The sequence below is a fragment of the Narcine bancroftii genome, chromosome 4 (assembly GCF_036971445.1).
Source record: "Narcine bancroftii isolate sNarBan1 chromosome 4, sNarBan1.hap1, whole genome shotgun sequence".
NCBI classification, from domain to species: domain Eukaryota; kingdom Metazoa; phylum Chordata; class Chondrichthyes; order Torpediniformes; family Narcinidae; genus Narcine; species Narcine bancroftii.
Window position 1 is genome coordinate 319,584,118 of NC_091472.1, and position 283,748 is coordinate 319,867,865.

A 283,748-nucleotide genomic window follows, 5' to 3' on the forward strand; every position below is an offset into this window, starting at 1 on the left:
GATTCCCTGCCTCAGATTCCCCGCCTCAGATTCCCCACCTCAGATTCCCCGCCTCAGATTCCCTGCCTCAGATTCCCCACCTCAGATTCCCCGCCTCAGATTCCCTGCCTCTGATTCCCTGCCTCAGATTCCCTGCCTCTGATTCCCTGCCTCTATATCCCTGCCTCTGATTCCCTGCCTCTGATTCCGCGCCTCTGATTCCCCCCTCTCTTTCCGTGTCTCTGATTCCCCGCCTCAGATTCCCTGCCTCAGATACCCTGCCTCTCTTTGCCTTCTTCTATTTCCGTGCCTCTTTCTCTGCATCTAGTTTACCACATCTCATTTGCCCCCTCTGATAACCCACCTCTGATTCCATGCCTCTGATTCCCCGCCTCAGATTCCCCGCCTCTGATTCCCCGCCTCCGATTCCCTGCCTCAGATTCCCTGCCTCAGATTCCTTGCCTCAGATTCCCTGCCTCTGATTCCCCGCCTCTGATTCCCGCCTCTGATTCCCTGCCTCTGTTTCCCCGCCTCTGAATCCCCGCGTCCGATTCCCCGCCTCAGATTCCCCGGCTCTGATTCCCTGCCTGAGATTCCATGCCTCAGATTCCCCACCTCAGATTCCCTGCCTCAGATTCCCCACCTCAGATTCCCCGCCTCAGATTCCCCGCCTCAGATTCCCCGCCTCAGATTCCCCGCCTCAGATTCCCTGCTTCAGATTCCCCGCCTGAGATCCCCTGCCTCAGATTCCCTTCCTCAGATTCCCCGCCTCAGATTCCCAGCCTCTCTTTCCGTATCTCTGATTCCCCGCCTCTAATTCCCTGCCTATGATACCCTGCCTCTCTTTGCCTGCCTCTATTTCGGTGCCTCTTTCTCTGCATCTAGTTTCCCACATCTCATTTGCACCCTCTGATAACCCGCCTCTGATTCCATGCCTCTGATTCCCCGCCTCTGATTCCCCGCCTCTGATTCCCTGCCTCTGATTCCCCGCCTCTGATTCCCTGCCTCCAATTCCCTGCCTCAGATTCCCTGCCTCAGATTCCCTGCCTCTGATTCCCCACCTCTGATTCCCCGCCTCTTATTCCCCGCCTCTGATTCCCCGCCTCTGATTCCCCGCCTCTGATTCCCCGCATCTGATTCCCTGCCTCAGATTCCCCGGCTCTGATTCCCTGCATTAGATTCCCTGCCTCAGATTCCCTGCCTCTGATTCCCCGCATCTGATTCCCTGCCTCTGATTCCCCGCCTCTGATTCCTGCCTCAGAATCCCTGTCTCAGATTCCCTGCCTCAGATTCCCTGCCTCTTATTCCCTGCCTTTGATTCCCCGCCTCTTATTCCCCGCCTCTGATTCCCAGCATCTGATTCCCTGCCTATGATTCCCTGCCTCTGTTTCCCCGCCTCTGATAACCCGCCTCTGATTCCCCGCGTCAGATTCCCCGCCTCAGATTCCCCGCCTCAGATTCCCCGCCTCAGAATCCCCGCCTCAGATTCCCCGCCTCAGATTCCCCGCCTCAGATTCCCCGCCTCAGATTCCCCGCCTCATATTCCCCGCCTCAGATTCCCCGCCTCAGATTCCCCGCCTCAGATTCCCCGCCTCAGATTCCCCGCCTTAGATTTCCCGCCTCAGATTCCCCGCCTCAGATTCCCCGCCTCAGATTCCCCACCTCAGATTACCCGCCTCAGATTCCCCGCCTCAGATTGCCTGCCTCTGATTCCCTGCCTCTGAATCCCTGCCTCTGATTCCCTGCATCTGATTCCCTGCCTCTGGTTCCCTGCCTCTGATTCCCTGCATCTGATTCCCTGCCTCTGGTTCCCTGCCTCTGATTCCCTGCCTCTGATTCCGCGCCTCTGATTCCACGCTTCTCTTTCCGTATCTCTGATTCCCCGCCTCTGATTCCCTGCCTCTGATACCCTGCCTCTCTTTGCCTGCCTCTATTTCGGTGCCTCTTTCTCTGCATCTAGTTTCCCACATCTCATTTGCCCCCTCCGATAACCCGCCTCTGATTCCATGCCTCTGATTCCCCACCTCTGATTCCCAGCCTCTGATTCCCCGCCTCTGATTCCCCGCCTCTGATTCCCCGCCTCTGATTCCCTGCCTTAGATTCCCTGCCTCAGATTCCCTGCCTCAGATTCCCTGCATCTGATTCCCCGCCTCTGATTCCCCGCCTCATATTCCCCGCCTCTGATTCCCCGCCTCTGATTCCCCGCCTCAGATTCCCCGGCTCTGATACCCTGCCTGAGATTCCCTGCCTCAGATTCCCTGCCTATGATTCCCTGCCTCTGAGTCCCCGCGTCAGATTCCCCGGCTCTGATTCCCTGCCTGAGATTCCCTGCCTCAGATTCCCCGCCTCAGATTCCCTGCCTCAGATTCCCCGCCTCAGATTCCCCGCCTCAGATTCCCCTCCTCAGATTCCCCACCTCAGATTCCCCGCCTCAGATTCCCTGCCTCAGATTCCCCACCTCAGATTCCCCGCCTCAGATTCCCTGCCTCTGATTCCCTGCCTCAGATTCCCTGCCTCTGATTCCCTGCCTCTATATCCCTGCCTCTGATTCCCTGCCTCTGATTCCGCGCCTCTGATTCCCCCCTCTCTTTCCGTGTCTCTGATTCCCCGCCTCAGATTCCCTGCCTCAGATACCCTGCCTCTCTTTGCCTTCCTCTATTTCCGTGCCTCTTTCTCTGCATCTAGTTTCCCACATCTCATTTGCCCCCTCTGATAACCCGCCTCTGATTCCATGCCTCTGATTCCCCGCCTCAGATTCCCCGCCTCTGATTCCCCGCCTCCGATTCCCTGCCTCAGATTCCCTGCCTCAGATTCCTTGCCTCAGATTCCCTGCCTCTGATTCCCCGCCTCTGATTCCCGCCTCTGATTCCCTGCCTCTGTTTCCCCGCCTCTGAATCCCCGCGTCCGATTCCCCGCCTCAGATTCCCCGGCTCTGATTCCCTGCCTGAGATTCCATGCCTCAGATTCCCCACCTCAGATTCCCTGCCTCAGATTCCCCGCCTCAGATTCCCCGCCTCAGATTCCCCGCCTCAGATTCCCCGCCTCAGATTCCCCGCCTCAGATTCCCTGCTTCAGATTCCCCGCCTGAGATCCGCTGCCTCAGATTCCCTTCCTCAGATTCCCCGCCTCAGATTCCCAGCCTCTCTTTCCGTATCTCTGATTCCCCGCCTCTAATTCCCTGCCTATGATACCCTGCCTCTCTTTGCCTGCCTCTATTTCGGTGCCTCTTTCTCTGCATCTAGTTTCCCACATCTCATTTGCACCCTCTGATAACCCGCCTCTGATTCCATGCCTCTGATTCCCCGCCTCTGATTCCCCGCCTCTGATTCCCTGCCTCTGATTCCCCGCCTCTGATTCCCTGCCTCCAATTCCCTGCCTCAGATTCCCTGCCTCAGATTCCCTGCCTCTGATTCCCCACCTCTGATTCCCCGCCTCTTATTCCCCGCCTCTGATTCCCCACCTCTGATTCCCCGCCTCTGATTCCCCGCATCTGATTCCCTGCCTCAGATTCCCCGGCTCTGATTCCCTGCATTAGATTCCCTGCCTCAGATTCCCTGCCTCTGATTCCCCGCATCTGATTCCCTGCCTCTGATTCCCCGCCTCTGATTCCTGCCTCAGAATCCCTGCCTCAGATTCCCTGCCTCAGATTCCCTGCCTCTTATTCCCTGCCTTTGATTCCCCGCCTCTTATTCCCCGCCTCTGATTCCCAGCATCTGATTCCCTGCCTATGATTCCCTGCCTCTGTTTCCCCGCCTCTGATAACCCGCCTCTGATTCCCCGCGTCAGATTCCCCGCCTCAGATTCCCTGCCTCAGATTCCCCGCCTCAGAATCCCCGCCTCAGATTCCCCGCCTCAGATTCCCCGCCTCAGATTCCCCGCCTCAGATTCCCCGCCTCATATTCCCCGCCTCAGATTCCCCGCCTCAGATTCCCCGCCTCAGATTCCCCGCCTCAGATTCCCCGCCTTAGATTTCCCGCCTCAGATTCCCCGCCTCAGATTCCCCGCCTCAGATTCCCCACCTCAGATTACCCGCCTCAGATTCCCCGCCTCAGATTGCCTGCCTCTGATTCCCTGCCTCTGAATCCCTGCCTCTGATTCCCTGCATCTGATTCCCTGCCTCTGGTTCCCTGCCTCTGATTCCCTGCCTCTGATTCCGCGCCTCTGATTCCACGCCTCTCTTTCCGTATCTCTGATTCCCCGCCACTGATTCCCTGCCTCTGATACCCTGCCTCTCTTTGCCTGCCTCTATTTCGGTGCCTCTTTCTCTGCATCTAGTTTCCCACATCTCATTTTCCCCCTCCGATAACCCGCCTCTGATTCCATGCCTCTGATTCCCCACCTCTGATTCCCCGCCTCTGATTCCCCGCCTCTGATTCCCCGCCTCTGATTCCCCGCCTCTGATTCCCTGCCTCAGATTACCTGCCTCAGATTCCCTGCCTCAGATTCCCTGCATCTGATTCCCCGCCTCTGATTCCCCGCCTCTTATTCCCCGCCTCTGATTCCCCACCTCTGATTCCCCGCCTCAGATTCCCCGGCTCTGATTCCCTGCCTGAGATTCCCTGCCTCAGATTCCCTGCCTATGATTCCCTGCCTCTGAGTCCCCGCGTCAGATTCCCCGGCTCTGATTCCCTGCCTGAGATTCCCTGCCTCAGATTCCCCGCCTCAGATTCCCTGCCTCAGATTCCCCGCCTCAGATTCCCCGCCTCAGATTCCCCGCCTCAGATTCCCCACCTCAGATTCCCCGCCTCAGATTCCCCGCCTCAGATTCCCCACCTCAGATTCCCCGCCTCAGATTCCCTGCCTCTGATTCCCTGCCTCTGATTCCGCGCCTCTGATTCCCCGCCTCTCTTTCCGTGTCTCTGATTCCCCGCCTCAGATTCCCTGCCTCAGATACCCTGCCTCTCTTTGCCTTCCTCTATTTCCGTGCCTCTTTCTCTGCATCTAGTTTCCCACATCTCATTTGCCCCCTCTGATAACCCGCCTCTGATTCCATGCCTCTGATTCCCCGCCTCAGATTCCCCGCCTCTGATTCCCCGCCTCTGATTCCCTGCCTCAGATTCCCTGCCTCAGATTCCTTGCCTCAGATTCCCTGCCTCTGATTCCCCGCCTCTGATTCCCCGCCTCTTTTTCCCTGCCTCTGATTCCCCGCCTCTGATTCCCGCCTCTGATTCCCTGCCTCTGTTTCCCCGCCTCTGAATCCCCGCGTCTGATTCCCCGCCTCAGATTCCCCGGCTCTGATTCCCTGCCTGAGATTCCATGCCTCAGATTCCCCACCTCAGATTCCCTGCCTCAGATTCCCCACCTCAGACTCCCAGCCTCAGATTCCCCGCATCAGATTCCCCGCCTCAGATTCCCCGCCTCTGATTCCCAGCATCTGATTCCCCGCCTATGATTCCCTGACTCTCTTTCACCGCCTCTGATAACCCGCCTCTGATTCCCCGCCTCAGATTCCCCGCCTCAGATTCCCTGCCTCAGATTCCCCGCCTGAGATTCCCTGCCTCAGATTCACTGCCTCAGATTCCCCGCCTCAGATTCCCCGCCTCTCTTTCCGTATCTCTGATTCCCCGCCTCTAATTCCCTGCCTATGATACCCTGCCTCTCTTTGCCTGCCTCTATTTCGGTGCCTCTTTCTCTGCATCTAGTTTCCCACATCTCATTTGCCCCCTCTGATAACCCGCCTCTGATTCCATGCCTCTGATTCCCCGCCTCTGATTCCCCGCCTCTGATTCCCTGCCTCTGATTCCCCGCCTCTGATTCCCTGCCTCCCATTCCCTGCCTCAGATTCCCTGCCTCAGATTCCCTGCCTCTGATTCCCCACCTCTGATTCCCCGCCTCTTATTCCCCGCCTCTGATTCCCCGCCTCTGATTCCCCGCCTCTGATTCCCCGCATCTGATTCCCTGCCTCAGATTCCCCGGCTCTGATTCCCTGCATTAGATTCCCTGCCTCAGATTCCCTGCCTCTGATTCCCCGCATCTGATTCCCTGCCTCTGATTCCCCGCCTCTGATTCCTGCCTCAGAATCCCTGCCTCAGATTCCCCGCCTCTGATTCCCTGCCTCCCATTCCCTGCCTCAGATTCCCTGCCTCAGATTCCCTGCCTCTGATTCCCCACCTCTGATTCCCCGCCTCTTATTCCCCACCTCTGATTCCCCGCCTCTGATTCCCCGCCTCTGATTCCCCGCATCTGATTCCCTGCCTCAGATTCCCCGGCTCTGATTCCCTGCATTAGATTCCCTGCCTCAGATTCCCTGCCTCTGATTCCCCGCATCTGATTCCCTGCCTCTGATTCCCTGCCTCTGATTCCTGCCTCAGAATCCCTGCCTCAGATTCCCTGCCTCAGATTCCCTGCCTCTTATTCCCTGCCTTTGATTCCCCGCCTCTTATTCCCCGCCTCTGATTCCCAGCATCTGATTCCCTGCATCTGATTCCCTGTCTCTGTTTCCCCGCCTCTGATAACCCACCTCTGATTCCCCGCCTCAGATTCCCCGCCTCAGATTCCCTGCCTCAGATTCCCCGCCTCAGAATCCCCGCCTCAGATTCCCCGCCTCAGATTCCCCGCCTCAGATTCCCCGCCTCAGATTCCCCGCCTCAGATTCCCCGCCTCAGATTCCCCGCCTCAGATTCCCCGCCTCAGATTCCCCGCCTCAGATTTCCCGCCTCAGATTCCCCGCCACAGATTCCCCGCCTCAGATTCCCCGCCTCAGATTACCCGCCTCAGATTCCCCGCCTCAGATTCCCCGCCTCAGATTCCCCGCCTCAGATTCCCCGCCTCTGATTGCCTGCCTCTGATTCCCTGCCTCTGAATCCCTGCCTCTGATTCCCTGCATCTGATTCCCTGCCTCTGGTTCCCTGCCTCTGATTCCCTGCCTCTGATTCCGCGCCTCTGATTCCACGCTTCTCTTTCCGTATCTCTGATTCCCCGCCTCTGATTCCCTGCCTCTGATACCCTGCCTCTCTTTGCCTGCCTCTATTTCGGTGCCTCTTTCTCTGCATCTAGTTTCCCACATCTCATTTGCCCCCTCCGATAACCCGCCTCTGATTCCATGCCTCTGATTCCCCACCTCTGATTCCCAGCCTCTGATTCCCCGCCTCTGATTCCCCGCCTCTGATTCCCCGCCTCTGATTCCCTGCCTTAGATTCCCTGCCTCAGATTCCCTGCCTCAGATTCCCTGCATCTGATTCCCCGCCTCTGATTCCCCGCCTCATATTCCCCGCCTCTGATTCCCCGCCTCTGATTCCCCGCCTCAGATTCCCCGGCTCTGATACCCTGCCTGAGATTCCCTGCCTCAGATTCCCTGCCTATGATTCCCTGCCTCTGAGTCCCCGCGTCAGATTCCCCGGCTCTGATTCCCTGCCTGAGATTCCCTGCCTCAGATTCCCCGCCTCAGATTCCCTGCCTCAGATTCCCCGCCTCAGATTCCCCACCTCAGATTCCCCGCCTCAGATTCCCTGCCTCAGATTCCCCACCTCAGATTCCCCGCCTCAGATTCCCTGCCTCTGATTCCCTGCCTCAGATTCCCTGCCTCTGATTCCCTGCCTCTATATCCCTGCCTCTGATTCCCTGCCTCTGATTCCGCGCCTCTGATTCCCCCCTCTCTTTCCGTGTCTCTGATTCCCCGCCTCAGATTCCCTGCCTCAGATACCCTGCCTCTCTTTGCCTTCCTCTATTTCCGTGCCTCTTTCTCTGCATCTAGTTTACCACATCTCATTTGCCCCCTCTGATAACCCACCTCTGATTCCATGCCTCTGATTCCCCGCCTCAGATTCCCCGCCTCTGATTCCCCGCCTCCGATTCCCTGCCTCAGATTCCCTGCCTCAGATTCCTTGCCTCAGATTCCCTGCCTCTGATTCCCCGCCTCTGATTCCCGCCTCTGATTCCCTGCCTCTGTTTCCCCGCCTCTGAATCCCCGCGTCCGATTCCCCGCCTCAGATTCCCCGGCTCTGATTCCCTGCCTGAGATTCCATGCCTCAGATTCCCCACCTCAGATTCCCTGCCTCAGATTCCCCGCCTCAGATTCCCCGCCTCAGATTCCCCGCCTCAGATTCCCCGCCTCAGATTCCCCGCCTCAGATTCCCTGCTTCAGATTCCCCGCCTGAGATCCCCTGCCTCAGATTCCCTTCCTCAGATTCCCCGCCTCAGATTCCCAGCCTCTCTTTCCGTATCTCTGATTCCCCGCCTCTAATTCCCTGCCTATGATACCCTGCCTCTCTTTGCCTGCCTCTATTTCGGTGCCTCTTTCTCTGCATCTAGTTTCCCACATCTCATTTGCACCCTCTGATAACCCGCCTCTGATTCCATGCCTCTGATTCCCCGCCTCTGATTCCCCGCCTCTGATTCCCTGCCTCTGATTCCCCGCCTCTGATTCCCTGCCTCCAATTCCCTGCCTCAGATTCCCTGCCTCAGATTCCCTGCCTCTGATTCCCCACCTCTGATTCCCCGCCTCTTATTCCCCGCCTCTGATTCCCCGCCTCTGATTCCCCGCCTCTGATTCCCCGCATCTGATTCCCTGCCTCAGATTCCCCGGCTCTGATTCCCTGCATTAGATTCCCTGCCTCAGATTCCCTGCCTCTGATTCCCCGCATCTGATTCCCTGCCTCTGATTCCCCGCCTCTGATTCCTGCCTCAGAATCCCTGTCTCAGATTCCCTGCCTCAGATTCCCTGCCTCTTATTCCCTGCCTTTGATTCCCCGCCTCTTATTCCCCGCCTCTGATTCCCAGCATCTGATTCCCTGCCTATGATTCCCTGCCTCTGTTTCCCCGCCTCTGATAACCCGCCTCTGATTCCCCGCGTCAGATTCCCCGCCTCAGATTCCCCGCCTCAGATTCCCCGCCTCAGAATCCCCGCCTCAGATTCCCCGCCTCAGATTCCCCGCCTCAGATTCCCCGCCTCAGATTCCCCGCCTCATATTCCCCGCCTCAGATTCCCCGCCTCAGATTCCCCGCCTCAGATTCCCCGCCTCAGATTCCCCGCCTTAGATTTCCCGCCTCAGATTCCCCGCCTCAGATTCCCCGCCTCAGATTCCCCACCTCAGATTACCCGCCTCAGATTCCCCGCCTCAGATTGCCTGCCTCTGATTCCCTGCCTCTGAATCCCTGCCTCTGATTCCCTGCATCTGATTCCCTGCCTCTGGTTCCCTGCCTCTGATTCCCTGCATCTGATTCCCTGCCTCTGGTTCCCTGCCTCTGATTCCCTGCCTCTGATTCCGCGCCTCTGATTCCACGCTTCTCTTTCCGTATCTCTGATTCCCCGCCTCTGATTCCCTGCCTCTGATACCCTGCCTCTCTTTGCCTGCCTCTATTTCGGTGCCTCTTTCTCTGCATCTAGTTTCCCACATCTCATTTGCCCCCTCCGATAACCCGCCTCTGATTCCATGCCTCTGATTCCCCACCTCTGATTCCCAGCCTCTGATTCCCCGCCTCTGATTCCCCGCCTCTGATTCCCCGCCTCTGATTCCCTGCCTTAGATTCCCTGCCTCAGATTCCCTGCCTCAGATTCCCTGCATCTGATTCCCCGCCTCTGATTCCCCGCCTCATATTCCCCGCCTCTGATTCCCCGCCTCTGATTCCCCGCCTCAGATTCCCCGGCTCTGATACCCTGCCTGAGATTCCCTGCCTCAGATTCCCTGCCTATGATTCCCTGCCTCTGAGTCCCCGCGTCAGATTCCCCGGCTCTGATTCCCTGCCTGAGATTCCCTGCCTCAGATTCCCCGCCTCAGATTCCCTGCCTCAGATTCCCCGCCTCAGATTCCCCGCCTCAGATTCCCCTCCTCAGATTCCCCACCTCAGATTCCCCGCCTCAGATTCCCTGCCTCAGATTCCCCACCTCAGATTCCCCGCCTCAGATTCCCTGCCTCTGATTCCCTGCCTCAGATTCCCTGCCTCTGATTCCCTGCCTCTATATCCCTGCCTCTGATTCCCTGCCTCTGATTCCGCGCCTCTGATTCCCCCCTCTCTTTCCGTGTCTCTGATTCCCCGCCTCAGATTCCCTGCCTCAGATACCCTGCCTCTCTTTGCCTTCCTCTATTTCCGTGCCTCTTTCTCTGCATCTAGTTTCCCACATCTCATTTGCCCCCTCTGATAACCCGCCTCTGATTCCATGCCTCTGATTCCCCGCCTCAGATTCCCCGCCTCTGATTCCCCGCCTCCGATTCCCTGCCTCAGATTCCCTGCCTCAGATTCCTTGCCTCAGATTCCCTGCCTCTGATTCCCCGCCTCTGATTCCCGCCTCTGATTCCCTGCCTCTGTTTCCCCGCCTCTGAATCCCCGCGTCCGATTCCCCGCCTCAGATTCCCCGGCTCTCATTCCCTGCCTGAGATTCCATGCCTCAGATTCCCCACCTCAGATTCCCTGCCTCAGATTCCCCGCCTCAGATTCCCCGCCTCAGATTCCCCGCCTCAGATTCCCCGCCTCAGATTCCCCGCCTTAGATTCCCTGCTTCAGATTCCCCGCCTGAGATCCGCTGCCTCAGATTCCCTTCCTCAGATTCCCCGCCTCAGATTCCCAGCCTCTCTTTCCGTATCTCTGATTCCCCGCCTCTAATTCCCTGCCTATGATACCCTGCCTCTCTTTGCCTGCCTCTATTTCGGTGCCTCTTTCTCTGCATCTAGTTTCCCACATCTCATTTGCACCCTCTGATAACCCGCCTCTGATTCCATGCCTCTGATTCCCCGCCTCTGATTCCCCGCCTCTGATTCCCTGCCTCTGATTCCCCGCCTCTGATTCCCTGCCTCCAATTCCCTGCCTCAGATTCCCTGCCTCAGATTCCCTGCCTCTGATTCCCCACCTCTGATTCCCCGCCTCTTATTCCCCGCCTCTGATTCCCCACCTCTGATTCCCCGCCTCTGATTCCCCGCATCTGATTCCCTGCCTCAGATTCCCCGGCTCTGATTCCCTGCATTAGATTCCCTGCCTCAGATTCCCTGCCTCTGATTCCCCGCATCTGATTCCCTGCCTCTGATTCCCCGCCTCTGATTCCTGCCTCAGAATCCCTGCCTCAGATTCCCTGCCTCAGATTCCCTGCCTCTTATTCCCTGCCTTTGATTCCCCGCCTCTTATTCCCCGCCTCTGATTCCCAGCATCTGATTCCCTGCCTATGATTCCCTGCCTCTGTTTCCCCGCCTCTGATAACCCGCCTCTGATTCCCCGCGTCAGATTCCCCGCCTCAGATTCCCTGCCTCAGATTCCCCGCCTCAGAATCCCCGCCTCAGATTCCCCGCCTCAGATTCCCCGCCTCAGATTCCCCGCCTCAGATTCCCCGCCTCATATTCCCCGCCTCAGATTCCCCGCCTCAGATTCCCCGCCTCAGATTCCCCGCCTCAGATTCCCCGCCTTAGATTTCCCGCCTCAGATTCCCCGCCTCAGATTCCCCGCCTCAGATTCCCCACCTCAGATTACCCGCCTCAGATTCCCCGCCTCAGATTGCCTGCCTCTGATTCCCTGCCTCTGAATCCCTGCCTCTGATTCCCTGCATCTGATTCCCTGCCTCTGGTTCCCTGCCTCTGATTCCCTGCCTCTGATTCCGCGCCTCTGATTCCACGCCTCTCTTTCCGTATCTCTGATTCCCCGCCACTGATTCCCTGCCTCTGATACCCTGCCTCTCTTTGCCTGCCTCTATTTCGGTGCCTCTTTCTCTGCATCTAGTTTCCCACATCTCATTTTCCCCCTCCGATAACCCGCCTCTGATTCCATGCCTCTGATTCCCCACCTCTGATTCCCCGCCTCTGATTCCCCGCCTCTGATTCCCCGCCTCTGATTCCCCGCCTCTGATTCCCTGCCTCAGATTCCCTGCCTCAGATTCCCTGCCTCAGATTCCCTGCATCTGATTCCCCGCCTCTGATTCCCCGCCTCTTATTCCCCGCCTCTGATTCCCCACCTCTGATTCCCCGCCTCAGATTCCCCGGCTCTGATTCCCTGCCTGAGATTCCCTGCCTCAGATTCCCTGCCTATGATTCCCTGCCTCTGAGTCCCCGCGTCAGATTCCCCGGCTCTGATTCCCTGCCTGAGATTCCCTGCCTCAGATTCCCCGCCTCAGATTCCCTGCCTCAGATTCCCCGCCTCAGATTCCCCGCCTCAGATTCCCCGCCTCAGATTCCCCACCTCAGATTCCCCGCCTCAGATTCCCCGCCTCAGATTCCCCACCTCAGATTCCCCGCCTCAGATTCCCTGCCTCTGATTCCCTGCCTCTGATTCCGCGCCTCTGATTCCCCGCCTCTCTTTCCGTGTCTCTGATTCCCCGCCTCAGATTCCCTGCCTCAGATACCCTGCCTCTCTTTGCCTTCCTCTATTTCCGTGCCTCTTTCTCTGCATCTAGTTTCCCACATCTCATTTGCCCCCTCTGATAACCCGCCTCTGATTCCATGCCTCTGATTCCCCGCCTCAGATTCCCCGCCTCTGATTCCCCGCCTCTGATTCCCTGCCTCAGATTCCCTGCCTCAGATTCCTTGCCTCAGATTCCCTGCCTCTGATTCCCCGCCTCTGATTCCCCGCCTCTTTTTCCCTGCCTCTGATTCCCCGCCTCTGATTCCCGCCTCTGATTCCCTGCCTCTGTTTCCCCGCCTCTGAATCCCCGCGTCTGATTCCCCGCCTCAGATTCCCCGGCTCTGATTCCCTGCCTGAGATTCCATGCCTCAGATTCCCCACCTCAGATTCCCTGCCTCAGATTCCCCACCTCAGACTCCCAGCCTCAGATTCCCCGCATCAGATTCCCCGCCTCAGATTCCCCGCCTCAGATTCCCCGCCTCAGATTCCCCGCCTCAGATTCCCTGCCTCAGATTCCCTGCCTCTGATTCCCCGCCTCTGATTCCCCGCCTCTTATTCCCCGCCTCTGATTCCCCGCCACTGATTCCCCGCGTCTGATTCCCTGCCTCAGATTCCCCGGCTCTGATTCCCTGCATTAGATTCCCTGCCTCAGATTCCCTGCCTCTGATTCCCCGCCTCTGATTCCCTGCCTCTGATTCCCCGCCTCTGATTCCTGCCTCAGATTCCCTGCCTCAGATTCCCTGCCTCTAAATCCCTGCCTCTGATTCCCTGCCTCTGATTCCGCGCCTCTGATTCCCCGCCTCTCTTTCCGTGTCTCTGATTCCCCGCCTCAGATTCCCTGCCTCAGATACCCTGCCTCTCTTTGCCTTCCTCTATTTCCGTGCCTCTTTCTCTGCATCTAGTTTCCCACATCTCATTTGCCCCCTCTGATAACCCGCCTCTGATTCCATGCCTCTGATTCCCCGCCTCTGATTCCCCGCCTCTGATTCCCCGCCTCTGATACCCTTCCTCAGATTTCCTGCCTCAGATTCCTTGCCTCAAATTCCCAGCCTCTGATTCCCCGCCTCTGATTCCCCACCTCTTATTCCCCGCCTCTGATTCCCCGCCTCTGATTCCCCGCCTCTGATTCCCTGCCTCTGATTCCCTGCCTCTGTTTCCCCGCCTCTGGATCCCCGCGTCTGATTCCCCGCCTCAGATTCCACGGCTCTGATTCCCTGCCTGAGATTCCATGCCTCAGATTCCCCACCTCAGATTCCCTGCCTCAGATTCTCCGCCTCAGATTCCCCGCCTCAGATTCCCCGCCTCAGATTCCCCGCCTCAGATTCCCCGCCTCAGATTCCCCGCCTCAGATTCCCAACCTCAGATTCCCTTCCTCAGATTCCCTGTCTCAGATTCCCTGCCTCAGATTCCCTTCATCTGATTCCCTTCATCTGATTCCCTGCCTCTGATTCCCTGCCTCTGATTCCCCGCCTCTGATTCCCCACCTCTGATTCCCCGCCTCAGATTCCCTGCCTCAGATTCCCTGCCTCAGATTCCCTGCCTCAGATTCCCTGCCTCAGATTCCCTGCCTCTGATTGCCTGCCTCAGATTCCCTGCCTCTGATTGCCTGCCTCTGATTCCCTGCCTCTGATTCCCTGCCTCTGATTCCCTGCCTCTGATTCCCTGCCTCTGATTCCCTGCCTCTGATTCCCTGCCTCTGATTCCGCGCCTCTGATTCCACGCCTCTCTTTCCTTGTCTCTGATTCCCCGCCTCTGAGTCCCTGCCTCTGATACCCTGCCTCTCTTTGCCTGCCTCTATTTCCGTGCCTCTTTCACTGCATCTAGTTTCCCACGTCTCATTTGCCCCCTCTGATAATCTGTCTCTGATTCCATGCCTCTGATTCACTGCCTCAGATTCCCTGCATCAGATTCCCCGACTCAGATTTACCGCCTCAGATTCCCCGCCTCAGATTCCCTGCCTCAGATACCCTGCCTCAGATTCCCTGCCTCAGATTCCCTGCCTCAGATTCCCTTCATCTGATGCCCTTCATCAAATCCCTGCCTCTGATTCCCTGCCTCTGATTCCCCACCTCTGATTCCCCGCCTCAGATTCCCTGGCTCTGATTCTCTGGCTCAGATTCTCTGCCTTAGATTCCCTGCCTCTGATTCCCCGCATCTGATTCCAGGCCTCTTATTCCCCACCTCTGATTCCCCGCCTCTGATTGCCTGCCACTGATTGCCCGCCTCTGATTCCCCGCCTCTGATTCCCCGTCTCTGATTCCCCACCTCTGTCTGTATGCCTCTCTTTTGCCTCCGCTTTTTCCCCTTCACTCTTTCCGCGCCTCTCTTTCCCTCCCTCAATTTCAACAACTCTGATTGATCTGTTCTGTGTACCTCATTTTCAACACACAAGTTCCAACCACTATGTTTCACCCATCTCTTTCCCCGCCTCTATTTATCCGCCTATGTTTACCCGCCTCTGTTTACCCACCTGTTTCACCGCCTCTGATTCCCCACCTCTGATTCCCCACCTCTGTCTCTACGCCTCTCTTTCGCCTCCACTCTTTCCCCTCCACTCTTTCAGTGCCTGTCTTTCCCTCCCTCAATTTCAACAACACTGTTTGATCTGTTTTCTGTACCTCATTTTAAACAAACAAGTTCCAACCACTATGTTTTGCCCGCCTCTTTCCCCACCTCTATTTATCCACCTATGTTTACCTGCCACTGTTTACCCGCCTGTTTCCCCGCCTCTGATTCCCCACCTTTCATTCCCCACCTCTCTTTCCCTGCCTCTATTTCCGTGCCTCTTTCTCTGCCTCTCTTTCCCCACATCTCTTTACCTCCCGCTGATTCCCCGCCTCTGATTCCCCGCCTCTGATTCCCCGCCTCTGATTCCCTGCCTCAGATTCCCTGCCTCAGATTCCCTGCCTCAGATTCCCTGCCTCTTATTCCCCACTTCTGATTCCCCGCCTCTGATTCCCCGCCTCTGATTCCCTGCCTCTGTTTCCCCGCCTCTGATTCCCCGCCTCTGATTCCCCGCCTCAGATTCGCCGGCTCTGATTCCCTGCCTCAGATTCCCTGCCTCAGATTCCCCGCCTCAGGTTCCCTGCCTCAGATTCCCCGCCTCAGATTCGCTGCCTCTGATTCCCCGACTCTGATTCCCCGCCTCTTATTCCCCGCCTCTGATTCCCCGCCTCTGATTCCCTGCCTCTGATTCCCTGCCTCTGATTCCCCGCCTCTGATTCCCTGCCTGAGATTCCCTGCCTCAGATTCCCTGCCTCAGATTCCCTGCCTCTGATTCCCCGACTCTGATTCCCCGCCTCTTATTCCCCACCTCTGAATCCCCGCCTCTGATTCTCCGCCTCTGATTCCCTGCCTCTGTTTCCCAACCTCTGATTCCCCGCCCCTGATTCCCCGCCTCAGATTCCCCGTCTCTGATTCCCTACCTCAGATTCCCTGCCTCTGATTCCATGCCTCAGATTCCCTGCCTCAGATTCCTCGCCTCAGATTTCCCGCCTCAGATTCCCCGCCTCAGATTCCCCGCCTCAGATTCCCCGCCTCAGATTCCCTGCCTCAGATTCCCCGCCTCAGATTCCCCGCCTCAGATTCCCCGCCTCAGATTCCCTGCCTCAGATTCCCTGTCTCAGATTCCCTGCCTCAGATTCCCTTCATCTGATTCCCTTCATCTGATTCCCTGCCTCGGATTCCCTGCCTCTGATTCCCCACCTCTGATTCCCCGCCTCTGATTCCCCGCCTCAGATTCCCTGCCTCAGATTCCCTGCCTCAGATTCCCTGCCTCTGATTCCCTGCCTCAGATTCCCTGCCTCAGATTCCCTGCCTCAGATTCCCTGCCTCTGATTGCCTGCCTCTGATTCCCTGCCTCTGATTCCCTGCTCTGATTCCCTGCCTCTGATTCCCTGCCTCTGATTCCCTGCCTCTGATTCCGCGCCTCTGATTCCACGCCTCTCTTTCCTTGTCTCTGATTCCCCGCCTCTGAGTCCCTGCCTCTGATACCCTGCCTCTCTTTGCCTGCCTCTATTTCCGTGCCTCTTTCACTGCATCTAGTTTCCCACTTCTAATTTGCCCCCTCTGATAACCCGCCTCTGATTCCATGCCTCTGATTCCCTGCCTCTGATTCCCTGCCTCTGATTCCCTGCCTCTGATTCCGCGCCTCTGATTCCACGCCTCTCTTTCCTTGTCTCTGATTCCCCGCCTCTGAGTCCCTGCCTCTGATACCCTGCCTCTCTTTGCCTGCCTCTATTTCCGTGCCTCTTTCACTGCATCTAGTTTACCACATCTCATTTGCCCCCTCTGATAACCTGCCTCTGATTCCATGCCTCTGATTCACTGCCTCAGATTCCCTGCATCAGATTTCCCGACTCAGATTTACCGCCTCAGATTCCCCGCCTCAGATTCCCTGCCTCAGATACCCTGCCTCAGATTCCCTGCCTCAGATTCCCTGCCTCAGATTCCCTTCATCTGATGCCCTTCATCAAATCCCTGCCTCTGATTCCCTGCCTCTTATTCCCCACCTCTGATTCCCCGCCTCAGATTCCCTGGCTCTGATTCTCTGGCTCAGATTCCCTGCCTTAGATTCCCTGCCTCTGATTCCCCGCATCTGATTCCAGGCCTCTTATTCCCCACCTCTGATTCCCCGCCTCTGATTGCCTGCCACTGATTGCCCGCCTCTGATTCCCCGCCTCTGATTCCCCGTCGCTGATTCCCCACCTCTGTCTGTATGCCTCTCTTTTGCCTCCGCTTTTTCCCCTTCACTCTTTCCGCGCCTCTCTTTCCCTCCCTCAATTTCAACAACTCTGATTGATCTGTTCTGTGTACCTCATTTTCAACACACAAGTTCCAACCACTATGTTTCACCCATCTCTTTCCCCGCCTCTATTTATCCGCCTATGTTTACCCGCCTCTGTTTACCCACCTGTTTCACCGCCTCTGATTCCCCGCCTCTGATTCCCCACCTCTGTCTCCACGCCTCTCTTTCGCCTCCACTCTTTCCCCTCCACTCTTTCAGTGCCTGTCTTTCCCTCCCTCAATTTCAACAACACTGTTTGATCTGTTTTGTGTACCTCATTTTAAACACACAAGTTCCAACCACTATGTTTTGCCCGCCTCTTTCCCCGCCTCTATTTATCCACCTATGTTTACCTGCAACTGTTTACCCGCCTGTTTCCCCGCCTCTGATTCCCCACCTTTCATTCCCCGCCTCTCTTTCCCTGCCTCTATTTCCGTGCCTCTTTCTCTGCCTCTCTTTCCCCACATCTCTTTACCTCCCGCTGATTCCCCGCCTCTGATTCCCCGCCTCTGATTCCCCGCCGCTGATTCCCTGCCTCAGATTCCCTGCCTCAGATTCCCTGCCTCAGATTCCCTGCCTCTTATTCCCCACTTCTGATTCCCCGCCTCTGATTCCCCGCCTCTGATTCCCTGCCTCTGTTTCCCCGCCTCTGATTCCCCGCCTCTGATTCCCCACCTCAGATTCCCCGGCTCTGATTCCCTGCCTCAGATTCCCTGCCTCAGATTCCCCGCCTCAGATTCCCTGCCTCAGATTCCCCGCCTCAGATTCGCTGCCTCTGATTCCCCGACTCTGATTCCCCGCCTCTTATTCCCCGCCTCTGATTCCCCGCCTCTGATTCCCTGCCTCTGATTCCCTACCTCTGATTCCCCGCCTCTGATTCCCTGCCTGAGATTCCCTGCCTCAGATTCCCTGCCTCAGATTCCCTGCCTCTGATTCCCCGACTCTGATTCCCCGCCTCTTATTCCCCACCTCTGAATCCCCGCCTCTGATTCTCCGCCTCTGATTCCCTGCCTCTGTTTCCCAACCTCTGATTCCCCGCCCCTGATTCCCCGCCTCAGATTCCCCGTCTCTGATTCCCTACCTCAGATTCCCTGCCTCTGATTCCATGCCTCAGATTCCCTGCCTCAGATTCCTCGCCTCAGATTTCCCACCTCAGATTCCCCGCCTCAGATTCCCCGCCTCAGATTCCCCGCCTCAGATACCCTGCCTCAGATTCCCCGCCTCAGATTCCCCGCCTCAGATTCCCCGCCTCAGATTCCCTGCCTCAGATTCCCTGTCTCAGATTCCCTGCCTCAGATTCCCTTCATCTGATTCCCTTCATCTGATTCCCTGCCTCTGATTCCCTGCCTCTGATTCCCCACCTCTGATTCCCCGCCTCTGATTCCCCGCCTCAGATTCCCTGCCTCAGATTCCCTGCCTCAGATTCCCTGCCTCTGATTCCCTGCCTCAGATTCCCTGCCTCAGATTCCCTGCCTCAGATTCCCTGCCTCTGATTGCCTGCCTCTGATTCCCTGCCTCTGATTCCCTGCTCTGATTCCCTGCCTCTGATTCCCTGCCTCTGATTCCCTGCCTCTGATTCCGCGCCTCTGATTCCACGCCTCTCTTTCCTTGTCTCTGATTCCCCGCCTCTGAGTCCCTGCCTCTGATACCCTGCCTCTCTTTGCCTGCCTCTATTTCCGTGCCTCTTTCACTGCATCTAGTTTCCCACTTCTCATTTGCCCCCTCTGATAACCCGCCTCTGATTCCATGCCTCTGATTCACTGCCTCAGATTCCCTGCATCAGATTCCCCGACTCAGATTTACCGCCTCAGATTCCCCGCCTCAGATTCCCTGCCTCAGATTCCCTGCCTCAGATTCCCTGCCTCAGATTCCCTGCCTCAGATTCCCTTCATCTGATGCCCTTCATCAATTCCCTGCCTCTGATTCCCTGCCTCTGATTCCCCACCTCTGATTCCCCGGCTCAGATTCCCTGGCTCTGATTCTCTGGCTCAGATTCCCTGCCTTAGATTCCCTGCCTCTGATTCCCCGCATCTGATTCCAGGCCTCTTATTCCCCACGTCTGATTCACCGCCTCTGATTTCCTGCCACTGATTGCCCCCCTCTGATTCCCCGCCTCTGATTCCCCGTCTCTGATTCCCCACCTCTCTCTACGCCTCTCTTTCGCCTCCACTCTTTCCCCTCCACTCTTTCCGCGCCTCTCTTTCCCTCCCTCAATTTCAACAACTCTGATTGATCTGTTCTGTGTACCTCATTTTCAACACACAATTTCCAACCACTATGTTTCACCCATCTCTTTCCCCGCCTCTATTTATCCGCCTATGTTTACCCGCCTCTGTTTACCCACCTGTTTCACCGCCTCTGATTCCCCGCCTCTGATTCCCCACCTCTGTCTCTACGCCTCTCTTTCGCCTCCACTCTTTCCCCTCCACTCTTTCAGTGCCTGTCTTTCCCTCCCTCAATTTCAACAACACTGTTTGATCTGTTTTGTGTACCTCATTTTAAACACACAAGTTCCAACCACTATGTTTTGCCCGCCTCTTTCCCCGCCTCTATTTATCCACCTATGTTTACCTGCAACTGTTTACCCGCCTGTTTCCCCGCCTCTGATTCCCCACCTTTCATTCCCCGCCTCTCTTTCCCTGCCTCTATTTCCGTGCCTCTTTCTCTGCCTCTCTTTCCCCACATCTCTTTACCTCCCGCTGATTCCCCGCCTCTGATTCCCCGCCTCTGATTCCCCGCCTCTGATTCCCTGCCTCAGATTCCCTGCCTCAGATTCCCTGCCTCAGATTCCCTGCCTCTGATTCCCCGCCTCTGATTCCCCGCCTCTTATTCCCCGCCTCTGATTCCACTCCTCTGATTCCCCGCCTCTGATTCCCGGCCTCTGTTTCCCCACCTCTGATTCCCCGCCTCTGATTCCCCGCCTCAGATTCCCCGCCTCAGATTCGCTGCCTCTGATTCCCCGACTCTGATTCCCCGCCTCTTATTCCCCACCTCTGATTCCCCGCCTCTGATTCCCCGCCTCTGATTCCCTGCCTCTGTTTCCCCACCTCTGATTCCCCGCCTCTGATTCCCCGCCTCAGATTCCCCGGCTCTGATTCCCTACCTCAGATTCCCTGCCTCAGATACCCCGCCTCAGATTCCCTGCCTCAGATTCCCCGCCTCAGATTTCCCGCCTCAGATTCCCCGCCTCAGATTCCCCGCCGCAGATTCCCCGCCTCAGATGCCCCGCCTCAGATTCCCCGCCTCAGATTCCCCGCCTCAGATTCCCCGCCTCAGATTCCCCGCCTCAGATTCCCCGCCTCAGATTCCCCGCCTCAGATTCCCCGCCTCAGATTCCCCGCCTCTGATTCCCCGCCTCTGATTCCCTGCCTCTGATTCCCTGCCTCTGATTCCCTGCCTCTGATTCCCTGCCTCTGATTCCGCGCCTCTGATTCCACGCCTCTCTTTCCGTATCTCTGATTCCCCGCCTCTAATTCCCTGCCTCTGATACCCTGCCTCTATTTGCCTGCCTCTATTTCCGTGCCTCTTTCTCTGCATCTAGTTTCCCACATGTCATTTGCCCCCTCTGATAACCCGCCTCTGATTCCATGCCTCTGATTCCCCGCCTCTGATTCCCCGCCTCTGATTCCCTGCCTCTGATTCCCCGCCTCTGATTCCCTGCCTCAGATTCCCTGCCTCAGATTCCCTGCCTCAGATTCCCTGCCTCTGATTCCCCGCCTCTTATTCCCCGTCTCTGATTCCCCGCCTCTGATTCCCCGCGTCTGATTCCCTCCCTCAGATTCCCCGGCTCTGATTCCCTGCATTAGATTCCCTGCCTCAGATTCCCTGCCTCTGATTCCCCGCCTCTGATTCCCTGCCTCTGATTCCCCGCCTCTGATTCCTGCCTCAGATTCCCTGCCTCAGATTCCCTGCCTCAGATTCCCTGCCTCTGATTCACTGCCTTTGATTCCCCGCCTCTTATTCCCCACCTCTGATTCCCAGCCTCTGCTTCCCCGCCTCTGATTACCTGCCTCTGTTTCCCCGCCTCTGATTCCCCGCCTCTGATTCCCCGCCTCAGATTCCCCGCCTCAGATTCCCTGCCTCAGATTCCCCGCCTGAGATTCCCCGCCTCAGATTCCCCGCCTGAGATTCCCCGCCTCAGATTCCCCGCCTCAGATTCCCCGCCTCAGATTCCCCACCTCAGATTCCCTGCCTCTGATTGCCTGCCTCTGATTCCCTGCCTCTGATTCCCTGCCTCTGATTCCCCGCCTCTGATTCCCCGCCTCAGATTCCCTGCCTCAGATTCCCTGCCTCAGATTCCCTGCCTCTGATTCCCTGCCTCAGATTCCCTGCCTCAGATTCCCTGCCTCAGATTCCCTGCCTCTGATTGCCTGCCTCTGTTTCCCTGCCTCTGATTCCCTGCCTCTGATTCCCTGCCTCTGATTCCCTGCCTCTGATTCCCTGCCTCTGATTCCCTGCCTCTGATTCCGCGCCTCTGATTCCACGCCTCTCTTTCCTTGTCTCTGATTCCCCGCCTCTGAGTCCCTGCCTCTGATACCCTGCCTCTCTTTGCCTGCCTCTATATCCGTGCCTCTTTCACTGCATCTAGTTTCCCACATCTCATTTGCCCCCTCTGATAACCCGCCTCTGATTCCATGCCTCTGATTCACTGCCTCAGATTCCCGGCATCAGATTCCCCGACTCAGATTTACCGCCTCAGATTCCCCGCCTCAGATTCCCTGCCTCAGATTCCCTGCCTCAGATTCCCTGCCTCAGATTCCCTGCCTCAGATTCCCTTCATCTGATGCCCTTCATCAATTCCCTGCCTCTGATTCCCTGCCTCTCATTCCCCACCTCTGATTCCCCGCCTCAGATTCCCTGGCTCTGATTCTCTGGCTCAGATTCCCTGCCTTAGATTCCCTGCCTCTGATTCCCCGCATCTGATTCCAGGCCTCTTATTCCCCACCTCTGATTCCCCGCCTCTGATTGCCTGCCACTGACTGACCGCCTCTGATTCCCCGCCTCTGATTTCCCGCCTCTGATTCCCCACCTCTGTCTGTATGCCTCTCTTTCGCCTCCGCTTTTTCCCCTCCACTCTTTCCGCGCCTCTCTTTCCCTCCCTCAATTTCAACAACTCTGTTTGATCTGTTCTGTGTACCTCATTTTCAACACACAAGTTCCAACCACTATGTTTCACCCATCTCTTTCCCCGCCTCTATTTAACCGCCTATGTTTACCCGCCTCTGTTTACCCACCTGTTTCACCGCCTCTGTTTCCCCGCCTCTGATTCCCCACCTCTGTCTCTACGCCTCTCTTTCGCCTCCACTCTTTCCCCTCCACTCTTTCAGTGCCTGTCTTTCCCTCCCTCAATTTCAACAACACTGTTTGACCTGTTTTGTGTACCTCATTTTAAACACACAAGTTCCAACCACTATGTTTTGCCCGCCTCTTTCCCCGCCTCTATTTATCCACCTATGTTTACCTGCAACTGTTTACCCGCCTGTTTCCCCTCCTCTGTTTCCCCACCTTTCATTCCCCGCCTCTCTTTCCCTGCCTCTATTCCCGTGCCTCTTTCTCTGCCTCTCTTTCCCCACATCTCTTTACCTCCCGCTGATTCCCCGCCTCTGATTCCCCGCCTCTGATTCCCCGCCTCTGATTCCCTGCCTCAGATTCCCTGCCTCATATTCCCTGCCTCAGATTCCCTGCCTCTGATTCCCCGCCTCTGATTCCCCGCCTCTTATTCCCCGCCTCTGATTCCACTCCTCTGATTCCCCGCCTCTGATTCCCTGCCTCTGTTTCCCCGCCTCTGATTCCCCGCCTCTGATTCCCCACTTCAGATTCCCCGGCTCTGATTCCCTGCCTCAGATTCCCTGCCTCAGATTCCCCGCCTCAGATTCCCTGCCTCAGATTCCCCGCCTCAGATTCGCTGCCTCTGATTCCCCGACTCTGATTCCCCACCTCTTATTCCCCACCTCTGATTCCCCGCCTCTGATTCCCCGCCTCTGATTCCCTGCCTCTGTTTCCCCACCTCTGATTCCCCGCCTCTGATTCCCCGCCTCAGATTCCCCGGCTCTGATACCCTACCTCAGATTCCCTGCCTCAGATACCCCGCCTCAGATTCCCTGCCTCAGATTCCCCGCCTCAGATTTCCCGCCTCAGATTCCCCGCCTCAGATTCCCCGCCACAGATTCCCCGCCTCAGATGCCCCGCCTCAGATTCCCCGCCTCAGATTCCCCGCCTCAGATTCCCCGCCTCAGATTCCCTGCCTCAGATTCCCTGCCTCAGATTCTCTGCCTCTGATTCCCCGCCTCTTATTCCCCGTCTCTGATTCCCCGCCTCTGATTCCCCGCGTCTGATTCCCTCCCTCAGATTCCCCGGCTCTGATTCCCTGCATTAGATTCCCTGCCTCAGATTCCCTGCCTCTGATTCCCCGCCTCTGATTCCCTGCCTCTGATTCCCCGCCTCTGATTCCTGCCTCAGATTCCCTGCCTCAGATTCCCTGCCTCAGATTCCCTGCCTCTGATTCACTGCCTTTGATTCCCCGCCTCTTATTCCCCACCTCTGATTCCCAGCCTCTGATTCCCCGCCTCTGATTACCTGCCTCTGTTTCCCCGCCTCTGATTCCCCGCCTCTGATTCCCCGCCTCAGATTCCCCGCCTCAGATTCCCTGCCTCAGATTCCCCACCTCTGATTCCCTGCCTCTGATTCCCTGCCTCTGATTCCCTGCCTCTGATTCCCTGCCTCTGATTCCCTGCCTCTGATTCCCTGCCTCTGATTCCGCGCCTCTGATTCCACGCCTCTCTTTCCGTATCTATGATTCCCCGCCTCTAATTCCCTGCCTCTGATACCCTGCCTCTATTTGCCTGCCTCTATTTCCGTGCCTCTTTCTCTGCATCTAGTTTCCCACATGTCATTTGCCCCCTCTGATAACCCGCCTCTGATTCCATGCCTCTGATTCCCCGCCTCTGATTCCCCGCCTCTGATTCCCTGCCTCTGATTCCCCGCCTCTGATTCCCTGCCTCAGATTCCCTGCCTCAGATTCCCTGCCTCAGATTCTCTGCCTCTGATTCCCCGCCTCTTATTCCCCGTCTCTGATTCCCCGCCTCTGATTCCCCGCGTCTGATTCCCTCCCTCAGATTCCCCGGCTCTGATTCCCTGCATTAGATTCCCTGCCTCAGATTCCCTGCCTCTGATTCCCCGCCTCTGATTCCCTGCCTCTGATTCCCCGCCTCTGATTCCTGCCTCAGATTCCCTGCCTCAGATTCCCTGCCTCAGATTCCCTGCCTCTGATTCACTGCCTTTGATTCCCCGCCTCTTATTCCCCACCTCTGATTCCCAGCCTCTGATTCCCCGCCTCTGATTACCTGCCTCTGTTTCCCCGCCTCTGATTCCCCGCCTCTGATTCCCCGCCTCAGATTCCCCGCCTCAGATTCCCTGCCTCAGATTCCCCGCCAGAGATTCCCCGCCTCAGATTCCCCGCCTTAGATTCCCCGCCTCAGATTCCCCGCCTCAGATTCCCCGCCTCAGATTCCCCGCCTCAGATTCCCTGCCTCTGATTGCCTGCCTCTGATTCCCTGCCTCTGATTCCCTGCCTCTGATTCCCCGCCTCTGATTCCCCGCCTCAGATTCCCTGCCTCAGATTCCCTGCCTCAGATTCCCTGCCTCTGATTCCCTGCCTCAGATTCCCTGCCTCAGATTCCCTGCCTCAGATTCCCTGCCTCTGATTGCCATCCTCTGTTTCCCTGCCTCTGATTCCCTGCCTCTGATTCCCTGCCTCTGATTCCCTGCCTCTGATTCCCTGCCTCTGATTCCCTGCCTCTGATTCCGCGCCTCTGATTCCACGCCTCTCTTTCCTTGTCTCTGATTCCCCGCCTCTGAGTCCCTGCCTCTGATACCCTGCCTCTCTTTGCCTGTCTCTATATCCGTGCCTGTTTCACTGCATCTAGTTTCCCAAATCTCATTTGCCCCCTCTGATAACCCGCCTCTGATTCCATGCCTCTGATTCACTGCCTCAGATTCCTGGCATCAGATTCCCCGACTCAGATTTACCGCCTCAGATTCCCCGCCTCAGATTCCCTGCCTCAGATTCCCTGCCTCAGATTCCCTGCCTCAGATTCCCTGCCTCAGATTCCCTTCATCTGATGCCCTTCATCAATTCCCTGCCTCTGATTCCCTGCCTCTGATTCCCCACCTCTGATTCCCCGCCTCAGATTCCCTGACTCTGATTCTCTGGCTCAGATTCCCTGCCTTGGATTCCCTGCCTCTGATTCCCCGCATCTGATTCCAGGCCTCTTATTCCCCACCTCTGATTCCCCGCCTCTGATTGCCTGCCACTGACTGCCCGCCTCTGATTCCCCGCCTCTGATTCCCCGCCTCTGATTCCCCACCTCTGTCTGTATGCCTCTCTTTCGCCTCCGCTTTTTCCCCTCCACTCTTTCCGCGCCTCTCTTTCCCTCCCTCAATTTCAACAACTCTGTTTGATCTGTTCTGTGTACCTCATTTTCAACACACAAGTTCCAACCAGTATGTTTCACCCATCTCTTTCCCCGCCTCTATTTATCCGCCTATGTATACCCGCCTCTGTTTACCCACCTGTTTCACCGCCTCTGTTTCCCCGCCTCTGATTCCCCACCTCTGTCTCTACGCCTCTCTTTCGCCTCCACTCTTTCCCCTCCACTCTTTCCGTGCCTGTCTTTCCCTCCCTCAATTTCAACAACACTCTTTGATCTGTTTTTTGTACCTCATTTTAAACACACAAGTTCCAACCACTATGTTTTGCCCGCCTCTTTCCCCACTTCTATTTATCCACCTATGTTTACCTGCCACTGTTTACCCGCCTGTTTCCCCACCTCTGATTCCCCACCTTTCATTCCCCGCCTCTCTTTCCCTGCCTCTATTTCAGCGCCTCTTTCTCTGCCTCTCTATCCCCACATCTCTTTTCCTCCCGCTGATTCCCCGCCTCTGATTCCCTGCCTCAGATTCCCTGCCTCTGATTCCCCGCCTCTGATTCCCCGCCTCTTATTCCCCTCCTCTGATTCCCCGCCTCTGATTCCCCGCCTCTGATTCCCCGCCTCTGATTCCCCACATCTGATTCCCCGCCTCTGATTCCCTGCCTCAGATTCCCTGCCTCAGATTCCTTGCCTCAGATTCCCTGCCTCTGATTCCCCGCTTCTGATTCCCCGCCTCTTATTCCCCGCCTCTGATTCCCCGCCTCTGATTCCCCACCTCTGATTCCCTGCCTCTGTTTCCCCGCCTCTGGTTCCCCGCGTCTGATTCCCCGCCTCAGATTCCCCGGCTCTGATTCCCTGCCTGAGATTCCATGCCTCAGAATCCCCGCCTCTGATTCCCTGCCTCAGATTCCCCGCCGCAGATTCCCCGCCTCAGATTCCCCGCCTCAGATTCCCTGCCTCAGATTCCCCGCCTCAGATTCCCCGCCTCAGATTCCCTGCCTCAGATTCCTCGCCTCAGATTCCCTGCCTCAGATTCCCTGCCTCAGATTCCCTGCCTCAGATTCCCTTCATCTGATTCCCTTCATCTGATTCCCTGCCTCTGTTACCCTGCCTCTGATTCCCTGCCTCTGATTCCCCGCCTCTGATTCCCTGCCTCTGATTCCCTGCCTCTGATTGCCTGCCTCTGATTGCCTGCCTCTGATTCCCTGCCTCTGATTCCCTGCCTCTGATTCCGCACCTCTGATTCCACGCCTCTCTTTCCTTGTCTCTGATTCCCCGCCTCTGATTCCCTGCCTCTGATACCCTGCCTCTCTTTGCCTGCTTCTATTTCCGTGCCTCTTTCTCTGCATCTAGGTTCCTAAATCTCATTTGCACCCTCTGATAACCCGCCTCTGATTCCATGCCTCTGATTCACTGCCTCAGATTCCCTGCCTCAGATACCCCGCCTTAGATTCCCCGCCTCAGATTCCCCGCCTCAGATTCCCCGCCTCAGATTCCCCGCCTCAGATTCCCTGCCCCTGATTGCCTGCCTCTGATTCCCTGCCTTTGATTCCCTGCCTCTGATTCCCCGCCTCTGATTCCCCGCCTCAGATTCCCTGCCTCAGATTCCCTGCCTCAGATTCCCTGCCTCTGATTCCCTGCCTCAGATTCCCTGCCTCAGATTCCCAGCCTCAGATTCCCTGCCTCTGATTGCCTGCCTCTGTTTCCCTGCCTCTGATTCCCTGCCTCTGATTCCCTGCCTCTGATTCCCTGCCTCTGATTCCCTGCCTCTGATTCCCTGCCTCTGATTCCGCGCCTCTGATTCCACGCCTCTCTTTCCTTGTCTCTGATTCCCCGCCTCTGAGTCCCTGCCTCTGATACCCTGCCTCTCTTTGCCTGTCTCTATATCCGTGCCTCTTTCACTGCATCTAGTTTCCCACATCTCATTTGCCCACTCTGATAACCCGCCTCTGATTCCATGCCTCTGATTCACTGCCTCAGATTCCCGGCATCAGATTCCCCGACTCAGATTTACTGCCTCAGATTCCCCGCCTCAGATTCCCTGCCTCAGATTCCCTGCCTCAGATTCCCTGCCTCAGATTCCCTGCCTCAGATTCCCTTCATCTGATGCCCTTCATCAATTCCCTGCCTCTGATTCCCTGCCTCTGATTCCCCACCTCTGATTCCCCGCCTCAGATTCCCTGACTCTGATTCTCTGGCTCAGATTCCCTGCCTTGGATTCCCTGCCTCTGATTCCCCGCATCTGATTCCAGGCCTCTTATTCCCCACCTCTGATTCCCCGCCTCTGATTGCCTGCCACTGACTGCCCGCCTCTGATTCCCCGCCTCTGATTCCCCGCCTCTGATTCCCCACCTCTGTCTGTATGCCTCTCTTTCGCCTCCGCTTTTTCCCCTCCACTCTTTCCGCGCCTCTCTTTCCCTCCCTCAATTTCAACAACTCTGTTTGATCTGTTCTGTGTACCTCATTTTCAACACACAAGTTCCAACCACTATGTTTCACCCATCTCTTTCCCCGCCTCTATTTATCCGCCTATGTTTACCCGCCTCTGTTTACCCACCTGTTTCACCGCCTCTGTTTCCCCGCCTCTGATTCCCCACCTCTGTCTCTACGCCTCTCTTTCGCCTCCACTCTTTCCCCTCCACTCTTTCCGTGCCTGTCTTTCCCTCCCTCAATTTCAACAACACTCTTTGATCTGTTTTTTGTACCTCATTTTAAACACACAAGTTCCAACCACTATGTTTTGCCCGCCTCTTTCCCCACTTCTATTTATCCACCTATGTTTACCTGCCACTGTTTACCCGCCTGTTTCCCCACCTCTGATTCCCCACCTTTCATTCCCCGCCTCTCTTTCCCTGCCTCTATTTCAGCGCCTCTTTCTCTGCCTCTCTATCCCCACATCTCTTTTCCTCCCGCTGATTCCCCGCCTCTGATTCCCTGCCTCAGATTCCCTGCCTCTGATTCCCCGCCTCTGATTCCCCGCCTCTTATTCCCCTCCTCTGATTCCCCGCCTCTGATTCCCCGCCTCTGATTCCCCGCCTCTGATTCCCCACCTCTGATTCCCCGCCTCTGATTCCCTGCCTCAGATTCCCTGCCTCAGATTCCTTGCCTCAGATTCCCTGCCTCTGATTCCCCGCTTCTGATTCCCCGCCTCTTATTCCCCGCCTCTGATTCCCCGCCTCTGATTCCCCACCTCTGATTCCCTGCCTCTGTTTCCCCGCCTCTGGTTCCCCGCGTCTGATTCCCCGCCTCAGATTCCCCGGCTCTGATTCCCTGCCTGAGATTCCATGCCTCAGAATCCCCGCCTCTGATTCCCTGCCTCAGATTCCCCGCCGCAGATTCCCCGCCTCAGATTCCCCGCCTCAGATTCCCTGCCTCAGATTCCCCGCCTCAGATTCCCCGCCTCAGATTCCCTGCCTCAGATTCCTCGCCTCAGATTCCCTGCCTCAGATTCCCTGCCTCAGATTCCCTGCCTCAGATTCCCTTCATCTGATTCCCTTCATCTGATTCCCTGCCTCTGTTACCCTGCCTCTGATTCCCTGCCTCTGATTCCCCGCCTCTGATTCCCTGCCTCTGATTCCCTGCCTCTGATTGCCTGCCTCTGATTGCCTGCCTCTGATTCCCTGCCTCTGATTCCCTGCCTCTGATTCCGCACCTCTGATTCCACGCCTTTCTTTCCTTGTCTCTGATTCCCCGCCTCTGATTCCCTGCCTCTGATACCCTGCCTCTCTTTGCCTGCTTCTATTTCCGTGCCTCTTTCTCTGCATCTAGGTTCCTAAATCTCATTTGCACCCTCTGATAACCCGCCTCTGATTCCATGCCTCTGATTCACTGCCTCAGATTCCCTGCCTCAGATACCCCGACTCAGATTTACCGCCTCAGATTCCCCGCCTCAGATTCCCTGTCTCAGATTTCCTGCCTCAGATTCCCTGCCTCAGATTCCCTGCCTCAGATTCCCTGCCTCCGATTCCCCGCCTCTGATTCCCCGCCTCTGATTCCCCGCCTCTGATTCCCAGCCTCTGAATCCCCGCCTCTGAATCCCCGCCTCTGATTCCCCGCCTCTGTTTCCCCGCCTCTGATTCCCCGCACCTGATTCCCCGCCTCTGATTCCACGCCTCTGATTCCCCGCCTCTGATTCCAGGCCTCTTATTCCCCGCCTCTGATTCCCCACCTCTGATTGCCTGCCACTGATTGCCCGCCTCTGATTCCCCGCCTCTGATTCCCCGCCTCTGATTCCCCACCTCTGTCTGTATGCCTCTCTTTCGCCTCCGTTTTTTCCCCTACACTCTTTCCGCGCCTCTCTTTCCCTCCCTCAATTTGAACAACTCTGTTTGATCTGTTCTGTGTACCTCATTTTCAACACACAAGTTCCAACCACTATGTTTCACCCATCACTTTCCCCGCCTCTATTTTTCCGCCTATGTTTACCCGCCTCTGCTTACCCACCTGTTTCACCGCCTCTGATTCCCCGCCTCTGATTCCCCACCTCTGTCTCGACGCCTCTCTTTCGCCTCCACTCTTTCCCCTCCACTCTTTCAGTGCCTGTCTTTCCCTCCCTCAATTTCAACAACACTGTTTGATCTGTTTTGTGTACCTCATTTTAAACACACAACTTCCAACCACTATGTTTTGCCCGCCTCTTTCCCCGCCTCTATTTATCCATCTATGTTTACCTGCCTCTGTTTACCCGCCTGTTTCCCCGCCTCTGATTCCCCACCTTTCATTCCCCGCCTCTCTTTCCCTGCCTCTATTTCCGCGCCTCTTTCTCTGCCTCTCTTTCCCCACATCTCTTTTCCTCCCGCTGATTCCCCGCCTCTGATTCCCCGCCTCTGATTCCCTGCCTCTGATTCCCCGCCTCTGATTCCCTGCCTCAGATTCCCTGCCTCAGATTCCCTGCCTCAGATTCCCGGCCTCTGATTCCCCACCTCTGATTCCCCGCCTCTTATTTCCCGCCTCTGATTCCCCGCCTCTGATTCCCCGCCTCTGATTCCCTGCCTCAGATTCCCCGGCTCTGATTCCCTGCATCAGATTCCCTGCATCAGATTCCCTGCCTCTGATTCCCCACCTCTGATTCCCCGCCTCTGATTCCCCACCTCAGATTCCCCGGCTCTGATTCCCTACCTCAGATTCCCTGCCTCAGATTCCCTGCCTCAGATTCCCTGCCTCAGATTCCTCGCCTCAGATTTCCCGCCTCAGATTCCCCGCCTCAGATTCCCCGCCTCAGATTCCCCGCCTCAGATTCCCCGCCTCAGATTCCCCGCCTCAGATTCCCCGCCTCAGATTCCCCACCTCAGATTCCCTGCCTCAGATTCCCTGTCTCAGATTCCCTGCCTCAGATTCCCTTCATCTGATTCCCTTCATCTGATTCCCTGCCTCTGATTCCCTGCCTCTGATTCCCCACCTCTGATTCCCCGCCTCTGATTCCCCGCCTCAGATTCCCTGCCTCAGATTCCCTGCCTCAGATTCCCTGCCTCTGATTCCCTGCCTCAGATTCCCTGCCTCAGATTCCCTGCCTCAGATTCCCTGCCTCTGATTGCCTGCCTCTGATTCCCTGCCTCTGATTCCCTGCCTCTGAATCCCTGCCTCTGATTCCCTGCCTCTGATTCCCTGCCTCTGATTCCCTGCCTTGATTCCGCGCCTCTGATTCCACGCCTCTCTTTCCTTGTCTCTGATTCCCCGCCTCTGAGTCCCTGCCTCTGATACCCAGCCTCTCTTTGCCTGCCTCTATTTCCGTGCCTCTTTCACTGCATCTAGTTTCCCACTTCTCATTTGCCCCCTCTGATAACCCGCCTCTGATTCCATGCCTCTGATTCACTGCCTCAGATTCCCTGCATCAGATTCCCCGACTCAGATTTACCGCCTCAGATTCCCCGCCTCAGATTCCCTGCCTCAGATTCCCTGCCTCAGATTCCCTGCCTCAGATTCCCTGCCTCAGATTCCCTTCATCTGATGCCCTTCATCAATTCCCTGCCTCTGATTCCCTGCCTCTGATTCCCCACCTCTGATTCCCCGCCTCAGATTCCCTGGCTCTGATTCTCTGGCTCAGATTCCCTGCCTTAGATTCCCCGTCTCTGATTCCCCACCTCTCTCTACGCCTCTCTTTCGCCTCCACTCTTTCCCCTCCACTCTTTCCGCGCCTCTCTTTCCCTCCCTCAATTTCAACAACTCTGATTGATCTGTTTTGTGTACCTCATTTTCAACACACAAGTTCCAACCACTATGTTTTGCCCGCCTCTTTCCCCGCCTCTATTTATCCACCTATGTTTACCTGCCACTGTTTACCCGGCTGTTTCCCCGCCTCTGATTCCCCACCTTTCATTCCCCGCCTCTCTTTCCCTGCCTCTATTTCCGTGCCTCTTTCTCTGCCTCTCTTTCCCCACATCTCTTTACCTCCCGCTGATTCCCCGCCTCTGATTCCCCGCCTCTGATTCCCCGCCTCTGATTCCCTGCCTCAGATTCCCTGCCTCAGATTCCCTGCCTCAGATTCCCTGCCTCTGATTCCCCGCCTCTGATTCCCCGCCTCTTATTCCCTGCCTCTGATTCCACTCCTCTGATTCCCCGCCTCTGATTCCCTGCCTCTGTTTCCCCGCCTCTGATTCCCCGCCTCTGATTCCCCGCTTCAGATACCCCGGCTCTGATTCCCTGCCTCAGATTCCCTGCCTCAGATTCCCCGCCTCAGATTTCCTGCCTCAGATTCCCCGCCTCAGATTCGCTGCCTCTGATTCCCCGACTCTGATTCCCCGCCTCTTATTCCCCACCTCTGATTCCCCGCCTCTGATTCCCCGCCTCTGATTCCCTGCCTCTGTTTCCCCACCTCTGATTCCCCGCCTCTGATTCCCCGCCTCAGATTCCCCGGCTCTGATTCCCTACCTCAGATTCCCTGCCTCAGATACCCCGCCTCAGATTCCCTGCCTCAGATTCCCCGCCTCAGATTTCCCGCCTCAGATTCCCCGCCTCAGATTCCCCGCCGCAGATTCCCCGCCTCAGATGCCCCGCCTCAGATTCCCCGCCTCAGATTCCCCGCCTCAGATTCCCCGCCTCAGATTCCCTGCCTCAGATTCCCCGCCTCAGATTCCCCGCCTCAGATTCCCCGCCTCTGATTCCCTGCCTCTGATTCCCTGCCTCTGAATCCGCGCCTCTGATTCAACGCCTCTCTTTCCGTATCTCTGATTCCCCGCCTCTAATTCCCTGCCTCTGATTCCCTGCCTCTATTTGCCTGCCTCTATTTCCGTGCCTCTTTCTCTGCATCTAGTTTCCCACATGTCATTTGCCCCCTCTAATAACCCGCCTCCGATTCCATGCCTCTGATTCCCCGCCTCTGATTCCACGCCTCTGATTCCCTGCCTCTGATTCCCCGCCTCTGATTCCCTGCCTCAGATTCCCTGCCTCAGATTCCCTGCCTCAGATTCCCTCCCTCTGATTCCCCACCTCTTATTCCCCGTCTCTGATTCCCCGCCTCTGATTCCCCGCGTCTGATTCCCTGCCTCAGATTCCCCGGCTCTGATTCCCTGCATTAGATTCCCTGCCTCAGATTCCCTGCCTCTGATTCCCCGCCTCTGATTCCCTGCCTCTGATTCCCCGCCTCTGATTCCTGCCTCAGATTCCCTGCCTCAGATTCCCTGCATCAGATTCCCTGCCTCTGATTCACTGCCTTTGATTCCCCGCCTCTTATTCCCCACATCTGATTCCCAGCCTCTGATTCCCCGCCTCTGATTACCTGCCTCTGTTTCCCCGCCTCTGATTCCCCGCCTCTGATTCCCCGCCTCAGATTCCCCGCCTCAGATTCCCTGCCTCAGATTCCCCGCCTGAGATTCCCCGCCTGAGATTCCCCGCCTGAGATTCCCCGCCTCAGATTCCCCGCCTCAGATTCCCCGCCTCAGATTCCCTGCCTCTGATTGCCAGCCTCTGATTCCCTGCCTCTGATTCCCTGCCTCTGATTCCGCGCCTCTGATTCCACGCCTCTCTTTCCTTGTCTCTGATTCCCCGCCTCTGAGTCCCTGCCTCTGATACCCTGCCTCTCTTTGCCTGCCTCTATATCCGTGCCTCTTTCACTGCATCTAGTTTCCCACATCTCATTTGCCCCCTCTGATAACCCGCCTCTGATTTCATGCCTCTGATTCCCCACCTCTGATTCCCCGCCTCAGATTCCCTGGCTCTGATTCTCTGGCTCAGATTCCCTGCCTCAGATTCCCTTCATCTGATGCCCTTCATCAATTCCCTGCCTCTGATTCCCTGCCTCTGATTCCCCACCTCTGATTCCCCGCCTCAGATTCCCTGGCTCTGATTCTCTGGCTCAGATTCCCTGCCTTAGATTCCCTGCCTCTGATTCCCCGCATCTGATTCCAGGCCTCTTATTCCCCACCTCTGATTCCCCGCCTCTGATTCCCCACCTCTGTCTGTATGCCTCTCTTTCGCCTCCGCTTTTTCCCCTCCACCCTTTCCGCGCCTCTCTTTCCCTCCCTCAATTTCAACAACTCTGTTTGATCTGTTCTGTGTACCTCATTTTCAACACACAAGTTCCAACCACTATGTTTCACCCATCTCTTTCCCCGCCTCTATTTATCCGCCTATGTTTACCCGCCTCTGTTTACCCACCTGTTTCACCGCCTCTGTTTCCCCGCCTCTGATTCCCCACCTCTGTCTCTATGCCTCTCTTTCGCCTCCACTCTTTCCCCTCCACTCTTTCCGTGCCTGTCTTTCCCTCCCTCAATTTCAACAACACTCTTTGATCTGTTTTGTGTACCTCATTTTAAACACACAAGTTCCAACCACTATGTTTTGCCCGCCTCTTTCCCCACTTCTATTTATCCACCTATGTTTACCTGCCTCTGTTTACCCGCCTGTTTCCCTGCCTCTGATTCCCCACCTTTCATTCCCCGCCTCTCTTTCCCTGCCTCTATTTCAGCGCCTCTTTCTCTGCCTCTCTATCCCCACATCTCTTTTCCTCCCGCTGATTCCCCGCCTCTGATTCCCTGCCTCAGATTCCCTGCCTCTGATTCCCCGCCTCTTCTTCCCCTCCTCTGATTCCCCGCCTCTGATTCCCCGCCTCTGATTCCCCGCCTCTGATTCCCCGCCTCTGATACCCCGCCTCTGATTCCCCGCCTCTGATTCCCTGCCTCAGATTCCCTGCCTCAGATTCCTTGCCTCAGATTCCCTGCCTCTGATTCCCCGCTTCTGATTCCCCGCCTCTTATTCCCCGCCTCTGATTCCCCGCCTCTGATTCCCCACCTCTGATTCCCTGCCTCTGTTTCCCCGCCTCTGGTTCCCCGCGTCTGATTCCCCGCCTCAGATTCCCCGGCTCTGATTCCCTGCCTGAGATTCCATGCCTCAGAATCCCCGCCTCAGATTCCCTGCCTCAGATTCACTCCGCAGATTCCCCACCTCAGATTCCCCGCCTCAGATTCCCTGCCTCAGATTCCCCGCCTCAGATTCCCCGCCTCAGATTCCCTGCCTCACATTCCTCGCCTCAGATTCCCTGCCTCAGATTCCCTGCGTCAGATTCCCTGCCTCAGATTCCCTTCATCTGATTCCCTTCATCTGATTCCCTGCCTCTGTTACCCTGCCTCTGATTCCCTGCCTCTGATTCCCCGCCTCTGATTCCCTGCCTCTGATTCCCTGCCTCTGATTGCCTGCCTCTGATTCCCTGCCTCTGATTCCCTGCCTCTGATTCCCTGCCTCTGATTCCGCACCTCTGATTCCACGCCTCTCTTTCCTTGTCTCTGATTCCCCGCCTCTGATTCCCCGCACCTGATTCCCCGCCTCTGATTCCACGCCTCTGATTCCCCGCCTCTGATTCCAGGCCTCTTATTCCCCACCTCTGATTCCCCGCCTCAGATTCCCTGGCTCTGATTCCCCACCTCTGATTCCCCGCCTCAGATTCCCTGGCTCTGATTCTCTGGCTCAGATTCCCTGCCTTAGATTCCCTGCCTCTGATTCCCCGCATCTGATTCCAGGCCTCTTATTCCCCACCTCTGATTCCCCGCCTCTGATTGCCTGCCACTGACTGCCCGCCTCTGATTCCCCGCCTCTGATTCCCCACCTCTGTCTGTATGCCTCTCTTTCGCCTCCGCTTTTTCCCCTCCACTCTTTCCGCGCCTCTCTTTCCCTCCATCAATTTCAACAACTCTGTTTGATCTGTTCTGTGTACCTCATTTTCAACACACAAGTTCCAACCACTATGTTTCACCCATCTCTTTCCCCGCCTCTATTTATCCACCTATGTTTACCCGCCTCTGTTTACCCACCTGTTTCACCGCCTCTGTTTCCCCGCCTCTGATTCCCCACCTCTGTCTCTATGCCTCTCTTTCGCCTCCACTCTTTCCCCTCCACTCTTTCCGTGCCTGTCTTTCCCTCCCTCAATTTCAACAACACTCTTTGATCTGTTTTGTGTACCTCATTTTAAACACACAAGTTCCAACCACTATGTTTTGCCCGCCTCTTTCCCCACTTCTATTTATCCACCTATGTTTACCTGCCACTGTTTACCCGCCTGTTTCCCCGCCTCTGATTCCCCACCTTTCATTCCCCGCCTCTCTTTCCCTGCCTCTATTTCAGCGCCTCTTTCTCTGCCTCTCTATCCCCACATCTCTTTTCCTCCCGCTGATTCCCCGCCTCTGATTCCCTGCCTCAGATTCCCCGCCTCTGATTCCCCGCCTCTGATTCCCCGCCTCTGATTCCCCGCCTCTGATTCCCCGCCTCTGATTCCCTGCCTCAGATTCCCTGCCTCAGATTCCTTGCCTCAGATTCCCTGCCTCTGATTCCCCGCTTCTGATTCCCCGCCTCTTATTCCCCGCCTCTGATTCCCCGCCTCTGATTCCCCACCTCTGATTCCCTGCCTCTGTTTCCCCGCCTCTGGTTCCCCGCGTCTGATTCCCCGCCTCAGATTCCCCGGCTCTGATTCCCTGCCTGAGATTCCATGCCTCAGAATCCCCACCTCAGATTCCCTGCCTCAGATTCACGCCGCAGATTCCCCACCTCAGATTCCCCGCCTCAGATTCCCTGCCTCAGATTCCCCGCCTCAGATTCCCCGCCTCAGATTCCCTGCCTCAGATTCCTCGCCTCAGATTCCCTGCCTCAGATTCCCTGCGTCAGATTCCCTGCCTCAGATTCCCTTCATCTGATTCCCTTCATCTGATTCCCTGCCTCTGTTACCCTGCCTCTGATTCCCTGCCTCTGATTCCCCGCCTCTGATTCCCTGCCTCTGATTCCCTGCCTCTGATTGCCTGCCTCTGATTCCCTGCCTCTGATTCCCTGCCTCTGATTCCCTGCCTCTGATTCCGCACCTCTGATTCCACGCCTCTCTTTCCTTGTCTCTGATTCCCCGCCTCTGATTCCCTGCCTCTGATACCCTGCCTCTCTTTGCCTGCCTCTATTTCCGTGCCTCTTTCTCTGCATCTAGGTTCCCAAATCTCATTTGCCCCCTCTGATAACACGCCTCTGATTCCATGCCTCTGATTCACTGCCTCAGATTCCCTGCCTCAGATACCCCGACTCAGATTTACCGCCTCAGATTCCCCGCCTCAGATTCCCTGTCTCAGATTTCCTGCCTCAGATTCCCTGCCTCAGATTCCCTGCCTCAGATTCCCTGCCTCCGATTTCCCGCCTCTGATTCCCCGCCTCTGATTCCCCGCCTCTGATTCCCAGCCTCTGAATCCCCGCCTCTGAATCCCCGCCTCTGATTCCCCGCCTCTGTTTCCCCGCCTCTGATTCCCCGCACCTGATTCCCCGCCTCTGATTCCACGCCTCTGATTCCCCGCCTCTGATTCCAGGCCTCTTATTCCCCGCCTCTGATACCCCACCTCTGATTGCCTGCCACTGATTGCCCGCCTCTGATTCCCCGCCTCTGATTCCCCGCCTCTGATTCCCCACCTCTGTCTGTATGCCTCTCCTTCGCCTCCACTCTTTCCCCTCCACTCTTTCGGTGCCTGTCTTTCCCTCCCTCAATTTCAACAACACTGTTTGATCTGTTTTGTGTACCTCATTTTAAACACACAACTTCCAACCACTATGTTTTGCCTGCCTCTTTCCCCGCCTCTATTTATCCACCTATGTTTACCTGCCTCTGTTTACCCGCCTGTTTCCCCGCCTCTGATTCCCCACCTTTCATTCCCCGCCTCTCTTTCCCTGCCTCTATTTCCGCGCCTCTTTCTCTGCCTCTCTTTCCCCACATCTCTTTTCCTCCCGCTGATTCCCCGCCTCTGATTCCCCGCCTCTGATTCCCTGCCTCTGATTCCCCGCCTCTGATTCCCTGCCTCAGATTCCCTGCCTCAGATTCCCTGCCTCAGATTCCCGGCCTCTGATTCCCCGCCTCTGATTCCCCGCCTCTTATTTCCCGCCTCTGATTCCCCGCCTCTGATTTCCCGCCTCTGATTCCCTGCCTCAGATTCCCCGGCTCTGATTCCCTGCATCAGATTCCCTGCATCAGATTCCCTGCCTCTGATTCCCCACCTCTGATTCCCTGCCTCTGATTCCCCGCCTCTGATTCCCTGCCTCAGATTCCCTGCCTCAGATTCCCTGCCTCAGATTCCCTGCCTCTGATTCCCCGCCTTTGATTCCCCGCCTCTTATTCCCCACCTCTGATTCCCCGCCTCTGATTCCCCGCCTCTGATTCCCTGCCTCTGTTTCCCCGCCTCTGAATCCCCGCCTCTGATTCCCCGCCTCAGATTCCCCGGCTCTGATTCCCTGCCTGAGATTCCCTGCCTCAGATACCCCGCCTCAGATTCTCCGCCTCAGATTCCCCGTCTCAGATTCCCCGCCTCAGATTCCCCGCCTCAGATTCCCCGCCTCAGATTCCCCGCCTCAGATTCCCCGCCTCAGATTCCCCGCCTCAGATTCCCTGCCTCTGATTGCCTGCCTCTGATTCCCTGCCTCAGATTCCCTGCCTCAGATTCCCCGCCAGAGATTCCCCGCCTCAGATTCCCCGCCTTAGATTCCCCGCCTCAGATTCCCCGCCTCAGATTCCCCGCCTCAGATTCCCCGCCTCAGATTCCCTGCCTCTGATTGCCTGCCTCTGATTCCCTGCCTCTGATTCCCTGCCTCTGATTCCCCGCCTCTGATTCCCCGCCTCAGATTCCCTGCCTCAGATTCCCTGCCTCAGATTCCCTGCCTCTGATTCCCTGCCTCAGATTCCCTGCCTCAGATTCCCTGCCTCAGATTCCCTGCCTCTGATTGCCTGCCTCTGTTTCCCTGCCTCTGATTCCCTGCCTCTGATTCCCTGCCTCTGATTCCCTGCCTCTGATTCCCTGCCTCTGATTCCCTGCCTCTGATTCCCTGCCTCTGATTCCGCGCCTCTGATTCCACGCCTCTCTTTCCTTGTCTCTGATTCCCCGCCTCTGAGTCCCTGCCTCTGATACCCTGCCTCTCTTTGCCTGTCTCTATATCCGTGCCTCTTTCACTGCATCTAGTTTCCCACATCTCATTTGCCCCCTCTGATAACCCGCCTCTGATTCCATGCCTCTGATTCACTGCCTCAGATTCCCGGCATCAGATTCCCCGACTCAGATTTACCGCCTCAGATTCCCCGCCTCAGATTCCCTGCCTCAGATTCCCTGCCTCAGATTCCCTGCCTCAGATTCCCTGCCTCAGATTCCCTTCATCTGATGCCCTTCATCAATTCCCTGCCTCTGATTCCCTGCCTCTGATTCCCCACCTCTGATTCCCCGCCTCAGATTCCCTGACTCTGATTCTCTGGCTCAGATTCCCTGCCTTGGATTCCCTGCCTCTGATTCCCCGCATCTGATTCCAGGCCTCTTATTCCCCACCTCTGATTCCCCGCCTCTGATTGCCTGCCACTGACTGCCCGCCTCTGATTCCCCGCCTCTGATTCCCCGCCTCTGATTCCCCACCTCTGTCTGTATGCCTCTCTTTCGCCTCCGCTTTTTCCCCTCCACTCTTTCCGCGCCTCTCTTTCCCTCCCTCAATTTCAACAACTCTGTTTGATCTGTTCTGTGTACCTCATTTTCAACACACAAGTTCCAACCACTATGTTTCACCCATCTCTTTCCCCGCCTCTATTTATCCGCCTATGTTTACCCGCCTCTGTTTACCCACCTGTTTCACCGCCTCTGTTTCCCCGCCTCTGATTCCCCACCTCTGTCTCTACGCCTCTCTTTCGCCTCCACTCTTTCCCCTCCACTCTTTCCGTGCCTGTCTTTCCCTCCCTCAATTTCAACAACACTCTTTGATCTGTTTTTTGTACCTCATTTTAAACACACAAGTTCCAACCACTATGTTTTGCCCGCCTCTTTCCCCACTTCTATTTATCCACCTATGTTTACCTGCCACTGTTTACCCGCCTGTTTCCCCACCTCTGATTCCCCACCTTTCATTCCCCGCCTCTCTTTCCCTGCCTCTATTTCAGCGCCTCTTTCTCTGCCTCTCTATCCCCACATCTCTTTTCCTCCCGCTGATTCCCCGCTTCTGATTCCCTGCCTCAGATTCCCTGCCTCTGATTCCCCGCCTCTGATTCCCCGCCTCTTATTCCCCTCCTCTGATTCCCCGCTTCTGATTCCCCGCCTCTTATTCCCCGCCTCTGATTCCCCGCCTCTGATTCCCCACCTCTGATTCCCTGCCTCTGTTTCCCCGCCTCTGGTTCCCCGCGTCTGATTCCCCGCCTCAGATTCCCCGGCTCTGATTCCCTGCCTGAGATTCCATGCCTCAGAATCCCCGCCTCTGATTCCCTGCCTCAGATTCCCCGCCGCAGATTCCCGCCACAGATTCCCCGCCTCAGATTCCCTGCCTCAGATTCCCCGCCTCAGATTCCCCGCCTCAGCTTCCCTGCCTCAGATTCCTCGCCTCAGATTCCCTGCCTCAGATTCCCTGCCTCAGATTCCCTGCCTCAGATTCCCTTCATCTGATTCCCTTCATCTGATTCCCTGCCTCTGTAACCCTGCCTCTGATTCCCTGCCTCTGATTCCCCGCCTCTGATTCCCTGCCTCTGATTCCTTGCCTCTGATTGCCTGCCTCTGATTGCCTGCCTCTGATTCCCTGCCTCTGATTCCCTGCCTCTTATTCCGCACCTCTGATTCCACGCCTCTCTTTCCTTGTCTCTGATTCCCCGCCTCTGATTCCCTGCCTCTGATACCCTGCCTCTCTTTGCCTGCTTCTATTTCCGTGCCTCTTTCTCTGCATCTAGGTTCCTAAATCTCATTTGCACCCTCTGATAACCCGCCTCTGATTCCATGCCTCTGATTCACTGCCTCAGATTCCCTGCCTCAGACACCCCGACTCAGATTTACCGCCTCAGATTCCCCGCCTCAGATTCCCTGTCTCAGATTTCCTGCCTCATATTCCCTGCCTCAGATTCCCTGCCTCAGATTCCCTGCCTCCGATTCCCCGCCTCTGATTCCCCGCCTCTGATTCCCCGCCTCTGATTCCCAGCCTCTGAATCCCCGCCTCTGAATCCCCGCCTCTGATTCCCCGCCTCTGTTTCCCCGCCTCTGATTCCCCGCCTCTGATTCCACGCCTCTGATTCCCCGCCTCTGATTCCAGGCCTCTTATTCCCCACCTCTGATTCCCCACCTCTGATTGCCTGCCACTGATTGCCTGCCTCTGATTCCCCGCCTCTGATTCCCCGCCTCTGATTCCCCACCTCTGTCTGTATGCCTCTCTTTCGCCTCCGCTTTTTCCCCTACACTCTTTCCGCGCCTCTCTTTCCCTCCCTCAATTTGAACAACTCTGTTTTATCTGTTCTGTGTACCTCATTTTCAACACACAAGTTCCAACCACTATGTTTCACCCATCACTTTCCCCGCCTCTATTTTTCCGCCTATGTTTACCCGCCTCTGTTTACCCACCTGTTTCACCGCCTCTGATTCCCCGCCTCTGATTCCCCACCTCTGTCTCGACGCCTCTCTTTCGCCTCCACTCTTTCCCCTCCACTCTTTCAGTGCCTGTCTTTCCCTCCCTCAATTTCAACAACACTGTTTGATCTGTTTTGTGTACCTCATTTTAAACACACAACTTCCAACCACTATGTTTTGCCCGCCTCTTTCCCCGCCTCTATTTATCCATCTATGTTTACCTGCCTCTGTTTACCCGCCTGTTTCCCCGCCTCTGATTCCCCACCTTTCATTCCCCGCCTCTCTTTCCCTGCCTCTATTTCCGCGCCTCTTTCTCTGCCTCTCTTTCCCCACATCTCTTTTCCTCCCGCTGATTCCCCGCCTCTGATTCCCCGCCTCTGATTCCCTGCCTCTGATTCCCCGCCTCTGATTCCCTGCCTCAGATTCCCTGCCTCAGATTCCCTGCCTCAGATTCCCGGCCTCTGATTCCCCACCTCTGATTCCCCGCCTCTTATTTCCCGCCTCTGATTCCCCGCCTCTGATTCCCTGCCTCAGATTCCCCGGCTCTGATTCCCTGCATCAGATTCCCTGCATCAGATTCCCTGCCTCTGATTCCCCACCTCTGATTCCCCGCCTCTGATTCCCCGCCTCAGATTCCCCGGCTCTGATTCCCTACCTCAGATTCCCTGCCTCAGATTCCCTGCCTCAGATTCCTCGCCTCAGATTTCCCGCCTCAGATTCCCCGCCTCAGATTCCCCGCCTCAGATTCCCCGCCTCAGATTCCCCGCCTCAGATTCCCCGCCTCAGATTCCCCGCCTCAGATTCCCCACCTCAGATTCCCTGCCTCAGATTCCCTGTCTCAGATTCCCTGCCTCAGATTCCCTTCATCTGATTCCCTTCATCTGATTCCCTGCCTCTGATTCCCTGCCTCTGATTCCCCACCTCTGATTCCCCGCCTCTGATTCCCCGCCTCAGATTCCCTGCCTCAGATTCCCTGCCTCAGATTCCCTGCCTCTGATTCCCTGCCTCAGATTCCCTGCCTCAGATTCCCTGCCTCAGATTCCCTGCCTCTGATTGCCTGCCTCTGATTCCCTGCCTCTGATTCCCTGCCTCTGATTCCCTGCCTCTGATTCCCTGCCTCTGATTCCCTGCCTCTGATTCCCTGCCTTGATTCCGCGCCTCTGATTCCACGCCTCTCTTTCCTTGTCTCTGATTCCCCGCCTCTGAGTCCCTGCCTCTGATACCCAGCCTCTCTTTGCCTGCCTCTATTTCCGTGCCTCTTTCACTGCATCTAGTTTCCCACTTCTCATTTGCCCCCTCTGATAACCCGCCTCTGATTCCATGCCTCTGATTCACTGCCTCAGATTCCCTGCATCAGATTCCCCGACTCAGATTTACCGCCTCAGATTCCCCGCCTCAGATTCCCTGCCTCAGATTCCCTGCCTCAGATTCCCTGCCTCAGATTCCCTTCATCTGATGCCCTTCATCAATTCCCTGCCTCTGATTCCCTGCCTCTGATTCCCCACCTCTGATTCCCCGCCTCAGATTCCCTGGCTCTGATTCTCTGGCTCAGATTCCCTGCCTTAGATTCCCCGTCTCTGATTCCCCACCTCTCTCTACGCCTCTCTTTCGCCTCCACTCTTTCCCCTCCACTCTTTCCGCGCCTCTCTTTCCCTCCCTCAATTTCAACAACTCTGATTGATCTGTTTTGTGTACCTCATTTTCAACACACAAGTTCCAACCACTATGTTTCACCCATCTCTTTCCCCGCCTCTATTTATCCGCCTATGTTTACCCGCCTCTGTTTACCCACCTGTTTCACCGCCTCTGATTCCCCACCTCTGATTCCCCACCTCTGTCTCTACGCCTCTCTTTCGCCTCCACTCTTTCCCCTCCACTCTTTCAGTGCCTGTCTTTCCCTCCCTCAATTTCAACAACACTGTTTGATCTGTTTTGTGTACCTCATTTTAAACACACAAGTTCCAACCACTATGTTTTGCCCGCCTCTTTCCCCGCCTCTATTTATCCACCTATGTTTACCTGCCACTGTTTACCCGCCTGTTTCCCCGCCTCTGATTCCCCACCTTTCATTCCCCGCCTCTCTTTCCCTGCCTCTATTTCCGTGCCTCTTTCTCTGCCTCTCTTTCCCCACATCTCTTTACCTCCCGCTGATTCCCCGCCTCTGATTCCCCGCCTCTGATTCCCCGCCTCTGATTCCCTGCCTCAGATTCCCTGCCTCAGATTCCCTGCCTCAGATTCCCTGCCTCTGATTCCCCGCCTCTGATTCCCCGCCTCTTATTCCCTGCCTCTGATTCCACTCCTCTGATTCCCCGCCTCTGATTCCCTGCCTCTGTTTCGCCGCCTCTGATTCCCCGCCTCTGATTCCCCGCTTCAGATACCCCGGCTCTGATTCCCTGCCTCAGATTCCCTGCCTCAGATTCCCCGCCTCAGATTCCCTGCCTCAGATTCCCCGCCTCAGATTCGCTGCCTCTGATTCCCCGACTCTGATTCCCCGCCTCTTATTCCCCACCACTGATTCCCCGCCTCTGATTCCCCGCCTCTGATTCCCTGCCTCTGTTTCCCCACCTCTGATTCCCCGCCTCTGATTCCCCGCCTCAGATACCCCGGCTCTGATTCCCTACCTCAGATTCCCTGCCTCAGATACCCCGCCTCAGATTCCCTGCCTCAGATTCCCCGCCTCAGATTTCCCGCCTCAGATTCCCCGCCTCAGATTCCCCGCCGCAGATTCCCCGCCTCAGATGCCCCGCCTCAGATTCCCCGCCTCAGATTCCCCGCCTCAGATTCCCCGCCTCAGATTCCCTGCCTCAGATTCCCCGCCTCAGATTCCCCGCCTCAGATTCCCCGCCTCTGATTCCCTGCCACTGATTCCCTGCCTCTGAATCCGCGCCTCTGATTCAACGCCTCTCTTTCCGTATCTCTGATTCCCCGCCTCTAATTCCCTGCCTCTGATTCCCTGCCTCTATTTGCCTGCCTCTATTTCCGTGCCTCTTTCTCTGCATCTAGTTTCCCACATGTCATTTGCCCCCTCTAATGACCCGCCTCCGATTCCATGCCTCTGATTCCCCGCCTCTGATTCCCCGCCTCTGATTCCCTGCCTCTGATTCCCCGCCTCTGATTCCCTGCCTCAGATTCCCTGCCTCAGATTCCCTGCCTCAGATTCCCTGCCTCTGATTCCCCACCTCTTATTCCCCGTCTCTGATTCCCCGCCTCTGATTCCCCGCGTCTGATTCCCTGCCTCAGATTCCCCGGCTCTGATTCCCTGCATTAGATTCCCTGCCTCAGATTCCCTGCCTCTGATTCCCCGCCTCTGATTCCCTGCCTCTGATTCCCCGCCTCTGATTCCTGCCTCAGATTCCCTGCCTCAGATTCCCTGCCTCAGATTCCCTGCCTCTGATTCACTGCCTTTGATTCCCCGCCTCTTATTCCCCACATCTGATTCACAGCCTCTGATTCCCCGCCTCTGATTACCTGCCTCTGTTTCCCCGCCTCTGATTCCCCGCCTCTGATTCCCCGCCTCAGATTCCCCGCCTCAGATTCCCTGCCTCAGATTCCCCGCCTGAGATTCCCCGCCTGAGATTCCCCGCCTGAGATTCCCCGCCTCAGATTCCACGCCTCAGATTCCCCGCCTCAGATTCCCCGCCTCAGATTCCCTGCCTCTGATTGCCAGCCTCTGATTCCCTGCCTCAGATTCCCCGGCTCTGATTCCCTGCATCAGATTCCCTGCATCAGATTCCCTGCCTCTGATTCCCCACCTCTGATTCCCCGCCTCTGATTCCCCGCCTCAGATTCCCCGGCTCTGATTCCCTACCTCAGATTCCCTGCCTCAGATTCCCTGCCTCAGATTCCCTGCCTCAGATTCCTCGCCTCAGATTTCCCGCCTCAGATTCCCCACCTCAGATTCCCCGCCTCAGATTCCCCGCCTCAGATTCCCCGCCTCAGATTCCCCGCCTCAGATTCCCCGCCTCAGATTCCCCACCTCAGATTCCCTGCCTCAGATTCCCTGTCTCAGATTCCCTGCCTCAGATTCCCTTCATCTGATTCCCTTCATCTGATTCCCTGCCTCTGATTCCCTGCCTCTGATTCCCCACCTCTGATTCCCCGCCTCTGATTCCCCGCCTCAGATTCCCTGCCTCAGATTCCCTGCCTCAGATTCCCTGCCTCTGATTCCCTGCCTCAGATTCCCTGCCTCAGATTCCCTGCCTCAGATTCCCTGCCTCTGATTGCCTGCCTCTGATTCCCTGCCTCTGAATCCCTGCCTCTGATTCCCTGCCTCTGATTCCCTGCCTCTGATTCCCTGCCTTGATTCCGCGCCTCTGATTCCACGCCTCTCTTTCCTTGTCTCTGATTCCCCGCCTCTGAGTCCCTGCCTCTGATACCCAGCCTCTCTTTGCCTGCCTCTATTTCCGTGCCTCTTTCACTGCATCTAGTTTCCCACTTCTCATTTGCCCCCTCTGATAACCCGCCTCTGATTCCATGCCTCTGATTCACTGCCTCAGATTCCCTGCATCAGATTCCCCGACTCAGATTTACCGCCTCAGATTCCCCGCCTCAGATTCCCTGCCTCAGATTCCCTGCCTCAGATTCCCTGCCTCAGATTCCCTGCCTCAGATTCCCTTCATCTGATGCCCTTCATCAATTCCCTGCCTCTGATTCCCTGCCTCTGATTCCCCACCTCTGATTCCCCGCCTCAGATTCCCTGGCTCTGATTCTCTGGCTCAGATTCCCTGCCTTAGATTCCCCGTCTCTGATTCCCCACCTCTCTCTACGCCTCTCTTTCGCCTCCACTCTTTCCCCTCCACTCTTTCCGCGCCTCTCTTTCCCTCCCTCAATTTCAACAACTCTGATTGATCTGTTTTGTGTACCTCATTTTCAACACACAAGTTCCAACCACTATGTTTTGCCCGCCTCTTTCCCCGCCTCTATTTATCCACCTATGTTTACCTGCCACTGTTTACCCGGCTGTTTCCCCGCCTCTGATTCCCCACCTTTCATTCCCCGCCTCTCTTTCCCTGCCTCTATTTCCGTGCCTCTTTCTCTGCCTCTCTTTCCCCACATCTCTTTACCTCCCGCTGATTCCCCGCCTCTGATTCCCCGCCTCTGATTCCCCGCCTCTGATTCCCTGCCTCAGATTCCCTGCCTCAGATTCCCTGCCTCAGATTCCCTGCCTCTGATTCCCCGCCTCTGATTCCCCGCCTCTTATTCCCTGCCTCTGATTCCACTCCTCTGATTCCCCGCCTCTGATTCCCTGCCTCTGTTTCCCCGCCTCTGATTCCCCGCCTCTGATTCCCCGCTTCAGATACCCCGGCTCTGATTCCCTGCCTCAGATTCCCTGCCTCAGATTCCCCGCCTCAGATTTCCTGCCTCAGATTCCCCGCCTCAGATTCGCTGCCTCTGATTCCCCGACTCTGATTCCCCGCCTCTTATTCCCCACCTCTGATTCCCCGCCTCTGATTCCCCGCCTCTGATTCCCTGCCTCTGTTTCCCCACCTCTGATTCCCCGCCTCTGATTCCCCGCCTCAGATTCCCCGGCTCTGATTCCCTACCTCAGATTCCCTGCCTCAGATACCCCGCCTCAGATTCCCTGCCTCAGATTCCCCGCCTCAGATTTCCCGCCTCAGATTCCCCGCCTCAGATTCCCCGCCGCAGATTCCCCGCCTCAGATGCCCCGCCTCAGATTCCCCGCCTCAGATTCCCCGCCTCAGATTCCCCGCCTCAGATTCCCTGCCTCAGATTCCCCGCCTCAGATTCCCCGCCTCAGATTCCCCGCCTCTGATTCCCTGCCTCTGATTCCCTGCCTCTGAATCCGCGCCTCTGATTCAACGCCTCTCTTTCCGTATCTCTGATTCCCCGCCTCTAATTCCCTGCCTCTGATTCCCTGCCTCTATTTGCCTGCCTCTATTTCCGTGCCTCTTTCTCTGCATCTAGTTTCCCACATGTCATTTGCCCCCTCTAATAACCCGCCTCCGATTCCATGCCTCTGATTCCCCGCCTCTGATTCCACGCCTCTGATTCCCTGCCTCTGATTCCCCGCCTCTGATTCCCTGCCTCAGATTCCCTGCCTCAGATTCCCTGCCTCAGATTCCCTGCCTCTGATTCCCCACCTCTTATTCCCCGTCTCTGATTCCCCGCCTCTGATTCCCCGCGTCTGATTCCCTGCCTCAGATTCCCCGGCTCTGATTCCCTGCATTAGATTCCCTGCCTCAGATTCCCTGCCTCTGATTCCCCGCCTCTGATTCCCTGCCTCTGATTCCCCGCCTCTGATTCCTGCCTCAGATTCCCTGCCTCAGATTCCCTGCATCAGATTCCCTGCCTCTGATTCACTGCCTTTGATTCCCCGCCTCTTATTCCCCACATCTGATTCCCAGCCTCTGATTCCCCGCCTCTGATTACCTGCCTCTGTTTCCCCGCCTCTGATTCCCCGCCTCTGATTCCCCGCCTCAGATTCCCCGCCTCAGATTCCCTGCCTCAGATTCCCCGCCTGAGATTCCCCGCCTGAGATTCCCCGCCTGAGATTCCCCGCCTCAGATTCCCCGCCTCAGATTCCCCGCCTCAGATTCCCTGCCTCTGATTGCCAGCCTCTGATTCCCTGCCTCTGATTCCCTGCCTCTGATTCCGCGCCTCTGATTCCACGCCTCTCTTTCCTTGTCTCTGATTCCCCGCCTCTGAGTCCCTGCCTCTGATACCCTGCCTCTCTTTGCCTGCCTCTATATCCGTGCCTCTTTCACTGCATCTAGTTTCCCACATCTCATTTGCCCCCTCTGATAACCCGCCTCTGATTTCATGCCTCTGATTCCCCACCTCTGATTCCCCGCCTCAGATTCCCTGGCTCTGATTCTCTGGCTCAGATTCCCTGCCTCAGATTCCCTTCATCTGATGCCCTTCATCAATTCCCTGCCTCTGATTCCCTGCCTCTGATTCCCCACCTCTGATTCCCCGCCTCAGATTCCCTGGCTCTGATTCTCTGGCTCAGATTCCCTGCCTTAGATTCCCTGCCTCTGATTCCCCGCATCTGATTCCAGGCCTCTTATTCCCCACCTCTGATTCCCCGCCTCTGATTCCCCACCTCTGTCTGTATGCCTCTCTTTCGCCTCCGCTTTTTCCCCTCCACCCTTTCCGCGCCTCTCTTTCCCTCCCTCAATTTCAACAACTCTGTTTGATCTGTTCTGTGTACCTCATTTTCAACACACAAGTTCCAACCACTATGTTTCACCCATCTCTTTCCCCGCCTCTATTTATCCGCCTATGTTTACCCGCCTCTGTTTACCCACCTGTTTCACCGCCTCTGTTTCCCCGCCTCTGATTCCCCACCTCTGTCTCTATGCCTCTCTTTCGCCTCCACTCTTTCCCCTCCACTCTTTCCGTGCCTGTCTTTCCCTCCCTCAATTTCAACAACACTCTTTGATCTGTTTTGTGTACCTCATTTTAAACACACAAGTTCCAACCACTATGTTTTGCCCGCCTCTTTCCCCACTTCTATTTATCCACCTATGTTTACCTGCCTCTGTTTACCCGCCTGTTTCCCTGCCTCTGATTCCCCACCTTTCATTCCCCGCCTCTCTTTCCCTGCCTCTATTTCAGCGCCTCTTTCTCTGCCTCTCTATCCCCACATCTCTTTTCCTCCCGCTGATTCCCCGCCTCTGATTCCCTGCCTCAGATTCCCTGCCTCTGATTCCCCGCCTCTTCTTCCCCTCCTCTGATTCCCCGCCTCTGATTCCCCGCCTCTGATTCCCCGCCTCTGATTCCCCGCCTCTGATACCCCGCCTCTGATTCCCCGCCTCTGATTCCCTGCCTCAGATTCCCTGCCTCAGATTCCTTGCCTCAGATTCCCTGCCTCTGATTCCCCGCTTCTGATTCCCTGCCTCTTATTCCCCGCCTCTGATTCCCCGCCTCTGATTCCCCACCTCTGATTCCCTGCCTCTGTTTCCCCGCCTCTGGTTCCCCGCGTCTGATTCCCCGCCTCAGATTCCCCGGCTCTGATTCCCTGCCTGAGATTCCATGCCTCAGAATCCCCGCCTCAGATTCCCTGCCTCAGATTCACTCCGCAGATTCCCCACCTCAGATTCCCCGCCTCAGATTCCCTGCCTCAGATTCCCCGCCTCAGATTCCCCGCCTCAGATTCCCTGCCTCAGATTCCTCGCCTCAGATTCCCTGCCTCAGATTCCCTGCGTCAGATTCCCTGCCTCAGATTCCCTTCATCTGATTCCCTTCATCTGATTCCCTGCCTCTGTTACCCTGCCTCTGATTCCCTGCCTCTGATTCCCCGCCTCTGATTCCCTGCCTCTGATTCCCTGCCTCTGATTGCCTGCCTCTGATTCCCTGCCTCTGATTCCCTGCCTCTGATTCCCTGCCTCTGATTCCGCACCTCTGATTCCACGCCTCTCTTTCCTTGTCTCTGATTCCCCGCCTCTGATTCCCCGCACCTGATTCCCCGCCTCTGATTCCACGCCTCTGATTCCCCGCCTCTGATTCCAGGCCTCTTATTCCCCACCTCTGATTCCCCGCCTCAGATTCCCTGGCTCTGATTCCCCACCTCTGATTCCCCGCCTCAGATTCCCTGGCTCTGATTCTCTGGCTCAGATTCCCTGCCTTAGATTCCCTGCCTCTGATTCCCCGCATCTGATTCCAGGCCTCTTATTCCCCACCTCTGATTCCCCGCCTCTGATTGCCTGCCACTGACTGCCCGCCTCTGATTCCCCGCCTCTGATTCCCCACCTCTGTCTGTATGCCTCTCTTTCGCCTCCGCTTTTTCCCCTCCACTCTTTCCGCGCCTCTCTTTCCCTCCATCAATTTCAACAACTCTGTTTGATCTGTTCTGTGTACCTCATTTTCAACACACAAGTTCCAACCACTATGTTTCACCCATCTCTTTCCCCGCCTCTATTTATCCACCTATGTTTACCCGCCTCTGTTTACCCACCTGTTTCACCGCCTCTGTTTCCCCGCCTCTGATTCCCCACCTCTGTCTCTATGCCTCTCTTTCGCCTCCACTCTTTCCCCTCCACTCTTTCCGTGCCTGTCTTTCCCTCCCTCAATTTCAACAACACTCTTTGATCTGTTTTGTGTACCTCATTTTAAACACACAAGTTCCAACCACTATGTTTTGCCCGCCTCTTTCCCCACTTCTATTTATCCACCTATGTTTACCTGCCACTGTTTACCCGCCTGTTTCCCCGCCTCTGATTCCCCACCTTTCATTCCCCGCCTCTCTTTCCCTGCCTCTATTTCAGCGCCTCTTTCTCTGCCTCTCTATCCCCACATCTCTTTTCCTCCCGCTGATTCCCCGCCTCTGATTCCCTGCCTCAGATTCCCCGCCTCTGATTCCCCGCCTCTGATTCCCCGCCTCTGATTCCCCGCCTCTGATTCCCCGCCTCTGATTCCCTGCCTCAGATTCCCTGCCTCAGATTCCTTGCCTCAGATTCCCTGCCTCTGATTCCCCGCTTCTGATTCCCCGCCTCTTATTCCCCGCCTCTGATTCCCCGCCTCTGATTCCCCACCTCTGATTCCCTGCCTCTGTTTCCCCGCCTCTGGTTCCCCGCGTCTGATTCCCCGCCTCAGATTCCCCGGCTCTGATTCCCTGCCTGAGATTCCATGCCTCAGAATCCCCACCTCAGATTCCCTGCCTCAGATTCACGCCGCAGATTCCCCACCTCAGATTCCCCGCCTCAGATTCCCTGCCTCAGATTCCCCGCCTCAGATTCCCCGCCTCAGATTCCCTGCCTCAGATTCCTCGCCTCAGATTCCCTGCCTCAGATTCCCTGCGTCAGATTCCCTGCCTCAGATTCCCTTCATCTGATTCCCTTCATCTGATTCCCTGCCTCTGTTACCCTGCCTCTGATTCCCTGCCTCTGATTCCCCGCCTCTGATTCCCTGCCTCTGATTCCCTGCCTCTGATTGCCTGCCTCTGATTCCCTGCCTCTGATTCCCTGCCTCTGATTCCCTGCCTCTGATTCCGCACCTCTGATTCCACGCCTCTCTTTCCTTGTCTCTGATTCCCCGCCTCTGATTCCCTGCCTCTGATACCCTGCCTCTCTTTGCCTGCCTCTATTTCCGTGCCTCTTTCTCTGCATCTAGGTTCCCAAATCTCATTTGCCCCCTCTGATAACACGCCTCTGATTCCATGCCTCTGATTCACTGCCTCAGATTCCCTGCCTCAGATACCCCGACTCAGATTTACCGCCTCAGATTCCCCGCCTCAGATTCCCTGTCTCAGATTTCCTGCCTCAGATTCCCTGCCTCAGATTCCCTGCCTCAGATTCCCTGCCTCCGATTTCCCGCCTCTGATTCCCCGCCTCTGATTCCCCGCCTCTGATTCCCAGCCTCTGAATCCCCGCCTCTGAATCCCCGCCTCTGATTCCCCGCCTCTGTTTCCCCGCCTCTGATTCCCCGCACCTGATTCCCCGCCTCTGATTCCACGCCTCTGATTCCCCGCCTCTGATTCCAGGCCTCTTATTCCCCGCCTCTGATACCCCACCTCTGATTGCCTGCCACTGATTGCCCGCCTCTGATTCCCCGCCTCTGATTCCCCGCCTCTGATTCCCCACCTCTGTCTGTATGCCTCTCCTTCGCCTCCACTCTTTCCCCTCCACTCTTTCGGTGCCTGTCTTTCCCTCCCTCAATTTCAACAACACTGTTTGATCTGTTTTGTGTACCTCATTTTAAACACACAACTTCCAACCACTATGTTTTGCCTGCCTCTTTCCCCGCCTCTATTTATCCACCTATGTTTACCTGCCTCTGTTTACCCGCCTGTTTCCCCGCCTCTGATTCCCCACCTTTCATTCCCCGCCTCTCTTTCCCTGCCTCTATTTCCGCGCCTCTTTCTCTGCCTCTCTTTCCCCACATCTCTTTTCCTCCCGCTGATTCCCCGCCTCTGATTCCCCGCCTCTGATTCCCTGCCTCTGATTCCCCGCCTCTGATTCCCTGCCTCAGATTCCCTGCCTCAGATTCCCTGCCTCAGATTCCCGGCCTCTGATTCCCCGCCTCTGATTCCCCGCCTCTTATTTCCCGCCTCTGATTCCCCGCCTCTGATTTCCCGCCTCTGATTCCCTGCCTCAGATTCCCCGGCTCTGATTCCCTGCATCAGATTCCCTGCATCAGATTCCCTGCCTCTGATTCCCCACCTCTGATTCCCTGCCTCTGATTCCCCGCCTCTGATTCCCTGCCTCAGATTCCCTGCCTCAGATTCCCTGCCTCAGATTCCCTGCCTCTGATTCCCCGCCTTTGATTCCCCGCCTCTTATTCCCCACCTCTGATTCCCCGCCTCTGATTCCCCGCCTCTGATTCCCTGCCTCTGTTTCCCCGCCTCTGAATCCCCGCCTCTGATTCCCCGCCTCAGATTCCCCGGCTCTGATTCCCTGCCTGAGATTCCCTGCCTCAGATACCCCGCCTCAGATTCTCCGCCTCAGATTCCCCGTCTCAGATTCCCCGCCTCAGATTCCCCGCCTCAGATTCCCCGCCTCAGATTCCCCGCCTCAGATTCCCCGCCTCAGATTCCCCGCCTCAGATTCCCTGCCTCTGATTGCCTGCCTCTGATTCCCTGCCTCAGATTCCCTGCCTCAGATTCCCCGCCAGAGATTCCCCGCCTCAGATTCCCCGCCTTAGATTCCCCGCCTCAGATTCCCCGCCTCAGATTCCCCGCCTCAGATTCCCCGCCTCAGATTCCCTGCCTCTGATTGCCTGCCTCTGATTCCCTGCCTCTGATTCCCTGCCTCTGATTCCCCGCCTCTGATTCCCCGCCTCAGATTCCCTGCCTCAGATTCCCTGCCTCAGATTCCCTGCCTCTGATTCCCTGCCTCAGATTCCCTGCCTCAGATTCCCTGCCTCAGATTCCCTGCCTCTGATTGCCTGCCTCTGTTTCCCTGCCTCTGATTCCCTGCCTCTGATTCCCTGCCTCTGATTCCCTGCCTCTGATTCCCTGCCTCTGATTCCCTGCCTCTGATTCCCTGCCTCTGATTCCGCGCCTCTGATTCCACGCCTCTCTTTCCTTGTCTCTGATTCCCCGCCTCTGAGTCCCTGCCTCTGATACCCTGCCTCTCTTTGCCTGTCTCTATATCCGTGCCTCTTTCACTGCATCTAGTTTCCCACATCTCATTTGCCCCCTCTGATAACCCGCCTCTGATTCCATGCCTCTGATTCACTGCCTCAGATTCCCGGCATCAGATTCCCCGACTCAGATTTACCGCCTCAGATTCCCCGCCTCAGATTCCCTGCCTCAGATTCCCTGCCTCAGATTCCCTGCCTCAGATTCCCTGCCTCAGATTCCCTTCATCTGATGCCCTTCATCAATTCCCTGCCTCTGATTCCCTGCCTCTGATTCCCCACCTCTGATTCCCCGCCTCAGATTCCCTGACTCTGATTCTCTGGCTCAGATTCCCTGCCTTGGATTCCCTGCCTCTGATTCCCCGCATCTGATTCCAGGCCTCTTATTCCCCACCTCTGATTCCCCGCCTCTGATTGCCTGCCACTGACTGCCCGCCTCTGATTCCCCGCCTCTGATTCCCCGCCTCTGATTCCCCACCTCTGTCTGTATGCCTCTCTTTCGCCTCCGCTTTTTCCCCTCCACTCTTTCCGCGCCACTCTTTCCCTCCCTCAATTTCAACAACTCTGTTTGATCTGTTCTGTGTACCTCATTTTCAACACACAAGTTCCAACCACTATGTTTCACCCATCTCTTTCCCCGCCTCTATTTATCCGCCTATGTTTACCCGCCTCTGTTTACCCACCTGTTTCACCGCCTCTGTTTCCCCGCCTCTGATTCCCCACCTCTGTCTCTACGCCTCTCTTTCGCCTCCACTCTTTCCCCTCCACTCTTTCCGTGCCTGTCTTTCCCTCCCTCAATTTCAACAACACTCTTTGATCTGTTTTTTGTACCTCATTTTAAACACACAAGTTCCAACCACTATGTTTTGCCCGCCTCTTTCCCCACTTCTATTTATCCACCTATGTTTACCTGCCACTGTTTACCCGCCTGTTTCCCCACCTCTGATTCCCCACCTTTCATTCCCCGCCTCTCTTTCCCTGCCTCTATTTCAGCGCCTCTTTCTCTGCCTCTCTATCCCCACATCTCTTTTCCTCCCGCTGATTCCCCGCTTCTGATTCCCTGCCTCAGATTCCCTGCCTCTGATTCCCCGCCTCTGATTCCCCGCCTCTTATTCCCCTCCTCTGATTCCCCGCTTCTGATTCCCCGCCTCTTATTCCCCGCCTCTGATTCCCCGCCTCTGATTCCCCACCTCTGATTCCCTGCCTCTGTTTCCCCGCCTCTGGTTCCCCGCGTCTGATTCCCCGCCTCAGATTCCCCGGCTCTGATTCCCTGCCTGAGATTCCATGCCTCAGAATCCCCGCCTCTGATTCCCTGCCTCAGATTCCCCGCCGCAGATTCCCGCCACAGATTCCCCGCCTCAGATTCCCTGCCTCAGATTCCCCGCCTCAGATTCCCCGCCTCAGCTTCCCTGCCTCAGATTCCTCGCCTCAGATTCCCTGCCTCAGATTCCCTGCCTCAGATTCCCTGCCTCAGATTCCCTTCATCTGATTCCCTTCATCTGATTCCCTGCCTCTGTAACCCTGCCTCTGATTCCCTGCCTCTGATTCCCCGCCTCTGATTCCCTGCCTCTGATTCCTTGCCTCTGATTGCCTGCCTCTGATTGCCTGCCTCTGATTCCCTGCCTCTGATTCCCTGCCTCTTATTCCGCACCTCTGATTCCACGCCTCTCTTTCCTTGTCTCTGATTCCCCGCCTCTGATTCCCTGCCTCTGATACCCTGCCTCTCTTTGCCTGCTTCTATTTCCGTGCCTCTTTCTCTGCATCTAGGTTCCTAAATCTCATTTGCACCCTCTGATAACCCGCCTCTGATTCCATGCCTCTGATTCACTGCCTCAGATTCCCTGCCTCAGACACCCCGACTCAGATTTACCGCCTCAGATTCCCCGCCTCAGATTCCCTGTCTCAGATTTCCTGCCTCATATTCCCTGCCTCAGATTCCCTGCCTCAGATTCCCTGCCTCCGATTCCCCGCCTCTGATTCCCCGCCTCTGATTCCCCGCCTCTGATTCCCAGCCTCTGAATCCCCGCCTCTGAATCCCCGCCTCTGATTCCCCGCCTCTGTTTCCCCGCCTCTGATTCCCCGCCTCTGATTCCACGCCTCTGATTCCCCGCCTCTGATTCCAGGCCTCTTATTCCCCACCTCTGATTCCCCACCTCTGATTGCCTGCCACTGATTGCCTGCCTCTGATTCCCCGCCTCTGATTCCCCGCCTCTGATTCCCCACCTCTGTCTGTATGCCTCTCTTTCGCCTCCGCTTTTTCCCCTACACTCTTTCCGCGCCTCTCTTTCCCTCCCTCAATTTGAACAACTCTGTTTTATCTGTTCTGTGTACCTCATTTTCAACACACAAGTTCCAACCACTATGTTTCACCCATCACTTTCCCCGCCTCTATTTTTCCGCCTATGTTTACCCGCCTCTGTTTACCCACCTGTTTCACCGCCTCTGATTCCCCGCCTCTGATTCCCCACCTCTGTCTCGACGCCTCTCTTTCGCCTCCACTCTTTCCCCTCCACTCTTTCAGTGCCTGTCTTTCCCTCCCTCAATTTCAACAACACTGTTTGATCTGTTTTGTGTACCTCATTTTAAACACACAACTTCCAACCACTATGTTTTGCCCGCCTCTTTCCCCGCCTCTATTTATCCATCTATGTTTACCTGCCTCTGTTTACCCGCCTGTTTCCCCGCCTCTGATTCCCCACCTTTCATTCCCCGCCTCTCTTTCCCTGCCTCTATTTCCGCGCCTCTTTCTCTGCCTCTCTTTCCCCACATCTCTTTTCCTCCCGCTGATTCCCCGCCTCTGATTCCCCGCCTCTGATTCCCTGCCTCTGATTCCCCGCCTCTGATTCCCTGCCTCAGATTCCCTGCCTCAGATTCCCTGCCTCAGATTCCCGGCCTCTGATTCCCCACCTCTGATTCCCCGCCTCTTATTTCCCGCCTCTGATTCCCCGCCTCTGATTCCCTGCCTCAGATTCCCCGGCTCTGATTCCCTGCATCAGATTCCCTGCATCAGATTCCCTGCCTCTGATTCCCCACCTCTGATTCCCCGCCTCTGATTCCCCGCCTCAGATTCCCCGGCTCTGATTCCCTACCTCAGATTCCCTGCCTCAGATTCCCTGCCTCAGATTCCTCGCCTCAGATTTCCCGCCTCAGATTCCCCGCCTCAGATTCCCCGCCTCAGATTCCCCGCCTCAGATTCCCCGCCTCAGATTCCCCGCCTCAGATTCCCCGCCTCAGATTCCCCACCTCAGATTCCCTGCCTCAGATTCCCTGTCTCAGATTCCCTGCCTCAGATTCCCTTCATCTGATTCCCTTCATCTGATTCCCTGCCTCTGATTCCCTGCCTCTGATTCCCCACCTCTGATTCCCCGCCTCTGATTCCCCGCCTCAGATTCCCTGCCTCAGATTCCCTGCCTCAGATTCCCTGCCTCTGATTCCCTGCCTCAGATTCCCTGCCTCAGATTCCCTGCCTCAGATTCCCTGCCTCTGATTGCCTGCCTCTGATTCCCTGCCTCTGATTCCCTGCCTCTGATTCCCTGCCTCTGATTCCCTGCCTCTGATTCCCTGCCTCTGATTCCCTGCCTTGATTCCGCGCCTCTGATTCCACGCCTCTCTTTCCTTGTCTCTGATTCCCCGCCTCTGAGTCCCTGCCTCTGATACCCAGCCTCTCTTTGCCTGCCTCTATTTCCGTGCCTCTTTCACTGCATCTAGTTTCCCACTTCTCATTTGCCCCCTCTGATAACCCGCCTCTGATTCCATGCCTCTGATTCACTGCCTCAGATTCCCTGCATCAGATTCCCCGACTCAGATTTACCGCCTCAGATTCCCCGCCTCAGATTCCCTGCCTCAGATTCCCTGCCTCAGATTCCCTGCCTCAGATTCCCTTCATCTGATGCCCTTCATCAATTCCCTGCCTCTGATTCCCTGCCTCTGATTCCCCACCTCTGATTCCCCGCCTCAGATTCCCTGGCTCTGATTCTCTGGCTCAGATTCCCTGCCTTAGATTCCCCGTCTCTGATTCCCCACCTCTCTCTACGCCTCTCTTTCGCCTCCACTCTTTCCCCTCCACTCTTTCCGCGCCTCTCTTTCCCTCCCTCAATTTCAACAACTCTGATTGATCTGTTTTGTGTACCTCATTTTCAACACACAAGTTCCAACCACTATGTTTCACCCATCTCTTTCCCCGCCTCTATTTATCCGCCTATGTTTACCCGCCTCTGTTTACCCACCTGTTTCACCGCCTCTGATTCCCCACCTCTGATTCCCCACCTCTGTCTCTACGCCTCTCTTTCGCCTCCACTCTTTCCCCTCCACTCTTTCAGTGCCTGTCTTTCCCTCCCTCAATTTCAACAACACTGTTTGATCTGTTTTGTGTACCTCATTTTAAACACACAAGTTCCAACCACTATGTTTTGCCCGCCTCTTTCCCCGCCTCTATTTATCCACCTATGTTTACCTGCCACTGTTTACCCGCCTGTTTCCCCGCCTCTGATTCCCCACCTTTCATTCCCCGCCTCTCTTTCCCTGCCTCTATTTCCGTGCCTCTTTCTCTGCCTCTCTTTCCCCACATCTCTTTACCTCCCGCTGATTCCCCGCCTCTGATTCCCCGCCTCTGATTCCCCGCCTCTGATTCCCTGCCTCAGATTCCCTGCCTCAGATTCCCTGCCTCAGATTCCCTGCCTCTGATTCCCCGCCTCTGATTCCCCGCCTCTTATTCCCTGCCTCTGATTCCACTCCTCTGATTCCCCGCCTCTGATTCCCTGCCTCTGTTTCGCCGCCTCTGATTCCCCGCCTCTGATTCCCCGCTTCAGATACCCCGGCTCTGATTCCCTGCCTCAGATTCCCTGCCTCAGATTCCCCGCCTCAGATTCCCTGCCTCAGATTCCCCGCCTCAGATTCGCTGCCTCTGATTCCCCGACTCTGATTCCCCGCCTCTTATTCCCCACCACTGATTCCCCGCCTCTGATTCCCCGCCTCTGATTCCCTGCCTCTGTTTCCCCACCTCTGATTCCCCGCCTCTGATTCCCCGCCTCAGATTCCCCGGCTCTGATTCCCTACCTCAGATTCCCTGCCTCAGATACCCCGCCTCAGATTCCCTGCCTCAGATTCCCCGCCTCAGATTTCCCGCCTCAGATTCCCCGCCTCAGATTCCCCGCCGCAGATTCCCCGCCTCAGATGCCCCGCCTCAGATTCCCCGCCTCAGATTCCCCGCCTCAGATTCCCCGCCTCAGATTCCCTGCCTCAGATTCCCCGCCTCAGATTCCCCGCCTCAGATTCCCCGCCTCTGATTCCCTGCCACTGATTCCCTGCCTCTGAATCCGCGCCTCTGATTCAACGCCTCTCTTTCCGTATCTCTGATTCCCCGCCTCTAATTCCCTGCCTCTGATTCCCTGCCTCTATTTGCCTGCCTCTATTTCCGTGCCTCTTTCTCTGCATCTAGTTTCCCACATGTCATTTGCCCCCTCTAATGACCCGCCTCCGATTCCATGCCTCTGATTCCCCGCCTCTGATTCCCCGCCTCTGATTCCCTGCCTCTGATTCCCCGCCTCTGATTCCCTGCCTCAGATTCCCTGCCTCAGATTCCCTGCCTCAGATTCCCTGCCTCTGATTCCCCACCTCTTATTCCCCGTCTCTGATTCCCCGCCTCTGATTCCCCGCGTCTGATTCCCTGCCTCAGATTCCCCGGCTCTGATTCCCTGCATTAGATTCCCTGCCTCAGATTCCCTGCCTCTGATTCCCCGCCTCTGATTCCCTGCCTCTGATTCCCCGCCTCTGATTCCTGCCTCAGATTCCCTGCCTCAGATTCCCTGCCTCAGATTCCCTGCCTCTGATTCACTGCCTTTGATTCCCCGCCTCTTATTCCCCACATCTGATTCACAGCCTCTGATTCCCCGCCTCTGATTACCTGCCTCTGTTTCCCCGCCTCTGATTCCCCGCCTCTGATTCCCCGCCTCAGATTCCCCGCCTCAGATTCCCTGCCTCAGATTCCCCGCCTGAGATTCCCCGCCTGAGATTCCCCGCCTGAGATTCCCCGCCTCAGATTCCACGCCTCAGATTCCCCGCCTCAGATTCCCCGCCTCAGATTCCCTGCCTCTGATTGCCAGCCTCTGATTCCCTGCCTCAGATTCCCCGGCTCTGATTCCCTGCATCAGATTCCCTGCATCAGATTCCCTGCCTCTGATTCCCCACCTCTGATTCCCCGCCTCTGATTCCCCGCCTCAGATTCCCCGGCTCTGATTCCCTACCTCAGATTCCCTGCCTCAGATTCCCTGCCTCAGATTCCCTGCCTCAGATTCCTCGCCTCAGATTTCCCGCCTCAGATTCCCCACCTCAGATTCCCCGCCTCAGATTCCCCGCCTCAGATTCCCCGCCTCAGATTCCCCGCCTCAGATTCCCCGCCTCAGATTCCCCACCTCAGATTCCCTGCCTCAGATTCCCTGTCTCAGATTCCCTGCCTCAGATTCCCTTCATCTGATTCCCTTCATCTGATTCCCTGCCTCTGATTCCCTGCCTCTGATTCCCCACCTCTGATTCCCCGCCTCTGATTCCCCGCCTCAGATTCCCTGCCTCAGATTCCCTGCCTCAGATTCCCTGCCTCTGATTCCCTGCCTCAGATTCCCTGCCTCAGATTCCCTGCCTCAGATTCCCTGCCTCTGATTGCCTGCCTCTGATTCCCTGCCTCTGATTCCCTGCCTCTGATTCCCTGCCTCTGATTCCCTGCCTCTGATTCCCTGCCTTGATTCCGCGCCTCTGATTCCACGCCTCTCTTTCCTTGTCTCTGATTCCCCGCCTCTGAGTCCCTGCCTCTGATACCCAGCCTCTCTTTGCCTGCCTCTATTTCCGTGCCTCTTTCACTGCATCTAGTTTCCCACTTCTCATTTGCCCCCTCTGATAACCCGCCTCTGATTCCATGCCTCTGATTCACTGCCTCAGATTCCCTGCATCAGATTCCCCGACTCAGATTTACCGCCTCAGATTCCCCGCCTCAGATTCCCTGCCTCAGATTCCCTGCCTCAGATTCCCTTCCTCAGATTCCCTGCCTCAGATTCCCTTCATCTGATGCCCTTCATCAATTCCCTGCCTCTGATTCCCTGCCTCTGTTTCCCCACCTCTGATTCCCCGCCTCAGATTCCCTGGCTCTGATTCTCTGGCTCAGATTCCCTGCCTTAGATTCCCCGTCTCTGATTCCCCACCTCTCTCTACGCCTCTCTTTCGCCTCCACTCTTTCCCCTCCACTCTTTCCGCGCCTCTCTTTCCCTCCCTCAATTTCAACAACTCTGATTGATCTGTTTTGTGTACCTCATTTTCAACACACAAGTTCCAACCACTATGTTTCACCCATCTCTTTCCCCGCCTCTATTTATCCGCCTATGTTTACCCACCTCTGTTTACCCACCTGTTTCACCGCCTCTGATTCCCCGCCTCTGATTCCCCACCTCTGTCTCTACGCCTCTCTTTCGCCTCCACTCTTTCCCCTCCACTCTTTCAGTGCCTGTCTTTCCCTCCCTCAATTTCAACAACACTGTTTGATCTGTTTTGTGTACCTCATTTTAAACACACAAGTTCCAACCACTATGTTTTGCCCGCCTCTTTCCCCGCCTCTATTTATCCACCTATGTTTACCTGCCACTGTTTACCCGCCTGTTTCCCCGCCTCTGATTCCCCACCTTTCATTCCCCGCCTCTCTTTCCCTGCCTCTATTTCCGTGCCTCTTTCTCTGCCTCTCTTTCCCCACATCTCTTTACCTCCCGCTGATTCCCCGCCTCTGATTCCCCGCCTCTTATTCCCCGCCTCTGATTCCCTGCCTCAGATTCCCTGCCTCAGATTCCCTGCCTCAGATTCCCTGCCTCTGATTCCCCGCCTCTGATTCCCCGCCTCAGATTCCCTGCCTCTGATTCCACTCCTCTGATTCCCCGCCTCTGATTCCCTGCCTTTGATTCCCCGCCTCTTATTCCCCACATCTGATTCACAGCCTCTGATTCCCCGCCTCTGATTACCTGCCTCTGTTTCCCCGCCTCTGATTCCCCGCCTCTGATTCCCCGCCTCAGATTCCCCGCCTCAGATTCCCTGCCTCAGATTCCCCGCCTGAGATTCCCCGCCTGAGATTCCCCGCCTGAGATTCCCCGCCTCAGATTCCACGCCTCAGATTCCCCGCCTCAGATTCCCCGCCTCAGATTCCCTGCCTCTGATTGCCAGCCTCTGATTCCCTGCCTCAGATTCCCCGGCTCTGATTCCCTGCATCAGATTCCCTGCATCAGATTCCCTGCCTCTGATTCCCCACCTCTGATTCCCCGCCTCTGATTCCCCGCCTCAGATTCCCCGGCTCTGATTCCCTACCTCAGATTCCCTGCCTCAGATTCCCTGCCTCAGATTCCCTGCCTCAGATTCCTCGCCTCAGATTTCCCGCCTCAGATTCCCCACCTCAGATTCCCCGCCTCAGATTCCCCGCCTCAGATTCCCCGCCTCAGATTCCCCGCCTCAGATTCCCCGCCTCAGATTCCCCACCTCAGATTCCCTGCCTCAGATTCCCTGTCTCAGATTCCCTGCCTCAGATTCCCTTCATCTGATTCCCTTCATCTGATTCCCTGCCTCTGATTCCCTGCCTCTGATTCCCCACCTCTGATTCCCCGCCTCTGATTCCCCGCCTCAGATTCCCTGCCTCAGATTCCCTGCCTCAGATTCCCTGCCTCTGATTCCCTGCCTCAGATTCCCTGCCTCAGATTCCCTGCCTCAGATTCCCTGCCTCTGATTGCCTGCCTCTGATTCCCTGCCTCTGATTCCCTGCCTCTGATTCCCTGCCTCTGATTCCCTGCCTCTGATTCCCTGCCTCTGATTCCCTGCCTTGATTCCGCGCCTCTGATTCCACGCCTCTCTTTCCTTGTCTCTGATTCCCCGCCTCTGAGTCCCTGCCTCTGATACCCAGCCTCTCTTTGCCTGCCTCTATTTCCGTGCCTCTTTCACTGCATCTAGTTTCCCACTTCTCATTTGCCCCCTCTGATAACCCGCCTCTGATTCCATGCCTCTGATTCACTGCCTCAGATTCCCTGCATCAGATTCCCCGACTCAGATTTACCGCCTCAGATTCCCCGCCTCAGATTCCCTGCCTCAGATTCCCTGCCTCAGATTCCCTTCCTCAGATTCCCTGCCTCAGATTCCCTTCATCTGATGCCCTTCATCAATTCCCTGCCTCTGATTCCCTGCCTCTGTTTCCCCACCTCTGATTCCCCGCCTCAGATTCCCTGGCTCTGATTCTCTGGCTCAGATTCCCTGCCTTAGATTCCCCGTCTCTGATTCCCCACCTCTCTCTACGCCTCTCTTTCGCCTCCACTCTTTCCCCTCCACTCTTTCCGCGCCTCTCTTTCCCTCCCTCAATTTCAACAACTCTGATTGATCTGTTTTGTGTACCTCATTTTCAACACACAAGTTCCAACCACTATGTTTCACCCATCTCTTTCCCCGCCTCTATTTATCCGCCTATGTTTACCCACCTCTGTTTACCCACCTGTTTCACCGCCTCTGATTCCCCGCCTCTGATTCCCCACCTCTGTCTCTACGCCTCTCTTTCGCCTCCACTCTTTCCCCTCCACTCTTTCAGTGCCTGTCTTTCCCTCCCTCAATTTCAACAACACTGTTTGATCTGTTTTGTGTACCTCATTTTAAACACACAAGTTCCAACCACTATGTTTTGCCCGCCTCTTTCCCCGCCTCTATTTATCCACCTATGTTTACCTGCCACTGTTTACCCGCCTGTTTCCCCGCCTCTGATTCCCCACCTTTCATTCCCCGCCTCTCTTTCCCTGCCTCTATTTCCGTGCCTCTTTCTCTGCCTCTCTTTCCCCACATCTCTTTACCTCCCGCTGATTCCCCGCCTCTGATTCCCCGCCTCTTATTCCCCGCCTCTGATTCCCTGCCTCAGATTCCCTGCCTCAGATTCCCTGCCTCAGATTCCCTGCCTCTGATTCCCCGCCTCTGATTCCCCGCCTCTTATTCCCTGCCTCTGATTCCACTCCTCTGATTCCCCGCCTCTGATTCCCTGCCTCTGTTTCCCCGCCTCTGATTCCCCGCCTCTGATTCCCCGCTTCAGATACCCCGGCTCTGATTCCCTGCCTCAGATTCCCTGCCTCAGATTCCCCGCCTCAGATTCCCTGCCTCAGATTCCCCGCCTCAGATTCGCTGCCTCTGATTCCCCGACTCTGATTCCCCGCCTCTTATTCCCCACCTCTGATTCCCCGCCTCTGATTCCCCGCCTCTGATTCCCTGCCTCTGTTTCCCCACCTCTGATTCCCCGCCTCTGATTCCCCGCCTCAGATTCCCCGGCTCTGATTCCCTACCTCAGATTCCCTGCCTCAGATACCCCGCCTCAGATTCCCTGCCTCAGATTCCCCGCCTCAGATTTCCCGCCTCAGATTCCCCGCCTCTGATTCCCCGCCTCTGATTCCCTGCCTCTGATTCCCTGCCTCTGATTCCCTGCCTCTGATTCCCTGCCTCTGATTCCCTGCCTTGATTCCGCGCCTCTGATTCCACGCCTCTCTTTCCTTGTCTCTGATTCCCCGCCTCTGAGTCCCTGCCTCTGATACCCAGCCTCTCTTTGCCTGCCTCTATTTCCGTGCCTCTTTCACTGCATCTAGTTTCCCACTTCTCATTTGCCCCCTCTGATAACCCGCCTCTGATTCCATGCCTCTGATTCACTGCCTCAGATTCCCTGCATCAGATTCCCCGACTCAGATTTACCGCCTCAGATTCCCCGCCTCAGATTCCCTGCCTCAGATTCCCTGCCTCAGATTCCCTTCCTCAGATTCCCTGCCTCAGATTCCCTTCATCTGATGCCCTTCATCAATTCCCTGCCTCTGATTCCCTGCCTCTGTTTCCCCACCTCTGATTCCCCGCCTCAGATTCCCTGGCTCTGATTCTCTGGCTCAGATTCCCTGCCTTAGATTCCCCGTCTCTGATTCCCCACCTCTCTCTACGCCTCTCTTTCGCCTCCACTCTTTCCCCTCCACTCTTTCCGCGCCTCTCTTTCCCTCCCTCAATTTCAACAACTCTGATTGATCTGTTTTGTGTACCTCATTTTCAACACACAAGTTCCAACCACTATGTTTCACCCATCTCTTTCCCCGCCTCTATTTATCCGCCTATGTTTACCCACCTCTGTTTACCCACCTGTTTCACCGCCTCTGATTCCCCGCCTCTGATTCCCCACCTCTGTCTCTACGCCTCTCTTTCGCCTCCACCCTTTCCCCTCCACTCTTTCAGTGCCTGTCTTTCCCTCCCTCAATTTCAACAACACTGTTTGATCTGTTTTGTGTACCTCATTTTAAACACACAAGTTCCAACCACTATGTTTTGCCCGCCTCTTTCCCCGCCTCTATTTATCCACCTATGTTTACCTGCCACTGTTTACCCGCCTGTTTCCCCGCCTCTGATTCCCCACCTTTCATTCCCCGCCTCTCTTTCCCTGCCTCTATTTCCGTGCCTCTTTCTCTGCCTCTCTTTCCCCACATCTCTTTACCTCCCGCTGATTCCCCGCCTCTGATTCCCCGCCTCTTATTCCCCGCCTCTGATTCCCTGCCTCAGATTCCCTGCCTCAGATTCCCTGCCTCAGATTCCCTGCCTCTGATTCCCCGCCTCTGATTCCCCGCCTCAGATTCCCTGCCTCTGATTCCACTCCTCTGATTCCCCGCCTCTGATTCCCTGCCTTTGATTCCCCGCCTCTTATTCCCCACATCTGATTCACAGCCTCTGATTCCCCGCCTCTGATTACCTGCCTCTGTTTCCCCGCCTCTGATTCCCCGCCTCTGATTCCCCGCCTCAGATTCCCCGCCTCAGATTCCCTGCCTCAGATTCCCCGCCTGAGATTCCCCGCCTGAGATTCCCCGCCTGAGATTCCCCGCCTCAGATTCCACGCCTCAGATTCCCCGCCTCAGATTCCCCGCCTCAGATTCCCTGCCTCTGATTGCCAGCCTCTGATTCCCTGCCTCAGATTCCCCGGCTCTGATTCCCTGCATCAGATTCCCTGCATCAGATTCCCTGCCTCTGATTCCCCACCTCTGATTCCCCGCCTCTGATTCCCCGCCTCAGATTCCCCGGCTCTGATTCCCTACCTCAGATTCCCTGCCTCAGATTCCCTGCCTCAGATTCCCTGCCTCAGATTCCTCGCCTCAGATTTCCCGCCTCAGATTCCCCACCTCAGATTCCCCGCCTCAGATTCCCCGCCTCAGATTCCCCGCCTCAGATTCCCCGCCTCAGATTCCCCGCCTCAGATTCCCCACCTCAGATTCCCTGCCTCAGATTCCCTGTCTCAGATTCCCTGCCTCAGATTCCCTTCATCTGATTCCCTTCATCTGATTCCCTGCCTCTGATTCCCTGCCTCTGATTCCCCACCTCTGATTCCCCGCCTCTGATTCCCCGCCTCAGATTCCCTGCCTCAGATTCCCTGCCTCAGATTCCCTGCCTCTGATTCCCTGCCTCAGATTCCCTGCCTCAGATTCCCTGCCTCAGATTCCCTGCCTCTGATTGCCTGCCTCTGATTCCCTGCCTCTGATTCCCTGCCTCTGATTCCCTGCCTCTGATTCCCTGCCTCTGATTCCCTGCCTCTGATTCCCTGCCTTGATTCCGCGCCTCTGATTCCACGCCTCTCTTTCCTTGTCTCTGATTCCCCGCCTCTGAGTCCCTGCCTCTGATACCCAGCCTCTCTTTGCCTGCCTCTATTTCCGTGCCTCTTTCACTGCATCTAGTTTCCCACTTCTCATTTGCCCCCTCTGATAACCCGCCTCTGATTCCATGCCTCTGATTCACTGCCTCAGATTCCCTGCATCAGATTCCCCGACTCAGATTTACCGCCTCAGATTCCCCGCCTCAGATTCCCTGCCTCAGATTCCCTGCCTCAGATTCCCTTCCTCAGATTCCCTGCCTCAGATTCCCTTCATCTGATGCCCTTCATCAATTCCCTGCCTCTGATTCCCTGCCTCTGTTTCCCCACCTCTGATTCCCCGCCTCAGATTCCCTGGCTCTGATTCTCTGGCTCAGATTCCCTGCCTTAGATTCCCCGTCTCTGATTCCCCACCTCTCTCTACGCCTCTCTTTCGCCTCCACTCTTTCCCCTCCACTCTTTCCGCGCCTCTCTTTCCCTCCCTCAATTTCAACAACTCTGATTGATCTGTTTTGTGTACCTCATTTTCAACACACAAGTTCCAACCACTATGTTTCACCCATCTCTTTCCCCGCCTCTATTTATCCGCCTATGTTTACCCACCTCTGTTTACCCACCTGTTTCACCGCCTCTGATTCCCCGCCTCTGATTCCCCACCTCTGTCTCTACGCCTCTCTTTCGCCTCCACTCTTTCCCCTCCACTCTTTCAGTGCCTGTCTTTCCCTCCCTCAATTTCAACAACACTGTTTGATCTGTTTTGTGTACCTCATTTTAAACACACAAGTTCCAACCACTATGTTTTGCCCGCCTCTTTCCCCGCCTCTATTTATCCACCTATGTTTACCTGCCACTGTTTACCCGCCTGTTTCCCCGCCTCTGATTCCCCACCTTTCATTCCCCGCCTCTCTTTCCCTGCCTCTATTTCCGTGCCTCTTTCTCTGCCTCTCTTTCCCCACATCTCTTTACCTCCCGCTGATTCCCCGCCTCTGATTCCCCGCCTCTTATTCCCCGCCTCTGATTCCCTGCCTCAGATTCCCTGCCTCAGATTCCCTGCCTCAGATTCCCTGCCTCTGATTCCCCGCCTCTGATTCCCCGCCTCTTATTCCCTGCCTCTGATTCCACTCCTCTGATTCCCCGCCTCTGATTCCCTGCCTCTGTTTCCCCGCCTCTGATTCCCCGCCTCTGATTCCCCGCTTCAGATACCCCGGCTCTGATTCCCTGCCTCAGATTCCCTGCCTCAGATTCCCCGCCTCAGATTCCCTGCCTCAGATTCCCCGCCTCAGATTCGCTGCCTCTGATTCCCCGACTCTGATTCCCCGCCTCTTATTCCCCACCTCTGATTCCCCGCCTCTGATTCCCCGCCTCTGATTCCCTGCCTCTGTTTCCCCACCTCTGATTCCCCGCCTCTGATTCCCCGCCTCAGATTCCCCGGCTCTGATTCCCTACCTCAGATTCCCTGCCTCAGATACCCCGCCTCAGATTCCCTGCCTCAGATTCCCCGCCTCAGATTTCCCGCCTCAGATTCCCCGCCTCTGATTCCCCGCCTCTGATTCCCCACCTCTGATTCCCAGCCTCTGAATCCCCGCCTCTGAATCCCCGCCTCTGATTCCCCGCCTCTGTTTCCCCGCCTCTGATTCCCCGCACCTGATTCCCCGCCTCAGATTCCCTGCCTCAGATTCCCCGCCTCTGATTCCCCGCCTCTGTTTCCCCGCCTCTGATTCCCCGCACCTGATTCCCCGCCTCTGATTCCCCGCCTCAGATTCCCCACCTCAGATTCCCTGCCTCAGATTCCCTGTCTCAGATTCCCTGCCTCAGATTCCCTTCATCTGATTCCCTTCATCTGATTCCCTGCCTCTGATTCCCTGCCTCTGATTCCCCACCTCTGATTCCCCGCCTCTGATTCCCCGCCTCAGATTCCCCGCCTCAGATTCCCTGCCTCAGATTCCCTGCCTCTGATTCCCTGCCTCAGATTCCCTGCCTCAGATTCCCTGCCTCAGATTCCCTGCCTCTGATTGCCTGCCTCTGATTCCCTGCCTCTGATTCCCTGCCTCTGATTCCCTGCCTCTGATTCCCTGCCTCTGATTCCCTGCCTCTGATTCCCTGCCTTGATTCCGCGCCTCTGATTCCACGCCTCTCTTTCCTTGTCTCTGATTCCCCGCCTCTGAGTCCCTGCCTCTGATACCCAGCCTCTCTTTGCCTGCCTCTATTTCCGTGCCTCTTTCACTGCATCTAGTTTCCCACTTCTCATTTGCCCCCTCTGATAACCCGCCTCTGATTCCATGCCTCTGATTCACTGCCTCAGATTCCCTGCATCAGATTCCCCGACTCAGATTTACCGCCTCAGATTCCCCGCCTCAGATTCCCTGCCTCAGATTCCCTGCCTCAGATTCCCTTCCACAGATTCCCTGCCTCAGATTCCCTTCATCTGATGCCCTTCATCAATTCCCTGCCTCTGATTCCCTGCCTCTGTTTCCCCACCTCTGATTCCCCGCCTCAGATTCCCTGGCTCTGATTCTCTGGCTCAGATTCCCTGCCTTAGATTCCCCGTCTCTGATTCCCCACCTCTCTCTACGCCTCTCTTTCGCCTCCACTCTTTCCCCTCCACTCTTTCCGCGCCTCTCTTTCCCTCCCTCAATTTCAACAACTCTGATTGATCTGTTTTGTGTACCTCATTTTCAACACACAAGTTCCAACCACTATGTTTCACCCATCTCTTTCCCCGCCTCTATTTATCCGCCTATGTTTACCCACCTCTGTTTACCCACCTGTTTCACCGCCTCTGATTCCCCGCCTCTGATTCCCCACCTCTGTCTCTACGCCTCTCTTTCGCCTCCACTCTTTCCCCTCCACTCTTTCAGTGCCTGTCTTTCCCTCCCTCAATTTCAACAACACTGTTTGATCTGTTTTGTGTACCTCATTTTAAACACACAAGTTCCAACCACTATGTTTTGCCCGCCTCTTTCCCCGCCTCTATTTATCCACCTATGTTTACCTGCCACTGTTTACCCGCCTGTTTCCCCGCCTCTGATTCCCCACCTTTCATTCCCCGTCTCTCTTTCCCTGCCTCTATTTCCGTGCCTCTTTCTCTGCCTCTCTTTCCCCACATCTCTTTACCTCCCGCTGATTCCCCGCCTCTGATTCCCCGCCTCTTATTCCCCGCCTCTGATTCCCTGCCTCAGATTCCCTGCCTCAGATTCCCTGCCTCAGATTCCCTGCCTCTGATTCCCCGCCTCTGATTCCCCGCCTCTTATTCCCTGCCTCTGATTCCACTCCTCTGATTCCCCGCCTCTGATTCCCTGCCTCTGTTTCCCCGCCTCTGATTCCCCGCCTCTGATTCCCCGCCTCTTATTCCCTGCCTCTGATTCCACTCCTCAGATTCCCCGCCTCAGATTCCCTGCCTCAGATTCCCCGCCTCAGATTCGCTGCCTCTGATTCCCCGACTCTGATTCCCCGCCTCTTATTCCCCACCTCTGATTCCCCGCCTCTGATTCCCCGCCTCTGATTCCCTGCCTCTGTTTCCCCACCTCTGATTGCCCGCCTCTGATTCCCCGCCTCAGATTCCCCGGCTCTGATTCCCTACCTCAGATTCCCTGCCTCAGATACCCCGCCTCAGATTCCCTGCCTCAGATTCCCCGCCTCAGATTTCCCGCCTCAGATTCCCCGCCTCTGATTCCCCGCCTCTGATTCCCCGCCTCTGATTCCCAGCCTCTGAATCCCCGCCTCTGAATCCCCGCCTCTGATTCCCCGCCTCTGTTTCCCCGCCTCTGATTCCCCGCACCTGATTCCCCGCCTCTGATTGCCCGCCTCTGATTCCCCGCCTCTGATTCCCCGCCTCTGATTCCCCACCTCTGTCTGTATGCCTCTCTTTCGCCTCCGCTTTTTCCCCTACACTCTTTCCTCGCCTCTCTTTCCCTCCCTCAATTTCAACAACTCTGTTTGATCTGTTCTGTGTACCTCATTTTCAACACACAAGTTCCAACCACTATGTTTCACCCATCACTTTCCCCGCCTCTATTTTTCCGCCTATGTTTACCCGCCTCTGTTTACCCACCTGTTTCACCGCCTCTGATTCCCCGCCTCTGATTCCCCACCTCTGTCTCGACGCCTCTCTTTCGCCTCCACTCTTTCCCCTCCACTCTTTCAGTGCCTGTCTTTCCCTCCCTCAATTTCAACAACACTGTTTGATCTGTTTTGTGTACCTCATTTTAAACACACAACTTCCAACCACTATGTTTTGCCCGCCTCTTTCCCCGCCTCTATTTATCCATCTATGTTTACCTGCCTCTGTTTACCCGCCTGTTTCCCCGCCTCTGATTCCCCACCTTTCATTCCCCGCCTCTCTTTCCCTGCCTCTATTTCCGCGCCTCTTTCTCTGCCTCTCTTTCCCCACATCTCTTTTCCTCCCGCTGATTCCCCGCCTCTGATTCCCCGCCTCTGATTCCCTGCCTCTGATTCCCCGCCTCTGATTCCCTGCCTCAGATTCCCTGCCTCAGATTCCCTGCCTCAGATTCCCGGCCTCTGATTCCCCACCTCTGATTCCCCGCCTCTTATTTCCCGCCTCTGATTCCCCGCCTCTGATTCCCTGCCTCAGATTCCCCGGCTCTGATTCCCTGCATCAGATTCCCTGCATCAGATTCCCTGCCTCTGATTCCCCACCTCTGATTCCCCGCCTCTGATTCCCCGCCTCAGATTCCCCGGCTCTGATTCCCTACCTCAGATTCCCTGCCTCAGATTCCCTGCCTCAGATTCCCTGCCTCAGATTCCTCGCCTCAGATTTCCCGCCTCAGATTCCCCGCCTCAGATTCCCCGCCTCAGATTCCCCGCCTCAGATTCCCCGCCTCAGATTCCCCACCTCAGATTCCCCGCCTCAGATTCCCCACCTCAGATTCCCTGCCTCAGATTCCCTGTCTCAGATTCCCTGCCTCAGATTCCCTTCATCTGATTCCCTTCATCTGATTCCCTGCCTCTGATTCCCTGCCTCTGATTCCCCACCTCTGATTCCCCGCCTCTGATTCCCCGCCTCAGATTCCCTGCCTCTGATTCCCTGCCTCAGATTCCCTGCCTCTGATTCCCTGCCTCAGATTCCCTGCCTCAGATTCCCTGCCTCAGATTCCCTGCCTCTGATTGCCTGCCTCTGATTCCCTGCCTCTGATTCCCTGCCTCTGATTCCCTGCCTCTGATTCCCTGCCTCTGATTCCCTGCCTCTGATTCCCTGCCTTGATTCCGCGCCTCTGATTCCACGCCTCTCTTTCCTTGTCTCTGATTCCCCGCCTCTGAGTCCCTGCCTCTGATACCCAGCCTCTCTTTGCCTGCCTCTATTTCCGTGCCTCTTTCACTGCATCTAGTTTCCCACTTCTCATTTGCCCCCTCTGATAACCCGCCTCTGATTCCATGCCTCTGATTCACTGCCTCAGATTCCCTGCATCAGATTCCCCGACTCAGATTTACCGCCTCAGATTCCCCGCCTCAGATTCCCTGCCTCAGATTCCCTGCCTCAGATTCACTGCCTCAGATTCCCTTCATCTGATGCCCTTCATCAATTCCCTGCCTCTGATTCCCTGCCTCTGATTCCCCACCTCTGATTCCCCGCCTCAGATTCCCTGGCTCTGATTCTCTGGCTCAGATTCCCTGCCTTAGATTCCCCGTCTCTGATTCCCCACCTCTCTCTACGCCTCTCTTTCGCCTCCACTCTTTCCCCTCCACTCTTTCCGCGCCTCTCTTTCCCTCCCTCAATTTCAACAACTCTGATTGATCTGTTTTGTGTACCTCATTTTCAACACACAAGTTCCAACCACTATGTTTCACCCATCTCTTTCCCCGCCTCTATTTATCCGCCTATGTTTACCCGCCTCTGTTTACCCACCTGTTTCACCGCCTCTGATTCCCCACCTCTGATTCCCCACCTCTGTCTCTACGCCTCTCTTTCGCCTCCACTCTTTCCCCTCCACTCTTTCAGTGCCTGTCTTTCCCTCCCTCAATTTCAACAACACTGTTTGATCTGTTTTGTGTACCTCATTTTAAACACACAAGTTCCAACCACTATGTTTTGCCCGCCTCTTTCCCCGCCTCTATTTATCCACCTATGTTTACCTGCCACTGTTTACCCGCCTGTTTCCCCGCCTCTGATTCCCCACCTTTCATTCCCCGCCTCTCTTTCCCTGCCTCTATTTCCGTGCCTCTTTCTCTGCCTCTCTTTCCCCACATCTCTTTACCTCCCGCTGATTCCCCGCCTCTGATTCCCCGCCTCTGATTCCCCGCCTCTGATTCCCTGCCTCAGATTCCCTGCCTCAGATTCCCTGCCTCAGATTCCCTGCCTCTGATTCCCCGCCTCTGATTCCCCGCCTCTTATTCCCTGCCTCTGATTCCACTCCTCTGATTCCCCGCCTCTGATTCCCTGCCTCTGTTTCGCCGCCTCTGATTCCCCGCCTCTGATTCCCCGCTTCAGATACCCCGGCTCTGATTCCCTGCCTCAGATTCCCTGCCTCAGATTCCCCGCCTCAGATTCCCTGCCTCAGATTCCCCGCCTCAGATTCGCTGCCTCTGATTCCCCGACTCTGATTCCCCGCCTCTTATTCCCCACCACTGATTCCCCGCCTCTGATTCCCCGCCTCTGATTCCCTGCCTCTGTTTCCCCACCTCTGATTCCCCGCCTCTGATTCCCCGCCTCAGATTCCCCGGCTCTGATTCCCTACCTCAGATTCCCTGCCTCAGATACCCCGCCTCAGATTCCCTGCCTCAGATTCCCCGCCTCAGATTTCCCGCCTCAGATTCCCCGCCTCAGATTCCCCGCCGCAGATTCCCCGCCTCAGATGCACCGCCTCAGATTCCCCGCCTCAGATTCCCCGCCTCAGATTCCCCGCCTCAGATTCCCTGCCTCAGATTCCCTGCCTCAGATTCCCCGCCTCAGATTCCCCGCCTCTGATTCCCTGCCACTGATTCCCTGCCTCTGAATCCGCGCCTCTGATTCAACGCCTCTCTTTCCGTATCTCTGATTCCCCGCCTCTAATTCCCTGCCTCTGATTCCCTGCCTCTATTTGCCTGCCTCTATTTCCGTGCCTCTTTCTCTGCATCTAGTTTCCCACATGTCATTTGCCCCCTCTAATAACCCGCCTCCGATTCCATGCCTCTGATTCCCCGCCTCTGATTCCCCGCCTCTGATTCCCTGCCTCTGATTCCCCGCCTCTGATTCCCTGCCTCAGATACCCTGCCTCAGATTCCCTGCCTCAGATTCCCTGCCTCTGATTCCCCACCTCTTATTCCCCGTCTCTGATTCCCCGCCTCTGATTCCCCGCGTCTGATTCCCTGCCTCAGATTCCCCGGCTCTGATTCCCTGCATTAGATTCCCTGCCTCAGATTCCCTGCCTCTGATTCCCCGCCTCTGATTCCCTGCCTCAGATTCCCCGCCTCTGATTCCTGCCTCAGATTCCCTGCCTCAGATTCCCTGCCTCAGATTCCCTGCCTCTGATTCACTGCCTTTGATTCCCCGCCTCTTATTCCCCACATCTGATTCACAGCCTCTGATTCCCCGCCTCTGATTACCTGCCTCTGTTTCCCCGCCTCTGATTCCCCGCCTCTGATTCCCCGCCTCAGATTCCCCGCCTCAGATTCCCTGCCTCAGATTCCCCGCCTGAGATTCCCCGCCTGAGATTCCCCGCCTGAGATTCCCCGCCTCAGATTCCACGCCTCAGATTCCCCGCCTCAGATTCCCCGCCTCAGATTCCCTGCCTCTGATTGCCAGCCTCTGATTCCCTGCCTCAGATTCCCCGGCTCTGATTCCCTGCATCAGATTCCCTGCATCAGATTCCCTGCCTCTGATTCCCCACCTCTGATTCCCCGCCTCTGATTCCCCGCCTCAGATTCCCCGGCTCTGATTCCCTACCTCAGATTCCCTGCCTCAGATTCCCTGCCTCAGATTCCCTGCCTCAGATTCCTCGCCTCAGATTTCCCGCCTCAGATTCCCCACCTCAGATTCCCCGCCTCAGATTCCCCGCCTCAGATTCCCCGCCTCAGATTCCCCGCCTCAGATTCCCCGCCTCAGATTCCCCACCTCAGATTCCCTGCCTCAGATTCCCTGTCTCAGATTCCCTGCCTCAGATTCCCTTCATCTGATTCCCTTCATCTGATTCCCTGCCTCTGATTCCCTGCCTCTGATTCCCCACCTCTGATTCCCCGCCTCTGATTCCCCGCCTCAGATTCCCTGCCTCAGATTCCCTGCCTCAGATTCCCTGCCTCTGATTCCCTGCCTCAGATTCCCTGCCTCAGATTCCCTGCCTCAGATTCCCTGCCTCTGATTGCCTGCCTCTGATTCCCTGCCTCTGATTCCCTGCCTCTGATTCCCTGCCTCTGATTCCCTGCCTCTGATTCCCTGCCTCTGATTCCCTGCCTTGATTCCGCGCCTCTGATTCCACGCCTCTCTTTCCTTGTCTCTGATTCCCCGCCTCTGAGTCCCTGCCTCTGATACCCAGCCTCTCTTTGCCTGCCTCTATTTCCGTGCCTCTTTCACTGCATCTAGTTTCCCACTTCTCATTTGCCCCCTCTGATAACCCGCCTCTGATTCCATGCCTCTGATTCACTGCCTCAGATTCCCTGCATCAGATTCCCCGACTCAGATTTACCGCCTCAGATTCCCCGCCTCAGATTCCCTGCCTCAGATTCCCTGCCTCAGATTCCCTTCCTCAGATTCCCTGCCTCAGATTCCCTTCATCTGATGCCCTTCATCAATTCCCTGCCTCTGATTCCCTGCCTCTGTTTCCCCACCTCTGATTCCCCGCCTCAGATTCCCTGGCTCTGATTCTCTGGCAAAGATTCCCTGCCTTAGATTCCCCGTCTCTGATTCCCCACCTCTCTCTACGCCTCTCTTTCGCCTCCACTCTTTCCCCTCCACTCTTTCCGCGCCTCTCTTTCCCTCCCTCAATTTCAACAACTCTGATTGATCTGTTTTGTGTACCTCATTTTCAACACACAAGTTCCAACCACTATGTTTCACCCATCTCTTTCCCCGCCTCTATTTATCCGCCTATGTTTACCCACCTCTGTTTACCCACCTGTTTCACCGCCTCTGATTCCCCGCCTCTGATTCCCCACCTCTGTCTCTACGCCTCTCTTTCGCCTCCACTCTTTCCCCTCCACTCTTTCAGTGCCTGTCTTTCCCTCCCTCAATTTCAACAACACTGTTTGATCTGTTTTGTGTACCTCATTTTAAACACACAAGTTCCAACCACTATGTTTTGCCCGCCTCTTTCCCCGCCTCTATTTATCCACCTATGTTTACCTGCCACTGTTTACCCGCCTGTTTCCCCGCCTCTGATTCCCCACCTTTCATTCCCCGCCTCTCTTTCCCTGCCTCTATTTCCGTGCCTCTTTCTCTGCCTCTCTTTCCCCACATCTCTTTACCTCCCGCTGATTCCCCGCCTCTGATTCCCCGCCTCTTATTCCCCGCCTCTGATTCCCTGCCTCAGATTCCCTGCCTCAGATTCCCTGCCTCAGATTCCCTGCCTCTGATTCCCCGCCTCTGATTCCCAGCCTCTTATTCCCTGCCTCTGATTCCACTCCTCTGATTCCCCGCCTCTGATTCCCTGCCTCTGTTTCCCCGCCTCTGATTCCCCGCCTCTGATTCCCCGCTTCAGATACCCCGGCTCTGATTCCCTGCCTCAGATTCCCTGCCTCAGATTCCCCGCCTCAGATTCCCTGCCTCAGATTCCCCGCCTCAGATTCGCTGCCTCTGATTCCCCGACTCTGATTCCCCGCCTCTTATTCCCCACCTCTGATTCCCCGCCTCTGATTCCCCGCCTCTGATTCCCTGCCTCTGTTTCCCCACCTCTGATTCCCCGCCTCTGATTCCCCGCCTCAGATTCCCCGGCTCTGATTCCCTACCTCAGATTCCCTGCCTCAGATACCCCGCCTCAGATTCCCTGCCTCAGATTCCCCGCCTCAGATTTCCCGCCTCAGATTCCCCGCCTCAGATTCCCCGCCGCAGATTCCCCGCCTCAGATGCCCCGCCTCAGATTCCCCGCCTCAGATTCCCCGCCTCAGATTCCCCGCCTCAGATTCCCTGCCTCAGATTCCCCGCCTCAGATTCCCCGCCTCAGATTCCCCGCCTCTGATTCCCTGCCTCTGATTCCCTGCCTCTGAATGCGCGCCTCTGATTCAACGCCTCTCTTTCCGTATCTCTGATTCCCCGCCTCTAATTCCCTGCCTCTGATTCCCTGCCTCTATTTGCCTGCCTCTATTTCCGTGCCTCTTTCTCTGCATCTAGTTTCCCACATGTCATTTGCCCCCTCTAATAACCCGCCTCCGATTCCATGCCTCTGATTCCCCGCCTCTGATTCCCCGCCTCTGATTCCCTGCCTCTGATTCCCCGCCTCTGATTCCCTGCCTCAGATTCCCTGCCTCAGATTCCCTGCCTCAGATTCCATGCCTCTGATTCCCCACCTCTTATTCCCCGTCTCTGATTCCCCGCCTCTGATTCCCCGCGTCTGATTCCCTGCCTCAGATTCCCCGGCTCTGATTCCCTGCATTAGATTCCCTGCCTCAGATTCCCTGCCTCTGATTCCCCGCCTCTGATTCCCTGCCTCTGATTCCCCGCCTCTGATTCCTGCCTCAGATTCCCTGCCTCAGATTCCCTGCATCAGATTCCCTGCCTCTGATTCACTGCCTTTGATTCCCCGCCTCTTATTCCCCACATCTGATTCCCAGCCTCTGATTCCCCGCCTCTGATTACCTGCCTCTGTTTCCCCGCCTCTGATTCCCCGCCTCTGATTCCCCGCCTCAGATTCCCCGCCTCAGATTCCCTGCCTCAGATTCCCCGCCTGAGATTCCCCGCCTGAGATTCCCCGCCTGAGATTCCCCGCCTCAGATTCCCCGCCTCAGATTCCCCGCCTCAGATTCCCCGCCTCAGATTCCCTGCCTCTGATTGCCAGCCTCTGATTCCCTGCCTCTGATTCCCTGCCTCTGATTCCCCGCCTCTGATTCCCCGCCTCAGATTCCCTGCCTCAGATTCCCTGCCTCAGATTCCCTGCCTCTGATTCCCTGCCTCAGATTCCCTGCCTCAGATTCCCTGCCTCAGATTCCCTGCCTCTGATTGCCTGCCTCTGTTTCCCTGCCTCTGATTCCCTGCCTCTGATTCCCTGCCTCTGATTCCCTGCCTCTGATTCCCTGCCTCTGATTCCCTGCCTCTGATTCCGCGCCTCTGATTCCACGCCTCTCTTTCCTTGTCTCTGATTCCCCGCCTCTGAGTCCCTGCCTCTGATACCCTGCCTCTCTTTGCCTGCCTCTATATCCGTGCCTCTTTCACTGCATCTAGTTTCCCACATCTCATTTGCCCCCTCTGATAACCCGCCTCTGATTCCATGCCTCTGATTCACTGCCTCAGATTCCCGGCATCAGATTCCCCGACTCAGATTTACCGCCTCAGATTCCCCGCCTCAGATTCCCTGCCTCAGATTCCCTGCCTCAGATTCCCTGCCTCAGATTCCCTGCCTCAGATTCCCTTCATCTGATGCCCTTCATCAATTCCCTGCCTCTGATTCCCTGCCTCTGATTCCCCACCTCTGATTCCCCGCCTCAGATTCCCTGGCTCTGATTCTCTGGCTCAGATTCCCTGCCTTAGATTCCCTGCCTCTGATTCCCCGCATCTGATTCCAGGCCTCTTATTCCACGCCTCTCTTTCCTTGTCTCTGATTCCCGCCTCTGATTGCCTGCCACTGACTGCCCGCCTCTGATTCCCCGCCTCTGATTCCCCACCTCTGTCTGTATGCCTCTCTTTCACCTCCGCTTTTTCCCCTCCACTCTTTCCGCGCCTCTCTTTCCCTCCCTCAATTTCAACAACTCTGTTTGATCTGTTCTGTGTACCTCATTTTCAACACACAAGTTCCAACCACTATGTTTCACCCATCTCTTTCCCCGCCTCTATTTATCCGCCTATGTTTACCCGCCTCTGTTTACCCACCTGTTTCACCGCCTGTGTTTCCCCGCCTCTGATTCCCCACCTCTGTCTCTATGCCTCTCTTTCGCCTCCACTCTTTCCCCTCCACTCTTTCCGTGCCTGTCTTTCCCTCCCTCAATTTCAACAACACTCTTTGATCTGTTTTGTGTACCTCATTTTAAACACACAAGTTCCAACCACTATGTTTTGCCCGCCTCTTTCCCCACTTCTATTTATCCACCTATGTTTACCTGCCACTGTTTACCCGCCTGTTTCCCCGCCTCTGATTCCCCACCTTTCATTCCCCGCCTCTCTTTCCCTGCCTCTATTTCAGCGCCTCTTTCTCTGCCTCTCTATCCCCACATCTCTTTTCCTCCCGCTGATTCCCCGCCTCTGATTCCCTGCCTCAGATTCCCTGCCTCTGATTCCCCGCCTCTGATTCCCCGCCTCTTCTTCCCCTCCTCTGATTCCCCGCCTCTGATTCCCCGCCTCTGATTCCCCGCCTCTGATTCCCCACCTCTGATTCCCCGCCTCTGATTCCCCGCCTCTGATTCCCTGCCTCAGATTCCCTGCCTCAGATTCCTTGCCTCAGATTGATTCCCCGCTTCTGATTCCCCGCCTCTTATTCCCCGCCTCTGATTCCCCGCCTCTGATTCCCCACCTCTGATTCCCTGCCTCTGTTTCCCCGCCTCTGGTTCCCCGCGTCTGATTCCCCGCCTCAGATTCCCCGGCTCTGATTCCCTGCCTGAGATTCCATGCCTCAGAATCCCCGCCTCAGATTCCCTGCCTCAGATTCACGCCGCAGATTCCCCACCTCAGATTCCCCGCCTCAGATTCCCTGCCTCAGATTCCCTGCCTCAGATTCCCCGCCTCAGATTCCCTGCCTCAGATTCCTCGCCTCAGATTCCCTGCCTCAGATTCCCTGCGTCAGATTCCCTGCCTCAGATTCCCTTCATCTGATTCCCTTCATCTGATTCCCTGCCTCTGTTACCCTGCCTCTGATTCCCTGCCTCTGATTCCCCGCCTCTGATTCCCTGCCTCTGATTCCCTGCCTCTGATTGCCTGCCTCTGATTCCCTGCCTCTGATTCCCTGCCTCTGATTCCCTGCCTCTGATTCCGCACCTCTGATTCCACGCCTCTCTTTCCTTGTCTCTGATTCCCCGCCTCTGATTCCCTGCCTCTGATACCCTGCCTCAGATTTCCTGCCTCAGATTCCCTGCCTCAGATTCCCTGCCTCAGATTCCCTGCCTCCGATTTCCCGCCTCTGATTCCCCGCCTCTGATTCCCCGCCTCTGATTCCCAGCCTCTGAATCCCCGCCTCTGAATCCCCGCCTCTGATTCCCCGCCTCTGTTTCCCCGCCTCTGATTCCCCGCACCTGATTCCCCGCCTCTGATTCCACGCCTCTGATTCCCCGCCTCTGATTCCAGGCCTCTTATTCCCCGCCTCTGATACCCCACCTCTGATTGCCTGCCTCTGATTGCCCGCCTCTGATTCCCCGCCTCTGATTCCCCGCCTCTGATTCCCCACCTCTGTCTGTATGCCTCTCTTTCGCCTCCGCTTTTTCCCCTACACTCTTTCCGCGCCTCTCTTTCCCTCCCTCAATTTGAACAACTCTGTTTGATCTGTTCTGTGTACCTCATTTTCAACACACAAGTTCCAACCACTATGTTTCACCCATCACTTTCCCCGCCTCTATTTTTCCGCCTATGTTTACCCGCCTCTGTTTACCCACCTGTTTCACCGCCTCTGATTCCCCGCCTCTGATTCCCCACCTCTGTCTCGACGCCTCTCCTTCGCCTCCACTCTTTCCCCTCCACTCTTTCGGTGCCTGTCTTTCCCTCCCTCAATTTCAACAACACTGTTTGATCTGTTTTGTGTACCTCATTTTAAACACACAACTTCCAACCACTATGTTTTGCCCGCCTCTTTCCCCGCCTCTATTTATCCACCTATGTTTACCTGCCTCTGTTTACCCGCCTGTTTCCCCGCCTCTGATTCCCCACCTTCCATTCCCCGCCTCTCTTTCCCTGCCTCTATTTCCGCGCCTCTTTCTCTGCCTCTCTTTCCCCACATCTCTTTTCCTCCCGCTGATTCCCCGCCTCTGATTCCCCGCCTCTGATTCCCTGCCTCTGATTCCCCGCCTCTGATTCCCTGCCTCAGATTCCCTGCCTCAGATTCCCTGCCTCAGATTCCCGGCCTCTGATTCCCCGCCTCTGATTCCCCGCCTCTTATTTCCCGCCTCTGATTCCCCGCCTCTGATTTCCCGCCTCTGATTCCCTGCCTCAGATTCCCCGGCTCTGATTCCCTGCATCAGATTCCCTGCATCAGATTCCCTGCCTCTGATTCCCCACCTCTGATTCCCTGCCTCTGATTCCCCGCCTCTGATTCCCTGCCTCAGATTCCCTGCCTCAGATTCCCTGCCTCAGATTCCCTGCCTCTGATTCCCCGCCTTTAATTCCCCGCCTCTTATTCCCCACCTCTGATTCCCCGCCTCTGATTCCCCGCCTCTGATTCCCTGCCTCTGTTTCCCCGCCTCTGAATCCCCGCCTCTGATTCCCCGCCTCAGATTCCCCGGCTCTGATTCCCTGCCTGAGATTCCCTGCCTCAGATACCCCGCCTCAGATTCTCCGCCTCAGATTCCCCGTCTCAGATTCCCCTCCTCAGATTCCCCGCCTCAGATTCCCCGCCTCAGATTCCCCGCCTCAGATTCCCCGCCTCAGATTCCCCGCCTCAGATTCCCCGCCTCAGATTCCCCGCCTCAGATTCCCTGCCTCAGATTCCCTGCCTCTGATTGCCTGCCTCTGATTCCCTTCCTCTGATTCCCTGCCTCTGATTGCCTGCCTCTGATTCCCTGCCTCTGATTCCCTGCCTCTGTTTCCCTGCCTCTGATTCCCTGCCTCTAAATCCCTGCCTCTGATTCCCTGCCTCTGATTCCGCGCCTCTGATTCCCCGCCTCTCTTTCCGTGTCTCTGATTCCCTGCCTCAGATTCCCTGCCTCAGATACCCTGCCTCTCTTTGCCTGCCTCTATTTCCGTGCCTCATTCTCTGCATCTAGATTCCCACATCTGATTTGCCCCCTCTGATTACCCGCCTCTGATTCCATGCCTCTGATTTCCCGCCTCTGATTCCCCGCCTCTGATTCCCCGCCTCTGATTCCCTGCCTCAGATTCCCTGCCTCAGATTCCTTTCCTCAGATTCCCTGCCTCTGTTTCCCCGCCTCTGATTCCCCACGTCTGATTCCCCACCTCAGATTCCCCGCCTCTGATTCCCTGCCTGAGATTCCATGCCTCAGATTCCCCGCCTCAGATTCCCTGCCTCAGATTCCCCGCCTCAGATTCCCCGCCTCAGATTCCCCGCCTCAGATTCCCCGCCTCAGATTCCCCTCCTAAGTTTCTCCACCTCAGATTCCCCGCCTCAGATTCCCTGCCTCAGATTCCCTGCCTCAGATTCCCTGCCTCAGCTTCCCTTCATCTGATTCCCTTCATCTGATTCCCTCCCTCTGATTCCCTGCCTCTGATTCCCTGCCTCTGATTCCCCGCCTCTGATTCCCCGCCTCAGATTCCCTGCCTCAGATTCCCTGCCTCAGATTCACTGCTTCAGATTTCCTGCCTCAGATTCCCTGCCTCTGATTGCCTTCCTCTGATTCCCTGCCTCTGTTTCCCTGCCTCTGATTCCCTGCCTCTGATTCCCTGCCTCTGATTCCCTGCCTCTGATTCCCTGCCTCTGATTCCGCACCTCTAATTCCACGCCTCTCTTTCCTTGTCTCTGATTCCACGCCTCTGATTCCCTGCCTCTGATACCCTGCCTCTCTTTGCCTGCCTCTATTTCCGTGACTCATTCTCTGCATCTAGTTTCCCACATCTCATTTGCCCCCTCTGAAAACCCGCCTCTGATTCCATGCCTCTGATTCACTGCCTCAGATTCCGTGCCTCAAATTCCCCGACTCAGATTTACCGCCTCAGATTCCCCACCTCAGATTCCGTGCCTCAGATTCACTGCCTCAGATTCCCTGCCTCAGATTCCCTGCCTCAGATTCCCTGCCTTAGATTCCCTGCCTCTGATTCCCCGCATCTGATTCCAGGCCTCTTATTCCCCACCTCTGATTCCCCGCCTCTGATTGCCTGCCACTGACTGCCCGCCTCTGATTCCCCGCCTCTGATTCCCCGCCTCTGATTCCCCACCTCTGTCTGTATGCCTCTCTTTCGCCTCCGCTTTTTCCCCTCCACTCTTTCCACGCCTCTCTTTCCCTCCCTCAATTTCAACAACTCTGTTTGATCTGTTCTGTGTACCTCATTTTCAACACACAAGTTCCAACCACTATGTTTCACCCATCTCTTTCCCCGCCTCTATTTATCCGCCTATGTTTACCCGCCTCTGTTCACCCACCTGTTTCACCGCCTCTGTTTCCCCGCCTCTGATTCCCCACCTCTGTCTCTACGCCTCTCTTTCGCCTCCACTCTTTCCCCTCCACTCTTTCCGTGTCTGTCTTTCCCTCCCTCAATTTCAACAACACTCTTTGATCTGTTTTGTGTACCTCATTTTAAACACACAAGTTCCAACCACTATGTTTTGCCCGCCACTTTCCCCACTTCTATTTATCCACCTATGTTTACCTGCCACTGTTTACCCGCCTGTTTCCCCGCCTCTGATTCCCCACCTTTCATTCCCCGCCTCTCTTTCCCTGCCTCTGTTTCAGCGCCTCTTTCTCTGCCTCTCTTTCCCCACATCTCTTTTCCTTCCACTGATTCCCCGCCTCTGATTCCCTGCCTCAGATTCCCTGCCTCTGATTCCCCGCCTCTGATTCCCCGCCTCTTATTCCCCTCCTCTGATTCCCCGCCTCTGATTCCCCGCCTCTGATTCCCCGCCTCTGATTCCCCGCCTCTGATTCCCCGCCTCTGATTCCCCGCCTCTGATTCCCTGCCTCAGATTCCCTGCCTCAGATTCCTTGCCTCAGATTCCCTGCCTCTGATTCCCCGCTTCTGATTCCCCGCCTCTTATTCCCTGCCTCTGATTCCCCGCCTCTGATTCCCCACCTCTGATTCCCTGCCTCTGTTTCCCCGCCTCTGGTTCCCCGCGTCTGATTCCCCGCCTCAGATTCCCCGGCTCTGATTCCCTGCCTTAGATTCCATGCCTCAGAATCCCCGCCTCAGATTCCCTGCCTCAGATTCCCCGCCGCAGATTCCCCACCTCAGGTTCCCCGCCTCAGATTCCCTGCCTCAGATTCCCCGCCTCAGATTCCCCGCCTCAGATTCCCTGCCTCAGATTCCTCGCCTCAGATTCCCTGCCTCAGATTCCCTGCCTCAGATTCCCTGCCTCAGATTCCCTTCATCTGATTCCCTTCATCTGATTCCCTGCCTCTGTTACCCTGCCTCTGATTCCCTGCCTCTGATTCCCCGCCTCTGATTCCCTGCCTCTGATTCCCTGCCTCTGATTGCCTGCCTCTGATTCCCTGCCTCTGATTCCCTGCCTCTGATTCCCTGCCTCTGATTCCGCACCTCTGATTCCACGCCTCTCTTTCCTTGTCTCTGATTCCCCGCCTCTGATTCCCTGCCTCTGATACCCTGCCTCTCTTTGCCTGCCTCTATTTCCGTGCCTCTTTCTCTGCATCTAGGTTCCCAAATCTCATTTGCCCCCTCTGATAACACGCCTCTGATTCCATGCCTCTGATTCACTGCCTCAGATTCCCTGCCTCAGATTCCCCGCCTCAGATTCCCTGTCTCAGATTTCCTGCCTCAGATTCCCTGCCTCAGATTCCCTGCCTCAGATTCCCTGCCTCCGATTTCCCGCCTCTGATTCCCCGCCTCTGATTCCCCGCCTCTGATTCCCAGCCTCTGAATCCCCGCCTCTGAATCCCCGCCTCTGATTCCCCGCCTCTGTTTCCCCGCCTCTGATTCCCCGCACCTGATTCCCCGCCTCTGATTCCACGCCTCTGATTCCCCGCCTCTGATTCCAGGCCTCTTATTCCCCGCCTCTGATACCCCACCTCTGATTGCCTGCCACTGATTGCCCGCCTCTGATTCCCCGCCTCTGATTCCCCGCCTCTGATTCCCAACCTCTGTCTGTATGCCTCTCTTTCGCCTCCGCTTTTTCCCCTACACTCTTTCCGCGCCTCTCTTTCCCTCCCTCAATTTGAACAACTCTGTTTGATCTGTTCTGTGTACCTCATTTTCAACACACAAGTTCCAACCACTATGTTTCACCCATCACTTTCCCCGCCTCTATTTTTCCGCCTATGTTTACCCGCCTCTGTTTACCCACCTGTTTCACCGCCTCTGATACCCCGCCTCTGATTCCCCACCTCTGTCTCGACGCCTCTCCTTTGCCTCCACTCTTTCCCCTCCACTCTTTCGGTGCCTGTCTTTCCCTCCCTCAATTTCAACAACACTGTTTGATCTGTTTTGTGTACCTCATTTTAAACACACAACTTCCAACCACTATGTTTTGCCCGCCTCTTTCCCCGCCTCTATTTATCCACCTATGTTTACCTGCCTCTGTTTACCCGCCTGTTTCCCCGCCTCTGATTCCCCACCTTTCATTCCCCGCCTCTCTTTCCCTGCCTCTATTTCCGCGCCTCTTTTCTGCCTCTCTTTCCCCACATCTCTTTTCCTCCCGCTGATTCCCCGCCTCTGATTCCCCGCCTCTGATTCCCTGCCTCTGATTCCCCGCCTCTGATTCCCTGCCTCAGATTCCCTGCCTCAGATTCCCTGCCTCAGATTCCCGGCCTCTGATTCCCCGCCTCTGATTCCCCGCCTCTTATTTCCCGCCTCTGATTCCCCGCCTCTGATTTCCCGCCTCTGATTCCCTGCCTCTGATTCCCCGGCTCTGATTCCCTGCATCAGATTCCCTGCATCAGATTCCCTGCCTCTGATTCCCCACCTCTGATTCCCTGCCTCTGATTCCCCGCCTCTGATTCCCTGCCTCAGATTCCCTGCCTCAGATTCCCTGCCTCAGATTCCCTGCCTCTGATTCCCCACCTCTGATTCCCTGCCTCTGATTCCCCGCCTCTGATTCCCTGCCTCAGATTCCCTGCATCAGATTCCCTGCCTCTGATTCCCCACCTCTGATTCCCTGCCTCTGATTCCCCGCCTCTGATTCCCCGCCTCTGATTCCCTGCCTCAGATTCCCTGCCTCAGATTCCCTGCCTCAGATTCCCTGCATCAGATTCCCTGCATCAGATTCCCTGCCTCTGATTCCCCACCTCTGATTCCCTGCCTCTGATTCCCCGCCTCTGATTCCCCGCCTCTGATTCCCTGCCTCAGATTCCCTGCCTCAGATTCCCTGCCTCAGATTCCCTGCCTCTGATTCCCCACCTCTGATTCCCTGCCTCTGATTCCCCGCCTCTGATTCCCTGCCTCAGATTCCCTGCATCAGATTCCCTGCATCAGATTCCCTGCCTCTGATTCCCCACCTCTGATTCCCTGCCTCTGATTCCCCGCCTCTGATTCCCTGCCTCAGATTCCCTGCCTCAGATTCCCTGCCTCAGATTCCCCACCTCTGATTCCCCGCCTCTGATTCCCCGCCTCTGATTCCCTGCCTCTGTTTCCCCGCCTCTGAATCCCCGCCTCTGATTCCCCGCCTCAGATTCCCCGGCTCTGATTCCCTGCCTGAGATTCCCTGCCTCAGATACCCCGCCTCAGATTCTCCGCCTCAGATTCCCCGTCTCAGATTCCCCGCCTCAGATTCCCCGCCTCAGATTCCCCGCCTCAGATTCCCCGCCTCAGATTCCCCGCCTCAGATTCCCCTTCTCAGATTCCCCGCCTCACATTCCCCGCCTCAGATTCCCTGCCTCAGATTCCCTGCCTCTGATTGCCTGCCTCTGATTCCCTTCCTCTGATTCCCTGCCTCTGATTGCCTGCCTCTGATTCCCTGCCTCTGATTCCCTGCCTCTGTTTCCCTGCCTCTGATTCCCTGCCTCTAAATCCCTGCCTCTGATTCCCTGCCTCTGATTCCGCGCCTCTGATTCCCCGCCTCTCTTTCCGTGTCTCTGATTCCCCGCCTCAGATTCCCTGCCTCAGATACCCTGCCTCTCTTTGCCTGCCTCTATTTCCGTGCCTCATTCTCTGCATCTAGATTCCCACATCTGATTTGCCCCCTCTGATTACCCGCCTCTGATTCCCCACCTCAGATTCCCCGCCTCTGATTCCCTGCCTGAGATTCCATGCCTCAGATTCCCCGCCTCAGATTCCCTGCCTCAGATTCCCCGCCTCAGATTCCCCGCCTCAGATTCCCCGCCTCAGATTCCCCGCCTCAGATTCCCCTCCTAAGTTTCTCCACCTCAGATTCCCCGCCTCAGATTCCCTGCCTCAGATTCCCTGCCTCAGATTCCCTGCCTCAGCTTCCCTTCATCTGATTCCCTTCATCTGATTCCCTCCCTCTGATTCCCTGCCTCTGATTCCCTTCCTCTGATTCCCCGCCTCTGATTCCCTGCCTCAGATTCCCTGCCTCAGATTCCCTGCCTCAGATTCCCTGCCTCAGATTTCCTGCCTCAGATTCCCTGCCTCTGATTGCCTTCCTCTGATTCCCTGCCTCTGTTTCCCTGCCTCTGATTCCCTGCCTCTGATTCCCTGCCTCTGATTCCCTGCCTCTGATTCCCTGCCTCTGATTCCGCACCTCTAATTCCACGCCTCTCTTTCCTTGTCTCTGATTCCACGCCTCTGATTCCCTGCCTCTGATACCCTGCCTCTCTTTGCCTGCCTCTATTTCCGTGACTCATTCTCTGCATCTAGTTTCCCACATCTCATTTGCCCCCTCTGAAAACCCGCCTCTGATTCCATGCCTCTGATTCACTGCCTCAGATTCCGTGCCTCAAATTCCCCGACTCAGATTTACCGCCTCAGATTCCCCACCTCAGATTCCGTGCCTCAGATTCACTGCCTCAGATTCCCTGCCTCAGATTCCCTGCCTCAGATTCCCTGCCTTAGATTCCCTGCCTCTGATTCCCCGCATCTGATTCCAGGCCTCTTATTCCCCACCTCTGATTCCCCGCCTCTGATTGCCTGCCACTGACTGCCCGCCTCTGATTCCCCGCCTCTGATTCCCCGCCTCTGATTCCCCACCTCTGTCTGTATGCCTCTCTTTCGCCTCCGCTTTTTCCCCTCCACTCTTTCCACGCCTCTCTTTCCCTCCCTCAATTTCAACAACTCTGTTTGATCTGTTCTGTGTACCTCATTTTCAACACACAAGTTCCAACCACTATGTTTCACCCATCTCTTTCCCCGCCTCTATTTATCCGCCTATGTTTACCCGCCTCTGTTTACCCACCTGTTTCACCGCCTCTGTTTCCCCGCCTCTGATTCCCCACCTCTGTCTCTACGCCTCTCTTTCGCCTCCACTCTTTCCCCTCCACTCTTTCCGTGCCTGTCTTTCCCTCCCTCAATTTCAACAACACTCTTTGATCTGTTTTGTGTACCTCATTTTAAACACACAAGTTCCAACCACTATGTTTTGCCCGCCTCTTTCCCCACTTCTATTTATCCACCTATGTTTACCTGCCACTGTTTACCCGCCTGTTTCCCCGCCTCTGATTCCCCACCTTTCATTCCCCGCCTCTCTTTCCCTGCCTCTGTTTCAGCGCCTCTTTCTCTGCCTCTCTTTCCCCACATCTCTTTTCCTCCCGCTGATTCCCCGCCTCTGATTCCCTGCCTCAGATTCCCTGCCTCTGATTCCCCGCCTCTGATTCCCCGCCTCTTATTCCCCTCCTCTGATTCCCCGCCTCTGATTCCCCGCCTCTTATTCCCCGCCTCTGATTCCCCGCCTCTGATTCCCCGCCTCTGATTCCCAGCCTCTGAATCCCCGTCTCTGAATCCCCGCCTCTGATTCCCCGCCTCTGTTTCCCCGCCTCTGATTCCCCGCACCTGATTCCCCGCCTCTGATTGCCCGCCTCTGATTCCCCGCCTCTGATTCCCCGCCTCTGATTCCCCACCTCTGTCTGTATGCCTCTCTTTCGCCTCCGCTTTTTCCCCTACACTCTTTCCTCGCCTCTCTTTCCCTCCCTCAATTTCAACAACTCTGTTTGATCTGTTCTGTGTACCTCATTTTCAACACACAAGTTCCAACCACTATGTTTCACCCATCACTTTCCCCGCCTCTATTTTTCCGCCTATGTTTACCCGCCTCTGTTTACCCACCTGTTTCACCGCCTCTGATTCCCCGCCTCTGATTCCCCACCTCTGTCTCGACGCCTCTCTTTCGCCTCCACTCTTTCCCCTCCACTCTTTCCGTGCCTGTCTTTCCCTCCCTCAATTTCAACAACACTGTTTGATCTGTTTTGTGTACCTCATTTTAAACACACAACTTCCAACCACTATGTTTTGCCCGCCTCTTTCCCCGCCTCTTATTCCCCTCCTCTGATTCCCCGCCTCTGATTCCCCGCCTCTGATTCCCCGCCTCTGATTCCCCGCCTCTGATTCCCCGCCTCTGATTCCCCGCCTCTGATTCCCTGCCTCAGATTCCCTGCCTCAGATTCCTTGCCTCAGATTCCCTGCCTCTGATTCCCCGCTTCTGATTCCCCGCCTCTTATTCCCCGCCTCTGATTCCCCGCCTCTGATTCCCCACCTCTGATTCCCTGCCTCTGTTTCCCCGCCTCTGGTTCCCCGCGTCTGATTCCCCGCCTCAGATTCCCCGGCTCTGATTCCCTGCCTTAGATTCCATGCCTCAGAATCCCCGCCTCAGATTCCCTGCCTCAGATTCCCCGCCGCAGATTCCCCGCCTCAGATTCCCCGCCTCAGATTCCCTGCCTCAGATTCCCCTCCTCAGATTCCCCGCCTCAGATTCCCTGCCTCAGATTCCTCGCCTCAGATTCCCTGCCTCAGATTCCCTGCCTCAGATTCCCTGCCTCAGATTCCCTTCATCTGATTCCCTTCATCTGATTCCCTGCCTCTGTTACCCTGCCTCTGATTCCCTGCCTCTGATTCCCCGCCTCTGATTCCCTGCCTCTGATTCCCTGCCTCTGATTGCCTGCCTCTGATTCCCTGCCTCTGATTCCCTGCCTCTGATTCCCTGCCTCTGATTCCCTGCCTCTGATACCCTGCCTCTCTTTGCCTGCCTCTATTTCCGTGCCTCTTTCTCTGCATCTAGGTTCCCAAATCTCATTTGCCCCCTCTGATAACCCGCCTCTGATTCCATGCCTCTGATTCACTGCCTCAGATTCCCTGCCTCAGATACCCCGACTCAGATTTACCGCCTCAGATTCCCCGCCTCAGATTCCCTGTCTCAGATTTCCTGCCTCAGATTCCCTGCCTCAGATTCCCTGCCTCAGATTCCCTGCCTCCGATTCCCCGCCTCTGATTCCCCGCCTCTGATTCCCCGCCTCTGATTCCCAGCCTCTGAATCCCCGCCTCTGAATCCCCGCCTCTGATTCCCCGCCTCTGTTTCCCCGCCTCTGATTCCCTGCACCTGATTCCCCGCCTCTGATTGCCCGCCTCTGATTCCCCGCCTCTGATTCCCCGCCTCTGATTCCCCACCTCTGTTTGTATGCCTCTCTTTCGCCTCCGCTTTTTCCCCTACACTCTTTCCTCGCCTCTCTTTCCCTCCCTCAATTTCAACAACTCTGTTTGATCTGTTCTGTGTACCTCATTTTCAACACACAAGTTCCAACCACTATGTTTCACCCATCACTTTCCCCGCCTCTATTTTTCCGCCTATGTTTACCCGCCTCTGTTTACCCACCTGTTTCACCGCCTCTGATTCCCCGCCTCTGATTCCCCACCTCTGTCTCGACGCCTCTCTTTCGCCTCCACTCTTTCCCCTCCACTCTTTCCGTGCCTGTCTTTCCCTCCCTCAATTTCAACAACACTGTTTGATCTGTTTTGTGTACCTCATTTTAAACACACAACTTCCAACCACTATGTTTTGCCCGCCTCTTTCCCCGCCTCTATTTATCCACCTATGTTTACCTGCCTCTTTTTACCCGCCTGTTTCCCCGCCTCTGATTCCCCACCTTTCATTCCCCGCCTCTCTTTCTCTGCCTCTATTTCCGCGCCTCTTTCTCTGCCTCTCTTTCCCCACATCTCTTTTCCTCCCGCTGATTCCCCGCCTCTGATTCCCCGCCTCTGATTCCCTGCCTCTGATTCCCCGCCTCTGATTGCCTGCCTCTGATTCCCTTCCTCTGATTCCCTGCCTCTGATTGCCTGCCTCTGATTCCCTGCCTCTGATTCCCTGCCTCTGTTTCCCTGCCTCTGATTCCCTGCCTCTAAATCCCTGCCTCTTATTCCCTGCCTCTGATTCCGCGCCTCTGATTCCCCGCCTCTCTTTCCGTGTCTCTGATTCCCCGCCTCAGATTCCCTGCCTCAGATACCCTGCCTCTCTTTGCCTGCCTCTATTTCCGTGCCTCTTTCTCTGCATCTAGATTCCCACATCTGATTTGCCCCCTCTGATTACCCGCCTCTGATTCCATGCCTCTTATTCCCCGCCTCTGATTCCCCGCCTCTGATTCCCCGCCTCTGATTCCCTGCCTCAGATTCCATGCCTCAGATTCCCCGCCTCAGATTCCCTGCCTCAGATTCCCCGCCTCAGATTCCCCGCCTCAGATTCCCCGCCTCAGATTCCCCGCCTCAGATTCCCCTCCTCAGTTTCTCCGCCTCAGATTCCCCGCCTCAGATTCCCTGCCTCAGATTCCCTGCCTCAGATTCCCTGCCTCAGCTTCCCTTCATCTGATTCCCTTCATCTGATTCCCTCCCTCTGATTCCCTGCCTCTGATTCCCTGCCTCTGATTCCCCGCCTCTGATTCCCCGCCTCAGATTCCCTGCCTCAGATTCCCTGCCTCAGATTCCCTGCCTCAGATTTCCTGCCTCAGATTCCCTGCCTCTGATTGCCTGCCTCTGATTCCCTGCCTCTGTTTCCCTGCCTCTGATTCCCTGCCTCTGATTCCCTGCCTCTGATTCCCTGCCGCTGATTCCCTGCCTCCGATTCCGCACCTCTAATACCATGCCTCTCTTTCCTTGTCTCTGATTCCACGCCTCTGATTCCCTGCCTCTGATACCCTGCCTCCCTTTGCCTGCCTCTATTTCCGTGACTCATTCTCTGCATCTAGTTTCCCACATCTCATTTGCCCCCTCTGAAAACCCGCCTCTGATTCCATGCCTCTGATTCACTGCCTCAGATTCCGTGCCTCAGATTCCCCGACTCAGATTTACCGCCTCAGATTCCCCACCTCAGATTCCGTGCCTCAGATTCACTGCCTCAGATTCCCTGCCTCAGATTCCCTGCCTCAGATTCCCTGTCTCCGATTCCCCGCCTCTGATTCCCCGCCTCTGATTCCCCGCCTCTGATTCCCAGCCTCTGAATCCCCGCCTCTGAATCCCCGCCTCTGATTCCCCGCCTCTGTTTCCCCGCCTCTGATTCCCCGCCACTGATTCCCCGCCTCTGATTCCACGCCTCTGATTCCCCGCCTCTGATTCCAGGCCTCTTATTCCCCGCCTCTGATTCCCCACCTCTGATTGCCTGCCACTGATTGCCCGCCTCTGATTCCCCGCCTCTGTTTCCCCGCCTCTGATTCCCCACCTCTGTCTGTATGCCTCTCTTTCGCCTCCGCTTTTTCCCCTACACTCTTTCCGCGCCTCTCTTTCCCTCCCTCAATTTCAACAACTCTGTTTGATCTGTTCTGTGTACCTCATTTTCAACACACAAGTTCCAACCACTATGTTTCACCAATCACTTTCCCCGCCTCTATTTTTCCGCCTATGTTTACCCGCCTCTGTTTACCCACCTGTTTCACCGCCTCTGATTCCCCGCCTCTGATTCCCCACCTCTGTCTCGACGCCTCTCTTTCGCCTCCACTCTTTCCACTCCACTCTTTCCGTGCCTGTCTTTCCCTCCCTCAATTTCAACAACACTGTTTGATCTGTTTTGTGTACCTGATTTTAAACACACAAGTTCCAACCACTATGTTTTGCCCGCCTCTTTCCCCGCCGCTATTTATCCACCTATGTTTACATGCCTCTGTTTACCCGCCTGTTTCCCCACCTCTGATTCCCCACCTTTCATTCCCCGCCTCCCTTTCCCTGCCTCTATTTCCGCACCTCTTTCTCTGCCTCTCTTTCCCCACAACGCTTTTCCTCCCGCTGATTCCCCGCCTCTGATTCCACGCCTCTGATTCCCTGCCTCTGATTCCCCGCCTCTGATTCCCTGCCTCAGATTCCCTGCCTCAGATTCCCTGCCTCAGATTCCCTGCCTCTGATTCCCCGCCTCTGATTCCCCGCCTCTTATTCCCCGCCTCTGATTCCCCTCCTCTGATTCCCCGTGTCTGATTCCCTGCCTCAGATTCCCCGGCTCTGATTCCCTGCATCAGATTCCCTGCCTCAGATTCCCTGCCTCTGATTCCCCGCCTCTGATTCCCTGCCTCTGATTCCCCGCCTCTGATTCCTGCCTCAGATTCCCTGCCTCAGATTCCCTGCCTCAGATTTCCTGCTTCTGATTCCCCGCCTTTGATTCCCTGCCTCTTATTCCCCGCCTCTGATTCCCCGCAGCTGATTCCCCGCCTCTGATTCCCTGCCTCTGATTCCCTGCCTCTGATTCCCTGCCTCTGATTCCCTGCCTCTTATTCCCTGCCTCTCATTCCCCGCCTCTGATTCCCTGCCTGAGATTCCATGCCTCAGATTCCCCGCCTCAGATTCCCTGCCTCAGATTCCCCGCCTCAGATTCCCCGCCTCAGATTCCCCGCCTCAGATTCCCCGCCTCAGATTCCCCTCCTCAGTTTCTCCGCCTCAGATTCCCCGCCTCAGATTCCCTGCCTCAGATTCCCTGCCTCAGATTCCCTGCCTCAGCTTCCCTTCATCTGATTCCCTTCATCTGATTCCCTCCCTCTGATTCCCTGCCTCTGATTCCCTGCCTCTGATTCCCCGCCTCTGATTCCTTGCCTCTGATTGCCTGCCTCTGATTCCCTGCCTCTGTTTCCCTGCCTCTGATTCCCTGCCTCTGATTCCCTGCCTCTGATTCCCTGCCTCTGATTCCCTGCCTCTGATTCCGCACCTCTAATTCCACGCCTCTCTTTCATTGTCTTTGATTCCACGCCTCTGATTCCCTGCCTCAGATTCCCTGCCTCAGATTCCCTGCCTCAGCTTCCCTTCATCTGATTCCCTTCATCTGATTCCCTCCCTCTGATTCCCTGCCTCTGATTCCCTGCCTCTGATTCCCCGCCTCTGATTCCTTGCCTCTGATTGCCTGCCTCTGATTCCCTGCCTCTGTTTCCCTGCCTCTGATTCCCTGCCTCTGATTCCCTGCCTCTGATTCCCTGCCTCTGTTTCCCTGCCTCTGATTCCCTGCCTCTGATTCCATGCCTCTGATTCCCCGCCTCTGATTCCCCGCCTCTGATTCCCCGCCTCTGATTCCCTGCCTCAGATTCCCTGCCTCAGATTCCTTTCCTCAGATTCCCTGCCTCTGTTTCCCCGCCTCTGATTCCCCACGTCTGATTCCCCACCTCAGATTCCCCGCCTCTGATTCCCTGCCTGAGATTCCATGCCTCAGATTCCCCGCCTCAGATTCCCTGCCTCAGATTCCCCGCCTCAGATTCCCCGCCTCAGATTCCCCGCCTCAGATTCCCCGCCTCAGATTCCCCTCCTCAGTTTCTCTGCCTCAGATTCCCCGCCTCAGATTCCCTGCCTCAGATTCCCTGCCTCAGATTCCCTGCCTCAGCTTCCCTTCATCTGATTCCTTTCATCTGATTCCCTCCCTCTGATTCCCTGCCTCTGATTCCCTGCCTCTGATTCCCCGCCTCTGATTCCCCGCCTCAGATTCCCTGCCTCAGATTCCCTGCCTCAGATTCCCTGCCTCAGATTTCCTGCCTCAGATTCCCTGCCTCTGATTGCCTGCCTCTGATTCCCTGCCTCTGTTTCCCTGCCTCTGATTCCCTGCCTCTGATTCCCTGCCTCTGATTCCCTGCCTCTGATTCCCTGCCTCTGATTCCGCACCTCTAATACCATGCCTCTCTTTCCTTGTCTCTGATTCCACGCCTCTGATTCCCTGCCTCTGATACCCTGCCTCCCTTTGCCTGCCTCTATTTCCGTGACTCATTCTCTGCATCTAGTTTCCCACATCTCATTTGCCCCCTCTGAAAACCCGCCTCTGATTCCATGCCTCTGATTCACTGCCTCAGATTCCGTGCCTCAGATTCCCCGACTCAGATTTACCGCCTCAGATTCCCCACCTCAGATTCCGTGCCTCAGATTCACTGCCTCAGATTCCCTGCCTCAGATTCCCTGCCTCAGATTCCCTGTCTCCGATTCCCCGCCTCTGATTCCCCGCCTCTGATTCCCCGCCTCTGATTCCCAGCCTCTGAATCCCCGCCTCTGAATCCCCGCCTCTGATTCCCCGCCTCTGTTTCCCCGCCTCTGATTCCCCGCCACTGATTCCCCGCCTCTGATTCCACGCCTCTGATTCCCCGCCTCTGATTCCAGGCCTCTTATTCCCCGCCTCTGATTCCCCACCTCTGATTGCCTGCCACTGATTGCCTGCCTCTGATTCCCCGCCTCTGTTTCCCCGCCTCTGATTCCCCACCTCTGTCTGTATGCCTCTCTTTCGCCTCCGCTTTTTCCCCTACACTCTTTCCACGCCTCTCTTTCCCTCCCTCAATTTCAACAACTCTGTTTGATCTGTTCTGTGTACCTCATTTTCAACACACAAGTTCCAACCACTATGTTTCACCAATCACTTTCCCCGCCTCTATTTTTCCGCCTATGTTTACCCGCCTCTGTTTACCCACCTGTTTCACCGCCTCTGATTCCCCGCCTCTGATTCCCCACCTCTGTCTCGACGCCTCTCTTTCGCCTCCACTCTTTCCACTCCACTCTTTCCGTGCCTGTCTTTCCCTCCCTCAATTTCAACAACACTGTTTGATCTGTTTTGTGTACCTGATTTTAAACACACAAGTTCCAACCACTATGTTTTGCCCGCCTCTTTCCCCGCCGCTATTTATCCACCTATGTTTACATGCCTCTGTTTACCCGCCTGTTTCCCCACCTCTGATTCCCCACCTTTCATTCCCCGCCTCCCTTTCCCTGCCTCTATTTCCGCGCCTCTTTCTCTGCCTCTCTTTCCCCACAACGCTTTTCCTCCCGCTGATTCCCCGCCTCTGATTCCCCGCCTCTGATTCCCTGCCTCTGATTCCCCGCCTCTGATTCCCTGCCTCAGATTCCCTGCCTAAGATTCCCTGCCTCAGATTCCCTGCCTCTGATTCCCCGCCTCTGATTCCCCGCCTCTTATTCCCTGCCTCTCATTCCCCGCCTCTGATTCCCCGTGTCTGATTCCCTGCCTCAGATTCCCCGGCTCTGATTCCCTGCATCAGATTCCCTGCCTCAGATTCCCTGCCTCTGATTCCCCGCCTCTGATTCCCTGCCTCTGATTCCCCGCCTCTGATTCCTGCCTCAGATTCCCTGCCTCAGATTCCCTGCCTCTGATTCCCCGCCTCTGATTCCCCGCCTTTGATTCCCTGCCTCTTATTCCCCGCCTCTGATTCCCCACAGCTGATTCCCCGCCTCTGATTCCCTGCCTCTGATTCCCTGCCTCTGATTCCCTGCCTCTGATTCCCTGCCTCTTATTCCCTGCCTCTGTTTCCCCGCCTCTGATTCCCTGCCTGAGATTCCATGCCTCAGATTCCCCGCCTCAGATTCCCTGCCTCAGATTCCCCGCCTCAGATTCCCCGCCTCAGATTCCCCGCCTCAGATTCCCCGCCTCAGATTCCCCTCCTCAGTTTCTCCGCCTCAGATTCCCCGCCTCAGATTCCCTGCCTCAGATTCCCTGCCTCAGATTCCCTGCCTCAGCTTCCCTTCATCTGATTCCCTTCATCTGATTCCCTCCCTCTGATTCCCTGCCTCTGATTCCCTGCCTCTGATTCCCCGCCTCTGATTCCTTGCCTCTGATTGCCTGCCTCTGATTCCCTGCCTCTGTTTCCCTGCCTCTGATTCCCTGCCTCTGATTCCCTGCCTCTGATTCCCTGCCTCTGATTCCCTGCCTCTGATTCCGCACCTCTAATTCCACGCCTCTCTTTCATTGTCTCTGATTCCACGCCTCTGATTCCCTGCCTCTGATACCCTGCCTCTCTTTGCCTGCCTCTAATTCCGTGACTCATTCTCTGCATCTAGTTTCCCACATCTCATTTGCCTCTCTGATAACCCGCCTCTGATTCCATGCCTCTGATTCCCCGCCTCTGATTCCCCGCCTCTGATTCCCTGCCTCAGATTCCCTGCCTCAGATTCCTTTCCTCAGATTCCCTGCCTCTGTTTCCCCGCCTCTGATTCCCCACGTCTGATTCCCCACCTCAGATTCCCCGCCTCTGATTCCCTGCCTGAGATTCCATGCCTCAGATTCCCCGCCTCAGATTCCCTGCCTCAGATTCCCTGCCTCAGATTCCCCGCCTCAGATTCCCCGCCTCAGATTCCCCTCCTCAGTTTCTCCGCCTCAGATTCCCCGCCTCAGATTCCCTGCCTCAGATTCCCTGCCTCAGATTCCCTGCCTCAGCTTCCCTTCATCTGATTCCCTTCATCTGATTCCCTCCCTCTGATTCCCTGCCTCTGATTCCCTGCCTCTGATTCCCCGCCTCTGATTCCCCGCCTCAGATTCCCTGCCTCAGATTCCCTGCCTCAGATTCCCTGCCTCAGATTTCCTGCCTCAGATTCCCTGCCTCTGATTGCCTGCCTCTGATTCCCTGCCTCTGTTTCCCTGCCTCTGATTCCCTGCCTCTGATTCCCTGCCTCTGATTCCCTGCCTCTGATTCCATGCCTCTGATTCCGCACCTCTAATACCATGCCTCTCTTTCCTTGTCTCTGATTCCACGCCTCTGATTCCCTGCCTCTGATACCCTGCCTCTCTTTGCCTGCCTCTATTTCCGTGACTCATTCTCTGCATCTAGTTTCCCACATCTCATTTGCCCCCTCTGAAAACCCGCCTCTGATTCCATGCCTCTGATTCACTGCCTCAGATTCCGTGCCTCAGATTCCCCGACTCAGATTTACCGCCTCAGATTCCCCACCTCAGATTCCGTGCCTCAGATTCACTGCCTCAGATTCCCTGCCTCAGATTCCCTGCCTCAGATTCCCTGTCTCCGATTCCCCGCCTCTGATTCCCCGCCTCTGATTCCCCGCCTCTGATTCCCAGCCTCTGAATCCCCGCCTCTGAATCCCCGCCTCTGATTCCCCGCCTCTGTTTCCCCGCCTCTGATTCCCCGCCACTGATTCCCCGCCTCTGATTCCACGCCTCTGATTCCCCGCCTCTGATTCCAGGCCTCTTATTCCCCGCCTCTGATTCCCCACCTCTGATTGCCTGCCACTGATTGCCCGCCTCGGATTCCCCACCTCTGTCTGTATGCCTCTCTTTCGCCTCCGCTTTTTCCCCTACACTCTTTCCGCGCCTCTCTTTCCCTCCCTCAATTTCAACAACTCTGTTTGATCTGTTCTGTGTACCTCATTTTCAACACACAAGTTCCAACCACTATGTTTCACCAATCACTTTCCCCGCCTCTATTTTTCCGCCTATGTTTACCCGCCTCTGTTTACCCACCTGTTTCACCGCCTCTGATTCCCCGCCTCTGATTCCCCACCTCTGTCTCGACGCCTCTCTTTCGCCTCCACTCTTTCCACTCCACTCTTTCCGTGCCTGTCTATCCCTCCCTCAATTTCAACAACACTGTTTGATCTGTTTTGTGTACCTGATTTTAAACACACAAGTTCCAACCACTATGTTTTGCCCGCCTCTTTCCCCGCCGCTATTTATCCACCTATGTTTACATGCCTCTGTTTACCCGCCTGTTTCCCCACCTCTCATTCCCCACCTTTCATTCCCCGCCTCCCTTTCCCTGCCTCTATTTCCGCGCCTCTTTCTCTGCCTCTCTTTCCCCACAACGCATTTCCTCCCGCTGATTCCCCGCCTCTGATTCCCCGCCTCTGATTCCCTGCCTCTGATTCCCCGCCTCTGATTCCCTGCCTCAGATTCCCTGCCTCAGATTCCCTGCCTCTGATTCCCCGCCTCTGATTCCCCACCTCTTATTCCCCGCCTCTGATTCCCCTCCTCTTATTCCCCGTGTATGATTCCCTGCCTCAGATTCACCGGCTCTGATTCCCTGCATCAGATTCCCTGCCTCAGATTCCCTGCCTCTGATTCCCCGCCTCTGATTCCCTGCCTCTGATTCCCCGCCTCTGATTCCTGCCTCAGATTCCCTGCCTCAGATTCCCTGCCTCAGATTTCCTGCTTCTGATTCCCCGCCTTTGATTCCCTGCCTCTTATTCCCCGCCTCTGATTCCCCGCATCTGATTCCCCGCCTCTGATTCCCTGCCTCTGATTCCCTGCCTCTGATTCCCTGCCTCTGATTCCCTGCCTCTTATTCCCTGCCTCTGATTCCCCGCCTCTGATTCCCTGCCTGAGATTCCATGCCTCAGATTCCCCGCCTCAGATTCCCTGCCTCAGATTCCCAGCCTCAGATTCCCCGCCTCAGATTCCCCGCCTCAGATTCCCCGCCTCAGATTCCCCTCCTCAGTTTCTCTGCCTCAGATTCCCCGCCTCAGATTCCCTGCCTCAGATTCCCTGCCTCAGATTCCCTGCCTCAGCTTCCCTTCATCTGATTCCCTTCATCTGATTCCCTCCCTCTGATTCCCTGCCTCTGATTCCCTGCCTCTGACTCCCAGCCTCTGATTCCTTGCCTCTGATTGCCTGCCTCTGATTCCCTGCCTCTGTTTCCCTGCCTCTGATTCCCTGCCTCTGATTCCCTGCCTCTGATTCCCTGCCTCTGATTCCCTGCCTCTGATTCCGCACCTCTAATTGCACGCCTCTCTTTCATTGTCTCTGATTCCACGCCTCTGATTCCCTGCCTCTGATACCCTGCCTCTCTTTGCCTGCCTCTATTTCCGTGACTCATTCTCTGCATCTAGTTTCCCACATCTCATTTGCCCCCTCTGATAACCCGCCTCTGATTCCATGCCTCTGATTCACTGCCTCAGATTCCGTGCCTCAGATTCCCCGACTCAGATTTACCGCCTCAGATTCCCCGCCTCAGATTCCGTGCCTCAGATTCACTGCCTCAGATTCCCTGCCTCAGATTCCCTGCCTCAGATTCCCTGTCTCCGATTCCCCGCCTCTGATTCCCCGCCTCTGATTCCCCGCCTCTGATTCCCAGCCTCTGAATCCCCGCCTCTGAATCCCCGCCTCTGATTCCCCGCCTCTGTTTCCCCGCCTCTGATTCCCCGCCACTGATTCCCCGCCTCTGATTCCACGCCTCTGATTCCCCGCCTCTGATTCCAGGCCTCTAATTCCCCGCCTCTGATTCCCCACCTCTGATTGCCTGCCACTGATTGCCCGCCTCTGATTCCCCGCCTCTGTTTCGCCGCCTCTGATTCCCCACCTCTGTCTGTATGCCTCTCTTTCGCCTCCGCTTTTTCCCCTACACTCTTTCCGCGCCTCTCTTTCCCTCCCTCAATTTCAACAACTCTGTTTGATCTGTTCTGTGTACCTCATTTTCAACACACAAGTTCCAACCACTATGTTTCACCAATCACTTTCCCCGCCTCTATTTTTCCGCCTATGTTTACCCTCCTCTGTTTACCCACCTGTTTCACCGCCTCTGATTCCCCGCCTCTGATTCCCCACCTCTGTCTCGACGCCTCTCTTTCGCCTCCACTCTTTCCACTCCACTCTTTCCGTGCCTGTCTTTCCCTCCCTCAATTTCAACAACACTGTTTGATCTGTTTTGTGTACCTGATTTTAAACACACAAGTTCCAACCACTATGTTTTGCCCACCTCTTTCCCCGCCGCTATTTATCCACCTATGTTTACATGCCTCTGTTTACCCGCCTGTTTCCCCACCTCTGATTCCCCACCTTTCATTCCCCGCCTCTCTTTCCCTGCCTCTATTTCCGCGCCTCTTTCTCTGCCTCTCTTTCCCCACAACGCTTTTCCTCCCGCTGATTCCCCGCCTCTGATTCCCCGCCTCTGATTCCCTGCCTCTGTTTCCCTGCCTCTGATTCCCTGCCTCTGATTCCCTGCCTCTGATTCCCTGCCTCTGATTCCATGCCTCTGATTCCGCACCTCTAATACCATGCCTCTCTTTCCTTGTCTCTGATTCCACGCCTCTGATTCCCTGCCTCTGATACCCTGCCTCTCTTTGCCTGCCTCTATTTCCGTGACTCATTCTCTGCATCTAGTTTCCCACATCTCATTTGCCCCCTCTGAAAACCCGCCTCTGATTCCATGCCTCTGATTCACTGCCTCAGATTCCGTGCCTCAGATTCCCCGACTCAGATTTACCGCCTCAGATTCCCCACCTCAGATTCCGTGCCTCAGATTCCCTGTCTCCGATTCCCCGCCTCTGATTCCCCGCCTCTGATTCCCCGCCTCTGATTCCCAGCCTCTGAATCCCCGCCTCTGAATCCCCGCCTCTGATTCCCCGCCTCTGTTTCCCCGCCTCTGATTCCCCGCCACTGATTCCCCGCCTCTGATTCCACGCCTCTGATTCCCCGCCTCTGATTCCAGGCCTCTTATTCCCCGCCTCTGATTCCCCACCTCTGATTGCCTGCCACTGATTGCCCGCCTCTGATTCCCCGCCTCTGTTTCCCCGCCTCTGATTCCCCACCTCTGTCTGTATGCCTCTCTTTCGCCTCCGCTTTTTCCCCTACACTCTTTCCGCGCCTCTCTTTCCCTCCCTCAATTTCAACAACTCTGTTTGATCTGTTCTGTGTACCTCATTTTCAACACACAAGTTCCAACCACTATGTTTCACCAATCACTTTCTCCGCCTCTATTTTTCCGCCTATGTTTACCCGCCTCTGTTTACCCACCTGTTTCACCGCCTCTGATTCCCCGCCTCTGATTCCCCACCTCTGTCTCGACGCCTCTCTTTCGCCTCCACTCTTTCCACTCCACTCATTCCGTGCCTGTCTATCCCTCCCTCAATTTCAACAACACTGTTTGATCTGTTTTGTGTACCTGATTTTAAACACACAAGTTCCAACCACTATGTTTTGCCCGCCTCTTTCCCCGCCGCTATTTATCCACCTATGTTTACATGCCTCTGTTTACCCGCCTGTTTCCCCACCTCTGATTCCCCACCTTTCATTCCCCGCCTCCCTTTCCCTGCCTCTATTTCCGCGCCTCTTTCTCTGCCTCTCTTTCCCCACAACGCTTTTCCTCCCGCTGATTCCCCGCCTCTGATTCCCCGCCTCTGATTCCCTGCCTCTGATTCCCCGCCTCTGATTCCCTGCCTCAGATACCCTGCCTCAGATTCCCTGCCTCTGATTCCCCGCCTCTGATTCCCCGCCTCTTATTCCCCGCCTCTGATTCCCCTCCTCTGATTCCCCGTGTCTGATTCCCTGCCTCAGATTCCCCGGCTCTGATTCCCTGCATCAGATTCCCTGCCTCAGATTCCCTGCCTCTGATTCCCCGCCTCTGATTCCCTGCCTCTGATTCCCCGCCTCTGATTCCTGCCTCAGATTCCCTGCCTCAGATTCCCTGCCTCAGATTTCCTGCTTCTGATTCCCCGCCTTTGATTCCCTGCCTCTTATTCCCCGCCTCTGATTCCCCGCATCTGATTCCCCGCCTCTGATTCCCTGCCTCTGATTCCCTGCCTCTGATTCCCTGCCTCTGATTCCCTGCCTCTTATTCCCTGCCTCTGATTCCCCGCCTCTGATTCCCTGCCTGAGATTCCATGCCTCAGATTCCCCGCCTCAGATTCCCTGCCTCAGATTCCCCGCCTCAGATTCCCCGCCTCAGATTCCCCGCCTCAGATTCCCCGCCTTAGATTCCCCTCCTCAGTTTCTCCGCCTCAGATTCCCCGCCTCAGATTCCCTGCCTCAGATTCCCTGCCTCAGATTCCCTGCCTCAGCTTCCCTTCATCTGATTCCCTTCATCTGATTCCCTCCCTCTGATTCCCTGCCTCTGATTCCCTGCCTCTGATTCCCAGCCTCTGATTCCTTGCCTCTGATTGCCTGCCTCTGATTCCCTGCCTCTGTTTCCCTGCCTCTGATTCCCTGCCTCTGATTCCCTGCCTCTGATTCCCTGCCTCTGATTCCGCACCTCTAATTCCACGCCTCTCTTTCATTGTCTCTGATTCCACGCCTCTGATTCCCTGCCTCTGATACCCTGCCTCTCTTTGCCTGCCTCTATTTCCGTGACTCATTCTCTGCATCTAGTTTCCCACATCTCATTTGCCCCCTCTGATAACCCGCCTCTGATTCCATGCCTCTGATTCACTGCCTCAGATTCCGTGCCTCAGATTCCCCGACTCAGATTTACCGCCTCAGATTCCCCGCCTCAGATTCCGTGCCTCAGATTCACTGCCTCAGATTCCCTGCCTCAGATTCCCTGCCTCAGATTCCCTGTCTCCGATTCCCCGCCTCTGATTCCCCGCCTCTGATTCCCCGCCTCTGATTCCCAGCCTCTGAATCCCCGCCTCTGAATCCCCGCCTCTGATTCCCCGCCTCTGTTTCCCCGCCTCTGATTCCCCGCCACTGATTCCCCGCCTCTGATTCCACGCCTCTGATTCCCCGCCTCTGATTCCAGGCCTCTAATTCCCCGCCTCTGATTCCCCACCTCTGATTGCCTGCCACTGATTGCCCGCCTCTAATTCCCCGCCTCTGTTTCGCCGCCTCTGATTCCCCACCTCTGTCTGTATGCCTCTCTTTCGCCTCCGCTTTTTCCCCTACACTCTTTCCGCGCCTCTCTTTCCCTCCCTCAATTTCAACAACTCTGTTTGATCTGTTCTGTGTACCTCATTTTAAACACACAAGTTCCAACCACTATGTTTTGCCCACCTCTTTCCCCGCCGCTATTTATCCACCTATGTTTACATGCCTCTGTTTACCCGCCTGTTTCCCCACCTCTGATTCCCCACCTTTCATTCCCCGCCTCTCTTTCCCTGCCTCTATTTCCGCGCCTCTTTCTCTGCCTCTCTTTCCCCACAACGCTTTTCCTCCCGCTGATTCCCCGCCTCTGATTCCCCGCCTCTGATTCCCAGCCTCTGATTCCCCGCCTCTGATTCCCTGCCTCAGATTCCCTGCCTCAGATTCCCTGCCTCAGATTCCCTGCCTCTGATTCCCCGCCTCTGATTCCCCGCCTCTTATTCCCCACCTCTGATTCCCCGCCTCTGATTCCCCGTGTCTGATTCCCTGCCTCAGATTCCCCGGCTCTGATTCCCTGCATCAGATTCCCTGCCTCAGATTCCCTGCCTCTGATTCCCCGCCTCTGATTCCCTGCCTCTGATTCCCCACCTCTGATTCCTGCCTCAGATTCCCTGCCTCAGATTCCCTGCCTCAGATTTCCTGCTTCTGATTCCCCGCCTTTGATTCCCTGCCTCTTATTCCCCGCCTCTGATTCCCCGCATCTGATTCCCCGCCTCTGATTCCCTGCCTCTGATTCCCTGCCTCTGATTCCCTGCCTCTGATTCCCTGCCTCTTATTCCCTGCCTCTGATTCCCTGCCACTGATACCCCGCCTCCGATTCCACACCAATGTTTCACCGCCTCAGTTTCTCTGCCTCTTATTTCCCGGCTCAGATTCGCCGGCTCTGATTCCGCGCCTCGGATTCCACGCTTCTCTTTCCGTGTCTCTGATAGCCCGCCTCTGATTCCCCGCCTCTGATTCCCAACCTTCCATTCCCCACCTCTCTTTCCCTGCCTCTATTTCCGCACCTCTTTCTCTGCCTCTCTTTCTCCACATCTCTTTTCCTCCCACTGATTCCCCGCCTCTGATTCCCCGCCTCTGATTCCCTGCCTCTGATTCCCCGCCTCAGATTCCCTGCCTCAGATTCCCGGCCTCTGATTCCCCGCCTCTGATTCCCCGCCACTTATTCCCCGCCTCTGATTCCCCGCCTCTGATTCCCCGCCTCTGATTCCCTGCCTCAGATTCCCCGGCTCTGATTCCCTGCATCAGGTTCCCTGCCTCAGATTCCCTGCCTCTGATTCCCCGCCTCTGATTCCCTGCCTCTGACTCCCCGCCTCTGATTCCCTGCCTCAGATTCCCTGCCTCAGATTCCCTGCCTCAGATTCCCTGCCTCTGATTCCCCGCCTTTGATTCCCCGCCTCTTATTCCCCGCCTCTGATTCCCCACCTCTGATTCCCCGCCTCTGATTCCCTGCCTCTGTTTCCCCGCCTCTGAATCCCCGCCTCTGATTCCCCGCCTCAGATTCCCCGGCTCTGATTCCCTGCCTGAGATTCCCTGCCTCAGATACCCCGCCTCAGATTCCGCGCCTCAGATTCCCTGCCTCAGATTCCCCGCCTCAGATACCCCGCCTCAGAATCCCCGCCTCAGATTCCCCGCCTCAGATTCCCCGTCTCAGATTCCCCGCCTCAGATTCCCCGCCTCAGATTCCCCGCCTCAGATTCCCCGCCTCAGATTCCCCGCCTCAGATTCCCCGCCTCAGATTCCCCGCCTCAGATTCGCCACCTCAGATTCCCTGCCTCAGATTCCCTGCCTCTGATTGCCTGCCTCTGATTCCCTGCCTCTGATTCCCTGCCTCTGATTCCCTGCCTCTGATTCCCTGCCTCTGATTCCCTGCCTCTGATTCCCTGCCTCTGATTCCCTGCCTCTAAATGCCTGCCTCTGATTCCCTGCCTCTGATTTCCTGCCTCTGATTCCGCGCCTCTGATTCCCCGCCTCTCTTTCCGTGTCTCTGATTGCCCGCCTCAGATTCCCTGCCTCAGCTACCCTGCCTCTCTTTGCCTGCCTCTATTTCCGTGCCTCTTTCTCTGCATCTAGTTTCCCACATCTCATTTGCCCCCTCTGATTACCCGCCTCAGATTCCATGCCTCTGATTCCCCGCCTCTGATTCCCCTCCTCTGATTCCCCGCCTCTGATTCCCTGCCTCAGATTCCCTGCCTCAGATTCCTTTCCTCAGATTCCCTGCCTCTGTTTCCCTGCCTCTGATTCCCCACATCTGATTCCCCACCTCAGATTCCCCGGCTCTGATTCCCTGCCTGAGATTCCCCGCCTCAGATTCCCCGCCTCAGATGCCCCGCCTCAGATTCCCCGCCTCAGATTCCCTGCCTCAGATTCCCCGCCTCAGATTCCCCGCCTCAGATGCCCCGCCTCAGATTCCCCGCCTCAGATTGCCCGCCTCAGATTCCCCGACTCAGTTTCTCCGCCTCAGATTCCCCGCCTCAGATTCCCTGCCTCAGATTCCCTGCCTCAGATTCCCTGCCTCAGCTTCCCTTCATCTGATTCCCTTCATCTGATTCCCTGCCTCTGATTCCCTGCCTCTGATTCCCTGCCTCTGATTCCCTGCCTCTGATTCCCCGCCTCAGATTCCCTGCCTCAGATTCCCTGCCTCAGATTCCCTGCCTCAGATTTCCTGCCTCTGATTCCCTGCCTCTGATTCCCTGCCTCTGATTCCCTGCCTCTGATTCCGCACCTCTGATTCCACGCCTCTCTTTCCTTGTCTCTGATTCCACGCCTCTGATTCCCTGCCTCTGATACCCTGCCTCTCTTTGCCTGCCTCTATTTCCGTGCCTCTTTCTCTGCATCTAGTTTCCCACATCTCATTTGCCCCCTCTGATAACCCGCCTCTGATTCCATGCCTCTGATTCACTGCCTCAGATTCTGTGCCTCAGATTCCCCGACTCAGATTTACCGACTCAGATTCCACGCCTCAGATTCCCTGCCTCAGATTCCCTGCCTCAGATTCCCTGCCTCAGATTCCCTGCCTCAGATTCCCTGTCTCCGATTCCCCGCCTCTGATTCCCCGCCTCTGATTCCCTGCCACTGATACCCCGCCTCCGATTCCACACCAATGCTTCACAGCCTCTGCTTCTCTGCCTCTTATTTCCCGGCTCAGATTCGCCGGCTCTGATTCCGCGCCTCTGATACCACGCTTCTCTTTCCGTGTCTCTGATAGCCCGCCTCTGATTCCCCGCCTCTGATTCACCACCTTTCATTCCCCGCCTCTCTTTCCCTGCCTCTATTTCCGCGCCTCTTTCTATGCCTCTCTTTCCCCACAACGCTTTTCCTCCCGCTGATTCCCCGCCTCTGATTCCCCGCCTCTGATTCCCTGCCTCTGATTCCCCGCCTCTGATTCCCTGCCTCAGATTCCCTGCCTCAGATTCCCTGCCTCAGATTCCCGGCCTCTGATTCCCCGCCTCTGATTCCCCGCCTCTTATTTCCCGCCACTGATTCCCCGCCTCTGATTCCCCGCCTCTGATTCCCTGCCTCAGATTCCCCGGCTCTGATTCCCTGCATCAGATTCCCTGCCTCAGATTCCCGGCCTCTGATTCCCTGCCTCTGATTCCGCACCTCTAATTCCACGCCTCTCTTTCATTGTCTCTGATTCCACGCCTCTGATTCCCTGCCTCTGATACCCTGCCTCTCTTTGCCTGCCTCTATTTCCGTGACTCATTCTCTGCATCTAGTTTCCCACATCTCATTTGCCCCCTCTGATAACCCGCCTCTGATTCCATGCCTCTGATTCACTGCCTCAGATTCCGTGCCTCAGATTCCCCGACTCAGATTTACCGCCTCAGATTCCCCGCCTCAGATTCCGTGCCTCAGATTCACTGCCTCAGATTCCCTGCCTCAGATTCCCTGCCTCAGATTCCCTGTCTCCGATTCCCCGCCTCTGATTCCCCGCCTCTGATTCCCCGCCTCTGATTCCCAGCCTCTGAATCCCCGCCTCTGAATCCCCGCCTCTGATTCCCCGCCTCTGTTTCCCCGCCTCTGATTCCCCGCCACTGATTCCCCGCCTCTGATTCCACGCCTCTGATTCCCCGCCTCTGATTCCAGGCCTCTAATTCCCCGCCTCTGATTCCCCACCTCTGATTGCCTGCCACTGATTGCCCGCCTCTGATTCCCCGCCTCTGTTTCGCCGCCTCTGATTCCCCACCTCTGTCTGTATGCCTCTCTTTCGCCTCCGCTTTTTCCCCTACACTCTTTCCGCGCCTCTCTTTCCCTCCCTCAATTTCAACAACTCTGTTTGATCTGTTCTGTGTACCTCATTTTAAACACACAAGTTCCAACCACTATGTTTCACCCATCACTTTCCCCGCCTCTATTTTTCCGCCTATGTTTACCCTCCTCTGTTTACCCACCTGTTTCACCGCCTCTGATTCCCTGCCTCTGATTCCCCACCTCTGTCTCGACGCCTCTCTTTCGCCTCCACTCTTTCCACTCCACTCTTTCCGTGCCTGTCTTTCCCTCCCTCAATTTCAACAACACTGTTTGATCTGTTTTGTGTACCTGATTTTAAACACACAAGTTCCAACCACTATGTTTTGCCCACCTCTTTCCCCGCCGCTATTTATCCACCTATGTTTACATGCCTCTGTTTACCCGCCTGTTTCCCCACCTCTGATTCCCCACCTTTCATTCCCCGCCTCTCTTTCCCTGCCTCTATTTCCGCACCTCTTTCTCTGCCTCTCTTTCCCCACAACGCTTTTCCTCCCGCTGATTCCCCGCCTCTGATTCCCCGCCTCTGATTCCCAGCCTCTGATTCCCCGCCTCTGATTCCCTGCCTCAGATTCCCTGCCTCAGATTCCCTGCCTCAGATTCCCTGCCTCTGATTCCCCGCCTCTGATTCCCCGCCTCTTATTCCCCACCTCTGATTCCCCGCCTCTGATTCCCCGTGTCTGATTCCCTGCCTCAGATTCCCCGGCTCTGATTCCCTGCATCAGATTCCCTGCCTCAGATTCCCTGCCTCTGATTCCCCGCCTCTGATTCCCTGCCTCTGATTCCCCACCTCTGATTCCTGCCTCAGATTCCCTGCCTCAGATTCCCTGCCTCAGATTTCCTGCTTCTGATTCCCCGCCTTTGATTCCCTGCCTCTTATTCCCCGCCTCTGATTCCCCGCATCTGATTCCCCGCCTCTGATTCCCTGCCTCTGATTCCCTGCCTCTGATTCCCTGCCTCTGATTCCCTGCCTCTTATTCCCTGCCTCTGATTCCCTGCCACTGATACCCCGCCTCCGATTCCACACCAATGTTTCACCGCCTCAGTTTCTCTGCCTCTTATTTCCCGGCTCAGATTCGCCGGCTCTGATTCCGCGCCTCGGATTCCACTCTTCTCTTTCCGTGTCTCTGATAGCCCGCCTCTGATTCCCCGCCTCTGATTCCCAACCTTCCATTCCCCACCTCTCTTTCCCTGCCTCTATTTCCGCACCTCTTTCTCTGCCTCTCTTTCTCCACATCTCTTTTCCTCCCACTGATTCCCCGCCTCTGATTCCCCGCCTCTGATTCCCTGCCTCTGATTCCCCGCCTCAGATTCCCTGCCTCAGATTCCCGGCCTCTGATTCCCCGCCTCTGATTCCCCGCCACTTATTCCCCGCCTCTGATTCCCCGCCTCTGATTCCCCGCCTCTGATTCCCTGCCTCAGATTCCCCGGCTCTGATTCCCTGCATCAGGTTCCCTGCCTCAGATTCCCTGCCTCTGATTCCCCGCCTCTGATTCCCTGCCTCTGACTCCCCGCCTCTGATTCCCTGCCTCAGATTCCCTGCCTCAGATTCCCTGCCTCAGATTCCCCGCCTCTGATTCCCTGCCTCAGATTCCCTGCCTCAGATTCCCTGCCTCAGATTCCCTGCCTCTGATTCCCCACCTCTGATTCCCCGCCTCTGATTCCCTGCCTCTGTTTCCCCGCCTCTGAATCCCCGCCTCTGATTCCCCGCCTCAGATTCCCCGGCTCTGATTCCCTGCCTGAGATTCCCTGCCTCAGATACCCCGCCTCAGATTCCGCGCCTCAGATTCCCTGCCTCAGATTCCCCGCCTCAGATACCCCGCCTCAGAATCCCCGCCTCAGATTCCCCGCCTCAGATTCCCCGTCTCAGATTCCCCGCCTCAGATTCCCCGCCTCAGATTCCCCGCCTCAGATTCCCCGCCTCAGATTCCCCGCCTCAGATTCCCCGCCTCAGATTCCCCGCCTCAGATTCGCCGCCTCAGATTCCCTGCCTCAGATTCCCTGCCTCTGATTGCCTGCCTCTGATTCCCTGCCTCTGATTCCCTGCCTCTGATTCCCTGCCTCTGATTCCCTGCCTCTGATTCCCTGCCTCTGATTCCCTGCCTCTGATTCCCTGCCTCTAAATGCCTGCCTCTGATTCCCTGCCTCTGATTTCCTGCCTCTGATTCCGCGCCTCTGATTCCCCGCCTCTCTTTCCGTGTCTCTGATTCCCCGCCTCAGATTCCCTGCCTCAGATACCCTGCCTCTCTTTGCCTGCCTCTATTTCCGTGCCTCTTTCTCTGCATCTAGTTTCCCACATCTCATTTGCCCCCTCTGATTACACGCCTCAGATTCCATGCCTCTGATTCCCCGCCTCTGATTCCCCTCCTCTGATTCCCCGCCTCTGATTCCCTGCCTCAGATTCCCTGCCTCAGATTCCTTTCCTCAGATTCCCTGCCTCTGTTTCCCTGCCTCTGATTCCCCACATCTGATTCCCCACCTCAGATTCCCCGGCTCTGATTCCCTGCCTGAGATTCCCCGCCTCAGATTCCCCGCCTCAGATGCCCCGCCTCAGATTCCCCGCCTCAGATTCCCTGCCTCAGATTCCCCGCCTCAGATTCCCCGCCTCAGATGCCCCGCCTCAGATTCCCCGCCTCAGATTGCCCGCCTCAGATTCCCCGACTCAGTTTCTCCGCCTCAGATTCCCCGCCTCAGATTCCCTGCCTCAGATTCCCTGCCTCAGATTCCCTGCCTCAGCTTCCCTTCATCTGATTCCCTTCATCTGATTCCCTGCCTCTGATTCGCTGCCTCTGATTCCCTGCCTCTGATTCCCCGCCTCTGATTCCCCGCCTCAGATTCCCTGCCTCAGATTCCCTGCCTCAGATTCCCTGCCTCAGATTTCCTGCCTCAGATTCCCTGCCTCTGATTGCCTGCCTCTTGTTCCCTGCCTCTGATTCCCTGCCTCTGATTCCCTGCCTCTGATTCCCTGCCTCTGATTCCCTGCCTCTGATTTCCTGCCTCTGATTCCGCACTTCTGATTCCACGCCTCTCTTTCCTTGTCTCTGATTCCACGCCTCTGATTCCCTGCCTCTGATACCCTGCCTCTCTTTGCCTGCCTCTATTTCCGTGCCTCTTTCTCTGCATCTAGTTTCCCACATCTCATTTGCCCCCTCTGATAACCCGCCTCTGATTCCATGCCTCTGATTCACTGCCTCAGATTCTGTGCCTCAGATTCCCCGACTCAGATTTACCGCCTCAGATTCCCCGCCTCAGATTCCCTGCCTCAGATTCCCTGCCTCAGATTCCCTGCCTCAGATTCCCTGCCTCAGATTCCCTGTCTCCGATTCCCCGCCTCTGATTCCCCGCCTCTGATTCCCTGCCACTGATACCCCGCCTCCGATTCCACACCAATGCTTCACAGCCTCTGCTTCTCTGCCTCTTATTTCCCGGCTCAGATTCGCCGGCTCTGATTCCGCGCCTCTGATACCACGCTTCTCTTTCCGTGTCTCTGATAGCCCGCCTCTGATTCCCCGCCTCTGATTCCCCACCTTTCATTCCCCGCCTCTCTTTCCCTGCCTCTATTTCCGCGCCTCTTTCTATGCCTCTCTTTCCCCACAACGCTTTTCCTCCCGCTGATTCCCCGCCTCTGATTCCCCGCCTCTGATTCCCTGCCTCTGATTCCCCGCCTCTGATTCCCTGCCTCAGATTCCCTGCCTCAGATTCCCTGCCTCAGATTCCCGGCCTCTGATTCCCCGCCTCTGATTCCCCGCCTCTTATTTCCCGCCTCTGATTCCCCGCCTCTGATTCCCCGCCTCTGATTCCCTGCCTCAGATTCCTCGGCTCTGATTCCCTGCATCAGATTCCCTGCCTCAGATTCCCTGCCTCTGATTCCCCGCCTCTGATTCCCTGCCACTGATTCCCCGCCTCTGATTCCCTGCCTCAGATTCCCTGCCTCAGATTCCCTGCCTCAGATTCCCTGCCTCTGATTCCCCGCCTTTGATTCCTCGCCTCTTATTCCCCGCCTCTGATTCCCCGCCTCTGATTCCCCGCCTCTGATTCCCTGCCTCTGTTTCCCCGCCTCTGAATCCCCGCCTCTGATTCCCCGCCTCAGATTCCCCGGCTCTGATTCCCTGCCTGAGATTCCCTGCCTCAGATACCCCGCCTCAGATTCCCCGCCTCAGATTCCCCGTCTCAGATTCCCTACCTCAGATTCCCCGCCTCAGATTCCCCGCCTCAGATTCCCCGCCTCAGATTCCCCGCCTCAGATTCCCCGCCTCAGATTCCCCGCCTCAGATTCCCCACCTCAGATTCCCTGCCTCAGATTCCCTGACTCTGATTGCCTGCCTCTGATTCCCTGCCTCTGATTCCCTGCCTCTGATTCCCCGCCTCAGAGTCCCTGCCTCAGATTCCTTTCCTCAGATTCCCTGCCTCTGTTTCCCCGCCTCTGATTCCCCGCCTCTGATTCCCTGCCTCAGATTCCCTGCCTCAGATTCCTTTCCTCAGATTCCCTGCCTCTGTTTCCCCGCCTCTGATTCCCCGCCTCTGATTCCCTGCCTCAGATTCCCTGCCTCAGATTCCTTTCCTCAGATTCCCTGCCTCTGTTTCCCCGCCTCTGATTCCCCACGTCTGATTCCCCACCTCAGATTCCACGCCTCAGATTCCCCGCCTCAGATCCCCCACCTCAGATTCCCCTCCTCAGTTCCTCCGCCTCAGATTCCCCGCCTCAGATTCCCTGCCTCAGATTCCCTGCCTCAGCTTCCCTTCATCAGATTCCCTGCCTCTGATTGCCTGCCTCTGATTCCCTGCCTCTGATTCCCTTCCTCTGATTCCCTGCCTCTGATTTCCTGCCTCTGATTCCACGCCTCTGATTCCCTGCCTCTGATACCCTGCCTCTCTTTGCCTGCCTCTATTTCCGTGCCTCATTCTCTGCATCTAGTTTCCCACATCTCATTTGCCCCATCTGATAACCCGCCTCTGATTCCATGCCTCTGATTCACTGCCTCAGATTCCGTGCCTCAGATTCCCCGACTCAGATTTACCGCCTCAGATTCCCCGCCTCAGATTCCCTGCCTCAGATTCCCTTCCTCAGATTCCCTGCCTCAGATTCCCTGCCTCAGATTCCCTGTCTCCGATTCCCCGCCTCTGATTCCCCGCCTCTGATTCCCCGCCTCTGATTCCCAGCCTCTGAATCCCCGCCTCTGAATCCCCGCCTCAGATTCCCCGCCTCTGTTTCCCCGCCTCTGATTCCCCGCCACTGATTCCCCGCCTCTGATTCCACACCTCTGATTCCCCGCCTCTGATTCCCCACGTCTGATTCCCCACCTCAGATTCCACGCCTCTGATTCCCTGCCTGAGATTCCATGCCTCAGATTCCCCTCCTCAGTTCCTCCGCCTCAGATTCCCCGCCTCAGATTCCCTGCCTCAGATTCCCTGCCTCAGCTTCCCTTCATCAGATTCCCTGCCTCTGATTGCCTGCCTCTGATTCCCTGCCTCTGATTCCCTGCCTCTGATTCCCTGCCTCTGATTTCCTGCCTCTGATTCCCTGCCTCTGATTCCCTGCCTCTGATTCCGCACCTCTGATTCCCCGCCTCTGATTCCCTGCCTCAGATTCCCTGCCTCAGATTCCTTTCCTCAGATTCCCTGCCTCTGTTTCCCCGCCTCTGATTCCCCACGTCTGATTCCCCACCTCAGATTCCACGCCTCAGATTCCCCGCCTCAGATTCCCCACCTCAGATTCCCCTCCTCAGTTCCTCCGCCTCAGATTCCCCGCCTCAGATTCCCTGCCTCAGATTCCCTGCCTCCGATTCCGCACCTCTGATTCCACGCCTCTCTTTCCTTGTCTCTGATTCCACGCCTCTGATTCCCTGCCTCTGATACCCTGCCTCTCTTTGCCTGCCTCTATTTCCGTGCCTCATTCTCTGCATCTAGTTTCCCACATCTCATTTGCCCCCTCTGATAACCCGCCTCTGATTCCATGCCTCTGATTCACTGCCTCAGATTCCGTGCCTCAGATTCCCCGACTCAGATTTACCGCCTCAGATTCCTTTCCTCAGATTCCCTGCCTCTGTTTCCCCGCCTCTGATTCCCCACGTCTGATTCCCCACCTCAGATTCCACGCCTCAGATTCCCCGCCTCAGATTCCCCGCCTCAGATTCCCCTCCTCAGTTCCTCCGCCTCAGATTCCCCGCCTCAGATTCCCTGCCTCAGATTCCCTGCCTCAGCTTCCCTTCATCAGATTCCCTGCCTCTGATTGCCTGCCTCTGATTCCCTGCCTCTGATTCCCTGCCTCTGATTCCCTGCCTCTGATTTCCTGCCTCTGATTCCCTGCCTCTGATTCCCTGCCTCTGATTCCGCACCTCTGATTCCACGCCTCTCTTTCCTTGTCTCTGATTCCACGCCTCTGATTCCCTGCCTCTGATACCCTGCCTCTCTTTGCCTGCCTCTATATCCGTGCCTCTTTCTCTGCATCTCGTTTACCACATCTCATTTCCCCCCACTGATAACCCGCCTCTGATTCCCCGCCTCTGATTCCTCGCCTCTGATTCCCTGCCTCTAATTCCCCGCCTCTGATTCCCCACCTCTGATTCCCCACCTCTGATTCCCCACCTCTGATTCCCCGCCTCTGATTCCCCACCTCAGATTTCCCGGCTCTGATTCCCTGCCTCAGATTCCCTGCGACAGATTCCCTGCCTCAGATTCCCTGCCTCTGATTCCCCGCCTCTTATTCCCCACCTCTTATTCCCCGCCTCAGATTCCCCACCTCTGATTCCCCACCTCTGATTCCCCGCCTCTGATTCCCCACCTCTGATTCCCCACCTCAGATTTCCCGGCTCTGATTCCCCGCCTCAGATTCCCCGGCTCTGATTCCCTGCCTCAGATTCCCTGCCTCAAATTCCCTGCCTCTGATTCCCCGCATCAGACTCCCCGCCTGTGATTCCCCGCCTCTGATTCCACGCCTCTGATTCCCCGCCTCTGATTCCCCGCCTCAGATTCCCCAGCTCTGATTCCCTGCCTCAGATTCCCCGCCTCTGATACCCCGCCTCTGATTCCCGGCATCTGAATCCCAGCCTCTGAATCCCCGCCTCTGATTCCCCGCCTCTGTTTCCCCGCCTCGGATTCCCCGCCTCTGATTACCCGCCTCCCTTTCCACGCAACTTTCCCGGCCTCCGTTTCCCCACATCTCTTACCCCGCCTCAGATTCCACGCCTCTGATTCCCCGCCTCTGATTCCCCACCTTTCATTCCCCGCCTCTCTTTCCCTGTCTCTATTTCCGCGCCTCTTTCTCTGCCTCTCTTTCCCCACATCTCTTTTCTTCCCTCTGATTCCCCGCCTCTGATTCCCCTCCTCTGATTCCCTGCCTCTGATTCCCTGCCTCTGATTCCCTGCCTCTGATTCCCCGCCTCTGATTCCCCTCCTCTGATTCCCTGCCTCTGATTCCTTGCCTCTTATTCCCTGCCGCTGATTCCCCGCCTCTGATTCCCTGCCTCTGATTCCCTGCCTCTGATTCCCTGCCTCTGATTCCGGTCCTCTGATTCCAAGCCTCTCTCTCCGTGTCTCTGATTCCCCGCCTCTGATACCCTGCCTCTCATTCCCGACCTCTATTTCCGTGCATCATTCTCTGCATCTTGTTTCCCACATCTCATTTCCCCCCTCTGATAACCCGCCTCTGATTCCATGCCTCTGATTCCCTGCCTCTGATTCCCTGCCTCTGATTCCCTGCCTCTGATTCCCTGCCTCTGATACCCTGCCTCTCATTCCCTACCTCTATTTCCGTGCATCATTCTCTGCATCTTGTTTCCCACATCTCATTTCCCCCCTCTGATAACCCGCCTCTGATTCCCTGCATCTGATTCCCTGCCTCTGATTCCCTGCCTCTGATTCCCTGCCTCTGATTCCCTGCCTCTAAATCCCTGCCTCTGATTCCCTGCCTCTGATTCCGCGCCTCTGATTCCCCGCCTCTCTTTCCGTGTCTCTGATTCCCCGCCTCAGATTCCCTGCCTCAGATACCCTTCCTCTCTTTGCCTGCCTCTATTTCCGTGCCTCTTTCTCTGCATCTAGATTCCCACATCTGATTTTCCCCCTCTGATTACCCGCCTCTGATTCCATGCCTCTGATTCCCCGCCTCTGATTCCCCGCCTCTGATTCCCCGCCTCTGATTCCCTGCCTCAGATTCCCTGCCTCAGATTCCTTTCCTCAGATTCCCTGCCTCTGTTTCCCCGCCTCTGATTCCCCGCCTCTGATTCCCTGCCTCAGATTCCCTGCCTCAGATTCCTTTCCTCAGATTCCCTGCCTCTGTTTCCCCGCCTCTGATTCCCCACGTCTGATTCCCCACCTCAGATTCCACGCCTCTGATTCCCTGCCTGAGATTCCATGCCTCAGATTCCCCGCCTCAGATTCCCTGCCTCAGATTCCCCGCCTCAGATTCCACGCCTCAGATTCCCCGCCTCAGATTCCCCGCCTCAGATTCCCCTCCTCAGTTCCTCCGCCTCAGATTCCCTGCCTCAGTTTCCCTGCCTCAGATTCCCTGCCTCAGCTTCCCTTCATCAGATTCCCTGCCTCTGATTGCCTGCCTCTGATTCCCTGCCTCTGATTCCCTGCCTCTGATTCCCTGCCTCTGATTTCCTGCCTCTGATTCCCTGCCTCTGATTCCCTGCCTCTGATTCCCCGCCTCAGATTCCCTGCCTCAGATTCCTTTCCTCAGATTCCCTGCCTCTGTTTCCCCGCCTCTGATTCCCCGCCTCTGATTCCCTGCCTCAGATTCCCTGCCTCAGATTCCTTTCCTCAGATTCCCTGCCTCTGTTTCCCCGCCTCTGATTCCCCGCCTCTGATTCCCTGCCTCAGATTCCCTGCCTCAGATTCCTTTCCTCAGATTCCCTGCCTCTGTTTCCCCGCCTCTGATTCCCCACGTCTCATTCCCCACCTCAGATTCCACGCCTCAGATTCCCCGCCTCAGATCCCCCACCTCAGATTCCCCTCCTCAGTTCCTCCGCCTCAGATTCCCCGCCTCAGATTCCCTGCCTCAGATTCCCTGCCTCAGCTTCCCTTCATCAGATTCCCTGCCTCTGATTGCCTGCCTCTGATTCCCTGCCTCTGATTCCCTTCCTCTGATTCCCTGCCTCTGATTTCCTGCCTCTGATTCCACGCCTCTGATTCCCTGCCTCTGATACCCTGCCTCTCTTTGCCTGCCTCTATTTCCGTGCCTCATTCTCTGCATCTAGTTTCCCACATCTCATTTGCCCCATCTGATAACCCGCCTCTGATTCCATGCCTCTGATTCACTGCCTCAGATTCCGTGCCTCAGATTCCCCGACTCAGATTTACCGCCTCAGATTCCCCGCCTCAGATTCCCTGCCTCAGATTCCCTTCCTCAGATTCCCTGCCTCAGATTCCCTGCCTCAGATTCCCTGTCTCCGATTCCCCGCCTCTGATTCCCCGCCTCTGATTCCCCGCCTCTGATTCCCAGCCTCTGAATCCCCGCCTCTGAATCCCCGCCTCAGATTCCCCGCCTCTGTTTCCCCGCCTCTGATTCCCCGCCACTGATTCCCCGCCTCTGATTCCACACCTCTGATTCCCCGCCTCTGATTCCCCACGTCTGATTCCCCACCTCAGATTCCACGCCTCTGATTCCCTGCCTGAGATTCCATGCCTCAGATTCCCCTCCTCAGTTCCTCCGCCTCAGATTCCCCGCCTCAGATTCCCTGCCTCAGATTCCCTGCCTCAGCTTCCCTTCATCAGATTCCCTGCCTCTGATTGCCTGCCTCTGATTCCCTGCCTCTGATTCCCTGCCTCTGATTCCCTGCCTCTGATTTCCTGCCTCTGATTCCCTGCCTCTGATTCCCTGCCTCTGATTCCGCACCTCTGATTCCCCGCCTCTGATTCCCTGCCTCAGATTCCCTGCCTCAGATTCCTTTCCTCAGATTCCCTGCCTCTGTTTCCCCGCCTCTGATTCCCCACGTCTGATTCCCCACCTCAGATTCCACGCCTCAGATTCCCCGCCTCAGATTCCCCACCTCAGATTCCCCTCCTCAGTTCCTCCGCCTCAGATTCCCCGCCTCAGATTCCCTGCCTCAGATTCCCTGCCTCCGATTCCGCACCTCTGATTCCACGCCTCTCTTTCCTTGTCTCTGATTCCACGCCTCTGATTCCCTGCCTCTGATACCCTGCCTCTCTTTGCCTGCCTCTATTTCCGTGCCTCATTCTCTGCATCTAGTTTCCCACATCTCATTTGCCCCCTCTGATAACCCGCCTCTGATTCCATGCCTCTGATTCACTGCCTCAGATTCCGTGCCTCAGATTCCCCGACTCAGATTTACCGCCTCAGATTCCTTTCCTCAGATTCCCTGCCTCTGTTTCCCCGCCTCTGATTCCCCACGTCTGATTCCCCACCTCAGATTCCACGCCTCAGATTCCCCGCCTCAGATTCCCCGCCTCAGATTCCCCTCCTCAGTTCCTCCGCCTCAGATTCCCCGCCTCAGATTCCCTGCCTCAGATTCCCTGCCTCAGCTTCCCTTCATCAGATTCCCTGCCTCTGATTGCCTGCCTCTGATTCCCTGCCTCTGATTCCCTGCCTCTGATTCCCTGCCTCTGATTTCCTGCCTCTGATTCCCTGCCTCTGATTCCCTGCCTCTGATTCCGCACCTCTGATTCCACGCCTCTCTTTCCTTGTCTCTGATTCCACGCCTCTGATTCCCTGCCTCTGATACCCTGCCTCTCTTTGCCTGCCTCTATTTCCGTGCTTCATTCTCTGCATCTAGTTTCCCACATCTCATTTGCCCCCTCTGATAACCCGCCTCTGATTCCATGCCTCTGATTCACTGCCTCAGATTCCGTGCCTCAGATTCCCCGACTCAGATTCCCTGCCTCAGATTCCTTTCCTCAGATTCCCTGCCTCTGTTTCCCCGCCTCTGATTCCCCACGTCTGATTCCCCACCTCAGATTCCACGCCTCTGATTCCCTGCCTGAGATTCCATGCCTCAGATTCCCCGCCTCAGATTCCCTGCCTCAGATTCCCCGCCTCAGATTCCACGCCTCAGATTCCCCGCCTCAGATTCCCCGCCTCAGATTCCCCTCCTCAGTTCCTCCGCCTCAGATTCCCCGCCTCAGATTCCCTGCCTCAGATTCCCTGCCTCAGCTTCCCTTCATCAGATTCCCTGCCTCTGATTGCCTGCCTCTGATTCCCTGCCTCTGATTCCCTGCCTCTGATTCCCTGCCTCTGATTTCCTGCCTCTGATTCCCTGCCTCTGATTCCCTGCCTCTGATTCCCCGCCTCTGATTCCCTGCCGCTGTTTCCCCGCCTCTGAATCCCCGCCTCTGATTCCCCGCCTCAGATTCCCCGGCTCTGATTCCCTGCCTGAGATTCCCTGCCTCAGATAGCCCGCCTCAGATTCCCCGCCTCAGATTCCCCGTCTCAGATTCCCCACCTCAGATTCCCCGCCTCAGATTCCCCGCCTCAGATTCCCCGCCTCAGATTCCCCGCCTCAGATTCCCCGCCTCAGATTCCCCGCCTCAGATTCCCCACCTCAGATTCCCTGCCTCAGATTTCCTGCCTCTGATTGCCTGCCTCTGATTCCCTGCCTCTGATTCCCTGCCTCTGATTCCCTGCCTATGATTCCCTGCCTCTGATTCCCCGCCTCAGATTCCCTGCCTCAGATACCCTGCCTCTCTTTGCCTGCCTCTATTTCCGTGCCTCTTTCTCTGCATCTAGATTCCCACATCTGATTTGCCCCCTCTGATTACCCGCCTCTGATTCCATGCCTCTGATTCCCCGCCTCTGATTCCCCGCCTCTGATTCCCCGCCTCTGATTCCCTGCCTCAGATTCCCTGCCTCAGATTCCTTTCCTCAGATTCCCTGCCTCTGTTTCCCCGCCTCTGATTCCCCGCCTCTGATTCCCTGCCTCAGATTCCCTGCCTCAGATTCCTTTCCTCAGATTCCCTGCCTCTGTTTCCCCGCCTCTGATTCCCCACGTCTGATTCCCCACCTCAGATTCCACGCCTCAGATTCCCCGCCTCAGATTCCCTGCCTCAGATTCCCCTCCTCAGTTCCTCCGCCTCAGATTCCCCGCCTCAGATTCCCTGCCTCAGATTCCCTGCCTCAGCTTCCCTTCATCAGATTCCCTGCCTCTGATTGCCTGCCTCTGATTCCCTGCCTCTGATTCCCTGCCTCTGATTCCCTGCCTCTGATTTCCTGCCTCTGATTCCCTGCCTCTGATTCCCTGCCTCTGATTCCGCACCTCTGATTCCACGCCTCTCTTTCCTTGTCTCTGATTCCACGCCTCTGATTCCCTGCCTCTGATACCCTGCCTCTCTTTGCCTGCCTCTATTTCCGTGCCTCATTCTCTGCATCTAGTTTCCCACATCTCATTTGCCCCCTCTGATAACCCGCCTCTAATTCCATGCCTCTGATTCACTGCCTCAGATTCCGTGCCTCAGATTCCCCGACCCAGATTTACCGCCTCAGATTCCCCGCCTCAGATTCCCTGCCTCAGATTCCCTTCCACAGATTCCATGCCTCAGATTCCCTGCCTCAGATTCCCTGTCTCCGATTCCCCGCCTCTGATTCCCCACCTCTGATTCCCCGCCTCTGATTCCCAGCCTCTGAATCCCCGCCTCTGAATCCCCGCCTCAGATTCCCCGCCTCTGTTTCCCCGCCTCTGATTCCCCGCCACTGATTCCCCGCCTCTGATTCCACACCTCTGATTCCCCGCCTCTGATTCCCCACGTCTGATTCCCCACCTCAGATTCCACGCCTCTGATTCCCTGCCTGAGATTCCATGCCTCAGATTCCCCTCCTCAGTTCGTCCGCCTCAGATTCCCCGCCTCAGATTCCCTGCCTCAGATTCCCTGCCTCAGCTTCCCTTCATCAGATTCCCTGCCTCTGATTGCCTGCCTCTGATTCCCTGCCTCTGATTCCCTGCCTCTGATTCCCTGCCTCTGATTTGCTGCCTCTGATTCCCTGCCTCTGATTCCCTGCCTCTGATTCCGCACCTCTGATTCCCCGCCTCTGATTCCCTGCCTCAGATTCCCTGCCTCAGATTCCTTTCCTCAGATTCCCTGCCTCTGTTTCCCCGCCTCTGATTCCCCACGTCTGATTCCCCACCTCAGATTCCACGCCTCAGATTCCCCGCCTCAGATTCCCCGCCTCAGATTCCACTCCTCAGTTCCTCCGCCTCAGATTCCCCGCCTCAGATTCCCTGCCTCAGATTCCCTGCCTCAGCTTCCCTTCATCAGATTCCCTGCCTCTGATTGCCTGCCTCTGATTCCCTGCCTCTGATTCCCTGCCTCTGATTCCCTGCATCTGATTTCCTGCCTCTGATTCCCTGCCTCTGATTCCCTGCCTCTGATCCCGCACCTCTGATTCCACGCCTCTCTTTCCTTGTCTCTGATTCCCCGCCTCAGATTTCCTGCCTCTGATTCCCTGCCTCTGATTCCCTGCCTCTGATTCCCCGCCTCTGATTCCCCGCCTCTCTTTCCGTGTCTCTGATTCCCCGCCTCAGATTCCCTGCCTCAGATACCCTGCCTCTCTTTGCCTGCCTCTGATTCCCTGCCTCTAAATCCCTGCCTCTGATTCCCTGCCTCTGATTCCGCGCCTCTGATTCCCCGCCTCTCTTTCCGTGTCTCTGATTCCCCGCCTCAGATTCCCTGCCTCAGATACCCTGCCTCTCTTTGCCTGCCTCTATTTCCGTGCCTCTTTCTCTGCATCTAGATTCCCACATCTGATTTGCCCCCTCTGATTACCCGCCTCTGATTCCATGCCTCTGATTCCCCGCCTCTGATTCCCCGCCTCTGATTCCCCGCCTCTGATTCCCTGCCTCAGATTCCCTGCCTGAGATTCCATGCCTCTGATTCCATGCCTCTGATTCCCCGCCTCTGATTCCCCGCCTCTGATTCCCCGCCTCAGATTCCCTGCCTCAGCTTCCCTTCATCAGATTCCCTGCCTCTAATTGCCTGCCTCTGATTCCCTGCCTCTGATTCCCTGCCTCTGATTCCCTTCCTCTGATTTCCTGCCTCTGATTCCCTGCCTCTGATTCCCTGCCTCTGATTCCGCACCTCTGATTCCCCGCCTCTGATTCCCTGCCTCAGATTCCCTGCCTCAGATTCCTTTCCTCAGATTCCCTGCCTCTGTTTCCCCGCCTCTGATTCCCCACGTCTGATTCCCCACCTCAGATTCCACGCCTCAGATTCCCCGCCTCAGATTCCCCGCCTCAGATTCCCCTCCTCAGTTCCTCCGCCTCAGATTCCCCGCCTCAGATTCCCTGCCTCAGATTCCCTGCCTCAGCTTCCCTTCATCAGATTCCCTGCCTCTGATTGCCTGCCTCTGATTGCCTGCCTCTGATTCCCTGCCTCTGATTCCCTGCCTCTGATTTCCTGCCTCTGATTCCCTGCCTCTGATTGCCTGCCTCTGATTCCCTGCCTCTGATTCCCTGCCTCTGATTCCCTGCCTCTGATTTCCTGCCTCTGATTCCCTGCCTCTGATTCCCTGCCTCTGATTCCCCGCCTCTGATTCCCCGCCTCTCTTTCCGTGTCTCTGATTACCCGCCTCAGATTCCCTGCCTCAGATACCCTGCCTCTCTTTGCCTGCCTCTATTTCCGTGCCTCTTTCTCTGCATCTAGATTCCCACATCTGATTTGCCCCCTCTGATTACCCGCCTCTGATTCCATGCCTCTGATTCCCCGCCTCTGATTCCCCGCCTCTGATTCCCCGCCTCAGATTCCCTGCCTCAGCTTCCCTTCATCAGATTCCCTGCCTCTGATTGCCTGCCTCTGATTCCCTGCCTCTGATTCCCTGCCTCTGATTCCCTGCCTCAGATTCCCTGCCTCAGATTCCTTTCCTCAGATTCCCTGCCTCTGTTTCCCCGCCTCTGATTCCCCACGTTTGATTCCCCACCTCAGATTCCACGCCTCTGATTCCCTGCCTGAGATTCCATGCCTCAGATTCCCCGCCTCAGATTCCCTGCCTCAGATTCCCCGCCTCAGATTCCACGCCTCAGATTCCCCGCCTCAGATTCCCCGCCTCTGATTCCCTGCCTCAGATTCCCTGCCTCAGCTTCCCTTCATCAGATTCCCTGCCTCTGATTGCCTGCCTCTGATTCCCTGCCTCTGATTCCCTGCCTCTGATTCCCTGCCTCTGATTTCCTGCCTCTGATTCCCTGCCTCTGATTCCCTGCCTCTGATTCCCCGCCTCTGATTCCCCGCCTCTCTTTCCGTGTCTCTGATTCCCCGCCTCAGATTCCCTGCCTCAGATACCCTGCCTCTCTTTGCCTGCCTCTATTTCCGTGCCTCTTTCTCTGCATCTAGATTCCCACATCTGATTTGCCCCCTCTGATTACCCGCCTCTGATTCCATGCCTCTGATTCCCCGCCTCTGATTCCCCGCCTCTGATTCCCCGCCTCTGATTCCCTGCCTCTGATTCCCTGCCTCAGATTCCTTTCCTCAGATTCCCTGCCTCTGTTTCCCCGCCTCTGATTCCCCACGTCTGATTCCCCACCTCAGATTCCCCGCCTCAGATTCCACGCCTCAGATTCCATGCCTCAGATTCCCCGCCTCAGATTCCCTGCCTCAGATTCCCCGCCTCAGATTCCACGCCTCAGATTCCCCGCCTCAGATTCCCTGCCTCAGATTCCCTGTCTCTGATTCCCCGCCTCTGATTCCCCGCCTCTGATTCCCCGCCTCTGATTCCCTGCCTCTGATTCCCTGCCTCTGATTCCCTGCCTCTTATTCCCTGCCTCTGATTCCCCGCCTCTGATTCCCTGCCTGAGATTCCATGCCTCAGATTCCCCGCCTCAGATTCCCTGCCTCAGATTCCCCGCCTCAGATTCCCCGCCTCAGATTCCCCGCCTCAGATTCCCCGCCTCAGATTCCCCTCCTCAGTTTCTCCGCCTCAGATTCCCCGCCTCAGATTCCCTGCCTCAGATTCCCCGCCTCAGATTCCGTGCCTCAGATTCACTGCCTCAGATTCCCTGCCTCAGATTCCCTGCCTCAGATTCCCTGTCTCCGATTCCCCGCCTCTGATTCCCCGCCTCTGATTCCCCGCCTCTGATTCCCAGCCTCTGAATCCCCGCCTCTGAATCCCCGCCTCTGATTCCCCGCCTCTGTTTCCCCGCCTCTGATTCCCCGCCACTGATTCCCCGCCTCTGATTCCACGCCTCTGATTCCCCGCCTCTGATTCCAGGCCTCTAATTCCCCGCCTCTGATTCCCCACCTCTGATTGCCTGCCACTGATTGCCCGCCTCTGATTCCCCGCCTCTGTTTCGCCGCCTCTGATTCCCCACCTCTGTCTGTATGCCTCTCTTTCGCCTCCGCTTTTTCCCCTACACTCTTTCCGCGCCTCTCTTTCCCTCCCTCAATTTCAACAACTCTGTTTGATCTGTTCTGTGTACCTCATTTTAAACACACAAGTTCCAACCACTATGTTTCACCCATCACTTTCCCCGCCTCTATTTTTCCGCCTATGTTTACCCTCCTCTGTTTACCCACCTGTTTCACCGCCTCTGATTCCCCGCCTCTGATTCCCCACCTCTGTCTCGACGCCTCTCTTTCGCCTCCACTCTTTCCACTCCACTCTTTCCGTGCCTGTCTTTCCCTCCCTCAATTTCAACAACACTGTTTGATCTGTTTTGTGTTCCTGATTTTAAACACACAAGTTCCAACCACTATGTTTTGCCCACCTCTTTCCCGCCGCTATTTATCCACCTATGTTTACATGCCTCTGTTTACCCGCCTGTTTCCCCACCTCTGATTCCCCACCTTTCATTCCCCGCCTCTCTTTCCCTGCCTCTATTTCCGCGCCTCTTTCTCTGCCTCTCTTTCCCCACAACGCTTTTCCTCCCGCTGATTCCCCGCCTCTGATTCCCCGCCTCTGATTCCCTGCCTCTGTTTCCCTGCCTCTGATTCCCTGCCTCTGATTCCCTGCCTCTGATTCCCTGCCTCTGATTCCATGCCTATGATTCCGCACCTCTAATACCATGCCTCTCTTTCCTTGTCTCTGATTCCACGCCTCTGATTCCCTGCCTCTGATACCCTGCCTCTCTTTGCCTGCCTCTATTTCCGTGACTCATTCTCTGCATCAAGTTTCCCACATCTCATTTGCCCCCTCTGAAAACCCGCCTCTGATTCCATGCCTCTGATTCACTGCCTCAGATTCCGTGCCTCAGATTCCCCGACTCAGATTTACCGCCTCAGATTCCCCACCTCAGATTCCGTGCCTCAGATTCCCTGTCTCCGATTCCCCGCCTCTGATTCCCCGCCTCTGATTCCCCGCCTCTGATTCCCAGCCTCTGAATCCCCGCCTCTGAATCCCCGCCTCTGATTCCCCGCCTCTGTTTCCCCGCCTCTGATTCCCCGCCACTGATTCCCCGCCTCTGATTCCACGCCTCTGATTCCCCGCCTCTGATTCCAGGCCTCTTATTCCCCGCCTCTGATTCCCCACCTCTGATTGCCTGCCACTGATTGCCCGCCTCTGATTCCCCGCCTCTGTTTCCCCGCCTCTGATTCCCCACCTCTGTCTGTATGCCTCTCTTTCGCCTCCGCTTTTTCCCCTACACTCTTTCCGCGCCTCTCTTTCCCTCCCTCAATTTCAACAACTCTGTTTGATCTGTTCTGTGTACCTCATTTTCAACACACAAGTTCCAACCACTATGTTTCACCAATCACTTTCCCCGCCTCTATTTTTCCGCCTATGTTTACCCGCCTCTGTTTACCCACCTGTTTCACCGCCTCTGATTCCCCGCCTCTGATTCCCCACCTCTGTCTCGACGCCTCTCTTTCGCCTCCACTCTTTCCACTCCACTCTTTCCGTGCCTGTCTATCCCTCCCTCAATTTCAACAACACTGTTTGATCTGTTTTGTGTACCTGATTTTAAACACACAAGTTCCAACCACTATGTTTTGACCGCCTCTTTCCCCGCCGCTATTTATCCACCTATGTTTACATGCCTCTGTTTACCCGCCTGTTTCCCCACCTCTGATTCCCCACCTTTCATTCCCCGCCTCCCTTTCCCTGCCTCTATTTCCGCGCCTCTTTCTCTGCCTCTCTTTCCCCACAACGCTTTTCCTCCCGCTGATTCCCCGCCTCTGATTCCCCGCCTCTGATTCCCTGCCTCTGATTCCCCGCCTCTGATTCCCTGCCTCAGATTCCCTGCCTCAGATTCCCTGCCTCTGATTCCCCGCCTCTGATTCCCCGCCTCTTATTCCCCGCCTCTGATTCCCCTCCTCTGATTCCCCGTGTCTGATTCCCTGCCTCAGATTCCCCGGCTCTGATTCCCTGCATCAGATTCCCTGCCTCAGATTCCCTGCCTCTGATTCCCCGCCTCTGATTCCCTGCCTCTGATTCCCCGCCTCTGATTCCTGCCTCAGATTCCCTGCCTCAGATTCCCGGCCTCAGATTTCCTGCTTCTGATTCCCCGCCTTTGATTCCCTGCCTCTTATTCCCCGCCTCTGACTCCCCGCATCTGATTCCCCGCCTCTGATTCCCTGCCTCTGATTCCCTGCCTCTGATTCCCTGCCTCTGATTCCCTGCCTCTTATTCCCTGCCTCTGATTCCCCGCCTCTGATTCCCTGCCTGAGATTCCATGCCTCATATTCCCCGCCTCAGATTCCCCACGTCTGATTCCCCATCTCAGATTCCACGTCTCTGATTTCCTGCCTGAGATTCCATGCCTCAGATTCCCCGCCTCAGATTCCCTGCCTCAGATTCCCCGCCTCAGATTCCACGCCTCAGATTCCCCGCCTCAGATTCCCCGCCTCAGATTCCCTGCCTCAGATTCCCTGTCTCCGATTCCCCGCCTCTGATTCCCCGCCTCTGATTCCCCGCCTCTGATTCCCTGCCTCAGATTCCCCGCCTCAGATTCCCCGCCTCTGATTCCCCGCCTCTGATTCCCCGCCTCTTATTCCCCGCCTCTGATTCCCCTCCTCTGATTCCCCGTGTCTGATTCCCTGCCTCAGATTCCCCGGCTCTGATTCCCTGCATCAGATTCCCTGCCTCAGATTCCCTGCCTCTGATTCCCCGCCTCTGATTCCCTGCCTCTGATTCCCCGCCTCTGATTCCTGCCTCAGATTCCCTGCCTCAGATTCCCGGCCTCAGATTTCCTGCTTCTGATTCCCCGCCTTTGATTCCCTGCCTCTTATTCCCCGCCTCTGATTCCCCGCATCTGATTCCCCGCCTCTGATTCCCTGCCTCTGATTCCCTGCCTCTGATTCCCTGCCTCTGATTCCCTGCCTCTTATTCCCTGCCTCTGATTCCCCGCCTCTGATTCCCTGCCTGAGATTCCCTGCCTCTGTTTCCCCGCCTCTGATTCCCCACGTCTGATTCCCCACCTCAGATTCCACGCCTCACATTCCCTGCCTCAGATTCCCTGTCTCCGATTCCCCGCCTCTGATTCCCCGCCTCTGATTCCCCGCCTCTGATTCCCTGCCTCTGATTCCCTGCCTCTGATTCCCTGCCTCTTATTCCCTGCCTCTGATTCCCCGCCTCTGATTCCCTGCCTGAGATTCCATGCCTCAGATTCCCCGCCTCAGATTCCCTGCCTCAGATTCCCCGCCTCAGATTCCCCGCCTCAGATTCCCCGCCTCAGATTCCCCGCCTCAGATTCCCCTCCTCAGTTTCTCCGCCTCAGATTCCCCGCCTCAGATTCCCTGCCTCAGATTCCCTGCCTCAGATTCCCTGCCTCAGCTTCCCTTCATCTGATTCCCTTCATCTGATTCCCTCCCTCTGATTCCCTGCCTCTGATTCCCTGCCTCTGATTCCCAGCCTCTGATTCCTTGCCTCTGATTGCCTGCCTCTGATTCCCTGCCTCTGTTTCCCTGCCTCTGATTCCCTGCCTCTGATTCCCTGCCTCTGATTCCCTGCCTCTGATTCCCTGCCTCTGATTCCGCACCTCTAATTCCACGCCTCTCTTTCATTGTCTCTGATTCCACGCCTCTGATTCCCTGCCTCTGATACCCTGCCTCTCTTTGCCTGCCTCTATTTCCGTGACTCATTCTCTGCATCTAGTTTCCCACATCTCATTTGCCCCCTCTGAAAACCCGCCTCTGATTCCATGCCTCTGATTCACTGCCTCAGATTCCGTGCCTCAGATTCCCCTGCCTCTGTTTCCCTGCCTCTGATTCCCAGCCTCTGAATCCCCGCCTCTGAATCCCCGCCTCTGATTCCCCGCCTCTGTTTCCCCGCCTCTGATTCCCCGCCACTGATTCCCCGCCTCTGATTCCACGCCTCTGATTCCCCGCCTCTGATTCCAGGCCTCTTATTCCCCGCCTCTGATTCCCCACCTCTGATTGCCTGCCACTGATTGCCCGCCTCTGATTCCCCGCCTCTGTTTCCCCGCCTCTGATTCCCCACCTCTGTCTGTATGCCTCTCTTTCGCCTCCGCTTTTTCCCCTACACTCTTTCCGCGCCTCTCTTTCCCTCCCTCAATTTCAACAACTCTGTTTGATCTGTTCTGTGTACCTCATTTTCAACACACAAGTTCCAACCACTATGTTTCACCAATCACTTTCCCCGCCTCTATTTTTCCGCCTATGTTTACCCGCCTCTGTTTACCCACCTGTTTCACCGCCTCTGATTCCCCGCCTCTGATTCCCCACCTCTGTCTCGACGCCTCTCTTTCGCCTCCACTCTTTCCACTCCACTCTTTCCGTGCCTGTCTATCCCTCCCTCAATTTCAACAACACTGTTTGATCTGTTTTGTGTACCTGATTTTAAACACACAAGTTCCAACCACTATGTTTTGACCGCCTCTTTCCCCGCCGCTATTTATCCACCTATGTTTACATGCCTCTGTTTACCCACCTGTTTCCCCACCTCTGATTCCCCACCTTTCATTCCCCGCCTCCCTTTCCCTGCCTCTATTTCCGCGCCTCTTTCTCTGCCTCTCTTTCCCCACAACGCTTTTCCTCCCGCTGATTCCCCGCCTCTGATTCCCCGCCTCTGATTCCCTGCCTCTGATTCCCCGCCTCTGATTCCCTGCCTCAGATTCCCTGCCTCAGATTCCCTGCCTCTGATTCCCCGCCTCTGATTCCCCGCCTCTTATTCCCCGCCTCTGATTCCCCTCCTCTGATTCCCCGTGTCTGATTCCCTGCCTCAGATTCCCCGGCTCTGATTCCCTGCATCAGATTCCCTGCCTCAGATTCCCTGCCTCTGATTCCCCGCCTCTGATTCCCTGCCTCTGATTCCCCGCCTCTGATTCCTGCCTCAGATTCCCTGCCTCAGATTCCCGGACTCAGATTTCCTGCTTCTGATTCCCCGCCTTTGATTCCCTGCCTCTTATTCCCCGCCTCTGATTCCCCGCATCTGATTCCCCGCCTCTGATTCCCTGCCTCTGATTCCCTGCCTCTGATTCCCTGCCTCTGATTCCCTGCCTCTTATTCCCTGCCTCTGATTCCCCGCCTCTGATTCCCTGCCTGAGATTCCATGCCTCAGATTCCCCGCCTCAGATTCCCTGCCTCAGATTCCCCGCCTCAGATTCCCTGCCTCAGATTCCCCTCCTCAGTTTCTCCGCCTCAGATTCCCCGCCTCAGATTCCCTGCCTCAGATTCCCTGCCTCAGATTCCCTGCCTCAGCTTCCCTTCATCTGATTCCCTTCATCTGATTCCCTCCCTCTGATTCCCTGCCTCTGATTCCCTGCCTCTGATTCCCAGCCTCTGATTCCTTGCCTCTGATTGCCTGCCTCAGATTCCCTGCCTCAGATTCCTTTCCTCAGATTCCCTGCCTCTGTTTCCCCGCCTCTGATTCCCCACGTCTGATTCCCCACCTCAGATTCCACGTCTCTGATTTCCTGCCTGAGATTCCATGCCTCAGATTCCCCGCCTCAGATTCCCTGCCTCAGATTCCCCGCCTCAGATTCCACGCCTCAGATTCCCCGCCTCAGATTCCCCGCCTCAGATTCCCTGCCTCAGATTCCCTGTCTCCGATTCCCCGCCTCTGATTCCCCGCCTCTGATTCCCCGCCTCTGATTCCCTGCCTCTGATTCCCTGCCTCTGATTCCCTGCCTCTTATTCCCTGCCTCTGATTCCCCGCCTCTGATTCCCTGCCTGAGATTCCATGCCTCAGATTCCCCGCCTCAGATTCCCTCCCTCAGATTCCCCGCCTCAGATTCCCCGCCTCAGATTCCCCGCCTCAGATTCCCCGCCTCAGATTCCCCTCCTCAGTTTCTCCGCCTCAGATTCCCCGCCTCAGATTCCCTGCCTCAGATTCCCTGCCTCAGATTCCCTGCCTCAGCTTCCCTTCATCTGATTCCCTTCATCTGATTCCCTCCCTCTGATTCCCTGCCTCTGATTCCCTGCCTCTGATTCCCAGCCTCTGATTCCTTGCCTCTGATTGCCTGCCTCTGATTCCCTGCCTCTGTTTCCCTGCCTCTGATTCCCTGCCTCTGATTCCCTGCCTCTCATTCCCTGCCTCTGATTCCCTGCCTCTGATTCCGCACCTCTAATTCCACGCCTCTCTTTCATTGTCTCTGATTCCACGCCTCTGATTCCCTGCCTCTGATACCCTGCCTCTCTTTGCCTGCCTCTATTTCCGTGACTCATTCTCTGCATCTAGTTTCCCACATCTCATTTGCCCCCTCTGAAAACCCGCCTCTGATTCCATGCCTCTGATTCACTGCCTCAGATTCCGTGCCTCAGATTCCCCTGCCTCTGTTTCCCTGCCTCTGATTCCCTGCCTCTGATTCCCTGCCTCTGATTCCCTGTCTCCGATTCCCCGCCTCTGATTCCCCGCCTCTGATTCCCCGCCTCTGATTCCCAGCCTCTGAATCCCCGCCTCTGAATCCCCGCCTCTGATTCCCCGCCTCTGTTTCCCCGCCTCTGATTCCCCGCCACTGATTCCCCGCCTCTGATTCCACGCCTCTGATTCCCCGCCTCTGATTCCAGGCCTCTTATTCCCCGCCTCTGATTCCCCACCTCTGATTGCCTGCCACTGATTGCCCGCCTCTGATTCCCCGCCTCTGTTTCCCCGCCTCTGATTCCCCACCTCTGTCTGTATGCCTCTCTTTCGCCTCCGCTTTTTCCCCTACACTCTTTCCGCGCCTCTCTTTCCCTCCCTCAATTTCAACAACTCTGTTTGATCTGTTCTGTGTACCTCATTTTCAACACACAAGTTCCAACCACTATGTTTCACCAATCACTTTCCCCGCCTCTATTTTTCCGCCTATGTTTACCCGCCTCTGTTTACCCACCTGTTTCACCGCCTCTGATTCCCCGCCTCTGATTCCCCACCTCTGTCTCGACGCCTCTCTTTCGCCTCCACTCTTTCCACTCCACTCTTTCCGTGCCTGTCTATCCCTCCCTCAATTTCAACAACACTGTTTGATCTGTTTTGTGTACCTGATTTTAAACACACAAGTTCCAACCACTATGTTTTGACCGCCTCTTTCCCCGCCGCTATTTATCCACCTATGTTTACATGCCTCTGTTTACCCGCCTGTTTCCCCACCTCTGATTCCCCACCTTTCATTCCCCGCCTCCCTTTCCCTGCCTCTATTTCCGCGCCTCTTTCTCTGCCTCTCTTTCCCCACAACGCTTTTCCTCCCGCTGATTCCCCGCCTCTGATTCCCCGCCTCTGATTCCCTGCCTCTGATTCCCCGCCTCTGATTCCCTGCCTCAGATTCCCTGCCTCAGATTCCCTGCCTCTGATTCCCCGCCTCTGATTCCCCGCCTCTTATTCCCCGCCTCTGATTCCCCTCCTCTGATTCCCCGTGTCTGATTCCCTGCCTCAGATTCCCCGGCTCTGATTCCCTGCATCAGATTCCCTGCCTCAGATTCCCTGCCTCTGATTCCCCGCCTCTGATTCCCTGCCTCTGATTCCCCGCCTCTGATTCCTGCCTCAGATTCCCTGCCTCAGATTCCCGGCCTCAGATTTCCTGCTTCTGATTCCCCGCCTTTGATTCCCTGCCTCTTATTCCCCGCCTCTGATTCCCCGCATCTGATTCCCCGCCTCTGATTCCCTGCCTCTGATTCCCTGCCTCTGATTCCCTGCCTCTGATTCCCTGCCTCTTATTCCCTGCCTCTGATTCCCCGCCTCTGATTCCCTGCCTGAGATTCCATGCCTCAGATTCCCCGCCTCAGATTCCCTGCCTCAGATTCCCCGCCTCAGATTCCCCGCCTCAGATTCCCCGCCTGAGATTCCCCGCCTCAGATTCCCCTCCTCAGTTTCTCCGCCTCAGATTCCCCGCCTCAGATTCCCTGCCTCAGATTCCCTGCCTCAGATTCCCTGCCTCAGCTTCCCTTCATCTGATTCCCTTCATCTGATTCCCTCCCTCTGATTCCCTGCCTCTGATTCCCTGCCTCTGATTCCCAGCCTCTGATTCCCTGCCTCTGATTGCCTGCCTCTGATTCCCTGCCTCTGTTTCCCTGCCTCTGATTCCCTGCCTCTGATTCCCTGCCTCTGATTCCCTGCCTCTGATTCCCTGCCTCTGATTCCGCACCTCTAATTCCACGCCTCTCTTTCATTGTCTCTGATTCCACGCCTCTGATTCCCTGCCTCTGATACCCTGCCTCTCTTTGCCTGCCTCTATTTCCGTGACTCATTCTCTGCATCTAGTTTCCCACATCTCATTTGCCCCCTCTGATAACCCGCCTCTGATTCCATGCCTCTGATTCACTGCCTCAGATTCCGTGCCTCAGATTCCCCGACTCAGATTTACCGCCTCAGATTCCCCGCCTCAGATTCCGTGCCTCAGATTCACTGCCTCAGATTCCCTGCCTCAGATTCCCTGCCTCAGATTCCCTGTCTCCGATTCCCCGCCTCTGATTCCCCGCCTCTGATTCCCCGCCTCTGATTCCCAGCCTCTGAATCCCCGCCTCTGAATCCCCGCCTCTGATTCCCCGCCTCTGTTTCCCCGCCTCTGATTCCCCGCCACTGATTCCCCGCCTCTGATTCCACGCCTCTGATTCCCCGCCTCTGATTCCAGGCCTCTAATTCCCCGCCTCTGATTCCCCACCTCTGATTGCCTGCCACTGATTGCCCGCCTCTGATTCCCCGCCTCTGTTTCGCCGCCTCTGATTCCCCACCTCTGTCTGTATGCCTCTCTTTCGCCTCCGCTTTTTCCCCTACACTCTTTCCGCGCCTCTCTTTCCCTCCCTCAATTTCAACAACTCTGTTTGATCTGTTCTGTGTACCTCATTTTAAACACACAAGTTCCAACCACTATGTTTCACCCATCACTTTCCCCGCCTCTATTTTTCCGCCTATGTTTACCCTCCTCTGTTTACCCACCTGTTTCACCGCCTCTGATTCCCCGCCTCTGATTCCCCACCTCTGTCTCGACGCCTCTCTTTCGCCTCCACTCTTTCCACTCCACTCTTTCCGTGCCTCTCTTTCCCTCCCTCAATTTCAACAACACTGTTTGATCTGTTTTGTGTACCTGATTTTAAACACACAAGTTCCAACCACTATGTTTTGCCCACCTCTTTCCCCGCCGCTATTTATCCACCTATGTTTACATGCCTCTGTTTACCCGCCTGTTTCCCCACCTCTGATTCCCCACCTTTCATTCCCCGCCTCTCTTTCCCTGCCTCTATTTCCGCGCCTCTTTCTCTGCCTCTCTTTCCCCACAACGCTTTTCCTCCCGCTGATTCCCCGCCTCTGATTCCCCGCCTCTGATTCCCAGCCTCTGATTCCCCGCCTCTGATTCCCTGCCTCAGATTCCCTGCCTCAGATTCCCTGCCTCAGATTCCCTGCCTCAGATTCCCTGCCTCTGATTCCCCGCCTCTGATACCCCGCCTCTTATTCCCCGCCTCTGATTCCCCGCCTCTGATTCCCCGTGTCTGATTCCCTGCCTCAGATTCCCCGGCTCTGATTCCCTGCATCAGATTCCCTGCCTCAGATTCCCCGCCTCTGATTCCCTGCCTCTGATTCCCCACCTCTGATTCCTGCCTCAGATTCCCTGCCTCAGATTCCCTGCCTCAGATTTCCTGCTTCTGATTCCCCGCCTTTGATTCCCTGCCTCTTATTCCCCGCCTCTGATTCCCCGCATCTGATTCCCCGCCTCTGATTCCCTGCCTCTGATTCCCTGCCTCTGATTCCCTGCCTCTGATTCCCTGCCTCTTATTCCCTGCCTCTGATTCCCTGCCACTGATACCCCGCCTCCGATTCCACACCAATGTTTCATCGCCTCAGTTTCTCTGCCTCTTATTTCCCGGCTCAGATTCGCCGGCTCTGATTCCGCGCCTCGGATTCCACGCTTCTCTTTCCGTGTCTCTGATAGCCCGCCTCTGATTCCCCGCCTCTGATTCCCAACCTTCCATTCCCCACCTCTCTTTCCCTGCCTCTATTTCCGCACCTCTTTCTCTGCCTCTCTTTCTCCACATCTCTTTTCCTCCCACTGATTCCCCGCCTCTGATTCCCCGCCTCTGATTCCCTGCCTCTGATTCCCCGCCTCAGATTCCCTGCCTCAGATTCCCGGCCTCTGATTCCCCGCCACTTATTCCCCGCCTCTGATTCCCCGCCTCTGATTCCCCGCCTCTGATTCCCTGCCTCAGATTCCCCGGCTCTGATTCCCTGCATCAGGTTCCCTGCCTCAGATTCCCTGCCTCTGATTCCCCGCCTCTGATTCCCTGCCTCTGACTCCCCGCCTCTGATTCCCTGCCTCAGATTCCCTGCCTCAGATTCCCTGCCTCAGATTCCCTGCCTCTGATTCCCCGCCTTTGATTCCCCGCCTCTTATTCCCCGCCTCTGATTCCCCACCTCTGATTCCCCGCCTCTGATTCCCTGCCTCTGTTTCCCCGCCTCTGAATCCCCGCCTCAGATTCCCTGCCTCAGATTCCCCGTCTCAGATTCCCCGCCTCAGATTCCCCTCCTCAGATTCCCCGCCTCAGATTCCCCGCCTCAGATTCCCCGCCTCAGATTCCCCGCCTCAGATTCCCCGCCTCAGATTCGCCGCCTCAGATTCCCTGCCTCAGATTCCCTGCCTCTGATTGCCTGCCTCTGATTCCCTGCCTCTGATTCCCTGCCTCTGATTCCCTGCCTCTGATTCCCTGCCTCTGATTCCCTGCCTCTGATTCCCTGCCTCTGATTCCCTGCCTCTAAATCCCTGCCTCTGATTCCCTGCCTCTGATTTCCTGCCTCTGATTCCGCGCCTCTGATTCCCCGCCTCTCTTTCCGTGTCTCTGATTCCCCGCCTCAGATTCCCTGCCTCAGATACCCTGCCTCTCTTTGCCTGCCTCTATTTCCGTGCCTCTTTCTCTGCATCTAGTTTCCCACATCTCATTTGCCCCCTCTGATTACCCGCCTCAGATTCCATGCCTCTGATTCCCCGCCTCTGATTCCCCTCCTCTGATTCCCCGCCTCTGATTCCCTGCCTCAGATTCCCTGCCTCAGATTCCTTTCCTCAGATTCCCTGCCTCTGTTTCCCTGCCTCTGATTCCCCACATCTGATTCCCCACCTCAGATTCCCCGGCTCTGATTCCCTGCCTGAGATTCCCCGCCTCAGATTCCCCGCCTCAGATGCCCCGCCTCAGATTCCCCGCCTCAGATTCCCTGCCTCAGATTCCCCGCCTCAGATTCCCCGCCTCAGATGCCCCGCCTCAGATTCCCCGCCTCAGATTGCCCGCCTCAGATTCCCCGACTCAGTTTCTCCGCCTCAGATTCCCCGCCTCAGATTCCCTGCCTCAGATTCCCTGCCTCAGATTCCCTGCCTCAGCTTCCCTTCATCTGATTCCCTTCATCTGATTCCCTGCCTCTGATTCCCTGCCTCTGATTCCCTGCCTCTGATTCCCCGCCTCTGATTCCCCGCCTCAGATTCCCTGCCTCAGATTCCCTGCCTCAGATTCCCTGCCTCAGATTTCCTGCCTCAGATTCCTTGCCTCTGATTGCCTGCCTCTTATTCCCTGCCTCTGATTCCCTGCCTCTGATTCCCTGCCTCTGATTCCCTGCCTCTGATTCCCTGCCTCTGATTCCCTGCCTCTGATTCCGCACCTCTGATTCCACGCCTCTCTTTCCTTGTCTCTGATTCCACGCCTCTGATTCCCTGCCTCTGATACCCTGCCTCTCTTTGCCTGCCTCTATTTCCGTGCCTCTTTCTCTGCATCTAGTTTCCCACATCTCATTTGCCCCCTCTGATAACCCGCCTCTGATTCCATGCCTCTGATTCACTGCCTCAGATTCTGTGCCTCACATTCCCCGACTCAGATTTACCGACTCAGATTCCCCGCCTCAGATTCCCTGCCTCAGATTCCCTGCCTCAGATTCCCTGCCTCAGATTCCCTGCCTCAGATTCCCTGTCTCCGATTCCCCGCCTCTGATTCCCCGCCTCTGATTCCCTGCCACTGATACCCCGCCTCCGATTCCACACCAATGCTTCACAGCCTCTGCTTCTCTGCCTCTTATTTCCCGGCTCAGATTCGCCGGCTCTGATTCCGCGCCTCTGATACCACGCTTCTCTTTCCGTGTCTCTGATAGCCCGCCTCTGATTCCCCGCCTCTGATTCCCCACCTTTCATTCCCCGCCTCTCTTTCCCTGCCTCTATTTCCGCGCCTCTTTCTAAGCCTCTCTTTCCCCACAACGCTTTTCCTCCCGCTGATTCCCCGCCTCTGATTCCCCGCCTCTGATTCCCTGCCTCTGATTCCCCGCCTCTGATTCCCTGCCTCAGATTCCCTGCCTCAGATTCCCTGCCTCAGATTCCCGGCCTCTGATTCCCCGCCTCTGATTCCCCGCCTCTTATTTCCCGCCTCTGATTCCCCGCCTCTGATTCCCCGCCTCTGATTCCCTGCCTCAGATTCCCCGGCTCTGATTCCCTGCATCAGATTCCCTGCCTCAGATTCCCTGCCTCTGATTCCCCGCCTCTGATTCCCTGCCACTGATTCCCCGCCTCTGATTCCCTGCCTCAGATTCCCTGCCTCAGATTCCCTGCCTCAGATTCCCTGCCTCTGATTCCCCGCCTTTGATTCCCCGCCTCTTATTCCCCGCCTCTGATTCCCCGCCTCTGATTCCCCGCCTCTGATTCCCTGCCTCTGTTTCCCCGCCTCTGAATCCCCGCCTCTGATTCCCCGCCTCAGATTCCCCGGCTCTGATTCCCTGCCTGAGATTCCCTGCCTCAGATACCCCGCCTCAGATTCCCCGCCTCAGATTCCCCGTCTCAGATTCCCCACCTCAGATTCCCCGCCTCAGATTCAACGCCTCAGATTCCCCGCCTCAGATTCCCCGCCTCAGATTCCCCGCCTCAGAATCCCCGCCTCAGATTCCCCACCTCAGATTCCCTGCCTCAGATTCCCTGCCTCTGATTGCCTGCCTCTGATTCCCTGCCTCTGATTCCCTGCCTCTGATTCCCTGCCTCTTATTCCCTGCCTCTGATTCCCTGCCTCTGATTCCCTGCCTCTGATTCCCTGCCTCTGATTCCCTGCCTCTGATTCCCTGCCTCTTATTCCCTGCCTCTGATTCCGCGCCTCTGATTCCCCGCCTCTCTTTCCGTATCTCTGATTCCCCGCCTCAGATTCCCTGCCTCAGATACCCTGCCTCTCTTTGCCTGCCTCTATTTCCGTGCCTCTTTCTCTGCATCTAGATTCCCACATCTGATTTGCCCCCTCTGATTACCCGCCTCTGATTCCATGCCTCTGATTCCCCGCCTCTGATTCCCCACCTCAGATTCCACGCCTCTGATTCCCTGCCTCAGATTCCCTGCCTCAGATTCCTTTCCTCAGATTCCCTGCCTCTGTTTCCCCGCCTCAGATTCCACGCCTCAGATTCCCCGCCTCAGATTCCCCGCCTCAGATTCCCCTCCTCAGTTCCTCCGCCTCAGATTCCCCGCCTCAGATTCCCTGCCTCAGATTCCCTGCCTCAGCTTCCCTTCATCAAATTCCCTGCCTCTGATTGCCTGCCTCTGATTCCCTGCCTCTGATTCCCTGCCTCTGATTCCCTGCCTCTGATTTCCTGCCTCTGATTCCCTGCCTCTGATTCCCTGCCTCTGATTCCGCACCTCTGATTCCACGCCTCTCTTTCCTTGTCTCTGATTCCACGCCTCTGATTCCCTCCCTCTGATACCCTGCCTCTCTTTGCCTGCCTCTATTTCCGTGCCTCATTCTCTGCATCTAGTTTCCCACATCTCATTTGCCCCCTCTGATAACCCGCCTCTGATTCCATGCCTCTGATTCACTGCCTCAGATTCCGTGGCTCAGATTCCACGACTCAGATTTACCGCCTCAGATTCCCCGCCTCAGATTCCCTGCCTCAGATTCCCTTCCTCAGATTCCCTGCCTCAGATTCCCTGCCTCAGATTCCCTGTCTCCGATTCCCCGCCTCTGATTCCCCGCCTCTGATTCCCCGCCTCTGATTCCCAGCCTCTGAATCCCCGCCTCTGAATCGCCGCCTCAGATTCCCCGCCTCTGTTTCCCCGCCTCTGATTCCCCGCCACTGATTCCCCGCCTCTGATTCCCCGCCTCTGATTCCCCACCTCTGATTGCCTGCCACTGATTGCCCGCCTCTGATTCCCCGCCTCTGTTTCCCCGCCTCTGATTCCCCACCTCTGTCTGTATGCCTCTCTTTCGCCTCCGCTTTTTCCCCTACACTCTTTCCGCGCCTCTCTTTCCCTCCCTCAATTTCAACAACTCTGTTTGATCTGTTCTGTGTACCTCATTTTCAACACACAAGTTCCAACCACTATGTTTCACCCATCACTTTCCCCGCCTCTATTTTTCCGCCTATGTTTACCCGCCTCTGTTTACCCACCTGTTTCACCGCCTCTGATTCCCCGCCTCTGATTCCCCACCTCTGTCTCGACGCCTCTCTTTCGCCTCCACTCTTTCCACTCCACGCTTTCCGTGCCTGTCTTTCCCTCCCTCAATTTCAACAACACTGTTTGATCTGCTTTGTGTACCTGATTTTAAACACACAAGTTCCAACCACTATGTTTTCCCGCCTCTTTCCCCGCCGCTATTTATCCACCTATGTTTACCTGCCTCTGTTTACCCGCCTGTTTTCCCACCTCTGATTCCCCACCTTTCATTCCCCGCCTCTCTTTCCCTGCCTCTATTTCCGCGCCTCTTTCTCTGCCTCTCTTTCCCCACAACGCTTTTCCTCCCGCTGATTCCCCGCCTCTGATTCCCCGCCTCTGATTCCCTGCCTCTGATTCCCCGCCTCTGATTCCCTGCCTCAGATTCCCTGCCTCAGATTCCCTGCCTCAGATTCCCTGCCTCTGATTCCCCGCCTCTGATTCCCCGCCTCTTATTCCCCGCCTCTGATTCCCCGCCTCTGATTCCCCGTGTCTGATTCCCTGCCTCAGATTCCCCGGCTCTGATTCCCTGCATCAGATTCCCTGCATCAGATTCCCTGCCTCAGATTCCCTGCCTCTGATTCCCCGCCTCTGATTCCCTGCCTCTGATTCCCCGCCTCTGATTCCTGCCTCAGATTCCCTGCCTCAGATTCCCTGCCTCAGATTTCCTGCTTCTGATTCCCCGCCTTTGATTCCCTGCCTCTTATTCCCCGCCTCTGACTCCCCGCATCTGATTCCCCGCCTCTGATTAACCTCCTCTGATTCCCTGCCTCTGATTCTCTGCCTCTGATTCCCTGCCTCTGATTCCCCGCCTCTGATTCCCTGCCTCTGATTCCCTGCCTCTGATTCCCTGCCTCTGATACCCTGCCTCTCATTCCCTGCCTCTATTTCCGTGCATCTTTCTCTGCATCTTGTTTCCCACATCTCATTTCCCCCCTCTGATAAACCACCTCTGATTCCATGCCTGTGATTCCCTGCCTCAGATTCCCCGCCTCAGATTCCCCGACTCAGATTCCCCCTCTCAGATTCCTCGCCTCAGATTCCCTGCCTCAGATTCCCTGCCTCAGATTCCCTGCCTCAGATTCCCTGCCTCAGATTCCCTTCATCTGATTCCCTTCATTTGATTCCCTTCGTCTGATTCCCCGCCTCAGATTCCCCGCCTCTGATTCCCCGCCTCTGATTCCCCGCCTCTGATTCCCTGCCTCAGATTCCCTGCCTCAGATTCCCTGCCTCAGATTCCCTGCATCTGATTCCCCGCCTCTGATTCCCCGCCTCTTATTCCCCGCCTCTGATTCCCCACCTCTGATTCCCCGCCTCAGATTCCCTGCCTCTGATTCCCTGCCTCAGATTCCCTTCATCTTATTCCCTTCATCTGATTCCCTGCCTCTGATTCCCCACCTCTGATTCCCCGCCTCTAATTCCCCACCTCTGATTCCCCGCTTCTGATTCCCCACCTCAGATTCCCTGCCTTAGTTTCCCTGCCTCAGATTCCCTGCCTCTGATTCCCCGCATCTGATTCCCCGCCTCTGATTCCCCGCCTCTGATTCGCCGCCTCTGATTCCCCGCCTCTGATTCCCCGCCTCTGATTCCCCGCCTCTGATGACCCGCCTCTGATTCCCCGCCTCAGATTCCCCGGCTCTGATTCCCTGCCTCAGATTTCCTGCCTCAGATTCCCTACCTCTGATTTCCCACTTCTGATTACCCGCCTCTGATTCCCCTCCTCTGATTCCCCGCCTCTGATTCCCCACCTCTGATTCCCCGCCTCAGATTCCCCGGCTCTGATTCCCCGCATCTGATTCCCTGCCTCTAATTCCCCGCCTCTGATTCCCGGCCTCTGATTCCCTGCCTCTGATTCCCCGCCTCTGATTCCCCGCCTCCCTTTCCGCACAACTTTCCCGGCCTCCGTTTCCAAACATCTCTTTCCCCGCCTCTAATTCCCCGCCTCAGATTCCCCGGCTCTGATTCCCTGCCTCAGATTCCCTGCCTCAGATTCCCCGTCTCTGATTTCCCACCTCTGATTGCCCGCCTCTGATTCCCCGTCTCTGATTCCCCACCTCTGATTCCCCAACTATGTCTCTATGCCTCTCTTTCACCTCTGCTCTTTCCCCTCCACTCCTTCCGCGCCTTTCTTTCCCTCCCTCAATTTCAACAACTCTGTTTGATCTGTTCTCTGTACCTCATTTTCAACACACAATTTCCAACCACTATGTTTCACCGATCTCTTTCCCCGCCTCTATTTATCTGCCTATGTTTACCCACCTATGTTTACCCGCCTGTTTCACCGCCTCTCATTCCCCACCTCAGATTCCCCGCCTCAGATTCCCCGCCTCTGATTCCCTGCCTATGATTCCCTGCCTCTGATTCTCTGCCTCTGATTCCATACCACTGATATCCCGCCTCCGATTCCACACCAATGTTTCACCTCCTCTGTTTAAATGCCTCTTATTTCCCGGCTCAGATTCGCCGGCTCTGATTCCGCGCCTCTGATTCCACGCTTCTCGTTCCGTGTCTCTGATAGCCCGCCTCTGATTCCCCGCCTCTGATTCCCCACCTCAGATTCCCCGGCTCTGATTCCCTGCATCAGATTCCCTGCCTCAGATTCCCTGCCTCTGAATCCCTGCATCAGATTCCCTGCCTCTGATTCCCCGCCTCTGATTCCCCGCTTCTGATTCCCCGCCTCTGATTCCCCGCCTCAGATTCCCTGCCTATGATTCCCTGCCTCTGATTCCCTGCCTCTGATTCCGCGCCTCTGATTCCACGCTTCTCTTTCCGTGTCTCTGATAGCCCGCCTCTGATTCCCCTCCTCTGATTCCCCGCCTCAGATTCCCTGGCTCTGATTCCCTGCATCAGATTCCCTGCCTCAGATTCCCTGCCTCTGACTCCCTGCATCAGATTCCCTGCCTCTGATTCCCCACCTCTGATTCCCCGCTTCTGATTCCCCGCCTCTGATTCCCCGCCTCAGATTCCTTGCCTATGATTCCCTGCCTCTGATTCCCTGCCTCTGATTCCCTGACTCTTATTCCCTGCCTCTGATTCCCTGCCCCTGATTCCCTGCCTCTGATTCCGCGCTTCTGATTCCACGCCTCTCTTTCCGTGTCTCTGATTCCGCGCCTCTGATTCCCTGCCTCTGATACCCTGCCTCTCTTTGCCTGCCTCTATATCCGTGCCTCTTTCTCTGCATCTCGTTTACCACATCTCATTTCCCCCCACTGATAACCCGCCTCTGATTCCCCGCCTCTGATTCCTCGCCTCTGATTCCCTGCCTCTAATTCCCCGCCTCTGATTCCCCACCTCTGATTCCCCACCTCTGATTCCCCGCCTCTGATTCCCCGCCTCTGATTCCCCACCTCAGATTTCCCGGCTCTGATTCCCTGCCTCAGATTCCCTGCGACAGATTCCCTGCCTCAGATTCCCTGCCTCTGATTCCCCGCCTCTTATTCCCCACCTCTTATTCCCCGCCTCAGATTCCCCACCTCTGATTCCCCGCCTCTGATTCCCCGCCTCTGATTCCCCACCTCAGATTTCCCGGCTCTGATTCCCCGCCTCAGATTCCCCGGCTCTGATTCCCTGCCTCAGATTCCCTGCCTCAAATTCCCTGCCTCTGATTCCCCGCATCTGACTCCCCGCCTGTGATTCCCCGCCTCTGATTCCACGCCTCTGATTCCCCGCCTCTGATTCCCCGCCTCAGATTCCCCAGCTCTGATTCCCTGCCTCAGATTCCCCGCCTCTGATACCCCGCCTCTGATTCCCCACATCTGAATCCCAGCCTCTGAATCCCCGCCTCTGATTCCCCGCCTCTGTTTCCCCGCCTCGGATTCCCCGCCTCTGATTACCCGCCTCCCTTTCCACGCAACTTTCCCGGCCTCCGTTTCCCCACATCTCTTTCCCCGCCTCAGATTCCACGCCTCTGATTCCCCGCCTCTGATTCCCCACCTTTCATTCCCCGCCTCTCTTTCCCTGTCTCTATTTCCGCGCCTCTTTCTCTGCCTCTCTTTCCCCACATCTCTTTTCTTCCCTCTGATTCCCCGCCTCTGATTCCCCTCCTCTGATTCCCTGCCTCTGATTCCCTGCCTCTGATTCCCTGCCTCTGATTCCCCGCCTCTGATTCCCCTCCTCTGATTCCCTGCCTCTGATTCCCTGCCTCTTATTCCCTGCCTCTGATTCCCCGCCTCTGATTCCCTGCCTCTGATTCCCTGCCTCTGATTCCCTGCCTCTGATTCCGGTCCTCTGATTCCAAGCCTCTCTCTCCGTGTCTCTGATTCCCCGCCTCTGATTCCCTGCCTCTGATACCCTGCCTCTGATTCCCTGCCTCTGATTCCCTGCCTCTGATACCCTGCCTCTCATTCCCTACCTCTATTTCCGTGCATCATTCTCTGCATCTTGTTTCCCACATCTCATTTCCCCCCTCTGATAACCCGCCTCTGATTCCCTGCATCTGATTCCCTGCCTCTGATTCCCTGCCTCTGATTCCCTGCCTCTGATTCCCTGCCTCTAAATCCCTGCCTCTGATTCCCTGCCTCTGATTCCGCGCCTCTGATTCCCCGCCTCTCTTTCCGTGTCTCTGATTCCCCGCCTCAGATTCCCTGCCTCAGATACCCTTCCTCTCTTTGCCTGCCTCTATTTCCGTGCCTCTTTCTCTGCATCTAGATTCCCACATCTGATTTGCCCCCTCTGATTACCCGCCTCTGATTCCATGCCTCTGATTCCCCGCCTCTGATTCCCCGCCTCTGATTCCCCGCCTCTGATTCCCTGCCTCAGATTCCCTGCCTCAGATTCCTTTCCTCAGATTCCCTGCCTCTGTTTCCCCGCCTCTGATTCCCCGCCTCTGATTCCCTGCCTCAGATTCCCTGCCTCAGATTCCTTTCCTCAGATTCCCTGCCTCTGTTTCCCCGCCTCTGATTCCCCACGTCTGATTCCCCACCTCAGATTCCACGCCTCTGATTCCCTGCCTGAGATTCCATGCCTCAGATTCCCCGCCTCAGATTCCCTGCCTCAGATTCCCCGCCTCAGATTCCACGCCTCAGATTCCCCGCCTCAGATTCCCCGCCTCAGATTCCCCTCCTCAGTTCCTCCGCCTCAGATTCCCCGCCTCAGATTCCCTGCCTCAGATTCCCTGCCTCAGCTTCCCTTCATCAGATTCCCTGCCTCTGATTGCCTGCCTCTGATTCCCTGCCTCTGATTGCCTGCCTCTGATTCCCTGCCTCTGATTTCCTGCCTCTGATTCCCTGCCTCTGATTCCCTGCCTCTGATTCCCCGCCTCAGATTCCCTGCCTCAGATACCCTGCCTCTCTTTGCCTGCCTCTATTTCCGTTCCTCTTTCTCTGCATCTAGATTCCCACATCTGATTTGCCCCCTCTGATTCCCCGCCTCTGATTCCCCGCCTCTGATTGCCCGCCTCTGATTCCCTGCCTCAGATTCCCTGCCTCAGATTCCTTTCCTCAGATTCCCTGCCTCTGTTTCCCCGCCTCTGATTCCCCGCCTCTGATTCCCTGCCTCAGATTCCCTGCCTCAGATTCCTTTCCTCAGATTCCCTGCCTCTGTTTCCCCGCCTCTGATTCCCCACGTCTGATTCCCCACCTCAGATTCCACGCCTCAGATTCCCCGCCTCAGATCCCCCGCCTCAGATTCCCCTCCTCAGTTCCTCCGCCTCAGATTCCCCGCCTCAGATTCCCTGCCTCAGATTCCCTGCCTCAGCTTCCCTTCATCAGATTCCCTGCCTCTGATTGCCTGCCTCTGATTCCCTGCCTCTGATTCCCTTCCTCTGATTCCCTGCCTCTGATTTCCTGCCTCTGATTCCCTGCCTCTGATTCCCTGCCTCTGATTCCGCACCTCTGATTCCACGCCTCTCTTTCCTTGTCTCTGATTCCACGCCTCTGATTCCCTGCCTCTGATACCCTGCCTCTCTTTGCCTGCCTCTATTTCCGTGCCTCATTCTCTGCATCTAGTTTCCCACATCTCATTTGCCCCCTCTGATAACCCACCTCTGATTCCATGCCTCTGATTCACTGCCTCAGATTCCGTGCCTCAGATTCCCCGACTCAGATTTACCGCCTCAGATTCCCCGCCTCAGATTCCCTGCCTCAGATTCCCTTCCTCAGATTCCCTGCCTCAGATTCCCTGCCTCAGATTCCCTGTCTCCGATTCCCCGCCTCTGATTCCCCGCCTCTGATTCCCCGCCTCTGATTCCCAGCCTCTGAATCCCCGCCTCTGAATCCCCGCCTCAGATTCCCCGCCTCTGTTTCCCCGCCTCTGATTCCCCGCCACTGATTCCCCGCCTCTGATTCCACACCTCTGATTCCCCGCCTCTGATTCCCCACGTCTGATTCCCCACCTCAGATTCCACGCCTCTGATTCCCTGCCTGAGATTCCATGCCTCAGATTCCCCTCCTCAGTTCCTCCGCCTCAGATTCCCCGCCTCAGATTCCCTGCCTCAGATTCCCTGCCTCAGCTTCCCTTCATCAGATTCCCTGCCTCTGATTGCCTGCCTCTGATTCCCTGCCTCTGATTCCCTGCCTCTGATTCCCTGCCTCTGATTTGCTGCCTCTGATTCCCTGCCTCTGATTCCCTGCCTCTGATTCCGCACCTCTGATTCCCCGCCTCTGATTCCCTGCCTCAGATTCCCTGCCTCAGATTCCTTTCCTCAGATTCCCTGCCTCTGTTTCCCCGCCTCTGATTCCCCACGTCTGATTCCCCACCTCAGATTCCACGCCTCAGATTCCCCGCCTCAGATTCCCCGCCTCAGATTCCCCTCCTCAGTTCCTCCGCCTCAGATTCCCCGCCTCTGATTCCCTGCCTCTGATTCCCTGCCTCTGATTCCCTGCCTCTGATTTCCTGCCTCTGATTCCCTGCCTCTGATTCCCTGCCTCGGATTCCGCACCTCTGATTCCACGCCTCTCTTTCCTTGTCTCTGATTCCACGCCTCTGATTCCCTGCCTCTGATACCCTGCCTCTCTTTGCCTGCCTCTATTTCCGTGCCTCATTCTCTGCATCTAGTTTCCCACATCTCATTTGCCCCCTCTGATAACCCGCCTCTGATTCCATGCCTCTGATTCACTGCCTCAGATTCCGTGCCTCAGATTCCCCGACTCAGATTTACCGCCTCAGATTCCTTTCCTCAGATTCCCTGCCTCTGTTTCCCCGCCTCTGATTCCCCACGTCTGATTCCCCACCTCAGATTCCACGCCTCTGATTCCCTGCCTGAGATTCCATGCCTCAGATTCCCCGCCTCAGATTCCCTGCCTCAGATTCCCCGCCTCAGATTCCACGCCTCAGATTCCCCTCCTCAGTTCCTCCGCCTCAGATTCCCCGCCTCAGATTCCCTGCCTCAGATTCCCTGCCTCAGCTTCCCTTCATCAGATTCCCTGCCTCTGATTGCCTGCCTCTGATTCCCTGCCTCTGATTCCCTGCCTCTGATTCCCTGCCTCTGATTTCCTGCCTCTGATTCCCTGCCTCTGATTCCCTGCCTCTGATTCCCCGCCTCTGATTCCCTGCCTCTGTTTCCCCACCTCTGAATCCCCGCCTCTGATTCCCCGCCTCAGATTCCCCGGCTCTGATTCCCTGCCTGAGATTCCCTGCCTCAGATACCCCGCCTCAGATTCCCCGCCTCAGATTCCCCGTCTCAGATTCCCCACCTCAGATTCCCCGCCTCAGATTCCCCGCCTCAGATTCCCCGCCTCAGATTCCCCGCCTCAGATTCCCCGCCTCAGATTCCCCGCCTCAGATTCCCCACCTCAGATTCCCTGCCTCAGATTCCCTGCCTCTGATTGCCTGCCTCTGATTCCCTGCCTCTGATTCCCTGCCTCTGATTCCCTGCCTCTGATTCCCTGCCTCTGATTCCCTGCCTCTGATTCCCTGCCTCTAAATCCCTGCCTCTGATTCCCTGCCTCTGATTCCGTGCCTCTGATTCCCCGCCTCTCTTTCCGTGTCTCTGATTTCCCGCCTCAGATTCCCTGCCTCAGATACCCTGCCTCTCTTTGCCTGCCTCTATTTCCGTGCCTCTTTCTCTGCATCTAGATTCCCACATCTGATTTGCCCCCTCTGATTACCCGCCTCTGATTCCATGCCTCTGATTCCCCGCCTCTGATTCCCCGCCTCTGATTCCCCGCCTCTGATTCCCTGCCTCAGATTCCCTGCCTCAGATTCCTTTCCTCAGATTCCCTGCCTCTGTTTCCCCGCCTCTGATTCCCCGCCTCTGATTCCCTGCCTCAGATTCCCTGCCTCAGATTCCTTTCCTCAGATTCCCTGCCTCTGTTTCCCCGCCTCTGATTCCCCACATCTGATTCCCCACCTCAGATTCCACGCCTCAGATTCCCCGCCTCAGATTCCCCGCCTCAGATTCCCCTCCTCAGTTCCTCCACCTCAGATTCCCCGCCTCAGATTCCCTGCCTCAGATTCCCTGCCTCAGCTTCCCTTCATCAGATTCCCTGCCTCTGATTGCCTGCCTCTGATTCCCTGCCTCTGATTCCCTGCCTCTGATTCCCTGCCTCTGATTCCCTGCCTCTGATTCCCTGCCTCTGATTCCCTGCCTCTGATTCCGCACCTCTGATTCCACGCCTCTCTTTCCTTGTCTCTGATTCCACGCCTCTGATTCCCTGCCTCTGATACCCTGCCTCTCTTTGCCTGCCTCTATTTCCGTGCCTCATTCTCTGCATCTAGTTTCCCACATCTCATTTGCCCCCTCTGATAACCCGCCTCTAATTCCATGCCTCTGATTCACTGCCTCAGATTCCGTGCCTCACATTCCCCGACTCAGATTTACCGCCTCAGATTCCCCGCCTCAGATTCCCTGCCTCAGATTCCCTTCCTCAGATTCCCTGCCTCAGATTCCCTGCCTCAGATTACCTGTCTCCGATTCCCCGCCTCTGATTCCCCACCTCTGATTCCCCGCCTCTGATTCCCAGCCTCTGAATCCCCGCCTCTGAATCCCCGCCTCAGATTCCCCGCCTCTGTTTCCCCGCCTCTGATTCCCCGCCACTGATTCCCCGCATCTGATTCCACACCTCTGATTCCCCGCCTCTGATTCCCCACGTCTGATTCCCCACCTCAGATTCCACGCCTCTGATTCCCTGCCTGAGATTCCATGCCTCAGATTCCCCTCCTCAGTTCGTCCGCCTCAGATTCCCCGCCTCAGATTCCCTGCCTCAGATTCCCTGCCTCAGCTTCCCTTCATCAGATTCCCTGCCTCTGATTGCCTGCCTCTGATTCCCTGCCTCTGATTCCCTGCCTCTGATTTGCTGCCTCTGATTCCCTGCCTCTGATTCCCTGCCTCTGATTCCGCACCTCTGATTCCCCGCCTCTGATTCCCTGCCTCAGATTCCCTGCCTCAAATTCCTTTCCTCAGATTCCCTGCCTCTGTTTCCCCGCCTCTGATTCCCCACGTCTGATTCCCCACCTCAGATTCCACGCCTCAGATTCCCCGCCTCAGATTCCCCGCCTCAGATTCCCCTCCTCAGTTCCTCCGCCTCAGATTCCCCGCCTCTGATTCCCTGCCTCTGATTCCCTGCATCTGATTTCCTGCCTCTGATTCCCTGCCTCTGATTCCCTGCCTCTGATTCCGCACCTCTGATTCCACGCCTCTCTTTCCTTGTCTCTGATTCCCCGCCTCAGATTCCCTGCCTCAGATTCCCTGCCTCAGCTTCCCTTCATCAAATTCCCTGCCTCTGATTGCCTGCCTCTGATTCCCTGCCTCTGATTCCCTGCCTCTGATTTCCTGCCTCTGATTCCCTGCCTCTGATTCCCTGCCTCTGATTCCCTGCCTCTGATTCCCTGCCTCTGATTCCCTGCCTCTGATTTCCTGCCTCTGATTCCCTGCCTCTGATTCCCTGCCTCTGATTCCCCGCCTCTGATTCCCCGCCTCTCTTTCCGTGTCTCTGATTCCCCGCCTCAGATTCCCTGCCTCAGATACCCTGCCTCTCTTTGCCTGCATCTTATTCCCTGCCTCTGATTCCCTGCCTCTGATTCCCTGCCTCTGATTCCCTGCCTCTAAATCCCTGCCTCTGATTCCCTGCCTCTGATTCCGCGCCTCTGATTCCCCGCCTCTCTTTCCGTGTCTCTGATTCCCCGCCTCAGATTCCCTGCCTCAGATACCCTGCCTCTCTTTGCCTGCCTCTATTTCCGTGCCTCTTTCTCTGCATCTAGATTCCCACATCTGATTTGCCCCCTCTGATTACCCGCCTCTGATTCCATGCCTCTGATTCCCCGCCTCTGATTCCCCGCCTCTGATTCCCCGCCTCTGATTCCCTGCCTCAGATTCCCTGCCTGAGATTCCATGCCTCTGATTCCATGCCTCTGATTCCCCGCCTCTGATTCCCCGCCTCTGATTCCCCGCCTCAGATTCCATGCCTCAGCTTCCCTTCATCAGATTCCCTGCCTCTGATTGCCTGCCTCTGATTCCCTGCCTCTGATTCCCTGCCTCTGATTCCCTGCCTCTGATTCCGCACCTCTGATTCCCCGCCTCTGATTCCCTGCCTCAGATTCCCTGCCTCAGATTCCTTTCCTCAGATTCCCTGCCTCTGTTTCCCCGCCTCTGATTCCCCACGTCTGATTCCCCACCTCAGATTCCACGCCTCAGATTCCCCGCCTCAGATTCCCCGCCTCAGATTCCCCTCCTCAGTTCCTCCGCCTCAGATTCCCCGCCTCAGATTCGCTGCCTCAGATTCCCTGCCTCAGCTTCCCTTCATCAGATTCCCTGCCTCTGATTGCCTGCCTCTGATTCCCTGCCTCTGATTCCCTGCCTCTGATTCCCTGCCTCTGATTTCCTGCCTCTGATTCCCTGCCTCTGATTGCCTGCCTCTGATTCCCTGCCTCTGATTCCCTGCCTCTGATTCCCTGCCTCTGATTTCCTGCCTCTGATTCCCTGCCTCTGATTCCCTGCCTCTGATTCCCCGCCTCTGATTCCCCGCCTCTCTTTCCGTGTCTCTGATTACCCGCCTCAGATTCCCTGCCTCAGATACCCTGCCTCTCTTTGCCTGCCTCTATTTCCGTGCCTCTTTCTCTGCATCTAGATTCCGACATCTGATTTGCCCCCTCTGATTACCCGCCTCTGATTCCATGCCTCTGATTCCCCGCCTCTGATTCCCCGCCTCTGATTCCCCGCCTCAGATTCCCTGCCTCAGCTTCCCTTCATCAGATTCCCTGCCTCTGATTGCCTGCCTCTGATTCCCTGCCTCTGATTCCCTGCCTCTGATTCCCTGCCTCAGATTCCCTGCCTCAGATTCCTTTCATCAGATTCCCTGCCTCTGTTTCCCCGCCTCTGATTCCCCACGTCTGATTCCCCACCTCAGATTCCACGCCTCTGATTCCCTGCCTGAGATTCCATGCCTCAGATTCCCCGCCTCAGATTCCCTGCCTCAGATTCCCCGCCTCAGATTCCACGCCTCAGATTCCCCGCCTCATATTCCCCGCCTCTGATTCCCTGCCTCAGATTCCCTGCCTCAGCTTCCCTTCATCAGATTCCCTGCCTCTGATTGCCTGCCTCTGATTCCCTGCCTCTGATTCCCTGCCTCTGATTCCCTGCCTCTGATTTCCTGCCTCTGATTCCCTGCCTCTGATTCCCTGCCTCTGATTCCCCGCCTCTGATTCCCCGCCTCTCTTTCCGTGTCTCTGATTCCCCGCCTCAGATTCCCTGCCTCAGATACCCTGCCTCTCTTTGCCTGCCTCTATTTCCGTGCCTCTTTCTCTGCATCTAGATTCCCACATCTGATTTGCCCCCTCTGATTACCCGCCTCTGATTCCATGCCTCTGATTCCCCGCCTCTGATTCCCTGCCTCTGATTCCCCGCCTCTGATTCCCTGCCTCAGATTCCCTGCCTCAGATTCCTTTCCTCAGATTCCCTGCCTCTGTTTCCCCGCCTCTGATTCCCCACGTCTGATTCCCCACCTCAGATTCCACGCCTCTGATTTCCTGCCTGAGATTACATGCCTCAGATTCCCCGCCTCAGATTCCCTGCCTCAGATTCCCCGCCTCAGATTCCACGCCTCAGATTCCCCGCCTCAGATTCCCCGCCTCAGATTCCCCTCCTCAGTTCCTCGGCCTCAGATTCCCTGCCTCAGATTCCCTGCCTCAGATTCCCTGCCTCAGCTTCCCTTCATCAGATTCCCTGCCTCTGATTGCCTGCCTCTGATTCCCTGCCTCTGATTCCCTGCCTCTGATTCCCTGCCTCTGATTTCCTGCCTCTGATTCCCTGCCTCTGATTCCCTGCCTCTGATTCCCCGCCTCTGATTCCCTGCCTCTGTTTCCCCGCCTCTGAATCCCCGCCTCTGATTCCCCACCTCAGATTCCACGCCTCTGATTCCCTGCCTGAGATTCCATGCCTCAGATTCCCCTCCTCAGTTCCTCCGCCTCAGATTCCCCGCCTCAGATTCCCTGCCTCAGATTCCCTGCCTCAGCTTCCCTTCATCAGATTCCCTGCCTCTGATTGCCTGCCTCTGATTGCCTTCCTCGTATTCCCTGCCTCTGATTCCCTGCCTCTGATTTCCTGCCTCTGATTCCCTGCCTCTGATTCCCTGCCTCTGATTCCGCACCTCTGATTCCCCGCCTCTGATTCCCTGCCTCAGATTCCCTGCCTCAGATTCCTTTCCTCAGATTCCCTGCCTCTGTTTCCCCGCCTCTGATTCCCCACGTCTGATTCCCCACCTCAGATTCCACGCCTCAGATTCCCCGCCTCAGATTCCCCGCCTCAGATTCCCCTCCTCAGTTCCTCCGCCTCAGATTCCCCGCCTCAGATTCCCTGCCTCAGATTCCCTGCCTCAGCTTCCCTTCATCAGATTCCCTGCCTCTGATTGCCTGCCTCTGATTCCCTGCCTCTGATTCCCTGCCTCTGATTCCCTGCCTCTGATTTCCTGCCTCTGATTCCCTGCCTCTGATTCCCTGCCTCTGATTCCGCACCTCTGATTCCACGCCTCTCTTTCCTTGTCTCTGATTCCACGCCTCTGATTCCCTGCCTCTGATACCCTGCCTCCCTTTGCCTGCCTCTATTTCCGTGCCTCATTCTCTGCATCTAGTTTCCCACATCTCATTTGCCCCCTCTGATAACCCGCCTCTGATTCCATGCCTCAGCTTCCCTTCATCAGATTCCCTGCCTCTGATTGCCTGCCTCTATTTCCGTGCCTCTTTCTCTGCATCTAGATTCCCACATCTGATTTGCCCCCTCTGATTACCCGCCTCTGATTCCATGCCTCTGATTCCCCGCCTCTGATTCCCCGCCTCTGATTCCCCGCCTCTGATTCCCTGCCTCAGATTCCCTGCCTCAGATTCCTTTCCTCAGATTCCCTGCCTCTGTTTCCCCGCCTCTGATTCCCCGCCTCTGATTCCCTGCCTCAGATTCCCTGCCTCAGATTCCTTTCCTCAGATTCCCTGCCTCTGTTTCCCCGCCTCTGATTCCCCACGTCTGATTCCCCACCTCAGATTCCACGCCTCAGATTCCCCGCCTCAGATTCCCCGCCTCAGATTCCCCTCCTCAGTTCCTCCGCCTCAGATTCCCCGCCTCAGATTCCCTGCCTCAGATTCCCTGCCTCAGCTTCCCTTCATCAGATTCCCTGCCTCTGATTGCCTGCCTCTGATTCCCTGCCTCTGATTCCCTGCCTCTGATTCCCTGCCTCTGATTTCCTGCCTCTGATTCCCTGCCTCTGATTCCCTGCCTCTGATTCCGCACCTCTGATTCCACGCCTCTCTTTCCTTGTCTCTGATTCCACGCCTCTGATTCCCTGCCTCTGATACCCTGCCTCTCTTTGCCTGCCTCTATTTCCGTGCCTCATTCTCTGCATCTAGTTTCCCACATCTCATTTGCCCCCTCTGATAACCCGCCTCTAATTCCATGCCTCTGATTCACTGCCTCAGATTCCGTGCCTCACATTCCCCGACTCAGATTTACCGCCTCAGATTCCCCGCCTCAGATTCCCTGCCTCAGATTCCCTTCCTCAGATTCCCTGCCTCAGATTCCCTGCCTCAGATTACCTGTCTCCGATTCCCCGCCTCTGATTCCCCACCTCTGATTCCCCGCCTCTGATTCCCAGCCTCTGAATCCCCGCCTCTGAATCCCCGCCTCAGATTCCCCGCCTCTGTTTCCCCGCCTCTGATTCCCCGCCACTGATTCCCCGCCTCTGATTCCACACCTCTGATTCCCCGCCTCTGATTCCCCACGTCTGATTCCCCACCTCAGATTCCACGCCTCTGATTCCCTGCCTGAGATTCCATGCCTCAGATTCCCCTCCTCAGTTCGTCTGCCTCAGATTCCCCGCCTCAGATTCCCTGCCTCAGATTCCCTGCCTCAGCTTCCCTTCATCAGATTCCCTGCCTCTGATTGCCTGCCTCTGATTCCCTGCCTCTGATTCCCTGCCTCTGATTCCCTGCCTCTGATTTGCTGCCTCTGATTCCCTGCCTCTGATTCCCTGCCTCTGATTCCGCACCTCTGATTCCCCGCCTCTGATTCCCTGCCTCAGATTCCCTGCCTCAAATTCCTTTCCTCAGATTCCCTGCCTCTGTTTCCCCGCCTCTGATTCCCCACGTCTGATTCCCCACCTCAGATTCCACGCCTCAGATTCCCCGCCTCAGATTCCCCGCCTCAGATTCCCCTCCTCAGTTCCTCCGCCTCAGATTCCCCGCCTCTGATTCCCTGCCTCTGATTCCCTGCCTCTGATTCCCTGCATCTGATTTCCTGCCTCTGATTCCCTGCCTCTGATTCCCTGCCTCTGATTCCGCACCTCTGATTCCACGCCTCTCTTTCCTTGTCTCTGATTCCCCGCCTCAGATTCCCTGCCTCAGATTCCCTGCCTCAGCTTCCCTTCATCAGATTCCCTGCCTCTGATTGCCTGCCTCTGATTCCCTGCCTCTGATTCCCTGCCTCTGATTTCCTGCCTCTGATTCCCTGCCTCTGATTCCCTGCCTCTGATTCCCTGCCTCTGATTCCCTGCCTCTGATTCCCTGCCTCTGATTTCCTGCCTCTGATTCCCTGCCTCTGATTCCCTGCCTCTGATTCCCCGCCTCTGATTCCCCGCCTCTCTTTCCGTGTCTCTGATTCCCCGCCTCAGATTCCCTGCCTCAGATACCCTGCCTCTCTTTACCTGCATCTGATTCCCTGCCTCTGATTCCCTGCCTCTGATTCCCTGCCTCTGATTCCCTGCCTCTAAATCCCTGCCTCTGATTCCCTGCCTCTGATTCCGCGCCTCTGATTCCCCGCCTCTCTTTCCGTGTCTCTGATTCCCCGCCTCAGATTCCCTGCCTCAGATACCCTGCCTCTCTTTGCCTGCCTCTATTTCCGTGCCTCTTTCTCTGCATCTAGATTCCCACATCTGATTTGCCCCCTCTGATTACCCGCCTCTGATTCCATGCCTCTGATTCCCCGCCTCTGATTCCCCGCCTCTGATTCCCCGCCTCTGATTCCCTGCCTCAGATTCCCTGCCCGAGATTCCATGCCTCTGATTCCATGCCTCTGATTCCCCGCCTCTGATTCCCCGCCTCTGATTCCCCGCCTCAGATTCCCTGCCTCAGCTTCCCTTCATCAGATTCCCTGCCTCTGATTGCCTGCCTCTGATTCCCTGCCTCTGATTCCCTGCCTCTGATTCCCTGCCTCTGATTCCGCACCTCTGATTCCCCGCCTCTGATTCCCTGCCTCAGATTCCCTGCCTCAGATTCCTTTCCTCAGATTCCCTGCCTCTGTTTCCCCGCCTCTGATTCCCCACGTCTGATTCCCCACCTCAGATTCCACGCCTCAGATTCCCCGCCTCAGATTCCCCGCCTCAGATTCCCCTCCTCAGTTCCTCCGCCTCAGATTCCTCGCCTCAGATTCGCTGCCTCAGATTCCCTGCCTCAGCTTCCCTTCATCAGATTCCCTGCCTCTGATTGCCTGCCTCTGATTCCCTGCCTCTGATTCCCTGCCTCTGATTCCCTGCCTCTGATTTCCTGCCTCTGATTCCCTGCCTCTGATTGCCTGCCTCTGATTCCCTGCCTCTGATTCCCCGCCTCTCTTTCCGTGTCTCTGATTCCCCGCCTCAGATTCCCTGCCTCAGATACCCTGCCTCTCTTTGCCTGCCTCTATTTCCGTGCCTCTTTCTCTGCATCTAGATTCCCACATCTGATTTGCCCCCTCTGATTACCCGCCTCTGATTCCATGCCTCTGATTCCCCGCCTCTGATTCCCTGCCTCTGATTCCCCGCCTCTGATTCCCTGCCTCAGATTCCCTGCCTCAGATTCCTTTCCTCAGATTCCCTGCCTCTGTTTCCCCGCCTCTGATTCCCCACGTCTGATTCCCCACCTCAGATTCCACGCCTCTGATTTCCTGCCTGAGATTACATGCCTCAGATTCCCCGCCTCAGATTCCCTGCCTCAGATTCCCCGCCTCAGATTCCACGCCTCAGATTCCCCGCCTCAGATTCCCCGCCTCAGATTCCCCTCCTCAGTTCCTCGGCCTCAGATTCCCTGCCTCAGCTTCCCTGCCTCAGCTTCCCTTCATCAAATTCCCTGCCTCTGATTGCCTGCCTCTGATTCCCTGCCTCTGATTCCCTGCCTCTGATTTCCTGCCTCTGATTCCCTGCCTCTGATTCCCTGCCTCTGATTCCCTGCCTCTGATTCCCTGCCTCTGATTCCCTGCCTCTGATTTCCTGCCTCTGATTCCCTGCCTCTGATTCCCTGCCTCTGATTCCCCGCCTCTGATTCCCCGCCTCTCTTTCCGTGTCTCTGATTCCCCGCCTCAGATTCCCTGCCTCAGATACCCTGCCTCTCTTTGCCTGCATCTTATTCCCTGCCTCTGATTCCCTGCCTCTGATTCCCTGCCTCTGATTCCCTGCCTCTAAATCCCTGCCTCTGATTCCCTGCCTCTGATTCCGCGCCTCTGATTCCCCGCCTCTCTTTCCGTGTCTCTGATTCCCCGCCTCAGATTCCCTGCCTCAGATACCCTGCCTCTCTTTGCCTGCCTCTATTTCCGTGCCTCTTTCTCTGCATCTAGATTCCCACATCTGATTTGCCCCCTCTGATTACCCGCCTCTGATTCCATGCCTCTGATTCCCCGCCTCTGATTCCCCGCCTCTGATTCCCCGCCTCTGATTCCCTGCCTCAGATTCCCTGCCTGAGATTCCATGCCTCTGATTCCATGCCTCTGATTCCCCGCCTCTGATTCCCCGCCTCTGATTCCCCGCCTCAGATTCCATGCCTCAGCTTCCCTTCATCAGATTCCCTGCCTCTGATTGCCTGCCTCTGATTCCCTGCCTCTGATTCCCTGCCTCTGATTCCCTGCCTCTGATTCCGCACCTCTGATTCCCCGCCTCTGATTCCCTGCCTCAGATTCCCTGCCTCAGATTCCTTTCCTCAGATTCCCTGCCTCTGTTTCCCCGCCTCTGATTCCCCACGTCTGATTCCCCACCTCAGATTCCACGCCTCAGATTCCCCGCCTCAGATTCCCCGCCTCAGATTCCCCTCCTCAGTTCCTCCGCCTCAGATTCCCCGCCTCAGATTCGCTGCCTCAGATTCCCTGCCTCAGCTTCCCTTCATCAGATTCCCTGCCTCTGATTGCCTGCCTCTGATTCCCTGCCTCTGATTCCCTGCCTCTGATTCCCTGCCTCTGATTTCCTGCCTCTGATTCCCTGCCTCTGATTGCCTGCCTCTGATTCCCTGCCTCTGATTCCCTGCCTCTGATTCCCTGCCTCTGATTTCCTGCCTCTGATTCCCTGCCTCTGATTCCCTGCCTCTGATTCCCCGCCTCTGATTCCCCGCCTCTCTTTCCGTGTCTCTGATTACCCGCCTCAGATTCCCTGCCTCAGATACCCTGCCTCTCTTTGCCTGCCTCTATTTCCGTGCCTCTTTCTCTGCATCTAGATTCCGACATCTGATTTGCCCCCTCTGATTACCCGCCTCTGATTCCATGCCTCTGATTCCCCGCCTCTGATTCCCCGCCTCTGATTCCCCGCCTCAGATTCCCTGCCTCAGCTTCCCTTCATCAGATTCCCTGCCTCTGATTGCCTGCCTCTGATTCCCTGCCTCTGATTCCCTGCCTCTGATTCCCTGCCTCAGATTCCCTGCCTCAGATTCCTTTCATCAGATTCCCTGCCTCTGTTTCCCCGCCTCTGATTCCCCACGTCTGATTCCCCACCTCAGATTCCACGCCTCTGATTCCCTGCCTGAGATTCCATGCCTCAGATTCCCCGCCTCAGATTCCCTGCCTCAGATTCCCCGCCTCAGATTCCACGCCTCAGATTCCCCGCCTCATATTCCCCGCCTCTGATTCCCTGCCTCAGATTCCCTGCCTCAGCTTCCCTTCATCAGATTCCCTGCCTCTGATTGCCTGCCTCTGATTCCCTGCCTCTGATTCCCTGCCTCTGATTCCCTGCCTCTGATTTCCTGCCTCTGATTCCCTGCCTCTGATTCCCTGCCTCTGATTCCCCGCCTCTGATTCCCCGCCTCTCTTTCCGTGTCTCTGATTCCCCGCCTCAGATTCCCTGCCTCAGATACCCTGCCTCTCTTTGCCTGCCTCTATTTCCGTGCCTCTTTCTCTGCATCTAGATTCCCACATCTGATTTGCCCCCTCTGATTACCCGCCTCTGATTCCATGCCTCTGATTCCCCGCCTCTGATTCCCTGCCTCTGATTCCCCGCCTCTGATTCCCTGCCTCAGATTCCCTGCCTCAGATTCCTTTCCTCAGATTCCCTGCCTCTGTTTCCCCGCCTCTGATTCCCCACGTCTGATTCCCCACCTCAGATTCCACGCCTCTGATTTCCTGCCTGAGATTACATGCCTCAGATTCCCCGCCTCAGATTCCCTGCCTCAGATTCCCCGCCTCAGATTCCACGCCTCAGATTCCCCGCCTCAGATTCCCCGCCTCAGATTCCCCTCCTCAGTTCCTCGGCCTCAGATTCCCTGCCTCAGATTCCCTGCCTCAGATTCCCTGCCTCAGCTTCCCTTCATCAGATTCCCTGCCTCTGATTGCCTGCCTCTGATTCCCTGCCTCTGATTCCCTGCCTCTGATTCCCTGCCTCTGATTTCCTGCCTCTGATTCCCTGCCTCTGATTCCCTGCCTCTGATTCCCCGCCTCTGATTCCCTGCCTCTGTTTCCCCGCCTCTGAATCCCCGCCTCTGATTCCCCACCTCAGATTCCACGCCTCTGATTCCCTGCCTGAGATTCCATGCCTCAGATTCCCCTCCTCAGTTCCTCCGCCTCAGATTCCCCGCCTCAGATTCCCTGCCTCAGATTCCCTGCCTCAGCTTCCCTTCATCAGATTCCCTGCCTCTGATTGCCTGCCTCTGATTGCCTTCCTCGTATTCCCTGCCTCTGATTCCCTGCCTCTGATTTCCTGCCTCTGATTCCCTGCCTCTGATTCCCTGCCTCTGATTCCGCACCTCTGATTCCCCGCCTCTGATTCCCTGCCTCAGATTCCCTGCCTCAGATTCCTTTCCTCAGATTCCCTGCCTCTGTTTCCCCGCCTCTGATTCCCCACGTCTGATTCCCCACCTCAGATTCCACGCCTCAGATTCCCCGCCTCAGATTCCCCGCCTCAGATTCCCCTCCTCAGTTCCTCCGCCTCAGATTCCCCGCCTCAGATTCCCTGCCTCAGATTCCCTGCCTCAGCTTCCCTTCATCAGATTCCCTGCCTCTGATTGCCTGCCTCTGATTCCCTGCCTCTGATTCCCTGCCTCTGATTCCCTGCCTCTGATTTCCTGCCTCTGATTCCCTGCCTCTGATTCCCTGCCTCTGATTCCGCACCTCTGATTCCACGCCTCTCTTTCCTTGTCTCTGATTCCACGCCTCTGATTCCCTGCCTCTGATACCCTGCCTCCCTTTGCCTGCCTCTATTTCCGTGCCTCATTCTCTGCATCTAGTTTCCCACATCTCATTTGCCCCCTCTGATAACCCGCCTCTGATTCCATGCCTCAGCTTCCCTTCATCAGATTCCCTGCCTCTGATTGCCTGCCTCTATTTCCGTGCCTCTTTCTCTGCATCTAGATTCCCACATCTGATTTGCCCCCTCTGATTACCCGCCTCTGATTCCATGCCTCTGATTCCCCGCCTCTGATTCCCCGCCTCTGATTCCCCGCCTCTGATTCCCTGCCTCAGATTCCCTGCCTCAGATTCCTTTCCTCAGATTCCCTGCCTCTGTTTCCCCGCCTCTGATTCCCCGCCTCTGATTCCCTGCCTCAGATTCCCTGCCTCAGATTCCTTTCCTCAGATTCCCTGCCTCTGTTTCCCCGCCTCTGATTCCCCACGTCTGATTCCCCACCTCAGATTCCACGCCTCAGATTCCCCGCCTCAGATTCCCCGCCTCAGATTCCCCTCCTCAGTTCCTCCGCCTCAGATTCCCCGCCTCAGATTCCCTGCCTCAGATTCCCTGCCTCAGCTTCCCTTCATCAGATTCCCTGCCTCTGATTGCCTGCCTCTGATTCCCTGCCTCTGATTCCCTGCCTCTGATTCCCTGCCTCTGATTTCCTGCCTCTGATTCCCTGCCTCTGATTCCCTGCCTCTGATTCCGCACCTCTGATTCCACGCCTCTCTTTCCTTGTCTCTGATTCCACGCCTCTGATTCCCTGCCTCTGATACCCTGCCTCTCTTTGCCTGCCTCTATTTCCGTGCCTCATTCTCTGCATCTAGTTTCCCACATCTCATTTGCCCCCTCTGATAACCCGCCTCTAATTCCATGCCTCTGATTCACTGCCTCAGATTCCGTGCCTCACATTCCCCGACTCAGATTTACCGCCTCAGATTCCCCGCCTCAGATTCCCTGCCTCAGATTCCCTTCCTCAGATTCCCTGCCTCAGATTCCCTGCCTCAGATTACCTGTCTCCGATTCCCCGCCTCTGATTCCCCACCTCTGATTCCCCGCCTCTGATTCCCAGCCTCTGAATCCCCGCCTCTGAATCCCCGCCTCAGATTCCCCGCCTCTGTTTCCCCGCCTCTGATTCCCCGCCACTGATTCCCCGCCTCTGATTCCACACCTCTGATTCCCCGCCTCTGATTCCCCACGTCTGATTCCCCACCTCAGATTCCACGCCTCTGATTCCCTGCCTGAGATTCCATGCCTCAGATTCCCCTCCTCAGTTCGTCTGCCTCAGATTCCCCGCCTCAGATTCCCTGCCTCAGATTCCCTGCCTCAGCTTCCCTTCATCAGATTCCCTGCCTCTGATTGCCTGCCTCTGATTCCCTGCCTCTGATTCCCTGCCTCTGATTCCCTGCCTCTGATTTGCTGCCTCTGATTCCCTGCCTCTGATTCCCTGCCTCTGATTCCGCACCTCTGATTCCCCGCCTCTGATTCCCTGCCTCAGATTCCCTGCCTCAAATTCCTTTCCTCAGATTCCCTGCCTCTGTTTCCCCGCCTCTGATTCCCCACGTCTGATTCCCCACCTCAGATTCCACGCCTCAGATTCCCCGCCTCAGATTCCCCGCCTCAGATTCCCCTCCTCAGTTCCTCCGCCTCAGATTCCCCGCCTCTGATTCCCTGCCTCTGATTCCCTGCCTCTGATTCCCTGCATCTGATTTCCTGCCTCTGATTCCCTGCCTCTGATTCCCTGCCTCTGATTCCGCACCTCTGATTCCACGCCTCTCTTTCCTTGTCTCTGATTCCCCGCCTCAGATTCCCTGCCTCAGATTCCCTGCCTCAGCTTCCCTTCATCAGATTCCCTGCCTCTGATTGCCTGCCTCTGATTCCCTGCCTCTGATTCCCTGCCTCTGATTTCCTGCCTCTGATTCCCTGCCTCTGATTCCCTGCCTCTGATTCCCTGCCTCTGATTCCCTGCCTCTGATTCCCTGCCTCTGATTTCCTGCCTCTGATTCCCTGCCTCTGATTCCCTGCCTCTGATTCCCCGCCTCTGATTCCCCGCCTCTCTTTCCGTGTCTCTGATTCCCCGCCTCAGATTCCCTGCCTCAGATACCCTGCCTCTCTTTACCTGCATCTGATTCCCTGCCTCTGATTCCCTGCCTCTGATTCCCTGCCTCTGATTCCCTGCCTCTAAATCCCTGCCTCTGATTCCCTGCCTCTGATTCCGCGCCTCTGATTCCCCGCCTCTCTTTCCGTGTCTCTGATTCCCCGCCTCAGATTCCCTGCCTCAGATACCCTGCCTCTCTTTGCCTGCCTCTATTTCCGTGCCTCTTTCTCTGCATCTAGATTCCCACATCTGATTTGCCCCCTCTGATTACCCGCCTCTGATTCCATGCCTCTGATTCCCCGCCTCTGATTCCCCGCCTCTGATTCCCCGCCTCTGATTCCCTGCCTCAGATTCCCTGCCCGAGATTCCATGCCTCTGATTCCATGCCTCTGATTCCCCGCCTCTGATTCCCCGCCTCTGATTCCCCGCCTCAGATTCCCTGCCTCAGCTTCCCTTCATCAGATTCCCTGCCTCTGATTGCCTGCCTCTGATTCCCTGCCTCTGATTCCCTGCCTCTGATTCCCTGCCTCTGATTCCGCACCTCTGATTCCCCGCCTCTGATTCCCTGCCTCAGATTCCCTGCCTCAGATTCCTTTCCTCAGATTCCCTGCCTCTGTTTCCCCGCCTCTGATTCCCCACGTCTGATTCCCCACCTCAGATTCCACGCCTCAGATTCCCCGCCTCAGATTCCCCGCCTCAGATTCCCCTCCTCAGTTCCTCCGCCTCAGATTCCTCGCCTCAGATTCGCTGCCTCAGATTCCCTGCCTCAGCTTCCCTTCATCAGATTCCCTGCCTCTGATTGCCTGCCTCTGATTCCCTGCCTCTGATTCCCTGCCTCTGATTCCCTGCCTCTGATTTCCTGCCTCTGATTCCCTGCCTCTGATTGCCTGCCTCTGATTCCCTGCCTCTGATTCCCCGCCTCTCTTTCCGTGTCTCTGATTCCCCGCCTCAGATTCCCTGCCTCAGATACCCTGCCTCTCTTTGCCTGCCTCTATTTCCGTGCCTCTTTCTCTGCATCTAGATTCCCACATCTGATTTGCCCCCTCTGATTACCCGCCTCTGATTCCATGCCTCTGATTCCCCGCCTCTGATTCCCTGCCTCTGATTCCCCGCCTCTGATTCCCTGCCTCAGATTCCCTGCCTCAGATTCCTTTCCTCAGATTCCCTGCCTCTGTTTCCCCGCCTCTGATTCCCCACGTCTGATTCCCCACCTCAGATTCCACGCCTCTGATTTCCTGCCTGAGATTACATGCCTCAGATTCCCCGCCTCAGATTCCCTGCCTCAGATTCCCCGCCTCAGATTCCACGCCTCAGATTCCCCGCCTCAGATTCCCCGCCTCAGATTCCCCTCCTCAGTTCCTCGGCCTCAGATTCCCTGCCTCAGATTCCCTGCCTCAGATTCCCTGCCTCAGCTTCCCTTCATCAGATTCCCTGCCTCTGATTGCCTGCCTCTGATTCCCTGCCTCTGATTCCCTGCCTCTGATTCCCTGCCTCTGATTTCCTGCCTCTGATTCCCTGCCTCTGATTCCCTGCCTCTGATTCCCCGCCTCTGATTCCCTGCCTCTGTTTCCCCGCCTCTGAATCCCCGCCTCTGATTCCCCACCTCAGATTCCACGCCTCTGATTCCCTGCCTGAGATTCCATGCCTCAGATTCCCCTCCTCAGTTCCTCCGCCTCAGATTCCCCGCCTCAGATTCCCTGCCTCAGATTCCCTGCCTCAGCTTCCCTTCATCAGATTCCCTGCCTCTGATTGCCTGCCTCTGATTGCCTTCCTCGTATTCCCTGCCTCTGATTCCCTGCCTCTGATTTCCTGCCTCTGATTCCCTGCCTCTGATTCCCTGCCTCTGATTCCGCACCTCTGATTCCCCGCCTCTGATTCCCTGCCTCAGATTCCCTGCCTCAGATTCCTTTCCTCAGATTCCCTGCCTCTGTTTCCCCGCCTCTGATTCCCCACGTCTGATTCCCCACCTCAGATTCCACGCCTCAGATTCCCCGCCTCAGATTCCCCGCCTCAGATTCCCCTCCTCAGTTCCTCCGCCTCAGATTCCCCGCCTCAGATTCCCTGCCTCAGATTCCCTGCCTCAGCTTCCCTTCATCAGATTCCCTGCCTCTGATTGCCTGCCTCTGATTCCCTGCCTCTGATTCCCTGCCTCTGATTCCCTGCCTCTGATTTCCTGCCTCTGATTCCCTGCCTCTGATTCCCTGCCTCTGATTCCGCACCTCTGATTCCACGCCTCTCTTTCCTTGTCTCTGATTCCACGCCTCTGATTCCCTGCCTCTGATACCCTGCCTCCCTTTGCCTGCCTCTATTTCCGTGCCTCATTCTCTGCATCTAGTTTCCCACATCTCATTTGCCCCCTCTGATAACCCGCCTCTGATTCCATGCCTCAGCTTCCCTTCATCAGATTCCCTGCCTCTGATTGCCTGCCTCTATTTCCGTGCCTCTTTCTCTGCATCTAGATTCCCACATCTGATTTGCCCCCTCTGATTACCCGCCTCTGATTCCATGCCTCTGATTCCCCGCCTCTGATTCCCCGCCTCTGATTCCCCGCCTCTGATTCCCTGCCTCAGATTCCCTGCCTCAGATTCCTTTCCTCAGATTCCCTGCCTCTGTTTCCCCGCCTCTGATTCCCCGCCTCTGATTCCCTGCCTCAGATTCCCTGCCTCAGATTCCTTTCCTCAGATTCCCTGCCTCTGTTTCCCCGCCTCTGATTCCCCACGTCTGATTCCCCACCTCAGATTCCACGCCTCAGATTCCCCGCCTCAGATTCCCCGCCTCAGATTCCCCTCCTCAGTTCCTCCGCCTCAGATTCCCCGCCTCAGATTCCCTGCCTCAGATTCCCTGCCTCAGCTTCCCTTCATCAGATTCCCTGCCTCTGATTGCCTGCCTCTGATTCCCTGCCTCTGATTCCCTGCCTCTGATTCCCTGCCTCTGATTTCCTGCCTCTGATTCCCTGCCTCTGATTCCCTGCCTCTGATTCCGCACCTCTGATTCCACGCCTCTCTTTCCTTGTCTCTGATTCCACGCCTCTGATTCCCTGCCTCTGATACCCTGCCTCTCTTTGCCTGCGTCTATTTCCGTGCCTCATTCTCTGCATCTAGTTTCCCACATCTCATTTGCCCCCTCTGATAACCCGCCTCTAATTCCATGCCTCTGATTCACTGCCTCAGATTCCGTGCCTCACATTCCCCGACTCAGATTTACCGCCTCAGATTCCCCGCCTCAGATTCCCTGCCTCAGATTCCCTTCCTCAGATTCCCTGCCTCAGATTCCCTGCCTCAGATTACCTGTCTCCGATTCCCCGCCTCTGATTCCCCACCTCTGATTCCCCGCCTCTGATTCCCAGCCTCTGAATCCCCGCCTCTGAATCCCCGCCTCAGATTCCCCGCCTCTGTTTCCCCGCCTCTGATTCCCCGCCACTGATTCCCCGCCTCTGATTCCACACCTCTGATTCCCCGCCTCTGATTCCCCACGTCTGATTCCCCACCTCAGATTCCACGCCTCTGATTCCCTGCCTGAGATTCCATGCCTCAGATTCCCCTCCTCAGTTCGTCTGCCTCAGATTCCCCGCCTCAGATTCCCTGCCTCAGATTCCCTGCCTCAGCTTCCCTTCATCAGATTCCCTGCCTCTGATTGCCTGCCTCTGATTCCCTGCCTCTGATTCCCTGCCTCTGATTCCCTGCCTCTGATTTGCTGCCTCTGATTCCCTGCCTCTGATTCCCTGCCTCTGATTCCGCACCTCTGATTCCCCGCCTCTGATTCCCTGCCTCAGATTCCCTGCCTCAAATTCCTTTCCTCAGATTCCCTGCCTCTGTTTCCCCGCCTCTGATTCCCCACGTCTGATTCCCCACCTCAGATTCCACGCCTCAGATTCCCCGCCTCAGATTCCCCGCCTCAGATTCCCCTCCTCAGTTCCTCCGCCTCAGATTCCCCGCCTCTGATTCCCTGCCTCTGATTCCCTGCCTCTGATTCCCTGCATCTGATTTCCTGCCTCTGATTCCCTGCCTCTGATTCCCTGCCTCTGATTCCGCACCTCTGATTCCACGCCTCTCTTTCCTTGTCTCTGATTCCCCGCCTCAGATTCCCTGCCTCAGATTCCCTGCCTCAGCTTCCCTTCATCAGATTCCCTGCCTCTGATTGCCTGCCTCTGATTCCCTGCCTCTGATTCCCTGCCTCTGATTTCCTGCCTCTGATTCCCTGCCTCTGATTCCCTGCCTCTGATTCCCTGCCTCTGATTCCCTGCCTCTGATTCCCTGCCTCTGATTTCCTGCCTCTGATTCCCTGCCTCTGATTCCCTGCCTCTGATTCCCCGCCTCTGATTCCCCGCCTCTCTTTCCGTGTCTCTGATTCCCCGCCTCAGATTCCCTGCCTCAGATACCCTGCCTCTCTTTACCTGCATCTGATTCCCTGCCTCTGATTCCCTGCCTCTGATTCCCTGCCTCTGATTCCCTGCCTCTAAATCCCTGCCTCTGATTCCCTGCCTCTGATTCCGCGCCTCTGATTCCCCGCCTCTCGTTCCGTGTCTCTGATTCCCCGCCTCAGATTCCCTGCCTCAGATACCCTGCCTCTCTTTGCCTGCCTCTATTTCCGTGCCTCTTTCTCTGCATCTAGATTCCCACATCTGATTTGCCCCCTCTGATTACCCGCCTCTGATTCCATGCCTCTGATTCCCCGCCTCTGATTCCCCGCCTCTGATTCCCCGCCTCTGATTCCCTGCCTCAGATTCCCTGCCCGAGATTCCATGCCTCTGATTCCATGCCTCTGATTCCCCGCCTCTGATTCCCCGCCTCTGATTCCCCGCCTCAGATTCCCTGCCTCAGCTTCCCTTCATCAGATTCCCTGCCTCTGATTGCCTGCCTCTGATTCCCTGCCTCAGATTCCCTGCCTCTGATTGCCTGCCTCTGATTCCCCGCCTCTGATTCCGCACCTCTGATTCCCCGCCTCTGATTCCCTGCCTCAGATTCCCTGCCTCAGATTCCTTTCCTCAGATTCCCTGCCTCTGTTTCCCCGCCTCTGATTCCCCACGTCTGATTCCCCACCTCAGATTCCACGCCTCAGATTCCCCGCCTCAGATTCCCCGCCTCAGATTCCCCTCCTCAGTTCCTCCGCCTCAGATTCCTCGCCTCAGATTCGCTGCCTCAGATTCCCTGCCTCAGCTTCCCTTCATCAGATTCCCTGCCTCTGATTGCCTGCCTCTGATTCCCTGCCTCTGATTCCCTGCCTCTGATTCCCTGCCTCTGATTTCCTGCCTCTGATTCCCTGCCTCTGATTGCCTGCCTCTGATTCCCTGCCTCTGATTCCCTGCCTCTGATTCCCTGCCTCTGATTTCCTGCCTCTGATTCCCTGCCTCTGATTCCCTGCCTCTGATTCCCCGCCTCTGATTCCCCGCCTCTCTTTCCGTGTCTCTGATTACCCGCCTCAGATTCCCTGCCTCAGATACCCTGCCTCTCTTTGCCTGCCTCTATTTCCGTGCCTCTTTCTCTGCATCTAGATTCCCACATCTGATTTGCCCCCTCTGATTACCCGCCTCTGATTCCATGCCTCTGATTCCCCGCCTCTGATTCCCCGCCTCTGATTCCCCGCCTCAGATTCCCTGCCTCAGCTTCCCTTCATCAGATTCCCTGCCTCTGATTGCCTGCCTCTGATTCCCTGCCTCTGATTCCCTGCCTCTGATTCCCTGCCTCAGATTCCCTGCCTCAGATTCCTTTCATCAGATTCCCTGCCTCTGTTTCCCCGCCTCTGATTCCCCACGTCTGATTCCCCACCTCAGATTCCACGCCTCTGATTCCCTGCCTGAGATTCCATGCCTCAGATTCCCCGCCTCAGATTCCCTGCCTCAGATTCCCCGCCTCAGATTCCACGCCTCAGATTCCCCGCCTCAGATTCCCCGCCTCTGATTCCCTGCCTCAGATTCCCTGCCTCAGCTTCCCTTCATCAGATTCCCTGCCTCTGATTGCCTGCCTCTGATTCCCTGCCTCTGATTCCCTGCCTCTGATTCCCTGCCTCTGATTTCCTGCCTCTGATTCCCTGCCTCTGATTCCCTGCCTCTGATTCCCCGCCTCTGATTCCCCGCCTCTCTTTCCGTGTCTCTGATTCCCCGCCTCAGATTCCCTGCCTCAGATACCCTGCCTCTCTTTGCCTGCCTCTATTTCCGTGCCTCTTTCTCTGCATCTAGATTCCCACATCTGATTTGCCCCCTCTGATTACCCGCCTCTGATTCCATGCCTCTGATTCCCCGCCTCTGATTCCCCGCCTCTGATTCCCCGCCTCTGATTCCCTGCCTCAGATTCCCTGCCTCAGATTCCTTTCCTCAGATTCGCTGCCTCTGTTTCCCCGCCTCTGATTCCCCACGTCTGATTCCCCACCTCAGATTCCACGCCTCTGATTTCCTGCCTGAGATTCCATGCCTCAGATTCCCCGCCTCAGATTCCCTGCCTCAGATTCCCCGCCTCAGATTCCACGCCTCAGATTCCCCGCCTCAGATTCCCCGCCTCAGATTCCCCTCCTCAGTTCCTCGGCCTCAGATTCCCCGCCTCAGATTCCCTGCCTCAGATTCCCTGCCTCAGCTTCCCTTCATCAGATTCCCTGCCTCTGATTGCCTGCCTCTGATTCCCTGCCTCTGATTCCCTGCCTCTGATTCCCTGCCTCTGATTTCCTGCCTCTGATTCCCTGCCTCTGATTCCCTGCCTCTGATTCCCCGCCTCTGATTCCCTGCCTCTGTTTCCCCGCCTCTGAATCCCCGCCTCTGATTCCCCACCTCAGATTCCACGCCTCTGATTCCCTGCCTGAGATTCCATGCCTCAGATTCCCCTCCTCAGTTCCTCCGCCTCAGATTCCCCGCCTCAGATTCCCTGCCTCAGATTCCCTGCCTCAGCTTCCCTTCATCAGATTCCCTGCCTCTGATTGCCTGCCTCTGATTGCCTGCCTCGTATTCCCTGCCTCTGATTCCCTGCCTCTGATTTCCTGCCTCTGATTCCCTGCCTCTGATTCCCTGCCTCTGATTCCGCACCTCTGATTCCCCGCCTCTGATTCCCTTCCTCAGATTCCCTGCCTCAGATTCCTTTCCTCAGATTCCCTGCCTCTGTTTCCCCGCCTCTGATTCCCCACGTCTGATTCCCCACCTCAGATTCCACGCCTCAGATTCCCCGCCTCAGATTCCCCGCCTCAGATTCCCCTCCTCAGTTCCTCCGCCTCAGATTCCCCGCCTCAGATTCCCTGCCTCAGATTCCCTGCCTCAGCTTCCCTTCATCAGATTCCCTGCCTCTGATTGCCTGCCTCTGATTCCCTGCCTCTGATTCCCTGCCTCTGATTCCCTGCCTCTGATTTCCTGCCTCTGATTCCCTGCCTCTGATTCCCTGCCTCTGATTCCGCACCTCTGATTCCACGCCTCTCTTTCCTTGTCTCTGATTCCACGCCTCTGATTCCCTGCCTCTGATACCCTGCCTCCCTTTGCCTGCCTCTATTTCCGTGCCTCATTCTCTGCATCTAGTTTCCCACATCTCATTTGCCCCCTCTGATAACCCGCCTCTGATTCCATGCCTCTGATTCACTGCCTCAGATTCCGTGCCTCAGATTCCCCGACTCAGATTTACCGCCTCAGATTCCCCGCCTCAGATTCCCTGCCTCAGATTCCCTTCCTCAGATTCCACGCCTCAGATTCCCCGCCTCAGATTCCCCGCCTCAGATTCCCCTCCTCAGTTCCTCCGCCTCAGATTCCCCGCCTCAGATTCACAGCCTCAGATTCCCTGCCTCAGCTTCCCTTCATCAGATTCCCTGCCTCTGATTGCCTGCCTCTGATTCCCTGCCTCTGATTCCCTGCCTCTGATTCCCTGCCTCTGATTTCCTGCCTCTGATTCCCTGCCTCTGATTCCCTGCCTCTGATTCCGCACCTCTGATTCCACGCCTCTCTTTCCTTGTCTCAGATTCCCCGCCTCAGATTCCCTGCCTCAGATTCCCTGCCTCAGCTTCCCTTCATCAGATTCCCTGCCTCTGATTGCCTGCCTCTGATTCCCTGCCTCTGATTCCCTGCCTCTGATTCCCTGCCTCTGATTTCCTGCCTCTGATTCCCTGCCTCTGATTCCCTGCCTCTGATTCCCCGCCTCTGATTCCCCTCCTCAGATACCCTGCCTCTCTTTGCCTGCCTCTATTTCCGTGCCTCTTTCTCTGCATCTAGATTCCCCGCCTCTGATTCCCTGCCTCAGATTCCCTGCCTCAGATTCCTTTCCTCAGATTCCCTGCCTCTGTTTCCCCGCCTCTGATTCCCCACGTCTGATTCCCCACCTCAGATTCCACGCCTCTGATTCCCTGCCTGAGATTCCATGCCTCAGATTCCCCGCCTCAGATTCCCTGCCTCAGATTCCCCTCCTCAGTTCCTCAGCCTCAGATTCCCCGCCTCAGATTCCCTGCCTCAGATTCCCTTCCTCAGCTTCCCTTCATCAGATTCCCTGCCTCTGATTGCCTGCCTCTGATTCCCTGCCTCTGATTCCCTGCCTGAGATTCCATGCCTCAGATTCCCCGCCTCAGATTCCCTGCCTCAGATTCCCCTCCTCAGTTCCTCCGTCTCAGATTCCCCGCCTCAGATTCCCTGCCTCAGATTCCCTGCCTCAGCTTCCCTTCATCAGATTCCCTGCCTCTGATTGCCTGCCTCTGATTCCCTGCCTCTGATTCCCTGCCTCTGATTCCCTGCCTCTGATTTCCTGCCTCTGATTCCCTGCCTCTGATTCCCTGCCTCTGATTCCCCGCCTCTGATTCCCCGCCTCTCTTTCCGTGTCTCTGATTCCCCGCCTCAGATTCCCTGCCTCAGATACCCTGCCTCTCTTTGCCTGCCTCTATTTCCGTGCCTCTTTCTCTGCATCTAGATTCCCACATCTGATTTGCCCCCTCTGATTACCCGCCTCTGATTCCATGCCTCTGATTCCCCGCCTCTGATTCCCCGCCTCTGATTCCCCGACTCTGATTCCCTGCCTCAGATTCCCTGCCTCAGATTCCTTTCCTCAGATTCCCTGCCTCTGTTTCCGCGCCTCTGATTCCCCACGTCTGATTCCCCACCTCAGATTCCACGCCTCTGATTCCCTGCCTGAGATTCCATGCCTCAGATTCCCCGCCTCAGATTCCCTGCCCCTGATTCCCCGCCTCAGATTCCACACCTCAGATTCCCCGCCTCAGATTCCCCGCCTCAGATTCCCCTCCTCAGTTCCTCCGCCTCAGATTCCCCGCCTCAGATTCCCTGCCTCAGATTCCCTGCCTCAGCTTCCCTTCATCAGATTCCCTGCCTCTGATTGCCTGCCTCTGATTCCCTGCCTCTGATTCCCTGCCTCTGATTCCCTGCCTCTGATTTCCTGCCTCTGATTCCCTGCCTCTGATTCCCTGCCTCTGATTCCCCGCCTCTGATTCCCTGCCTCTGTTTCCCTGCCTCTGTATCCCCGCCTCTGATTCCCCGCCTCAGATTCCCCGGCTCTGATTCCCTGCCTGAGATTCCCTGCCTCAGATACCCCGCCTCAGATTCCCCGCCTCAGATTCCCCGTCTCAGGTTCCCCACCTCAGATTCCCCGCCTCAGATTCCCCGCCTCAGATTCCCCGCCTCAGATTCCCCGCCTCAGATTCCCCGCCTCAGATTCCCCGCCTCAGATTCCCCACCTCAGATTCCCTGCCTCAGATTCCCTGCCTCTGATTGCCTGCCTCTGATTCCCTGCCTCTGATTCCCTGCCTCTGATTCCCTGCCTCTGATTCCCTGCCTCTGATTCCCTGCCTCTGATTCCCTGCCTCTAAATCCCTGCCTCTGATTCCCTGCCTCTGATTCCCTGCCTCAGATTCGCTGCCTCAGATTCCCTGCCTCAGCTTCCCTTCATCAGATTCCCTGCCTCTGATTGCCTGCCTCTGATTCCCTGCCTCTGATTCCCTGCCTCTGATTCCCTGCCTCTGATTTCCTGCCTCTGATTCCCTGCCTCTGATTGCCTGCCTCTGATTCCCTGCCTCTGATTCCCTGCCTCTGATTCCCTGCCTCTGATTTCCTGCCTCTGATTCCCTGCCTCTGATTCCCTGCCTCTGATTCCCCGCCTCTGATTCCCCGCCTCTCTTTCCGTGTCTCTGATTACCCGCCTCAGATTCCCTGCCTCAGATACCCTGCCTCTCTTTGCCTGCCTCTATTTCCGTGCCTCTTTCTCTGCATCTAGATTCCCACATCTGATTTGCCCCCTCTGATTACCCGCCTCTGATTCCATGCCTCTGATTCCCCGCCTCTGATTCCCCGCCTCTGATTCCCCGCCTCAGATTCCCTGCCTCAGCTTCCCTTCATCAGATTCCCTGCCTCTGATTGCCTGCCTCTGATTCCCTGCCTCTGATTCCCTGCCTCTGATTCCCTGCCTCAGATTCCCTGCCTCAGATTCCTTTCATCAGATTCCCTGCCTCTGTTTCCCCGCCTCTGATTCCCCACGTCTGATTCCCCACCTCAGATTCCACGCCTCTGATTCCCTGCCTGAGATTCCATGCCTCAGATTCCCCGCCTCAGATTCCCTGCCTCAGATTCCCCGCCTCAGATTCCACGCCTCAGATTCCCCGCCTCAGATTCCCCGCCTCTGATTCCCTGCCTCAGATTCCCTGCCTCAGCTTCCCTTCATCAGATTCCCTGCCTCTGATTGCCTGCCTCTGATTCCCTGCCTCTGATTCCCTGCCTCTGATTCCCTGCCTCTGATTTCCTGCCTCTGATTCCCTGCCTCTGATTCCCTGCCTCTGATTCCCCGCCTCTGATTCCCCGCCTCTCTTTCCGTGTCTCTGATTCCCCGCCTCAGATTCCCTGCCTCAGATACCCTGCCTCTCTTTGCCTGCCTCTATTTCCGTGCCTCTTTCTCTGCATCTAGATTCCCACATCTGATTTGCCCCCTCTGATTACCCGCCTCTGATTCCATGCCTCTGTTTCCCCGCCTCTGATTCCCCACGTCTGATTCCCCACCTCAGATTCCACGCCTCTGATTTCCTGCCTGAGATTCCATGCCTCAGATTCCCCGCCTCAGATTCCCTGCCTCAGATTCCCCGCCTCAGATTCCACGCCTCAGATTCCCCGCCTCAGATTCCCCGCCTCAGATTCCCCTCCTCAGTTCCTCGGCCTCAGATTCCCCGCCTCAGATTCCCTGCCTCAGATTCCCTGCCTCAGCTTCCCTTCATCAGATTCCCTGCCTCTGATTGCCTGCCTCTGATTCCCTGCCTCTGATTCCCTGCCTCTGATTCCCTGCCTCTGATTTCCTGCCTCTGATTCCCTGCCTCTGATTCCCTGCCTCTGATTCCCCGCCTCTGATTCCCTGCCTCTGTTTCCCCGCCTCTGAATCCCCGCCTCTGATTCCCCACCTCAGATTCCACGCCTCTGATTCCCTGCCTGAGATTCCATGCCTCAGATTCCCCTCCTCAGTTCCTCCGCCTCAGATTCCCCGCCTCAGATTCCCTGCCTCAGATTCCCTGCCTCAGCTTCCCTTCATCAGATTCCCTGCCTCTGATTGCCTGCCTCTGATTGCCTGCCTCGTATTCCCTGCCTCTGATTCCCTGCCTCTGATTTCCTGCCTCTGATTCCCTGCCTCTGATTCCCTGCCTCTGATTCCGCACCTCTGATTCCCCGCCTCTGATTCCCTGCCTCAGATTCCCTGCCTCAGATTCCTTTCCTCAGATTCCCTGCCTCTGTTTCCCCGCCTCTGATTCCCCACGTCTGATTCCCCACCTCAGATTCCACGCCTCAGATTCCCCGCCTCAGATTCCCCGCCTCAGATTCCCCTCCTCAGTTCCTCCGCCTCAGATTCCCCGCCTCAGATTCCCTGCCTCAGATTCCCTGCCTCAGCTTCCCTTCATCAGATTCCCTGCCTCTGATTGCCTGCCTCTGATTCCCTGCCTCTGATTCCCTGCCTCTGATTCCCTGCCTCTGATTTCCTGCCTCTGATTCCCTGCCTCTGATTCCCTGCCTCTGATTCCGCACCTCTGATTCCACGCCTCTCTTTCCTTGTCTCTGATTCCACGCCTCTGATTCCCTGCCTCTGATACCCTGCCTCCCTTTGCCTGCCTCTATTTCCGTGCCTCATTCTCTGCATCTAGTTTCCCACATCTCATTTGCCCCCTCTGATAACCCGCCTCTGATTCCATGCCTCAGCTTCCCTTCATCAGATTCCCTGCCTCTGATTGCCTGCCTCTATTTCCGTGCCTCTTTCTCTGCATCTAGATTCCCACATCTGATTTGCCCCCTCTGATTACCCGCCTCTGATTCCATGCCTCTGATTCCCCGCCTCTGATTCCCCGCCTCTGATTCCCCGCCTCTGATTCCCTGCCTCAGATTCCCTGCCTCAGATTCCTTTCCTCAGATTCCCTGCCTCTGTTTCCCCGCCTCTGATTTCCCGCCTCTGATTCCCTGCCTCAGATTCCCTGCCTCAGATTCCTTTCCTCAGATTCCCTGCCTCTGTTTCCCCGCCTCTGATTCCCCACGTCTGATTCCCCACCTCAGATTCCACGCCTCAGATTCCCCGCCTCAGATTCACCGCCTCAGATTCCCCTCCTCAGTTCCTCCGCCTCAGATTCCCCGCCTCAGATTCCCTGCCTCAGATTCCCTGCCTCAGCTTCCCTTCATCAGATTCCCTGCCTCTGATTTCCTGCCTCTGATTCCCTGCCTCTGATTCCCTGCCTCTGATTCCGCACCTCTGATTCCACGCCTCTCTTTCCTTGTCTCTGATTCCACGCCTCTGATTCCCTGCCTCTGATACCCTGCCTCTCTTTGCCTGCCTCTATTTCCGTGCCTCATTCTCTGCATCTAGTTTCCCACATCTCATTTGCCCCCTCTGATAACCCGCCTCTAATTCCATGCCTCTGATTCACTGCCTCAGATTCCGTGTCTCACATTCCCCGACTCAGATTTACCGCCTCAGATTCCCCGCCTCAGATTCCCTGCCTCAGATTCCCTTCCTCAGATTCCCTGCCTCAGATTCCCTGCCTCAGATTACCTGTCTCCGATTCCCCGCCTCTGATTCCCCACCTCTGATTCCCCGCCTCTGATTCCCAGCCTCTGAATCCCCGCCTCTGAATCCCCGCCTCAGATTCCCCGCCTCTGTTTCCCCGCCTCTGATTCCCCGCCACTGATTCCCCGCCTCTGATTCCACACCTCTGATTCCCTGCCTGAGATTCCATGCCTCAGATTCCCCTCCTCAGTTCGTCCGCCTCAGATTCCCCGCCTCAGATTCCCTGCCTCAGATTCCCTGCCTCAGCTTCCCTTCATCAGATTCCCTGCCTCTGATTGCCTGCCTCTGATTCGCTGCCTCTGATTGCCTGCCTCTGATTCCCTGCCTCTGATTTGCTGCCTCTGATTCCCTGCCTCTGATTCCCTGCCTCTGATTCCGCACCTCTGATTCCCCGCCTCTGATTCCCTGCCTCAGATTCCCTGCCTCAAATTCCTTTCCTCAGATTCCCTGCCTCTGTTTCCCCGCCTCTGATTCCCCACGTCTGATTCCCCACCTCAGATTCCACGCCTCAGATTCCCCGCCTCAGATTCCCCGCCTCAGATTCCCCTCCTCAGTTCCTCCGCCTCAGATTCCCCGCCTCTGATTCCCTGCCTCTGATTCCCTGCCTCTGATTCCCTGCATCTGATTTCCTGCCTCTGATTCCCTGCCTCTGATTCCCTGCCTCTGATTCCGCACCTCTGATTCCACGCCTCTCTTTCCTTGTCTCTGATTCCCCGCCTCAGATTCCCTGCCTCAGATTCCCTGCCTCAGCTTCCCTTCATCAGATTCCCTGCCTCTGATTGCCTGCCTCTGATTCCCTGCCTCTGATTCCCTGCCTCTGATTTCCTGCCTCTGATTCCCTGCCTCTGATTCCCTGCCTCTGATTCCCTGCCTCTGATTCCCTGCCTCTGATTCCCTGCCTCTGATTTCCTGCCTCTGATTCCCTGCCTCTGATTCCCTGCCTCTGATTCCCCGCCTCTGATTCCCCGCCTCTCTTTCCGTGTCTCTGATTCCCCGCCTCAGATTCCCTGCCTCAGATACCCTGCCTCTCTTTGCCTGCATCTGATTCCCTGCCTCTGATTCCCTGCCTCTGATTCCCTGCCTCTGATTCCCTGCCTCTAAATCCCTGCCTCTGATTCCCTGCCTCTGATTCCGCGCCTCTGATTCCCCGCCTCTCTTTCCGTGTCTCTGATTCCCCGCCTCAGATTCCCTGCCTCAGATACCCTGCCTCTCTTTGCCTGCCTCTATTTCCGTGCCTCTTTCTCTGCATCTAGATTCCCACATCTGATTTGCCCCCTCTGATTACCCGCCTCTGATTCCATGCCTCTGATTCCCCGCCTCTGATTCCCCGCCTCTGATTCCCCGCCTCTGATTCCCTGCCTCAGATTCCCTGCCTGAGATTCCATGCCTCTGATTCCATGCCTCTGATTCCCCGCCTCTGATTCCCCGCCTCTGATTCCCCGCCTCAGATTCCCTGCCTCAGCTTCCCTTCATCAGATTCCCTGCCTCTGATTGCCTGCCTCTGATTCCCTGCCTCTGATTCCCTGCCTCTGATTCCCTGCCTCTGATTCCGCACCTCTGATTCCCCGCCTCTGATTCCCTGCCTCAGATTCCCTGCCTCAGATTCCTTTCCTCAGATTCCCTGCCTCTGTTTCCCCGCCTCTGATTCCCCACGTCTGATTCCCCACCTCAGATTCCACGCCTCAGATTCCCCGCCTCAGATTCCCCGCCTCAGATTCCCCTCCTCAGTTCCTCCGCCTCAGATTCCTCGCCTCAGATTCGCTGCCTCAGATTCCCTGCCTCAGCTTCCCTTCATCAGATTCCCTGCCTCTGATTGCCTGCCTCTGATTCCCTGCCTCTGATTCCCTGCCTCTGATTCCCTGCCTCTGATTTCCTGCCTCTGATTCCCTGCCTCTGATTGCCTGCCTCTGATTCCCTGCCTCTGATTCCCTGCCTCTGATTCCCTGCCTCTGATTTCCTGCCTCTGATTCCCTGCCTCTGATTCCCTGCCTCTGATTCCCCGCCTCTGATTCCCCGCCTCTCTTTCCGTGTCTCTGATTCCCCGCCTCAGATTCCCTGCCTCAGATACCCTGCCTCTCTTTGCCTGCCTCTATTTCCGTGCCTCTTTCTCTGCATCTAGATTCCCACGTCTGATTTGCCCCCTCTGATTACCCGCCTCTGATTCCATGCCTCTGATTCCCCGCCTCTGATTCCCCGCCTCTGATTCCCCGCCTCTGATTCCCTGCCTCAGATTCCCTGCCTCAGATTCCTTTCCTCAGATTCCCTGCCTCTGTTTCCCCGCCTCTGATTCCCCACGTCTGATTCCCCACCTCAGATTCCACGCCTCTGATTTCCTGCCTGAGATTCCATGCCTCAGATTCCCCGCCTCAGATTCCCTGCCTCAGATTCCCCGCCTCAGATTCCGCACCTCTGATTCCACGCCTCTCTTTCCTTGTCTCTGATTCCACGCCTCTGATTCCCTGCCTCTGATACCCTGCCTCTCTTTGCCTGCCTCTATTTCCGTGCCTCATTCTCTGCATCTAGTTTCCCACATCTCATTTGCCCCCTCTGATAACCCGCCTCTAATTCCATGCCTCTGATTCACTGCCTCAGATTCCGTGCCTCACATTCCCCGACTCAGATTTACCGCCTCAGATTCCCCGCCTCAGATTCCCTGCCTCAGATTCCCTTCCTCAGATTCCCTGCCTCAGATTCCCTGCCTCAGATTACCTGTCTCCGATTCCCCGCCTCTGATTCCCCACCTCTGATTCCCCGCCTCTGATTCCCAGCCTCTGAATCCCCGCCTCTGAATCCCCGCCTCAGATTCCCCGCCTCTGTTTCCCCGCCTCTGATTCCCCGCCACTGATTCCCCGCCTCTGATTCCACACCTCTGATTCCCCGCCTCTGATTCCCCACGTCTGATTCCCCACCTCAGATTCCACGCCTCTGATTCCCTGCCTGAGATTCCATGCCTCAGATTCCCCTCCTCAGTTCGTCCGCCTCAGATTCCCCGCCTCAGATTCCCTGCCTCAGATTCCCTGCCTCAGCTTCCCTTCATCAGATTCCCTGCCTCTGATTGCCTGCCTCTGATTCCCTGCCTCTGATTGCCTGCCTCTGATTCCCTGCCTCTGATTTGCTGCCTCTGATTCCCTGCCTCTGATTCCCTGCCTCTGATTCCGCACCTCTGATTCCCCGCCTCTGATTCCCTGCCTCAGATTCCCTGCCTCAAATTCCTTTCCTCAGATTCCCTGCCTCTGTTTCCCCGCCTCTGATTCCCCACGTCTGATTCCCCACCTCAGATTCCACGCCTCAGATTCCCCGCCTCAGATTCCCCGCCTCAGATTCCCCTCCTCAGTTCCTCCGCCTCAGATTCCCCGCCTCTGATTCCCTGCCTCTGATTCCCTGCCTCTGATTCCCTGCATCTGATTTCCTGCCTCTGATTCCCTGCCTCTGATTCCCTGCCTCTGATTCCGCACCTCTGATTCCACGCCTCTCTTTCCTTGTCTCTGATTCCCCGCCTCAGATTCCCTGCCTCAGATTCCCTGCCTCAGCTTCCCTTCATCAGATTCCCTGCCTCTGATTGCCTGCCTCTGATTCCCTGCCTCTGATTCCCTGCCTCTGATTTCCTGCCTCTGATTCCCTGCCTCTGATTCCCTGCCTCTGATTCCCTGCCTCTGATTCCCTGCCTCTGATTCCCTGCCTCTGATTTCCTGCCTCTGATTCCCTGCCTCTGATTCCCTGCCTCTGATTCCCCGCCTCTGATTCCCCGCCTCTCTTTCCGTGTCTCTGATTCCCCGCCTCAGATTCCCTGCCTCAGATACCCTGCCTCTCTTTGCCTGCATCTGATTCCCTGCCTCTGATTCCCTGCCTCTGATTCCCTGCCTCTGATTCCCTGCCTCTAAATCCCTGCCTCTGATTCCCTGCCTCTGATTCCGCGCCTCTGATTCCCCGCCTCTCTTTCCGTGTCTCTGATTCCCCGCCTCAGATTCCCTGCCTCAGATACCCTGCCTCTCTTTGCCTGCCTCTATTTCCGTGCCTCTTTCTCTGCATCTAGATTCCCACATCTGATTTGCCCCCTCTGATTACCCGCCTCTGATTCCATGCCTCTGATTCCCCGCCTCTGATTCCCCGCCTCTGATTCCCCGCCTCTGATTCCCTGCCTCAGATTCCCTGCCTGAGATTCCATGCCTCTGATTCCATGCCTCTGATTCCCCGCCTCTGATTCCCCGCCTCTGATTCCCCGCCTCAGATTCCCTGCCTCAGCTTCCCTTCATCAGATTCCCTGCCTCTGATTGCCTGCCTCTGATTCCCTGCCTCTGATTCCCTGCCTCTGATTCCCTGCCTCTGATTCCGCACCTCTGATTCCCCGCCTCTGATTCCCTGCCTCAGATTCCCTGCCTCAGATTCCTTTCCTCAGATTCCCTGCCTCTGTTTCCCCGCCTCTGATTCCCCACGTCTGATTCCCCACCTCAGATTCCACGCCTCAGATTCCCCGCCTCAGATTCCCCGCCTCAGATTCCCCTCCTCAGTTCCTCCGCCTCAGATTCCTCGCCTCAGATTCGCTGCCTCAGATTCCCTGCCTCAGCTTCCCTTCATCAGATTCCCTGCCTCTGATTGCCTGCCTCTGATTCCCTGCCTCTGATTCCCTGCCTCTGATTCCCTGCCTCTGATTTCCTGCCTCTGATTCCCTGCCTCTGATTGCCTGCCTCTGATTCCCTGCCTCTGATTCCCTGCCTCTGATTCCCTGCCTCTGATTTCCTGCCTCTGATTCCCTGCCTCTGATTCCCTGCCTCTGATTCCCCGCCTCTGATTCCCCGCCTCTCTTTCCGTGTCTCTGATTCCCCGCCTCAGATTCCCTGCCTCAGATACCCTGCCTCTCTTTGCCTGCCTCTATTTCCGTGCCTCTTTCTCTGCATCTAGATTCCCACGTCTGATTTGCCCCCTCTGATTACCCGCCTCTGATTCCATGCCTCTGATTCCCCGCCTCTGATTCCCCGCCTCTGATTCCCCGCCTCTGATTCCCTGCCTCAGATTCCCTGCCTCAGATTCCTTTCCTCAGATTCCCTGCCTCTGTTTCCCCGCCTCTGATTCCCCACGTCTGATTCCCCACCTCAGATTCCACGCCTCTGATTTCCTGCCTGAGATTCCATGCCTCAGATTCCCCGCCTCAGATTCCCTGCCTCAGATTCCCCGCCTCAGATTCCACGCCTCAGATTCCCCGCCTCAGATTCCCCGCCTCAGATTCCCCTCCTCAGTTCCTCGGCCTCAGATTCCCCGCCTCAGATTCCCTGCCTCAGATTCCCTGCCTCAGCTTCCCTTCATCAGATTCCCTGCCTCTGATTGCCTGCCTCTGGTTCCCTGCCTCTGATTCCCTGCCTCTGATTCCCTGCCTCTGATTTCCTGCCTCTGATTCCCTGCCTCTGATTCCCTGCCTCTGATTCCCCGCCTCTGATTCCCTGCCTCTGTTTCCCCGCCTCTGAATCCCCGCCTCTGATTCCCCACCTCAGATTCCACGCCTCTGATTCCCTGCCTGAGATTCCATGCCTCAGATTCCCCTCCTCAGTTCCTCCGCCTCAGATTCCCCGCCTCAGATTCCCTGCCTCAGATTCCCTGCCTCAGCTTCCCTTCATCAGATTCCCTGCCTCTGATTGCCTGCCTCTGATTGCCTGCCTCGTATTCCCTGCCTCTGATTTCCTGCCTCTGATTCCCTGCCTGTGATTCCCTGCCTCTGATTCCGCACCTCTGATTCCCCGCCTCTGATTCCCTGCCTCAGATTCCCTGCCTCAGATTCCTTTCCTCAGATTCCCTGCCTCTGTTTCCCCGCCTCTGATTCCCCACGTCTGATTCCCCACCTCAGATTCCACGCCTCAGATTCCCCGCCTCAGATTCCCCGCCTCAGATTCCCCTCCTCAGTTCCTCCGCCTCAGATTCCCCGCCTCAGATTCCCTGCCTCAGATTCCCTGCCTCAGCTTCCCTTCATCAGATTCCCTGCCTCTGATTGCCTGCCTCTGATTCCCTGCCTCTGATTCCCTGCCTCTGATTCCCTGCCTCTGATTTCCTGCCTCTGATTCCCTGCCTCTGATTCCCTGCCTCTGATTCCGCACCTCTGATTCCACGCCTCTCTTTCCTTGTCTCTGATTCCACGCCTCTGATTCCCTGCCTCTGATACCCTGCCTCCCTTTGCCTGCCTCTATTTCCGTGCCTCATTCTCTGCATCTAGTTTCCCACATCTCATTTGCCCCCTCTGATAACCCGCCTCTGATTCCATGCCTCTGATTCACTGCCTCAGATTCCGTGCCTCAGATTCCCCGACTCAGATTTACCGCCTCAGATTCCCCGCCTCAGATTCCCTGCCTCAGATTCCCTTCCTCAGATTCCACGCCTCAGATTCCCCGCCTCAGATTCCCCGCCTCAGATTCCCCTCCTCAGTTCCTCCGCCTCAGATTGCCCGCCTCAGATTCACAGCCTCAGATTCCCTGCCTCAGCTTCCCTTCATCAGATTCCCTGCCTCTGATTGCCTGCCTCTGATTCCCTGCCTCTGATTCCCTGCCTCTGATTCCCTGCCTCTGATTTCCTGCCTCTGATTCCCTGCCTCTGATTCCCTGCCTCTGATTCCGCACCTCTGATTCCACGCCTCTCTTTCCTTGTCTCAGATTCCCCGCCTCAGATTCCCTGCCTCAGATTCCCTGCCTCAGCTTCCCTTCATCAGATTCCCTGCCTCTGATTGCCTGCCTCTGATTCCCTGCCTCTGATTCCCTGCCTCTGATTCCCTGCCTCTGATTTCCTGCCTCTGATTCCCTGCCTCTGATTCCCTGCCTCTGATTCCCCGCCTCTGATTCCCCGCCTCAGATACCCTGCCTCTCTTTGCCTGCCTCTATTTCCGTGCCTCTTTCTCTGCATCTAGATTCCCCGCCTCTGATTCCCTGCCTCAGATTCCCTGCCTCAGATTCCTTTCCTCAGATTCCCTGCCTCTGTTTCCCCGCCTCTGATTCCCCACGTCTGATTCCCCACCTCAGATTCCACGCCTCTGATTCCCTGCCTGAGATTCCATGCCTCAGATTCCCCGCCTCAGATTCCCTGCCTCAGATTCCCTGCCTCAGCTTCCCTTCATCAGATTCCCTGCCTCTGATTGCCTGCCTCTGATTCCCTGCCTCTGATTCCCTGCCTGAGATTCCATGCCTCAGATTCCCCGCCTCAGATTCCCTGCCTCAGATTCCCCTCCTCAGTTCCTCCGTCTCAGATTCCCCGCCTCAGATTCCCTGCCTCAGATTCCCTGCCTCAGCTTCCCTTCATCAGATTCCCTGCCTCTGATTGCCTGCCTCTGATTCCCTGCCTCTGATTCCCTGCCTCTGATTCCCTGCCTCTGATTTCCTGCCTCTGATTCCCTGCCTCTGATTCCCTGCCTCTGATTCCCCGCCTCTAATTCCCCGCCTCTCTTTCCGTGTCTCTGATTCCCCGCCTCAGATTCCCTGCCTCAGATACCCTGCCTCTCTTTGCCTGCCTCTATTTCCGTGCCTCTTTCTCTGCATCTAGATTCCCACATCTGATTTGCCCCCTCTGATTACCCGCCTCTGATTCCATGCCTCTGATTCCCCGCCTCTGATTCCCCGCCTCTGATTCCCTGACTCAGATTCCCTGCCTCAGATTCCTTTCCTCAGATTCCCTGCCTCTGTTTCCGCGCCTCTGATTCCCCAAGTCTGATTCCCCACCTCAGATTCCACGCCTCTGATTCCCTGCCTGAGATTCCATGCCTCAGATTCCCCGCCTCAGATTCCCTGCCCCTGATTCCCCGCCTCAGATTCCACACCTCAGATTCCCCGCCTCAGATTCCCCGCCTCAGATTCCCCTCCTCAGTTCCTCCGCCTCAGATTCCCCGCCTCAGATTCCCTGCCTCAGATTCCCTGCCTCAGCTTCCCTTCATCAGATTCCCTGCCTCTGATTGCCTGCCTCTGATTCCCTGCCTCTGATTCCCTGCCTCTGATTCCCTGCCTCTGATTTCCTGCCTCTGATTCCCTGCCTCTGATTCCCTGCCTCTGATTCCCCGCCTCTGATTCCCTGCCTCTGTTTCCCTGCCTCTGTATCCCCGCCTCTGATTCCCCGCCTCAGATTCCCCGGCTCTGATTCCCTGCCTGAGATTCCCTGCCTCAGATACCCCGCCTCAGATTCCCCGCCTCAGATTCCCCGTCTCAGGTTCCCCACCTCAGATTCCCCGCCTCAGATTCCCCGCCTCAGATTCCCCGCCTCAGATTCCCCGCCTCAGATTCCCCGCCTCAGATTCCCCGCCTCAGATTCCCCACCTCAGATTCCCTGCCTCAGATTCCCTGCCTCTGATTGCCTGCCTCTGATTCCCTGCCTCTGATTCCCTGCCTCTGATTCCCTGCCTCTGATTCCCTGCCTCTGATTCCCTGCATCTGATTCCCTGCCTCTAAATCCCTGCCTCTGATTCCCTGCCTCTGATTCCGCGCCTCTGATTCCCCGCCTCTCTTTCCGTGTCTCTGATTCCCCGCCTCAGATTCCCTGCCTCAGATACCCTGCCTCTCTTTGCCTGCCTCTATTTCCGTGCCTCTTTCTCTGCATCTAGATTCCCACATCTGATTTGCCCCCTCTGATTACCCGCCTCTGATTCCATGCCTCTGATTCCCCGCCTCTGATTCCCCGCCTCTGATTCACCGCCTCTGATTCCCTGCCTCAGATTCCCTGCCTCAGATTCCTTTCCTCAGATTCCCTGCCTCTGTTTCCCCGCCTCTGATTCCCCGCCTCTGATTCCCTGCCTCAGATTCCCTGCCTCAGATTCCTTTCCTCAGATTCCCTGCCTCTGTTTCCCCGCCTCTGATTCCCCACGTCTGATTCCCCACCTCAGATTCCACGCCTCAGATTCCCCGCCTCAGATTCCCCGCCTCAGATTCCCCTCCTCAGTTCCTCCGCCTCAGATTCCCCACCTCAGATTCCCTGCCTCAGATTCCCTGCCTCAGCTTCCCTTCATCAGATTCCCTGCCTCTGATTGCCTGCCTCAGATTCCCCGCCTCAGATTCCCAGCCTCAGATTCCCCTCCTCAGTTCCTCCGCCTCAGATTCCCCACCTCAGATTCCCTGCCTCAGATTCCCTGCCTCAGCTTCCCTTCATCAGATTCCCTGCCTCTGATTGCCTGCCTCTGATTCCCTGCCTCTGATTCCCTGCCTCTGATTCCCTGCCTCTGATTTCCTGCCTCTGATTCCCTGCCTCTGATTGCCTGCCTCTGATTCCCTGCCTCTGATTCCCTGCCTCTGATTCCCTGCCTCTGATTTCCTGCCTCTGATTCCCTGCCTCTGATTCCCTGGCTCTGATTCCCCGCCTCTGATTCCCCGCCTCTCTTTCCGTGTCTCTGATTCCCCGCCTCAGATTCCCTGCCTCAGATACCCTTCCTCTCTTTGCCTGCCTCCTTTTCCGTGCCTCTTTCTCTGCATCTAGATTCCCACATCTGATTTGCCCCCTCTGATTACCCGCCTCTGATTCCATTCCTCTGATTCCCCGCCTCTGATTCCCCGCCTCTGATTCCCCGCCTCAGATTCCCTGCCTCAGCTTCCCTTCATCAGATTCCCTGCCTCTGATTGCCTGCCTCTGATTCCCTGCCTCTGATTCCCTGCCTCTGATTCCCTGCCTCAGATTCCCTGCCTCAGATTCCTTTCCTCAGATTCTCTGCCTCTGTTTCCCCGCCTCTGATTCCCCACGTCTGATTCCCCACCTCAGATTCCACGCCTCTGATTCCCTGCCTGAGATTCCATGCCTCAGATTCCCCGCCTCAGATTCCCTGCCTCAGATTCCCCGCCTCAGATTCCACGCCTCAGATTCCCCGCCTCAGATTCCCCGCCTCTGATTCCCTGCCTCAGATTCCCTGCCTCAGCTTCCCTTCATCAGATTCCCTGCCTCTGATTGCCTGCCTCTGATTCCCTGCCTCTGATTCCCTGCCTCTGATTCCCTGCCTCTGATTTCCTGCCTCTGATTCCCTGCCTCTGATTCCCTGCCTCTGATTCCCCGCCTCTGATTCCCCGCCTCTCTTTCCGTGTCTCTGATTCCCCGCCTCAGATTCCCTTCCTCAGATACCCTGCCTCTCTTTGCCTGCCTCTATTTCCGTGCCTCTTTCTCTGCATCTAGATTCCCACATCTGATTTGCCCCCTCTGATTACCCGCCTCTGATTCCATGCCTCTGATTCCCCGCCTCTGATTCCCCGCCTCTGATTCCCCGCCTCTGATTCCCTGCCTCAGATTCCCTGCCTCAGATTCCTTTCCTCAGATTCCCTGCCTCTGTTTCCCCGCCTCTGATTCCCCACGTCTGATTCCCCACCTCAGATTCCACGCCTCTGATTTCCTGCCTGAGATTCCATGCCTCAGATTCCCCGCCTCAGATTCCCTGCCTCAGATTCCCCGCCTCAGATTCTACGCCTCAGATTCCCCGCCTCAGATTGCCCGCCTCAGATTCCCCTCCTCAGTTCCTCCGCCTCAGATTCCCCGCCTCAGATTCCCTGCCTCAGATTCCCTGCCTCAGCTTCCCTTCATCAGATTCCCTGCCTCTGATTGCCTGCCTCTGATTCCCTGCCTCTGATTCCCTGCCTCTGATTCCCTGCCTCTGATTCCCCGCCTCTGATTCCCCGCCTCTCTTTCCGTGTCTCTGATTCCCCGCCTCAGATTCCCTGCCTCAGATACCCTGCCTCTCTTTGCCTGCCTCTATTTCCGTGCCTCTTTCTCTGCATCTAGATTCCCACATCTGATTTGCCCCCTCTGATTACCCGCCTCTGATTCCATGCCTCTGATTCCCCGCCTCTGATTCCCCGCCTCTGATTCCCCGCCTCTGATTCCCTGCCTCAGATTCCCTGCCTCAGATTCCTTTCCTCAGATTCCCTGCCTCTGTTTCCCCGCCTCTGATTCCCCACGTCTGATTCCCCACCTCAGATTCCACGCCTCTGATTTCCTGCCTGAGATTCCATGCCTCAGATTCCCCGCCTCAGATTCCCTGCCTCAGATTCCCCGCCTCAGATTCCACGCCTCAGATTCCCCGCCTCAGATTCCCCACCTCAGATTCCCCTCCTCAGTTCCTCCGCCTCAGATTCCCCGCCTCAGATTCCCTGCCTCAGATTCCCTGCCTCAGCTTCCCTTCATCAGATTCCCTGCCTCTGATTGCCTGCCTCTGATTCCCTGCCTCTGATTCCCTGCCTCTGATTCCCTGCCTCTGATTTCCTGCCTCTGATTCCCTGCCTCTGATTCCCTGCCTCTGATTCCCCGCCTCTGATTCCCTGCCTCAGATTCCCTGCCTCAGATTCCTTTCCTCAGATTCCCTGCCTCTGTTTCCCCGCCTCTGATTCCCCGCCTCAGATTCCCTGCCTCAGCTTCCCTTCATCAGCTTCCCTGCCTCTGATTGCCTGCCTCTGATTCCCTGCCTCTGATTCCCTGCCTCTGATTCCCTGCCTCTGATTTCCTGCCTCTGATTCCCTGCCTCTGATTCCCTGCCTCTGATTCCGCACCTCTGATTCCCCGCCTCTGATTCCCTGCCTCAGATTCCCTGCCTCAGATTCCACGCCTCTCTTTCCTTGTCTCTGATTCCACGCCTCTGATTCCCTGCCTCTGATACCCTGCCTCTCTTTGCCTGCCTCTATTTCCGTGCCTCATTCTCTGCATCTAGTTTCCCACATCTCATTTGCCCCCTCTGATAACCCGCTTCTGATTCCATGCCTCTGATTCACTGCCTCAGATTCCGTGCCTCAGATTCCCCGACTCAGATTTACCGCCTCAGATTCCCCGCCTCAGATTCCCCGCCTCAGATTCCCCTCCTCAGTTCCTCCACCTCAGATTCCCCGCCTCAGATTCCCTGCCTCAGATTCCCTGCCTCAGCTTCCCTTCATCAGATTCCCTGCCTCTGATTGCCTGCCTCTGATTCCCTGCCTCTGATTCCCTGCCTCTGATTCCCTGCCTCTGATTTCCTGCCTCTGATTCCCTGGCTCTGATTCCCTGCCTCTGATTCCGCACCTCTGATTCCACGCCTCTCTTTCCTTGTCTCAGATTCCCCGCCTCAGATTCCCTGCCTCAGATTCCCTGCCTCAGCTTCCCTTCATCAGATTCCCTGCCTCTGATTGCCTGCCTCTGATTCCCTGCCTCTGATTCCCTGCCTCTGATTCCCTGCCTCTGATTTCCTGCCTCTGATTCCATGCCTCTGATTCCCTGCCTCTGATTCCCCGCCTCTGATTCCCCGCCTCTCTTTCCGTGTCTCTGATTCCCCGCCTCAGATTCCCTGCCTCAGATTCCTTTCCTCAGATTCCCTGCCTCTGTTTCCCCGCCTCTGATTCCCCACGTCTGATTCCCCACCTCAGATTCCACGCCTCTGATTCCCTGCCTGAGATTCCATGCCTCAGATTCCCCGCCTCAGATTCCCTGCCTCAGATTCCCCTCCTCAGTTCCTCCGCCTCAGATTCCCCGCCTCAGATTCCCTGCCTCAGATTCCCTGCCTCAGCTTCCCTTCATCAGATTCCCTGCCTCTGATTACCTGCCTCTGATTCCCTGCCTCTGATTCCCTGCCTGAGATTCCATGCCTCAGATTCCCCGCCTCAGATTCCCTGCCTCAGATTCCCCTCCTCAGTTCCTCCGTCTCAGATTTCCCGCCTCAGATTCCCTGCCTCAGATTCCCTGCCTCAGCTTCCCTTCATCAGATTCCCTGCCTCTGATTGCCTGCCTCTGATTCCCTGCCTCTGATTCCCTGCCTCTGATTCCCTGCCTCTGATTTCCTGCCTCTGATTCCCTGCCTCTGATTCCCTGCCTCTGATTCCCCGCCTCTGATTCCCCGCCTCTCTTTCCGTGTCTCTGATTCCCCGCCTCAGATTCCCTGCCTCAGATACCCTGCCTCTCTTTGCCTGCCTCTATTTCCGTGCCTCTTTCTCTGCATCTAGATTCCCACATCTGATTTGCCCCCTCTGATTACCCGCCTCTGATTCCATGCCTCTGATTCCCTACCTCTGATTCCCCGCCTCTGATTCCCCGCCTCTGATTCCCTGCCTCAGATTCCCTGCCTCAGATTCCTTTCCTCAGATTCCCTGCCTCTGTTTCCCCGCCTCTGATTCCCCACGTCTGATTCCCCACCTCAGATTCCACGCCTCTGATTCCCTGCCTGAGATTCCATGCCTCAGATTCCCCGCCTCAGATTCCCTGCCTCAGATTCCCCGCCTCAGATTCCACACCTCAGATTCCCCGCCTCAGATTCCCCGCCTCAGATTCCCCTCCTCAGTTCCTCCGCCTCAGATTCCCCGCCTCAGATTCCCTGCCTCAGATTCCCTGCCTCAGCTTCCCTTCATCAGATTCCCTGCCTCTGTTTGCCTGCCTCTGATTCCCTGCCTCTGATTCCCTGCCTCTGATTCCCTGCCTCTGATTTCCTGCCTCTGATTCCCTGCCTCTGATTCCCTGCCTCTGATTCCCCGCCTCTGATTCCCTGCCTCTGTTTCCCCGCCTCTGAATCCCCGCCTCTGATTCCCCGCCTCAGATTCCCCGGTTCTGATTCCCTGCCTGAGATTCCCTGCCTCAGATACCCCGCCTCAGATTCCCCGCCTCAGATTCCCCGTCTCAGATTCCCCACCTCAGATTCCCCGTCTCAGATTCCCCGCCTCAGATTCCCCGCCTCAGATTCCCCGCCTCAGATTCCCCGCCTCAGATTCCCCACCTCAGATTCCCTGCCTCAGATTCCCTGCCTCTGATTGCCTGCCTCTGATTCCCTGCCTCTGATTCCCTGCCTCTGATTCCCTGCCTCTGATTCCCTGCCTCTGATTCCCTGCCTCTGATTCCCTGCCTCTAAATCCCTGCCTCTGATTCCCTGCCTCTGATTCCGCGCCTCTGATTCCCCGCCTCTCTTTCCGTGTCTCTGATTCCCCGCCTCAGATTCCCTGCCTCAGATACCCTGCCTCTCTTTGCCTGCCTCTATTTCCGTGCCTCTTTCTCTGCATCTAGATTCCCACATCTGATTTGCCCCCTCTGATTACCCGCCTCTGATTCCATGCCTCTGATTCCCCGCCTCTGATTCCCCGCCTCTGATTCCCCGCCTCTGATTCCCTGCCTCAGATTCCCTGCCTCAGATTCCTTTCCTCAGATTTCCTGCCTCTGTTTCCCCGCCTCTGATTCCCCGCCTCTGATTCCCTGCCTCAGATTCCCTGCCTTAGATTCCTTTCCTCAGATTCCCTGCCTCTGTTTCCCCGCCTCTGATTCCCCACGTCTGATTCCCCACCTCAGATTCCACGCCTCAGATTCCCCGCCTCAGATTCCCCGCCTCAGATTCCCCGCCTCAGATTCCCTGCCAAAGATTCCCTGCCTCAGCTTCCCTTCATCAGATTCCCTGCCTCTGATTGCCTGCCTCTGATTCCCTGCCTCTGATTCCCTGCCTCTGATTCCCTGCCTCTGATTTCCTGCCTCTGATTCCCTGCCTCTGATTCCCTGCCTCTGATTCCGCACCTCTGATTCCACGCCTCTCTTTCCTTGTCTCTGATTCCACGCCTCTGATTCCCTGCCTCTGATACCCTGCCTCTCTTTGCCTGCCTCTATTTCCGTGCCTCATTCTCTGCATCTAGTTTCCCACATCTCATTTGCCCCCTCTGATAACCCGCCTCTGATTCCATGCCTCTGATTCACTGCCTCAGATTCCGTGCCTCAGATTCCCCGACTCAGATTTACCGCCTCAGTTTCCCCGCCTCAGATTCCCTGCCTCAGATTCCCTTCCTCAGATTCCCTGCCTCAGATTCCCTGCCTCAGATTCCCTGTCTCCGATTCCCCGCCTCTGATTCCCCGCCTCTGATTCCCCGCCTCTGATTCCCAGCCTCTGAATCCCCGCCTCTGAATCCCCGCCTCAGATTCCCCGCCTCTGTTTCCCCGCCTCTGATTCCCCGCCACTGATTCCCCGCCTCTGATTCCACACCTCTGATTCCCCGCCTCTGATTCCCCACGTCTGATTCCCCAGCTCAGATTCCACGCCTCTGATTGCCTGCCTGAGATTCCATGCCTCAGATTCCCCTCCTCAGTTCCTCTGCCTCAGATTCCCCGCCTCAGATTCCCTGCCTCAGATTCCCTGCCTCAGCTTCCCTTCATCAGATTCCCTGCCTCTGATTGCCTGCCTCTGATTCCCTGCCTCTGATTCCCTGCCTCTGATTCCCTGCCTCTGATTCCCTGCCTCTGATTCCGCACCTCTGATTCCCCGCCTCTGATTCCCTGCCTCAGATTCCCTGCCTCAGATTCCACGCCTCTCTTTCCTTGTCTCTGATTCCACGCCTCTGAATCCCTGCCTCTGATACCCTGCCTCTCTTTGCCTGCCTCTATTTCCGTGCCTCATTCTCTGCATCTAGTTTCCCACATCTCATTTGCCCCCTCTGATAACCCGCTTCTGATTCCATGCCTCTGATTCACTGCCTCAGATTCCGTGCCTCAGATTCCCCGACTCAGATTTACCGCCTCAGATTCCCCGCCTCAGATTCCCTGCCTCAGATTCCCTTCCTCAGATTCCACGCCTCAGATTCCCCGCTTCAGATTCCCCGCCTCAGATTCCCCTCCTCAGTTCCTCCACCTCAGATTCCCCGCCTCAGATTCCCTGCCTCAGATTCCCTGCCTCAGCTTCCCTTCATCAGATTCCCTGCCTCTGATTGCCTGCCTCTGATTCCCTGCCTCTGTTTCCCTGCCTCTGATTCCCTGCCTCTGATTTCCTGCCTCTGATTCCCTGGCTCTGATTCCCTGCCTCTGATTCCGCACCTCTGATTCCACGCCTCTCTTTCCTTGTCTCAGATTCCCCGCCTCAGATTCCCTGCCTCAGATTCCCTGCCTCAGCTTCCCTTCATCAGATTCCCTGCCTCTGATTGCCTGCCTCTGATTCCCTGCCTCTGATTCCCTGCCTCTGATTCCCTGCCTCTGATTTCCTGCCTCTGATTCCATGCCTCTGATTCCCTGCCTCTGATTCCCCGCCTCTGATTCCCCGCCTCTCTTTCCGTGTCTCTGATTCCCCGCCTCAGATTCCCTGCCTCAGATTCCCTGCCTCAGATTCCTTTCCTCAGATTCCCTGCCTCTGTTTCCCCGCCTCTGATTCCCCACGTCTGATTCCCCACCTCAGATTCCACGCCTCTGATTCCCTGCCTGAGATTCCATGCCTCAGATTCCCCGCCTCAGATTCCCTGCCTCAGATTCCCCTCCTCAGTTCCTCCGCCTCAGATTCCCCGCCTCAGATTCCCTGCCTCAGATTCCCTGCCTCAGCTTCCCTTCATCAGATTCCCTGCCTCTGATTACCTGCCTCTGATTCCCTGCCTCTGATTCCCTGCCTGAGATTCCATGCCTCAGATTCCCCGCCTCAGAATCCCTGCCTCAGATTCCCCTCCTCAGTTCCTCCGTCTCAGATTCCCCGCCTCAGATTCCCTGCCTCAGATTCCCTGCCTCAGCTTCCCTTCATCAGATTCCCTGCCTCTGATTGCCTGCCTCTGATTCCCTGCCTCTGATTCCCTGCCTCTGATTCCCTGCCTCTGATTTCCTGCCTCTTATTCCCTGCCTCTGATTCCCTGCCTCTGATTCCCCGCCTCTGATTCCCCGCCTCTCTTTCCGTGTCTCTGATTCCCCGCCTCAGATTCCCTGCCTCAGATACCCTGCCTCTCTTTGCCTGCCTCTATTTCCGTGCCTCTTTCTCTGCATCTAGATTCCCACATCTGATTTGCCCCCTCTGATTACCCGCCTCTGATTCCATGCCTCTGATTCCCTACCTCTGATTCCCCGCCTCTGATTCCCCGCCTCTGATTCCCTGCCTCAGATTCCCTGCCTCAGATTCCTTTCCTCAGATTCCCTGCCTCTGTTTCCCCGCCTCTGATTCCCCACGTCTGATTCCCCACCTCAGATTCCACGCCTCTGATTCCCTGCCTGAGATTCCATGCCTCAGATTCCCCGCCTCAGATTCCCTGCCTCAGATTCCCCGCCTCAGATTCCACGCCTCAGATTCCCCGCCTCAGATTCCCCGCCTCAGATTCCCCTCCTCAGTTCCTCCGCCTCAGATTCCCCGCCTCAGATTCCCTGCCTCAGATTCCCTGCCTCAGCTTCCCTTCATCAGATTCCCTGCCTCTGATTGCCTGCCTCTGATTCCCTGCCTCTGATTCCCTGCCTCTGATTCCCTGCCTCTGATTTCCTGCCTCTGATTCCCTGCCTCTGATTCCCTGCCTCTGATTCCCCGCCTCTGATTCCCTGCCTCTGTTTCCCCGCCTCTGAATCCCCGCCTCTGATTCCCCGCCTCAGATTCCCCGGTTCTGATTCCCTGCCTGAGATTCCCAGCCTCAGATACCCAGCCTCAGATTCCCCGCCTCAGATTCCCCGTCTCAGATTCCCCACCTCAGATTCCCCGTCTCAGATTCCCCGCCTCAGATTCCCCGCCTCAGATTCCCCGCCTCAGATTCCCCGCCTCAGATTCCCCACCTCAGATTCCCTGCCTCAGATTCCCTGCCTCTGATTGCCTGCCTCTGATTCCCTGCCTCTGATTCCCTGCCTCTGATTCCCTGCCTCTGATTCCCTGCCTCTGATTCCCTGCCTCTGATTCCCTGCCTCTAAATCCCTGCCTCTGATTCCCTGCCTCTGATTCCGCGCCTCTGATTCCCCGCCTCTCTTTCCGTGTCTCTGATTCCCCGCCTAAGATTCCCTGCCTCAGATACCCTGCCTCTCTTTGCCTGCCTCTATTTCCGTGCCTCTTTCTCTGCATCTAGATTCCCACATCTGATTTGCCCCCTCTGATTACCCGCCTCTGATTCCATGCCTCTGATTCCCCGCCTCTGATTCCCCGCCTCTGATTCCCCGCCTCTGATTCCCTGCCTCAGATTCCCTGCCTCAGATTCCTTTCCTCAGATTTCCTGCCTCTGTTTCCCCGCCTCTGATTCCCCGCCTCTGATTCCCTGCCTCAGATTCCCTGCCTTAGATTCCTTTCCTCAGATTCCCTGCCTCTGTTTCCCCGCCTCTGATTCCCCACGTCTGATTCCCCACCTCAGATTCCACGCCTCAGATTCCCCGCCTCAGATTCCCCGCCTCAGATTCCCCGCCTCAGATTCCCTGCCAAAGATTCCCTGCCTCAGCTTCCCTTCATCAGATTCCCTGCCTCTGATTGCCTGCCTCTGATTCCCTGCCTCTGATTCCCTGCCTCTGATTCCCTGCCTCTGATTTCCTGCCTCTGATTCCCTGCCTCTGATTCCCTGCCTCTGATTCCGCACCTCTGATTCCACGCCTCTCTTTCCTTGTCTCTGATTCCACGCCTCTGATTCCCTGCCTCTGATACCCTGCCTCTCTTTGCCTGCCTCTATTTCCGTGCCTCATTCTCTGCATCTAGTTTCCCACATCTCATTTGCCCCCTCTGATAACCCGCCTCTGATTCCATGCCTCTGATTCACTGCCTCAGATTCCGTGCCTCAGATTCCCCGACTCAGATTTACCGCCTCAGTTTCCCCGCCTCAGATTCCCTGCCTCAGATTCCCTTCCTCAGATTCCCTGCCTCAGATTCCCTGCCTCAGATTCCCTGTCTCCGATTCCCCGCCTCTGATTCCCCGCCTCTGATTCCCCGCCTCTGATTCCCAGCCTCTGAATCCCCGCCTCTGAATCCCCGCCTCAGATTCCCCGCCTCTGTTTCCCCGCCTCTGATTCCCCGCCACTGATTCCCCGCCTCTGATTCCACACCTCTGATTCCCCGCCTCTGATTCCCCACGTCTGATTCCCCAGCTCAGATTCCACGCCTCTGATTCCCTGCCTGAGATTCCATGCCTCAGATTCCCCTCCTCAGTTCCTCCGCCTCAGATTCCCCGCCTCAGATTCCCTGCCTCAGATTCCCTGCCTCAGCTTCCCTTCATCAGATTCCCTGCCTCTGATTGCCTGCCTCTGATTCCCTGCCTCTGATTCCCTGCCTCTGATTCCCTGCCTCTGATTTCCTGCCTCTGATTCCCTGCCTCTGATTCCCTGCCTCTGATTCCGCACCTCTGATTCCCCGCCTCTGATTCCCTGCCTCAGATTCCCTGCCTCAGATTCCTTTCCTCAGATTCCCTGCCTCTGTTTCCCCGCCTCTGATTCCCCACGTCTGATTCCCCACCTCAGATTCCACGCCTCAGATTCCCCGCCTCAGATTCCCCGCCTCAGATTCCCCTCCTCAGTTCCTCCGCCTCAGATTCCCCGCCTCAGATTCCCTGCCTCAGATTCTCTTCCTCAGCTTCCCTTCATCAGATTCCCTGCCTCTGATTGCCTGCCTCTGATTCCCTGCCTCTGATTCCCTGCCTCTGATTCCCTGCCTCTGATTTCCTGCCTCTGATTCCCTGCCTCTGATTCCCTGCCTCTGATTCCGCACCTCTGATTCCACGCCTCTCTTTCCTTGTCTCTGATTCCACGCCTCTGATTCCCTGCCTCTGATACCCTGCCTCTCATTCCCTACCTCTATTTCCGTGCATCATTCTCTGCATCTTGTTTCCCACATCTCATTTCCCCCCTCTGATAACCCGCCTCTGATTCCATGCCTGTGATTCCCTGCCTCAGATTCCGTGCCTCAGATTCCCCGACTCAGATTTACCGCCTCAGATTCCCCGCCTCAGATTCCCTGCCTCAGATTCCCTTCCTCAGATTCCCTGCCTCAGATTCCCTGCCTCAGATTCCCTGTCTCCGATTCCCCGCCTCTGATTCCCCGCCTCTGATTCCCCACCTCTGATTCCCAGCCTCTGAATCCCCGCCTCTGAATCCCCGCCTCAGATTCCCCGCCTCTGTTTCCCCGCCTCTGATTCCCCGCCACTGATTCCCCGCCTCTGATTCCACACCTCTGATTCCCCGCCTCTGATTCCAGGCCTCTTATTCCCCGCCTCTGATTCCCCACCTCTGATTGCCTGCCACTGATTGCCCGCCTCTGATTCCCCGCCTCTGTTTCCCCGCCTCTGATTCCCCACCTCTGTCTGTATGCCTCTCTTTCGCCTCCGCTTTTTCCCCTACACTCTTTCCGCGCCTCTCTTTCCCTCCCTCAAGTTCAACAACTCTGTTTGATCTGTTCTGTGTACCTCATTTTCAACACACAAGTTCCAACCACTATGTTTCACCCATCACTTTCCCCGCCTCTATTTTTCCGCCTATGTTTACCCGCCTCTGTTTACCCACCTGTTTCACCGCCTCTGATTCCCCGCCTCTGATTCCCCACCTCTGTCTCGACGCCTCTCTTTCGCCTCCACTCTTTCCACTCCACGCTTTCCGTGCCTCTCTTTCCCTCCCTCAATTTCAACAACACTGTTTGATCTGTTTTGTGTACCTGATTTTAAACACACAAGTTCCAACCACTATGTTTTGCCCGCCTCTTTCCCCGCCGCTATTTATCCACCTATGTTTACCTGCCTCTGTTTACCCGCCTGTTTCCCCACCTCTGATTCCCCACCTTTCATTCCCCGCCTCTCTTTCCCTGCCTCTATTTCCGCGCCTCTTTCTCTGCCTCTCTTTCCCCACAACGCTTTTCCTCCCGCTGATTCCCCGCCTCTGATTCCCCGCCTCTGATTCCCTGCCTCTGATTCCCCGCCTCTGATTCCCTGCCTCAGATTCCCTGCCTCAGATTCCCTGCCTCAGATTCCCTGCCTCTGATTCCCCGCCTCTGATTCCCCGCCTCTTATTCCCCGCCTCTGATTCCCCGCCTCTGATTCCCCGTGTCTGTTTCCCTGCCTCAGATTCCCCGGCTCTGATTCCCTGCATCAGATTCCCTGCATCAGATTCCCTGCCTCAGATTCCCTGCCTCTGATTCCCCGCCTCTGATTCCCTGCCTCTGATTCCCCGCCTCTGATTCCTGCCTCAGATTCCCTGCCTCAGATTCCCTGCCTCAGATTTCCTGCTTCTGATTCCCCGCCTTTGATTCCCTGCCTCTTATTCCCCGCCTCTGATTCCCCGCATCTGATTCCCCGCCTCTGATTCCCCTCCTCTGATTCCCTGCCTCTGATTCTCTGCCTCTGATTCCCTGCCTCTGATTCCCCGCCTCTGATTCCCTGCCTCTGATTCCCTGCCTCTGATTCCCTGCCTCTGATTTCGCCTCTGATACCCTGCCTCTCATTCCCTGCCTCTATTTCCGTGCATGTTTCTCTGCATCTTGTTTCCCACATCTCATTTCCCCCCTCTGATAAACCGCCTCTGATTCCATGCCTGTGATTCCCTGCCTCAGATTCCCCGCCTCAGATTCCCCGACTCAGATTCCCCCTCTCAGATTCCCCGCCTCAGATTCCCTGCCTCAGATTCCCTTCATCTGATTCCCTTCATTTGATTCCCTTCGTCTGATTCCCCGCCTCAGATTCCCCGCCTCTGATTCCCCGCCTCTGATTCCCCGCCTCTGATTCCCTGCCTCAGATTCCCTGCCTCAGATTCCCTGCCTCAGATTCCCTGCATCTGATTCCCCGCCTCTGATTCCCCGCCTCTTATTCCCCGCCTCTGATTCCCCACCTCTGATTCCCCGCCTCAGATTCCCTGCCTCTGATTCCCTGCCTCTGATTCCCTGCATCTGATTCCATGCCTCTGATTCCCCGCCTCTGATTCCCCGCCTCCCTTTCCGCACAACTTTCCCGGCCTCCGTTTCCAAACATCTCTTTCCCCGCCTCTAATTCCCCGCCTCAGATTCCCCGCCTCAGATTCCCCGCCTCTGATTCCCTGCCTCTGATTCCCTGCCTCTGATTCTCTGCCCCTGATTCCATGCCACTGATATCCCGCCTCCGATTCCACACCAATGTTTCACCGCCTCTGTTTAACTGCCTCTTATTTCCCGGCTCAGATTCGCCGGCTCTGATTCCGCGCCTCTGATTCCACGCTTCTCGTTCCGTGTCTCTGATAGCCCGCCTCTGATTCCCCGCCTCTGATTCCCCACCTCAGATTCCCCGGCTCTGATTCCCTGCATCAGATTCCCTGCCTCAGATTCCCTGCCTCTGAATCCCTGCATCAGATTCCCTGCCTCTGATTCCCCGCCTCTGATTCCCCGCTTCTGATTCCCCGCCTCTGATTCCCCGCCTCAGATTCCCTGCCTATGATTCCCTGCCTCTGATTCCCTGCCTCTGATTCCGAGCCTCTGATTCCACGCTTCTCTTTCCGTGTCGCTAATAGCCCGCCTCTGATTCCCCGCCTCTGATTCCCCGCCTCAGATTCCCCGGCTCTGATTCCCTGCATCAGATTCCCTGCCTCAGATTCCCTGCCTCTGACTCCCTGCATCAGATTCCCTACCTCTGATTCCCCACCTCTGATTCCCCGCTTCTGATTCCCCGCCTCTGATTCCCCGCCTCAGATTCCTTGCCTATGATTCCCTGCCTCTGATTCCCTGCCTCTGATTCCCTGCCCCTGATTCCCTGCCTCTGATTCCGCGCTTCTGATTCCACGCCTCTATTTCCGTGTCTTGATTCCGCGCACCTGATTCCCTGCCTCTGATACCCTGCCTCTCTTTGCCTGCCTCTATATCCGTGCCTCTTTCTCTGCATCTCGTTTACCACATCTCATTTCCCCCCACTGATAACCCGCCTCTGATTCCCCGCCTCTGATTCCTCGCCTTTGATTCCCTGCCTCTAATTCCCCGCCTCTGATTCCCCACCTCTGATTCCCCACCTCTGATTCCCCGCCTCTGATTCCCCGCCTCTGATTCCCCACCTCAGATTTCCCGGCTCTGATTCCCTGCCTCAGATTCCCTGCGACAGATTCCCTGCCTCAGATTCCCTGCCTCTGATTCCCCGCCTCTTATTCCCCACCTCTTATTCCCCGCCTCAGATTCCCCACCTCTGATTCCCCACCTCTGATTCCCCGCCTCTGATTCCCCGCCTCTGATTCCCCACCTCAGATTTCCCGGCTCTGATTCCCTGCCTCAGATTCCCTGCGACAGATTCCCTGCCTCAGATTCCCTGCCTCTGATTCCCCGCCTCTTATTCCCCACATCTTATTCCCCGCCTCAGATTCCCCGGCTCTGATTCCCTGCCTCAGATTCCCTGCCTCAAATTCCCTGCCTCTGATTCCCAGCATCTGACTCCCCGCCTGTGATTCCCCGCCTCTGATTCCTCGCATCTGATTCCCAGCCTCTGATTCCCCGCCTCTGATTCCACGCCTCTGATTCCCCGACTCTGATTCCCCGCCTCTGATACCCCGCCTCTGATTCCCCGCATCTGAATCCCAGCCTCTGAATCCCCGCCTCTGATTCCCCGCCTCTGTTTCCCCGCCTCGGATTCCCCGCCTCTGATTACCCGCCTCCCTTTCCACGCAACTTTCCCGGCCTCCGTTTCCCCACATCTCTTTCCCCGCCTCAGATTCCACGCCTCTGATTCCCCGCCTCTGATTCCCCACCTTTCATTCCCCGCCTCTCTTTCCCTGTCTCTATTTCCGCGCCTCTTTCTCTGCCTCTCTTTCCCCACATCTCTTTTCTTCCCTCTGATTCCCCGCCTCTGATTCCCCTCCTCTGATTCCCTGCCTCTCATTCCCTGCCTCTGATTCCCTGCCTCTGATTCCCCGCCTCTGATTCCCCTCCTCTGATTCCCTGCCTCTGATTCCCTGCCTCTTATTCCCTGCCTCTGATTCCCCGCCTCTGATTCCCTGCCTCTGATTCCCTGCCTCTGATTCCCTGCCTCTGATTCCGGTCCTCTGATTCCAAGCCTCTCTCTCCGTGTCTCTGATTCCCCGCCTCTGATTCCCTGCCTCTGATACCCTGCCTCTCATTCCCTACCTCTATTTCCGTGCATCATTCTCTGCATCTTGTTTCCCACATCTCATTTCCCCCCTCTGATAACCCGCCTCTGATTCCATGCCTGTGATTCCCTGCCTCAGATTCCCCGCTTCAGATTCCCCTACTCAGATTCCCCGCCTCAGATTTCCCGCCTCAGATTCCCTGCCTCAGATTCCCTGCCTCAGATTCCCTGCCTCAGATTCCCAGCCTCAGATTCCCTTCATCTGATTCCCTTCATTTGATTCCCTGCGTCTGATTCCCGGCCTCTGATTCCCCGCCTCTGATTCCCCGCCTCTGATTCCCCACCTCTGATTCCCTGCCTCAGATTCCCTTGCTCAGATTCCCTGCTTCAGATTCCCTGCCTCAGATTCCCTGCCACTGATTCCCCGCATCTGATTCCCCGCCTCTGATTCCCCGCTTCTGATTCCCGCCTCTGATTCCCTGCCTCTGATTCCCCGCCTCTGAATCCCCGCCTCTGATTCCTCGCCTCTGATTCCCTGCCTCAGATTCCCCGGCTCTGATTCCATGCCTCAGATTCCCTGCCTCAGATTCCCTGCCTCCGATTCACCGCCTCTGATTCCCCGCCTATGATTCCCCGCCTCTGATTCCCAGCCTCTGAATCCCCACCTCTGAATCCCCGCATCTGATTCCCCGCCTCTGATTCCACGCCTCTGATTCCCCGCCTCTGATTCCAGGCCTCTTATTCCCCGCCTCTGATTCCCCACCTCTGATTGCCTGCCACTGATTGCCCGCCGCTGATTCCCCGCCTCTGATTCCCCGCCTCTGATTCCCCACCTCTGTCTGTATGCCTCTCTTTCGCCTCCGCTTTTTCCCCTACACTTTTTCCGCGCCTCTCTTTCCCTCGCTCAATTTCAACAACTCTGTTTGATCTGTTCTGTGTACCTCATTTTCAACACACAATTTCCAACCACTATGTTTCACCCATCACTTTCCCCGCCTCTATTTCTCCGCCTATGTTTACCCACCTCTGTTTACCCTCCTGTTTCACCGCCTCTGATTCCCCGCCTATGATTCCCCACCTCTGTTTCTACGCCTCTCTTTCGCCTCCACTCTTTCCCCTCCACTCTTTCCGTGCCTGTCTTTCCCTCCCTCAATTTCAACAACACTGTTTGATCTGTTTTGTGTACCTGATTTTAAACACACAAGTTCCAACCACTATGTTTTGCCCGCCTCTTTCACCGCCTCTATTTATCCACCTATGTTTACCTGCCTCTGTTTACCCGCCTGTTTCCCCGCCTCTGATTCCCCACCTTTCATTCCCCGCCTCGCTTTCCCTGCCTCTATTTCCGCGCCTCTTTCACTGCCTCTCTTTCCCCACATCTCTTTTCCTCCCGCTGATTCCCCGCCTCTGATTCCCCGCCTCTGATTCCCTGCCTCTGATTCCCCGCCTCTGATTCCCTGCCTCAGATTCCCCACCTTTCATTCCCCGCCTCTCTTTCCCTGTCTCTATTTCCGCACCTCTTTCTCTGCCTCTCTTTCCCCACATCTCTTTTCTTCCCTCTGATTCCCCGCCTCTGATTCCCCTCCTCTGATTCCCTGCCTCTGATTCCCTGCCTCTGATTCCCTGCCTCTGATTCCCCGCCTCTGATTCCCCTCCTCTGATTCCCTGCCTCTGATTCCCTGCCTCTTATTCCCTGCCTCTGATTCCCCGCCTCTGATTCCCTGCCTCTGATTCCCTGCCTCTGATTCCCTGCCTCTGATTCCGGTCCTCTGATTCCAAGCCTCTCTCTCCGTGTCTCTGATTCCCCGCCTCTGATTCCCTGCCTCTGATACCCTGCCTCTCATTCCCTACCTCTATTTCCGTGCATCATTCTCTGCATCTTGTTTCCCACATCTCATTTCCCCCCTCTGATAACCCGCCTCTGATTCCATGCCTGTGATTCCCTGCCTCAGATTCCCCGCTTCAGATTCCCCTACTCAGATTCCCCGCCTCAGATTTCCCGCCTCAGATTCCCTGCCTCAGATTCCCTGCCTCAGATTCCCTGCCTCAGATTCCCAGCCTCAGATTCCCTTCATCTGATTCCCTTCATTTGATTCCCTGCGTCTGATTCCCGGCCTCTGATTCCCCGCCTCTGATTCCCCGCCTCTGATTCCCCACCTCTGATTCCCTGCCTCAGATTCCCTTGCTCAGATTCCCTGCTTCAGATTCCCTGCCTCAGATTCCCTTCCACTGATTCCCCGCATCTGATTCCCCACCTCTGATTCCCCGCTTCTGATTCCCGCCTCTGATTCCCTGCCTCTGATTCCCCGCCTCTGAATCCCCGCCTCTGATTCCTCGCCTCTGATTCCCTGCCTCAGATTCCCCGGCTCTGATTCCATGCCTCAGATTCCCTGCCTCAGATTCCCTGCCTCCGATTCACCGCCTCTGATTCCCCGCCTATGATTCCCCGCCTCTGATTCCCAGCCTCTGAATCCCCACCTCTGAATCCCCGCATCTGATTCCCCGCCTCTGATTCCACGCCTCTGATTCCCCGCCTCTGATGCCAGGCCTCTTATTCCCCGCCTCTGATTCCCCACCTCTGTTTGCCTGCCACTGATTGCCCGCCGCTGATTCCCCGCCTCTGATTCCCCGCCTCTGATTCCCCACCTCTGTCTGTATGCCTCTCTTTCGCCTCCGCTTTTTCCCCTACACTTTTTCCGCGCCTCTCTTTCCCTCGCTCAATTTCAACAACTCTGTTTGATCTGTTCTGTGTACCTCATTTTCAACACACAATTTCCAACCACTATGTTTCACCCATCACTTTCCCCGCCTCTATTTCTCCGCCTATGTTTACCCACCTCTGTTTACCCTCCTGTTTCACCGCCTCTGATTCCCCGCCTATGATTCCCCACCTCTGTCTCTACGCCTCTCTTTCGCCTCCACTCTTTCCCCTCCACTCTTTCCGTGCCTGTCTTTCCCTCCCTCAATTTCAACAACACTGTTTGATCTGTTTTGTGTACCTGATTTTAAACCCACAAGTTCCAACCACTATGTTTTGCCCGCCTCTTTCACCGCCTCTATTTATCCACCTATGTTTACCTGCCTCTGTTTACCCGCCTGTTTCCCCGCCTCTGATTCCCCACCTTTCATTCCCCGCCTCGCTTTCCCTGCCTCTATTTCCGCGCCTCTTTCACTGCCTCTCTTTCCCCACATCTCTTTTCCTCCCGCTGATTCCCCGCCTCTGATTCCCCGCCTCTGATTCCCTGCCTCTGATTCCCCGCCTCTGATTCCCTGCCTCAGATTCCCTGCCTCAGATTCCCTGCCTCAGATTCCCTGCCTCTGATTCCCCGCCTCTGATTCCCCGCCTCTTATTCCCCGCCTCTGATTCCCCGCCTCTGATTCCCCGCCTCTGATGCCCTGCCTCAGATTCCCCGGCTCTGATTCCCTGCATCAGCTTCCCTGCCTCATATTCCCTGCCTCTGATTCCCCGCCTCTGATTCCCTGCCTCTGATTCCCCGCCTCTGATTCCCTGCCTCAGATTCCCTGCCTCAGATTCCCTGCCTCAGATTCCCTGCCTCTGATTCCCCGCCTCTGATTCCCTGCCTCTGATTCCCTGCCTCAGATTCCTTGCCTCTGATTCCCCGCCTCTTATTCCCCACCTCATATTCCCCGCCTCAGATTCCCCGGCTCTGATTCCCTGCCTCAGATTCCCTGCCTCAAATTCCCTGCCTCTGATTCCCCGCATCTGATTCCCCGCCTCTGATTCCCTGCCTCTGATTCCTCGCATCTGATTCCCCGCCTCTGATTCCCCACATCTGATTCCACGCCTCTGATTCCCCGCCTCTGATTCCCCGCCTCAGATTCCCCAGCTCTGATTCCCTGCCTCAGATTCCCTGCCTCAGATTCCCTGCGTCCGATTCCCCGCCTCTGAATCCCAGCCTCTGAATCCCCGCCTCTGATTCCCCGCCTCTGTTTCCCCGCCTCGGATTCCCCGCCTCTGATTCCCCGCCTCTGATTCCCTGCCTCTGATTACCCGCCTCCCTTTCCGCGCAACTTTCCCGGCCTCCGTTTCCCCACTTCTCTTTCCCCGCCTCAGATTCCACGCCTCTGATTCCTCGCCTCTGATTACCCACCTTTCATTCCCCGCCTCTCTTTCCCTGCCCCTATTTCCGCGCCTCTTTCTCTGCCTCTCTTTCCCCACATCTCTTTTCCTCCCACTGATTCCCCGCCTCTGATTCCCCTCCTCTGATTCCCCGCCTCTGATTCCCCGCCTCTGATTCCCCGCCTCTGATTCCCCGCCTTTGATTCCCCTCCTCTGATTCACTGCCTCTGATTCCCAGCCTCTGATTCCCTGCCTCTGATTCCCCGCCTCTGATTCCCTGCCTCTGATTCCCAGCCTCTGATTCCCTGCCTCTGATCCCGGGCCTCTGATTCCACGCCTCTCTTTCCGTGTCTCTGATTCGCTGCCTCTGATACCCTGCCTCTCATTCCCTGCCTCTATTTCCGTGCATCTTTCTCTGCATCTTGTTTCCCACATCTCATTTCCCCCCTCTGATAACCCGCCTCTGATTCCATGCCTGTGATTCCCTGCCTCAGATTCCCCGCCTCAGATTCCCCGACTCAGATTCCCCGCCTCAGATTCCCCGCCTCAGATTCCCTGCCTCAGATTCCCTGCCTCAGATTCCCTGCCTCAGATTCCCTGCCTCAGATTCCCTTCATCTGATTCCCTTCATTTGATTCCCTGCGTCTGATTCCCGGCCTCTGATTCCCCGCCTCTGATTCCCCGCCTCTGATTCCCCACCTCTGATTCCCTGCCTTAGATTCCCTGGCTCAGATTCCCTGCTTCAGATTCGCTGCCTCAGATTCCCTGCCACTGATTCCCCGCATCTGATTCCCCGCCTCTGATTCCCCGCTTCTGATTCCCGCCTCTGATTCCCTGCCTCTGATTCCCCGCCTCTGAATCCCCGCCTCTGATTCCTCGCCTCTGATTCCCTGCCTCAGATTCCCCGGCTCTGATTCCATGCCTCAGATTCCCTGCCTCAGATTCCCTGCCTCCGATTCCCCGCCTCTGATTCCGCGCCTATGATTCCCCGCCTCTGATTCCCAGCCTCTGAATCCCCACCTCTGAATCCCCGCCTCTGATTCCCCGCCTCTGATTCCCCGCCTCTGATTCCACGCCACTGATTCCCCGCCTCTGATTCCAGGCCTCTTATTCCCCGCCTCTGATTCCCCACCTCTGATTGCCTGCCACTGATTGCCCGCCTCTGATTCCCCGCCTCTGATTCCCCGCCTCTGATTCCCCACCTCTGTCTGTATGCCTCTCTTTCACCTCCGCTTTTTCCCCTACACTTTTTCCGCGCCTCTCTTTCCCTCCCTCAATTTCAACAACTCTGTTTGATCTGTTCTGTGTACCTCATTTTCAACACACAATTTCCAACCACTATGTTTCACCCATCACTTTCCCCGCCTCTATTTCTCTGCCTATGTTTACCCACCTCTGTTTACCCACCTGTTTCACCGCCTCTGATTCCCCGCGTATGATTCCCCACCTCTGTCTCTACGCCTCTCTTTCGCCTCCACTCTTTCCCCTCCACTCTTTCCGTGCCTGTCTTTCCCTCCCTCAATTTCAACAACACTGTTTGATCTGTTTTGTGTGCCTGATTTTAAACACACAAGTTCCAACCACTATGTTTTGCCCGCCTCTTTCCCCGCCTCTATTTATCCACCTATGTTTACCTGCCTCTGTTTACCCGCCTGTTTCACATCCTCTCATTCCCCACCTCAGATTCCCCGCCTCTGATTCCCTGCCTCTGATTCCCCGGCTCTGATTCCCTGCCTCAGATTCCCTGCCTCAAATTCCCTGCCTCTGATTCCCCGCATCTGATTCCCCGCCTCTGATTCCCCGCCTCTGATTCCTCGCATCTGATTCCCCGCCTCTGATTCCCCGCCTCTGATTCCCCGCATCAGATTCTCCAGCTCTGATTCCCTGCCTCAGATTCCCTGCCTCAGATTCCCTGCCTCCCATTCCTCGCCTCTGATTCCCCGCCTCTGATTCCCCGCCTATGTATCCCAGCCTCTGAATCCCCGCCTCTGATTCCCCGCCTCTGTTTCCCCGCCTCTGTTTCCCCGCCTCTGATTCCCCGTCTCTGATTCCCTCCCTCTGATTCCCCACATTTCATTCCACGCCTCTCTTTCCCTGCCTCTATTTCCGCGCCTCTGATTCCACGCCTCTCTTTCCGTGTCTCTGATTCCCCGCCTCTGATTCCCTGCCTCTGATACCCTGCCTCTCATTCCCTGCCTCTATTTCCGTGCATCTTTCTCTGCATCTTGTTTCCCACATCTCATTTCCCCCCTCTGATAAACCGCCTCTGATTCCATGCCTGTGATTCCCTGCCTCAGATTCCCCGCCTCAGATTCCCCGACTCAGATTCCCCCTCTCAGATTCCCCGCCTCAGATTCCCTGCCTCAGATTCCCTGCCTCAGATTCCCTGCCTCAGATTCCCTTCATCTGATTCCCTTCATTTGATTCCCTGCGTCTGATTCCCCGCGTCAGATTCCCCGCCTCTGATTCCCCGCCTCTGATTCCCCACCTCTGATTCCCTGCCTCAAATTCCCTGGCTCATATTCCCTGCTTCAGATTCCCTGCCTCAGATTCCCTGCCTCTGATTCCCCGCATCTGATTCCCCGCCTCTGATTCCCCGCCTCTGATTCCCGCCTCAGATTCCCTGCCTCTGATTCCCTGCCTCTGATTCCCTGCCTCTGAATCCCCGCCTCCGATTCCGCACCCACGTTTCTCCGTCTCTGTTGCTCTGCCTCTTATTTGCTGGCTCAGTTTCGCCGGCTCTGATTCCGCACCTCTGATTCCACGCCTCTCTTTCCGTGTCTCTGATTCCCCGCCTCTGATTCCCTGCCTCTGATACCCTGCCTCTCTTTCGCTGCCTCTATTTCCGTGCCTCTTTCTCTGCATCTCGTTTCCCACATCTCATTTCCCCCTCTGATAACCCGCCTCAGATTCCCCGCCTCATATTCCCCGCCTCAGATTCCCTGCCTCAGATTCCCTGCCTCAGATTCCCTTCATCTTATTCCCTTCATCTGATTCCCTGCCTCTGATTCCCCACCTCTGATTCCCCGCCTCTAATTCCCCGCCTCTGATTCCCCTCTTCTGATTCCCCACCTCAGATTCCCTGCCTTAGTTTCCCTGCCTCAGATTCCCTGCCTCTGATTCCCCGCATCTGATTCCCCGCTTCTGATTCCCGCCTCTGATTCCCTGCCTCTGATTCCTCGCCTCTGATTCCCTGCCTCAGATTCCCCGGCTCTGATTCCATGCCTCAGATTCCCTGCCTCAGATTCCCTGCCTCCGATTCACCGCCTCTGATTCCCCGCCTATGATTCCCCGCCTCTGATTCCCAGCCTCTGAATCCCCACCTCTGAATCCCCGCATCTGATTCCCCGCCTCTGATTCCACGCCTCTGATTCCCCGCCTCTGATTCCAGGCCTCTTATTCCCCGCCTCTGATTCCCCACCTCTGATTGCCTGCCACTGATTGCCCGCCGCTGATTCCCCGCCTCTGATTCCCCGCCTCTGATTCCCCACCTCTGTCTGTATGCCTCTCTTTCGCCTCCGCTTTTTCCCCTACACTTTTTCCGCGCCTCTCTTTCCCTCGCTCAATTTCAACAACTCTGTTTGATCTGTTCTGTGTACCTCATTTTCAACACACAATTTCCAACCACTATGTTTCACCCATCACTTTCCCCGCCTCTATTTCTCCGCCTATGTTTACCCACCTCTGTCTCTACGCCTCTCTTTCGCCTCCACTCTTTCCCCTCCACTCTTTCCGTGCCTGTCTTTCCCTCCCTCAATTTCAACAACACTGTTTGATCTGTTTTGTGTACCTGATTTTAAACCCACAAGTTCCAACCACTATGTTTTGCCCGCCTCTTTCACCGCCTCTATTTATCCACCTATGTTTACCTGCCTCTGTTTACCCGCCTGTTTCCCCGCCTCTGATTCCCCACCTTTCATTCCCCGCCTCGCTTTCCCTGCCTCTATTTCCGCGCCTCTTTCACTGCCTCTCTTTCCCCACATCTCTTTTCCTCCCGCTGATTCCCCGCCTCTGATTCCCCGCCTCTGATTCCCTGCCTCTGATTCCCCGCCTCTGATTCCCTGCCTCAGATTCCCTGCCTCAGATTCCCTGCCTCAGATTCCCTGCCTCTGATTCCCCGCCTCTGATTCCCCGCCTCTTATTCCCCGCCTCTGATTCCCCGCCTCTGATTCCCCGCCTCTGATGCCCTGCCTCAGATTCCCCGGCTCTGATTCCCTGCATCAGCTTCCCTGCCTCATATTCCCTGCCTCTGATTCCCCGCCTCTGATTCCCTGCCTCTGATTCCCCGCCTCTGATTCCCTGCCTCAGATTCCCTGCCTCAGATTCCCTGCCTCAGATTCCCTGCCTCTGATTCCCCGCCTCTGATTCCCTGCCTCTGATTCCCTGCCTCAGATTCCTTGCCTCTGATTCCCCGCCTCTTATTCCCCACCTCATATTCCCCGCCTCAGATTCCCCGGCTCTGATTCCCTGCCTCAGATTCCCTGCCTCAAATTCCCTGCCTCTGATTCCCCGCATCTGATTCCCCGCCTCTGATTCCCTGCCTCTGATTCCTCGCATCTGATTCCCCGCCTCTGATTCCCCACATCTGATTCCACGCCTCTGATTCCCCGCCTCTGATTCCCCGCCTCAGATTCCCCAGCTCTGATTCCCTGCCTCAGATTCCCTGCCTCAGATTCCCTGCGTCCGATTCCCCGCCTCTGAATCCCAGCCTCTGAATCCCCGCCTCTGATTCCCCGCCTCTGTTTCCCCGCCTCGGATTCCCCGCCTCTGATTCCCCGCCTCTGATTCCCTGCCTCTGATTACCCGCCTCCCTTTCCGCGCAACTTTCCCGGCCTCCGTTTCCCCACTTCTCTTTCCCCGCCTCAGATTCCACGCCTCTGATTCCTCGCCTCTGATTACCCACCTTTCATTCCCCGCCTCTCTTTCCCTGCCCCTATTTCCGCGCCTCTTTCTCTGCCTCTCTTTCCCCACATCTCTTTTCCTCCCACTGATTCCCCGCCTCTGATTCCCCTCCTCTGATTCCCCGCCTCTGATTCCCCGCCTCTGATTCCCCGCCTCTGATTCCCCGCCTTTGATTCCCCTCCTCTGATTCACTGCCTCTGATTCCCAGCCTCTGATTCCCTGCCTCTGATTCCCCGCCTCTGATTCCCTGCCTCTGATTCCCAGCCTCTGATTCCCTGCCTCTGATCCCGGGCCTCTGATTCCACGCCTCTCTTTCCGTGTCTCTGATTCGCTGCCTCTGATACCCTGCCTCTCATTCCCTGCCTCTATTTCCGTGCATCTTTCTCTGCATCTTGTTTCCCACATCTCATTTCCCCCCTCTGATAACCCGCCTCTGATTCCATGCCTGTGATTCCCTGCCTCAGATTCCCCGCCTCAGATTCCCCGACTCAGATTCCCCGCCTCAGATTCCCCGCCTCAGATTCCCTGCCTCAGATTCCCTGCCTCAGATTCCCTGCCTCAGATTCCCTGCCTCAGATTCCCTTCATCTGATTCCCTTCATTTGATTCCCTGCGTCTGATTCCCGGCCTCTGATTCCCCGCCTCTGATTCCCCGCCTCTGATTCCCCACCTCTGATTCCCTGCCTTAGATTCCCTGGCTCAGATTCCCTGCTTCAGATTCGCTGCCTCTGATTCCCTGCCACTGATTCCCCGCATCTGATTCCCCGCCTCTGATTCCCCGCTTCTGATTCCCGCCTCTGATTCCCTGCCTCTGATTCCCCGCCTCTGAATCCCCGCCTCTGATTCCTCGCCTCTGATTCCCTGCCTCAGATTCCCCGGCTCTGATTCCATGCCTCAGATTCCCTGCCTCAGATTCCCTGCCTCCGATTCCCCGCCTCTGATTCCGCGCCTATGATTCCCCGCCTCTGATTCCCAGCCTCTGAATCCCCACCTCTGAATCCCCGCCTCTGATTCCCCGCCTCTGATTCCCCGCCTCTGATTCCACGCCACTGATTCCCCGCCTCTGATTCCAGGCCTCTTATTCCCCGCCTCTGATTCCCCACCTCTGATTGCCTGCCACTGATTGCCCGCCTCTGATTCCCCGCCTCTGATTCCCCGCCTCTGATTCCCCACCTCTGTCTGTATGCCTCTCTTTCACCTCCGCTTTTTCCCCTACACTTTTTCCGCGCCTCTCTTTCCCTCCCTCAATTTCAACAACTCTGTTTGATCTGTTCTGTGTACCTCATTTTCAACACACAATTTCCAACCACTATGTTTCACCCATCACTTTCCCCGCCTCTATTTCTCTGCCTATGTTTACCCACCTCTGTTTACCCACCTGTTTCACCGCCTCTGATTCCCCGCGTATGATTCCCCACCTCTGTCTCTACGCCTCTCTTTCGCCTCCACTCTTTCCCCTCCACTCTTTCCGTGCCTGTCTTTCCCTCCCTCAATTTCAACAACACTGTTTGATCTGTTTTGTGTGCCTGATTTTAAACACACAAGTTCCAACCACTATGTTTTGCCCGCCTCTTTCCCCGCCTCTATTTATCCACCTATGTTTACCTGCCTCTGTTTACCCGCCTGTTTCACATCCTCTCATTCCCCACCTCAGATTCCCCGCCTCTGATTCCCTGCCTCTGATTCCCCGGCTCTGATTCCCTGCCTCAAATTCCCTGCCTCAAATTCCCTGCCTCTGATTCCCCGCATCTGATTCCCCGCCTCTGATTCCCCGCCTCTGATTCCTCGCATCTGATTCCCCGCCTCTGATTCCCCGCCTCTGATTCCCCGCATCAGATTCTCCAGCTCTGATTCCCTGCCTCAGATTCCCTGCCTCAGATTCCCTGCCTCCCATTCCTCGCCTCTGATTCCCCGCCTCTGATTCCCCGCCTATGTATCCCAGCCTCTGAATCCCCGCCTCTGATTCCCCGCCTCTGTTTCCCCGCCTCTGTTTCCCCGCCTCTGATTCCCCGTCTCTGATTCCCTGCCTCTGATTCCCCACATTTCATTCCACGCCTCTCTTTCCCTGCCTCTATTTCCGCGCCTCTGATTCCACGCCTCTCTTTCCGTGTCTCTGATTCCCCGCCTCTGATTCCCTGCCTCTGATACCCTGCCTCTCATTCCCTGCCTCTATTTCCGTGCATCTTTCTCTGCATCTTGTTTCCCACATCTCATTTCCCCCCTCTGATAAACCGCCTCTGATTCCATGCCTGTGATTCCCTGCCTCAGATTCCCCGCCTCAGATTCCCCGACTCAGATTCCCCCTCTCAGATTCCCCGCCTCAGATTCCCTGCCTCAGATTCCCTGCCTCAGATTCCCTGCCTCAGATTCCCTGCCTCAGATTCCCTTCATCTGATTCCCTTCATTTGATTCCCTGCGTCTGATTCCCCGCCTCAGATTCCCCGCCTCTGATTCCCCGCCTCTGATTCCCCACCTCTGATTCCCTGCCTCAAATTCCCTGGCTCATATTCCCTGCTTCAGATTCCCTGCCTCAGATTCCCTGCCTCTGATTCCCCGCATCTGATTCCCCGCCTCTGATTCCCCGCCTCTGATTCCCGCCTCAGATTCCCTGCCTCTGATTCCCTGCCTCTGATTCCCTGCCTCTGAATCCCCGCCTCCGATTCCGCACCCACGTTTCTCCGTCTCTGTTGCTCTGCCTCTTATTTGCTGGCTCAGTTTCGCCGGCTCTGATTCCGCACCTCTGATTCCACGCCTCTCTTTCCGTGTCTCTGATTCCCCGCCTCTGATTCCCTGCCTCTGATACCCTGCCTCTCTTTCGCTGCCTCTATTTCCGTGCCTCTTTCTCTGCATCTCGTTTCCCACATCTCATTTCCCCCTCTGATAACCCGCCTCAGATTCCCCGCCTCATATTCCCCGCCTCAGATTCCCTGCCTCAGATTCCCTGCCTCAGATTCCCTTCATCTTATTCCCTTCATCTGATTCCCTGCCTCTGATTCCCCGCTTCTGATTCCCGCCTCTGATTCCCTGCCTCTGATTCCTCGCCTCTGATTCCCTGCCTCAGATTCCCCGGCTCTGATTCCATGCCTCAGATTCCCTGCCTCAGATTCCCTGCCTCCGATTCACCGCCTCTGATTCCCCGCCTATGATTCCCCGCCTCTGATTCCCAGCCTCTGAATCCCCACCTCTGAATCCCCGCATCTGATTCCCCGCCTCTGATTCCACGCCTCTGATTCCCCGCCTCTGATTCCAGGCCTCTTATTCCCCGCCTCTGATTCTCCACCTCTGATTGCCTGCCACTGATTGCCCGCCGCTGATTCCCCGCCTCTGATTCCCCGCCTCTGATTCCCCACCTCTGTCTGTATGCCTCTCTTTCGCCTCCGCTTTTTCCCCTACACTTTTTCCGCGCCTCTCTTTCCCTCGCTCAATTTCAACAACTCTGTTTGATCTGTTCTGTGTACCTCATTTTCAACACACAATTTCCAACCACTATGTTTCACCCATCACTTTCCCCGCCTCTATTTCTCCGCCTATGTTTACCCACCTCTGTCTCTACGCCTCTCTTTCGCCTCCACTCTTTCCCCTCCACTCTTTCCGTGCCTGTCTTTCCCTCCCTCAATTTCAACAACACTGTTTGATCTGTTTTGTGTACCTGATTTTAAACCCACAAGTTCCAACCACTATGTTTTGCCCGCCTCTTTCACCGCCTCTATTTATCCACCTATGTTTACCTGCCTCTGTTTACCCGCCTGTTTCCCCGCCTCTGATTCCCCACCTTTCATTCCCCGCCTCGCTTTCCCTGCCTCTATTTCCGCGCCTCTTTCACTGCCTCTCTTTCCCCACATCTCTTTTCCTCCCGCTGATTCCCCGCCTCTGATTCCCCGCCTCTGATTCCCTGCCTCTGATTCCCCGCCTCTGATTCGCTGCCTCAGATTCCCTGCCTCAGATTCCCTGCCTCAGATTCCCTGCCTCTGATTCCCCGCCTCTGATTCCCCGCCTCTTATTCCCCGCCTCTGATTCCCCGCCTCTGATTCCCCGCCTCTGATGCCCTGCCTCAGATTCCCCGGCTCTGATTCCCTGCATCAGCTTCCCTGCCTCATATTCCCTGCCTCTGATTCCCCGCCTCTGATTCCCTGCCTCTGATTCCCCGCCTCTGATTCCCTGCCTCAGATTCCCTGCCTCAGATTCCCTGCCTCAGATTCCCTGCCTCTGATTCCCCGCCTCTGATTCCCTGCCTCTGATTCCCTGCCTCAGATTCCCTGCCTCTGATTCCCCGCCTCTTATTCCCCACCTCATATTCCCCGCCTCAGATTCCCCGGCTCTGATTCCCTGCCTCAGATTCCCTGCCTCAAATTCCCTGCCTCTGATTCCCCGCATCTGATTCCCCGCCTCTGATTCCCTGCCTCTGATTCCTCGCATCTGATTCCCCGCCTCTGATTCCCCACATCTGATTCCACACCTCTGATTCCCCGCCTCTGATTCCCCGCCTCAGATTCCCCAGCTCTGATTCCCTGCCTCAGATTCCCTGCCTCAGATTCCCTGCGTCCGATTCCCCGCCTCTGAATCCCAGCCTCTGAATCCCCGCCTCTGATTCCCCGCCTCTGTTTCCCCGCCTCGGATTCCCCGCCTCTGATTCCCCGCCTCTGATTCCCTGCCTCTGATTACCCGCCTCCCTTTCCGCGCAACTTTCCCGGCCTCCGTTTCCCCACTTCTCTTTCCCCGCCTCAGATTCCACGCCTCTGATTCCTCGCCTCTGATTACCCACCTTTCATTCCCCGCCTCTCTTTCCCTGCCCCTATTTCCGCGCCTCTTTCTCTGCCTCTCTTTCCCCACATCTCTTTTCCTCCCACTGATTCCCCGCCTCTGATTCCCCTCCTCTGATTCCCCGCCTCTGATTCCCCGCCTCTGATTCCCCGCCTCTGATTCCCCGCCTTTGATTCCCCTCCTCTGATTCACTGCCTCTGATTCCCAGCCTCTGATTCCCTGCCTCTGATTCCCCGCCTCTGATTCCCTGCCTCTGATTCCCAGCCTCTGATTCCCTGCCTCTGATCCCGGGCCTCTGATTCCACGCCTCTCTTTCCGTGTCTCTGATTCGCTGCCTCTGATACCCTGCCTCTCATTCCCTGCCTCTATTTCCGTGCATCTTTCTCTGCATCTTGTTTCCCACATCTCATTTCCCCCCTCTGATAACCCGCCTCTGATTCCATGCCTGTGATTCCCTGCCTCAGATTCCCCGCCTCAGATTCCCCGACTCAGATTCCCCGCCTCAGATTCCCCGCCTCAGATTCCCTGCCTCAGATTCCCTGCCTCAGATTCCCTGCCTCAGATTCCCTGCCTCAGATTCCCTTCATCTGATTCCCTTCATTTGATTCCCTGCGTCTGATTCCCGGCCTCTGATTCCCCGCCTCTGATTCCCCGCCTCTGATTCCCCACCTCTGATTCCCTGCCTCAGATTCCCTGGCTCAGATTCCCTGCTTCAGATTCGCTGCCTCAGATTCCCTGCCACTGATTCCCCGCATCTGATTCCCCGCCTCTGATTCCCCGCTTCTGATTCCCGCCTCTGATTCCCTGCCTCTGATTCCCCGCCTCTGAATCCCCGCCTCTGATTCCTCGCCTCTGATTCCCTGCCTCAGATTCCCCGGCTCTGATTCCATGCCTCAGATTCCCTGCCTCAGATTCCCTGCCTCCGATTCCCCGCCTCTGATTCCGCGCCTATGATTCCCCGCCTCTGATTCCCAGCCTCTGAATCCCCACCTCTGAATCCCCGCCTCTGATTCCCCGCCTCTGATTCCCCGCCTCTGATTCCACGCCACTGATTCCCCGCCTCTGATTCCAGGCCTCTTATTCCCCGCCTCTGATTCCCCACCTCTGATTGCCTGCCACTGATTGCCCGCCTCTGATTCCCCGCCTCTGATTCCCCGCCTCTGATTCCCCACCTCTGTCTGTATGCCTCTCTTTCACCTCCGCTTTTTCCCCTACACTTTTTCCGCGCCTCTCTTTCCCTCCCTCAATTTCAACAACTCTGTTTGATCTGTTCTGTGTACCTCATTTTCAACACACAATTTCCAACCACTATGTTTCACCCATCACTTTCCCCGCCTCTATTTCTCTGCCTATGTTTACCCACCTCTGTTTACCCACCTGTTTCACCGCCTCTGATTCCCCGCGTATGATTCCCCACCTCTGTCTCTACGCCTCTCTTTCGCCTCCACTCTTTCCCCTCCACTCTTTCCGTGCCTGTCTTTCCCTCCCTCAATTTCAACAACACAGTTTGATCTGTTTTGTGTGCCTGATTTTAAACACACAAGTTCCAACCACTATGTTTTGCCCGCCTCTTTCCCCGCCTCTATTTATCCACCTATGTTTACCTGCCTCTGTTTACCCGCCTGTTTCACATCCTCTCATTCCCCACCTCAGATTCCCCGCCTCTGATTCCCTGCCTCTGATTCCCCGGCTCTGATTCCCTGCCTCAGATTCCCTGCCTCAAATTCCCTGCCTCTGATTCCCCGCATCTGATTCCCCGCCTCTGATTCCCCGCCTCTGATTCCTCGCATCTGATTCCCCGCCTCTGATTCCCCGCCTCTGATTCCCCGCATCAGATTCTCCAGCTCTGATTCCCTGCCTCAGATTCCCTGCCTCAGATTCCCTGCCTCCCATTCCTCGCCTCTGATTCCCCGCCTCTGATTCCCCGCCTATGTATCCCAGCCTCTGAATCCCCGCCTCTGATTCCCCGCCTCTGTTTCCCCGCCTCTGTTTCCCCGCCTCTGATTCCCTGTCTCTGATTCCCTGCCTCTGATTCCCCACATTTCATTCCACGCCTCTCTTTCCCTGCCTCTATTTCCGCGCCTCTGATTCCACGCCTCTCTTTCCGTGTCTCTGATTCCCCGCCTCTGATTCCCTGCCTCTGATACCCTGCCTCTCATTCCCTGCCTCTATTTCCGTGCATCTTTCTCTGCATCTTGTTTCCCACATCTCATTTCCCCCCTCTGATAAACCGCCTCTGATTCCATGCCTGTGATTCCCTGCCTCAGATTCCCCGCCTCAGATTCCCCGACTCAGATTCCCCCTCTCAGATTCCCCGCCTCAGATTCCCTGCCTCAGATTCCCTGCCTCAGATTCCCTGCCTCAGATTCCCTGCCTCAGATTCCCTTCATCTGATTCCCTTCATTTGATTCCCTGCGTCTGATTCCCCGCCTCAGATTCCCCGCCTCTGATTCCCCGCCTCTGATTCCCCACCTCTGATTCCCTGCCTCAAATTCCCTGGCTCATATTCCCTGCTTCAGATTCCCTGCCTCAGATTCCCTGCCTCTGATTCCCCGCATCTGATTCCCCGCCTCTGATTCCCCGCCTCTGATTCCCGCCTCAGATTCCCTGCCTCTGATTCCCTGCCTCTGATTCCCTGCCTCTGAATCCCCGCCTCCGATTCCGCACCCACGTTTCTCCGTCTCTGTTGCTCTGCCTCTTATTTGCTGGCTCAGTTTCGCCGGCTCTGATTCCGCACCTCTGATTCCACGCCTCTCTTTCCGTGTCTCTGATTCCCCGCCTCTGATTCCCTGCCTCTGATACCCTGCCTCTCTTTCGCTGCCTCTATTTCCGTGCCTCTTTCTCTGCATCTCGTTTCCCACATCTCATTTCCCCCTCTGATAACCCGCCTCAGATTCCCCGCCTCATATTCCCCGCCTCAGATTCCCTGCCTCAGATTCCCTGCCTCAGATTCCCTTCATCTTATTCCCTTCATCTGATTCCCTGCCTCTGATTCCCCACCTCTGATTCCCCGCCTCTAATTCCCCGCCTCTGATTCCCCTCTTCTGATTCCCCACCTCAGATTCCCTGCCTTAGTTTCCCTGCCTCAGATTCCCTGCCTCTGATTCCCCGCATCTGATTCCCCGCTTCTGATTCCCCGCCTCTGATTCGCCGCCTCTGATTCCCCGCCTCTGATTCCCCGCCTCTGATTCCCCGCCTCTGATTCCCCGCCTCTGATTCCCCGCCTCAGATTCCCCGGCTCTGATTCCCTGCCTCAGATTTCCTGCCTCAGATTCCCTACCTCTGATTTCCCACTTCTGATTACCCGCCTCTGATTCCCCTCCTCTGATTCCCCGCCTCTGATTCCCCACCTCTTATTCCCCGCCTCAGATTCCCCGGCTCTGATTCCCCGCATCTGATTCCCTGCCTCTAATTCCCCGCCTCTGATTCCCGGCCTCTGATTCCCTGCCTCTGATTCCCCGCCTCCCTTTCCGCACAACTTTCCCGGCCTCCGTTTCCAAACATCTCTTTCCCCGCCTCTAATTCCCCGCCTCAGATTCCCCGGCTCTGATTCCCTGCCTCAGATTCCCTGCCTCAGATTCCCCGTCTCTGATTTCCCACCTCTGATTGCCCGCCTCTGATACCCCGTCTCTGATTCCCCGCCTCTGATTCCCCAACTCTGTCTCTATGCCTCTCTTTCACCTCTGCTCTTTCCCCTCCACTCTTTCCGCGCCTTTCTTTCCCTCCCTCAATTTCAACAACTCTGTTTGATCTGTTCTGTGTACCTCATTTTCAACACACAATTTCCAACCACTATGTTTCACCCATCTCTTTCCCCGCCTCTATTTATCTGCCTATGTTTACCCACCTCTGTTTACCCGCCTGTTTCACCGCCTCTCATTCCCCACCTCAGATTCCCCGCCTCAGATTCCCCGCCTCTGATTCCCTGCCTCTGATTCCCTGCCTCTGATTCTCTGCCTCTGATTCCCTGCCACTGATATCCCGCCTCCGATTCCACACCAATGTTTCACCGCCTCTGTTTAACTGCCTCTTATTTCCCGGCTCAGATTCGCCGGCTCTGATTCCGCGCCTCTGATTCCACGCCTATGATTCCCCACCTCTGATTCCCTGCCTCAGATTCCCTGGCTCAGATTCCCTGCTTCAGATTCCCTGCCTCAGATTCCCTGCCACTGATTCCCCGCATCTGATTCCCCGCCTCTGATTCCCCGCTTCTGATTCCCGCCTCTGATTCCCTGCCTCTGATTCCCCGCCTCTGAATCCCCGCCTCTGATTCCCCGCCTCAGATTCCCTGCCTATGATTCCCTGCCTCTGATTCCCTGCCTCTGAATCCCCGCCTCTTATTCCCCGCCTCAGATTCCCCGGCTCTGATTCCCTGCATCAGATTCCCTGCCTCAGATTCCCTGCCTCTGACTCCCTGCATCAGATTCCCTGCCTCTGATAGCCCGCCTCTGATTCCCCGCCTCTGATTCCCCGCCTCAGATTTCCCGGCTCTGATTCCCTGCATCAGATTCCCTTCATCTGATTCCCTTCATTTGATTCCCTGCGTAGATTCCCGGCCTCTGATTCCCCGCCTCTGATTCCCCACCTCTGATTCCCCACCTCTGATTCCCTGCCTCAGATTCCCTGGCTCATATTCCCTGCTTCAGATTCCCTGCCTCAGATTCCCTGCCACTGATTCCCCGCATCTGATTCCCCGCCTCTGATTCCCCGCTTCTGATTCCCGCCTCTGATTCCCTGCCTCTGATTCCCCGCCTCTGAATCCCCGCCTCTGATTGCTCGCCTCTGATTCCCTGCCTCAGATTCCCCGGCTCTGATTCCATGCCTCAGATTCCCTGCCTCAGATTCCCTGCCTCCGATTCCCCGCCTCTGATTCCCCTCCTCTTATTCCCCGCCTCTGATTCCCCGCCTCTGATTCCCCGCCTCTGATTCCCCGCCTTTGATTCCCCTCCTCTGATTCCCTGCCTCTGATTCCCTGCCTCTGATTCCCTGCCTCTGATTCCCCGCCTCTGACTCCCTGCCTCTGATTCCCTGCCTCTGATTCCCTGCCTCTGATCCCGGGCCTCTGATTCCACGCCTCTCTTTCCGTGTCTCTGATTCCCTGCCTCTGATACCCTGCCTCTCATTCCCTGCCTCTATTTCCGTGCATCTTTCTCTGCATCTTGTTTCCAACATCTCATTTCCCCCCTCTGATAACCCGCCTCTGATTCCATGCCTGTGATTCCCTGCCTCAGATTTCCCGCCTCAGATTCCCCGACTCAGATTCCCCGCATCAGATTCCCCGCCTCAGATTCCCTGCCTCAGATTCCCTGCCTCAGATTCCCTGCCTCAGATTCCCTGCCTCAGATTCCCTTCATCTGATTCCCTTCATTTGATTCCCTGCATCTGATTCCCGGCCTCTGATTCCCGGCCTCTGATTCCCCGCCTCTGATTCCCCACCTCTGATTCCCTGCCTCAGATTCCCTGGCTCAGATTCCCTGCTTCAGATTCCCTGCCTCAGATTCCCTGCCACTGATTCCCCGCATCTGATTCCCCGCCTCTGATTCCCCGCTTCTGATTCCCGCCTCTGATTCCCTGCCTCTGATTCCCCGCCTCTGAATCCCCGCCTCTGATTCTTCGCCTTTGATTCCCTGCCTCGGATTCCCCGGCTCTGATTCCATGCCTCAGATTCCCTGCCTCAGATTCCCTGCCTCCGATTCCCCGCCTCTGATTCTGCGCCTATGATTCCCCGCCTCTGATTCCCAGCCTCTGAATCCCCACCTCTGAATCCCCGCCTCTGATTCCCCGCCTCTGATTCCCCGCATCTGATTCCCCGCCTCTGATTCCCCGCTTCTGATTCCCGCCTCTGATTCCCTGCCTCTGATTCCCCGCCTCTGAATCCCCGCCTCTGATTCTTCGCCTTTGATTCCCTGCCTCGGATTCCCCGGCTCTGATTCCATGCCTCTTATTCCCCGCCTCTGATTCCCCACCTCTGATTGCCTGCCACTGATTGCCCGCCTCTGATTCCCCGCCTCTGATTCCCCGCCTCTGATTCCCCACCTCTGTCTGTATGCCTCTCTTTCACCTCCGCTTTTTCCCCTACACTTTTTCCGCGCCTCTCTTTCCCTCCCTCAATTTCAACAACTCTGTTTGATCTGTTCTGTGTACCTGATTTTCAACACACAATTTCCAACCACTATGTTTCACCCATCACTTTCCCCGCCTCTATTTCTCTGCCTATGTTTACCCACCTCTGTTTACCCACCTGTTTCACCGCCTCTGATTCCCCGCGTATGATTCCCCACCTCTGTCTCTACGCCTCTCTTTCGCCTCCACTCTTTCCCCTCCACTCTTTCCGTGCCTGTCTTTCCCTCCCTCAATTTCAACAACACTGTTTGATCTGTTTTGTGTGCCTGATTTTAAACACACAAGTTCCAACCACTATGTTTTGCCCGCCTCTTTCCCCGCCTCTATTTATCCACCTATGTTTACCTGCCTCTGTTTACCCGCCTGTTTCACATCCTCTCATTCCCCACCTCAGATTCCCCGCCTCTGATTCCCTGCCTCTGATTCCCCGGCTCTGATTCCCTGCCTCAGATTCCCTGCCTCAAATTCCCTGCCTCTGATTCCCCGCATCTGATTCCCCGCCTCTGATTCCCCGCCTCTGATTCCTCGCATCTGATTCCCCGCCTCTGATTCCCCGCCTCTGATTCCATGCCTCTGATTCCCCGCCTCTGATTCCCCGCATCAGATTCTCCAGCTCTGATTCCCTGCCTCAGATTCCCTGCCTCAGATTCCCTGCCTCCCATTCCTCGCCTCTGATTCCCCGCCTCTGATTCCCCGCCTATGTATCCCAGCCTCTGAATCCCCGCCTCTGATTCCCCGCCTCTGTTTCCCCGCCTCTGTTTCCCCGCCTCTGATTCCCCGTCTCTGATTCCCTGCCTCTGATTCCCCACATTTCATTCCACGCCTCTCTTTCCCTGCCTCTATTTCCGCGCCTCTGATTCCACGCCTCTCTTTCCGTGTCTCTGATTCCCCGCCTCTGATTCCCTGCCTCTGATACCCTGCCTCTCATTCCCTGCCTCTATTTCCGTGCATCTTTCTCTGCATCTTGTTTCCCACATCTCATTTCCCCCCTCTGATAAACCGCCTCTGATTCCATGCCTGTGATTCCCTGCCTCAGATTCCCCGCCTCAGATTCCCCGACTCAGATTCCCCCTCTCAGATTCCCCGCCTCAGATTCCCTGCCTCAGATTCCCTGCCTCAGATTCCCTGCCTCAGATTCCCTGCCTCAGATTCCCTTCATCTGATTCCCTTCATTTGATTCCCTGCGTCTGATTCCCCGCCTCAGATTCCCCGCCTCTGATTCCCCGCCTCTGATTCCCCACCTCTGATTCCCTGCCTCAAATTCCCTGGCTCATATTCCCTGCTTCAGATTCCCTGCCTCAGATTCCCTGCCTCTGATTCCCCGCATCTGATTCCCCGCCTCTGATTCCCCGCCTCTGATTCCCGCCTCAGATTCCCTGCCTCTGATTCCCTGCCTCTGATTCCCTGCCTCTGAATCCCCGCCTCCGATTCCGCACCCACGTTTCTCCGTCTCTGTTGCTCTGCCTCTTATTTGCTGGCTCAGTTTCGCCGGCTCTGATTCCGCACCTCTGATTCCACGCCTCTCTTTCCGTGTCTCTGATTCCCCGCCTCTGATTCCCTGCCTCTGATACCCTGCCTCTCTTTCGCTGCCTCTATTTCCGTGCCTCTTTCTCTGCATCTCGTTTCCCACATCTCATTTCCCCCTCTGATAACCCGCCTCAGATTCCCCGCCTCATATTCCCCGCCTCAGATTCCCTGCCTCAGATTCCCTGCCTCAGATTCCCTTCATCTTATTCCCTTCATCTGATTCCCTGCCTCTGATTCCCCACCTCTGATTCCCCGCCTCTAATTCCCCGCCTCTGATTCCCCTCTTCTGATTCCCCACCTCAGATTCCCTGCCTTAGTTTCCCTGCCTCAGATTCCCTGCCTCTGATTCCCCGCATCTGATTCCCCGCTTCTGATTCCCCGCCTCTGATTCGCCGCCTCTGATTCCCCGCCTCTGATTCCCCGCCTCTGATTCCCCGCCTCTGATTCCCCGCCTCTGATTCCCCGCCTCAGATTCCCCGGCTCTGATTCCCTGCCTCAGATTTCCTGCCTCAGATTCCCTACCTCTGATTTCCCACTTCTGATTACCCGCCTCTGATTCCCCTCCTCTGATTCCCCGCCTCTGATTCCCCACCTCTGATTCCCCGCCTCAGATTCCCCGCCTCTGATTCCCGGCCTCTGATTCCCTGCCTCTGATTCCCCGCCTCCCTTTCCGCACAACTTTCCCGGCCTCCGTTTCCAAACATCTCTTTCCCCGCCTCTAATTCCCCGCCTCAGATTCCCCGGCTCTTATTCCCTGCCTCAGATTCCCTGCCTCAGATTCCCCGTCTCTGATTTCCCACCTCTGATTGCCCGCCTCTGATACCCCGTCTCTGATTCCCTGCCTCTGATTCCCCAACTCTGTCTCTATGCCTCTCTTTCACCTCTGCTCTTTCCCCTCCACTCTTTCCGCGCCTTTCTTTCCCTCCCTCAATTTCAACAACTCTGTTTGATCTGTTCTGTGTACCTCATTTTCAACACACAATTTCCAACCACTATGTTTCACCCATCTCTTTCCCCGCCTCTATTTATCTGCCTATGTTTACCCACCTCTGTTTACCCGCCTGTTTCACCGCCTCTCATTCCCCACCTCAGATTCCCCGCCTCAGATTCCCCGCCTCTGATGCCCTGCCTCTGATTCCCTGCCTCTGATTCTCTGCCTCTGATTCCCTGCCACTGATATCCCGCCTCCGATTCCACACCAATGTTTCACCGCCTCTGTTTAACTGCCTCTTATTTCCCGGCTCAGATTCGCCGGCTCTGATTCCGCGCCTCTGATTCCACGCCTATGATTCCCCACCTCTGATTCCCTGCCTCAGATTCCCTGGCTCAGATTCCCTGGCTCAGATTCCCTGCTTCAGATTCCCTGCCTCAGATTCCCTGCCACTGATTCCCCGCATCTGATTCCCCGCCTCTGATTCCCCGCTTCTGATTCCCGCCTCTGATTCCCTGCCTCTGATTCCCCGCCTCTGAATCCCCGCCTCTGATTCCCCGCCTCAGATTCCCTGCCTATGATTCCCTGCCTCTGATTCCCTGCCTCTGAATCCCCGCCTCTTATTCCCCGCCTCAGATTCCCCGGCTCTGATTCCCTGCATCAGATTCCCTGCCTCAGATTCCCTGCCTCTGACTCCCTGCATCAGATTCCCCGCCTCTGATTCCCCGCCTCAGATTTCCCGGCTCTGATTCCCTGCATCAGATTCCCTTCATCTGATTCCCTTCATTTGATTCCCTGCGTAGATTCCCGGCCTCTGATTCCCCGCCTCTGATTCCCCACCTCTGATTCCCCACCTCTGATTCCCTGCCTCAGATTCCCTGGCTCATATTCCCTGCTTCAGATTCCCTGCCTCAGATTCCCTGCCACTGATTCCCCGCATCTGATTCCCCGCCTCTGATTCCCCGCTTCTGATTCCCGCCTCTGATTCCCTGCCTCTGATTCCCCGCCTCTGAATCCCCGCCTCTGATTGCTCGCCTCTGATTCCCTGCCTCAGATTCCCCGGCTCTGATTCCATGCCTCAGATTCCCTGCCTCAGATTCCCTGCCTCCGATTCCCCGCCTCTGATTCCCCTCCTCTTATTCCCCGCCTCTGATTCCCCGCCTCTGATTCCCCGCCTCTGATTCCCCGCCTTTGATTCCCCTCCTCTGATTCCCTGCCTCTGATTCCCTGCCTCTGATTCCCTGCCTCTGATTCCCCGCCTCTGACTCCCTGCCTCTGATTCCCTGCCTCTGATTCCCTGCCTCTGATCCCGGGCCTCTGATTCCACGCCTCTCTTTCCGTGTCTCTGATTCCCTGCCTCTGATACCCTGCCTCTCATTCCCTGCCTCTATTTCCGTGCATCTTTCTCTGCATCTTGTTTCCAACATCTCATTTCCCCCCTCTGATAACCCGCCTCTGATTCCATGCCTGTGATTCCCTGCCTCAGATTCCCCGCCTCAGATTCCCCGACTCAGATTCCCCGCATCAGATTCCCCGCCTCAGATTCCCTGCCTCAGATTCCCTGCCTCAGATTCCCTGCCTCAGATTCCCTGCCTCAGATTCCCTTCATCTGATTCCCTTCATTTGATTCCCTGCATCTGATTCCCGGCCTCTGATTCCCGGCCTCTGATTCCCCGCCTCTGATTCCCCACCTCTGATTCCCTGCCTCAGATTCCCTGGCTCAGATTCCCTGCTTCAGATTCCCTGCCTCAGATTCCCTGCCACTGATTCCCCGCATCTGATTCCCCGCCTCTGATTCCCCGCTTCTGATTCCCGCCTCTGATTCCCTGCCTCTGATTCCCCGCCTCTGAATCCCCGCCTCTGATTCCTCGCCTTTGATTCCCTGCCTCGGATTCCCCGGCTCTGATTCCATGCCTCAGATTCCCTGCCTCAGATTCCCTGCCTCCGATTCCCCGCCTCTGATTCTGCGCCTATGATTCCCCGCCTCTGATTCCCAGCCTTTGAATCCCCACCTCTGAATCCCCGCCTCTGATTCCCCGCCTCTGATTCCCCGCCTCTGATTCCACGCCACTGATTCCCCGCCTCTGATTCCAGGCCTCTTATTCCCCGCCTCTGATTCCCCACCTCTGATTGCCTGCCACTGATTGCCCGCCTCTGATTCCCCGCCTCTGATTCCCCGCCTCTGATTCCCCACCTCTGTCTGTATGCCTCTCTTTCGCCTCCGCTTTTTCCCCTACACTTTTTCCGCGCCTCTCTTTCCCTCCCTCAATTTCAACAACTCTGTTTGATCTGTTCTGTGTACCTCATTTTCAACATACAATTTCCAACCACTATGTTTCACCCATCACTTTCCCCGCCTCTATTTCTCCGCCTATGTTTACCCACCTCTGTTTACCCACCTGTTTCACCGCCTCTGATTCCCCGCGTATGATTCCCCACCTCTGTCTCTACGCCTCTCTTTCGCCTCCACTCTTTCCCCTCCACTCTTTCCGTGCCTGTCTTTCCCTCCCTCAATTTCAACAACACTGTTTGATCTGTTTTGTGTACCTGATTTTAAACACACAAGTTCCAACCACTATGTTTTGCCCGCCTCTTTCCCCGCCTCTATTTATCCACCTATGTTTACCTGCCTCTGTTTACCCGCCTGTTTCACCGCCTCTCATTCCCAACCTCAGATTCCCCGCCTCTGATTCCCTGCCTCTGATTCCCCGGCTCTGATTCCCTGCCTCAGATTCCCTGCCTCAAATTCCCTGCCTATGATTCCCCGCATCTGATTCCCCGCCTCTGATTCCCCGCCTCTGATTCCTCGCATCTGATTCCACGCCTCTGATTCCCCGCCTCTGATTCCACGCCTCTGATTCCCCGCCTCTGATTCCCCGCATCAGATTCTCCAGCTCTGATTCCCTGCCTCAGATTCCCTGCCTCAGATTCCCTGCCTACCATTCCCCGCCTCTGAATCCCCGCCTCTGATACCACGCCTCTGATTCCCCGCCTCTGAATCCAAGCCTCTGAATCCCCGCCTCTGATTCCCCGACTCTGTTTCCCCGCCTCTGTTTCCCCGCCTCTGATTCCCCATCTCTGATTCCCTGCCTCTGATTACCCGCCTCACTTTCCGCGCAACTTTCCCAGCCTCCGTTTCCCCACATCTCTTTCCCCGCCTCAGATTCCACGCCTCTGATTCCCCGCCTCTGATTCCCCACATTTCATTCCACGCCTCTCTTTCCCTGCCTCTATTTCCGCGCCTCTTTCTCTGCCTCTCTTTCCCCACATCTCTTTTCCTCCCTCTGATTCCCCACCTCTGATTCCCCTCCTCTGATTCCCTGCCTCAAATTCCCTGCCTCTGATTCCCCGCCTCTGATTCCCCGCCTCTGATTCCCCTCCTCTGATTCCCTGCCTCTGATTCTCTGCCTCTGATTCCCTGCCTCTGATACCCCGCCTCTGATTCCCTGCCTCTGATTCCCTGCCTCTGATTCCGCGCCTCTGATTCCACGCCTCTCTTTCCGTGTCTCTGATTCCCCGCCTCTGATTCCCTGCCTCTGATACCCTGCCTCTCATTCCCTGCCTCTATTTCCGTGCATCTATCTCTGCATCTTGTTTCCCACATCTCATTTCCCCCCTCTGATAAACCGCCTCTGATTCCATGCCTGTGATTCCCTGCCTCAGATTCCCCGCCTCAGATTCCCCGACTCAGATTCCCCCTCTCAGATTCCCCGCCTCAGATTCCCTGCCTCAGATTCCCTGCCTCAGATTCCCTGCCTCAGATTCCCTGCCTCAGATTCCCTTCATCTGATTCCCTTCATTTGATTCCCTGCATCTGATTCCCCGCCTCAGATTCCCCGCCTCTGATTCCCCGCCTCTGATTCCCCACCTCTGATTCCCTGCCTCAAATTCCCTGGCTCATATTCCCTGCTTCAGATACCCTGCCTCAGATTCCCTGCCTATGATTCCCTGCATCTGATTCCCCGCCTCTGATTCCCCGCCTCTGATTCCCCGCCTCTGATTCCCCGCCTCTGATGCCCTGCCTCAGTTTCCCCGGCTCTGATTCCCTGCATCAGCTTCCCTGCCTCATATTCCCTGCCTCTGATTCCCCGCCTCTGATTCCCTGCCTCTGATTCCCCGCCTCTGATTCCCTGCCTCAGATTCCCTGCCTCAGATTCCCTGCCTCAGATTCCCTGCCTCTGATTCCCCGCCTCTGATTCCCAGCCTCTGATTCCCTGCCTCAGATTCCCTGCCTCTGATTCTCCGCCTCTTATTCCCCACCTCATATTCCCCGCCTCAGATTCCCCGGCTCTGATTCCCTGCCTCAGATTCCCTGCCTCAAATTCCCTGCCTCTGATTCCCCGCATCTGATTCCCCGCCTCTGATTCCCCGCCTCTGATTCCTCGCATCTGATTCCCCGCCTCTGATTCCCCACCTCTGATTCCACGCCTCTGATTCCCCGCCTCTGATTCCCCGCCTCAGATTCCCCAGCTCTGATTCCCTGCCTCAGATTCCCTGCCTCAGATTCCCTGCGTCCGATTCCCCGCCTCTGAATCCCAGCCTCAGAATCCCCGCCTCCGATTCCCCGCCTCTGTTTCCCCGCCTCGGATTCCCCGCCTCTGATTCCCCGCCTCTGATTCCCTGCCTCTGATTACCCGCCTCCCTTTCAGCGCAACTTTCCCGGCCTCCGTTTCCCCACTTCTCTTTCCCCGCCTCAGATTCCACGCCTCTGATTCCCTGCATCAGATTCCCTGCCTCAGATTCCCTGCCTCTGACTCCCTGCATCAGATTCCCTGCCTCTGATTCCCCGCCTCTGATTCCCCGCTTCTGATTCCCCGCCTCTGATTCCCCGCCTCAGATTCCTTGCCTATGATTCCCTGCCTCTGATTCCCTGCCTCTGATTCCCTGACTCTGATTCCCTGCCACTGATTCCCTGCCCCTGATTCCCTGCCTCTGATTCCGCGCTTCTGATTCCACGCCTCTCTTTCCGTGTCTCTGATTCCGCGCCTCTGACTCCCTGCCTCTGATACCCTGCCTCTCTTTGCCTGCCTCTATATCCGTGCCTCTTTCTCTGCATCTCGTTTACCACATCTCATTTCCCCACACTGATAACCCGCCTCTGATTCCCCGCCTCTGATTCCCCGCCTCTGATTCCCCACCTCTGATTCCCCACCTCTGGTTCCCCGCCTCTGATTCCCCGCCTCTGATTCCCCACCTCAGATTTCCCGGCTCTGATTCCCTGCCTCAGATTCCCTGCGACAGATTCCCTGCCTCAGATTCCCTGCCTCTGATTCCCCGCCTCTTATTCCCCACCTCTTATTCCCCGCCTCAGATTCCCCGGCTCTGATTCCCTGCCTCAGATTCCCTGCCTCAAATTCCCTGCCTCTGATTCCCCGCATCTGATTCCCCGCCTGTGATTCCCCGCCTCTGATTCCTCGCATCTGATTCCCAGCCTCTGATTCCCCGCCTCTGATTCCACGCCTCTGATTCCCCGCCTCTGATTCCCCGCCTCAGATTCTCCAGCTCTGATTCCCTGCCTCAGATTCCCTTCCTCAGATTCCCTGCCTCCGATTCCCCGCCTCTGATTTCCCGCCTCTGATACCCCGCCTCTGATTCCCCGCATCTGAATCCCAGCCTCTGAATCCACGCCTCTGATTCCCCGCCTCTGTTTCCCCGCCTCGGATTCCCCACCTCTGATTGCCCGCCTCCCTTTCCGCGCAACTTTCCCGGACTCCGTTTCCCCACATCTCTTTCCCCGCCTCAGATTCCACGCCTCTGATTCCCCGCCTCTGATTCCCCACCTTTCATTCCCCGCCTCTCTTTCCCTGCCTCTATTTCCGCGCCTCTTTCTCTGCCTCTCTTTCCCCACATCTCTTTTCTTCCCTCTGATTCCCCGCCTCTGATTCCCCTCCTCTGATTCCCTGCCTCTGATTCCCTGCCTCTGATTCCCCGCCTCTGATTCCCCACCTCTGATTCACCTCCTCTGATTCCCTGCCTCTGATTCCTTGCCTCTTATTCCCTGCCTCTGATTCCCCGCCTCTGATTCCCTGCCTCTGATTCCCTGCCTCTGATTCCCTGCCTCTGATTCCGGTCCTCTGATTCAAAGCCTCTCTTTCCGTGTCTCTGATTCCCCGCCTCTGATTCCCTGCCTCTGATACCCTGCCTCTCATTCCCTACCTCTATTTCCGTGCATCATTCTCTGCATCTTGTTTCCCACATCTCATTTCCCCCCTCTGATAACCCGCCTCTGATTCCATGCCTGTGATTCCCTGCCTCAGATTCCCCGCTTCAGATTCCCCTACTCAGATTCCCCGCCTCAGATTTCCCGCCTCAGATTCCCTGCCTCAGATTCCCTGCCTCAGATTCCCTGCCTCAGATTCCCAGCCTCAGATTCCCTTCATCTGATTCCCTTCATTTGATTCCCTGCGTCTGATTCCCGGCCTCTGATTCCCCGCCTCTGATTCCCCGCCTCTGATTCCCCACCTCTGATTCCCTGCCTCAGATTCCCTTGCTCAGATTCCCTGCTTCAGATTCCCTGCCTCAGATTCCCTGCCACTGATTCCCCGCATCTGATTCCCCGCCTCTGATTCCCCACTTCTGATTCCCGCCTCTGATTCCCTGCCTCTGATTCCCCGCCTCTGAATCCCCGCCTCTGATTCCTCGCCTCTGATTCCCTGCCTCAGATTCCCCGGCTCTGATTCCATGCCTCAGATTCCCTGCCTCAGATTCCCTGCCTCCGATTCCCCGCCTCTGATTCCCCGCCTATGATTCCCCGCCTCTGATTCCCAGCCTCTGAATCCCCACCTCTGAATCCCCGCCTCTGATTCCCCGCCTCTGATTCCACGCCTCTGATTCCCCGCCTCTGATTCCAGGCCTCTTATTCCCCGCCTCTGATTCCCCACCTCTGATTGCCCGCCTCTGATTCCCCGCCTCTGATTTCCCGCCTCTGATTCCCCACCTCTGTCTGTATGCCTCTCTTTCGCCTCCGCTTTTTCCCCTACACTTTTTCCGCGCCTCTCTTTCCCTCCCTCAATTTCAACAACTCTGTTTGATCTGTTCTGTGTAACTCATTTTCAACACACAATTTCCAACCACTATGTTTCACCCATCACTTTCCCCGCTTCTATTTCTCCGCCTATGTTTACCCACCTCTGTTTACCCACCTGTTTCACCGCCTCTGATTCCCCACCTATGATTCCCCACCTCTGTCTCTACGCCTCTCTTTCGCCTCCACTCTTTCCCCTCCACTCTTTCCGTGCCTGTCTTTCCCTCCCTCAATTTCAACAACACTCTTTGATCTGTTTTGTGTACCTGATTTTAAACACACAAGTTCCAACCACTATGTTTTGCCCGCCTCTTTCACCGCCTCTATTTATCCACCTATGTTTACCTGCCTCTGTTTACCCGCCTGTTTCCCCGCCTCTGATTCCCCACCTTTCATTCCCCGCCTCGCTTTCCCTGCCTCTATTTCCGCGCCTCTTTCACTGCCTCTCTTTCCCCACATCTCTTTTCCTCCCGCTGATTCCCCGCCTCTGATTCCCCGCCTCTGATTCCCTGCCTCTGATTCCCCGCCTCTGATTCCCTGCCTCAGATTCCCTGCCTCAGATTCCCTGCCTCAGATTCCCTGCCTCTGATTCCCCGCCTCTGATTCCCCGCCTCTTATTCCCCGCCTCTGATTCCCCGCCTCTGATTCCCCGCCTCTGATGCCCTGCCTCAGATTCCCCGGCTCTAATTCCCTGCATAAGCTTCCCTGCCTCATATTCCCTGCCTCTGATTCCCCGCCTCTGATTCCCTGCCTCTGATTCCCCGCCTCTGATTCCCTGCCTCAGATTCCCTGCCTCAGATTCCCTGCCTCAGATTCCCTGCCTCTGATTCCCCGCCTCTGATTCCCTGCCTCTGATTCCCTGCCTCAGATTCCCTGCCTCTGATTCCCCGCCTCTTATTCCCCACCTCATATTCCCCGCCTCAGATTCCCCGGCTCTGATTCCCTGCCTCAGATTCCCTGCCTCAAATTCCCTGCCTTTGATTCCCCGCATCTGATTCCCCGCCTCTGATTCCCCGCCTCTGATTCCTCGCATCTGATTCCCCGCCTCTGAATCCCCACCTCTGATTCCACGCCTCTGATTCCCCGCCTCTGATTCCCCGCCTCAGATTCCCCAGCTCTGATTCCCTGCCTCAGATTCCCTGCCTCAGATTCCCTGCGTCCGATTCCCCGCCTCTGAATCCCAGCCTCTGAATCCCCGCCTCTGATTCCCCGCCTCTGTTTCCCCGCCTCGGATTCCCCGCCTCTGATTCCACGCCTCTGATTCCCTGCCTCTGATTACCCGCCTCCCTTTCCGCGCAACTTTCCCGGCCTCCGTTTCCCCACTTCTCTTTCCCCGCCTCAGATTCCACGCCTCTGATTCCCCACCTTTCATTCCCCGCCTCTCTTTCCCTGCCCCTATTTCCGCGCCTCTTTCTCTGCCTCTCTTTCCCCACATCTCTTTTCCTCCCACTGATTCCCCGCCTCTGATTCCCCTCCTCTGATTCCCCGCCTCTGATTCCCCGCCTTTGATTCCCCTCCTCTGATTCCCTGCCTCTGATTCCCTGCCTCTGATTCCCTGCCTCTGATTCCCCGCCTCTGATTCCCTGCCTCTGATTCCCTCCCTCTGATTCCCTGCCCCTGATCCCGGGCCTCTGATTCCACGCCTCTCTTTCCGTGTCTCTGATTCCCTGCCTCTGATACCCTGCCTCTCATTCCCTGCCTCTATTTCCGTGCATCTTTCTCTGCATCTTGTTTCCCACATCTCATTTCCCCCCTCTGATAACCCGCCTCTGATTCCATGCCTGTGATTCCCTGCCTCAGATTCCCCGCCTCAGATTCCCCGCCTCAGATTCCCCGACTCAGATTCCCCTCCTCAGATTCCCCGCCTCAGATTCAATGCCTCAGATTCCCTGCCTCAGATTCCCTGCCTCAGATTCCCTGCCTCAGATTCCCTTCATCTGATTCCCTTCATTTGATTCCCTGCGTCTGATTCCCGGCCTCTGATTCCCCGCCTCTGATTCCCCGCCTCTGATTCCCCACCTCTGATTCCCTGCCTCAGATTCCCTGGCTCAGATTCCCTGCTTCAGATTCCCTGCCTCAGATTCCCTGCCACTGATTCCCCGCATCTGATTCCCCGCCTCTCATTCCCCGCTTCTGATTCCCGCCTCTGATTCCCTGCCTCTGATTCCCCGCCTCTGAATCCCCGCCTCTGATTCCTCGCCTTTGATTCACTGCCTCAGATTCCCCGGCTCTGATTCCATGCCTCAGATTCCCTGCCTCAGATTCCCTGCCTCCGATTCCCCGCCTCTGATTCCGCGCCTATGATTCCCCGCCTCTGATTCCCAGCCTCTGAATCCCCACCTCTGAATCCCCGCCTCTGATTCCCCGCCTCTGATTCCCCGCCTCTGATTCCACGCCACTGATTCCCCGCCTCTGATTCCAGGCCCCTTATTCCCCGCCTCTGATTCCCCACCTCTGATTGCCTGCCACTGATTTCCCGCCTCTGATTCCCCGCCTCTGATTCCCCGCCTCTGATTCCCCACCTCTGTCTGTATGCCTCTCTTTCGCCTCCGCTTGTTCCCCTACACTTTTTCCGCGCCTCTCTTTCCCTCCCTCAATTTCAACAACTCTGTTTGATCTGTTCTGTGTACCTCATTTTCAACATACAATTTCCAACCACTATGTTTCACCCATCACTTTCCCCGCCTCTATTTCTCCGCCTATGTTTACCCACCTCTGTTTACCCACCTGTTTCACCGCCTCTGATTCCCCGCGTATGATTCCCCACCTATGTCTCTACGCCTCTCTTTCGCCTCCACTCTTTCCCCTCCACTCTTTCCGTGCCTGTCTTTCCCTCCCTCAATTTCAACAACACTGTTTGATCTGTTTTGTGTACCTGATTTTAAACACACAAGTTCCAACCACTATGTTTTGCCCGCCTCTTTCCCCGCCTCTATTTATCCACCTATGTTTACCTGCCTCTGTTTACCCGCCTGTTTCACCGCCTCTCATTCCCAACCTCAGATTCCCCGCCTCTGATTCCCTGCCTCTGATTCCCCGGCTCTGATTCCCTGCCTCAGATTCCCTGCCTCAAATTCCCTGCCTCTGTTTCCCCGCTTCTGATTCCCCACCTCTGATTCCTCGCCTCTGATTCCTCGCATCTGATTCCCCGCCTCTGATTCCCCGCCTCTGATTCCACGCCTCTGATTCCCCGCCTCTGATTCCCCGCCTCTGATTCCCCGCCTTTGATTCCCCTCCTCTGATTCCCTGCCTCTGATTCCCTGCCTCTGATTCCCTGCCTCTGATTCCCCGCCTCTGATTCCCTGCCTCTGATTCCCTGCTTCTGATTCCCTGCCCCTGATCCCGGGCCTCTGATTCCACGCCTCTCTTTCCATGTCTCTGATTCCCTGCCTCTGATACCCTGCCTCACATTCCCTGCCTCTATTTCCGTGCATCTTTCCCTGCATCTTGTTTCCCACATCTCATTTCCCCCCTCTGATAACCCGCCTCTGATTCCATGCCTGTGATTCCCTGCCTCAGATTCCCCGCCTCAGATTCCCCGCCTCAGATTCCCCGACTCAGATTCCCCGCCTCAGATTCCCCGCCTCAGATTCCCTGCCTCAGATTCCCTGCCTCAGATTCCCTGCCTCAGATTCCCTGCCTCAGATTCCCTTCATCTGATTCCCTTCATTTGATTCCCTGCGTCTGATTCCCGGCCTCTGATTCCCCGCCTCTGATTCCCCGCCTCTGATTCCCCACCTCTGATTCCCTGCCTCAGATTCCCTGGCTCAGATTCCCTGCTTCAGATTCCCTGCCTCAGATTCCCTGCCACTGATTCCCCGTATCTGATTCCCCGCCTCTCATTCCCCGCTTCTGATTCCCGCCTCTGATTCCCTGCCTCTGATTCCCCGCCTCTGAATCCCCGCCTCTGATTCCTCGCCTTTGATTCACTGCCTCAGATTCCCCGGCTCTGATTCCATGCCTCAGATTCCCTGCCTCAGATTCCCCGCCTCTGATTCCCCGCCTCTGATTCCCCGCCTCTGATTCCACGCCACTGATTCCCCGCCTCTGATTCCAGGCCCCTTATTCCCCGCCTCTGATTCCCCACCTCTGATTGCCTGCCACTGATTGCCCGCCTCTGATTCCCCGCCTCTGATTCCCCGCCTCTGATTCCCCACCTCTGTCTGTATGCCTCTCTTTCGCCTCCGCTTGTTGCCCTACACTTTTTCCGCGCCTCTCTTTCCCTCCCTCAATTTCAACAACTCTGTTTGATCTGTTCTGTGTACCTCATTTTCAACATACAATTTCCAACCACTATCTTTCACCCATCACTTTCCCCGCCTCTATTTCTCCGCCTATGTTTACCCACCTCTGTTTACCCACCTGTTTCACCGCCTCTGATTCCCCGCGTATGATTCCCCACCTCTGTCTCTACGCCTCTCTTTCGCCTCCACTCTTTCCGCTCCACTCTTTCCGTGCCTGTATTTCCCTCCCTCAATTTCAACAACACTGTTTGATCTGTTTTGTGTACCTGATTTTAAACACACAAGTTCCAACCACTATGTTTTGCCCGCCTCTTTCCCCGCCTCTATTTATCCACCTATGTTTACCTGCCTCTGTTTACCCGCCTGTTTCACCGCCTCTCATTCCCAACCTCAGATTCCCCGCCTCTGATTCCCTGCCTCTGATTACCCGGCTCTGATTCCCTGCCTCAGATTCCCTGCCTCAAATTCCCTGCCTCTGTTTCCCCGCTTCTGATTCCCCGCCTCTGATTCCCCGCCTCTGATTCCTCGCATCTGATTCCCCGCCTCTGATTCCCCGCCTCTGATTCCACGCCTCTGATTCCCCGCCTCTGATTCCCCGCCTCTGATTCCCCGCCTTTGATTCCCCTCCTCTGATTCCCTGCCTCTGATTCCCTGCCTCTGATTCCCTGCCTCTGATTCCCCGCCTCTGATTCCCTGCCTCTGATTCCCTGCCTCTGATTCCCTGCCCCTGATCCCGGGCCTCTGATTCCACGCCTCTCTTTCCGTGTCTCTGATTCCCTGCCTCTGATACCCTGCCTCTCATTCCCTGCCTCTATTTCCGTGCATCTTTCTCTGCATCTTGTTTCCCACATCTCATTTCCCCCCTCTGATAACCCGCCTCTGATTCCATGCCTGTGATTCCCTGCCTCAGATTCCCCGCCTCAGATTCCCCGCCTCAGATTCCCCGACTCAGATTCCCCGCCTCAGATTCCCCGCCTCAGATTCCCTGCCTCAGATTCCCTGCCTCAGATTCCCTGCCTCAGATTCCCTGCCTCAGATTCCCTTCATCTGATTCCCTTCATTTGATTCCCTGCGTCTGATTCCCGGCCTCTGATTCCCCGCCTCTGATTCCCCGCCTCTGATTCCCCACCTCTGATTCCCTGCCTCAGATTCCCTGGCTCAGATTCCCTGCTTCAGATTCCCTGCCTCAGATTCCCTGCCACTGATTCCCCGCATCTGATTCCCCGCCTCTCATTCCCCGCTTCTGATTCCCGCCTCTGATTCCCTGCCTCTGAATCCCCGCCTCTGAATCCCCGCCTCTGATTCCTCGCCTTTGATTCACTGCCTCAGATTCCCCGGCTCTGATTCCATGCCTCAGATTCCCTGCCTCAGATTCCCTGCCTCCGATTCCCCACCTCTGATTCCGCGCCTATGATTCCCCGCCTCTGATTCCCAGCCTCTGAATCCCCACCTCTGAATCCCCGCCTCTGATTCCCCGCCTCTGATTCCCCGCCTCTGATTCCACGCCACTGATTCCCCGCCTCTGATTCCAGGCCTCTTATTCCCCGCCTCTGATTCCCCACCTCTGATTGCCTGCCACTGATTGCCCGCCTCTGATTCCCCGCCTCTGATTCCCCGCGTATGATTCCCCACCTCTGTCTCTACGCCTCTCTTTCGCCTCCACTCTTTCCCCTCCACTCTTTCCGTGCCTGTCTTTCCCTCCCTCAATTTCAACAACACTGTTTGATCTGTTTTGTGTACCTGATTTTAAACACACAAGTTCCAACCACTATGTTTTGCCCGCCTCTTTCCCCGCCTCTATTTATCCACCTATGTTTACCTGCCTCTGTTTACCCGCCTGTTTCACCGCCTCTCATTCCCAACCTCAGATTCCCCGCCTCTGATTCCCTGCCTCTGATTCCCCGGCTCTGATTCCCTGCCTCAGATTCCCTGCCTCAAATTCCCTGCCTCTGATTCCCCGCATCTGATTCCCCGCCTCTGATTCCCCGCCTCTGATTCCTCGCATCTGATTCCCCGCCTCTGATTCCCCGCCTCTGATTCCACGCCTCTGATTCCCCGCCTCTGATTCCCCGCATCAGATTCTCCAGCTCTGATTCCCTGCCTCAGATTCCTTGCCTCAGATTCCCTGCCTACCATTCCCCGCCTCTGATTCCCCGCCTCAGATTCCCCGCCTCTGATTCCCCGCCTCTGAATCCCAGCCTCTGAATCCCCGCCTCTGATTCCCCGCCTCTGTTTCCCCGCCTCTGTTTCCCCGCCTCTGATTCCCCATCTCAGATTCCCTGCCTCTGATTACCCGCCTCCCTTTCCGCGCAACTTTCCCGGCCTCCGTTTCCCCACATCTCTTTCCCCGCCTCAGATTCCACGCCTCTGATTCCCCGCCTCTGATTCCCCACATTTCATTCCACGCCTCTCTTTCCCCACATTTCATTCCACGCCTCTCTTTCCCTGCCTCTATTTCCGCGCCTCTTTCTCTGCCTCTCTTTCCCCACATCTCATTTCCTCCCTCTGATTCCCCACCTCTGATTCCCCTCCTCTGATTCTCTGCCTCAAATTCCCTGCCTCTGATACCCCGCCTCTGATTCCCTGCCTCTGATTCCCTGCCTCTGATTCCCTCCCTCTGATTCCGCGCCTCTGATTCCACGCCTCTCTTTCCGTGTCTCTGATTCCCCGCCTCTGATTCCCTGCCTCTGATACCCTGCCTCTCATTCCCTGCCTCTATTTCCGTGCATCTTTCTCTGCATCTTGTTTCCCACATCTCATTTCCCCCCTCTGATAAACCGCCTCTGATTCCATGCCTGTGATTCCCTGCCTCAGATTCCCCGCCTCAGATTCCCCGACTCAGATTCCCCCTCTCAGATTCCCCGCCTCAGATTCCCTGCCTCAGATTCCCTGCCTCAGATTCCCTGCCTCAGATTCCCTGCCTCAGATTCCCTTCATCTGATTCCCTTCATTTGATTCCCTGCATCTGATTCCCCGCCTCAGATTCCCCGCCTCTGATTCCCCGCCTCTGATTCCCCACCTCTGATTCCCTGCCTCAAATTCCCTGGCTCATATTCCCTGCTTCAGATTCCCTGCCTCAGATTCCCTGCCTCTGATTCCCTGCATCTGATTCCCCGCCTCTGATTCCCCGCCTCTGATTCACCGCCTCTGATTCCCCGCCTCTGATGCCCTGCCTCAGTTTCCCCGGCTCTGATTCCCCGCATCAGCTTCCCTGCCTCATATTCCCTGCCTCTGATTCCCCGCCTCTGATTCCCTGCCTCTGATTCCCCGCCTCTGATTCCCTGCCTCAGATTCCCTGCCTCAGATTCCCTGCCTCAGATTCCCTGCCTCTGATTCCCCGCCTCTGATTCCCTGCCTCTGATTCCCTGCCTCAGATTCCCTGCCTCTGATTCTCAGCCTCTTATTCCCCACCTCATATTCCCCGCCTCAGATTCCCCGCCTCAGATTCCCCGACTCAGATTCCCAGCCTAAGATTCCCCGCCTCATATTCCCTGCCTCAGATTCCCTGCCTCAGATTCCCTTCATCTGATTCCCTTCATTTGATTCCCTGCGTCTGATTCCCGGCCTCTGATTCCCCGCCTCTGATTCCCTGGCTCAGATTCCCTGCTTCAGATTCCCTGCCTCAGATTCCCTGCCACTGATTCCCCGCATCTGATTCCCCGCCTCTCATTCCCCGCTTCTGATTCCCGCCTCTGATTCCCTGCCTCTGATTCCCCGCCTCTGAATCCCCGCCTCTGATTCCTCGCCTTTGATGCCCTGCCTCAGATTCCCCGGCTCTGATTCCATGCCTCAGATTCCCTGCCTCAGATTCCCTGCCTTCGATTCCCCGCCTCTGATTCCGCGCCTATGATTCCCCGCCTCTGATTCCCAGCCTCTGAATCCCCACCTCTGAATCCCCGCCTCTGATTCCCCGCCTCTGATTCCCCGCCTCTGATTCCACGCCACTGATTCCCCGCCTCTGATTCCAGGCCTCTTATTCCCCGCCTCTGATTCCCCACCTCTGATTGCCTGCCACTGATTGCCCGCCTCTGATTCCCCGCCTCTGATTCCCCGCCTCTGATTCCCCACCTCTGTCTGTATGCCTCTCTTTCGCCTCCGCTTGTTCCCCTACACTTTTTCCGCGCCTCTCTTTCCCTCCCTCAATTTCAACAACTCTGTTTGATCTGTTCTGTGTACCTCATTTTCAACATACAATTTCCAACCACTATGTTTCACCCATCACTTTCCCCGCCTCTATTTCTCCGCCTATGTTTACCCACCTCTGTTTACCCACCTGTTTCACCGCCTCTGATTCCCCGCGTATGATTCCCCACCTCTGTCTCTACGCCTCTCTTTCGCCTCCACTCTTTCCCCTCCACTCTTTCCGTGCCTGTCTTTCCCTCCCTCAATTTCAACAACACTGTTTGATCTGTTTTGTGTACCTGATTTTAAACACACAAGTTCCAACCACTATGTTTTGCCCGCCTCTTTCCCCGCCTCTATTTATCCACCTATGTTTACCTGCCTCTGTTTACCCGCCTGTTTCACCGCCTCTCATTCCCAACCTCAGATTCCCCGCCTCTGATTCCCTGCCTCTGATTCCCCGGCTCTGATTCCCTGCCTCAGATTCCCTGCCTCAAATTCCCTGCCTCTGATTCCCCGCATCTGATTCCCCGCCTCTGATTCCCCGCCTCTGATTCCTCGCATCTGATTCCCCGCCTCTGATTCCCCGCCTCTGATTCCACGCCTCTGATTCCCCGCCTCTGATTCCCCGCCTCTGAATCCCAGCCTCTGAATCCCCGCCTCTGATTCCCCGCCTCTGTTTCCCCGCCTCTGTTTCCCCGCCTCTGATTCCCCGTCTCTGATTCCTCGCATCTGATTCCCCGCCTCTGATTCCCCGCCTCTGATTCCCCGCCTCTGAATCCCAGCCTCTGAATCCCCGCCTCTGATTCCCCGCCTCTGTTTCCCCGCCTCTGTTTCCCCGCCTCTGATTCCCCGTCTCTGATTCCCTGCCTCTGATTACCCGCCTCCCTTTCCGCGCAACTTTCCCGGCCTCCGTTTCCCTACATCTCTTTCCCCGCCTCAGTTTCCAGGCCTCTGATTCCCCGCCTCTGATTCACCACATTTCATTCCACGCCTCTCTTTCCCTGCCTCTATTTCCGCGCCTCTTTCTCTGCCTCTCTTTCCCCACATCTCTTTTCCTCCCTCTGATTCCCCACCTCTGATTCCCCTCCTCTGATTCCCTGCCTCAAATTCCCTGCCTCTGATTCCCCGCCTCTGATTCCCCTCCTCTGATTCCCTGCCTCTGATTCTCTGCCTCTGATTCCCTGCCTCTGATACCCCGCCTCTGATTCCCTGCCTCTGATTCCCTGCCTCTGATTCCCTGCCTCTGATTCCGCGCCTCTGATTCCACGCCTCTCTTTCCGTGTCTCTGATTCCCCGCCTCTGATTCCCTGCCTCTGATACCCTGCCTCTCATTCCCTGCCTCTATTTCCGTGCATCTTTCTCTGCATCTTGTTTCCCACATCTCATTTCCCCCCTCTGATAAACCGCCTCTGATTCCATGCCTGTGATTCCCTGCCTCAGATTCCCCGCCTCAGATTCCCCGACTCAGATTCCCCCTCTCAGATTCCCCGCCTCAGATTCCCTGCCTCAGATTCCCTGCCTCAGATTCCCTGCCTCAGATTCCCTGCCTCAGATTCCCTTCATCTGATTCCCTTCATTTGATTCCCTGCGTCTGATTCCCCGCCTCAGATTCCCCGCCTCTGATTCCCCGCCTCTGATTCCCCACCTCTGATTCCCTGCCTCAAATTCCCTGGCTCATATTCCCTGCTTCAGATTCCCTGCCTCAGATTCCCTGCCTCTGATTCCCTGCATCTGATTCCCCGCCTCTGATTCCCCGCCTCTGATTCCCCGCCTCTGATTCCCCGCCTCTGATGCCCTGCCTCAGTTTCCCCGGCTCTGATTCCCTGCATCAGCTTCCCTGCCTCATATTCCCTGCCTCTGATTCCCCGCCTCTGATTCCCTGCCTCTGATTCCCCGCCTCTGATTCCCTGCCTCAGATTCCCTGCCTCAGATTCCCTGCCTCAGATTCCCTGCCTCTGATTCCCCGCCTCTGATTCCCTGCCTCTGATTCCCTGCCTCAGATTCCCTGCCTCTGATTCTCCACCTCTTATTCCCCACCTCATATTCCCCGCCTCACATTCCCCGACCTAGATTCCCCGACTCAGATTCCTCGCCTCAGATTCCCCGCCTCAGATTCCCTGCCTCAGATTCCCTGCCTCAGATTCCCTGCCTCAGATTCCCTGCCTCAGATTCCCTTCATCTGATTCCCTTCATTTGATTCCCTGCGTCTGATTCCCGGCCTCTGATTCCCCGCCTCTGATTCCCCGCCTCTGATTCCCCACCTCTGATTCCCTCCCTCAGATTCCCTGGCTCAGATTCCCTTCTTCAGATTCCCTGCCTCAGATTCCCTGCCACTGATTCCCCGCATCTGATTCCCCGCCTCTCTTTCCCCGCTTCTGATTCCCGCCTCTGATTCCCTGCCTCTGATTCCCCGCCTCTGAATCCCCGCCTCTGATTCCTCGCCTTTGATTCCCTGCCTCAGATTCCCCGGCTCTGATTCCATGCCTCAGATTCCCTGCCTCAGATTCCCTGCCTCCGATTCCCCGCCTCTGATTCCGCGCCTATGATTCCCCGCCTCTGATTCCCAGCCTCTGAATCCCCGCCTCTGATTCCCCGTCTCTGATTCCCTGCCTCTGATTACCCGCCTCCCTTTCCGCGCAACTTTCCCGGCCTCCGTTTCCCTACATCTCTTTCCCCGCCTCAGTTTCCAGGCCTCTGATTCCCCGCCTCTGATTCACCACATTTCATTCCACGCCTCTCTTTCCCTGCCTCTATTTCCGCGCCTCTTTCTCTGCCTCTCTTTCCCAACATCTCTTTTCCTCCCTCTGATTCCCCACCTCTGATTCCCCTCCTCTGATTCCCTGCCTCAAATTCCCTGCCTCTGATTCCCCGCCTCTGATTCCCCTCCTCTGATTCCCTGCCTCTGATTCTCTGCCTCTGATTCCCTGCCTCTGATACCCCGCCTCTGATTCCCTGCCTCTGATTCCCTGCCTCTGATTCCCTGCCTCTGATTCCGCGCCTCTGATTCCACGCCTCTCTTTCCGTGTCTCTGATTCCCCGCCTCTGATTCCCTGCCTCTGATACCCTGCCTCTCATTCCCTGCCTCTATTTCCGTGCATCTTTCTCTGCATCTTGTTTCCCACATCTCATTTCCCCCCTCTGATAAACCGCCTCTGATTCCATGCCTGTGATTCCCTGCCTCAGATTCCCCGCCTCAGATTCCCCGACTCAGATTCCCCCTCTCAGATTCCCCGCCTCAGATTCCCTGCCTCAGATTCCCTGCCTCAGATTCCCTGCCTCAGATTCCCTGCCTCAGATTCCCTTCATCTGATTCCCTTCATTTGATTCCCTGCGTCTGATTCCCCGCCTCAGATTCCCCGCCTCTGATTCCCCGCCTCTGATTCCCCACCTCTGATTCCCTGCCTCAAATTCCCTGGCTCATATTCCCTGCTTCAGATTCCCTGCCTCAGATTCCCTGCCTCTGATTCCCTGCATCTGATTCCCCGCCTCTGAATCCCCGCCTCTGATTCCCCGCCTCTGATTCCCCGCCTCTGATGCCCTGCCTCAGTTTCCCCGGCTCTGATTCCCTGCATCAGCTTCCCTGCCTCATATTCCCTGCCTCTGATTCCCCGCCTCTGATTCCCTGCCTCTGATTCCCCGCCTCTGATTCCCTGCCTCAGATTCCCTGCCTCAGATTCCCTGCCTCAGATTCCCTGCCTCTGATTCCCCGCCTCTGATTCCCTGCCTCTGATTCCCTGCCTCAGATTCCCTGCCTCTGATTCTCCACCTCTTATTCCCCACCTCATATTCCCCGCCTCACATTCCCCGACTCAGATTCCCCGACTCAGATTCCTCGCCTCAGATTCCCCGCCTCAGATTCCCTGCCTCAGATTCCCTGCCTCAGATTCCCTGCCTCAGAATCCCTGCCTCAGATTCCCTTCATCTGATTCCCTTCATTTGATTCCCTGCGTCTGATTCCCGGCCTCTGATTCCCCGCCTCTGATTCCCCGCCTCTGATTCCCCACCTCTGATTCCCTGCCTCAGATTCCCTGGCTCAGATTCCCTGCTTCAGATTCCCTGCCTCAGATTCCCTGCCACTGATTCCCCGCATCTGATTCCCCGCCTCTCATTCCCCGCTTCTGATTCCCGCCTCTGATTCCCTGCCTCTGATTCCCCGCCTCTGAATCCCCGCCTCTGATTCCTCGCCTTTGATTCCCTGCCTCAGATTCCCCGGCTCTGATTCCATGCCTCAGATTCCCTGCCTCAGATTCCCTGCCTCCGATTCCCCGCCTCTGATTCCGCGCCTATGATTCCCCGCCTCTGATTCCCAGCCTCTGAATCCCCACCTCTGAATCCCCGCCTCTGATTCCCCGCCTCTGATTCCCCGCCTCTGATTCCACGCCACTGATTCCCCGCCTCTGATTCCAGGCCTCTTATTCCCCGCCTCTGATTCCCCACCTCTGATTGCCTGCCACTGATTGCCCGCCTCTGATTCCCCGCCTCTGATTCCCCGCCTCTGATTCCCCACCTCTGTCTGTATGCCTCTCTTTCGCCTCCGCTTGTTCCCCTACACTTTTTCCGCGCCTCTCTTTCCCTCCCTCAATTTCAACAACTCTGTTTGATCTGTTCTGTGTACCTCATTTTCAACATACAATTTCCAACCACTATGTTTCACCCATCACTTTCCCCGCCTCTATTTCTCCGCCTATGTTTACCCACCTCTGTTTACCCACCTGTTTCACCGCCTCTGATTCCCCGCGTATGATTCCCCACCTCTGTCTCTACGCCTCTCTTTCGCCTCCACTCTTTCCCCTCCACTCTTTCCGTGCCTGTCTTTCCCTCCCTCAATTTCAACAACACTGTTTGATCTGTTTTGTGTACCTGATTTTAAACACACAAGTTCCAACCACTATGTTTAGCCCGCCTCTTTCCCCGCCTCTATTTATCCACCTATGTTTACCTGCCTCTGTTTACCCGCCTGTTTCACCGCCTCTCATTCCCAACCTCAGATTCCCCGCCTCTGATTCCCTGCCTCTGATTCCCCGACTCTGATTCCCTGCCTCAGATTCCCTGCCTCAAATTCCCTGCCTCTGATTCCCCGCATCTGATTCCCCGCCTCTGATTCCCCGCCTCTGATTCCTCGCATCTGATTCCCCGCCTCTGATTCCCCGCCTCTGATTCCACGCCTCTGATTCCCCGCCTCTGATTCCCCGCATCAGATTCTCCAGCTCTGATTCCCTGCCTCAGATACCTTGCCTCAGATTCCCTGCCTACAATTCCCCGCCTCTGATTCCCCGCCTCTGATTCCCCGCCTCTGATTCCCCGCCTCTGAATCCCAGCCTCTGAATCCCCGCCTCTGATTCCCCGCCTCTGTTTCCCCGCCTCTGTTTCCCCGCCTCTGATTCCCCGTCTCTGATTCCCTGCCTCTGATTACCCGCCTCCCTTTCCGCGCAACTTTCCCGGCCTCCGTTTCCCCACATCTCTTTCCCCGCCTCAGATTCCACGCCTCTGATTCCCCGCCTCAGATTCCCCACATTTCATTCCACGCCTCTCTTTCCCTGCCTCTATTTCCACGCCTCTTTCTCTGCCTCTCTTTCCCCACATCTCTTTTCCTCCCTCTGATTCCCCACCTCTGATTCCCCTCCTCTGATTCCCTGCCTCAAATTCCCTGCCTCTGATTCCCCGCCTCTGATTCCCCGCCTCTGATTCCCCTCCTCTGATTCCCTGCCTCTGATTCTCTGCCTCTGATTCCCTGCCTCTGATACCCCGCCTCTGATTCCCTGCCTCTGATTCCCTGCCTCTGATTCCCTGCATCTGATTACGCGCCTCTGATTCCACGCCTCTCTTTCCGTGTCTCTGATTCCCCGCCTCTGATTCCCTGCCTCTGATACCCTGCCTCTCATTCCCTGCCTCTATTTCCGTGCATCTTTCTCTGCATCTTGTTTCCCACATCTCATTTCCCCCCTCTGATAAACCGCCTCTGATTCCATGCCTGTGATTCCCTGCCTCATATTCCCCGCCTCAGATTCCCCGACTCAGATTCCCCCTCTCAGATTCCCCGCCTCAGATTCCCTGCCTCAGATTCCCTGCCTCAGATTCCCTGCCTCAGATTCCCTGCCTCAGATTCCCTTCATCTGATTCCCTTCATTTGATTCACTGCGTCTGATTCCCCGCCTCAGATTCCCCGCCTCTGATTCCCCGCCTCTGATTCCCCACCTCTGATTCCCTGCCTCAAATTCCCTGGCTCATATTCCCTGCTTCAGATTCCCTGCCTCAGATTCCCTGCCTCTGATTCCCTGCATCTGATTCCCCGCCTCTGATTCCCCGCCTCTGATTCCCCGCCTCTGATTCCCCGCCTCTGATGCCCTGCCTCAGTTTCCCCGGCTCTGATTCCCTGCATCAGCTTCCCTGCCTCATATTCCCTGCCTCTGATTCCCCGCCTCTGATTCCCTGCCTCTGATTCCCCGCCTCTGATTCCCTGCCGCAGATTCCCTGCCTCAGATTCCCTGCCTCCGATTCCCTGCCTCTGATTCCCCGCCTCTGATTCCCTGCCTCTGATTCCCTGCCTCAGATTCCCTGCCTCTGATTCTCCGCCTCTTATTCCCCACCTCATATTCCCCGCCTCAGATTCCCCGCCTCAGATTCCCCGACTCAGATTCCCTGCCTAAGATTCCCCGCCTCAGATTCCCTGCCTCAGATTCCCTGCCTCAGATTCCCTGCCTCAGATTCCCTGCCTCAGATTCCCTTCATCTGATTCCCTTCATTTGATTCCCTGCGTCTGATTCCCGGCCTCTGATTCCCCGCCTCTGATTCCCCGCCTCTGATTCCCCACCTCTGATTCCCTGCCTCAGATTCCCTGGCTCAGATTCCCTGCTTCAGATTCCCTGCCTCAGATTCCCTGCCACTGATTCCCCGCATCTGATTCCCCGCCTCTCATTCCCCGCTTCTGATTCCCGCCTCTGATTCCCTGCCTCTGATTCCCCGCCTCTGAATCCCCGCCTCTGATTCCTCGCCTTTGATGCCCTGCCTCAGATTCCCCGGCTCTGATTCCATGCCTCAGATTCCCTGCCTCAGATTCCCTGCCTCCGATTCCCCGCCTCTGATTCCGCGCCTATGATTCCCCGCCTCTGATTCCCAGCCTCTGAATCCCCACCTCTGAATCCCCGCCTCTGATTCCCCGCCTCTGATTCCCCGCCTCTGATTCCACGCCACTGATTCCCCGCCTCTGATTCCAGGCCTCTTATTCCCCGCCTCTGATTCCCCACCTCTGATTGCCTGCCACTGATTGCCCGCCTCTGATTCCCCGCCTCTGATTCCCCGCCTCTGATTCCCCACCTCTGTCTGTATGCCTCTCTTTCGCCTCCGCTTGTTCCCCTACACTTTTTCCGCGTCTCTCTTTCCCTCCCTCAATTTCAACAACTCTGTTTGATCTGTTCTGTGTACCTCATTTTCAACATACAATTTCCAACCACTATGTTTCACCCATCACTTTCCCCGCCTCTATTTCTCCGCCTATGTTTACCCACCTCTGTTTACCCACCTGTTTCACCGCCTCTGATTCCCCGCGTATGATTCCCCACCTCTGTCTCTACGCCTCTCTTTCGCCTCCACTCTTTCCCCTCCACTCTTTCCGTGCCTGTCTTTCCCTCCCTCAATTTCAACAACACTGTTTGATCTGTTTTGTGTACCTGATTTTAAACACACAAGTTCCAACCACTATGTTTTGCCCGCCTCTTTCCCCGCCTCTATTTATCCACCTATGTTTACCTGCCTCTGTTTACCCGCCTGTTTCACCGCCTCTCATTCCCAACCTCAGATTCCCCGCCTCTGATTCCCTGCATCTGATTCCCCGGCTCTGATTCCCTGCCTCAGATTCCCTGCCTCAAATTCCCTGCCTCTGATTCCCCGCATCTGATTCCCCGCCTCTGATTCCCCGCCTCTGATTCCTCGCATCTGATTCCCCGCCTCTGATTCCCCGCCTCTGATTCCACGCCTCTGATTCCCCGCCTCTGATTCCCCGCATCAGATTCTCCAGCTCTGATTCCCTGCCTCAGATTCCTTGCCTCAGATTCCCTGCCTACCATTCCCCGCCTCTGATTCCCCGCCTCTGATTCCCCGCCTCTGATTCCCCGCCTCTGAATCCCAGCCTCTGGATCCCCGCCTCTGATTCCCCGCCTCTGTTTCCCCGCCTCTGTTTCCCCGCCTCTGTTTCCCCGTCTCTGATTCCCTGCCTCTGATTACCCGCCTCCCTTTCCGCGCAACTTTCCCGGCCTCCGTTTCCCCACATCTCTTTCCCCGCCTCAGATTCCACGCCTCTGGTTCCCCGCCTCTGATTCCCCACATTTCATTCCACGCCTCTCTTTCCCTGCCTCTATTTCCGCGCCTCTTTCTCTGCCTCTCTTTCCCCACATCTCTTTTCCTCCCTCTGATTCCCCACCTCTGATTCCCCTCCTCTGATTCCCTGCCTCAAATTCCCTGCCTCTGATTCCCCGCCTCTGATTCCCCGCCTCTGATTCCCCTCCTCTGATTCCCTGCCTCTGATTCTCTGCCTCTGATTCCCTGCCTCTGATACCCCGCCTCTGATTCCCTGCCTCTGATTCCCTGCCTCTGATTCCCTGCCTCTGATTCCGCGCCTCTGATTCCACGCCTCTCTTTCCGTGTCTCTGATTCCCCGCCTCTGATTCCCTGCCTCTGATACCCTGCCTCTCATTCCCTGCCTCTATTTCCGTGCATCTTTCTCTGCATCTTGTTTCCCACATCTCATTTCCCCCCTCTGATAAACCGCCTCTGATTCCATGCCTGTGATTCCCTGCCTCAGATTCCCCGCCTCAGATTCCCCGACTCAGATTCCCCCTCTCAGATTCCCCGCCTCAGATTCCCTGCCTCAGATTCCCTGCCTCAGATTCCCTGCCTCAGATTCCCTGCCTCAGATTCCCTTCATCTGATTCCCTTCATTTGATTCCCTGCATCTGATTCCCCGCCTCAGATTCCCCGCCTCTGATTCCCCGCCTCTGATTCCCCACCTCTGATTCCGTGCCTCAAATTCCCTGGCTCATATTCCCTGCTTCAGATTCCCTGCCTCAGATTCCCTGCCTCTGATTCCCTGCATCTGATTCCCCGCCTCTGATTCCCCGCCTCTGATTCCCCGCCTCTGATTCCCCGCCTCTGATGCCCTGCCTCAGTTTCCCCGGCTCTGATTCCCTGCATCAGCTTCCCTGCCTCATATTCCCTGCCTCTGATTCCCCGCCTCTGATTCCCTGCCTCTGATTCCCCGCCTCTGATTCCCTGCCTCAGATTCCCTGCCTCAGATTCCCTGCCTCAGATTCCCTGCCTCTGATTCCCCGCCTCTGAATCCCTGCTCTGATTCCCTGCCTCAGATTCCCTGCCTCTGTTTCTCCGCCTCTTATTCCCCACCTCATATTCCCCGCCTCAGATTCCCCGGCTCTGATTCCCTGCCTCAGATTCCCTGCCTCAAATTCCCTGCCTCTGATTCCCCGCATCTGATTCCCCGCCTCTGATTCCCCGCCTCTGATTCCTCGCATCTGATTCCCCGCCTCTGATTCCCCACCTCTGATTCCACGCCTCTGATTCCCCGCCTCTGATTCCCCGCCTCAGATTCCCCAGCTCTGATTCCCTGCCTCAGATTCCCTGCCTCAGATTCCCTGCGTCCGATTCCCCGCCTCTGAATCCCAGCCTCTGAATCCCCGCCTCTGATTCCCCGCCTCTGTTTCCCCGCCTTGGATTCCCCGCCTCTGATTCCCCGCCTCTGATTCCCTGCCTCTGATTACCCGCCTCCCTTTCCGCGCAACTTTCCCGGCCTCCGTTTCCCCACTTATCTTTCCCCGCATCAGATTCCACGCATCTGATTCCCTGCATCAGATTCCCTGCCTCAGATTCCCTGCCTCTGACTCCCTGCATCAGATTCCCTGCCTCTGATTCCCCGCCTCTGATTCCCCGCTTCTGATTCCCCGCCTCTGATTCCCCGCCTCAGATTCCTTGCCTATGATTCCCTGCCTCTGATTCCCTGCCTCTGATTCCCTGACTCTGATTCCCTGCCTCTGATTCCCTGCCCCTGATTCCCTGCCTCTGATTCCCCGCCTCTGATTCCCCGCCTCTGATTCCACGCCTCTGATTCCCCGCCTCTGATTCCCCGCATCAGATTCTCCAGCTCTGATTCCCTGCCTCAGATTCCTTGCCTCAGATTCCCTGCCTACCATTCCCCGCCTCTGATTCCCCGCCTCAGATTCCCCGCCTCTGATTCCCCGCCTCTGAATCCCAGCCTCTGAATCCCCGCCTCTGATTCCCCGCCTCTGTTTCCCCGCCTCTGTTTCCCCGCCTCTGATTCCCCATCTCAGATTCCCTGCCTCTGATTACCCGCCTCCCTTTCCGCGCAACTTTCCCGGCCTCCGTTTCCCCACATCTCTTTCCCCGCCTCAGATTCCACGCCTCTGATTCCCCGCCTCTGATTCCCCACATTTCATTCCACGCCTCTCTTTCCCTGCCTCTATTTCCGCGCCTCTTTCTCTGCCTCTCTTTCCCCACATCTCTTTTCCTCCCTCTGATTCCCCACCTCTGATTACCCTCCTCTGATTCCCTGCCTCAAATTCCCTGCCTCTGATACCCCGCCTCTGATTCCCTGCCTCTGATTCCCTGCCTCTGATTCCCTCCCTCTGATTCCGCGCCTCTGATTCCACGCCTCTCTTTCCGTGTCTCTGATTCCCCGCCTCTGATTCCCTGCCTCTGATACCCTGCCTCTCATTCCCTGCCTCTATTTCCGTGCATCTTTCTCTGCATCTTGTTTCCCACATCTCATTTCCCCCCTCTGATAAACCGCCTCTGATTCCATGCCTGTGATTACCTGCCTCAGATTCCCCGCCTCAGATTCCCCGACTCAGATTCCCCCTCTCAGATTCCCCGCCTCAGATTCCCTGCCTCAGATTCCCTGCCTCAGATTCCCTGCCTCAGATTCCCTGCCTCAGATTCCCTTCATCTGATTCCCTTCATTTGATTCCCTGCGTCTGATTCCCCGCCTCAGATTCCCCGCCTCTGATTCCCCGCCTCTGATTCCCCACCTCTGATTCCCTGCCTCAAATTCCCTGGCTCATATTCCCTGCTTCAGATTCCCTGCCTCAGATTCCCTGCCTCTGATTCCCTGCATCTGATTCCCCGCCTCTGATTCCCCGCCTCTGATTCCCCGCCTCTGATTCCCCGCCTCTGATGCCCTGCCTCAGTTTCCCCGGCTCTGATTCCCTGCATCAGCTTCCCTGCCTCATATTCCCTGCCTCTGATTCCCCGCCTCTGATTCCCTGCCTCTGATTCCCCGCCTCTGATTCCCTGCCTCAGATTCCCTGCCTCAGATTCCCTGCCTCAGATTCCCTGCCTCTGATTCCCCGCCTCTGATTCCCTGCCTCTGATTCCCTGCCTCAGATTCCCTGCCTCTGATTCTCCGCCTCTTATTCCCCACCTCATATTCCCCGCCTCAGATTCCCCGCCTCAGATTCCCCGACTCAGATTCCCTGCCTAAGATTCCCCGCCTCAGATTCCCTGCCTCAGATTCCCTGCCTCAGATTCCCTGCCTCAGATTCCCTGCCTCAGATTCCCTTCATCTGATTCCCTTCATTTGATTCCCTGCGTCTGATTCCCGGCCTCTGATTCCCCGCCTCTGATTCCCCGCCTCTGATTCCCCACCTCTGATTCCCTGCCTCAGATTCCCTGGCTCAGATTCCCTGCTTCAGATTCCCTGCCTCAGATTCCCTGCCACTGATTCCCCGCATCTGATTCCCAGCCTCTCATTCCCCGCTTCTGATTCCCGCCTCTGATTCCCTGCCTCTGATTCCCCGCCTCTGAATCCCCGCCTCTGATTCCTCGCCTTTGATGCCCTGCCTCAGATTCCCCGGCTCTGATTCCATGCCTCAGATTCCCTGCCTCAGATTCCCTGCCTCCGATTCCCCGCCTCTGATTCCGCGCCTATAATTCCCCGCCTCTGATTCCCAGCCTCTGAATCCCCACCTCTGAATCCCCGCCTCTGATTCCCCGCCTCTGATTCCCCGCCTCTGATTCCACGCCACTGATTCCCCGCCTCTGATTCCAGGCCTCTTATTCCCCGCCTCTGATTCCCCACCTCTGATTGCCTGCCACTGATTGCCCGCCTCTGATTCCCCGCCTCTGATTCCCCGCCTCTGATTCCCCACCTCTGTCTGTATGCCTCTCTTTCGCCTCCGCTTGTTCCCCTACACTTTTTCCGCGCCTCTCTTTCCCTCCCTCAATTTCAACAACTCTGTTTGATCTGTTCTGTGTACCTCATTTTCAACATACAATTTCCAACCACTATGTTTCACCCATCACTTTCCCCGCCTCTATTTCTCCGCCTATGTTTACCCACCTCTGTTTACCCACCTGTTTCACCGCCACTGATTCCCCGCCTCTGATTCCCCACCTCTGTCTCTACGCCTCTCTTTCACCTCCACTCTTTCCCCTCCACTCTTTCCGTGCCTGTCTTTCCCTCCCTCAATTTCAACAACACTGTTTGATCTGTTTTGTGTACCTGATTTTAAACACACAAGTTCCAACCACTATGTTTTGCCCGCCTCTTTCCCCGCCTCTATTTATCCACCTATGTTTACCTGCCTCTGTTTACCCGCCTGTTTCACCGCCTCTCATTCCCAACCTCAGATTCCCCGCCTCTGATTCCCTGCCTCTGATTCCCCGGCTCTGATTCCCTGCCTCAGATTCCCTGCCTCAAATTCCCTGCCTCTGATTCCCCGCATCTGATTCCCCGCCTCTGATTCCCCGCCTCTGATTCCTCGCATCTGATTCCCCGCCTCTGATTACCCGCCTCCCTTTCCGCGCAACTTTCCCGGCCTCCGTTTCCCCACATCTCTTTCCCCGCCTCAGATTCCACGCCTCTGATTCCCCGCCTCTGATTCCCCACATTTCATTCCACGCCTCTCTTTCCCTGCCTCTATTTCCGCGCCTCTTTCTCTGCCTCTCTTTCCCCACATCTCTTTTCCTCCCTCTGATTCCCCACCTCTGATTCCCCTCCTCTGATTCCCTGCCTCAAATTCCCTGCCTCTGATTCCCCGCCTCTGATTCCCCGCCTCTGATTCCCCTCCTCTGATTCCCGGCCTCTGATTCTCTGCCTCTGATTCCCTGCCTCTGATACCCCGCCTCTGATTCCCTGCCTCTGATTCCCTGCCTCTGATTCCCTGCCTCTGATTACGCGCCTCTGATTCCACGCCTCTCTTTCCGTGTCTCTGATTCCCCGCCTCTGATTCCCTGCCTCTGATACCCTGCCTCTCATTCCCTGCCTCTATTTCGGTGCATCTTTCTCTGCATCTTGTTTCCCACATCTCATTTCCCCCCTCTGATAAACCGCCTCTGATTCCATGCCTGTGATTCCCTGCCTCAGATTCCCCGCCTCAGATTCCCCGACTCAGATTCCCCCTCTCAGATTCCCCGCCTCAGATTCCCTGCCTCAGATTCCCTGCCTCAGATTCCCTGCCTCAGATTCCCTTCATCTGATTCCCTTCATTTGATTCCCTGCGTCTGATTCCCCGCCTCAGATTCCCCGCCTCTGATACCCCGCCTCTGATTCCCCACCTCTGATTCCCTGCCTCAAATTCCCTGGCTCATATTCCCTGCTTCAGATTCCCTGCCTCAGATTCCCTGCCTCTGATTCCCTGCATCTGATTCCCCGCCTCTGATTCCCCGCCTCTGATTCCCCGCCTCTGATTCCCCGCCTCTGATGCCCTGCCTCAGTTTCCCCGGCTCTGATTCCCTGCATCAGCTTCCCTGCCTCATATTCCCTGCCTCTGATTCCCCGCCTCTGATTCCCTGCCTCTGATTCCCCGCCTCTGATTCCCTGCCTCAGATTCCCTGCCTCAGATACCCTGCCTCAGATTCCCTGCCTCTGATTCCCCGCCTCTGATTCCCTGCCTCTGATTCCCTTCCTCAGATTCCCTGCCTCTGATTCTCCACCTCTTATTCCCCACCTCATATTCCCCGCCTCAGATTCCCCGCCTCAGATTCCCCGACTCAGATTCCCCGCCTCAGATTCCCCGCCTCAGATTCCCTGCCTCAGATTCCCTGCCTCAGATTCCCTGCCTCAGATTCCCTGCCTCAGATTCCCTTCATCTGATTCCCTTCATTTGATTCCCTGCGTCTGATTCCCGGCCTCTGATTCCCCGCCTCTGATTCCCCGCCTCTGATTCCCCACCTCTGATTCCCTGCCTCAGATTCCCTGGCTCAGATTCCCTGCTTCAGATTCCCTGCCTCAGATTCCCTGCCACTGATTCCCCGCATCTGATTCCCCGCCTCTCATTCCCCGCTTCTGATTCCCGCCTCTGATTCCCTGCCTCTGATTCCCCGCCTCTAAATCCCCGCCTCTGATTCCTCGCCTTTGATTCCCTGCCTCAGATTCCCCGGCTCTGATTCCATGCCTCAGATTCCCTGCCTCCGATTCCCCGCCTCTGATTCCGCGCCTATGATTCCCCGCCTCTGATTCCCAGCCTCTGAATCCCCACCTCTGAATCCCCGCCTCTGATTCCCCGCCTCTGATTCCCCTCCTCTGATTCCACGCCACTGATTCCCCGCCTCTGATTCCAGGCCTCTTATTCCCCGCCTCTGATTCCCCACCTCTGATTGCCTGCCACTGATTGCCCGCCTCTGATTCCCCGCCTCTGATTCCCCACCTCTGTCTGTATGCCTCTCTTTCGCCTCCGCTTGTTCCCCTACACTTTTTCCGCGCCTCTCTTTCCCTCCCTCAATTTCAACAACTCTGTTTGATCTGTTCTGTGTACCTCATTTTCAACATACAATTTCCAACCACTATGTTTCACCCATCACTTTCCCCGCCTCTATTTCTCCGCCTATGTTTACCCACCTCTGTTTACCCACCTGTTTCACCGCCTCTGATTCCCCGCGTATGATTCCCCACCTCTGTCTCTACGCCTCTCTTTCGCCTCCACTCTTTCCCCTCCACTCTTTCCGTGCCTGTCTTTCCCTCCCTCAATTTCAACAACACTGTTTGATCTGTTTTGTGTACCTGATTTTAAACACACAAGTTCCAACCACTATGTTTTGCCCGCCTCTTTCACCGCCTCTATTTATCCACCTATGTTTACCTGCCTCTGTTTACCCGCCTGTTTCCCCTCTTCTGATTCCCCACCTTCCATTCCCCGCCTCGCTTTCCCTGCCTCTATTTCCGCGCCTCTTTCACTGCCTCTCTTTCCCCACATCTCTTTTCCTCCCGCTGATTCCCCGCCTCTGATTCCCCGCCTCTGATTCCCTGCCTCTGATACCCCGCCTCTGATTCCCTGCCTCAGATTCCCTGCCTCAGATTCCCTGCCTCAGATTCCCTGCCTCTGATTCCCCGCCTCTGATTCCCCGCCTCTTATTCCCCGCCTCTGATTCCCCGCCTCTGATTCCCCGCCTCTGATGCCCTGCCTCAGATTCCCCGGCTCTGATTCCCTGCATCAGCTTCCCTGCCTCATATTCCCTGCCTCTGATTCCCCGTCTCTGATTCCCTGCCTCTGATTCCCCGCCTCTGATTCCCTGCCTCAGATTCCCTGCCTCAGATTCCCTGCCTCAGATTCCCTGCCTCTGATTCCCCGCCTCTGATTCCCTGCCTCTGATTCCCTGCCTCAGATTCCCTGCCTCTGATTCCCCGCCTCTTATTCCCCACCTCATATTCCCCGCCTCAGATTCCCCGGCTCTGATTACCTGCCTCAGATTCCCTGCCTCAAATTCCCTGCCTCTGATTCCCCGCATCTGATTCCCCGCCTCTGATTCCCCACCTCTGATTCCTCGCATCTGATTCCCCGCCTCTGATTCCCCACCTCTGATTCCACGCATCTGATTCCCCGCCTCTGAATCCCCGCCTCAGATTCCCCAGCTCTGATTCCCTGCCTCAGATTCCCTGCCTCAGATTCCCTGCGTCCGATTCCCCGCCTCTGAATCCCAGCCTCTGAATCCCCGCCTCTGATTCCCCGCCTCTGTTTCCCCGCCTCGGATTCCCCGCCTCTGATTCCCCGCCTCTGATTCCCTGCCTCTGATTACCCGCCTCCCTTTCCGCGCAACTTTCCCGGCCTCCGTTTCCCCACTTCTCCTTCCACGCCTCAGATTCCACGCCTCTGATTCCTCGCCTCTGATTCCCCACCTTTCATTCCCCGCCTCTCTTTCCCTGCCCCTATTTCCGCGCCTCTTTCTCTGCCTCTCTTTCCCCACATCTCTTTTCCTCCCACGGATTCCCCGCCTCTGATTCCCCTCCTCTGATTCCCCGCCTCTGATTCCCCGCCTCTGATTCCCCGCCTCTGATTCCCCGCCTCTGATTCCCCGCCTTTGATTCCCCTCCTCTGATTCCCTGCCTCTGATTCCCTGCCTCTGATTCCCTGCCTCTGATTCCCCGCCTCTGATTCCCTGCCTCTGATTCCCTGCCTCTGATTCCCTGCCTCTGATCCCGGGCCTCTGATTCCACGCCTCTCTTTCCGTGTCTCTGATTCCGTGCCTCTGATACCCTGCCTCTCATTCCCTGCCTCTATTTCCGTGCATCTTTCTCTGCATCTTGTTTCCCACATCTCATTTCCCCCCTCTGATAACCCGCCTCTGATTCCATGCCTGTGATTCCCTGCCTCAGATTCCCCGCCTAAGATTCCCCGACTCAGATTCCCCGCCTCAGATTCCCCGCCTCAGATTCCCTGCCTCAGATTCCCTGCCTCAGATTCCCTGCCTCAGATTCCCTGCCTCAGATTCCCTTCATCTGATTCCCTTAATTTGATTCCCTGCGTCTGATTCCCGGCCTCTGATTCCCCGCCTCTGATTCCCCGCCTCTGATTCCCCACCTCTGATTCCCTGCCTCAGATTCCCTGGCTCAGATTCCCTGCTTCAGATTCGCTGCCTCAGATTCCCTGCCACTGATTCCCCGCTTCTGATTCCCCGCCTCTGATTCCCCGCTTCTGATTCCCGCCTCTGATTCCCTGCCTCTGATTCCCCGCCTCTGAATCCCCGCCTCTGATTCCTCGCCTCTGATTCCCTGCCTCAGATTCCCCGTCTCTGATTCCATGCCTCAGATTCCCTGCCTCAGATTCCCTGCCTCCGATTCCCCGCCTCTGATTCCCCGCCTATGATTCCCCGCCTCTGATTCCCAGCCTCTGAATCCCCACCTCTGAATCCCCGCCTCTGATTCCCCGCCTCTGATTCCCCGCCTCTGATTCCACGCCACTGATTCCCCGCCTCTGATTCCAGGCCTCTTATTCCCCGCCTCTGATTCCCCACCTCTGATTGCCTGCCACTGATTGCCCGCCTCTGATTCCCTGCCTCTGATTCCCCGCCTCTGATTCCCTGCCTCTGATTCCCTGCCTCTGATTCCCTGCCTCTGATCCCGGGCCTCTGATTCCACGCCTCTCTTTCCGTGTCTCTGATTCCGTGCCTCTGATACCCTGCCTCTCATTCCCTGCCTCTATTTCCGTGCATCTTTCTCTGCATCTTGTTTCCCACATCTCATTTCCCCCCTCTGATAACCCGCCTCTGATTCCATGCCTGTGATTCCCTGCCTCAGATTCCCCGCCTAAGATTCCCCGACTCAGATTCCCCGCCTCAGATTCCCCGCCTCAGATTCCCTGCCTCAGATTCCCTGCCTCAGATTCCCTGCCTCAGATTCCCTGCCTCAGATTCCCTTCATCTGATTCCCTTAATTTGATTCCCTGCGTCTGATTCCCGGCCTCTGATTCCCCGCCTCTGATTCCCCGCCTCTGATTCCCCACCTCTGATTCCCTGCCTCAGATTCCCTGGCTCAGATTCCCTGCTTCAGATTCGCTGCCTCAGATTCCCTGCCACTGATTCCCCGCATCTGATTCCCCGCCTCTGATTCCCCGCTTCTGATTCCCGCCTCTGATTCCCTGCCTCTGATTCCCCGCCTCTGAATCCCCGCCTCTGATTCCTCGCCTCTGATTCCCTGCCTCAGATTCCCCGTCTCTGATTCCATGCCTCAGATTCCCTGCCTCAGATTCCCTGCCTCCGATTCCCCGCCTCTGATTCCCCGCCTATGATTCCCCGCCTCTGATTCCCAGCCTCTGAATCCCCACCTCTGAATCCCCGCCTCTGATTCCCCGCCTCTGATTCCCCGCCTCTGATTCCACGCCACTGATTCCCCGCCTCTGATTCCAGGCCTCTTATTCTCCGCCTCTGATTCCCCACCTCTGATTGCCTGCCACTGATTGCCCGCCTCTGATTCCCCGCCTCTGATTCCCCGCCTCTGATTCCCCACCTCTGTCTGTATGCCTCTCTTTCGCCTCCGCTTTTTCCCCTACACTTTTTCCGCGCCTCTCTTTCCCTCCCTCAATTTCAATAACTCTGTTTGATCTGTTCTGTGTAACTCATTTTCAACACACAATTTCCAACCACTATGTTTCACCCATCACTTTCCCCGCCTCTATTTCTCCGCCTATGTTTACCCACCTCTGTTTACCCACCTGTTTCACCGCCTCTGATTCCCCGCCTATGATTCCCCACCTCTGTCTCTACGCCTCTCTTTCGCCTCCACTCTTTCCCCTCCACTCTTTCCGTGCCTGTCTTTCCCTCCCTCAATTTCAACAACACTGTTTGATCTGTTTTGTGTACCTGATTTTAAACACACAAGTTCCAACCACTATGTTTTGCCCGCCTCTTTCACCGCCTCTATTTATCCACCTATGTTTACCTGCCTCTGTTTACCCGACTGTTTCCCCTCTTCTGATTCCCCACCTTCCATTCCCCGCCTCGCTTTCCCTGCCTCTATTTCCGCGCCTCTTTCACTGCCTCTCTTTCCCCACATCTCTTTTCCTCCCGCTGATTCCCCGCCTCTGATTCCCCGCCTCTGATTCCCTGCCTCTGATTCCCCGCCTCTGATTCCCTGCCTCAGATTCCCTGCCTCAGATTCCCTGCCTCAGATTCCCTGCCTCTGATTCCCCGCCTCTGATTCCCCGCCTCTTATTCCCCGCCTCTGATTCCCCGCCTCTGATTCCCCGCCTCTGATGCCCTGCCTCAGATTCCCCGGCTCTGATTCCCTGCATCAGCTTCCCTGCCTCATATTCCCTGCCTCTGATTCCCCGCCTCTGATTCCCTGCCTCTGATTCCCCGCCTCTGATTCCCTGCCTCAGATTCCCTGCCTCAGATTCCCTTCCTCAGATTCCCTGCCTCTGATTCCCCGCCTCTGATTCCCTGCCTCTGATTCCCTGCCTCAGATTCACTGCCTCTGATTCCCCGCCTCTTATTCCCCACCTCATATTCCCCGCCTCAGATTCCCCGGCTCTGATTACCTGCCTCAGATTCCCTGCCTCAAATTCCCTGCCTCTGATTCCCCGCATCTGATTCCCCGCCTCTGATTCCCCACCTCTGATTCCTCGCATCTGATTCCCCGCCTCTGATTCCCCACCTCTGATTCCACGCATCTGATTCCCCGCCTCTGATTCCCCGCCTCAGATTCCCCAGCTCTGATTCCCTGCCTCAGATTCCCTGCCTCAGATTCCCTGCGTCCGATTCCCCGCCTCTGAATCCCAGCCTCTGAATCCCCGCCTCTGATTCCCCGCCTCTGTTTCCCCGCCTCGGATTCCCCGCCTCTGATTCCCCGCCTCTGATTCCCTGCCTCTGATTACCCGCCTCCCTTTCCGCGCAACTTTCCCGGCCTCCGTTTCCCCACTTCTCCTTCCACGCCTCAGATTCCACGCCTCTGATTCCTCGCCTCTGATTCCCCACCTTTCATTCCCCGCCTCTCTTTCCCTGCCCCTATTTCCGCGCCTCTTTCTCTGCCTCTCTTTCCCCACATCTCTTTTCCTCCCACGGATTCCCCACCTCTGATTCCCCTCCTCTGATTCCCCGCCTCTGATTCCCCGCCTCTGATTCCCCGCCTCTGATTCCCCGCCTCTGATTCCCCGCCTTTGATTCCCCTCCTCTGATTCCCTGCCTCTGATTCCCTGCCTCTGATTCCCTGCCTCTGATTCCCCGCCTCTGATTCCCTGCCTCTGATTCCCTGCCTCTGATTCCCTGCCTCTGATCCCGGGCCTCTGATTCCACGCCTCTCTTTCCGTGTCTCTGATTCCGTGCCTCTGATACCCTGCCTCTCATTCCCTGCCTCTATTTCCGTGCATCTTTCTCTGCATCTTGTTTCCCACATCTCATTTCCCCCCTCTGATAACCCGCCTCTGATTCCATGCCTGTGATTCCCTGCCTCAGATTCCCCGCCTAAGATTCCCCGACTCAGATTCCCCGCCTCAGATTCCCCGCCTCAGATTCCCTGCCTCAGATTCCCTGCCTCAGATTCCCTGCCTCAGATTCCCTGCCTCAGATTCCCTTCATCTGATTCCCTTCATTTGATTCCCTGCGTCTGATTCCCGGCCTCTGATTCCCCGCCTCTGATTCCCCGCCTCTGATTCCCCACCTCTGATTCCCTGCCTCAGATTCCCTGGCTCAGATTCCCTGCTTCAGATTCGCTGCCTCAGATTCCCTGCCACTGATTCCCCGCATCTGATTCCCCGCCTCTGATTCCCCGCTTCTGATTCCCGCCTCTGATTCCCTGCCTCTGATTCCCCGCCTCTGAATCCCCGCCTCTGATTCCTCGCCTCTGATTCCCTGCCTCAGATTCCCCGTCTCTGATTCCATGCCTCAGATTCCCTGCCTCAGATTCCCTGCCTCCGATTCCCCGCCTCTGATTCCCCGCCTATGATTCCCCGCCTCTGATTCCCAGCCTCTGAATCCCCACCTCTGAATCCCCGCCTCTGATTCCCCGCCTCTGATTCCCCGCCTCTGATTCCACGCCACTGATTCCCCGCCTCTGATTCCAGGCCTCTTATTCCCCGCCTCTGATTCCCCACCTCTGATTGCCTGCCACTGATTGCCCGCCTCTGATTCCCCGCCTCTGATTCCCCGCCTCTGATTCCCCACCTCTGTCTGTATGCCTCTCTTTCGCCTCCGCTTTTTCCCCTACACTTTTTCCGCGCCTCTCTTTCCCTCCCTCAATTTCAACAACTCTGTTTGATCTGTTCTGTGTACCTCATTTTCAACACACAATTTCCAACCACTATGTTTCTCCCATCACTTTCCCCGCCTCTATTTCTCCGCCTATGTTTACCCACCTCTGTTTACCCACCTGTTTCACCGCCTCTGATTCCCCGCGTATGATTCCCCACCTCTGTCTCTACGCCTCTCTTTCGCCTCCACTCTTTCCCCTCCACTCTTTCCGTGCCTGTCTTTCCCTCCCTCAATTTCAACAACACTGTTTGATCTGTTTTGTGTACCTGATTTTAAACACACAAGTTCCAACCACTATGTTTTGCCCGCCTCTTTCCCCGCCTCTATTTATCCACCTATGTTTACCTGCCTCTGTTTACCCGCCTGTTTCACCGCCTCTCATTCCCCACCTCAGATTCCCCGCCTCTGATTCCCTGCCTCTGATTCCCCGGCTCTGATTCCCTGCCTCAGATTCCCTGCCTCAAATTCCCTGCCTCTGATTCCCCGCATCTGATTCCCCGCCTCTGATTCCCCGCCTCTGATTCCTCGCATCTGATTCCCCGCCTCTGATTCCCCGCCTCTGATTCCATGCCTCTGATTCCCCGCCTCTGATTCCCCGCATCAGATTCTCCAGCTCTGATTCCATGCCTCAGATTCCCTGCCTCAGATTCCCTGCCTCCCATTCCCCGCCTCTGATTCCCCGCCTCTGATTCCCCGCCTCTGATTCCCCGCCTCTGAATCCCAGCCTCTGAATCCCCGCCTCTGATTCCCCGCCTCTGTTTCCCCGCCTCTGTTTCCCCGCCTCTGATTCCCCGTCTCTGATTCCCTGCCTCTGATTACCCGCCTCCCTTTCCGCGCAACTTTCCCGGCCTCCGTTTCCCCACATATCTTTCCCCGCCTCAGATTCCACGCCTCTGATTCCCCGCCTCTGATTCCCCACATTTCATTCCACGCCTCTCTTTACCTGCCTCTATTTCCGCGCCTCTTTCTCTGCCTCTCTTTCCCCACATCTCTTTTCCTCCCTCTGATTCCCCACCTCTGATTCCCCTCCTCTGATTCCCTGCCTCAAATTCCCTGCCTCTGATTCTCTGCCTCTGATTCCCTGCCTCTGATTCCCCGCCTCTGATTCCCTGCCTCTGATTCCCTGCCTCTGATTCCCTGCCTCTGATTCCGCGCCTCTGATTCCACGCCTCTCTTTCCGTGTCTCTGATTCCCCGCCTCTGATTCCCTGCCTTTGATACCCTGCCTCTCATTCCCTGCCTCTATTTCCGTGCATCTTTCTCTGCATCTTGTTTCCCACATCTCATTTCCCCCCTCTGATAAACCGCCTCTGATTCCATGCCTCTGATTCCCTGCCTCAGATTCCCCGCCTCAGATTCCCCGACTCAGATTCCCCCTCTCAGATTCCCCGCCTCAGATTCCCTGCCTCAGATTCCCTGCCTCAGATTCCCTGCCTCAGATTCCCTGCCTCAGATTCCCCGCCTCTGATTCCCCACCTCTGATTCCCTGCCTCAAATTCCCTGGCTCATATTCCCTGCTTCAGATTCCCTGCCTCAGATTCCCTGCCTCAGATTCCCTGCCTCAGATTCCCTGCCTCAGATTCCCCGCCTCTGATTCCCCACCTCTGATTCCCTGCCTCAAATTCCCTGGCTCATATTCCCTGCTTCAGATTCACTGCCTCAGATTCCCTGCCTCTGATTCCCTGCCTCAGATTCCCTGCCTCAGATTCCCCGCCTCTGATTCCCCGCCTCTGATTCCCCACCTCTGATTCCCTGCCTCAAATTCCCTGGCTCATATTCCCTGCTTCAGATTCCCTGCCTCAGATTCCCTGCCTCAGATTCCCTTCATCTGATTCCCTTCATTTGATTCCCTGCGTCTGATTCCCCGCCTCAGATTCCCCGCCTCTGATTCCCCGCCTCTGATTCCCCACCTCTGATTCCCTGCCTCAAATTCCCTGGCTCATATTCCCTGCTTCAGATTCACTGCCTCAGATTCCCTGCCTCTGATTCCCCGCATCTGATTCCCCGCCTCTGATTCCCCGCCTCTGATTCCCGCCTCAGATTCCCTGCCTCTGATTCCCTGCCTCTGATTCCCTGCATCTGATTCCCTGCCTCTGAATCCCCGCCTCCGATTCCGCACCCACGTTTCTCCGTCTCTGTTGCTCTGCCTCTTATTTGCTGGCTCAGTTTCGCCGGCTCTGATTCCGCACCTCTGATTCCACGCCTCACTTTCCGTTTCTCTGATTCCCCGCCTCTGATTCCCTGCCTCTGATACCCTGCCTCTCTTTCGCTGCCTCTATTTCCGTGCCTCTTTCTCTGCATCTCGTTTCCCACATCTCATTTCCCCCCTCTGATAACCCGCCTCAGATTCCCCGCCTCATATTCCCCGCCTCAGATTCCCTGCCTCAGATTCCCTGCCTCAGATTCCCTTCATCTTATTCCCTTCATCTGATTCCCTGCCTCTGATTCCCCACCTCTGATTCCCCGCCTCTAACTCCCCGCCTCTGATTCCCCGCTTCTGATTCCCCACCTCAGATTCCCTGCCTTAGTTTCCCTGCCTCAGATTCCCTGCCTCTGATTCCCCGCATCTGATTCCCCGCTTCTGATTCCCCGCCTCTGATTCGCCGCCTCTGATTCCCCGCCTCTGATTCCCCGCCTCTGATTCCCCGCCTCTGATGACCCGCCTCTGATTCCCCGCCTCAGATTCCCCGGCTCTGATTCCCCGCCTCTGATTCCCCGCCTCTGATTCCCCGCTTCTGATTCCCCACCTCAGATTCCCTGCCTTAGTTTCCCTGCCTCAGATTCCCTGCCTCTGATTCCCCGCATCTGATTCCCCGCTTCTGATTCCCCGCCTCTGATTCCCCGCCTCTGATTCCCCGCCTCTGATTCCCCGCCTCTGATTCCCCGCCTCTGATGACCCGCCTCTGATTCCCCGCCTCAGATTCCCCTGCCTCTGATTCCCTGCCTCAGATTCACTGCCTCTGATTCCCCGCCTCTTATTCCCCACCTCATATTCCCCGCCTCAGATTCCCCGGCTCTGATTACCTGCCTCAGATTCCCTGCCTCAAATTCCCTGCCTCTGATTCCCCGCATCTGATTCCCCGCCTCTGATTCCCCACCTCTGATTCCTCGCATCTGATTCCCCGCCTCTGATTCCCCACCTCTGATTCCACGCATCTGATTCCCCGCCTCTGATTCCCCGCCTCAGATTCCCCAGCTCTGATTCCCTGCCTCAGATTCCCTGCCTCAGATTCCCTGCGTCCGATTCCCCGCCTCTGAATCCCAGCCTCTGAATCCCCGCCTCTGATTCCCCGCCTCTGTTTCCCCGCCTCGGATTCCCCGCCTCTGATTCCCCGCCTCTGATTCCCTGCCTCTGATTACCCGCCTCCCTTTCCGCGCAACTTTCCCGGCCTCCGTTTCCCCACTTCTCCTTCCACGCCTCAGATTCCACGCCTCTGATTCCTCGCCTCTGATTCCCCACCTTTCATTCCCCGCCTCTCTTTCCCTGCCCCTATTTCCGCGCCTCTTTCTCTGCCTCTCTTTCCCCACATCTCTTTTCCTCCCACGGATTCCCCACCTCTGATTCCCCTCCTCTGATTCCCCGCCTCTGATTCCCCGCCTCTGATTCCCCGCCTCTGATTCCCCGCCTCTGATTCCCCGCCTTTGATTCCCCTCCTCTGATTCCCTGCCTCTGATTCCCTGCCTCTGATTCCCTGCCTCTGATTCCCCGCCTCTGATTCCCTGCCTCTGATTCCCTGCCTCTGATTCCCTGCCTCTGATCCCGGGCCTCTGATTCCACGCCTCTCTTTCCGTGTCTCTGATTCCGTGCCTCTGATACCCTGCCTCTCATTCCCTGCCTCTATTTCCGTGCATCTTTCTCTGCATCTTGTTTCCCACATCTCATTTCCCCCCTCTGATAACCCGCCTCTGATTCCATGCCTGTGATTCCCTGCCTCAGATTCCCCGCCTAAGATTCCCCGACTCAGATTCCCCGCCTCAGATTCCCCGCCTCAGATTCCCTGCCTCAGATTCCCTGCCTCAGATTCCCTGCCTCAGATTCCCTGCCTCAGATTCCCTTCATCTGATTCCCTTCATTTGATTCCCTGCGTCTGATTCCCGGCCTCTGATTCCCCGCCTCTGATTCCCCGCCTCTGATTCCCCACCTCTGATTCCCTGCCTCAGATTCCCTGGCTCAGATTCCCTGCTTCAGATTCGCTGCCTCAGATTCCCTGCCACTGATTCCCCGCATCTGATTCCCCGCCTCTGATTCCCCGCTTCTGATTCCCGCCTCTGATTCCCTGCCTCTGATTCCCCGCCTCTGAATCCCCGCCTCTGATTCCTCGCCTCTGATTCCCTGCCTCAGATTCCCCGTCTCTGATTCCATGCCTCAGATTCCCTGCCTCAGATTCCCTGCCTCCGATTCCCCGCCTCTGATTCCCCGCCTATGATTCCCCGCCTCTGATTCCCAGCCTCTGAATCCCCACCTCTGAATCCCCGCCTCTGATTCCCCGCCTCTGATTCCCCGCCTCTGATTCCACGCCACTGATTCCCCGCCTCTGATTCCAGGCCTCTTATTCCCCGCCTCTGATTCCCCACCTCTGATTGCCTGCCACTGATTGCCCGCCTCTGATTCCCCGCCTCTGATTCCCCGCCTCTGATTCCCCACCTCTGTCTGTATGCCTCTCTTTCGCCTCCGCTTTTTCCCCTACACTTTTTCCGCGCCTCTCTTTCCCTCCCTCAATTTCAACAACTCTGTTTGATCTGTTCTGTGTACCTCATTTTCAACACACAATTTCCAACCACTATGTTTCTCCCATCACTTTCCCCGCCTCTATTTCTCCGCCTATGTTTACCCACCTCTGTTTACCCACCTGTTTCACCGCCTCTGATTCCCCGCGTATGATTCCCCACCTCTGTCTCTACGCCTCTCTTTCGCCTCCACTCTTTCCCCTCCACTCTTTCCGTGCCTGTCTTTCCCTCCCTCAATTTCAACAACACTGTTTGATCTGTTTTGTGTACCTGATTTTAAACACACAAGTTCCAACCACTATGTTTTGCCCGCCTCTTTCCCCGCCTCTATTTATCCACCTATGTTTACCTGCCTCTGTTTACCCGCCTGTTTCACCGCCTCTCATTCCCCACCTCAGATTCCCCGCCTCTGATTCCCTGCCTCTGATTCCCCGGCTCTGATTCCCTGCCTCAGATTCCCTGCCTCAAATTCCCTGCCTCTGATTCCCCGCATCTGATTCCCCGCCTCTGATTCCCCGCCTCTGATTCCTCGCATCTGATTCCCCGCCTCTGATTCCCCGCCTCTGATTCCATGCCTCTGATTCCCCGCCTCTGATTCCCCGCATCAGATTCTCCAGCTCTGATTCCATGCCTCAGATTCCCTGCCTCAGATTCCCTGCCTCCCATTCCCCGCCTCTGATTCCCCGCCTCTGATTCCCCGCCTCTGATTCCCCGCCTCTGAATCCCAGCCTCTGAATCCCCGCCTCTGATTCCCCGCCTCTGTTTCCCCGCCTCTGTTTCCCCGCCTCTGATTCCCCGTCTCTGATTCCCTGCCTCTGATTACCCGCCTCCCTTTCCGCGCAACTTTCCCGGCCTCCGTTTCCCCACATATCTTTCCCCGCCTCAGATTCCACGCCTCTGATTCCCCGCCTCTGATTCCCCACATTTCATTCCACGCCTCTCTTTACCTGCCTCTATTTCCGCGCCTCTTTCTCTGCCTCTCTTTCCCCACATCTCTTTTCCTCCCTCTGATTCCCCACCTCTGATTCCCCTCCTCTGATTCCCTGCCTCAAATTCCCTGCCTCTGATTCTCTGCCTCTGATTCCCTGCCTCTGATTCCCCGCCTCTGATTCCCTGCCTCTGATTCCCTGCCTCTGATTCCCTGCCTCTGATTCCGCGCCTCTGATTCCACGCCTCTCTTTCCGTGTCTCTGATTCCCCGCCTCTGATTCCCTGCCTTTGATACCCTGCCTCTCATTCCCTGCCTCTATTTCCGTGCATCTTTCTCTGCATCTTGTTTCCCACATCTCATTTCCCCCCTCTGATAAACCGCCTCTGATTCCATGCCTCTGATTCCCTGCCTCAGATTCCCCGCCTCAGATTCCCCGACTCAGATTCCCCCTCTCAGATTCCCCGCCTCAGATTCCCTGCCTCAGATTCCCTGCCTCAGATTCCCTGCCTCAGATTCCCTGCCTCAGATTCCCCGCCTCTGATTCCCCACCTCTGATTCCCTGCCTCAAATTCCCTGGCTCATATTCCCTGCTTCAGATTCCCTGCCTCAGATTCCCTGCCTCAGATTCCCTGCCTCAGATTCCCTGCCTCAGATTCCCCGCCTCTGATTCCCCACCTCTGATTCCCTGCCTCAAATTCCCTGGCTCATATTCCCTGCTTCAGATTCACTGCCTCAGATTCCCTGCCTCTGATTCCCTGCCTCAGATTCCCTGCCTCAGATTCCCCGCCTCTGATTCCCCGCCTCTGATTCCCCACCTCTGATTCCCTGCCTCAAATTCCCTGGCTCATATTCCCTGCTTCAGATTCCCTGCCTCAGATTCCCTGCCTCAGATTCCCTTCATCTGATTCCCTTCATTTGATTCCCTGCGTCTGATTCCCCGCCTCAGATTCCCCGCCTCTGATTCCCCGCCTCTGATTCCCCACCTCTGATTCCCTGCCTCAAATTCCCTGGCTCATATTCCCTGCTTCAGATTCACTGCCTCAGATTCCCTGCCTCTGATTCCCCGCATCTGATTCCCCGCCTCTGATTCCCCGCCTCTGATTCCCGCCTCAGATTCCCTGCCTCTGATTCCCTGCCTCTGATTCCCTGCATCTGATTCCCTGCCTCTGAATCCCCGCCTCCGATTCCGCACCCACGTTTCTCCGTCTCTGTTGCTCTGCCTCTTATTTGCTGGCTCAGTTTCGCCGGCTCTGATTCCGCACCTCTGATTCCACGCCTCACTTTCCGTTTCTCTGATTCCCCGCCTCTGATTCCCTGCCTCTGATACCCTGCCTCTCTTTCGCTGCCTCTATTTCCGTGCCTCTTTCTCTGCATCTCGTTTCCCACATCTCATTTCCCCCCTCTGATAACCCGCCTCAGATTCCCCGCCTCATATTCCCCGCCTCAGATTCCCTGCCTCAGATTCCCTGCCTCAGATTCCCTTCATCTTATTCCCTTCATCTGATTCCCTGCCTCTGATTCCCCACCTCTGATTCCCCGCCTCTAACTCCCCGCCTCTGATTCCCCGCTTCTGATTCCCCACCTCAGATTCCCTGCCTTAGTTTCCCTGCCTCAGATTCCCTGCCTCTGATTCCCCGCATCTGATTCCCCGCTTCTGATTCCCCGCCTCTGATTCGCCGCCTCTGATTCCCCGCCTCTGATTCCCCGCCTCTGATTCCCCGCCTCTGATGACCCGCCTCTGATTCCCCGCCTCAGATTCCCCGGCTCTGATTCCCCGCCTCTGATTCCCCGCCTCTGATTCCCCGCTTCTGATTCCCCACCTCAGATTCCCTGCCTTAGTTTCCCTGCCTCAGATTCCCTGCCTCTGATTCCCCGCATCTGATTCCCCGCTTCTGATTCCCCGCCTCTGATTCCCCGCCTCTGATTCCCCGCCTCTGATTCCCCGCCTCTGATTCCCCGCCTCTGATGACCCGCCTCTGATTCCCCGCCTCAGATTCCCCGGCCTCTGATTCCCTGCCTCTGATTCCCCGCCTCTGATTCCCCGCCTCCCTTTCCGCACAACTTTCCCGGCCTCCGTTTCCAAACATCTCTTTCCCCGCCTCTAATTCCCCGCCTCAGATTCCCCGGCTCTGATTCCCTGCCTCAGATTCCCTGCCTCAGATTCCCCGTCTCTGATTTCCCACCTCTGATTGCCCGCCTCTGATTCCCCGTCTCTGATTCCCCGCCTCTGATTCCCCAACTCTGTCTCTATGCCTCTCTTTCACCTCTGCTCTTTCCCCTCCACTCTTTCCACGCCTTTCTTTCCCTCCCTCAATTTCAACAACGCTGTTTGATCTGTTTTGTGTACCTCATTTTCAACACACAATTTCCAACCACTATGTTTCACCCATCTCTTTCCCCGCCTCTATTTATCTGCCTATGTTTACCCACCTCTGTTTACCCGCCTGTTTCACCGCCTCTCATTCCCCACCTCAGATTCCCCGCCTCAGATTCCCCGCCTCTGATTCCCTGCCTCTGATTCCCTGCCTCTGATTCCCTGCCTCTGATTCCCTGCCTCTGATTCCGCGCCTCTGATTCCAAGCTTCTCGTTCCGTGTCTCTGATAGCCCGCCTCTGATTCCCCGCCTCTGATTCCCCACCTCAGATTCCCCGGCTCTGATTCCCTGCATCAGATTCCCTGCCTCAGATTCCCTGCCTCTGATTCCCTGCATCAGATTCCCTGCCTCTGATTCCCCGCCTCTGATTCCCCGCTTCTGATTCCCCGCCTCTGATTCCCCGCCTCAGATTCCCTGCCTAAGATTCCCTGCCTCTGATTCCCTGCCTCTGATTCCGCGCCTCTGATTCCAAGCTTCTCTTTCCGTGTCTCTGATAGCCCGCCTCTGATTCCCCGCCTCTGATTCCCCGCCTCAGATTCCCTGGCTCTGATTCCCTGCATCAGATTCCCTGCCTCAGATTCCCTGCCTCTGACTCCCTGCATCAGATTCCCTGCCTCTGATTCCCCGCCTCTGATTCCCCGCCTCAGATTCCTTGCCTATGATTCCCTGCCTCTGATTCCCTGCCTCTGATTCCCTGACTCTGATTCCCTGCCTCTGATTCCCTGCCCCTGATTCCCTGCCTCTGATTCCGCGCTTCTGATTCCACGCCTCCCTTTCCGTGTCTCTGATTCCGCGCCTCTGATTCCCTGCCTCTGATACCCTGCCTCTCTTTGCCTGCCTCTATATCCGTGCCTCTTTCTCTGCATCACGTTTACCACATCTCATTTCCCCCCACTGATAACCCGCCTCTGATTCCCCGCCTCTGATTCCCTGCCTCTAATTCCCCGCCTCTGATTCCCCACCTCTGATTCCCCACCTCTGATTCCCCGCCTCTGATTCCCCGCCTCTGATTCCCCACCTCAGATTTCCCGGCTCTGATTCCCTGACTCAGATTCCCTGCGACAGATTCCCTGCCTCAGATTCCCTGCCTCTGATTCCCCGCCTCTTATTCCCCACCTCTTATTCCCCGCCTCAGATTCCCCGGCTCTGATTCCCTGCCTCAGATTCCCTGCCTCAAATTCCCTGCCTCTGATTCCCCGCATCTGATTCCCCGCCTGTGATACCCCGCCTCTGATTCCTCGCATCCGATTCCCAGCCTCTGATTCCCCGCCTCTGATTCCACGCCTCTGATTCCCCGCCTCTGATTCCCCGCCTCAGATTCCCCAGCTCTGATTCCCTGCCTCAGATTCCCTGCCACAGATTCCCTGCCTCCGATTCCCCGCGTCTGATTCCCCGCCTCTGATACCCCGCCTCTGATTCCCCGCATCTGAATCCCAGCCTCTGAATCCCCGCCTCTGATTCCCCGCCTCTGTTTCCCCGCCTCGGATTCCCCGCCTCTGATTACCCGCCTCCCTTTCCGCGCAACTTTCCCGGCCTCCGTTTCCCCACATCTCTTTCCCCACCTCAGATTCCACGCCTCTGATTCCCCGCCTCTGATTCCCCACCTTATATTCCCCGCCTCTCTTTCCCTGCCTCTATTTCCGCGCCTCTTTCTCTGCCTCTCTTTCCCCACATCTCTTTTCTTCCCTCTGATTCCCCGCCTCTGATTCCCCTCCTCTGATTCCCTGCCTCTGATTCCCTGACTCTGATTCCCCGCCTCTGATTCCCCGCCTCTGATTCCCCTCCTCTGATTCCCTGCCTCTGATTCCCTGCCTCTTATTCCCTGCCTCTGATTCCCCGCCTCTGATTCCCTGCCTCTGATTCCCTGCCTCTGATTCCCTGCCTCTGATTCCGGTCCTCTGATTCCAAGCCTCTCTTTCCGTGTCTCTGATTCCCCGCCTCCGATTCCCTGCCTCTGATACCCTGCCTCTCATTCCCTACCTCTATTTCCGTGCATCATTCTCTGCATCTTGTTTCCCACAGCTCATTTCCCCCCTCTGATAACCCGCCTCTGATTCCATGCCTGTGATTCCCTGCCTCAGATTCCTCGCTTCAGATTCCCCTACTCAGATTCCCCGCCTCAGATTTCCCGCCTCAGATTCCCTGCCTCAGATTACCTGCCTCAGATTCCCTGCCTCAGATTCCCAGCCTCAGATTCCCTTCATCTGATTCCCTTCATTTGATTCCCTGCGTCTGATTCCCGGCCTCTCATTCCCCGCCTCTGATTCCCCGCCTCTGATTCCCCACCTCTGATTCCCTGCCTCAGATTCCCTGGCTCAGATTCCCTGCTTCAGATTCCCTGCTTCAGATTCCCTGCCACTGATTCCCCGCATCTGATTCCCCGCCTCTGATTCCCCGCTTCTGATTCCCGCCTCTGATTCCCTGCCTCTGATTCCCCGCCTCTGAATCCCCGCCTCTGATTCCTCGCCTCTGATTCCCTGCCTCAGATTCCCCGGCTCTGATTCCATGCCTCAGATTCCCTGCCTCAGATTCCCTGCCTCCGAATCCCCGCCTCTGATTCCCCGCCTTTGATTCCCCGCCTCTGATTCCCAGCCTCTGAATCCCCACCTCTGAATCCCCGCCTCTGATACCCCGCCTCTGATTCCCCGCCTCTGATTCCACGCCTCTGATTCCCCGCCTCTGATTCCAGGCCTCTTATTCCCCGCCTCTGATTCCCCACCTCTGATTGCCTGCCACTGATTGCCCGCCTCTGATTCCCCGCCTCTGATTCCCCGCCTCTGATTCCCCACCTCTGTCTGTATGCCTCTCTTTCGCCTCCGCTTTTTCCCCTACACTTTTTCCGCGCCTCTCTTTCCCTCCCTCAATTTCAACAACTCTGTTTGATCTGTTCTGTGTACCTCATTTTCAACACACAATTTCCAACAACTATGTTTCACCCATCACTTTCCCCGCCTCTATTTCTCCGCCTATGTTTACCCACCTCTGTTTACCCACCTGTTTCACCGCCTCTGATTCCCCGCCTCTGATTCCCCGCCTCTGATTCCCTGCCTCTGATTACCCGCCTCCCTTTCCGCGCAACTTTCCCGGCCTCCGTTTCCCCACTTCTCTTTCCCCGCCTCAGATTCCACGCCTCTGATTCCTCGCCTCTGATTCCCCACCTTTCATTCACCGCCTCTCTTTCCCTACCCCTATTTCAGCGCCTCTTTCTCTGCCTCTCTTTCCCCACATCTCTTTTCCTCCCACTGATTCCCGCCTCTGATTCCCCTCCTCTGATTCCCCGCCTCTGATTCCCCGCCTCTGATTCCCCGCCTCTGATTCCCCTCCTCTGATTCCCTGCCTCTGATTCCCTGCCTCTGATTCCCTGCCTCTGATTCCCCGCCTCTGATTCCCTGCCTCTGATTCCCTGCCTCTGATTCCCTGCCTCTGATCCCGGGCCTCTGATTCTACGCCTCTCTTTCTGTGTCTCTGATTCCCTGCCTCTGATACCCTGCCTCTCATTCCCTGCCTCTATTTCCGTGCATCTTTCTCTGCATCTTGTTTCCCACATCTCATTTCCCCCCTCTGATAACCCGCCTCTGATTCCATGCCTGTGATTCCCTGCCTCAGATTCCCCGCATCAGATTCCCCGACTGAGATTCCCCGCCTCGAATTCCCCGCCTCAGATTCCCTGCCTCAGATTCACTGCCTCAGATTCCCTGCCTCAGATTCCCTGCCTCAGATTCCCTTCATCTGATTCCCTTCATTTGATTCCCTGCGTCTGATTCCCGGCCTCTGATTCCCCGCCTCTGATTCCCCACCTCTGATTCCCTGCCTCAGATTCCCTGGCTCAGATTCCCTGCTTCAGATTCCCTGCCTCAGATTCCCTGCCACTGATTCCCCGCATCTGATTCCCCGCCTCTGATTCCCCGCTTCTGATTCCCGCCTCTGATTCCCTGCCTCTGATTCCCCGCCTCTGAATCCCCGCCTCTGATTCCTCGCCTCTGATTCCCTGCCTCAGATTCCCCGGCTCTGATTCCATGCCTCTGATTCCCTGCCTCAGATTCCCTGCCTCCGATTCCCCGCCTCTGATTCCGCGCCTGTGATTCCCCGCCTCTGATTCCCAGCCTCTGAATCCCCACCTCTGAATCCCCGCCTCTGATTCCCCGCCTCTGATTCCCCGCCTCTGATTCCACGCCACTGATTCCCTGCCTCTGATTCCTCGCCTCTGATTCCCTGCCTCAGATTCCCCGGCTCTGATTCCCTGCCTCTGATTCCCCGCCTCTGAATCCCCGCCTCTGATTCCTCGCCTCTGATACCCTGCCTCAGATTCCCCGGCTCTGATTCCATGCCTCAGATTCCCTGCCTCAGATTCCCTGCCTCCGATTCCCCGCCTCTGATTCCCCGCCTATGATTCCCCGCCTCTGATTCCCAGCCTCTGAATCCCCACCTCTGAATCCCCGCCTCTGATTCCCCGCCTCTGATTCCACGCCTCTGATTCCCCACCTCTGATTCCAGGCCTCTTATTCCCCGCCTCTGATTCCCCACCTCTGATTGCCTGCCACTGATTGCCCGCCTCTGACTCCCCGCCTCTGATTCCCCACCTCTGATTCCACACCTCTGTCTGTATGCCTCTCTTTCGCCTCCGCTTTTTCCCCTACACTTTTTCCGCGCCTCTCTTTCCCTCCCTCAATTTCAACAACTCTGTTTGATCTGTTCTGTGTAACTCATTTTCAACACACAATTTCCAACCACTATGTTTCACCCATCACTTTCCCCGCCTCTATTTCTCCACCTATGTTTACCCACCTCTGTTTACCCACCTGTTTCACCGCCTCTGATTCCCCGCCTATGATCCCCACCTCTGTCTCTACGCCTCTCTTTCGCCTCCACTCTTTCCCCTCCACTCTTTCCGTGCCTGTCTTTCCCTCCCTCAATTTCAACAACACTGTTTGATCTGTTTTGTGTACCTGATTTTAAACACACAAGTTCCAACCACTATGTTTTGCCCGCCTCTTTCACCGCCTCTATTTATCCACCTATGTTTACCTGCCTCTGTTTACCCGCCTGTTTCCCCTCTTCTGATTCCCCACCTTTCATTCCCCGCCTCGTTTTCCCTGCCTCTATTTCCGCGCCTCATTCACTGCCTCTCTTTCCCCACATCTCTTTTCCTCCCGCTGATGCCCCGCCTCTGATTCCCCGCCTCTGATTCCCTGCCTCTGATTCCCCGCCTCTGATTCCCTGCCTCAGATTCCCTGCCTCAGATTCCCTGCCTCAGATTCCCTGCCTCTGATTCCCCGCCTCTGATTCCCCGCCTCTTATTCCCCGCCTCTGATTCCCCGCCTCTGATTCCCCGCCTCTGATGCCCTGCCTCAGATTCCCCGGCTCTGATTCCCTGCATCAGCTTCCCTGCCTCATATTCCCTGCCTCTGATTCCCCGCCTCTGATTCCCTGCCTCTGATTCCCCGCCTCTGATTCCCTGCCTCAGATTCCCTGCCTCAGATTCCCTGCCTCAGATTCCCTGCCTCTGATTCCCCGCCTCTGATTCCCTGCCTCTGATTCCCTGCCTCAGATTCCCTGCCTCTGATTCCCCGCCTCTTATTCCCCACCTCATATTCCCCGCCTCAGATTCCCCGGCTCTGATTCCCTGCCTCAGATTCCATGCCTCAAATTCCCTGCCTCTGATTCCCCGCATCTGATTCCCCGCCTCTGATTCCCCACCTCTGATTCCTCGCATCTGATTCCCCGCCTCTGATTCCCCACCTCTGATTCCACGCATCTGATTCCCCGCCTCTGATTCCCCGCCTCAGATTCCCCAGCTCTGATTCCCTGCCTCAGATTCCCTGCCTCAGATTCCCTGCGTCCGATTCCCCGCCTCTGAATCCCCGCCTCTGAATCCCCGCCTCTGATTCCCCGCCTCTGTTTCCCCGCCTCGGATTCCCCGCCTCTGATTCCCCGCCTCAGATTCCCCAGCTCTGATTCCCTGCCTCTGATTCCCTGCCTCTGATTCTCTGCCTCTGATTCCCTGCCACTGATATCCCGCCTCCGATTCCACACCAATGTTTCACCGCCTCTGTTTAACTGCCTCTTATTTCCCGGCTCAGATTCGCCGGCTCTGATTCCGCGCCTCTGATTCCAAGCTTCTCGTTCCGTGTCTCTGATGGCCCGCCTCTGATTCCCCGCCTCTGATTCCCCACCTCAGATTCCCCGGCTCTGATTCCCTGCATCAGATTCCCTGCCTCAGATTCCCTGCCTCTGATTCCCTGCATCAGATTCCCTGCCTCTGATTCCCCGCCTCTGATTCCCCGCTTCTGATTCCCCGCCTCTGATTCCCCGCCTCAGATTCCCTGCCTAAGATTCCCTGCCTCTGATTCCCTGCCTCTGATTCCGCGCCTCTGATTCCAAGCTTCTCTTTCCGTGTCTCTGATAGCCCGCCTCTGATTCCCCGCCTCTGATTCCCCGCCTCAGATTCCCTGGCTCTGATTCCCTGCATCAGATTCCCTGCCTCAGATTCCCTGCCTCTGACTCCCTGCATCAGATTCCCTGCCTCTGATTCCCCGCCTCTGATTCCCCGCCTCAGATTCCTTGCCTATGATTCCCTGCCTCTGATTCCCTGCCTCTGATTCCCTGACTCTGATTCCCTGCCTCTGATTCCCTGCCCCTGATTCCCTGCCTCTGATTCCGCGCTTCTGATTCCACGCCTCCCTTTCCGTGTCTCTGATTCCGCGCCTCTGATTCCCTGCCTCTGATACCCTGCCTCTCTTTGCCTGCCTCTATATCCGTGCCTCTTTCTCTGCATCACGTTTACCACATCTCATTTCCCCCCACTGATAACCCGCCTCTGATTCCCCGCCTCTGATTCCCTGCCTCTAATTCCCCGCCTCTGATTCCCCACCTCTGATTCCCCACCTCTGATTCCCCGCCTCTGATTCCCCGCCTCTGATTCCCCACCTCAGATTTCCCGGCTCTGATTCCCTGACTCAGATTCCCTGCGACAGATTCCCTGCCTCAGATTCCCTGCCTCTGATTCCCCGCCTCTTATTCCCCACCTCTTATTCCCCGCCTCAGATTCCCCGGCTCTGATTCCCTGCCTCAGATTCCCTGCCTCAAATTCCCTGCCTCTGATTCCCCGCATCTGATTCCCCGCCTGTGATACCCCGCCTCTGATTCCTCGCATCCGATTCCCAGCCTCTGATTCCCCGCCTCTGATTCCACGCCTCTGATTCCCCGCCTCTGATTCCCCGCCTCAGATTCCCCAGCTCTGATTCCCTGCCTCAGATTCCCTGCCACAGATTCCCTGCCTCCGATTCCCCGCCTCTGATTCCCCGCCTCTGATACCCCGCCTCTGATTCCCCGCATCTGAATCCCAGCCTCTGAATCCCCGCCTCTGATTCCCCGCCTCTGTTTCCCCGCCTCGGATTCCCCGCCTCTGATTACCCGCCTCCCTTTCCGCGCAACTTTCCCGGCCTCCGTTTCCCCACATCTCTTTCCCCACCTCAGATTCCACGCCTCTGATTCCCCGCCTCTGATTCCCCACCTTATATTCCCCGCCTCTCTTTCCCTGCCTCTATTTCCGCGCCTCTTTCTCTGCCTCTCTTTCCCCACATCTCTTTTCTTCCCTCTGATTCCCCGCCTCTGATTCCCCTCCTCTGATTCCCTGCCTCTGATTCCCTGACTCTGATTCCCCGCCTCTGATTCCCCGCCTCTGATTCCCCTCCTCTGATTCCCTGCCTCTGATTCCCTGCCTCTTATTCCCTGCCTCTGATTCCCCGCCTCTGATTCCCTGCCTCTGATTCCCTGCCTCTGATTCCCTGCCTCTGATTCCGGTCCTCTGATTCCAAGCCTCTCTTTCCGTGTCTCTGATTCCCCGCCTCCGATTCCCTGCCTCTGATACCCTGCCTCTCATTCCCTACCTCTATTTCCGTGCATCATTCTCTGCATCTTGTTTCCCACAGCTCATTTCCCCCCTCTGATAACCCGCCTCTGATTCCATGCCTGTGATTCCCTGCCTCAGATTCCTCGCTTCAGATTCCCCTACTCAGATTCCCCGCCTCAGATTTCCCGCCTCAGATTCCCTGCCTCAGATTACCTGCCTCAGATTCCCTGCCTCAGATTCCCAGCCTCAGATTCCCTTCATCTGATTCCCTTCATTTGATTCCCTGCGTCTGATTCCCGGCCTCTCATTCCCCGCCTCTGATTCCCCGCCTCTGATTCCCCACCTCTGATTCCCTGCCTCAGATTCCCTGGCTCAGATTCCCTGCTTCAGATTCCCTGCTTCAGATTCCCTGCCACTGATTCCCCGCATCTGATTCCCCGCCTCTGATTCCCCGCTTCTGATTCCCGCCTCTGATTCCCTGCCTCTGATTCCCCGCCTCTGAATCCCCGCCTCTGATTCCTCGCCTCTGATTCCCTGCCTCAGATTCCCCGGCTCTGATTCCATGCCTCAGATTCCCTGCCTCAGATTCCCTGCCTCCGAATCCCCGCCTCTGATTCCCCGCCTTTGATTCCCCGCCTCTGATTCCCAGCCTCTGAATCCCCACCTCTGAATCCCCGCCTCTGATACCCCGCCTCTGATTCCCCGCCTCTGATTCCACGCCTCTGATTCCCCGCCTCTGATTCCAGGCCTCTTATTCCCCGCCTCTGATTCCCCACCTCTGATTGCCTGCCACTGATTGCCCGCCTCTGATTCCCCGCCTCTGATTCCCCGCCTCTGATTCCCCACCTCTGTCTGTATGCCTCTCTTTCGCCTCCGCTTTTTCCCCTACACTTTTTCCGCGCCTCTCTTTCCCTCCCTCAATTTCAACAACTCTGTTTGATCTGTTCTGTGTACCTCATTTTCAACACACAATTTCCAACAACTATGTTTCACCCATCACTTTCCCCGCCTCTATTTCTCCGCCTATGTTTACCCACCTCTGTTTACCCACCTGTTTCACCGCCTCTGATTCCCCGCCTCTGATTCCCCGCCTCTGATTCCCTGCCTCTGATTACCCGCCTCCCTTTCCGCGCAACTTTCCCGGCCTCCGTTTCCCCACTTCTCTTTCCCCGCCTCAGATTCCACGCCTCTGATTCCTCGCCTCTGATTCCCCACCTTTCATTCACCGCCTCTCTTTCCCTACCCCTATTTCAGCGCCTCTTTCTCTGCCTCTCTTTCCCCACATCTCTTTTCCTCCCACTGATTCCCGCCTCTGATTCCCCTCCTCTGATTCCCCGCCTCTGATTCCCCGCCTCTGATTCCCCGCCTCTGATTCCCCTCCTCTGATTCCCTGCCTCTGATTCCCTGCCTCTGATTCCCTGCCTCTGATTCCCCGCCTCTGATTCCCTGCCTCTGATTCCCTGCCTCTGATTCCCTGCCTCTGATCCCGGGCCTCTGATTCTACGCCTCTCTTTCTGTGTCTCTGATTCCCTGCCTCTGATACCCTGCCTCTCATTCCCTGCCTCTATTTCCGTGCATCTTTCTCTGCATCTTGTTTCCCACATCTCATTTCCCCCCTCTGATAACCCGCCTCTGATTCCATGCCTGTGATTCCCTGCCTCAGATTCCCCGCCTCAGATTCCCCGACTGAGATTCCCCGCCTCGAATTCCCCGCCTCAGATTCCCTGCCTCAGATTCACTGCCTCAGATTCCCTGCCTCAGATTCCCTGCCTCAGATTCCCTTCATCTGATTCCCTTCATTTGATTCCCTGCGTCTGATTCCCGGCCTCTGATTCCCCGCCTCTGATTCCCCGCCTCTGATTCCCCACCTCTGATTCCCTGCCTCAGATTCCCTGGCTCAGATTCCCTGCTTCAGATTCCCTGCCTCAGATTCCCTGCCACTGATTCCCCGCATCTGATTCCCCGCCTCTGATTCCCCGCTTCTGATTCCCGCCTCTGATTCCCTGCCTCTGATTCCCCGCCTCTGAATCCCCGCCTCTGATTCCTCGCCTCTGATTCCCTGCCTCAGATTCCCCGGCTCTGATTCCATGCCTCTGATTCCCTGCCTCAGATTCCCTGCCTCCGATTCCCCGCCTCTGATTCCGCGCCTGTGATTCCCCGCCTCTGATTCCCAGCCTCTGAATCCCCACCTCTGAATCCCCGCCTCTGATTCCCCGCCTCTGATTCCCCGCCTCTGATTCCACGCCACTGATTCCCTGCCTCTGATTCCTCGCCTCTGATTCCCTGCCTCAGATTCCCCGGCTCTGATTCCCTGCCTCTGATTCCCCGCCTCTGAATCCCCGCCTCTGATTCCTCGCCTCTGATACCCTGCCTCAGATTCCCCGGCTCTGATTCCATGCCTCAGATTCCCTGCCTCAGATTCCCTGCCTCCGATTCCCCGCCTCTGATTCCCCGCCTATGATTCCCCGCCTCTGATTCCCAGCCTCTGAATCCCCACCTCTGAATCCCCGCCTCTGATTCCCCGCCTCTGATTCCACGCCTCTGATTCCCCACCTCTGATTCCAGGCCTCTTATTCCCCGCCTCTGATTCCCCACCTCTGATTGCCTGCCACTGATTGCCCGCCTCTGACTCCCCGCCTCTGATTCCCCACCTCTGATTCCACACCTCTGTCTGTATGCCTCTCTTTCGCCTCCGCTTTTTCCCCTACACTTTTTCCGCGCCTCTCTTTCCCTCCCTCAATTTCAACAACTCTGTTTGATCTGTTCTGTGTAACTCATTTTCAACACACAATTTCCAACCACTATGTTTCACCCATCACTTTCCCCGCCTCTATTTCTCCACCTATGTTTACCCACCTCTGTTTACCCACCTGTTTCACCGCCTCTGATTCCCCGCCTATGATCCCCACCTCTGTCTCTACGCCTCTCTTTCGCCTCCACTCTTTCCCCTCCACTCTTTCCGTGCCTGTCTTTCCCTCCCTCAATTTCAACAACACTGTTTGATCTGTTTTGTGTACCTGATTTTAAACACACAAGTTCCAACCACTATGTTTTGCCCGCCTCTTTCACCGCCTCTATTTATCCACCTATGTTTACCTGCCTCTGTTTACCCGCCTGTTTCCCCTCTTCTGATTCCCCACCTTTCATTCCCCGCCTCGTTTTCCCTGCCTCTATTTCCGCGCCTCTTTCACTGCCTCTCTTTCCCCACATCTCTTTTCCTCCCGCTGATGCCCCGCCTCTGATTCCCCGCCTCTGATTCCCTGCCTCTGATTCCCCGCCTCTGATTCCCTGCCTCAGATTCCCTGCCTCAGATTCCCTGCCTCAGATTCCCTGCCTCTGATTCCCCGCCTCTGATTCCCCGCCTCTTATTCCCCGCCTCTGATTCCCCGCCTCTGATTCCCCGCCTCTGATGCCCTGCCTCAGATTCCCCGGCTCTGATTCCCTGCATCAGCTTCCCTGCCTCATATTCCCTGCCTCTGATTCCCCGCCTCTGATTCCCTGCCTCTGATTCCCCGCCTCTGATTCCCTGCCTCAGATTCCCTGCCTCAGATTCCCTGCCTCAGATTCCCTGCCTCTGATTCCCCGCCTCTGATTCCCTGCCTCTGATTCCCTGCCTCAGATTCCCTGCCTCTGATTCCCCGCCTCTTATTCCCCACCTCATATTCCCCGCCTCAGATTCCCCGGCTCTGATTCCCTGCCTCAGATTCCCTGCCTCAAATTCCCTGCCTCTGATTCCCCGCATCTGATTCCCCGCCTCTGATTCCCCACCTCTGATTCCTCGCATCTGATTCCCCGCCTCTGATTCCCCACCTCTGATTCCACGCATCTGATTCCCCGCCTCTGATTCCCCGCCTCAGATTCCCCAGCTCTGATTCCCTGCCTCAGATTCCCTGCCTCAGATTCCCTGCGTCCGATTCCCCGCCTCTGAATCCCCGCCTCTGAATCCCCGCCTCTGATTCCCCGCCTCTGTTTCCCCGCCTCGGATTCCCCGCCTCTGATTCCCCGCCTCAGATTCCCCAGCTCTGATTCCCTGCCTCAGATTCCCTGCCTCAGATTCCCTGCGTCCGATTCCCCGCCTCTGAATCCCAGCCTCTGAATCCCCGCCTCTGATTCCCCGCCTCTGAATCCCAGCCTCTGAATCCCCGCCTCTGATTCCCTGCCTCTGATTACCCGCCTCCCTTTCCGCGCAACTTTCCCGGCCTCCGTTTCCCCACTTCTCTTTCCCCGCCTCAGATTCCACGCCTCTGATTCCTCGCCTCTGATTCCCCACCTTTCATTCCCCGCCTCTCTTTCCCTGCCCCTATTTCCGCGCCTCTTCCTCTGCCTCTCTTTCCCCACATCTCTTTTCCTCCCACGGATTCCCCGCCTCTGATTCCCCTCCTCTGATTCCCCGCCTCTGATTCCCCGCCTCTGATTCCCCGCCTCTGATTCCCCGCCTCTGATTCCCCGCCTTTGATTCCCTGCCTCTGATTCCCTGCCTCTGATTCCCTGCCTCTGATTCCTTGCCTCTGATTCCCCGCCTCTGATTCCCTGCCTCTGATTCCATGCCTCTGATTCCCTGCCTCTGATCCCGGGCCTCTGATTCCACGCCTCTCTTTCCGTGTCTCTGATTCCGTGCCTCTGATACCCTGCCTCTCATTCCCTGCCTCTATTTCCGTGCATCTTTCTCTGCATCTTGTTTCCCACATCTCATTTCCCCCCTCTGATAACCCGCCTCTGATTCCATGCCTGTGATTCCCTGCCTCAGATTCCCCGCCTCAGATTCCCCGACTCAGATTCCCCGCCTCAGATTCCCCGCCTCAGATTCCCTGCCTCAGATTCCCTGCCTCAGATTCCCTGCCTCAGATTCCCTGCCTCAGATTCCCTTCATCTGATTCCCTTCATTTGATTCCCTGCGTCTGATTCCCGGCCTCTGATTCCCCGCCTCTGATTCCCCGCCTCTGATTCCCCACCTCTGATTCCCTGCCTCAGATTCCCTGGCTCAGATTCCCTGCTTCAGATTCGCTGCCTCAGATTCCCTGCCACTGATTCCCCGCATCTGATTCCCCGCCTCTGATTCCCCGCTTCTGATTCCCGCCTCTGATTCCCTGCCTCTCATACCCCGCCTCTGAATCCCCGCCTCTGATTCCTCGCCTCTGATTCCCTGCCTCAGATTCCCCGGCTCTGATTCCATGCCTCAGATTCCCTGCCTCAGATTCCCTGCCTCCGATTCCCCGCATCTGATTCCCCGCCTCTGATTCCCCGCTTCTGATTCCCGCCTCTGATTCCCCGCCTCTGATTCCCCGCCTCTGAATCCCCGCCTCTGATTCCTCGCCTCTGATTCCCTGCCTCAGATTCCCCGGCTCTGATACCATGTTTCAGATTCCCTGCCTCAGATTCCCTGCCTCCGATTCCACGCCTGTGATTCCTCGCCTCTGATTCCCCACCTTTCATTCCCCGCCTCTCTTTCCCTGCCCCTATTTCCGCGCCTCTTTCTCTGCCTCTCTTTCCCCACATCTCTTTTCCTCCCACGGATTCCCCGCCTCTGATTCCCCTCCTCTGATTCCCCGCCTCTGATTCCCCGCCTCTGATTCCCCGCCTCTGATTCCCCGCCTCTGATTCCCCGTCTTTGATTCCCCTCCTCTGATTCCCTGCCTCTGATTCCCTGCCTCTGATTCCCTGCCTCTGATTCCCCGTCTCTGATTCCCTGCCTCTGATTCCCTGCCTCTGATTCCCTGCCTCTGATCCCGGGCCTCTGATTCCACGCCTCTCTTTCCGTGTCTCTCATTCCGTGCCTCTGATACCCTGCCTCTCATTCCCTGCCTCTATTTCCGTGCATCTTTCTCTGCATCTTGTTTCCCACATCTCATTTCCCCCCTCTGATAACCCGCCTCTGATTCCATGCCTGTGATTCCCTGCCTCAGATTCCCCGCCTCAGATTCCCCGACTCAGATTCCCCGCCTCAGATTCCCCGGCTCTGATTCCCCGCCTCTGATTCCCCGCCTCTGATTCCCCGCTTCTGATTCCCCACCTCAGATTCCCTGCCTTAGTTTCCCTGCCTCCGATTCCCCGCCTCTGATTCCCCGCCTATGATTCCCCGCCTCTGAATCCCAGCCTCTGAATCCCCACCTCTGAATCCCCGCCTCTGATTCCCCGCCTCTGATTCCCCGCCTCTGATTCCACGCCACTGATTCCCCGCCTCTGATTCCAGGCCTCTTATTCCCCGCCTCTGATTCCCCACCTCTGATTGCCTGCCACTGATTGCCCGCCTCTGATTCCCCGCCTCTGATTCCCCGCCTCTGATTCCCCACCTCTGTCTGTATGCCTCTCTTTCACCTCCGCTTTTTCCCCTACACTTTTTCCGCGCCTCTCTTTCCCTCCCTCAATTTCAACAACTCTGTTTGATCTGTTCTGTGTACCTCATTTTCAACACACAATTTCCAACCACTATGTTTCTCCCATCACTTTCCCCGCCTCTATTTCTCCGCCTATGTTTACCCACCTCTGTTTACCCACCTGTTTCACCGCCTCTGATTCCCCGCGTATGATTCCCCACCTCTGTCTCTACGCCTCTCTTTCGCCTCCACTCTTTCCCCTCCACTCTTTCCGTGCCTGTCTTTCCCTCCCTCAATTTCAACAACACTGTTTGATCTGTTTTGTGTACCTGATTTTAAACACACAAGTTCCAACCACTATGTTTTGCCCGCCTCTTTCCCCGCCTCTATTTATCCACCTATGTTTACCTGCCTCTGTTTACCCGCCTGTTTCACCGCCTCTCATTCCCCACCTCATATTCCCCGCCTCTGATTCCCTGCCTCTGATTCCCCGGCTCTGATTCCCTGCCTCAGATTCCCTGCCTCAAATTCCCTGCCTCTGATTCCCCGCATCTGATTCCCCGCCTCTGATTCCCCGCCTCTGATTCCTCGCATCTGATTCCCCGCCTCTGATTCCCCGCCTCTGATTCCACGCCTCTGATTCCCCGCCTCTGATTCCCCGCATCAGATTCTCCAGCTCTGATTCCATGCCTCAGATTCCCTGCCTCAAATTCCCTGCCTCCCATTCCCCGCCTCTGATTCCCCGCCTCTGATTCCCCGCCTCTGATTCCCCGCCTCTGAATCCCAGCCTCTGAATCCCCGCCTCTGATTCCCCGCCTCTGTTTCCCCGCCTCTGTTTCCCCGCCTCTGATTCCCCGTCTCTGATTCCCTGCCTCTGATTACCCGCCTCCCTTTCCGCGCAACTTTCCCGGCCTCCGTTTCCCCACATCTCTTTCCCCGCCTCAGATTCCACGCCTCTGATTCCCCGCCTCTGATTCCCCACATTTCATTCCACGCCTCTCTTTACCTGCCTCTATTTCCGCGCCTCTTTCTCTGCCTCTCTTTCCCCACATCTCTTTTCCTCCCTCTGATTCCCCACCTCTGATTCCCCTCCTCTGATTCCCTGCCTCAAATTCCCTGCCTCTGATTCTCTGCCTCTGATTCCCTGCCTCTGATTCCCCGCCTCTGATTCCCTGCCTCTGATTCCCTGCCTCTGATTCCCTGCCTCTGATTCCGCGCCTCTGAGTCCACGCCTCTCTTTCCGTGTCTCTGATTCCCCGCCTCTGATTCCCTGCCTTTGATACCCTGCCTCTCATTCCCTGCCTCTATTTCTGTGCATCTTTCTCTGCATCTTGTTTCCCACATCTCATTTCCCCCCTCTGATAAACCGCCTCTGATTCCATGCCTGTGATTCCCTGCCTCAGATTCCCCGCCTCAGATTCCCCGACTCAGATTCCCCCTCTCAGATTCCCCGCCTCAGATTCCCTGCCTCAGATTCCCTGCCTCAGATTCCCTGCCTCAGATTCCCTGCCTCAGATTCCCCACCTCTGATTCCCCACCTCTGATTCCCTGCCTCAAATTCCCTGGCTCATATTCCCTGCTTCAGATTCCCTGCCTCAGATTCCCTGCCTCAGATTCCCTGCCTCAGATTCCCTGCCTCAGATTCCCCGCCTCTGATTCCCCACCTCCGATTCCCTGCCTCAAATTCCCTGGCTCATATTCCCTGCTTCAGATTCACTGCCTCAGATTCCCTGCCTCTGATTCCCTGCCTCAGATTCCCCGCCTCTGATTCCCCGCCTCTGATTCCCCACCTCTGATTCCCTGCCTCAAATTACCTGGCTCATATTGCCTGCTTCAGATTCCCTGCCTCAGATTCCCTGCCTCAGATTCCCTTCATCTGATTCCCTTCATTTGATTCCCTGCATCTGATTCCCCGCCTCAGATTCCCCGCCTCTGATTCCCCGCCTCTGATTCCCCACCTCTGATTCCCTGCCTTAAATTCCCTGGCTCATATTCCCTGCTTCAGATTCACTGCCTCAGATTCCCTGCCTCTGATTCCCCGCATCTGATTCCCCGCCTCTGATTCCCCGCCTCTGATTCCCGCCTCAGATTCCCTGCCTCTGATTCCCTGCCTCTGATTCCCTGCATCTGATTCCCTGCCTCTGAATCCCCGCCTCCGATTCCGCACCCACGTTTCTCCGTCTCTGTTGCTCTGCCTCTTATTTGCTGGCTCAGTTTCGCCGGCTCTGATTCCGCACCTCTGATTCCCTGCCTCTGATTCCCTGCCTCTGATCCCGGGCCTCTGATTCCACGCCTCTCTTTCTGTGTCTCTGATTCCGTGCCTCTGATACCCTGCCTCTCATTCCCTGCCTCTATTTCCGTGCATCTTTCTCTGCATCTTGTTTCCCACATCTCATTTCCCCCCTCTGATAACCCGCCTCTGATTCCATGCCTGTGATTCCCTGCCTCAGATTCCCCGCCTCAGATTCCCCGACTCAGATTCCCCGCCTCAGATTCCCCGGCTCTGATTCCCCGCCTCTGATTCCCCGCCTCTGATTCCCCGCTTCTGATTCCCCACCTCAGATTCCCTGCCTTAGTTTCCCTGCCTCCGATTCCCCGCCTCTGATTCCCCGCCTATGATTCCCCGCCTCTGATTCCCAGCCTCTGAATCCCCACCTCTGAATCCCCGCCTCTGATTCCCCGCCTCTGATTCCCCGCCTCTGATTCCACGCCACTGATTCCCCGCCTCTGATTCCAGGCCTCTTATTCCCCGCCTCTGATTCCCCACCTCTGATTGCCTGCCACTGATTGCCCGCCTCTGATTCCCCGCCTCTGATTCCCCGCCTCTGATTCCCCACCTCTGTCTGTATGCCTCTCTTTCGCCTCCGCTTTTTCCCCTACACTTTTTCCGCGCATCTCTTTCCCTCCCTCAATTTCAACAACTCTGTTTGATCTGTTCTGTGTACCTCATTTTCAACACACAATTTCCAACCACTATGTTTCTCCCATCACTTTCCCCGCCTCTATTTCTCCGCCTATGTTTACCCACCTCTGTTTACCCACCTGTTTCACCGCCTCTGATTCCCCGCGTATGATTCCCCACCTCTGTCTCTACGCCTCTCTTTCGCCTCCACTCTTTCCCCTCCACTCTTTCCGTGCCTGTCTTTCCCTCCCTCAATTTCAACAACACTGTTTGATCTGTTTTGTGTACCTGATTTTAAACACACAAGTTCCAACCACTATGTTTTGCCCGCCTCTTTCCCCGCCTCTATTTATCCACCTATGTTTACCTGCCTCTGTTTACCCGCCTGTTTCACCGCCTCTCATTCCCCACCTCAGATTCCCCGCCTCTGATTCCCTGCCTCTGATTCCCCGGCTCTGATTCCCTGCCTCAGATTCCCTGCCTCAAATTCCCTGCCTCTGATTCCCCGCATCTGATTCCCCGCCTCTGATTCCCCGCCTCTGATTCCACGCATCTGATTCCCCGCCTCTGATTCCCCGCCTCTGATTCCACGCCTCTGATTCCCCGCCTCTGATTCCCCGCATCAGATTCTCCAGCTCTGATTCCATGCCTCAGATTCCCTGCCTCAGATTCCCTGCCTCCCATTCCCCGCCTCTGATTCCCCGCCTCTGATTCCCCGCCTCTGATTCCCCGCCTCTGAATCCCAGCCTCTGAATCCCCGCCTCTGATTCCCCGCCTCTGTTTCCCCGCCTCTGTTTCCCCGCCTCTGATTCCCCGTCTCTGATTCCCTGCCTCTGATTACCCGCCTCCCTTTCCGCGCAACTTTCCCGGCCTCCGTTTCCCCACATCTCTTTCCCCGCCTCAGATTCCACGCCTCTGATTCCCCGCCTCTGATTCCCCACATTTCATTCCACGCCTCTCTTTACCTGCCTCTATTTCCGCGCCTCTTTCTCTGCCTCTCTTTCCCCACATCTCTTTTCCTCCCTCTGATTCCCCACCTCTGATTCCCCTCCTCTGATTCCCTGCCTCAAATTCCCTGCCTCTGATTCTCTGCCTCTGATTCCCTGCCTCTGATTCCCCGCCTCTGATTCCCTGCCTCTGATTCCCTGCCTCTGATTCCCTGCCTCTGATTCCGCGCCTCTGATTCCCCACCTCTGATTCCCCTCCTCTGATTCCCTGCCTCAAATTCCCTGCCTCTGATTCTCTGCCTCTGATTCCCCGCCTCTGATTCCCTGCCTTTGATACCCTGCCTCTCATTCCCTGCCTCTATTTCCGTGCATCTTTCTCTGCATCTTATTTCCCACATCTCATTTCCCCCCTCTGATAAACCGCCTCTGATTCCATGCCTGTGATTCCCTGCCTCAGATTCCCCGCCTCAGATTCCCCGACTCAGATTCCCCCTCTCAGATTCCCCGCCTCAGATTCCCTGCCTCAGATTCCCTGCCTCAGATTCCCTGCCTCAGATTCCCTGCCTCAGATTCCCCGCCTCTGATTCCCCACCTCTGATTCCCTGCCTCAAATTCCCTGGCTCATATTCCCTGCTTCAGATTCCCTGCCTCAGATTCCCTGCCTCAGATTCCCTGCCTCAGATTCCCTGCCTCAGATTCCCCGCCTCTGATTCCCCACCTCCGATTCCCTGCCTCAAATTCCCTGGCTCATATTCCCTGCTTCAGATTCACTGCCTCAGATTCCCTGCCTCTGATTCCCTGCCTCAGATTCCCTGCCTCAGATTCCCCGCCTCTGATTCCCCGCCTCTGATTCCCCACCTCTGATTCCCTGCCTCAAATTCCCTGGCTCATATTCCCTGCTTCAGATTCCCTGCCTCAGATTCCCTGCCTCAGATTCCCTTCATCTGATTCCCTTCATTTGATTCCCTGCGTCTGATTCCCCGCCTCAGATTCCCCGCCTCTGATTCCCCGCCTCTGATTCCCCACCTCTGATTCCCTGCCTTAAATTCCCTGGCTCATATTCCCTGCTTCAGATTCACTGCCTCAGATTCCCTGCCTCTGATTCCCCGCATCTGATTCCCCGCCTCTGATTCCCCGCCTCTGATTCCCGCCTCAGATTCCCTGCCTCTGATTCCCTGCCTCTGATTCCCTGCATCTGATTCCCTGCCTCTGAATCCCCGCCTCCGATTCCGCACCCACGTTTCTCCGTCTCTGTTGCTCTGCCTCTTATTTGCTGGCTCAGTTTCGCCGGCTCTGATTCCGCACCTCTGATTCCACGCCTCTCTTTCCGTGTCTCTGATTCCCCGCCTCTGATTCCCTGCCTCTGATACCCTGCCTCTCTTTCACTGCATCTCGTTTCCCACATCTCATTTCCCCCCTCTGATAACCCGCCTCAGATTCCCCGCCTCATATTCCCCGCCTCAGATTCCCTGCCTCAGATTCCCTGCCTCAGATTCCCTTCATCTTATTCCCTTCATCTGATTCCCTGCCTCTGATTCCCCACCTCTGATTCCCCGACTCTGATTCCCCGCCTCTGATTCCCCGCCTCTGATTCCCCGCCTCTGATGACCCGCCTCTGATTCCCGCCTTCTGATTCCCCACCTCAGATTCCCTGCCTTAGTTTCCCTGCCTCAGATTCCCTGCCTCTGATTCCCCGCATCTGATTCCCCGCTTCTGATTCCCCGCCTCTGATTCGCCGCCTCTGATTCCCCGCCTCTGATTCCCCGCCTCTGATTCCCCGCCTCTGATGACCCGCCTCTGATTCCCCGCCTCAGATTCCCCGGCTCTGATTCCCCGCCTCTGATTCCCCGCCTCTGATTCCCCGCTTCTGATTCCCCACCTCAGATTCCCTGCCTTAGTTTCCCTGCCTCAGATTCCCTGCCTCTGATTCCCCGCATCTGATTCCCCGCTTCTGATTCCCCGCCTCTGATTCCCCGCCTCTGATTCCCCGCCTCTGATTCCCCGCCCCTGATGACCCGCCTCTGATTCCCCGCCTCAGATTCCCCGGCTCTGATTCCCCGCCTCTGATTCCCCGCCTCTGATTCCCCGCTTCTGATTCCCCACCTCAGATTCCCTGCCTTAGTTTCCCTGCCTCAGATTCCCTGCCTCTGATTCCCCGCTTCTGATTCCCCGCCTCTGATTCGCCGCCTCTGATTCCCCGCCTCTGATTCCCCGCCTCTGATTCCCCGCCTCTGATGACCCGCCTCTGATTCCCCGCCTCAGATTCCCCGGCTCTGATTCCCCGCCTCTGATTCCCCGCCTCTGATTCCCCGCTTCTGATTCCCCACCTCAGATTCCCTGCCTTAGTTTCCCTGCCTCAGATTCCCCGGCCTCTGATTCCCTGCCTCTGATTCCCCGCCTCTGATTCCCCGCCTCCCTTTCCGCACAACTTTCCCGGCCTCCGTTTCCAAACATCTCTTTCCCCGCCTCTAATTCCCCGCCTCAGATTCCCCGGCTCTGATTCCCTGCCTCAGATTCCCTGCCTCAGATTCCCCGTCTCTGATTTCCCACCTCTGATTGCCCGCCTCTGATTCCCCGTCTCTGATTCCCCGCCTCTGATTCCCCAACTCTGTCTCTATGCCTCTCTTTCACCTCTGCTCTTTCCCCTCCACTCTTTCCACGCCTTTCTTTCCCTCCCTCAATTTCAACAACGCTGTTTGATCTGTTTTGTGTACCTCATTTTCAACACACAATTTCCAACCACTATGTTTCACCCATCTCTTTCCCCGCCTCTATTTATCTTCCTATGTTTACCCACCTCTGTTTACCCGCCTGTTTCACCGCCTCTCATTCCCCACCTCAGATTCCCCGCCTCAGATTCCCCGCCTCTGATTCCCTGCCTCTGATTCCCTGCCTCTGATTCTCTGCCTCTGATTCCCTGCCACTGATATCCCGCCTCCGATTCCACACCAATGTTTCACCGCCTCTGTTTAACTGCCTCTTATTTCCCGGCTCAGATTCGCCGGCTCTGATTCCGCGCCTCTGATTCCACGCTTCTCGTTCCGTGCCTCTGATAGCCCGCCTCTGATTCCCCGCCTCTGATTCCCCACCTCAGATTCCCCGGCTCTGATTCCCTGCATCAGATTCCCTGCCTCAGATTCCCTGCCTCTGATTTCCTGCATCAGATTCCCTGCCTCTGATTCCCC